Source organism: Mytilus trossulus, chromosome 11 (assembly GCF_036588685.1).
Source record: "Mytilus trossulus isolate FHL-02 chromosome 11, PNRI_Mtr1.1.1.hap1, whole genome shotgun sequence".
In the NCBI taxonomy this organism is placed as follows: Eukaryota; Metazoa; Mollusca; class Bivalvia; order Mytilida; family Mytilidae; genus Mytilus; species Mytilus trossulus.
Window position 1 is genome coordinate 35,197,340 of NC_086383.1, and position 288,358 is coordinate 35,485,697.

Sequence of the window (288,358 nt, forward strand, 5' to 3'; positions counted from 1 at the left end):
TCCGGACTAGATAGAAAAATCGAATCCATTTTTTAATCAAAATCGACTTAGCAAGATTTAGCTTGTAACAGATGTACAGGTCAACAATGCTTTATATCAATTCTGAATCTAGGTTAGATATATTTATATATCGCATATACTGAATATATGTTAAGACGCAAAGGAAACTGATGCATGATCTAGCAACAACAAGGCCAGTTTAATTTTGACCGCCTGACAACTTTACGGAAATATCAAAGTGATTATAAACAAGGACTCTGTGACGGGCAACGTATAATCTCCGTGTTTTAAAGATTTTAATGATATCAAGCCCGTCCAGTTCAAACTATTATCACGTGGTACAATTCTCATTGACATATAATGAATATTAATTAAAAAAGCACTACTAATTTCTGGCTATGGAAAACCATTCAACCTGTTCCCGTGATGATTCATTTGCAGGGTACAATAAAAGAAAAAGTGTACTTGTTGATATTTCTTACCAGTTTCCGATGCAAAGTTTCCGAAAGAGAGGGTAGGCTGAGGTATGAGGGTCCTATCAAAAAACTTTTCTAAAACTCTATGTACTCTAAAAAGAAGATTTGGTATGATTGCCAATGGTTACCAATGAGACAACTTTCCATAAGAGACCATATGGCACAGACATCAAAGCTATAGGTCACCGTATGGCCTTCAACTATGAGCAAAGCATATGCCGCATAGTCATGTATGAAAGGCCACGAAATCACTAATGTGCATGTTTGTGTGAGGGGTTACAACAATTGAAAATAATTGTTATCTTTAAGAACACAAATTTTAGGCTAAAAGAAGGGGTCATTTCCAAAATAACTGCACAAAAACAGACAGAAATTTAACCGCTGGTGGATAAGAATAATTTTATATTGGTGCATTATCATCGGAAAGTGAACTTACAAAGATATATAAAGTCGGACTTTGGTATGTATGGTCAGTATAAGCCTAACACCCAGGCGGAAATAATTGAATTAAAATTGGGGGTAAAAAGTTTACAAGAATAACATTGCTAGTAAAAAGATATTTGTTAAATATAAATACAAGTAGATTGATGTTTAAAAAACGTATTACGTAAATGAGACTAGCCACAGTCGAAAATAGATGAAAAGGATTGAATGACATGTAAAAAAACGCAACAACATCATTTTAATTTAACCAAAGGATACGTTTTTTTTTTATCTAGACGCTCGATCATAACCTTTAAAATGGTCCACAGATCAAAATCAAATTTAACAGTTTGACCACCAACTGGACCACAACAAATGAAACATTTTAAAAAAATAAAATTATTTGCCAAAAGGTATTTTCTTCAGATGTGCTATGAATTTAAATCAATACATGACGCAAATGTCCTACAAAATATGCACTTAAAAGTCAAATTTACAAATAAGGACAAAAGTCATGTGGTTTGATTATGGTATTAAAAGAACCAATTGATCAAATACGCCGATCGACAGTCACAAACATATATATATATATATTTATTTAATAACATATATTTGTTAACTTGTTCTCTATCTGATCATGCGTGAAATATTTGCCACTGGACCATCAACAAAAATCAGTCTGTCACAAATCATGATAATACTAAAACGTTTATAAACTAATTTTTTTACAAATTTCTCTCTGGCACTTTTCTGTTTGAATTGATTTAATATATCGAATGATTAATCCACTTATATCAGATAAGTCATTTGAAAGGCTTTGAAAAGGAATTATTTACGACCACAAAGTATCAATGAAAATCATGTGAGAAAGTGGGACGTAATTTTCAGTCGCTCATGACTTTAACTAAATCAGGAGATTTGTATATCTACAATATGGTCTACGAAAAAGTAGCCAATGAAAAAGAAAAATTCTAGTTTTTTTTTTTTTGCATATTTCAACATCCAAAGGGAGATAATAAAGACTCGGACATGGATGTATGAGTATGTCATGATACTGTAAAGTTTTAAAGATCATACTACGATTGCACATTTGGGATATAAATATTTTAAAATAACGTATCCATTTATGAGAATGAGTAGTTATATTTATGCTATGTCGTTGACGGATATCATAAATAACCTTTGGTCTCATATGTTTTACTAGTTCTAAAATACAAAGTTATTGGAAGACTTTAAAATCACACAACTTTCAATGTACTTTATGCAAGCTGGAACGTCCGAACTGTTGTATAAAATGAATTCCATTCTATCAATTCACGAAACGAATACTGTTTATAATACAAATAACTGTGTATGAACCTTATCCACTGTAACAGAAGAGAAAAAAATTCCTTGACACATGCACAACACGCTTATGAATAAGCAATAACACATTCCCGCATTTATGTACTACCACGAAATGTCTGTAATGTTTATGTTGAAACACATAATGTAAGACACCAAAGGAAATGTACGACTTTTAAAATCCCATGCACGCTACGAAGAACTAACGGAATCATAGTTTAACGTCCTAAATTGTTGGTCCGTCAGTCTGTCAGCAATCGTTTCTGGTCAAATACTTAATAATAGCTTTGTGTCTGTAATGATTATATATGAAAACATAATGTATGATACCAAAGAAAACGATTGACTTTTTCATATCCTAATTACACGCTACGAGGAAGACCCGGTATAATGGTTTTCAGTCCTAAAACTTTTGGTCCGTCAGTCTGTTAGCCATCTTGGTTTCTGGTCAAATACTTAGTTTTGTATCGGATTGCAATATTCCTCGGATGTCACTCATAGCGGCATGACTTTTAGATAAGTATATTCTATTTAAGAATCATTTTTTTTAAACTAGAAATACCAACGCATAGCAAACGTTAGAAAACACCTAGGACGTTTTACATGTTTAAAAGTTCAAGTATACCTAAACACATGAATAAGAAGTTGTGTTATGATTGCCAATTAGACAACTGTCCGCCAGAACCAACACGACGTAGAAGTTAGCAACTATATTTAACTACAGTAGACGCTTCATCTAATTAGATTAAACGGATAACAGTCCTTTACATTGCCAAAGTAGCTTTAATTCGTGTCATAATTTATTAGCATCAGGCGCAGATACATAGAACACGATTTACACATTCAATTTTTGCAGATGTTACCGTGATTCTAAAAATGCATAAAAACAGATAAGACTGGTTCTCTGTCCTTATCTGTTTGGCTGTGATACCTGTATGTTGCAAGGAAGAAGACCAGCCCAAACAACAGATACAGTATCTCACAAAGGCGATAGACGTTCGTGTCATCTCTTTTTCTGCCATACGACGGTGACGGATGCTAAAAGATCAATGCTTCATCAGCATTTATTTATTGTGAGTGCATTTAATTGCACTGCTATGTTTTTTAATTGTCTGTTCTTATATATAACCCTGATGTTGGTCCGTTCACCTGTAAAGTTGCATTTGTCTCGTTTATGCAAAGAAATCATTATGTCCTATTGTTCGTAATGTTTTACATCCCCTTTAAACATACTTGGGGAATGGTATTTTCATCCTGTTATTGATTATTCCAAGTTTGTAAAATCAGTTCGCCCTTTTTTGTTGTTGAATCAAGAGAAGGGATTGGCGTTGTTTGATTGAAAATGTTTCCCTTTAATTTCATTATAAAAAAACGCACAAAAGAAACGATATGTAAATGCATCTCCCTTCTCCCATATGGAATAGACAAGATGTGCAAACAGAAATTCAAAATGATTAGGAAAAGGATTTCTTTAATAGCTGGCTGTGCGGCTAAGGTTTTGATCATTGTTGAAGGCCTTTCGATGACATTTATTAGTTTATATTTATTTATTTCTACGTAATTTGCAGTCTAGTGAATTTACACGAATGTCTCATTGCATGGCAATTTTTACCACACCTCCTTAATTTTGATGACTCTTTAATGTGATAACGGCAAAATATACCGTCTTACATTATACTATCAGCTACTCTTCTTTATAGTACATTTGAGAGAATCCTTAAAAGGAAGACTTTAAATCACAAAGGTACTTTCCCGTATGCATCATTTCAATGTTTTTGTAAATTTATTTGCTTTACATATAGATCATTTGTATTGTAATCAGGTTACACACTGTAAACACTCATATACATTATTTGTACAGACGTGATAAGTAATTTACTGTATGTTGTACGCAATTACTGATTATTAGACGTGTATCTCTCTATCAGTACAGTATACGACAATATGTAAATAAAAAGATAAATCATCGGGAAAACCAAAACTGTATTCGTTCCTTCGTCATCATTTCGTTTTGTAAATTTTAAACCGAATTTCAAAGTTTATACTAATTAATAAAAAAAGAATTATATGAGTACAATAATGATATAATTTTACATAAATGCATTGGCAAATTATCAGTCTGAAAATTCATGAAATATTTGCAGCTGGACACAACACTGTCATCAACGAATTTATCAATGGTGTACAACAATACTCTACAGACTGGTATTCTTTGAGGAACTTGTCATTTTACGTTAAGGATGGTTAGGAATTGTTTTTGAACCATTCAGTACATGTGTACTTGAAGTTCGTTTGTTTTGGAATGCCATAGTTGTTTGTCATTTACCTGTATCATTTACCGGTAAAAAATAGCAACTGAATATTTTGTTTGTGAAATTTAAGACTTTTAATTTGTTTTTTTGTCCAAGGTTCTCATTTCCCAAAACCTGATTCTGTGATGACTGTCGTAATCTCGTGTAGCTTTGTCAACTGTAAGAAAAAAGCTTCTGCTTTCTAAATCTCGTACATTCAGTTCATGTTATTTTTTTGACAATGTTCATAGTTGTCTTTATCTCAATTTTCGATTGATACTTTCACGTCTTACTTTCAATTTCCTATCTAACAATTTTTCATTTTTCTACAAATTTTTTTCAGCAAGTATGGTTAAATGGCGGATCGCGACGAGGGCACCCGGTATATTGAACTGTCACGTGTATGCATATCTACTATTATCGTTTGCTCAAAAAAGGAACAGATAAAATGATATTTCATTTGAGGTTCTATACTCAATATACTGAAAAATATCATTCAGATTATCAAAAATATTTTGTTATTTTGTTTTCGTTTTTCCGCGTTTGTAAGTTAAAGAATCGTGTCTTAAAACTCCAAGGGCAGATACATAAGGTAATATGCAAACAGTATATCATGCAGCATTATTTTATACTTTTGAAATATTTGCCCCACATTTCGGACAAATCCTCAACGTTTAAACTGTAATGGACAACAATGTGCAAACAAATTTTGAACATTATATAATACATAAGTAGGAAGTAAGGCGTTGATAATCCAAGGTTATACAAATCAAATTTTAAGAGACATTCTCTGTAAGCATCAAAGGATAAGGAATATTGATGGCCACTAATATTTTCAGATTTAAGTAATTTTTGTTTTATATGTTGGTCTTAACCTAAATATAAAAAATATAAATTAAATTTGAACAAATTCTATGTGGTTGCCATGGTTACGCATGGTCATAAATTTTGCCTTTTTAACTTGCTTAGAAATGGTAAAAAAAGTGAAAAACTGGTATTTTTGTGATGAAATTATCATATTTTATTGATCTGAAATATTAATATACTGTTTGCACATGAAAAGAATATGATAAGGTCTACCCTTACATGCAAAAACAACAAGAAATATGGAAAGCTAAACATGGGAAATTATTCAGTGAAGTTTGCATATTTTCCAATAGTATAAAGAACCTCCAAATTCCAAAAATAACACATTTTCAAATTCAAAAAAAAACATTTTCGCGATTTTTCCAGCCAAATTGTTAATAACCCAGTAAAAATTAAGATATTCAACAATTATATGTTAAAAATTTAGAATGAGTAAATTTACTGATTTTTTTTTACAAAAATTTGAAAAAAATGAATTTTTCATGAAATGTGAGAAAATTCAGTCAATTTAATCACTCATACCCCATATATTGTCTTTATTTACTGTAAGCATCGACATGCATACTATTATAACTTGTGAAACATATGCAGTGTAAAACATTATGCAATTAGAATGAATGAAAGCAATTTATAAAAAACAATATTTCAAGGTCATTGTCTTTAATTCAAGGTCATTTAGTATAAAACTTCATGCATTGATTTTTTTTTATATTGTAGGATATAAAAGTCATAAGCTAAAATGTGTCTTATTTTTGTGAAAATATGTAATATTTAATTAGCATTATTTGAAAAATAACAGTAATACATAGAAAAACAAGACAAACATACATGTATATCTGCTTTTCTGAGGAGAACTAGTTTAACCAACAACGGACGCAATACAAACTTTTGTGTATGCTTTACCTCAAAAACCACGATTTTTTTAAGAAAAAAACCAATCTTGGATCTAAATAATCATTAAATGAATAACTTTTTCTTTCTATTAACATTTGCTTGTTTATTCCATTGCCTTAATTAGTATTTGATAACTAAAATTTCCCCCTCTTTATTGCAAATACTTAATGGAACAATCAAAACGTATGGTTTTAAATGAAATGTTGTCAAATTTAAGTTTATACAGATAGAAGGGATATTTAAGTGCAATTAAGATTAGCAAAATATACTGACAAAGTGAGGATATCTCTTTTCATGTTTCAATAATATTCAATACATTAAAAAGAAATCAATTGAAATAAACCAGAACAAATCAATAGCCACCCCCAACCCCTTTTCCAGAAAAAATAAATTGTAAAAAAAAAAAATTGATGTAGCCTTGTGGATTTCATTCTGTGTACATAAAGGTTTCATAAAAAGATATCAAAATGTCAAACGGCAAGCAGACACATGACAGATGAAATTCATGTCAAATGACAACATAGGAGACAATAAATGGTTTCAGATGTATATATATACAAATTTACATATAATTTGGGAAACAATAATTTGCTCATATATTTGCACCTAATGTAAATGATGTATGGGCAAATAATACAGCAGCAAGAGTAATTATTACACATTGCAAAGTACAAAAAAAAATTTATAACTAAAGGGTATCTTTTAACTTTGAAATTTTCTTTAAATAATACTCAACTCTTTATGTACCAAATACTGAATGAACTTTTTTCTTTTCTTTGAATTATTTGATTTTGTTTTTCATCAAAGATTTGAAGTATGATTTTCTTTACCTTTTAACCTCACACATTCAAAATCAAATGGTAATATCTTAAGAAAGTTAGTCATGAAGGTATTCTTTCATACGCATATTTAGATTTCAAATCTTAAAGAAAAGTTGTGTCAAAATTATAAAGAACTAAATCTACAAAATTTGTATCTGTATTATATGCCCTTAATTGGTTGCAGACAGCTTAGACAAGACTGATGTATTTAAATTTGTAAGATTTTGTTCAAACTGAGCTGCTGCTTGTTGATCCTGATCTGAACTGCTTTTTAAGTTCCTGAATGTCCTAGAAAAGTAGCTATTTATTTGTTGAGAAGAAAGGAATTCACTAATTTCAAACATTCTGTCTCCATTTGATAGTTTTTTATGTCTCATTTCATTAGCGACTTCAGTAGGATCAGCTTTGTTTCCTGTTATGGTTCCCTGTTTAAACTTCTCATCAAGAAATTTCTTTTGCGTATTGTTGAAGCGAGTGGTTTTACGTTGTTTCCGCAAAGCCCATCCTTCATCTAAGTCTGTTTCACCAGAGCTCTGAACTGTGTCAGAAAATTTAACAACAGGTCGGGTCTCACTGGTTTTTAATTTTTCAACATAGAGTGTTTTGGTTAAATCTATCCTGCATTGTTTTTCTGGAACCAAAGTGCAGTTATTCACGTGAAGATGCAATTCCAGATCTTTGTATCTTGAAAAACTTTTCATACATCCATCTGTAGGACATGTGAATAAACTCTCCTCATTGTTTTCCTCATTTTTTATTTTTTTTACACATCCAAAGGATAATAAATCTTCAATGCGACTTTCCTCCTCAATCAACAATGGACATAGAGCATACTGGCTGGTCTTTACTATTGTAGTCCACGGAATAAGCAGACCTGAAATCATATGGTTTAAATTTTTATTAAAACATATCACAATCACATATTTTTTTGCATAATAGTTTAAAAATACATGTATTCTACCTGTAATTGCAAATTTACTAGTTATTCCTTTTTTGAGTCTTCTGTTTTGGTCTTGAAAACTAGTTATGCATAGTATAAATGATGTGCTACAGTTACTTGATTCAGTCATCAGGGAAGTAAAGTTCAAATGGAAACGGCTGTATCAAAAATATACTAGTGGTGCTCCCATACAAAATAATACACTTTCTGTCATTAGATCTATAGTAAATTAAGAAAAACAAAATTCTGATAAAAGCTTGAAACAGCAAAAGGTTAAGACAGACAAAATATGTGCACCGCCAACTAACATGCCAAATAATTTTACAACATGTCATTAGGCATTTGTAGTACATATAGTAACACCCCTTCTCAATATAAAATTGTAGTACATGTAGTAACACCCCTTCTCAATATAAAATTGTAGTACATGTAGTAACACCCCTTCTCAATGTAAAAAGTCAATCTTAAAATTGGTTTGTTGAGTGGAATAAAGAAAGAAAAAAATGCCTTCGCCTTTGTGGTATGGACATTTGTGGTATAATTTCAAAGAGATACATAAACCATTCCATGAGTTATTGTCTGTAAACTAGAAGAATGCTTATTTGTGCCTTTTTTACCCCCAATTCCTAAACTGTTTGGACCATAACCCACAATATTAATCCCAACATTTTTTTGTGTCATAAATCCTGTGTTTAAATTTCATAGATTTCTATTTACGTATACTAAAGTTATTGTGCTAAAACCAACAAATACAGCATCTACGTGGTACCAATATACAACAGCATTTTTTTTTGCAGTCATATAAAAAGGACAGACATAGGTAGAAAAAAAAACAATTATATTTTAATTAACTTTTCTCATAATCTGCATACCTGGCCCTATACCATATGCTTTCCAAACTCTAAGTCCTCCATTTTCAAACACAAAGTTGTTGTATGATGTTATGCCAGGTATAGAAGCTTGGTTCTTCGTAGCAGTGTCTCTGGTTTGGATCTTCACAACTTTAATAAGACATTTAACATTTTTCTTAGTTCTTTCAATGGCCTGAAATAAACAAGACAAATTATCTTACATTTGTATTTATCAATAATAAAAATCTGTTTCAATCAATAGAAAAGTCAGTGCTTTCTACAAGGGCAACCATCTTTCTAATGATATGGTTTGGCGAATGTAAATAAGATATCAAACAGGAAAGCTATGATAGACTTTTTACTTAAGTGTCAGACTAAAATTCTTTCTTTTGTCTAGAGTGATGTCTCAGATTAAATTATCTATTGTATTACTGATAAATCATTAAGTATTGGTTTCTATAACCATAAATTACATGAACTTTAACACCACTCTTTCATAGATACAAATATCAGATTTGAAGTATGACTGGACTTATAATGTTGTAAAATGGGATACAAAGCCTTTACATAAATTAAGAGCTATTTGTAAAGTTATTATTATATAATAAGGTATCATCTGTTATATTAAACATCAATGTTTTTATAAAGTCAGTACATTTAAAAAGATCTCTGGTCGATATTTGTATCATATGCAATCATACAACATATTCCAATTTCATCACAAAAAAATAAATTCTGCCATCTGCCATGTACGGTTTAAAAATTGTAGAAATTACAACATCATATTCTAGAAATTAAACAAAATTCATTCCTGAATACTTACTGTTTTTATCTGCTTAGCATTCACAACATCATTCCCTTGGTTAACATATCTCTTAATTCCACTCTTGAATGTAGCAGCTGCTCTATCACAGGCCCCTTTCCCATCTTGGGCTTCACAGAAGTTATATGATACAATATGTCCCTTTGAAGGCTGGTTGTTGTTGATGTTGATTATAGTATCAGCACATTTATAACACGCAGCGTTATCTGACCATAGGTGTACAGATTTGACCTCTGGATTGTTTTTTAAAACATTGTTAAGAACATCACAAATTGTTGCTGATGTTGTTTTTGAGTCCTGTGAAATCTGTGAATCGAATATGTGAACAAAGGTCAAAGATTGTAACTCTTCTGCATTTCTTCGGAAGCAAACAGATATATGCCATGATATACCTCGTTTTCCAAACCAATCAAGTTGATCTTCTCTGTATTTGCGAGGTAGATACTTCATGGCCCAATCAAATACAACAAAAACTTCATCTTCTTTCATTGAATTGAAAAGAAATGATTTTGCAGCTTCTTGGTTTCTTGCTCTTAAGATATGACTCTTCCAAAGGAAAATGCTCTCTACTGCTTGCTGAGCTCTATATACAATATCATCTTTTGTCTGTTGATCTGTAAAATTAGCTATTTCTACCTCTTTCAAAATTCCATGTAATAATTCCTTCAGCTGCTCACAAGATTCACAAACCTTATTGTGATCATGGTTGCATTTATCCTTGAAGTGTTCCTCTTTTGTACTTGATAAAGCAAATTTTCTACAATGGTCAGCTACCTCATTCTCCTCTGACACATGAACCTATAAAGAAAACGCAAATTGAACTTAAAAGTAAGGTGTTGTAAGATTAGTAATATTAGAAGAATTCTTTTGCAGCACCAAGATATAGTTCTCATTTCACAAAAATGTGATGGTAATCAACTGCTCACATATAAATCAGGAGTTTTTATTGCCATTTTTATTATGTCTATAAAAAAGAAGATGTGGTATGATTGCCAATGAGACAACTATCCACAAAAGACCAAAATGACACAGACATTGACAACTATAGGTCACCGTATGGCCTTCAACAATGAGCAAAGCCCACACCACATAGTCAGCTATAAAAGGCCCTGATAAGACAATGTAAAAAAATTCAAACGAGAAAACTAACGGCCTTATTTAAGTAAAAAAATGAACAAAAAACAAATATGTAACACATAAACAAACAACAACCACTGAATTACAGGCTCCTGACTTGGGACAGGCACATACATTAATAATGTGGCGGGGATAAACATGTTAGCGTGATCCCAACCCTCCCCCTAACCTGGGACAGTGGTTATAACAGTCAAACATAAGAAGGAACTATAATAATCAGTTGAACGAGGCTTAACTCATCAGATAGACAAAAAATAAAAGTTGATGTGGTCTGTTTAAAAAAAGATAGTCAACAATATCTAGTATAAGGAATGATTGTTAGGCGTAAATGTCTGCCTGGCAGGCATAATTTAACCTTGACCTCATTTTCTTTTTTAAATGGTAAGTTTTTGTGTTTGGTCTGTTTTCAATTACCATAATCAAAATGTCAACTATATTGGTGTATGTAATAATTGTAAGGGGTAAATCTCTGTTTGACATGATTTATCTGACCTTGACCTCATTGTCATGAATCTTTGAAAAATGTTAAGTTTATGTGATATTTTAGTAAAATCTTTATCTTTAAGACTTTTAACATAAAATGTCAATGGCCATGCAGTAAAGCAAGAGAGACATTCAAATATTAACATTCTTTTTTATATTACTCCTACATTTAATATTTTGGTGGACAATATAATTATTGCAACTGCACACCTCAAAAAGGATTTTTGACCATAATTTTGGTCCAATTTATGAGATATCTTGTGTTATTACATAATTGAATAATGTACCTTGTAATCTGTTTTCATATATCGTTTTGCTTCTAACAACAGTCTGTTCAATTCAGTCCCATTTGATGTTTCTGGGTATCCTTCTGACACAACAATATCTTGAAGATCCTGAATGTAGAAGTAAAAAAAAAATCAATGAGTTTTTTTTTCAATATATATGTTAATATATACACATATTTACATAAATAAGCACACCGTGAAAGAACAAATCAAATAGTAGGACACTTAAACTCATATGTTCTACATACCAAGGTTTCTAAATTTTAAAATGTTAGTTCTAGTGACCTAATTTTCCAGTTATTTCAACCTTATGGCAAAATTTATTTAAATTATCACTGATGTTTTCAAATTAGAGTGTTTCCCATTGATAATCTGCTAATTGCTATTTTGGCTATGACCTTGTTGATGTTTACATTGACAACACATGTATTCTTGGTTTATCAGGATAATATGTTAAAACTTGTACATATGTATAGACAGTCAGGGGACTTACTTAAACAAGTGATTTTCTAAATCACTGATTCAAGTAACACTATTTCCATAAAGGTTGGAAGTTAGAGTTGTCTTTCTTTAATAATCACCTATTTAAGTAGTACAAATTAATCACTAGAAGAAGTGATCAAATTTTATTTTATCTTTAAATATAGAATACTAATGATCCAGGGACTAATTGTGTTTCTAAACTTATCAGAACCAACATCTGTGTTGTCTATGATGACCAGGTCATTTCAGGTGATGACCTTGTATTGAATCTAGGATAATGACATAAAAATCACTTGTTTAAGTATCAGACCTCAATTTCCTTCCCAAAAATCACTTCTTTAAGTATCATTCTTTTAATAACCCCCACTAATTTCAACATCCCAGAACAGTGGAATTTTTATCGCGAACAGTAGAATTTTATTACAAAAGCTCAAATTTGCTACTTAAATAAGTGATTTAAAAATCACTTATTTCAGTAAGTCCCCTGACTGATAGACAAGTTTGATACAGTGAACCAAAATAATATTATAAAATACCTGAAATCCCCTGCTTCCTTCAGCAACAAAGTAGTCTAGTCCCTCCAGTGACTTTCTGACAGTAGCTGAACATTCTGAAAGTATCCTAAACATTGTGCTGCTACCTGAAACATTAAAAAAAAAGTCATTTATCAAAGTACATTGATGAAATTTTTCACAATTTTTTTTAAAGCTAGAAATTAGAGCTCTGTAAAATCTCGTTATATAATTTAATGAGTTTTCACATCCACCCATCTTCAAATAGCTCTTTACTAAAAAAGTTCATTTAAAGCTTCAAGTATGATAGCTGCTTATTGTTGAAAGGTGTAAGTTCAACTGTAATATATTTCTTCATTTCCTTTGGTCTTAATGGCATTTAACACCACATCTTCCTTCGTTTATTTAATTAATTTTATATGATGATTACAGTACAATTTTCTAAGTATTAATTATCTTCAAGTAATATTTAAATAAAAAGCAGTTTTTCAATTAGGAAAACTTTAGCTTTAAATATGAACTACTAACTTGATAAGGTTAAATAATTACCTAGTAAACCGATCTCATTCTCCTCACAATATGCCTGGTACTGTTGAATAATGGCTGCAGGTCCCATGCATCTTATTATATTAGGTGCATCCATAACTTCCCCTGATGATAACTTCAGATGTCTTTCTCCAAATGGCAGATCCTTGATGATGTGACTTGAAGTAATAAAATCCAAGAAATTGGAAAGCTTTTCCTGATCCATTTTATTTCTAGTTTTACATGTTTCACTTGGTGGTATTGCACAACCGTATAATATGCTATGTTTCTGTGCAACATAGTATCTATATTCAGTCAATCCTGGTAAGTAATTGATAAGCTGTCTAAAGCTGAGTTTTATTGCCAGAACAGATAAAACTTGTCTCCTTACTTGCCAGGCAGAAGAATTTTCATAGGATTCAACAAGAGCGGTTATCAATTTACTATTACCATTATCATCCTCATCCTGGTGTTCATCATCTTCACATATATTGTTAAATATATCATCATATTCCCCTGGGAAAAATGTGTCAATTATGGTGTAGAAGCATTCCTTAAACAAACCCTGATATCTTCTCTTTGTCCTCTTACTGCTGTCCTTCCATCTCTGAATTGGCAAACTAATTGCTGATACCTTTCTGGAGTTCAAATAATTATTCAAAAGATCGACATAGTGTTCTCTATTATAGTCTTCTATTGTACTTGCTGTGTTCTGACTTGAGGAAATTGTATTCTGACTTGAGAAAATTGAACTCTGGCTTGATTGGTCAGTTACCATATATGAACTTTGAAAATTATCCTGAATAACAAAATAAATCCTGCATTGTAAGAATGAATGGAGAAGAGTGAATCTAAATGTCAATTAATTGTGTTTTTTTGTTTGTTTTATTTATGGAATACTGTTAAATTAACATATTCTTGAATTTCATCTTTAATCATACTGAATTGTCTTGTCCTGAAATTGCTTGAAAATTTGCCTCTAATGTACAATGCATGCTTATATGAGCGTGCATACCATTTGTTCATTGCAAGTATATAACTTATTCTATGATTGTTGCTATTAAGTTACACATATTATTCTTGTAATTTATGTGTATATAAAAAATACAAATACAAATACAATTTAAGTACAGTGAAGGAAAAGATAAAAATTAAATAACGAGTTGAAAAATGTTGTAAAGCAAGACTCATCTACCTTTTCTCCTATTTCATAGCACAATTTTTTTTTAAATATTTTCCTACCTTTATTTTTATTTTTAGTACCTTAACCTACAATGGTTTTCTTTTATATAATTGTGACTTGGATGGAGAGTTGTCTCATTGGCACTCATACCACATCTTCTTATATCTATATATACATGTAGTATAGCTTTAAACGCAACAAAGGCAGGATACTAGAGAATCTGACCAATGTAGATGCATATATGAAACATCACAAAATTACAAAATTATTGTGATGTCCTATAATAGACAATAGTTCCCTAAATTATGAATATGTATATGTCCAAAATTTACCAATATTATACAACTTACTAAATCGTATGAAGTTTCTCTTAGGTCATATGGTTTGTCTTGGTTACTGGTATTCTTTTCAAAATCATCCTGAAATTTAAATTATATAAAAGGATGTAATATTTAACAAGGTTAATATATCTTGCAGTTACATAGATACATGTATATACACCATATACATTTATATTGATATATACAAATTTCATTTATATAAACACATAATAGATACCTTTACAGCTCTAAAATTGTTGACAATGTTTTTTCAAGGGGTACCAATTTGCTCTATCACCCTCTCAGCTATGTGTTATTTAATTTATCATACTGAAGGTCCTAACATTTTTGTCTTCTTCAGATTAATTTTATTTCAAAAGGATTTTCTATGACGTCACGTACATAACAACGTTACGAGTGTTAGAAATAAACAACAATACAGTTTTTTTTTTTATTTTGACAGTTAAATAATAAAATTTGATCCAAAACGTAAAACTTAAGCATTGTATTCAACTACTTGATGTAAATTCAATCCGTTGTCCTTTAAATTGTCGATTTTTGATTGGTTTAGACGAGAGGGTAACATTCAAAAAAATTGTCACCCTCTCAGCTATGTGATAGAGTAAAATGACACCCTCATATTAGCCAATCAAAATATGGCATTTTAACGTGAAGTATAATAAAATAAAATGTATCCTTTATGTATTTAATTATAGTTGGCTAATATTAAAAAAAAATTGTGCAACTGCAAAAAAAAGGGAAAAAGTAACTTCAAATGATTTTTGTAGTGCAATTTAACTTTACCATACATTCAGATTGTTCTTCAACTGTTCTTTTTGTTTCATGGTATAAAATCAATGAGGACCTCTAAATAGACTTTGATTTAAAAATATAAAATAGGTGTAAAATGTACTTTTAATTCTATGTTACAGCTAATTTCCTAATGCATGTAAAGCAAACTTTTTTTGGCTTGCTTGCTTTGTTTGTATAATTGTTTATACAAGATTTGTTAATAAGATTGACATCTTCAAACAACATTTTAAGTCATAATATTTGTGTTGTCCCAATTTGAAGACAGAAAAAAACATATTAAGCCTAGTTAATAAAAGGAATCGATTCGAAAATCGATCAGAAACTAAAGTGAGAAAAGTTTTAGATAGAGATAAAAAAAAAAAAGAAGATAATAAATAAAATCGATGATCTCAATCCAGGAATGTTAAATTGCTGCTTTCTTTTCATTTGTCCAATCATTTGTATGATGAATGAGGTGGTTTTGTTTTACTAGTACAATAAATGTACTTGAAATTATCTTTTTGTAACTTATAAAATTGAGAATGGAAATTGGGAATGTCAAAAAGACAACAACACGACCAAAGAGCATAAAACGGCCGAAGGCCACCAATACATGTAGGTCTTCAACGCAGCGAGAAAATCCCGCACCCGGAGGTGGGCTTCAGCTGACCCCTAAACAAAATGTATACTAGTTTAAAATAGTGATTTAATCGCGGACCGCTAGTGAAATGTCACGTGAATGCAGCTCTACTATTATCGTTAAATTTGTTAAACACAGGAAAAAATAACAGGATATTTTATTTGAATACTAAACATATAAAGCAAGTTATGTACTATATGAATTTTTGTCGCTTCACCTTACCAAATAATTAATGTCTGGTATATATATATATATCTGTGGCATCATATTTGGAACACATGATTTTCAGAAGGACTTGTAAATTCGTTAGCTTAATTTTTATCATCGATTGAAGCCTCAACTTCAGATGGCATGCAGTCTAACGTAAAATTGAAATATGGATAAGCTATGTACAATGTGTCTATCTCTAAAAAGTACAAAATCGGGAGCAATCCATATTGAATTTTATACATATTATCAAAACAATTTTTGTTTATTTTTATTTATTTAGTTTTCCGCGTTTGTAAGTCAAAAAATTACGTATTAAATTTAAGAGTTAAAACTGCAAGGTTATATCCATGTGATAGGTAAACAGTATCATACATTTTATTTTTTTTTGAAATATTTGTCCCTACTTTTGGACAACTCTTTAGAACGGACGTCAATGTGCAAATAAGTTCTGAACATTGAATGATACTTAAGTACATGTAGGAAGTCCAAGGCTTCGATAATCCAAGGTCATACAAATCAAATTTTAATGAATCGTTAGTTTTTGGGTTGTCCCAATTTTAAGATAGCAATATTAGTTTAATCAAACGCAAGGTTAAGTAAAAGGTATCAATAAAATTCGAAAATTGATAAAAACTAATTTAAAAGTGTGCACGGTTTTATGTATAGAGATAAGAAATGTATTAAATTAACATTATATGGTGATATCAAAACAGTTACATGTATATGTTCCGGACCATATGAGTATTTGGACCATACGCGTATGGTCACGTAATAAACACTCTGTTACAGTTTACTTTAATAACCAAACGTTTATTTTACTAATATGGTCCGATCATGCGCGTATGGTCTAAATAATCATATGGTCCGGAACATATATACAGTATCTACTGTTTCTCGGCAGACTTTCATTGCCTCTTATTTCCCCCCCCCCCCCCCAAACTTATAGGATCTTGTTATAATAGTTCAAGTACACATCTTTATTGTATTTGGTATTTCGAAAATTATTGCAATTTTATAAATCGATTGAGAAAAACACAAATCCGGTGTTTCCCTCACTTTTAGTACTCTCAGGTCTGTTCATTGTGTCTTTTTGTGTCGGGATGTATAAGTACCCGGCCACGTCCACTTTTATTTTTGTCTACCTGATGAGTTAAGCCTTTTTCAACTGATTCTTATAGTTCGTTTCTTATGTTGTACTGTTATACCACTGTCCCAGGTAAGGGGGAGGGTTGGGATCCCGCTAACATGTTTTACCCCACCACATTATTGATGTATGTGCCTGTCCCAAGTCAGGAGCCTGTAATTCAGTGGTTGTCGTTTGTTTATGTGTTACATATTTGTTTTTCGTTCATTTTTTTACATAAATAAGGCCGTCAGTTTTCTCGTTTGAATTGTTTTACATTGTCTTATCGGGACCTTTTATAGCTGACTATGCGGTATGGGCTTTGCTCATTGTTGAGGGCCGTACGGTGACCTATATTGTTAATGTTTGTGTCATTTTGGTCTTTTGTGGATAGTTGTCTCATTGGCAATCATACCCGCACATCTTCTTTTTTATATACCGGTATATTTTAGTTGTTTTAATATTATTTATTTTATAAGTCGGACTTTGGCATGAGGTACTATTCAAGTACCAACATATTTATTTCAAAAACAAAGTTCTTCTTTTTTCGACTTTGAACACTTTTTCTCCGTCTGAACAAGTTGCTACACAAAAATATGTCCCAGCCTGTCTGTCACTGTTTTCCACAAAGACTAGCGTTAGCACTGTTTCATATTCATTGTAGGTAGGAATTACATTCTTAGTAACTTCTTCTCTTTCGTCAGACTTTGTTGTTTGTAGGAATAATTTAACTTTGGCATTTCTAAAACCAAATACTCTGCAAATTAATGTAGTCTTTTCTGCATTACCACTTTCCTCAAAATTTGTTATGATTAATCCAGTGAGAGGAATGAAAGGCTCTTTGAGGCTTATACCATTGTAAAGATAGCTTGTTAGTTCAAAAACATACTTGATATCTACTTTAAACCGGTTAGTTGTAGAAACTGTTACTTTGAACAAACCATGAAACTCTTTCTTGGTGTCCTCCACTAAATCAATATTGACAACCTTTAGCTTGTTGGACAATGGCGGAACTGAGATCTCTGAAAAGCTTAGAAGTGTTGTATTGCCATCCTGTTTGGCTATATTATACACATACCTGGGTGGTTTTGTTTTGATTCCAAATCCTTCAAACGACGTCGTGATTTCATTAACAGAACTGTCAGAGTCGTGGGCGAAACCAAACATGCCTCTGTATTTCCGTGTACTCGATTGCTTAGCTAGGAAAAACTCAAAGTTCTCAAGGTTATATGTTTGTGAAGAGGTAGCATCAGTGAAACCCAAGTCAGAACCTTTGAATGTAATTTCAAAGTTCTGATAGCTGTAGAAATTTCTTGTTTCCTTTTTCTTTTTTAAGTATAAAAATTCATCATGCTTGTATCTGACAATAATTTTAAATGTTTTGTTTGCAATATCAGCTGGAGTCAAAGAAGTTGATAGATCGAATGAAATCAAACGGCCATCATCAACATATTTCACTGAATTCCCAGTGGACATGAAATCCTTGTTCTTAATGTAAACTACAATAGAAAAGATTACTCTTGAATATTTATATGAAAACAAATATGATGGTGTTAATATATAGATATAGGAAACAAACATATTTAACTCTTTATTAAAACACACATTGCTGATATTATGATATTTATTTTTTAGTCGTGAAATTACGTACTACTAGAACACACCCGTGATATCGCGGGTCCGTGACTAAATTAAAGTATATAACTATGCGCAAGCCTTATTTTAGTATTAGTATTGCCATTTGATAAAGTCATGGCGATTATAAGATACACAGTTTTCTCTGCTTTCAAATCTTTCAGTTTGAACCCGTCGAACTGGAACTTATCAATTATTGGAAATATTAATTATTTGGAAAACAAAAGGTCCTGGAATGGATTTTTTTTTAAATCAACAGCATTGTCCTATATTAGTTATAAATAAAGTTGAATTCTTTGATTCGCTGTTTTACGTCATGTCTGTTAACAAATTGAAAACTGTACTTATACGTCTTATTTTTAGTCCAGATTTTTAGTATTCGTATTGTTATCTTAGAAAGTCTTACTGATTAAAATACTACAATAGGTAACAATTTGACAATTAAGTAGTTTCAACCCTGTGATTATGACCCGTGTAATACCATATAGCATATTAATCCTGAATACACCGTTTGGTGGTGCGCCTGTCAGATGCTGAACGTACAGATAAGGTAATCGGTAACAGGTGAATATACTATTGGTATCGATATCGGACTCGACCCGGAACTTCTTAATTATTGGCAATATTAATTACGTGGAAAACGAAAGGGCCTGGAGTGGTGTAATTTTCAATCTACACCTTTGTACTATATTAGTTATATATAAAGTTGAATTCTTTGATTCGTCGTTTTCACGTGGTGACGGCTGACAAATTGGACCTCGTAATTTTAGTATTATAGATATAAGCAGATATTGTGGTATTTTCATAAGGCCGGTTGAAATATTCTTTTTTAAAACTTTTCATTTTTAATTTGACATGTCTTATTTCCAAGTATATTAAGTTTACATGTATGTACAACGTATGATCAGAAAAGTTCAGGAAAAAATACCAACATAATCGATTGATATGCAGCAACGAGGAACCCTTTTGAAATTAAGCAATGCAAATTCGGTTGTCTTCGCCGTTACCACAGTCTCATCTCTATGTCATAGTATTATTTTACTATGGCTACACGACGGGTTTGCGAGGGCTTCACGTAGTCATGTTGCCTTCCGAAGACAATCGGGCAGCTTCTTTTTTTCCATCGTTGTTTTGTAATGACTAGTTTCGATGTTTTGTAATAACTTGTTTCGGGGTTTTGTAGTAACTTGTTTTGGTATTTTGTAATAACTTGTTTCGGTGTTTTGTAATAACTTGTTTTGATGTTATGTAAAAGTAATAAATTGTGTTTTGTTAAAACTTATCTAAGATTCGAACGCATTTAAAATAAACAATAACCACTCAATATATATGTTGATTACTTTGAGTTGTTTAAGATGTCATAAAGATGTCATTAGGGTGCTTTAATCCTTGAACGGTCGGGAAAACGTTTTAAGGTTTAATTTGATGACTCATAACACCAATGCAAGCCTGTCACACGTTCATTTTAATATATTCTAAGCCTGGAATCTTGTTTGTTGGTGACGATTCTATTTCATTATTTTTTTAATTATTTTGTAGTGTGAGAATTTGTTTGACGTCAGATATTTGATGGACTCTAAAAAGAATTTATTACACAATTTTACTAGACTTTTACCAATTTAGAGTTTGACAAACCGTGGATGTAGTTTTTCAATGTGGCCTCTTGTTGTCTATTCTCGTGTATGTGGCTGACGGGATAATACATTTTGTCTTTATTACAACTACTTACAAGATTGGACAGGAATGTTATCTACAAACCACGTAGAACGATAGTCGAAATATTGCTTTTTGTTCATTTTAGCGTTAGCTTTAATATAAGTTCTATGTCGCCCTTTATTTACTGTGATGGTCTCAAACTTCAGGTGAGGGAGCTCACTAATGGCCGAGTCAAAGGCAACTGGTGGCAATCTCTGTAAATAATAATACAGCAATCAATGGTTTGGAAAATCAAATCAAACGAAGAAGTCTTTTATAACTACCTCTAAAATTTCATGTATATCCTTTATGCTTAATATATTCATACATTGTTATAATTTTATAAATCATTGATATATATATGTAATTAGATATAAGAATATGTGGTATGAGTGCCAATGAGACAAGTCACAATTTGTAAATGTAAACCATTATAGGTCACAGTACGGTCTTCAACACGGAGACTTGACTCACACATACAAACATGATCCATCACTGGCACACTCCAACACGAAAGTGTGCATTTAATGAAACGGAAATTTTAGGATATGTTTCTTAACCGCAAAAGCCTCCAAGGGACGTTGCTGCATGGCAAGGTGAGAAATAGGCGCACATGGTAAACATGCACAACACTGGCGTGTCATCCTCGTTCCAGATGCAGATGGGGTTGATAAAAAGGGACCCGACTACAGGAGGCACCGTCCACTTCGCGGCTTTTTAATTTCGCGATTATCTGATTTACTAGATGAAGTTTATAAAGGAATATCAAAGATTGACATATTCGCGACGATTTATATTCGCGCTATTTTTCTACTCGCGACAGTCGCGAAAATAAATGGCTTGCGAAAATAAGTTGGTTTACAGTATTATTAGTTGCATTCTTGTAGATTATGTTATAAAATATTGTTTACCTTGTTATATTCAAGCGATGTGGAAATGCTTCCAAATAATGAAAACGACAAAACAATATAAACATGATAAATAATACCCATCTTTGTTACTGGATATCTCTAGTTTACAATGAAGCAAACGTTATTGAAAAAGAGGTTATTTATAGTTATTTGTTCGCCTACTTTCTGGCTAATTATTTTTTCATTACAATTTATGTCAAAAATTAACTCCATATACTTAAAAAATAACCAATTACAGGAAAATTGACATTTGTAAAAACGAATCATAATTACAAACATTATATTTGTAACCAATTTTATACCATTTAAGGGTGGTTTATGGGTAATTTTACGAATCATTTGTCTTCCAGCTACACTTATTACGAAATCATTAATGCAAATTTTCATTTTAGCATAATTACTGTGAACTTCATCTGATATATAATATTTTTCGTTTCTTCAGTTGTTTTTACAAATGTCAATTTTCCGGTAATTGGTTATTTTTGAAAGAGATATTCTGGAAATTAACCTGGTCTTCATCTAAATATAGAGTTTCAAATGCACATGGAATTTTGGGTCATTAAAGGTCTTTCACCTCAAGGATTTCGGGATGATTGACATGAATAAATGTTAGCTTACATATAATTTAGGCATGGTTTATTCGTAATAGTTATCCCATGAGGACGCGCTCAACATGACCTAGTGGAAAATCAAGTACTTCTAAACATAAAATTGAGAATGGATACAGACTACCAAATTTATTCAATAGATATACATAAGTTTATGATTATACAAATATTTTTTGTTCCTTGGGAATCATTTATAAATTTTGACCGATCCCTGCCTAAAAAGTTTATTAGCATTCATGAGAAGCAAACTTCAAAGGCAGTCAGTTCGAAGGAAACCAAGCCTGGTTCCGAGGGAGCACAGCATGGGCCCTACTGCTTTAGAAATTGACTTGTAAGCATATTGCGTGTTGCATGTTGCATGTTGCGTGTTGCATGATCTTCAATTATTTCTTTTACAATTTTTGTAAAATTGGACGAAATTTTTAATTTTGATATACATATATACGTATGTAAAATTTCTTATCAGTCGTCGTATTTTCACCTTATGTCTTTGACATACAGCATGGAGTATGGAAGTATCTAAGCCCTGGTAAAAATTAACAATAAAGTTAACAATGGTTAAGATAAGATTCAAATGTGTGATTCGAAAAAGTCAGAACAAACTGAACACGTTAACCGCATCAAACAATTTGTTGATCCTGATGATAGGCCCATTATAGATGAAGGAGATGTCGGTCCGAACATTGATACGATTAATACGATATTCCCGTGCTTGCATTGCCTATCATGAATTTCTTGATAGAGGTTTGCTGCTCACAAGGAAGCTATTAAACCAAGAGTTCCAATTGGTGAAGTTGAAATCATCCCTTCGTAAATTTTACGGACGCCATCACGAGTTGGTTGACCGTTATGGAATAACCGTTTCATAAATGATATCGGATAATTATGTTCCTTACGTCGTAACTACAATCCCCTTCCCTTTCATGAATGGGACCTACCGAATTAGACTATTTACCGGATTTGTAACCACATAAGCAACACGACGGGTGTCACATGTGGAGCAGGATCTGCTTACCCTTCTGGAGGACATGAGATCACCCTAGTTTTTGGTTGGGTTCGTGTTGTTTATTCTTTAGTTTCTATGTTGTGTCATGTGTACTAGTGTTTTTCTGTTTGTCATTTTCATTTTTAGCCATGGCATTGTCAGTTTGTTTTAGATTTATGAGTGTTTTACTGTCCCTTTGGTATCTTTCGTCCCTTTTTGATTTAATTGAAAATATTGACAATGCAATGGGGAAAATTTTAGATACAATGCGATCACGAAATAAGTCTCAGAGATTAGAAAAACATTATTTTGTACAATATGAATATTGTGAGACCCAGAGGGCAAAAGAGGATGATATTAAAGATTATGCCATTATAAATGATTTTCATATTTCGACTTTGAATTTGTTTAAATGTGTTAGGGGGTTCATGCCAAAACAAAAAATATTGTGTATGTATGTATATACCATGTATGAGTAAGAGTGTGTTTGTGTGTCGGGACGCCACAGTTAATTGGGGAGGTATGTCATAGGGTTAAACTTTGCACATTTATATCTTATCTCAGATCGTTATTTAATTGCCCACATTAATTTACCATGGTCAAGTGTGTTAAGTATTTGTAGATTTAATGTTTTCATGAACTTAAGCAGACTGACTGATTGACCGTTAAATTTAATGTATGATGCAGCTGTGTTTTAACTGTAAGGCAGCAACCATTTGATTTTCGGGGGGGGGGGGGGGGGGGGGGCTATGTTTTTTTTTCTGGACAAACTTTTTTTTTCGCATGCGGCGAAAAACAATCTAATTTTTTCGCGACAAGTCGAAAACTATTTCTTTTCTTTCAATTTTAGCATTACATATATAGTTGCAGCTGAGGGTGAAGCAAACAATTTTTTTTTCTCAGAATCAAAAACAAATTATTTTTTCTCCAAAAACTGGAAACAAACTTTTTTTTCCAAAAAAAAATGCAGTTACGATCATCACGTTGACACCAGTGGACATACACAGAAAAACAGCAACTACGATCATACAATCATTGTTCATGGTTGCATGTTTTAATTCTTACTGGTTTAATCCACTTTAATCACAATTTATATCAGTATTATGAAATTAATCTGTGGTTATTAATACAGATTATAAATTTTAAAGAAGGATTCTTGTCTCCAAAAAGAGAAAATGTCGAGTGAGAAATTAGATTGATATTTGAGCAACCATCAACAAGATATTATAGGCAGCTAATTAAACCATGTGTTATAATAAAACAAAGCCAGACATTTTAAAACACAACATACAGAGTGCCTTCATTTAGGTGATTAAATAGATTCTAACCTATAATGTGGTCTGAAGATCATCCTGATATTTGGTTGGGATTCGACTCGTGTTGCCTATAGACTTTTGTTTTTGTCTTTTAGTTGTCTCTCACTTTCTCCTCTGGTATAGGTAAAACGGTAATATTACATTTTCCCAGTATTAGGTTGGCCTTTTTGTGTACCCAAGGCAGGTGAAGGAAGTCAAATTAGTAGCGCTGTGATTGGATGTAAGGGTACAATAATTTTTTTTTATCTATGAATAGTTGCAGTTTGTATTCTTACAATTATATAAATTTTACAATTTATTAAAATATTCTCTAGAGAATTATTCGAAGAGACTTGCAAAATTTCATAAATTTGTGTGCAAAATGACGGTTGGCATGAAAAACACAAACTAGCTCCGTTGGAAGTTGGTCATGATACTTTTTGGCTTTAATTTTTAAAACAGAATGATAAAGTACTAACACCCTATCCAAGCTTTTATAAAAAAAAAAGCAGTAAATTCAGAAAATGTTAATACTGTCGCCTTTGGCAGAATGAATAGTATCGTTTTCCCTATATGTTGTCTCTTCTCCATCTGCTCCGGGATCCATATCAATGTAATTTGAAGCTCTAAAGTTTACGCCTTAAATGCACTTCAACAGTCTTTACGTAGCTTGAGTGTCATATTTCGTTATTTTCCGTAAAATTACAAAACGCAAACATTATCAAATTGTCATATACATGTACATGTATATGTGTGATAAATCGTAATTTCAAATATATTTTTACTTTATATTTGTAATGGATTACATGTATGTTTATAAATGATGGAATATACAACCAGTAAATATTTACCACTGGAATTTAAAAATGTGATTGAAGATTGCAGAGTATGAAACATAACCGCAAAGAATTTTCCGCTTACACCATAAATCAAACAAAAACGAACAGATACTAATACATGTAACTACGTATACATGGTCATAATTTAAAAAAAAACCCAACTACCGACAAAATGTCAAAAATAAACACTACAAAGAGAATCGAAGACTGAGTAATAAATGTTATAGGCGTAGCAGTTCATAGCCATTTATATGCCGGACACAATATGTGAATGTCCTGTCGAACTTTGTGAATTATTAATTGTTTTACAAGACAATAGGTACATGGGTAGGTTAGATAGTTATTCATCAACAGAAAACAATAACATTGAGAAAGGAAATTGGGAATGTATCAAAGCGACAACAACCCGACCAAAGAGCAGACACCTTGTTTTGATGAAAATGGACATCAGTGACTCAGAGTTTTTAAGTAGTCGAACTACTGTATCTCTAGCCTTTAAGCAGCGAGGTTGTGAGTTAAAATCCCGCACGAGTGGGGGTGACTCCAATCTTCATCGACTATGACTATTAGTTTTCCTTCCGATGATCGGTGGTTCACTCTAGATCCCCTGGTTTTGATTTCTCTATCAATTAAATCTGACCGCCAAGAAATAGCACGATAACGTTGAAAGTGGCGTTAAACACCAATTAATCAATCTTTTGATTGAAGAGATATAATATGTACTTGCTACTTATGCGTATGCATTTACTGCTATGTCATTGCAAATATTCTTAAACTCTTGATTATGATTGAACAATTTGCGACTATACATTAAGAAAACAACAACCAATCAGTGCATACGTTGCTGACTTTTAATTCATATTTAAATATCAAACTGAAGCTTTTCAAAGGGAAATACGGCGAAAAAGCTACTATAATATTTTGTCTTAAAAAGAGAGAAAAAAAGGGGGTGTACAAAATAAAAGTTCCATAATTACTTGTTTTCTAGATTTAATTTGAATGAAAGTCAGGCGATATCTAAAATAGTGAAGATAATGCATATAATTTATATTTTACAATTTAAAAATATATAAAACAAGAATGATTCCATAGTACACGGATGCCCCATACGCACTATCATTTTATATGTTAAGTGGACCGTGAAAATGGGATAGAACTCTAATTTTGCATTAAAATTTCAAAGATCATATTATAAGGAACTTCAACTTCATAAAAAATGACCTCGATCAAAAACCTTTAACATGAAACCGGACAGACGGACGGACGACGACGGACGAACAAACGAAAGGGACAGACGAACGGACACACAGACGAACGGACACACAGACCAGAAAACACAAGGCCCATAAATGGAGCATAAACATAAATCAGATAAACGAAACATATTTACTTTGATAAGTTCTTTGACGCTTTTCATGGAGATACATGTATTTGCAGAATGTTATTTTGCATAGAACTGACGATTTGTTATTTTGTTAATTTCGGTTTTTTATTGTCTTTAAATTTCAAAAGCTCAATTTCAATCTAACACCAATTTAATTATACCCCATAATGTTTGTTTTTGTGATATTTTAATACAGATTAAAAAGAGCATACTAGACGAAGATTATGACGTAGGTAGTCTAACCAGAATAACCAGATTAACAGTTCTATTTTGGATTTTGCACCATGCCACTTAAACAATAATCGTTAAAGTCAATTATAATCTAAAAACAACAATGTCCAAAGCTTTAATTCAAAGGTTAAAAAGTAGATATACAAAGCATTCATTTTGTTATGTTATTCGTAGTTGTGGCAGCAAAAAGAGAGGCAAAAGATACCATAGAGACATTGAATCTCACCTGTCGAAAACATCGAAAAAGACAAAGACAAACAATAGTACATAAAACTCAAAATAGAAAACTTAAGACTAAGCAAAACGATATCCATTAAAAACTGGGAATGATCCAAGGTGCTCCGGCAGGGTAAGCTGATTCTGCTCCACATGTGGCACCTGTTGTGTTGCTTATTTTATTACAAACCCGGGGAAACGTCTGATTCGTAGGTCACGCTCGGGAAAAGGCTACGAGATTGTAGTTCAATATAAGGAACATATGTGATATCAAGTGTGCTAAAAATTCGAACATCGAACTGGTGCTAGGAACCGTCATAATTGTCAGTGAGATGAGAATGTTTGTTCCTTTTGGAAAAGTAATAAAAGCGCTACCCCTTACTTTTGTTTGCGCATACACTTATTTGTACCATGGTTAGATACCCCGTTTTCTTTCTATTCTATTCATGTTTATACTTAAGTAAATCACTACTACAATGGGAAATTTCTACAGTTCTTTTAACATTACAGAACCCAAGCCATTAACACATTTATATGTGTACTTTACTCTTTTTTTTCCTCAGTTAACTGGAAAAAAAGTATCCGTTTTCGTATCGGAATTGCTATATCGGCCGTTTAATGAATGCTGGTACAGTCAATTAACGTCCAGTGGCAAATATTTTAATATGATAAATTAATGATTCTTTGAGTTACACAGAAATGCTGCTTTACTTTATCACGATGATGAAAGTCGTTTTGAAATGCTATATTTTCCTATCGATATTTAATTAATTGCAGCACTACTTTTTTTTACGATATATTGCAATTAGTCTGCTATAACTTGTACACTTTGTCATAAATTTTTAAATTTTGAATTTTTGCGTTTTTTAAATTTTCACATCCTAGTTAAAACCCAAGGTGTTAAAGTCAAAAATATTAAAACATAAGAACAGATTAATCACTAACAATACAACAAAACTATTACATGCAGATACGTTTATCCTGCATCCAGTACAAATACATGTAACAGGAATATAAATATGTTTTTAGTATCCGAGTATCCAGTCTCTATTTTGACTGAACGGATGATAAACAAAGTATTTAAATCAAAGTTCATTTAGGTACATCATTTTCAGCCAAAAATTTAGCGTTTCATTTTCATCTTAAAATTGGAGACCATGATCTAGGAGTTAAAGGAAAAAAAACGACCTTTTATATATACCCCCCCCCCCCCCAAAAAAAAAACAAACTCGATTCATACAATAGGTTTGTTATGGAGTTCTTTCACTAAACAATTCAAAATTTGGTGACTATGTGGATCGCATCTATCCCATCGAATTGGAGATAAAGGATACTACAGATACAGTTATGTCGGCTTCATACCTTGACTTACATCTAGAAATTGACATTCTAATGCAATTAGTTTGTAACGATAATTTTCATTGGACGTTGAGAAATATTTTGAGGGGTTAGATTCCACGTTCTACCAGTCCGTAACTAAGAAAGCCACCATTTTGAATTCTGGGATATGTAATTTCTCAAAAAATAAACAAGATATTCACATTTTGAGCCTCAAAATCTTCTTTTAGTCTATATTGAAACCATTTTGAAGCGTAGGAAAAGTAAAAATATGTTTAGTATTCATGTTTGACATCCAGAGTAAACACATGACGTCACATTGTTTAGATGCTAAAGACAATGCAACAGTTTCGCGGACTTTTTCATCTATGCCATTTTTAAGCCAAAATATTTATTAAATGACATTTATTTTAATATGTGGCATTAGAATGGAGATAACTGTATTGTATTTTAATCTTGGCGTTCTTAAAACTTGATTTTACTGTCGCAAATATCCGTTTACCTATCTCCGCTCCGCGTCGCTAGGTAAACTCAATTTGCGACAGTAAAATCTACGTTTTACGAAGGCCAAGCTTAAAATACAATACAGTTATCTCCTAAATGAGGGTCGGTTGAAGACAAAACTTTACGACAAAAGAGATGATTTCAGCTTTCCAATTGTAAACTTTCCATTTCTAAGTAGCAACATTCCAGCAGCACCTGCATACGGGGTATATATCTCCCAATTGATACGATATTCCCGTGCTTGCATTTCCTATCATGATTTTCTTGATAGAGGGTTACTGCTCACAAGGAAGCTATTAAACCAAGAGTTTCAAATGGTGAAGTTGAAATCATCCCTTCGTAAATTTTACGGACGCCATCACGAGTTGGTTGACCGTAATAGAATAACCGTTTCAAAAATGATATCGGATATGTTCCCTACGTCGTAACTACAATCCCCTTCCCTTTCATGAATTTGACCTACCGAATTATACTTTTTACCGGATTTGTAATCACATAAGCAACACGACGGGTGCCGCATGTGGAGCAGGATCTGCTTACCCTTCCGGAGCACCTGAGATCACCCCTAGTTTTTGGTGGGGTTCGTGTTGTTTATTCTTTTGTTTTCTATGTTGTGTCATGTGTACTATTGTTTTTCTGTTTGTCTTTTTCATTTTTAGCCATGGCGTTGTCAGTTTGTTTTAGATTTACGAGTTTGACTGTCCCTTTGGTATCTTTCGTCCCTCTTTGTGCAATATGACATTTTTGTGTAAAGTATTGAGCTTTAACGGTATTGTACAAGTATCTCCCCCTCCTTTGGCAAAATACTTTGTTGGTGAAGAACGAAAATTATGACGTTTGCATTATTTTAATTTAAATTCTTAGTTCCACGTAGAAAGCTGTTCGTTTTTCTGTCCAGGAATACACAGCGTTGTACACAGAACTTAATGTACAACATGAATTGGAACTTTAATCCGATGTTCCTTGATATAGGGGTAGTGCGCTCTATACACGTCAACACATCCTCCATGCTTGCAACTATAATCTTGAAAAATCAACATGTTACATATCTTAAATGTAGAACGTTCTATACATTCCTCAGAGCTCTAAATCAAATTTGAAGTTGTTCGATTAAATTCTATGTGTCCGGCATTGTCTTCATAAATATGACAGGTTTAATACTTAGCTTTCAAAATGTCCATAACAATCAACAATCAATATATAAACAGATGGAGAAATTGAATACCGTAAATGGCGGTATATAGCCACGAAAAAATCTTGATAGCTTCATAAAAGCTGTAATTAAAAAAAAATAGAGATATACAAACAAAATACATACAAATTGGCCAAAGTCCTATAACTCTTGCAATTTATGTTAACTATATATGGTGACCAACGATCTCACAAAATGTGTAAATATTCAGAGATTTGATCTTGTAGATGTATGTCAATAGGTGTACCATAAGGTGTAAACTGATCAGTCCTATGAATCCCACAAAAAATGTGACATTTGTTTTGTTAATTGTACAATACCGTGCGAAAAGAATTATTATTATCATTAGTTAAAACGAGCTTAAAGATGAAAAAAAATGAAATCTACTTACATTTTCGTAAACAACCTTTCATGAGATATTGAAGTGTTATATGAAAAGAAAACATGTGTGTTATGGGGTAAAATATGTTACCCTGTATCATAGGAATTTAATGCACGCGTTATTCCATATCATGGGACCCTGTCTCAATGCTTAACAGCGTAAAGGGGATTTGGACAGAAGCCAGATTCCTTATCATTAACAGTATATTTTAACATTACTTCCGCTATATAGATGATGTTCTCTAACTGAAAACTCAAAATTGGTGACTATGTTCCAGCCGATTCCATTGAGTTTGCAGGCAAAGGTAATATCTTCAGTTATAGCTCACTTTGTAGCTGAACCATGAAGTCATAATTTGGTCACGTAAACTACAAAAATGTACCTTCCTTTAAAAGTAGACTTGTCCGACAGATACCCTGACTAGGACTAGGTTACTTCGAAAGGAGGGTAGTTCTCCTTACCTAATAATGACGTCACAGTTCAGCTATCCAGGAAGCTAACCAAAGTTATTAACTTTGACTACATACTCAATGAAATCGGCTGTTAACGCATCTATCTTAATGAAAATCTTCCTCGTGACTTGACTTACAACTATGAATTGACAATTAGGGTCGGTTGAAAACAAACCTTTACTACAAAAGAGATAATTTCTGCTTCCCAATTGTGAAGTTATATAACTACATGTATGTGGCAACATTTCCTTACTTCCGTAGTGGAGGGTTTCTGCTCATATAGAATTTATTAAACCAATAGTTTTAAGCTGGGAAGTTGAAATAATTCTTTTATGGTAAGAATTAACAGGATAAAATGAAAAGGTGTCCAATAATTAAAAAAATCTTTAAATGGCAATTTGTACGTGCTGAACGAAACGCAGTATGTCGGCTTATGAAATAAACTTATTATAAGAACATATCTCAATAAAATATAAAACAAAGAAGTCATAACTCACATAAACTTTGGTCATCTTTTTAAAATTTTTCTTTCAATTGGTTTTTTATATAGTTCATGTAGCTGCTACGATATTGAACTCATCCCAGATATCATACAATTAATGTTTTTTGTATGAGCTAGGTGAATATGTAGTTTTATTTACTTTTGAAAAAAATGATATCAGGTTTTTTTCAAAAGTCAGTTTAACCACATGTTTACCAAAACAAAAGTCATTATTTTTTTATACTCCGAGAGAAATGTATGTTATGGCAATTATTTACCAAAACGAATTGTACATCAAACGTTTTTACTAAAATTATTGACTTAAAAAGCACGCGACGTTTTACGCGGTCAATATACTTTTTCCGCAGGTGGATATGCTGCTTTATTCAAAATCCCATTTATATAGAAAAACCTACTAAAATGTAATCAATATGTAATAAAGCAAGATATTCAGATATTATGTAATGATACGGGAACCAGTGATTTAATTGTTGTGTCGTTTTGGTTTCGGGTAATGAACTGTGGGCTTCTGCGAAGGAAATTAGAATTTATTTGAAAAAAATTCTTAGAAAATCGTTTTAGAATATGGTTCATACTAAATAACTCATATGGCCCGGCCGGTAAATAACAAAACGAGATAAATAATAATATGGTCCAACCATAGATGTATTTTATATTCAATAAAAGTAAACAAAGATTTAGTCAACAATCTACTGCAATGATATCATTGTGTTCATGTTTTTATAATAAAATTGAGAATGGAAATGGGGTATGTGTCAAAGAGACAACAACCCAACCATAGAGCAGACATCAGCAGAAGGCCAACAACAGGTCTTCAATGCAGCCAGAAATTCCCACAACCCGAGGCGTCCTTCAACTGGCCCATAAACAAATATATTTACTCTAGTTCAGTAATAATGAACGCCTTACTAAACTCCAAATTGTACACAAGAAACAAAAATTAAAAATAATACAAGACTAACAAGGGCTAGAGGCTCCTGACTTGGGACAGGCGCAAAATTGCGGCGGAGTTAAATATGCTTATGAGATCCCCCCCTCCCCCATACCTCTAGATAATGTAGAAAAGTAAAAGTATAAGACCATATATATGGTCTGGAACATATCCATGCATACTTATATAAACATAACCACAATGATATCAGTGTAGTTAATTTTGAACTTCTATGTGTTACAGTAACAGGACACCATGCGGTCTTAAAATCAACGATACCATCAACGTAAAAAAATGGTAAACACTACAATAAATTAAAAAAAACTAACGGACGGATTACACCGACATATTTTTCTTTTTTATATAACAAATGCTTGCTTCTTTTACGCAGATGCTTCTATTTATTTTGTTTATCTCCCTTATACACTTTATATCAGAAACATTTGAAATATACCAAAAATCTGGATATCATCATGACCATGAAGTGATTAACTTGAAGCAGTAGTGCTTACTTGCAAAAGAAAACAGAACTAAAATTAAAATACCGACAAAGCAACAAGTTCACACAAGCAAAATGAAAAAATAAAAACAATTAAGGAATTAAGGGGCCTGTGTATCATAAGGTGAACTTATTGAGGTAGATAGATATGAAGCTTATTGAATCTGATGTGTTACTTAATTTGTTCTTACTATGCATTATGAATAACATGACAAGGAATTGGATTACTCACGTGATACAACTCATTCCATTGTAAGTATAATCATAACAATGTTTGTATAAATATACAACATGTAAATCAGGGACAGACAGTATACCCGGATTTAGCTTTGATATCAAACCTGAATCATTTTTCTCCAAATAAAAACAAACTAATTGTAAACACCACAATACATATAAGGTGTAGCTCATCTTAACGGAGACATGCATAAATGAGTAACAATCTATGGTGTATATAGCTTGATATCTAATGACCGCCGCTAAAGTCCACTGCAGGTCCAATGCAGACACGTGTTAGGGGTGCCCAAGTTGGGAGGGGAGCTCCTGACAGCAATCAATTTAAGCAGTTCAAGATTGAAAACTATATACACACATATATATATGTCATGCTTGTCTGCTATACGACTCTCTGTGGAGCACACATTCCTGAATGTAGATGAATTAAAATGTCATTCTGAAGAACGTTTGTGTAGTACTTTCAGCTTACCACCAACACATTGTTGGTTGCTTTGTCGGATTACGCAAACGCAAAACGCTTTGACAGTTCTTGAGGTTCATTTCGGTTTTACATGGCTGCGTATGCATGACGTCTATACGCTAAATCCATTTGATGTGTATAAAATGTTGTGCTTGTCTTGGAAACTTGGTGTTTTTTAAGTTGAATTTTTCAGTCATCTTGATTTTAGTAATTATTGCTAGAACTCACAGATCGCAACTTGTGTCTTATGCGTGTATTCTCTTTGTTATTTGTGTTTTTTGCGTCCTATAAACTAAATTTAACTTTTGTTCCTATGTTGTGGTGCAACGCCATTCGATTGTTATCGTTAATTGCTGCCTGTCCAAAAAAGATCTTTTCATTTGATGATTATTGTTTGTTGCTGTTTGTCATTTATATTTTTCTCATGTCGGGGCATGTTATAGCGTTATTGGTTATGCTCATTGATGGACGTACAGTCATATATAGTTGTTGAGGTACATGAATAATAGTCATACTTTACTTGGTTCTATTTTGATAGTTGTCTCATTTACAATCTTTTACAATCATTCCTATTTTAACATAGTGTAAGCTTTACCTATAGCATAACATTTATTTATTTTGTAATGCATTTGTTATACTGTATACCATATAATTAATAAACTTCCCATACACAATTAAGCCTCAACTCACTGCATAACTTCAATAACTTAACCTACATGTATGAGTACTGCTTTGGTCAAACATACAGACTGTACCTGATAGCTGATATAGCATTATCTATTTCAAATTATAATGATAATTTATGTTCATGTTAAATCTCATGTTGTGATCCATATACTAAAAGTTTATGTCAAAGGTAACAACAAATTTGATTTCCTTGCTTTTGCTAAAAGACAAACAGATCTTCATCTTCTTGAGCCTCATCGTAACACTCATGGGCATTGGTAACATCTCCTGATATCTCATAACATACTCCAAGTATTGTTTTTGAAATAGATATTTCATCTGATGAAATCAAATATTTATCTTTAACTGTTAAAAGTAAATCATATAATGCCTGTTGTCTATTTAATATATCACCAAGATGATGATGACATAAAAATCTCAGACAGAACGTCAGAACAACTGGTGGTATAGTAATTCCTCTTTTTATCACTCCAAGCCGAAGCTCTTCTGGTATTAAAGATGAATGCCAAAAGTAATGAAAACTTTTTACCGTTGCTAATTTGATTCTATCATTAAGTGATATTTTGGAATGTACATGTCGTTTATAAATATTCATGTCTTCTTCGTTATAGGTATCTCTGCCTACATACGTCATATATGTACCAGGTTTGCATCTTGACAAAACATATCCGGCCAATTCGAGTGTTACATTGTACTGTCCAGTAACATAATAATAGGACGCATACAACAACCAACCCGACACAGCATCTGTCCTAAGACTGTCTCGTAAATGTCTATGATAACGTTTGTGTAAGTTGTTCGGTTTACTTTTTGCAGAAGGTGGTTGTACTAATTGTGCAGTGTATTGACTGATTACTCCATAAATATATTTACATGAATCAATGAGAAATTTAGACGATTCACACATTTGTAAGGATTCGACAAATTGCAGTAACTGATAACAACTAGAAATGTCTAGAGCAGCGGTATGTTCTGCAAATGTTTTGTACAAAAATAGGTCTAACACAATGCTTGAAGTTTCTCTCTTTGACCTGAATATTTGACCATGTCCTCTCTGAGTCAGAAATAAATTATTTATCAATCCATCAATTCCAGCACATTTTATACTATCCAGTACAATCATAAGTTTTTGATTATTAATGTGGTCAACTGTTCCTAGAAACATGTTATGTGTAGGTATAAAATAGTTCGGACAGTAACAGTTCTTTATCCATAATATCAATTTATCAAGACAGAGAGAAAAGCAATAAAACAATTTATCTAATTGAAATATTTCAATATCAACTTCCTCAGACACCCAAAATAAAGCTGTTTTCAGAAAATAGGAACATAATAAATCTTTGACATCAGCATTTGTGTAAATGATACGCCGCAAAGTTAATTTTAGAAGACCGTAACATAAAAGTTGAGTGAAATTAAATGAATGTACAAGATGTTTTTCTGCCATAGAGAAAGACAATCTCCATAATAAGCCACTTTCCAACATATTCTTTGGTCCTATAGGTACTAAAAGACATCCGTAATTTTGAATTTTGTCAATTACAAAATTAGGAGGCCATTTGTGTCGATGACGCCTTACCCACGGTATAACAATATAAGGTAAGATTTTAATTCGTACGCAGAATGCAATATCAACATTCTGATCTGTATCTGATAAGCATGGACCGTGTGAAGATAGCTGAAAACCTGAAAAACGTCGGGTTATGTTATGAAGAAATCCGTCCACGGATACATATTCACCGTTTGTAGTACTTTCACAGCATCCAGATAGTATGATATTATTATCTTCCTCACTTTCTGCTATCAATCTAAGTCTTGCAAATCCTGGATAATCCTTATCTGGCTCCATAACCAGTGTAGTATGTTGTATTGTGTGGTTGATATTCCTTACATTTTGAATTACGTCTACGGTTTTAAATACGAACATTATATCTATGTCACTACCAGGTAAATCTAATCCTTCTGCCAAACTTCCGCTAGATATTCGAGGCATATAAGTTTGCAATAAATTTTGTATCATATCTTCTATGATAAATAGACGTTGTCTATTACGAATATGCATTTCAGATCCAATTGTATAAACAAGATGTTGGTATAAGTATTTGTCCTTCAGACCATTTCCTGGCCAAGGCAATATATCTGTAAAATGTGAAATTATTCATTTAACTTAACATTTTAATAAGAACTGTAAAATCGATGTTTTGGTAAATTATGTGCATTCCACTGTAAATTGTGCATAGTTTTGCAATTAAATTGGTGCATGTTTGTCGAATATTTCGAACTGCCTATTTTTGTATCGAGTATTAATGATGGTAAATAGTTTCTTGAGAAGTGATCAGTTGCTAAAATACACAAAATGATAGATTATATATTATTCTTAATAAACAAATAATGAAAAAGTGATTGATGTGAATGAATTCTTTTTTAAACATTATAAGGTACAGATGTATAAACTAGTTGCAATTAGTTAGATACTAAATACTAGTTCTCACAGGTCTTATATACGACTTTCTTCTTTTATTGCAACCCTTTTATATATGTTGCTCATTGCATATTACGTTTTCACACTATATTGAATTATGGCACCTGGTAAAGTCTTATATCAACTATGTTTTGTTCAGAAAGCATCTTTAAGTATTGGTGTATTGGTGATGTTTATAAAATTCTGAACAGTTTACTCTATGGAATATTGAACTCAACGTATATTATGTACAAACTTTAACTCGCATGAGATTAAGTGATATAGATACAATAGATAAGCGTTAATTCTTAAAAAAAGAGACCACGAGGGCAAATGGTTTGTTTTTTCATGAATCAACACCTATCCATTGTATCTATAACTGTTGCGTTTATGTCTTTTGAAAATTAAAGCCTATTCTTATTAAGAAGGTATTGTAAGTGAGTTTAAATAACCATGTCATCATGACAAACTATGCATTACAATAAATTACATATCACAATTACATGGCTAAAACAATAATACACCACGTCTGCCCGTAATCATTTATCAGGCATCTGAATATCATTTGTTTAAAAAAAAAGGAAACAAACTCGATCTTATTTCTAATAAAGTAGAGAAGGAATATGGAGAATGTGTCAAAACCGGGTATAGCTAGTTGACAAAGAACATATATATAGTATATATATAAAGCATGTGTCCGAAATTTCTAACAAGAAGCCTTATTCTAGGCACATCACGATTTTCTAGCATAAGAATTTGCGAATAAACAAATGAAATCAAAGTATATTAAATTATAATACTAAAATGGACACCTGAATGTAAACATTTTCGTTTCAAACATGTGGAAAGGCCAACAATGATCCGATAATAAACGATTAAACTCACTTTTATTAATTAAAAATAAAATTTCCACAATAAGTTACAAACCAAGAAAAAACCCCAGGAAAGTTAAAGAATAGGGACAACAGAAAGAATACAAGGATTCGAACCTAAACCGACAAATTCTAACTCATTGAACTTAACCATGAAAAGTGAAATCACAAAAAAACTGAACACAGGGGAAAATTCAAAAAGGAAAGTCCCCATTCAAATGTCAAAAAAAAATTTCAAACACATCAAACGAATGGATAACAACTGTCAACATCGCGGCTACTTACATTTGTACTCATACTTTTCGATTGCCAATTATTGTCTATATAAAGGTACCATCCCGGTGTGTCCGTTGTACCGATGTATATCATAAATTCATTTATATATATAATTATGACAATTAAATCGTAACCTATTGGTATCCGAGACGTTTTGTTGATATATGGATGTTGGTAACACGTAACAGAATTCATGGACCGGTTTGATTCCCTGCGGAGGCATATAGAAATAACAAAATTAATGGTAAGTTTTTAAAATAATTCCATTAGTGAACAGAAATCAGTAAATTGGCCAATTCAAACTTAATGAAATTAGACACACAAAAAAGTCAATTGAATATAATTTGGTGATTCCATTTCAGGGACAGATTTAGTAAACGTTGATTCTAGAAAAAGAATGCACGGTAAATGAATAGGCTTACGTCACCACAATGGTTTGTGAAAAAATAATATGCAAATGTGTAAATCTCGTGAATCTATTCGAAAGGTGCAAATCATGTTTAGAAACAAGAGCAGATACTCGCAGGAATAAAGCATGAAATAGGATGCCATGTTGTTTATATGTTACACTCCAATGCAAAATCTATTATAATAAAGTATAATCTCAATCATTGATTTGTCAATTTTAGTGTTAACGCAGATTTAATGTTCACCTTAAAACTTAAACCTTATTGAACTTTTCGTAATTCTTGTGTCTTGGCTGAGATATATTTGTCCAATCAACAATTTTTTTTTTCAATTGAAATGTATGTTTATTTATGTTTTATACTTATCGATTCAGAACATCCTGAGCGCTGTTCCTCATTTCTTATAAGCGAAGAAAACCGTTTGTGCAAAACGAACTTTAGCATAGCAGAAACTTTTGTCATTACTGTAAAATTCTGTTGCCAGTATTTTGAGTATTTTGTCATTCGTCGTTTGCTGAGATGTATTTTGTGCTTTTTATTCATGAGGTTGTCTGTTATTCTTTAAGTTATAATGTTTAATTTCAATCTAAATATCTTTTATTTAGACTTTCTTATAAAAAGAAGATATGGTATGATTGCCAATGATACAACTATCCACACAAGACCAAAAATGACACAAACATTAACAACTATAGGTCACCGTAGTTTGCTTCTTTAAAAGCACCATATTTACCTTGATTGAAGTATACACAATCCTGTAAGTATTCCAGGTATTCATTAGAAGACTTGTCAGGATATCTAAGGTTTAGTATCCACTGTTCATGAATCTTTCGTCTTTCTAAGCAAACTTTATAGATTCGTTCAAACTGCCTTATTGTCAGTCCGAAAACGTCATTTGATATAACAATCCCTCCGTCTAGAGACTGGGAAATCGACGGTGTGTATCTACGCCTTCCTCGGTAAGGGAAACTTTTAACACCGTATTTTTGAAGATTGATAATTTTTCTCATTCCATACATAGTTTTTTCCTCGTCATTTTCTTGGTGTGTTGGATTTTTGTTCATGATGAGTCTAAATATAGAAATTATTGGTAAAAGCACATTAAAATATGATCTACTTACATGTATAGATAAAATTGTTTATGAAATGTAACATCACTGTAAGATAAATAATGATGTTACCTGATATAGATTGACTAGCTTGAAAACAAATATTTAAAAAGGGGTTGAATAGAAAATTAAAGCTCTTAGAATTTAATCAATATATGAATTCACACTTTAGCAAAACCAGCACCAGGAAACTCAAGTCCAAATCAGTAATTAGATCCTACCAAGAAACTTGGTAATATTGTAAAACACATATTGGTATTGTTCTTGCAAATATATCCGCTTACAGCGGTGCTTGCGACCATCATAAATTTGCAGTGAGATGAGAGGGGTTTTTGTTTGCTTGTGCCAAAAGTGAAAATAGTTTCAAGTTGGCCGCCACATACAGTTGTCAAATATCTGTCACAGTTCAACCTTTGCAATAATAATTTAATAAAATTATCTGAACTCACCTAATACTTTGTGATGTTTTCATATGCCCTTATCACTAGCCTCAAACGTCTTGGAATTGAATTATAAAGTTTTCTAATAAATTCTAAGGCTATATATGTCCATATGTCCCTAATTGCTGTCTACATTTGAGCCTTTGAAGTGATATCGATGTTATGTGCCTGTTTTTGCAGTTCAACTCTAATTTTACGCCACATATTTTCAATAATATTAAGGTCTGGACTTTTTGCTGGCCATTCCATACCATGAAGTTGATTTTGTTCCATGTAATCCTTCACAATGTTGGCCCTATGACCCGGGGCATTGTCATCTTGGTATACGTAATTGTCAGTGGGGAAATGATGAGCAATAACAGGCCAAACAAAATTGTCAACAATCTCAATATAATTTAAAGCGTTTTTATTACCAGTTACAACAGTTATAATACCAACACCTTCATAAGTAATGCAGACCCATATCATTAAACTCAGTCATGAACCACGGTCAGGATTTAAGCGTGGAGGAGTCCACTACTCACCAGGCCGTCTCCAGACTAAAACACGATTATCCATTCCAATTTCCACCTTACATTCATCACTATAAATGACCCTTCTCCAATAATCTTCCACAGTTTTGTGCCTGACCAATTTACACCATGCCAGCCTTTTTTTGACATTTGCAGCACGAATTCTGATTGTTTTTTTTACAACACGTATTTTGAACCCTTCTTCATACAATGTTCTCCTGAACAGTACGCTTAGATACTGGTTCGTCCCTAGATTCATTAAAAACAGCAGTTAACCCTTGCAGTGGACGTTTTCTGTGCGACTTGACAGTGGTGCAAATTTTGCGAGTATCCCGCGGTGTAAGCAGATTTGGCCTTCCCGTTCTCTCCTTGTTTTCCAAACTCCCTGACCTTTAAAACGGTTAAAAACCCCATAAATTATTGGAAGTGGATGTCTTGTTTGTCGTGCAATGTCAGGTCTTTTCACACCAGCCTTATGTAATGCTGCAATGGCATTTTTCTCCGACGTTGACAGTTCCTTTCGTTTTGGAGCCATTTTAAAAACTATACGAAATGTAAACAAAGTAGACGATTCCAAACTTCCGGTGACGTATCTGGTCCATGACCTTCCTCAGAACTTTCATATTGTGCAAAAAAAGAGACAACTCCAACTTATTTACAGAGAAAACGGCTTTAGAAGTTGTCACTTCCAAGCCGCATTCGACATGACGTCGTTAAATTATCTTCAGTTTTGGCACGGTACTTGTTGAGGTCTTCTTTCAATTGAAGAACAACGATACAAGCGATTTTCCTTCGCTTCTTGTATGTTTGTTCTTGTTGTGCATTTACTGATTGTGTTTCAATTTATTTAACATTTGATAAGTTTCAAATGAAATTTACCCTATCAAATGTATAACCGTATTTTTAAAACATACATGTAATGACATGTTTGAACACACAAAAAGCTCTGGAAACACTGAAAAACTCTTGTCCAACTATCACTTATGAACAAAATACTTACATCTGCTTTATTTCTATTCGATTGAGATAATAATATCATAATTTCATCATGTTGTACTAAAAAAAAGCTTAATGTGATTGTTTTTTTTACTTTTTTTGTTATGGCGTATATAAAGTAACATTGGCAATATATGTAGTGTATGAGTCACTCATATGGCAGTTGTTTTTTCATTTGTTTGCTGTGTATAATGGCGTTTGCGTGTTTGAATTTGCTTATCATAAATGGACTTTCCGATATCAATTTTTTTTAACTATCCGTAGTTTTAATACTCTATTTTACTTTTCACTTGTTTGGAATATCTAATTCAAATGTAAAGAATAACAAAAAATCAGTGCCTTATACCTTTTTGCCATAAAGGTTTTTGGTTGTTAAGAAAACATTAAATTTTAAGCAATTTTGTTATTTAAGGAATGACTGTAATATTTTTTCTATCTATGAAGAAATAACATAAACAATTTGATGCACACTGAATAACGCGCGTAGCGGGTTATTTAACAGTGTGCACCACATTTTTTATGTTATTTCGAATAGACAGAAAAAATATAACAGTCATTTCTTATAATTTAATTATAAATTCCATTTGAAACCGTAGAAAACCATGCTAAAACGTTGATGACTTCACGGTCACATGACTTAATTATGTCTATGGGCTCATAACAAAAAAAGTCAGCCAATCAGAATACGCGTTACATCCAAAATTAAATCATTAAGGTATAACAATTTTTAGAGATCACACTCTGAATTGTCTTCTATGCATTTGAAATACAGATTAAGTTATGCACAGATAATATCAAAAAGGAACGCAGGTTAATTAGTTACAAATGGTAATGGATCCTAGGTGATTTTCATAATCTTTCAATCAGGTCTAGAGCTTGCATTTTAGTAACTGCTGGCATAGATCTTTGTTCATTTAAGCATGATTGTCATTTCACTTAGTTTCTTTTGTTATTCTGGCATAGAAAAATTCGAACATTTTTAAAATGAGTTCTAATGTGCGTATTGTTATGTTTTTTATATTCTACATTTGGTAGAGGTATATGTGGAGAGTGGAGGTCTCACTAAATATAAAACCTGTCGCGTTGTCGAGCCTTTCCTAATTCAAGAGCCTCTGGCCTTTGTTACTTTCGCATGATTTATCAGCTCATTGTATATGTTTTAGAGTTTATTTTGACGTCCATTACCACTGAACTAGTACTCACTTATTTTTGGGGCTAGCTGAGGATCACCTTTGGGTACTGTATTTTCTCGCTGCGTCGAAGACTAGTTGGTGGCACTCGGCTGCTCTTTGATCGGGTTGTTGTCTCTTTGCCAAATTCCCAATTTCCTTTCTCCAATAAAGACTTTTAAATTATCAAATAATTAAACAAGTTTTAAATAATTCTGTTTGTGTTTTTATATTTTCTTTCCATATATATAGTCAGATCAAAAAGCTAATATTTGGGTTTGGTATATTTTGGGAGTATTTGAAATAACTAAAACTTGCATAGCTGATTAATAGTGAAATATAGACAAAGTAAACTATTGGTATTCGTCCATCGAATATTCGCATATATGTTTTAAACCAGCAATGATAACTAGTGATCTTGAACCAGGAATTATTACAATAGGGAGTTTGTACCTGGAATGATTATACCAGTTACTTGGAACCGGGAGTTATTACAATAGTATTTAAGAATCATTCGATGATGAAGTATTTTACTTTTTTATATCTTTTCTAATCAAATCGTATACTTTTAAAAGTCCCTTATTGTTATATTCATATGTACTGGATTGCCGAAGTTTTTCTGTTCATTTGCGTTTTGGTACTCTTAAATCTTCTATGTCAGTATTTATCAATCTAACTGGTTCCTTGAAAACTATTCTTCTTTTAACCCTTTATTTATGTAAACAATAAACTGGTCTAATATAAACAAAACAATGTTATTTCTATCAAGGCTTTCACACTATTAACAACCAATATAATCTAGTGAAAACAGTTACCCGGAATGAAATTACACTTATATTTGTAACACTTGCACTATTGTTCGCAAGCTTGACAAATGCATATACATGTACATATCAACTATGGATCATACAAAGAAACTATCAAAATTGACAGACGGGTATCGATGCAAGCCTTGCTTTACGTACTTCTGTTTGAAACAGACAAACACAAAATGTCGTAGTTTAAACATATTTATGAACGCGCAATCATCCACAAAACTGTGACAAAACTGAAACAACACAAAAAAGAAAAGGAAATTAAAAGTTGAAAATGGATGTTTTCATCAAAAAAAAAAAAGTCACAAAATTATAATTAAAAAAAAAATATCGCTGGACGGGTAATGTAAGCTGCTTTAGATTAGATTTAAAAAAAATGGTAATCATGCTACCTGGTTGTACTTTCAATCAATGCACATCAAATTTATTTTTCATATACATGTACAAGTCCTGATAGATAAAAATAAAAAACAAGACTGGTAACACTAAAAAATCTAGCCTGTTGTGTGTGGTCGTGTTGCTAAGATTCTGGTTTTCTATGTTTCATTTCGTAGACTTTCATTGTCTTTTGGTGGTTTTTAACCCATCTATACATATTCCTATAATCAAAAACCCACAATGATCTTAAGAGATATAGGAAGATGTGCTATGAATGGTAATGAGAAAACTCTCTCTCCAAATATCAATTTATAAAAGTGAACCATTATAGGTCAACACGGAGCCTTATCTCACACCGAAAAACAAGGTATCAAGGGCCCCAAATTAATAGTGTCAAACCATTCAATCGCTCAAATCTATAAATGAAAAACAAGAAACGAGAAACAAGTATAAATTACATAAACTACAACTACTGTAGATCAGATTAAGACAGTTATGATAATTTACTGTCTAATCCTCAATTTAGAGCACAACCCTCCGAAAGGCTATCTGTCATTATCCCAAACGGAAGATTCAGCGCAAATAGTGTTGTGAAAATCCACAAATTATGCATGTACCAAAGTGAAGTTTTCTTGAAATTAAAATGGCAAAACTACCATGTACAGTGTATCGTTAAGAAGAAGCCTGTTTTATGTGAGGTTACATCTTTAGCCAGGATTTTATGCTTAGAGCGCAAAATAATAAAAAGGACCAGCATCATTCATATTTGAGAGGTACTATCAAGATAATGAATCATTTTGAGACATTCGAAATTTACATTACTATAATAATTGTTGCGCCACACTAGTACTGACATGAATATTTACACACGTTTCCTCAATTTTCCGTCGATTAACTGCACAGGAACTTAAAATTAAATGTTTTTAAATACCTCAGAAAAAATTTGCCTTTAGACTGATTAGGCTGATTTGTTTACACATATTTAACAGACTCCTTTTATTTAAGTTTCTCAGGAAATAGTTGTACATTTGTATAAACTACATTGTTATTTTAACACTTATGATGAAAAAGTGCATCTAAAAGTGACATTCCTAATTGCATAATGCAGGTTCGATACCATGATAATAGCTGCAGTCCCTGCGGTAGTTTTTTAAGTACTGACATGTACAATCGGTAATCCTTATGTACTGATATGACCTTTTAACGTACATGTAATTTTATGCTCCGCCGATAAATGTCATGGGATTTGGAATGAATTATGAAGAAGTAATTCATAGTCGAAAAAAGATTGCTGAGTATTAAATCAATGAATGGGATAACGAAACACATATTGGTGAAATGAGTTTAGCAGGAAATAATGTTTGTTATAAGGAAGGAAATATGGTATTTTAATATTAATAATTATATTATAATTGCCAATGACATAAGTATTTACACGAGGTCAAATGAAGAAGAAGTTAAAAACTATAGGTCACGAATATGTTTCAAAACATGTTACCATAGCACATGTAATTGATTATATATAATTTTATAATATATGACTTACCTATTTTTTTTTATAATCCACTCAATTAATACAAGCGTTGATATCATTTGTTCAATCACGAGTTAAGATTGCATTCCGGAAGTCCTAAGTGCTATCACAACTAAATGTGTCATATTGAAGATAAAACCGATACACACAATTAATATAGGTGTACTGTAAAATAATCGAATATCTTATATACATTATATATATAACAACTTGTCTAAACATCAACCCAACAATCTTAAAACTGTAAATTTGCTTTCGCATATTTTTTTGTTCTTCCCTCGTCGGGATTCGAACCCATGCTACTGATATATCGTGACACCTAATGGCCTGCACTGCAGCCGTCCCGCTAGACCACACGACCACCGGGGCTTCACAATAATAAAGCTTTCGGTGGCCGTGTGTTACCTTTCCTCGTCGGTTTTAATCTAGCGTTGTACTGCAGTACATGATATATAAGGCATGGAGATTTTATTGTAACAGATCAGCTCAATTATCTATAGTAAAGGATCCTACAAATTACTGTAAGATACAGTCACAGCAAATAATTATATATATATGAATGTTGATATAAAAATCTTTTCTGTTACACTTTTTAAAATTTACCTCTCATATAATGCTTGATAGAGTTCTTCTTGTCCACCATTTTTAGATGCTCCAGTATTATTACCATTATAAAAAATCAAATATTTAACAGTCTACAGTTGCCAATCTTCACTTAAGCTGAAATGTTGTTTTCAAATGTACATTTTGTTTGTAACTATTCATCTGTTCTTCCATATAGATAAAAAAAATCTATTTGTACCATATAATGTGTGAATCTCGAAAGAACATAATCTGTAATTCTCAGTGTTACATTGCACTGTCCTGTAACATAATGAAACGACGCCTTTGATAACTAACCCGACACAGCATACGTCCTTATATTGTCTTGCAAATGTCTATAATAACTTATATGCTAGTTACAATGTGTACCTGTTGTAGTTGATGATGGTAGCAATGGTACTTTATATTGACTGTACATGCTATGATAATAGTTAAAGAGATCAATTATGAATTCAGATGATCCAAACATTTGTACCGATTTAGCAAATTGCAGTAACTTATAACTATTACAAACGTGTATTGTGGGTTTTAACAATACGCACATTTAGTAAAAGGAGACATATAACATACAGATTGAAGTTTCACTCTTCATTCTCAGCCGAAATACATCATTCATCATATAAGAGGGACGAAAGATACCAAAGGGACAGTCAAACTCATAAATCTAAAACAAACTGACGACGCCATGGCTAAAAATGAAAAAGACAAACAGAAAACAATAGTACACATGACACAACATAGAAAACTAAAGAATAAACAACACGAACCCCACCAAAAACTAGGGATGATCCCAGGTGCTCCGGAAGGGTAAGCAGATCCTGCTCCACATGTGGCACCCGTCCTGTTACTTATGTGATTACAAATCCGGTAAATAGTCTGATTCGTTAGGTTACATTTATGAGAGGGAAGGGGATTGTAGTTACGACGTAAGGAACATATCCGATATCATTTGTGAAACGGTTATTTCATAACGGTCAACCAACTCGTGATGGCGTCCGTAAAATTTACGAAGGGATGATTTCAACTTCACCATTTGGAACTCTTGGTTTAATAGCTTCCTTTTGAGCACACATTGCCCTACACCTTATACTACCTAGCTCACTTTGATTTTTACATTGCACATGTTATGTTCAGGAATAAAATCAAGCGAACAAGACCGTAACATAAGAGTTGAGTGTAATTAAATGAATGTACAAGTGGTTTTTCTGCCATTGAAAAAGACAATCGCCATAATCTTTTATCATTTGAGATATTACTAGGTCCCAGAGATACTAAATTGTGACTTGTCTTTTGATCTGGTGAATTATAAAATTAGGCTATTAATGTCGATTACGTCTTGCTCACGGAATTGCACTAAAAGGTACTTTTGTTTACTTTGTTGGCACATTGTTAAATCCACATCCTGATCTCTATCTGCTAAACAGGAACCGTGAGAATATAGCTGCAAATACGTTCATGCTGATTTATTTTACCAAGCATGATCTTCACTGATAAACATTAACCATTTGTAATAGTTTCATAGCATTGAAATATGACCATGTCAGATTCTTTTTTCTTTATTTGCTATCAATTAAAGTCTAGTAAATCCTGGATGATCATTATCGGACTCCATAACCAGTACGGTATGTGTCATAGGATGATTAATATTCCTCAAATTATGAATTACGACTAAGGGATTGAGGAGGAATATAATTACATTAACAGTCATTTTGCTAAACTTCTGTTTGATATTTGTATTACATTAGACACCATCAAAGTAACTTTCATATTTCGAATGATACATACACGTTGTCTATTGCATATGATATCAACTGCATACACTAGGTGCTCGTAAAGTATTTTACTTTACAATCATATCTAGCCATGCTAGATATATTTTTGTCATATATGTTTATCAAATCAGAAATGACAACTGCCAAATCAAAATGTTTTCCTAAAAGTTTTATTCTCTCATATGTTGTGCATCTTTTTGCATTTTACAGGGTTCATTTTCATTAAAGGTGTCGTTCTGTCTTTTCATTTGTGTTTCGAGAATAATTGACAAATGACAAATTATAGTATCTAATCGGTTGTTCATGAATACTATAGGCCCCGCCGTATGCTCATCGAATTTTGATTTCTATTCATTAGATTATGCTATTAGAAACACATATATTGGACAATTGTTATCAGTAGATTACAGTGCACACCGGTATTATATACATTTTTCTTCTTTGGTGAAAACCATTTGATTTGCTTATTGTTGATAAATGTACCCTTAATCTAATTTTTGACACCTGTTTAGTATTCATAAAACACCAATTCAGACATATTACGTTAACATTCTTTTATTTGAATCAAATGTTCAAATCTCGTAAATCAATTTTAAAAGTACAAATGAAGATGAACAAATAGGCTTAAAGGTGAAATACCACTATTGATGTTCCACTTGTAGTCATTGTTAAGTTTGCACTTTTAAAAAAAATTAGCAGAATTTAACTTTGATTCAAATACAGAAATACTTCGCATGAGTAAAGTGTTATCCTGTCTAGAACTATAGACAAAATTTCACATAACATTTCATTGCATATAAAAAATAATCACACCTGGAAATTAACCAATCAAGCGTTGTTTTTTTTATCTGGGTACACGCTTTAGTAACCATGTAAAATCTGGTTTCTTAAATATTCTATAGAAACTACATATAAGAAAGAAAGGTGCCTTGAAATACCTAAAATATATGTTGATGAACGAGATATTTTGTACTGCAATCAATTGTAGGATTTATCACCCACTATTTCAAATTCAAGGGGAAAATATTCTTGAACCTTTTTGGTATGCAAACGGATGTGATGTATTATGATTTGGCGGTGTTTCACCTATAGATTTACTTGCTTGAACACCGAACCTAGCGAGACTGGTTAAACCATTAGAATAAGCCTGTACTATTGTATGTGCAATACCCCAAATACGAATCCTCATTCAGAAATGATGTCACAATAGAACAAATGAATTCTCCCTGAATTGCAAATCAGATAACTTGTATTGTATCTAAAAATCTACGCATTCTGTCTGTTTGTGAAAGGCAGTACAATATGTGTTAATTTTAGTCATTTCCATCATAGAACTCATTCAACGAGATAATAATATATACATGAGACATAGTCTATATCAAAATACTACATGTTACCTTTCAATAATTTATTCATGTGTGTTGTTTTGTTACTGTTTCATTTGCGTATTCCAAAAGTCATTTTCATTTTACATCAGTTCATGCAGTTCTGAGTACCATTTTATTGTGGTGTTAATAACTGGGTTTTAAGGTTATTCTTTAGTCATTACGTTTTGCAAAAAAACAATTTCATTTAAAGTTGTCTGCGCTGTTAGATGATATTCTTGATGATCTATTGATTTATATATTAGAACTTTTATGTACAGTAGGCCCGAGACCACAATTATTTCGGAGTTCATCTCTTTATCAACATATTAAATAAAAATTAAAAAAATCCCACCTGCACTTTTTCAATGAAATTTTTACAGTATGGTGTGCTACCGTTGAGACAAATTAAATCAAAATTATAGAATACTTCATCGGTGCTAAATCAAAATATGGACAATTTTATGTCTAGGGTGTCTTGAAATCTTTTGACAGCTTCCAAAGTGTTAATTTTTAACCTTCTTTTTACAGCTGGACCAAATCACTAATTTCCTTTAGAATTCTGAATCCAGTGTTATTTTAACACTCCCCAGTCTTGCAATTTTAGGCATTCAACATGGAGAAATAAATTTGGAAGGGGTATAAACAATATTGTCAACACTAGGGACTATATTAACGAAAATCAAGGGACGATAATTGTGGTCTCGGACAAGTACTTTTATTTTCTAAAAGATGAACTAGTAATATTATTAAAGAATAAGGAACATTTAAATTTGTGGAATCGAAATGATAAAACCAAGATAGTATAAATGCTGTACCTTTTTATCTAAAAAAAAGTCTTCCGTTTGGACTAAGTGTCTTTTTGTGAATACATTTTCCCTTCATTTATATTCCAGTATGTCTGTTAGATAAGTTTACCATACACTGTTCATTGTAGAGCAACCAACCACCCTTGAGGACAACTTCATAGAAACAGACATGTCCATACAGTTCAGGGGGTCATAACTTTTCTGATTATCACTTCATAACATCCAGGTTGCTGGTCTTCAAAAGTCCGCATTTAAAGTTGGTAGTGCAAGGTAAAACATGTTTTGATTTTTAACCATTATCTCTTGTTACTCAAGTTTTTTTTTTTTATGGTTTTAAACCTTCATCGCGTACAACATTTGAAGTTTGAACGCCACAAATGCTACAGGTATTTTCTTAATTTATGCTTTTTGTAAAAATGTTGAATGTTAAATAAAGGCAACAGTAGTATACCGCTGTTCAAAACTCATAAATCCATGGACAAAAAACAAAATCGGGGTAACAAACCAAAACCGAGCGAAACGCATTAAATATAAGAGGAGAACAACGACACAACACCGAAACGCAACACACACAGAAACAGACCAATCATCAGACAAAAAACCACGAGAATAACAAATGTTACATGAAAACCAAATACATGAATTTGGGATAGACAAGTACCGTGCCACGTCTTATCTCAATATCTCAAAAATAAGAGAAAACACAAACGACTCAACGTTAAAATGCAACACAAAGAGAAACGAACAGTATTATAACAATGACCATCTTCCTGACTTGGCACAGGACACTTTTAAAGGGGAATAAAAGTGGTGGGTTGAACCTGGTTTTAAGGCATGCCAAACCTCGCATTTTAATGGCAAAGTTAAATATAACACTGAAATGACAACATAATATTACAGGACTACAATACAAATAAATAGGAGAACATATTAGACACAGAAAAACATGATTAATAGATAACAAAAAGCATCAGGTTTAAAATTCAATACGCCAAAAACGCGCCTTGCCCACACAAGACTCACCAGTGACGCCCAGATATAAAAGATCGAAAGTGAAAAAAGTACAAAGTTGTACAGCACTGAAGATCAAAAGTTGAAAAGGTTTCGCAAAATACGGCATTGTTTTTATGCCCGGGATAAGAACATTCCTATTATATAGAACAATTCATGCTATTGCAAACAGTAAATTTTATCAAATGAATATGAAAGAGATATACACAAAGAAACTAAAGTATTAACTAATTACAGAAAACTAAACCTGAATACATAACGCCTAGATATAAAAGATCGAACGTGAAAAAGGTACAAAGTTGTACAGCACTGAAGATCAAAAGTTGGAAAGGGTTTGACAAATACGGCATTGTTTTTATGCACGGGATAAGAACATTAAGATAATTCATAAAACGCCTCCTAACCTTGTTTCTCATATTGAAATGTTAAATCAAAATTCAGCAAAGATTGTTTAGTTTCATATTATTTAAAAAAAAAACACAATAGTAATCACTAAGATGCGTTAGACCAAAATAAATCATCATGCATCAACCTTAAAATGATTGAAATTTGAGGATCAATCGAAAAGAAACAGAGGGAATATGGCTCGTCTATTTCAATGTCTGCAAAGATAAAGTCAAACACATCAATTTTTATAACATCCGCTACCACATCTTGAGCAGAACTGCTTACCCTTCCGGAGCACCTGAGATTACCCACAGTTTTTAGTTGGGTTCCTTTTGCCAAGTCTTACGCTACTTATGATGTGTCTTCTGTACTAGTATTTGTCTGTTTTTTCTTTTAATTTTAGTCATGGCGTTGTCAGTTTGTTTACGATCTATGAGTTTGACTCTGAATAATCGATAAAAGTTTCGGAAATATTTTTGGACTTTATATATAAATCAGTGTACAAAATTTAACTTGTTACGACAATACCATTATCCGAAATTAAAGACCTGAAAAAAAGAAATTTAACTATGTAACATGTGTAAGGTAAGATTACTCTTGCTACATCATTTATTCACCGACTAACACTTATTTGACTGTGCCTTTGGTATCTTTCGTCCTTCTTTTAAGTTGCATCAGTAATTGAAATTGATAAAGAATACCTAACAGACTTAATAAGAAATGATAAATAGTTTTATTATGGAACAATACATCAGAAACATTAAAATAAATATATAAAGGTTGATGTACCAATATTTCATTGTATTTGTTATTATTTTGCTAAAATTTATAACACAATGACGTAAAAAATTAGAGCTATAGAAAAATGAAATAAAATAGACACAGTACATAAATACAAAACTAAACATGAAACATCTGTTCACCGTCACGCAAATATGTAATTAATGATACTATAAAAAATAAGTAAAGGTATGGGAGGTAGAGATATAAAGAAAATACTGCTTCAAAATGGTTTCAAATTTATTCTTGTGTTGTTTCTTATTGTTGGCGTGGGTCAGTACATACAGATGCAGTGCTGAATGCAAAGGTAGGTTCCGTTGATTTGTTTTCAGTTTAATTTTCTTAACGATTATCACAAGAACACAATTTATTAGAATAAGTAGATGCAATATATATAAGTATATGCAGTATTGAACAAGACATACATTATTGGGCATTAGTAAACCTGTATTTGCCTGCATTATTTATGTCAGATAAAGCAAATCAGCGAAATTGAATTTATTCTATATGTGACAGTGATCCAAGTTGAATACACTGGATTTTGACATGTTTTATCTGTTTTTATCTTTTAGAAAAAGTCAAACCTGCCTTTTTTGTTGACCTTAAAGGATTATCAGAATCTATATATCAACACCGTTGTAAAGTTCACAGGTGTGAAAACCAACATTGGATACGGATACCGTTCAAGAACTTGGATTTTTGTGACACCAATGGCAGGAAAATATGAAATCAATGCAAGCTTTATTACTAATAGTGGCAATTCGCTTGAATTGAATTTGTATAAAAATGACGAATTTATCGCAAGAGGACATGCTCCTAATACCTTTACTTCTACAGGCACTTTAAATGTTATACTGAGGCTACAAAAGGGTGACAAAGTGTATCTGAAACATTTACGTAGGTACGGATCAATATATGGAGGTGACTTCTCCATGTTTTCAGGACATATGTTATAGATATATATTATATGTTATAATCATAATAAATCATAGAAATTGACTCGTGTATCGTTAACGTGATTGGTCGCTTAAAACTATGATAAAATGAGTTGGAACTCGCACTAAATTCTTGAGGTAAGAGCAGATTCTCGTAAAACATTTGAATGTGATTTTTTTTGTAACTCATTTATTTTCTTTCACTTCTTACTAATTCTCAACCGAACATGATTATCAACCTGAGAAAAAAAATGATTGCATTTGAACAACAGATTTAAGGAGGGTTTTACGTCAGTACTAAAACTTTACTGTAGGAGACGGCAATGAAAAGTTTTGAACTTAATTTTGTCTTTGTTTTGGATTTTTTACACGGTGTTGTCTGTCTTGGCGTTATTTTTGTTTGGTCAGTTAAATCGCAGTTTTATAGAAAAGAAACATAGGAAGAGGTTTTTAATTGGAGTGTTCTACTTGACCATCGTTGCAGTCATATACCCTTCAAAGACTTGTCTTATAGAACATTTGCGTTTTTTTTATCTTATGTTGCTGTTTCGTTTAATGAATGGCAACATCAACAATTCCTTTCATTGTTTGTTATTTAAAAAAAAAAAGGTAAGGAATTTTGGATGAAATGTGTTCTCAATTTATCTACGGCCGTGTTCACACCAAACGCCGTGTAGAGAAACCATGTTTACAATTAGTTTAGTGTAGTGTACACTGGTTTCACATTACATTTGTTCACATCTATACACCTTGTTTAGCTACCTGTACATAAGATTTGTTCCCACTTGTAAAATATATGTCATTTAAATGTTCATTACGTAGAACTGAATTCAAAATTTTTGGAAAATGTTTCTAGCGGTAAGGGAACAACCATTTGACTTCAAAAGGGGGATGGGGGATGGTAATGGAAATATTCCGATTCCCAATTTGATATAAAAAAAAATATGGTCATACAGATGATAGACAAAAATATTCTGAATCAAGAGTTTCCCCATACATTATAGTGTTAAATATTGAAAAAAAGTATTTGATTACCAGCATCGAAAAAAAGGAATAAAAACGTACGCGCGAAAAGAAATCTGACTCAGAAAAAAAAAATAACCCTCCCTCTTTTTTAAGTTAAGTGGTTGCAACTTTATGAAAGCTATTTTTAAAATTTGCAGTAGTTTGAATATACTAGAGATGTCTCGATATCATAACGCATTAGAAAACTTTAGCTACAACAGCGTGCTTACAGCCGAAAAAAAGGATTGAGATATTAGGGATCACTACATTTTTATCTTTTCTGTTCGTTTCAAATAGTATTTATTCTCCAAGGAGTATTTGGTAAAGGAATAGGGTAACGTTTTTTTTATTTATTTTACGTGTTATTTAACGGATCTGAGATACTAGACAAACATATCATTTACCTCACACTTTTTTTAGTCATGCATTTATGCGTGAATCGTTTTTTGAGTAAAGACCAGTGGCGAATGTTTCTGTGTACGTCAATTCGATTCGAAAAGACCTTTTCAAATGAATTAGGCAGCAACTATTTACTTCATTTTTTGTGGAGGGGGAGGGGGGCGTGAGCTATTGATTTTTTTCAGGACAAATTTTGGTGACAAGTCGAAATCAATTTTAGCATTATATATAGTGGCAGCTGAGGGTAAAACAAACAATGTTTTTTTCAGGGCCAAAAACTAGAAGCATTTTTAACTATAATAGCCCCCCCCCCTCCGAAAATAAATTGGTTGCTGCCTTGTGGGTTCGGCAATGATGCTGCATTGAGTCTTGGTTAGGGGTTAATAAAGTACGTTATTTTTTTTTAACAAAAAAAAAAATCTGTAAAATTTAGACAACTAATAATTATCAAAAATATCAATTTTACTCAAAAATAGTTTCCTCCTTAAATATATACACGATAAAACTAATGTCCTAATTGCCTAGTTTTGTGTACACTTAACCTACACAAGGCCTACATCGACTATCGACTGTGTGAAGGTAAAACATGATTTAAACTACATGTACACATTGAGTTTTATCAATGGGAACGCAATTGTGTTTAGTTTACGTGTGAGTTACACTAACACAACGCCGAATTTAGGTCAATGTGAACACGGCCTACGTATGTTTATCACGAATGTAGGTAAATTAAGAAATCGGGTGAAGTTATTACAAATTCGAAATGATCTTCAGCGTCGTCTAGCAATGGTGTTTTGATTATATAGTATCAAGGTGATATGGTATATTTCCAATCAGACAACTATCTGTTAGAGACAACAAAACCATGTTTGTCAGAATATGTAAATCACCACACTGCTTTCCACAATCAGAAAAACCTCAAACGAATGTAATGGGGTTGAATATTATCGCAATTGGTAAGAATCCCTCTTCCTTTTCTTTAAAATAAGGCTAAAAAGATCTCCTTAAAGAAAATCAAACCTGACAAACCTGACAATTTATATTTTGTAATAGTTTTATAACGACACAACGATAGAACGTTTGATGGGAAAAAAAGTGTAATAAACGGACTAACCTTATCATACCGAAAAGAAGCACTAACAAACCAAACTTAAAAATCATATGTCACGAACAACAGTTCCTAGAAACTTATGCAGTATCAACATTTATATTTAACTATTAATACCAATTATTCACGCGGTATGATTTTGAATTAAGGGTTACGTGTTTATTATTGGACAACCTATAATGAAATTTAAACATAAGATGTCGTGGTTTAGCCCTAAAAAGTAATACATTTTTGTAACGTTATGAAATCCGGATGAAAGTCATATTCATACGAGACTATTTAATATTTGCATCAAAAGCAAATGAAACATCGAGATTAAGAATGTTTAAAAACAGTAGCGAGATAATTGGTTTCAATAGCAATGCCTTTGTGTGCACTATGTATTGACAATTGGCAAGTTGTGATGAAAGAAGTTATATGGTCATAATATATGATGTAACAATTCACATAGTCACATTTTAATGAACGTGAATACATTACTTGCGGACATGTATATTCTAGTTAGATAAACAAAATGAAACTATCGTTGTCGGCCTTGACATTCTGTCGTTGCTATCGCATAACGAAATCCTGCTTCACTCTCTTTTAAACATTAATGGTTGTAAACATATTTTATCGACGTCGGATTGCACATATGAACATGTCACTGTGCTAACTTTCATATCAACACCAAACAACTGAAAAGCAGAACAAGAAACAAAAAAACAAAAAAACAAAACAAAAAACAACAGAATACATATAGATATAAAAAGACAAAAAAACTATCTCAAGTCAACTTTGCCCAAGGTAGCCAGGACTTGAAACACTGGGGCGGATAATTTCACCGTAAACTGCCTACTAGCAACACTACCTGACCAGCTTTATAAATACACTCTTTTTTTTTTTTTTTTATCGATAACAACTTTTAGAGATCATTTTTCGCATTGTTGAAAGTGAGATATGATCGGCAATCCAAACATATGTGGAGGAGGAACTACCTACCCTTCCGCAGCAATTGCGATCACCCCCATTTTTTGATGGAGTTCCTGTTCCTTAGTCATTTTTTTTTCTATAATGTGTTTTGAGTTCTATTGTTTGTCTGTTTTTCGTTTTTCATTTTTCGACATGGCGTTGTTAGTTTATTTTTTTATCTATAAGTTTTAATATCACTCTGTTATCTTTCGCCCTATTGTATGGAATATCTTGTTCACAGATTATGACGAAACTGTTATAGCTGTCGTAAGTACAATCATGTCCTCCTCGCCGGGATTGTGACCTAATAAATTAGAATTATTAACGGGGTCTTTATGCTTGAGCTATATGACAGAAGTCACACGTGAAACATGCAGGATTTGTTTACCATCCCCCTGTTTTCTGTAAAGTTTGGGTTGCCCAGTATTCAGCTATGTTTTATACTTACGTTGATGTGAGTTTCGATTCTTATTGCAAGATGTTACCCTGAATTTACATATGTGTTATAATGGCGAACCACATATACATATATATTGTTAGCTATTTTTTTCGGCTAGCAATGATGCTAATAGATACAGACAAGCAAACCTTAATTTTTCTTAGACATTTTAGAGAGTTTATTGCTTATGAAATATACATTTTCAAATCGATTCTTCACATTTATAATCCATGTCTACACATTTTAATTCGAAAAGGGACAGTAATTTTTTGTATTTAATCTTTTCTAAAGTAAGATCTTTAGTGCAGTAAATAATCGAAAGTCGCTTTTAAAGTATTATGCATATTTTAATGTAGGTTATGTGTTATGTACATGAATATAAGCAGAATAACTGATTAAATTGAAACCACTTCAGTTTTTTCGTCAACATCACGAATTGTGGTTGACCAAAAATACGCATGTGTCTACACAGTTAGCCTCAAGGTTTACTCAATTGCATCATGTGTTTCCAATATAAGTTCTCTAAACAATAGAAACCACGTCTCCAAATTGTGGTTTTGAGTCCAATGGTTCAAGTCTGAGAATTGAGCGTCAAATGTTATACCATGCAAGTTCGAAACTTAAGGTAATTTGAATAAAAATAGACAGAACTTCAGTCAAAATTAATACAAAGCCTACATTTTCTTTCTAATATATAAAAAAAGGAAATTTTGTATGATTACCAATGACAAATCATTCACCCGAGTACAAAGCACGAAGTTGTTAGCAACTATATGAAACTGTATGACGTACAACAATTGAAAAAAAAAGTTCTGTATTGTCACCTATAAAAGACTCAGACAGGGAAAAGTGTAAACGATTGAGACGATGAATTAGAAAAAAAGTTAAATACCGAACTCCAATGATCTTATTTTTCCAATACAATATATGAATATAAGTGAATCTACAGTATATCAAATATAACAGACGACACGAACAATCGAAAACAATCCATCATTTTCTACATTTGAAATTGCCTGTACCAAGTCAGGAATATGACAGTTCTTGTCCTTTCGTTTTTGATGGTTTTATTATTTTATTTGGCAATGTGATTATGGACTTTCCGAATTGAGTTCCCCCTGAGTTTAGTATTTTTGTGATTTTACTTTTTACAGGCTCTTAATTTGTTACGGGCACATACTACATGTTGTAAAGTTTTTTTAATGGGTCGACTTTCTGATTATATCTGCCAGCGGTGTTTGAACACACCAAAAGAATAAAATGGAAAAAAAGAGCTGCCCTAACATGAATTAACTCAATACATCAGTTTTGAAACACAAAACATTACCGACTTAAAGACTAAGCTTATATACGCACAACATTGCTTGCTTATTATGTAAATCAGTAAATCGGTAAGGCTGTTTTATACTGATTATATCAATTGAAAAAAAACCATGAAATTTGATCATTTGTCACACAAAATTTATTACTGAGAATACAAATATGATTATATACAGTTTGTCCTTGCTGAATATAAAATCATCCTGTACTCTCCCCTCGGAATCTTGTCAGTGCTTGCAAGATGCTGTCATTTCTATTTTTGTTTTGTTCATCATATTCATATGGGGATATAGTGTTAATTTCAGAACTTCAGGAGAGTTTTAAACTCTGGGTGGTAAACAATCGCCTGTAATAATTCAGGAATATGGCAATTGTTGTCCATTCGTTTGGTGTGTTTTATCACTTGTTTTTTTTCCATTTGGATATGGACTTTTTGTTTTCCTCAGAGTTCAGTTTTTTTTGGTTTTTTAACTTTTTCTTTCAAAATACAGGGTTTGCCAGGCAACCATTTCAATATGTTAAATAAGCAACAATTAAAGGTACAAAACATCCTAAATAGCATATCCGATGCAGGAAATAAAACAGAGATACATGGCAATGCACGAGGTCAATGCAACTATTTCGACCAACCATATCGATTCAAGTGTTTTGATTATCATCGCAAATTTTTATGAGATCTTTATTATTTCAAGGCAAAATATGCACTAACTTATCCTGCAACAGCTTAGTTTTCATAATACGTTTAAAAGTGTTTATACTTGTACAGTGTATTTGTAACCATTTATATAACAACACCCGCAAACAAAGTAAAGTATACATAATTATCCAAATGTCTGCATTTCTGTCAATGACAGGGACCTCGGTGTCTATTATTATTTCCGTTAATTTACACAATGTTTAAAATGTTTTACAGTTAATTTACTCACTATTTGGGATATCAACATCACAACACGATTAAAGTGTGCATGTTATTTCACTAAACAATTCAAAATTTGGTGACTATGTGGAACGCATATATCCCATCGAATTGGAGATAAAGGATACTACAGATACAGTTAAGTCAGCTTCATATCTTGACTTATAATCTAGAAATTGACAATGAGGGTCGGTTGAAGACAAAACTTTACGACAAAAGAGATGATTTCAGCTTTCCAATTGTGAACTTTCCATTTCTAAGTAGCAACATTCCAGCATCACCTGCATACGGGGTATATCTCTCTCAATTGATACGATATTCCCGTGCTTGCATTTCCTATCATGATTTTCTTGATAGAGGGTTACTGCTCACAAGGAAGCTATTAAATCAAGAGTTCCAAATGGTGAAGTTGAAATCATCCCTTCGTAAATTTTACGGACGCCATCACGAGTTGGTTGACCGTTATGGAATAACCATTTCACAAATGATATCGGATATGTTCCTCACGTCGTAACTACAATCCCCTTCTCTTTCATGAATTTGACCTACCGAATTAGACTATTTACCGGATTTGTAATCACATAAGCAACACGACGGGTGCCGCATGTGGAGCAGAATCTGCTTACCCTTCCGGAGCACCTGAGATCACCCCTAGTTTTTGGTGGGGTTCGTGTTGTTTATTCTTTAGTTTTCTATGTTGTGTCATGTGTACTATTGTTTTTCTGGTTGTCTTTTTCATTTTTAGCCATGGCGTTGTCAGTTTGTTTTAGATTTATGAGTTTGACTGTCCCTTTGGTAACTTTCGTCCCTCTTTTATTAATTCTTCCTGCTTATCAAATTTTTATCAACTATTAATAGTATATTGCACACATATTAAAAATGACAAAACAAACTTTAAAAGAAAAAAAATATTAAGTTCAACGTTTACATGGTTTAATAGTCCGGAAACATTGCACCATTTGAAATATGTTAGTATAATAAAAGCGGACAATTCAAAACAAATTATTAACAACAATTTTTTCATTTTAAATTTTTAAATATAATTATTACCGATTTCCTCACAATGCACAAATATAATTAAGTATGAATATATGACATATATTCCGAACAATGGGATATTTTTTAGCAAGAACAGAAATAAATACTACATACATGTAGTATTGCATAGATAATTTAATCTAAGAGACCTGCTATAGTGACATATATAAGCTGTCGTAATGTCCTTGATTTCAAATTTATTGAACGTTTATGTAAAAGCTAACAACAATTTCGATTTCCTTACTTTTGCTGAAAGACATACAAATTCATTATCTTCAAGAGCCTCATCATAACATTGTAATGCACTGGTTATATCTCCTGATATCTCAAAACACACTCCGAGAATTGTTTTTGAATAAGATACTTGATTTCTGAAAACAAAATACTCACCTTCCACTGCTAAAAGTAATTCATCTAATGCCTGTTGTCTGTTGATAATATCAGAAAGATGATGATGACATAAAAATCTAAGACAGTACGATAGAAAAACTGGTGTTAAATCAATTCCATCGTCTTCCACGTCAAACTGCATTTCTTCTGGTATCAACGATGAATGCCTCATATATTTAACAGTGTCAACAGTTGCTAATTTTATTCTTTCATCAAATGTTAATTTGGAATGTACTTTTTGTCTGTAACTATTAATTTTTTCTTCCGAGTAGATATCAGTGCCTAAATACACCATATCATGTTTACATCTTGACAGAACATAATCGGTCAGTCTGAGTGTTACATTGTACTGTCCTGTCACATAATATTAGGAGGCATATAACAACCAACCCGACACAGCATCTGTTCTAATACCGTTCTGCAAATGTCTATGATAAAGTTTTTGGATGTTGTTAGTTTTACTAATCGTACATGTAGTAAGCGGTGGAAGCGATTGTATTACATATTGACTGAGTTTGCCATACTGATAATTACATGACTCAATGATAAATTTAGATGATTCAGAGTTTTGTAAAGATTTTACAAATTGCAGTAATTTAAAACAACCAGCAAAGCTTAGTTTGTGGTATGTAGATGAACAAACCCTGAAAAAAAATAGATCTAACACAATGAACGAAGTATTAATTTGTGTCCGTACTAAACAATACTTTCCACTCTCAACTGGAAACAAATTATTCATCAATCGATCAATTCCACCATACTTTATACTGTCCAGTATTCCCAGAAGTATTTCATTGTTACTTTTGTCAACTTTTCCTAGAAACATGTTATGATTAGGAACAAAATAGTTCGGACAGTAACAGTTGTTTATCCATATTTCTAATGTGTCAAGGCAGAGAAAAAAACAGTGAAACAATTTAAGTAATTTAAATATTTCAATATCAACTTCTTCAGAGACCCAGAACAAAGCCGTTTTCAGAAAGTAAGAACACAATAGATCTTTGACACCATCATGTGTGTTAATGATACGTTTTAATGTTAATTTGAGAAGACAATAACACAATAATTGAGTATAATTAAACGAATGTACAAGTTGTTTTTCTGCAAGAGAGAAAGATAATCTCCATAAAAAGTTATTATCTGAAATAGTTATTGGTCCTATAGGTACTAAAAGACATCCATATTTTACTACTTTGTCAATTACTACATTGGAGGGCCATTGATGCCGATGACGGCTTACCCACGGTATCGCATTGTGAGGTAAACCTTTACTTCGAAGGCAAATTGCCAAATCAACATTATGATCTGGATCTGATGAACAGGGCCCATGAAAAGAGAGCTTACAATCTTTTGAATATAATCTTTGCTTTATGTTATGAAGAAATCCCTTCAGAGATACATATTCGCCATTTGTAGTACTTTCACAGCATGCAGATATATTGAAATCAGTTTCCGTTTCATTATCTTTTAGCAATCTAAGTCTAGCAAACCCTGGATGATCTTTTTCTGGATTCATGACTAGAGTAGTATGTTGTATTGGGTGTTTGATACCTAATTCATTTTGAATTACGTCTACGGTATTGAAACAGTACATTGTATCTATATCACTACCAGGTAAATCCAATCCTTCTGCCAAACTTCCGCTTGATATTTGGATCATTCCAGAATCACAAAAATTATCTATTTTATCTTGAACGATTAATAGACGTTGTCTATTGCGAATATGCATTTCAGGTCCAATTGTATAAACCAGATGTTCGTAAAAGTATTTCTCCTTCAGAGCATTTCCTGGCCAATGTAGTATATCTTTAAAAATGGAATTATTCATTTTATTGAACATTGAAATAATGTTTGTAAAATCGGTTTTGTTGCAAGTAACGTGCATTCGGTTGTAAATCCTTCTTTGCAATTGTATTGGCTCGTTTCTGTCGAAAACTGCCCATTTTTGTCTTTAGTATATGTATATTAAAGATAGAAGATAGATTCTTGAAAAGCGATCAGTTGCTCAGATATACGAAATAATACCTTATATATTATTCTTAAGCGGATTAAACAGTAATATGTGTAAATTAAATTATGTTATTAGGCACACATAATTATCATTGGTATTTTTCATTGATCACAACTAGTTTATGTTAATCCCTGCATACGTACTCACACTATATTACTTATATTAACATTTTATTGGTTTCGATGAAAATATGTTCACAACTTTTTTCTCGGATGACATTTAGAAACAGTAGTGTGTCACTGTTTGAATCTCATGAATCTATTTAAAAACTGCAAAATTAAGTTTTTAAAAAAGAGCAGGTACTCTCAAAAACTAAGCATGACGTTTCGTTTTTGCTCCCCTTCTAGGCAAAACCCAATAGAACACAGTATAATCGCACTTATTGGTTTATATATAACATATTTTTTTTTCTGTTGTATTTAATTATTCAGGTCTGCATTGTATTTATATACGAGAGGAAGAAATAACTTTTTGGTCGCTCGATTCGTGATAAAACTTTAAGATATATAGTTTTTAAATTGCAGTAACCCGGCTCATAGCAATTATCAAATTAGAGGTCTGCGCATGTTTATAATGTATATACTGTATACTTAGGAAGACCGCATTTCACCCTTGAAGGTTGTTTTTTTTAAGTGTCGTTCATTTGCTGTGTAAAGTCTTGAATGATGTCATAATGTTTTTGACAGCTGCTTATTAGATTACCAATCAGTTCAGTTATGCAATTATATATCAAAAACACGAATTACGCGCTTGAACAATCTTGATCATCAATTAATATGAAATACAGTTTTAGATTAAACAGTGTAGTTACTACAATTGTACTAAACACGTTATCGTAGATACACATTTAACATAAAACAACTATGGCAAGCCACAACAGCTAAACCCACCATTTTTTTCTTAAAATGTCATGTAGCAAATCAGAACATTTGCCTAATCTTATAGTTCGTTTCTGTGTGTGTTACATATAAGTGTTGTGTTTTTAGTTGTGTCGTAGTTCCCTCTTTTATTTGATGTGTTTCCCTCAGTTTTAGTGTGTAACCCGGATTTTTTTGTTCTCAATTGATTTCAGAATTACGATCAGCGATATACTGCTGTTGCTTTTATTTAAGGTATACAATTTTATGCTTATTACTTGATCAGATTTAACTTTAACCCTAAGACTCAAATCATATTGAATCTTTTGTAGTTTATGTGCCTTGACTAATATATATTTGTCCAATCAACAAGTCGTATTTTTTTTCAATTGAACGGATAATGCATTGTCTTATTCAAATGTATTATTATCGACTAAGAACGTCCCAAACGCTGATTTTTGTGTGTTAATAACTAGGAACTTTAATTTAGCAGAAACTGTATCTACTTTTTTAAACACCAACTTACCTTCACTGTAGTATACACAATCCTGTAAGTATTCCAGATATGCATTTGAAGATTTGTCAGGATATCTAAGGTTTAGTATCGACTGCTCATGAGTCTTTCGTCTTTCTAAGCAAATTTTATAGATTCGTTCAAACTGTCTGATTGTCAGCCCGAAAACGTCATTTGATATAACAATCCCTCCGTCTAAAGACTGGGAAATTGACGGAGTGTATCTACGCCTTCCTCGGTAAGGGAAACTTTTAACACCATATTTTTGCAGGTACATAATTTGTTTCATTTCATACATATTCTTATCTCTGTCATATTCTTGTTTTTTTGGATTTTGGTCCATGGTTAATCTAAAGAAATAAATCATGGAATACATTTATACTTTAATCATGTCCAAAATTATTTTACGCAAGTTTAATATCATAGTTTGTGTTTAATTTCACAAATGCCAATGTTTAAAACAAAAAAAAACCATGACAAACTTGTTAATAACAGATAAGCATATTTGACAATGTTCCTCTTTTACAGGTAACTTTTTAAACCTTGTGTTATATACAACTATCAAACTACTTAAGTGTTGAAGATCTTACCCAACTTATAAAAATGCGTATGAAAAAATGTGTCATAACGATTTTAATAAGATTGTGAGATCTGTTGATACACATAAAGTTATTTGATTATTTCATTTCCAGTGTCAGGCTGTTCATAAATCCAATGTTTTCTAATTTTGGATTCGCACATCGAGTGATGCATTTCTATAACATTTTTTTTTTAGTTTTGTGTCGTCAAAGGCAGCCTCTGATGTGAGTGAAAGTTCTTTAGTTTATTTTTTAAGTGTTTTCATTATAATCTTCGATTTACGGCATTTAACGAATATCTTCGTATAGCTTATGCCTCCAACCTAAACATAACAGGCACCTTATATAGAAAAAACAACAACCTTTCTAGAACTATCCCTAACAATTGCGTATGCCTTATGAAACAGATTGAAATGCACTTTCGATTAACAGATTAAAAGTAAAATGAAAAAAAATACCGAACTCCCAGATTTATTACAAAAGGAAAGTGTTTATATTCAAATAGCAAATTAAAATCTAAAACTCAAACATACCAATCGAATGGATGACTTGTTGATTGTTTTTTTTTCTAATGAAGAAAATAGTTGATTTAACCTATTTCTATAGTCAGCAAAACCTCCCACTCGCATTACAGTCGCATACAATTCCACCATATTGTCACCAATGTTTGAACGAAACAATTGAACATAATTAGTCATGTCGTAAGTTAACGTGTCAGATGCAGTCAGCATTGTGTTAAAATTCTTATCACTATAAACAAAAACTATTATGTCAACAGAGAAAAACATAAATGCATAATGACAAAGCACATATTTAGCAAAATCGAAATACAAGAGTATGGAATTTCCTATAGAACGATAATGCAACAACGTGATCAGTGGTGATGTTTAAGTACCGAGTCTCGTCAAATGGATATTACCAATAATAGACCAAACAGTAATAGTAATAATTTATAATTGCAAGCTATTAAGATTATAAAAAACATATGACGTTGAGTTCATTAAATATGTGCTTTCAAACCATTCTGTATTACTTTTAAAGTTGACCAACAGAGTCTTGATATCATCCGATGATTTTTTTTACTAAACTCTAGATCGTCAACTTTTCACTATCATGAACAGTTTTATAGAATTGTAAAACTTGTTCACGTTTTTTATTCTTTAGAAAAAAATATAGTTTGAGGTAAGGATACTTCTTTGTCTTAAAACCTTCACTTTCACAAAAAAAAAGGAAGTCATAGAGCGATGACGTCATGAAACAAATACCGTTTTTTTTGCGTTTTATAAGTAAAATCAAACAAACACTTGCATTTTGACATTCATCGTGTGATTGGATCCAGGAAAAAACGATGTTAGAGGTAGATAAGCAAATCTATGTAAAGAAAAAATGGCAGTATACCGTATTTACATTATGTACAAATGTCACATCTCCTTCCGACCAATCATAAATACATTAGTTGAAAACATGCTTTAATAAGGGAAGTCTTTCATTTGCCCTTAGTACATACTATTTCGTAGACTATCAAAATAGAAAGAAATTATCTTGATTCCACTATGTTTTTTTCATCAAAAAACTGTAACGTTGCTATATGTAAGATGTAAGATGTCACATGTAATTAGTTTAATTTAAATTTAACAGTAAAGACAATACTGATAGCACATTCGGTATAAAACATGTAAATCACCATTTCAGCTTTGTGTTATTTATATATTTTCAAGTTGACTTCTTTTCTGGTGGTTACTTGTTTTATGCTTGTTTAGACAGGGTTTTCGAGTTATATTTAACTTATATGTTTCCTTTTCCCATATTCGTTCATGATATGCTATAGATTTGTCATTGATGCGATTCCCAGTTTGATATCTTTGATCCATTTTGACAGTTGACATTACAAACTCCATGAAACGGATTTGGTTTGTGATTTATTTCGAACTAATGCTTCAAAAATACAAGAAACAAGAATTTAACTGGTTTCAACCATAAATTGGGGTCTGACTATATGTCTATTTTTAACGCATCTTTGAAAATTCAATTCTGTTTGCTATTAAGTTTACACCATGTGTTAATCTACACGTATCTATTTACAAAGTTAAAAAGGATTTATATAATAGGATTTTAATATTGTTTAAACATAACCTCGTCAATCACTGGAAACATATTTGAGTACTAATGTGAATTTACAAAAGATCACCACACAAGTTCACATAAGGTAACACAGAATAGAATATAATCCCGATCATACCAAATACAAAATATTTCAATAATATTGTGAATTAACACAAGGTCACATAAATTCACATAAGGTCAAACGGAAGAGAATATAATTCCGATCATACCAAATTATACATATTTTTATAAAATTGTGAATTAACACAAGGTCACATAAGGTCAAACAGAATAGAATATAATCCCGATCTTACCAATTTCACCGATACCTGTATCTAAATAAACATCGACTGTTAAGTGTGAAAACAATAACATGAAGGGTTAACCCTGCAGTCATAATTATTTTTACCCGGTTTTAATCAATTGTCAAAATACAGCCATTGTTAGTCGGTCTTGAAAGAACTACCTGGGGTAAACAAATATTAAAACATTAAGAATTATTGTCCTACTCTAAACAAATCATTTGTGTTGAATACAACTCACCACTGTTATGAACGGCTAATTAGCGCAATCCTTTCAAAACTGTACACTTGAATATACTTCTTTAGGAATTTCCACTTTCGATATTAAACTGTGTTCTGTACACCTACGGCGCATTTATAAGGTCGTTTAAATTTAAATTACTAGATCGATATCCTTTTAATATAGTATGAATCTAAATATAGTAACCTATAAATTGTACCAAATAATACAACTCAATTAACTGAAACACAAGTGTTAACAAGTTATTGATTTATGAATGCGAATATTTGTGTGAATGTGTGAGTGTGTTCATATTTGTATGTGCTGTACATTTTCCTACATCTCTGCATAAGTGACTTATTGTGTAAAATTCGATACACACATATTGGCTATTATGTTTGGCTGATTGAATATATGAATTGTAAGCTTACAAAATAAATCTTTCAGCACAGTTTTTAAATAGTGCAAACTAAATTCAATCATATAATTATTTCCTTTTAAGTTCTAATCAGCAGAACAAAGTAGATTAACAAAATAAAAATAATCAGCTAAATTGAAAACAAGGTAAAGAACAGTTAACATTGAACAATCTAAAGACTGTAGCTTTCTATTCTAACTTGATGTAATCATGTAATGGCCCTAATTGTATTGCTCCTTTTTGTAGTTGAAATGTGTAGCTTATTCATTTTAAAATTTTAAAATATCGAACATGTATAGTTGTATCAAATGACTTTTTTGAAAGGTGGTAAAAGACATTTTGACAACTCTTAAAATTATACTTTAAACATTTGTAAAAGATAAACTCCTATTGATGTATTTGTGAAAGAAAGAACTGTTCAACATAGTTCTACCATATGTGCAATATCGCTCCGATTATATATAGTATAACGATAAACTTTTATTGGCAATTGACGAAGACGAATACTAATATAGGCAAACATGGTATTTAAGTTTAATCGCGTGCCTACTGCTAATCTGTATCTGAAGAGAAGGATACGATAAGCTTTTGTGTTTTCGGTAAAACTATTTACAACTGTTTGATAATTAAACATTTTTTTTAATTTCTCTCTCTAATTTATTTTCTCTTTTTTATCTTGAAGACCGTTTGATGGTCCCTCTAGATGTGCAAGGTTTCATTGATGTTTTAAATACATCTCCATCTTCCATCCCCCTTTATTTTAATTTTTGATGTCTCCTCCCATAGAATAAACTGGCAAAACAAAAACCAAGCATTGTTTTACAGTATACATCGTCATATAAACAGTAGTCATACGCAAGTCATACAGACACAGGGAAAAAAAGAAACATCAAATATGGTTTTCTCAAGTCATAACAATGACGCGACGACTTACAGATTTAAAGATTCGATCGATTCACACGAGATGTTACCGTTTTCCCGTGAGTATCGGGCTTGGCGACACAATACATCTATCTGAACATTATATTGCAACACTATTAACTGTTCCGCTATCAAAATTTGCGATCAACGCAAATTTTTCAATATAAAGATTCGTGCAAAGAGAGTTTATTTAGAACGATTGAAAATTTATTAAATTAAAGGTTCTCTTTATAAAAAAAAATCGGAACGATATTGCACCTATTGTAGAACTATGTGTAGCTCCTTCACTATGACGAAACCTGCTTTGTAATTAATGTACAACATAGATGGATAGTATCAACTTCTGAAATTGTGTACTACATGCATAAGCGTATATAATAACGGTTGAATTTAACTTTGCTTTTTTAGTATATTCATGTGAATTAATGAATTGAAGCAATTCTCTATCTTGTGTATTCATATTTCAAACAGTATAATGAAGTAAAAGGGTTGTGTTAATTACCATTATAAACATTTACCATTTACCTCACTACTATTTTTGGTTTCGGTATCTATTTCGGTATCGGTTTCGATTTCGGTATCTGTTTTGGTATCGGTTTCGGTTTCGGTATCAGCTCATGGTGAACATGTATAATACTACACACAAGAATGTGCATAACTAAGAAGATTCAAATTTAGTGAACCAGTACATACACTGTGTATGATTTGATCTTGTCCCTAAATGTACCTTTATGTTAAATTCGTAGAGAAAAAATGATAAAACAAAATTTGATTTTGCCATGTGTTTTGTTCCTGTAAAGTTTGATTAATACAGTTATATTACTAACTGTATTAGTTGTTTTATACATATTTTTTTTATCACTGTGCACACTTGTCATGTATGAGTCATATCGATCCTTAAACAATCGATCTGATATTATTATGAACTAGTATCTATTTAAAAATCAACACATGTAAAAACAAAATTTAAGACACGTGCATATCAGTTTACATGCTCTTCGTACAAACTTTTTCTCTTTTTAACTCTTTTCATCTTAGCGTCACTGATGATACTTTTGAAGACGAAACGCATGTCTGGCATATCAAATTACAAGCCTGGTACCTTTTATAACTATTCACATGACATACTGCTATATTTTATCATTATTCTTACAATATTCCTTAGGTATATGTACACCTAGGATATCAACATCGGTTACATAACTACATGAATTACATGTCCTGAAGTAGTACAAGGTTAGTAGTTTAGTTTATTTAACATTTTCAAGTTCAGGCCAAAATGGTGTTTCTTTTCTCTGTTTCGCGTTCAATCACAGCTAATATAGGTTTATAAAGTTAAAAGGTAAATGAACAAGTTCGGATTAGAAATGTGTGAGTAAATTATTTGAAGATATGAATTTGAATGGAGATAGAAAGCTGCTTCATATATATTGAAGCGCACATAATGATTTGCTACAAATTAAAATTGTGCATATGAGCCGTTTGTAAGATTGAATTCATGCACACAAGCAACACAAATTGAAATTAAAATGAACGAGTGTTTAATTAATTATGGTTTATTCATAATTTGTGTTTGTTGTCACTTTAACGACCAGAGGATTTTTTAATGGCGAAAAACGTACAAACCCCACAAAAACCACTAAAAATACAAACATAAATGATGATAAAACACACAAAACAAACATGCATGGCCTATTCGAATGTTTGATTTCAGTATGAAACCGAAAACGGACACAGTTTTGACAATCTCCAAGTCAGAAAAGGAAAGTTAGCCAGGAATTCGTTAACAACATAAAACATATGTTGCTTCTCGTTCTTCTGAATGTTGTTTTAATAGTTTTGGTGAATGGAAGGGGAATGGATAGTGTCAGACACAGAGGTTTGGACGGATATCCGGTGCGTTATACTCGTATATATTATCCGTATCCCGTCCTGATCAGACCAATAGCTAGCGATATAGGACCGCTCCAGCAAGAAAATCTACATGACAAATTCGTCAATTTTGTAGCCATATTGACAATAATGTGTAAGTAATTTTGGTTTACATTTTAATTGACGTTAAATTCGTGTATGATGTAAACAGTAGGTACTGCAAAATGAAAAGTATTTGAACATTAGTGTAACGCTGTAGCCTGTAGATTGTTTGTTCACATTTTGTATCTGGGAGATGAAAGGCTTACCATATCATAGATGAACACTGTAACTTTGAAAGACGGTTTGTTGCCGTCGTCGTTTGGTTGTTGTTTTATTGATGTGTGTCCTTTCAGATAGATTCAGGAACTTGTACAATGTAGCAAAGTGCTACTAGCTCTCTCTCTCACTCAAAGCTTTTTCATTTTACTTTAAAGTAAAATATTTCTAAAATAACTTTCAAAGTTTCATTGTTATGGAAATTCTGATATTTTTACATATGAATAAGATAAACCAAAAAAAAACCAGTATGCCAATCCTCACTAAGACGTAATGGTTGGTTTTTTTTATCCTTAAAGCCATTTTGGATTTCACGGCATGTTCAATAATCAAGTTTTTTTTTCTTTTTATTTAAAGTTGTCTTATTCCAGTATTCTGCCGGTGAGTGTTTACAAATATAAAGTCTTAGAGCTTCACAATTTAATACGTCACTTTTCTAGAGTGAAATTACAGTACTTTAAACTACAACTACAATTCAACATCTTGTGACAAAAATCTCGACGGCCTTTGTTCATATCAAATTACATTTCAGTAGTAGAACAAAGTAGTATTAAAGATAACTGTGTGCTGAATTCGTGAGAGAGCCATGTGTTATATGTTTTCATCTTTAATTCAAATAATATCAAATTGTATACTCGAAAACCGATACATTCCTATAATTGTGGCTTTCAGAAAAGTGTTATTTATAATTTCAAAAGTTTATTATACTTGTGTGCTCACAGTTAATAATTGCTCTCAATATCGGGTGTATCCACTAACTGATGCTTTCAGGGAGGTATAATTGTTAAAAGCGTATTTCAGGCTTACCTGCGGGTTAGAACAAAATGTTGGCCAACTGATACAATTATATCTGTTTGTTTCCCTTGTGTACAAAGCTAAAAAGGATGTTCGGTTTGTAACAATTATAAAAACATCTCCATCCCTTCAGAGGAGTATGCTTACAGGATCAAAGACACTTGAATAAATACTCGAATTATATGTAAAAGGAGATGGCCTTTTGATTTTATTTTCATTGAGTGTTATTGGTTAGTCTTGTTGTAGATGAAACTTGCGTCTAGCATACAAACGTTAAAGCCTGGTATCTGTGTTGAGTTTATTCCTGTTAAAACGAAGAAATATTTTTATAAATCAAATACGATCAATTGAGGCATCAGTAGTTTATCGATGTACCGCAATATCACTGTTGACAAGCTGGTGATGGTAACTGAAGTCACCACGATCCAAATATGGCGGAGGGGAATCCCTTAAAGTATTCCCATCTTAATTTCTTTGTTTTTACATAAATGCGGCCATATTTCTTTTAGTTCTCATCATTCGCTTGTCAACAGTGAATAGAAAATTTAATTTACTAAGATATGTATATTAAGTTTTGATATCTGATCTCATTTCAACCATTTCAACCATTATACATTTTTTCTTCAGTATATAAAATAAATGCTCCATTTGTAGTTTCGTCATTTTTTCAGCGGTCTTAAATCAGTCCGGTGGAGTTGAAGGTGGAGGTGGAGGTAGATATAGAAAAAAAAAACAATAATTAGAAGAGATGTTGTATTATTGATAGTGAGACACCTATCTTCAAGCAACTAAAGGATGAGAAATGTAGTCAAAGATGACAAAGAGTATATCCTCTTAATAATTGACAAAAAACTTTTGTATTCTAAATAGTCAATTTTAAAATTTCTGATAGTTTATTGAAGGATCTATTTGGTAAAACAAATCATTAAATATGTTAAAGCAAACCCGTTTTGATTTTTTTTTTACATTAAACATGTTAGATAGATATAGGAAAATTAGGTATGAGTGCCAATGAGACAACTCTCCGTCCAAGTAACAATTTATAAAAGTAAACTATAATAGGTCAAGGTAAAGTGTTAACACGGAGACTTGGCTCACACCGAACAGCAATCTATAAAGGACCCCCAAATATTACCAGTGTTAACCATTTAAACGGGAAAAAAAAACGGTCTAATCAATATACAAAAAATTGAAAACAAGAAACAATTTTGAACCACTCCAACATACGACAAAAAATGAACATTGGATTCATGAATTAGAACACGTGCAAGTCTAAGGCATATTTGTAATCTGAAACATGTATCTTTTCAGCAGCAACAACAACTGCAACATCAACAACAACTACAGCTACAACAACTACAGCTACAACAACTACAGCTACAACAACTACAGCTACAACAACTACAGCTACAACAACTACAGCTACAACATCAACAGCTACAACAACTACAGCTACAGCATCAATGACAACTACAACAGAACCTTGTATTGATGACCCACGTATCAATTGCGATATTGAAGCGTGCGGTACAGAATTAGCTATGTTTTGTCAGGCTACTTGTAATTTGTGTCCATAATGTAGTTAGTGTCCTGCAAATAAAGGTTAACGTTTAGTTTGAACTTTTATGAGGAAATCCAGCTCAAAGTGTTACCATTACTGTATAATTCAATTAACATTTAGAATAAAAGAACATTTCATCCCCTGTGTTGTCTATAATTTTTTGCTTATTGATGTTTAATACGGGTTTTGTTTTGTTTTCCACTTTGTATATTGTCGATAAATATTTGTCGCTTTTTGACACATTGTTCATGTTTGTTATCTTCTCCCACTTCTTAGAAGCAAAAGCAGTATTTGTCACTGATAAGAAACTGCACTTGTTAGTTTGGTTTTCTTTAGCCTTGAAATAGTGTTTTTACATCATGTGTTTCCTGGGTTGTTCTCTTTTTCCTCCCTAAATGGAGTATACCAATTCAACAGTATTAGTTCTAAACCGTTTTTGTTTTTTGTTTATCATTATCACCTAGTCATTGTTATTCCAGAATGACGCATTGTTGTTGATCACACTTTGATAAATAAAGGCAACAGTAGTATACCGCTGTTCAAAAGTCATAAATTGATTGAGGGACAAAAATCCATGTTACAAACTAAAACCGATAGAAAAGCATTAACTATAAAAGAAAACAACAGAAACACTGAAGTATAACACAACCAACGCTAACATACATAAAAACGGATTATTTGATAACAATTCCATATTCCTGACTTGGTACAGGACATTGTTAGATAAAATGATGGATGAAACCTGGTTTATGGCTAGCCAAACTTCCCGCTTATATGGCAATGCTAAAAGAATATAACTGAAATAGCAACACTACCATGACTACGCAACAGGAATACAATACACACAAACGCATGAACACTCAGCTCATTTGTAAATAACAGGTTGAACTAAAAAGGTATTCCCGAAAAAAACAATAAAACGCTTTACTTCCGCCAGAGGTTTTGTTTTAGTTAAATAGTTTAGTTCTCCAAAAGGAGTTGATAATGTTTCAAAATCGGAGTGGTCAACTATCCGTATGCTTTCTTATAAGCAGGGGGGGCAATATCTTTTTTTGTTAACCTGTTATTGCCTTTTCAAGGTGTTGTTAACTGTTTTCTGAAATCAATTTAAGTTGTTAACTGTTTTCAACCCACTTTGTTAACTGTTATCAGTATTTTTGCATTTTTGTTCCAAAATCGAGGTGTTGCTAACATGTTAACAGACCCATTATTGCCCCCTTATTTTAAGATGTAACACATGTAAATGTATTCTGGGTAAGACAAAATACAAAATACACGCACACATTGTTTACCAAAATTACATTCTTAATGTATTCGCATTTAAAATTTTATTTAACGGCGTGGCTATTTGTCCGCCTAGCTGGACGAATGGTATTAGGACTATGTGTCCGGCAATTGGAATCCGCATGTCATTCAAATGCAGGCGGAAGAAATTGAACTATCACATTCAGCAGCACCAGGGGGTCGCATGTAATCCGATAACTGATGTTGAGACCATAACTGACAACTGCGATATCAATATTTAGTTAAATTTGCAAGCTTTCAGAATTTTGGACATAAATACATGAATTATCTAAGAAAGATCTGATTCATCAAAGAGACTCAAAAATAGTTAAAATCATAAAAAGGGAAATTTAAAGGTAATTGAGCGGAGAAATATAATTTTACCAAGTGCTACTAGCTCTAGGCCTTTACAAAAGCGTAATAAATTTACTAATATTCCAAAAATTAATCTTTGGAAATGGCCGGATAAAGTGGTAACCAAAATATGGAATATAGCATGTTGTTTGTAAAAATTGAGTATGCGTAATAAAGGGGACAGCAAAGGTGTGAATTTGGGAGGACAAAATAGGCAAATTAAATAGAATTCATTCCGGCTTTCATACTAATATTTTTAAAGTGTTGTTTAATTGTTTGGGGACAAATAATTTTAAAAATCTATCACCTCTCACTAAAAATATTTGGAAAATTATGTTAAGGAGGTATATAGTTGTGTTTGACAGCTTCAGACATAGCATGTTGTATGTTTTAAAATAGAAAAAATACTATCTTAAAATTCATGAGTCAATCATGACTTAAATTTGTTTAACAATTAATGTCTTCCCCTTCTTACCATTTGAAGCCTCAGATACATTTAGAATTTAAATGATAAAACAATGCAAATCATACATTGGAGACAAAAATCGAAGGATGATAACAGTAACCTCGGAACTAATAGAATAGATAATTTGATCGATTTCAATAAAATGTGGCATTCTTTAAAATTCTAAAGAACTTCTAGACAATTTTAAATCTCGGTCTTTTTCTGAGATTAGTTCTATCAAATCTTTTAATCTTTCAACGCTGTATACCACCATTCCCCATGTGAAATTGAAAAATAGCGTGAAAGAAAATATCCACAATACCTTTCAACATAAAAATGGAAGCATACGCTACAAATTTTTTTTTTTGGATATCATAAGGGATATTCTGTCAATAGTGACAAACAAAAAGGTAAAATATGCTACACAGAAGAACAAGTGATCCGTAGGCTGAAATAACTTAAAGGCAACATATTTGTTGAGATTGGAGGTAGACTTTTCCAACAAATTTTCGTCATTCCTATGGGAACAAACTGTTCGCCTCGACTTGCCGACCTCTTCTTATTTTCATATGAATCGGAGTTCCTCCAGATGCTTGTCAAAAACAAGAGGATAAAAGCAGCCAGATTATTAGATTTCACTTTCAGATATATTGATGATGTTCTTTCCATAAACAATCCGAACTTTTCTGATGGGTTCCATTTATATATCCCCCAGAACTAGAAATTAAAGAAACAACAGACACGGCTTCCTCCGCCTCATTTTTAGACTTATGTCTCGATTTTGACTTACACAGTCATCTCAGTACCAGAATCTATGACAAACGATACGATTTTAGTTTTGAAATTATAAATCCCCCCCACCTTAGTAGCAAAATACCAACTTCATCTGCATATGAGATACATATTTCCCAACTTATTCGATATTCAAGAGTTTGCAGCTCCTACTTAGACTTTGTGAAACGTCACCAGTGTCTGACCATAAAGCTAATGAACCAAGAGTATGTCAAAGAACGTGTCGTCCTTTTCCAAAAAAATTCATCGGAAGGTACCAAGACCTTTTTAATAAATATTCTGTATCAACTTCATACAAAAAACATGATGGTATTGATGTATAGATTCTGCGTACTGATGTTGTTTATCCTCTTAACAACGAGTTATAAAATTGAGAATGGAAATGGGGAATGTGTCAAAGAGACAACAACCCGACCATAGAAAAAACAACAGCAGAAGGTCACCAACAGGTCTTCAATGTAGCGAGAAATTCCCGCACCCGGAGACGTCCTTCAGCTGGCCCCTTAACAAATATATACTAGTTCAGTGATAATGAACGCCATACTAATTTCCAAATTGTACACAAGAAACTTAAATTAAAATAATACAAGACTAACAAAGGTCAGAGGCTCGATCCTGACTTGGGACAGGCGCAAAAATGCGGCGGGGTTAAATATTATTCTTTCATTTGTCTTTGTTCTATTAATTGCAATACTCATAGAAGAAGACCCTATATCAATACTGAACTAAAAACAATGAGATGAAGAACAACGATCAAGATCTGTTGTCGTATTTTTAAACTATGTTGAAGTCCTTCCATAAATCACAAAATGATTAAAATTAAACTAGAGTTGTCTCTCTTTATCTGTTGTTTTACAGTAATTCACAAATACCAAAATTAACATGATACAGACTTTCTGTATACTATACGCATTTGTGAAGAGGTTCCATCTTTTTCATTTATAACTTTTACAACTATTACAAAAACAATCCATTGAATTAAACATACATTTTATTACACCAACTTGTATTTACATTTTCATGACTATAATATACATTTTTTACTTTGTGGCATTACTTTGGCTACAGAGTATTCTATAATATTTTGTTGAGGCGCCAGGGTGACTACCGATTACCTTACACAATGGCTATCAGCTGACCTATGTTGACATAGTGTCATAAAACCCCTGGTAGTTAAACACGGTTACACCACCATCTACCATGGGGAGTGACCGGGGAAAAACACTCGTATTACCAATGCTCCAGTTATAAGTGCCCCACCTGTTGGCAGGTGTAGGCCTCCCCTCTATAAGATGAGGTGGAGGAGGTCCCAGCGTTACCCATCTGTAGACCCCACCGTTACCACTAACCACATTTTCCAAACCTGCAAATTGTAGAACTTGTCAGGCCTAGAGCAAGGGCCGAGTGAAATAATCCCCCAATCACTACCAGTCTCCCTGGACCTCCCCCCATTCCAAATTGACTCTGCGCCTAAGGATAGTAGAAGAAAATTAATTTCTTTAAAATGTCTTGTTTTCTTTCTAATTGTTAATTACTTAAAACTAGAATTAGTTCTGGATGCTTAAATCACAATAGTCCATATGTTAATAACGTGCTTAATGACGGAAATGTCCAAATGATAGCAACGCAAGTTTATTTCTAATAATCCTGTCTAGGTCCAATGCTATGAAGGTCCGGCTTGAATACTGGTAACCATAATAATGCGATCAAATACAGCAAACCAGTGCCTGAAAATATAAAACAAAAACAGCAGCAACTATTCTCATAGGGAGGGTGGGCGGGTTTTGGAGATTTTAACTAATTTTCGTAACACCTGCTTTCGTCGACAGCAAATAAACAAGTGCCCGATACGGGATTTCCAAAATTCTATTCAAGCTGATCCGGGAATTCCAAAATTCTGATTCATGCTGCGAGCGCCGCAGTGGCCAAGCCAAATATGGCATTGAGCTACAGGCTGCAACACCCACGCACTCTCACAAATATTTGATTGAATTAAACCAGATTATTGAAAATATAAAATTTTTATAATCTCAATTAATTGCAATACTCATAGAAGAAGACCCTATATCAATACTGAACTAAAAACAATGAGATGAAGAACAACGATCAAGAGTTGTTGTCGTATTTTTAAACTATGTTGCAGTCCTTCCATTAATCACAAAATGATTAAAATTAAACTAGAGTTGTCTCTCTTTATCTGTTGTTTTACAGTAATTCACAAATACCAAAATTAACATGATACAGACTTTCTGTATACTATACGCATTTGTGAAGAGGTTCCATCCTCTGTTTTTCATTTATAACTTTTACAACTATTACAAAAACAATCCATTGAATTAAACATACATTTTATTACACCAACTTGTATTTACATTTTCATGACTAGAATATACATTTTTTACTTTGTGGCATTACTTTGGCTACAGAGTATTCTATAATATTTTGTTGAGGCGCCAGGGTGACTACCGATTACCTAACACAATGGCTATCAGCTGACCTATGTTGACATAGTGTCATAAAACCCCTGGTAGTTAAACACGGTTACACCACCATCTACCATGGGGAGTGACCGGGGAAAAACACTCGTATTACCAATGCTCCAGTTATAAGTGCCCCACCTGTTGGCAGGTGTAGGCCTCCCCTCTATAAGATGAGGTGGAGGAGGTCCCAGCGTTACCCATCTGTAGACCCCACCGTTACCACTAACCACATTTTCCAAACCTGCAAATTGTAGAACTTGTCAGGCCCAGAGCAAGGGCAGAGTGAAATAATCCCCCAATCACTACCAGTCTCCCTGGACCGCCACACGAGAGCCCCAGTCAGCTACCAAATCTGACTGGGGTTCTCACCTCCACAACATTTTCATTATTGATTTATTGGAAAAGTTGAATTTGTTGTGCGTAGGAAAGACTCAACACCCCCTTGTATATTATTTAAGAAAACCTGATTTCCAGTTTGTGACAAATGAGTTCCATCTGTTCTGTATAAAGACACTTCACTTGCCCTAATGTTCTCATGTAATAAAGCTTTCCCCCCCCCCCCCCGTTTTCTATTACAAAATTTTGACCACTGAATTCACTCTTTTTCTCTTCTGTTCGATTATTGCCCCCGCATTCAAGGGAGCAAAATGCCAGTATCTGCGCTGTAGCATTGAAGACCATATTATAATAACTTTTTTAAATAAAGCCTTGTAACGTAGGATAGAACATTTCACATTTTCCATTAAACCCTTCCCTGTCAATTCTAAGTCTGTCAAATCATTAGCTCCACAGTGAATAATAATAAAATGAGGAGAAGGTAAACAATTTCTTTTTGCGTCCAGTAGGGAGTCCAAATCTTTAAACTGTAAACCAGGTTGCCCAATCCAGTATGTTGTTACACCTTTTGACCCCAGTCCCAGGTTGTTTCTACCATATTTCTTCGCCTCTACGTTGGCCCAATGAACAAGGGAACTTCCAACAATCCATAAAATCTTGGGACCTGTGAAAACCTGTAGCTTGTTAGCCTTTTGAAACTAGAAAAATTGTAACCTTATATATCGAGAATAAGCATGCGATTTCCATCTACCTAATCTCATAATTACCTCCTCTGAGACCCCCTGCCTGGCTAGTTCTAAAACTATGTGACCTAAAATGACCTTTACTAATATGAAGAAAATGTAAAGCTTTTTCCAGTATACTACTAAATTGGTATCTAGTTAAAGGCATACCAGTATAATGGATAAACAAATCTGAATTGTTACAGGTAGGTCGTACCTTTAAATATTTGGTAATGAGTCGTATCGGACAGTAGTTTTTTCCGTTCTCAGGTATCAACAAAGTAACAGACTTTCCCTTTTGGTCAGTTTTTGACCACCTTACTCTTAGCTCCAGGACTTTTCTCCTAACTAAAATATCTGAAATTGTTAAGTTGGAGCCATTTATAACAGACTTGGATTTTGAAGTAGTGATTTCCCCTACTCTTAGCAAACCAAAGAAGGCAACAGAAAAAACTGCTGAAAATAAAGCAGCTTCATATTTATTCTTACATACTTTATCTAAACAACTTATCATATCTGATAACAATTGCACTGTAATTGGTGCTCTAATGTCATTACGTTTTCCCCATTGAATTCTTTTTATTCCTTCTAATGCCTTTTCAATTATAAAGAATTTTGTGGTATCCTGTATCCCTTGAATTTTATGATGGTATGAAACTCCTGATATATAAGATGATATGGTTCCCCCCGAAAGACCCTGTACTGACAAAAAAGCTATAAAATTTAACAAATCATTGACTGGCACCGGCCAATCTTGTTTCAATTTATAAGATGATCTAAAGGTACAAAGTTTTGACAGAGCCAAATTGTATGATTTTTGTGTATTTTTGGACACACCTTGATTGACAATATAGTCAGCCACCTGACTTAAATGTTCCAGATCTGTGTTGGAATTTCGGTTGGCCACTGGTCTGCTTCTGGAGCTAGGCTTCTGAACTTCCCCCACTGAGAACGAGAAAGACAATCAGTAATTTGGTTTTGTTTTGAAGGGATATAAATTGCCTTAACTAATGTATTATTTTTTAAATTCATTAAAACCATCTGTCTTACTAAAGTCATAACTCTACTTGATTTGCTAGTTTTCATATTAATGATTTGAACAACAGCCTGATTATCAACATGCAATATAACTTTTTTGTTAACAAAATGGGATTCCCAGGACATAAGAGCAGCTACAACTGGAAACAACTCTAACAATGTCATATCTCTGGTGATTCCAGCCTCAACCCAATGTTTTGGCCACATGCCTTGGGCCCACTGACCTGCAAAATAGATCCCGTACCCGCCTTTGGACCCCCCTGCACTATCAGTGAACAACTCTTATTTTTCATTTGAAACCCATACATTGTCTGTTATTATAGTGACACCTTAGTATTTTTTTTAAAAGTCTAACCAAACTTCTAAATCTGCTTTCATCTGCTTGTTTACTCGAATTTTGTAATACGATTTTCTAACCCCGATTGTTGAATTTATGAGTCTGCGACAGAAGGTGCGGCCTGGAGCAACTACCTTACAAGCAAAATTCAGAAGCCCAAGAAGGGATTGCATATCTTTAAGAGTTATTTTTGAACTGTTCAAGGTATTTCTGATTTTTTGGGAGAGTTTGACAAGTTTTTCATTTGGAAGTCGCATTATTAAATTCTGTGTATCAAATTCTATACCCAAAAACATAAGTAATGTAGTCGGCAAAGTGGTCTTGTCACTGGCAAGAGGAAAACCTATTTTGTTGCATACCTCTTGGAATAACTTTAAAGTATTGCCAACTTTTGATGTTTGGCTCGACTCGACAAAAAGAAAATCATCTAAATAATGGAGGATATCATCATTTCCGCTTTTAAGCTGTATTATCCAATGCAAAGCTCTTGCAAATTTCTCCCACAGGGCACAACTTATTGAGGCCCCCAAAGGGAGCATTTTATTAAGATAATATTCACCCTGAAATTTTATCCCCAACAAGTCAAAATCGTGCGGGGCAATTGGCAACAAACGAAAAGCCGCTTTTACGTCGCACTGACTTAATCGGGCAAATGTTTTGTGTCTATTAATCAAACATGCTGCTTCGTCCACTGAACTGTACTGCACTGAACAATGATCTTTATCAATAAAATCGTTTATTGAATTATTCTCAGGATAGGATAAATGTTGAATAAGTCTGAAATCCCCATCCTTTTTTGGCACTAGCCCCATTGGTGATACCTGAAGTGTGGGAAAAGGTGGGTATCTGAAAGGACCATCAATGCGACCAAATTTTACTTCCTTCATTAATTTTTCTATAAAAATTTTGGGTAGCTGTGATGCACTTTTTAAATTGGAACTCTCCCTTGGTTCCCTAGAGCCAAAATATTTTAATGAAAAACCGTATTTGAAACCAGATATAATTTCATGTGCTACATTGTGAAGTGGGTAGAATTCTAAATAATTTTCCAAGACTGATACTTTTATAGGAGTACTTCCTAACGAATAAAAATTTATACTTTTTGTTACTTCTTCCTTGGGCCCGGTTATTACATTGGGCCTTTCTGTGTTTGCCACTGCATATTTCACATATGTTTTTAAACCTACAACGAGGGAAGTAGGGAGAGTCAGTACCATTATTATAGTATTTACATGACATATTTACACTTCCGCTAGTTACCTGTGATTGTTGATGTGTTCTACTGCTTGAAAGCGTAGCTTCATTTGAGTTATAATTACCACGATTTTGTGTATTTTTTCTATAACCCTGTGATTGCCCTGACACATTGTTATGTACTAGGGGAGATGTGATGTGTAATAGCCAATATTAGCCGTGTATATTTCCCCAAGATAAATTTGGATTCTTTTCTATTTTTAGCCTAAATTGCTCGTCATAGGTGGCCCAGTTTTCTGACCTTGTTGCCGCTAATCTTATATCGCGCATATATTTTAACAATTCCTGTGCCCGTGTGCTGTATTTCTCAATGTAAACACTCATAAAAATCATGAATGCTGAAGTCCATTCATTTATTGACAAATAAACCCCCGACGACCTTTTTTCAATGCAAATTTTCCCCCTTTTTAATCTCAAATCGCCCTCGTCAACCTCTTCCATTTCTTTTTGCGTTCTCAAAAGAGAATGGAGCTCTATAAACTTTCCCTCCCAAATCTTTTCTTTAATTCTAAAAGACACGTGTTCCCCCACTGTGTCATGAACGCTAGATTCTTGTGGCGGAGTAAAATCTATGGAATTATGTGCAATTTCGTGCCTTAAAGAGGGAAATGCCCGTGCATCTTCCTCCGACTCATTACCTGATGAGATATCAATAGTTTCCTCAGGTTCCTCAGGTACTTCTGCCACCACACGTCCGACCTCTTTTGTTTTCTTGGCAGGTCTTCTCCGGCCAGCTCCGTCTTTCTTTTGGGCAATTTCTTCACTCTGCACTTTCTTTCCTCCTGTCCTGCTGCTCGTTCTTCTTTTCTTCCCCATGGCCCTTGATGGCGATCCTACGGCATTTCTCTTGTTAGGCATCTTCTTTTTGGATTTTTAGAGATTTTAACTAATTTTCGTAACACCTGCTTTCGTCGACAGCAAATAAACAAGTGCCCGATACGGGATTTCCAAAATTATATTCAAGCTGATCCGGGAATTCCAAAATTCTGATTCATGCTGCGAGCGCCGCAGTGGCCAAGCCAAATATGGCATTGAGCTACAGGCTGCAACACCCACGCACCCTCACAAATATTTGATTGAATTAAACCAGATTATTGAAAATATAAATTTTTTATAATCTCAATTATCAATATTACTTTTACTGGATTGTTTTATGTGATATCCATTTAACGTGGCTCGGAACTTAAACATCCCGCCAATTTTTTTGTATTATTTTTCACTTTTTGCTGGTGTGTTTTGTATATGCAACTTTTTTGTGTTTCATTGGTTCTTATAACGTGACTCTGTACTTTAAAAGATCCCGTAAGTATGTTATTGTTCTATAATATGTCATAATGATATATTTATATTATGAATAAGAAAATACGTTGAACCATAAACGTCAAAATAATTCAATCGCGTAGTGGAATTAACTATTTGTGGATTCTTATAAATTCTATAGAACTGTTTTTAACCCTGTATGCTAACATTGCCCATATGAAATTTTAAAATTGTTTGTAAAAACATTGAACGACCAAAATATGTGACATATAAAATTTTCTGACGTCAGACACGCGAATCAATGAATGTGTTTGTAGATAAATGTTTTTGTGTTCTGTTAAATTGTTCCTTTTAAAATTGTTACACGATGATGACTGCTGTACCCATATTTTTACTTTTTATTTATTATGTCTGTTTAGTTCACGCATCATTGTAAATATAACGAAATTTGATGAGAGTGTCAACAAAGTGAGAGGTTTAGCGCTATGAAACCAGGTTTAATTTACCTTTTTCTACATTTGAAAATGCCTGTACCAAGTCAGGAATATGACAGTTCTTGTCCATTCGTTACCGATGTGTTTTGTCATTGTGATTTTGCCATCTGATTATGGACTTTCCGATTTAGGTTTTGCTCTGAGTTCATTATTTTTGTGATTTGACTTTTTATGACACAAGACTTATGAATTTCAAAGCAGTTGACCAAGCGTCATAAATAGACTTTGGGTGATTATTTCACTGTTTAAATGGCACATTTTCAACCAGAAAGATTTGGACCCAAACAATTCAATACCCAAAATAAACCTTCAAACATTGAATATATAATGTAGCATGTGTTAAAGCAACTGAACACTCATTTTAAATATAAGATTTGTACAATTATTAGAAAGTCAAATTTATATGTGCCTGTGTCCAAATTAATCTAACAATTTCAACTAGCAGTAATAAGATTAGGGTCTCACAGTTTAATATGGTCACACAATTTAATAGGGCCACACAATTTAACTATTAAAAAAAAGCATTTTGAATCTATACTCATGTATAATGTGTTCCCCTCTGGCTCAAGACATGCTAGATCTGGTGCTGATGAAGAAAGTATTACACGCCCAAATACACCTAAAGGGACATGTGCATTGTATCGGCCGGACAAATAGTCCTGATAAATATACACTAATTTTATTTGCCTTCAGTGACGTAAAGAAATATTTTCCTTAAAGGGGAAGGTGCACTGAATGCTTAAGAGGGGGTCGTTCCAGTCATGCTCCAGTGTTTCCAAAATAATCAACCAAATTTTCTCCACATGAAAGGAAGGCCGAACCTCCCCTTTAATTAATATGTCTCTGTCATACTGGAATGTAGAAGACCTATAGAATTAATGTTCAGCTTTTGAGCAAGGATATAATTGTAGATATGTTTTCCTATGTAACAAATACAATGAAATACGTGTCATATTATAAACAGACAGATGTTACACCTCACGAAATGGTATCATTATATTACCATGCAATGAAGCAAATGACCTTGTAGGAAATATAGTTAAACTTATCGCTAAATAACGATAATCTAAATAAATAATATATATTTCTGGTTATTTCCACAAAATAGTACATAATCATTTTCAAATAAATAATTAAATGAAATATTTTATCGTTACATTTGATTTAAAATGATGTCACTCGTAATTTCATGGTTGTATATAATTTTCAGACTTTAAATGCTTTTTGTATTTATAATTTTATAGATTTGCCAAATAATTGATCGTGCGAATATGTCTTTAGTTTATTTCAATATTTTTAGTTCATTGTTTAATGCAGACAAAACAATCAACTGTCTGTAGGATAATTAGCTGTAATTTTTAATATAAAATATAATGTACATATATAATACGAAAAGTAACATAATAGTCACTCGTTTCCTTTTCTCGATAAGATACTATTGAACCAAACATTCGACTTTTAAACTGAAAGCACAACATATCGGGTTTCAATTCATTATCATTTCGGGTATAAATACTTATTTGACGATATATAACACTACTATTTACAATCTGTTCCCTTATACTAATGAGGCTTGTAGGGCGTTATGGCATATCCGTTTCACAGACGAGAGTGGGGGTGTTCCAAATGTTTAACTACCATTCAATTCTAACTTTTTGTTTACTTATGAGTTTGAAAGCCCACTGGTATCTTTCGCCAATCTATTAAGACACATTTCAAGGATGTCGTATGTTAAAAGCCATGAACAGCCAAATAAAAACATGATTTCTGGAATGACAAAACAAATTTACCGACAGCCAGTAGCATAATAAGAAGTTCGACACTTATAAATCGATAATATGCAACTGGTACCCAAGAAGTCGTCTTTGGTGGTAAATTTGTGGCTAAGAACTTAATTTTATTCGTTTTATACGATTTTGTCTTTGTTGTTTGATAATTCTCCATTCTCTATAACACATACTCATGACGGTATAGTACTGTTGTTGTGAACGATACTTTCTCCATTGAATTAACCGTCGCCTAATTAATTACTGTCCTTGCAAGATAGTGGCGGTGTAAGACGGTACATCTTATGTAATGTATCTCCCAAACAGGGAGATAGAGGAACAATTGTAATCCGTACACAGACATCTGGACTCTATTTACACAAAAATAAACCTAGCGAGATGAATTATGATTGTCAATGCATGTGATTGTAATCAAATATAGACAATCGTACGAGCATACAATAACGAGAAACCCCATACCATACAGTTGGCTATAAAATGCCCAACATGAAAAAAAATAATGCACTTAAATTCAGAAAACAATCGGCATAATTTATAACATAACAATAAACGATAAACAAATATGAACAAACGAAAACAATTTAACTACTACAATCTGACTTTAGACAGGCACATACATAATTCAGGGGTAATATATGTTTCTGAGCGCACAACACTCCCCTAATCTGGAACGGTGGTGCAAAACAATTCAACATAAGAACAAACTATAAAAATCCGCTAAATATTGCTTAAATTATCAGATCAATACACAGCATTTTGATTGACAATCAAAACAGCATACGACTTGTATTCAGTGGTTTCCTGGGCAAACAAATTGATGCACAACTATTCAACACAATGCCAGAAATACATGTAGGACAATGACTACAACTTGATTTCATCGAAATTTTTTGTATAAGCGGATGCAATATACGCTAATTGCCATCCAAAAGTTACGAGTTATTGTCAAATATGATGTTAAATTGAATTAAATGGTAATCAAACATGACACATACATAGTATTTATCCGAACCTACCAAAAACTAAACTCAGCATTCTCTAACTTTTCAGATACAACAACAATATAATAGACAAACGCCTAACAAACCAGCAGATTATAGAGCAATATTAATTCATTATTCTGTTTAATAAAACCACTTTAATATCAAATTGATCCAAGTTATATCCTTTTAAACACGCTGGTGTTCAAAGGGAAGAGCAGATACGAAATTGTTGACATCTTTTCATTGCAAGCCCATATAATTGTATTGTTATCATCTCCTTTTCTCAGAAAGAGTTTTACTGTGCGTGTGTTGTGCGTTTGTTTTTTCTACATCGGCTAGAGGTAAAGGGGGAGGGTTGACATCTTAAAAAAACATATTTAACCCCGCCGCATTTTTCGCCTGTCCCAAGTCAGGAGCCTCTGGCCTTTGTCAGTCTTGTATGATTTTTAATTTTAGTTTCTTGTGTATAATTTGGAGTTTAGTATGAAGAGCCATTGGTGGACTTCGGCTGTTTTTTTTCTCAATGGTCGGGTTGTTGTCTCTTTGACACATTCCCCATTTCCATTCTCAATTTTATTCAGTATGCCAAAACAAATTACCTGACGGAGTTAAAAAAAACCTATACCAATCTAAAAGGTTAAGCCTTTTTTAACTGATTATATAAAAAAAGTAGATGTGGTATGATTGCCAATGAGACAACTGTCGACAAGAGACCAACATGACACAAACATTAGTCACCGTACGGCCTGCAACAATGTGCAAAGCCCATACCGCATAGTCAGCTATAAAAGGCCTCGATAAGTCAATGTAACACAATTCAAACGAGAAAACTAACGGCCTTATTTATATAAAAAAATGAAAGAAAATGTGTTTGTTATCGTATTAGTTTGTTCTGACTTATGTTTTACAGATTCACTGTTTATCCGCGATACATTCTATATGTCTGTTTTATTTAAAACGGTGGTACAAATGTAGTTTAAAGGTTTTTATGTGTTGCTGTATATCATATTTGTTGTTTCTTTTGATGTTGTTTACATTAACCTCGCCAATCTATTTTAGTATGAACTGTTTTGCATTTTGACAATTTGTTGCATTGGGGTTGTGGTATGAGTGAAGGTTATTGTTGAACGTCGTACGATAACCTATAGTTGCTTAACTCTACTCCATTGATCATTTTGTGGATATACCCCAATATTGCCACTCAGTTCTGTTTTACACACATTTGATGTGTAAAACCTCCTGTTGTAATTTAAAAAAATGGCATTTTAACTTCTAAATATATAGAGAATAGGAGATGTGGTACAGTGTTATTACCATTTTCATCAAGACGGACATTGTCATCAGTCCGGTCAACCCCAGGAAGGCATGCCATCGCCAATATTATCTTCAGCCAACCAACGACAGAGGCAAGCGATGCCGGATCGACTACGACGAGGGATTTGACCCAGATGATCCCGAGTTGATCTGGACACAACCACACACATCGCCACTAGTGATGCCTTCTCCAGAGGTAGTAACAACAGCATTTTTGATCTTGGAACTGCCAAATACACCTTCTACACTCCTCGAAACAAAGTTAAAGCTAAACGGTCAACTGAAGCAGAACCACACAATAGGTAGAAGTTAGTCCGCAATATCCAGACAAGATAGCCGGACTGAAAAAAAATCCACATATCATCAAGGCACTATAATGTTTTTATCCAAAATTGGAACATCTGAAAGGTCATCATCACAACGGTTCCTTAGTGACTTAATCAAAAGCTATACAGAATATATATATATATATATTTACTAATGAATGTCTGATGCTAAGAGCGGGACAATAATGACGTACATCAGTCAATAATACATTTTTAAAACAAAATTACAATTAACACTTCAATGCTTAAATGTAATATTAAAAGTGTTTTTATAAATTATTACATACACCATCAAATAAATTTTAAAGCAAATTACATAATCCTTCATGTATGCCGAACATATCCGGTTGGGTTTTTCAATATATAGGATATGTTGTAAAAAAAAAAAAAAAATGCCACATACACACAAACACAAAATATGAAATCTAAAAGTTTTACCTAAAACATGTTATTAACGGGGGAAAATATTAAGACAAAAACGGTGCATCCAAATGGATTACTCAAAATATTAAGAAACAATAAACATATAATGAATGTATATGCTGCATCATGAATGTTTTACAATTCAGCCTACCTGCAATAAAAAAACATCAAGACAGGGATAACCCGTAATATATGTGTAACATGATATAACTATTAACTATAGTATATTATAAGCCGAGAATGACACAGTATATACCCTGTCTGAAACCTGATTAACATATAATATATATATATAGAATAATACATGGCAAAATCCGTATCGCATGCTATATATCTTCTGCTAAAGTATATGATAAAAAGATAATTACATGGCATTTTCATATCAGACCCTTTATCGGCCCTTGTTCTTGATGTCAGCCCTCGAGCCTGCGGCTCTTGGTCTGATATCACAACCTTGGGCCGATAAAGGGTCTGATATGAAAAATGCCATGTAATAATCTATACATACAAAATTGCTGTATTTCGTAGCAAGTATATGATAAATATGTTTAATGAACAGTATATAAGATCGCATAGAGACTATCATGTTACGCATGGTACGTCTATCCTAACTTGTAATTAGTTTATACTTAGAGGAGATGATTACACAGTTGTTCATTTTTTTTCATACACTTTGTTTGTATCACCAATGTTTCAGTGTTCATCATCAATAAAATAAAATGAGCGATGTTCTAATAAGTTAGCTGGTAATCAATTAACAAAAGGTTCAAAATGTTTTGCCAAATATATGAAAAAGGGAGAAGGTTTGGTACCATTGAAACGTTGTCGTTTGTTTATGTAATTTATACGTGTTTCTCTATTCCCGTTTTTTTCTATAGATTAGACCGTTGGTTTTCCCGTTTGAATGGGTTAACACTAGTAATTTTGGGGCCCTTTATAGCTTGTTGTTCGGTGTGAGCCAAGGCTCCGTGTTGAAGGCCGTACATTGACCTATAATGGTTTACTTTTTTAAATTGTTATTTGGATGGAGAGTTGTCTCATTGGCACTCACACCCCATCTTCCTATATCTATATATTAAGTATATGTTTCTTTTCGTGTTGATCTATTATAATGATTGATTACTTCTAGTTTCCAATATTGTCATACAATCAAAATCGATTTCCAATTTGTTTGTAGAGTACCTTCAGTACAGCATTGCTTCCTGTTTTGGTTGTATTATGACAATGTTTCAACTCAATCAATATAATATAAAAAAAATAGAGAATTCCTGAAATCATATGTAGTCTTATTTTTATTTTTAAAGTAAATTAAAGCAAATACAGAACTCAAAGGAAAATTCGAAACGTAAATTTCTTTATAAAATATAAAAATTAAAAGCTCAAACATATTTAACGAATGGGAAACAACTGTCATTTCCTGACTTGGTATAAGTATGTCCTTGTGGTTCTTCTCACATATGTAGTGAGTGATATTGTGCAGCACTAAGTTTTGTAGTAGCATTAATCATGTGTAAATGGATGAATCATAGTTTCATAATAACCTAAATCTCCAACTGATATAACAGCTGTTTATTGTTCGTTTATATTAACCAGATTGAATGAGCAACACTTACAAACATATACTATGTATTAGATTAACGTTATGACAATTGAGATACAAAACATAGACTGCATAACCGTTTATTTTCCTTGTATGCCGATGTCATCAAAATATATCAGTAAACAAATATATATAGTGTTTGTAGTGTTGTCACGATCAATATCAAACACAACTAAATATTAGGTCGACTTTAGTACGCATTTTTTTTAATTATGTGTCTTTAAAGCATGCAAAGAACAATAAGCAAAATAGTGAGGAAAAGATTTGAAAAAAAAGATATAACAGCTTCACGTTGTTACTCTCCTCTGTTCTCCAATTGTGCACCTACAATGAGAAGATAATCTGTAACCATTAAATAAATAACTTCCTTAAACACTTTTGTTAGTAATTTTCAAAGATCTTTAAAATGTATATGTTGCCTACAGTTTACAAATATCACGATAACAATGCAAATTAGCTAATGTTTCTAATTATTTTCAAAGGAATTTGAGAAAATCCTAATGTGTATCTCAAATCAAAATTACCTGATTCAAAAAGTTATTTTGTTGACAACTTCATATTGTATTTGACACAAATCGCTAGATCAGGAAATCTATGGTAGTGGCATATGCCCAGGTTTGTCGATAGCTACTTACCAATATGTATTGCCATCATTGGATCATCTGACCTACTCCTGATATGGAAATGTGCGCGTCCTGCATTATTGACAATAACTTTTGTACCAGTGCAAGTTTCACCATCTTTCTCTCCGGATATAACATCACAGTAAGTCCCTTCTGGAAGTCCAGTTGGCAACTCCAAATTTAAGTCCGGAACATCCGCATTTATCACAATGAATCCTTTATCTCCGCGGGAAAATGCTATTTGATAATTACCATTACTCCACCAATTATGTATATTAGTTCCATGGACAACATTCCGAAAGTCCACCATACCATAGATTTGTCGCCATCTATGTTCACATATCTACAAATTATGCAAACAAAAATCATATATGACAGATAAAATATATCTGATCTAAATTGTATTCGACAATTGTAACAGTATGGCTATTTTTGTTAAACCTTTTAAATACTTGTTAGTGTTGAGATTGTTTTGTATATAATGTAAACAGTTCATCGAGTGACTAAGTAAAACTTTGTAAGATAAAACGAAACTAATGTAGTTGTTTAAGTTGAAATTCCACACAAACAATTATATTAAACACGACTTTGTAGATCTAAAAACACTCACACCACATCTTCCTATATCTATGTGACATAAATCACTATATCATAAACAGTTTGAATGAAATGTAAAACCCTACTACCGGTACTGACTTCAACTTATGTAGATGTTCAGAAAATGAAAACTAAATATAAAAAATAAAAGCAAAACATCTTTAGCTAATGCATTGTAGCCTCCGGAATAGTACACAATATAATCGAAACGTTGCTGATTCAAATTTTTTTCTAGTTCTGGATTTGTCTACAATGAACCTATGACAAACGTTCAAGAGGTGAATAATTACGCGTCTTCTTAACATGTTGAATTATTGAACAGAATGTCGAAACTCGAAATAAATATAAAATAGGTAAATTGTTAATTGACATAATTGATATCTATGATAAAAATAAAACAGATTTAATTATATTTAAGATATTTTGACTGACTGAATTTGCAAGGCGGGTGTCAAATGAATATCAGGAGACGTTTGTCTTTGTACCTTGTCGATGCGTTCAGTATTGCTCCATTCGGCTGAGTTTTTGCAATTCCGTCAGTTTTATTATATGAGATTTTAACATTGGTGATCTAATGTTGTCTCAATTAAAAATTCTACTATTTTCACCTTGACATAACATTCAGCAAGCACTATAGTTTTTTTTTAATATAAATCACATACCCAACCACTACCACAGCTGAAGTCATTGCCCCATTGTACATCCTTTATAGACATATCGGGATTATGAGGAGGTCCTTGGTCAGAGCTATATAAAACAGTAATATATGTTTAACAAAATGCCGATCAAATATACATAAGAAGATGTGGTATGAGTATCAATGAGACAACTATCCATACAAGTCACAATGTATCAACAGTTGACAAGTCTAGGTCTAAATTCGGTCGTCAACGCGGAGTCTATGTTCAAACCGAACATCAAGCTACACATGTATATAAAGGGTTTCAAAATGACTAATATAAAACAATGCGAACAGGAAAACTAGCGGTGTAATCTATATAATAACGAGAATCGAGCACCATCCATGAAATAAACCAACAGCTTTCCTAACAAATATGTAATTCAAGGAACATGACCGTCAGGTATCAAAAAAGAAGACAAAACTTCAAGGGATCAGTACACTACAAACCAGTAAAAGTCTGAAATGGCCTATAGCTGTACTCGACTGTACTGATTTTTACTCGACCAGTCTGAATTGGTCTGAAATTTACTAGATAATACTCGACTGTAGTCTGAACCATACTTAACAGTCTGAACTTGTACTGGACCAGTACTTAACCATTTTATACGAGTCTGAACCATGCTCGATCTAGTCTGACAAATGTCTGAACCGTACTCGACCTAGTCTGAACCATACTCTACCAAGTCTTAACCAACCCAGACATATTCTTTGTATCTATCAACTAAACTTCATCAATTTAGGATGTTTTAAAAAAACAAATTGAACAACAACTTGAAATTAAAAATGTATTCAATATAGTATTGAAATTAAAATTTCACAATACTCAATCATAATATTACTTTAACACAATATTTATCAACACTTACATAATTATATATACATAAATTTATGAAATATAAATAAAACAAGCAGATAGAATTATCTGAAAAATGAATTGTGACTAATATTTTCAATGCTATTCAATTTTTTTTTAATATTTCAGAAGTATTTTATAGTGACTGGACTATTTTCACCATTTACTTAAGCCTAGTATAGATTTATGGTGTCAGTTGAGTTTAGTTAATAATGCAGTGAATTTTCTTTTTATTAATATATACATAAAATATAAAGCAACTTAATAAATTTAAAAAAAAGAGACTTTTGGTTTGTTTTGTTAAACCAAAAATTTAATCAATCATGATAATAGAATTTCCATAGCAACCTTTGATAACCTTTTAAAAAAAGGAAATGAGTTCCAAATTACCAGTAATTTGTTTTTATTAGATTTAAATTAAAGACATGGCATACAGAACTCACTTTAATATGGTTTAATAACCCAAATACATGCATGTTTTACAGGTAAAAAAGAAAGCCCAATTTTCTTAAACTCGTGTATTACTTATCTACACTACCAATAATTTACCTATACTTTTTTGGTACATTTCTACCCTCGTGCATATCAGTACTGTTAGGAAAGACTGAAAACTTATAATGTTATACTTTCAATGAAATCAGTACTGATTTTGTCAGTACTGTTTCAGTACTGATTTTGACAGTACTGTTTTAGTACTGATTTTGACAGTACTGTTTCAGTACTGATTTTGACAGTACTGTTTTAGTACTGATTTTGACAGTACTGTTTCAGTACTGATTTTATCAGTACTGTTTCAGTACTGATTTTGACAGTACTGTTTCAGTACTGATTTTATCAGTACTGTTTCAGTACTGATTTTGACAGTACTGTTTCAGTACTGATTTTTTCAGTACTGTTTCAGTACTGATTTGACAGTACTATTTCGGTATTGTTATTTTTAGTACTGTTTCAGTAGATTTGGTGTTGTTAATCTTTTTAACTTGAATGTGTATTGTTTCAAAAAATATTTGGAACTGAAAACTTTTAAACTCGGTAAGTATAGTATGCTATATAATAATTTGTGGCATATTTTGTATCTTTTGTAGATATCTCTGATTAAGTGTTTATTATTAGAGAAGTTTTTACAATGTGCATCTCAGTACAATTGGTATCCAAATATAGGTTTGATAATTCTGTGACAATATTATTATCCTTTTTTAGCTGGTTACGTTTTTCTCTTAGACTATATCACCATGCTGCGCAGATTTTTTTTGGCGACGTGAACATGACCAAGGAAAATTATCAAGCTTACTCTCGTCTATCGAAATACTATTGAAGCGAAGGAGAAAACAACAGAATTGAAGCAATATAAGCAGTTTATCGGATTTTACCCATTAGGAGCACCTGAATTCACTCCCGGTTTTTAATGGAGTTCGTGTTGTCTTTTATGTATTTTTCAAAGTGTTGTTGTAAATGCCCTTTTGTTTTGTGATTCTTTGCTTACCTCTTGATTTTGGTTGTGACTGTCTTTCAGTGTTTATAAAAATAATACGCATTAGGAGCATCTGAATTCACTCCCGGTTTTTAATGGAGTTCGTGTTGTTTTTATATATGTAATTTTCAATGTGTTGTTTTAAATGCCCTTTCGTTTTGTGATTCTTTGCTTACTTCTTGATTTTGATTGTGACTGTCTTTCAGTGTTTATAAAAAAAAATACGCACTCGACATCAGGAAGATTCACACTGTGGTTCGAGGCTGATATTTTACAGTATCAATTGTATAATAGCGCATAATTTATAAATATATCAAACAAGATTATAATCTTCAATACTGCCAGTTCATTTTTTGGTATTTTGCTATTGCTTAAAATATGTTGTAATTAATGCAGTTATACGTTACTATGTTAGGCAATGCATTATAATCAACACAAAACAATCTCTCGATTACCTTATTTTTAATCATAACTGGAATTTCTTTTATTTATCATAACCATTTTTTAATATATAATAAAACATGCAATGTCATACCAACATGTGAAGTTTGTGGCAAAAATCTCTGTCAATTTTACGCCCCTTGGTTATTTTATGAAAGCTTATAAATAAAACAATCAAAGAAACAATTAATTTTGCATGTATCATGTTTCATTGCTCTCCCCCTATGCCATCTTTTCTTTGGAATGCTTTGTTGAATGTCAGTTTCCTGGCTCTTTTCCTCAATTCAGTCCCGGATATGATGTGTCTTTTTACATGTACAGTGGTAATTCAAGAGGACACTTTAGTTCTAATATGAGCTCATTATAAGCATCCACCTTTAATGTTTTGATACTTGTACGAAACTCAGGATTCAATGGTTCATGATCAAATGTTGGGTATTTTTTTTTTATGAGTGCCATATTGTCTAGATACATCATTTTGATTATAGGTCTTCAATTTTCACATCGAACATTCCCATGTCTGCTCCTGTCTCCATTGCTGTTAATCATTCTGAGGAAAGAAAATGTAATGAATTTATAAATAATAAAATTGAGAATGGATATGGGGAATGTGTCAAAGAGACAACAACCCGACCAAATAAAAAAAAAACAGCAGAAGGTCACCAACAGGTCTAGGCTACAATAAATTATCTTATGTTAAAACTTTCCTCATTTCTGTGTTATGTAAAAATAAAAAGAATGCACAATTAAAAACCAATTGTTCAAAGAACAATTGAAGGTCTTTCCACAAGTAAAGATCTATTTTATTATCAAAATATTAAAAATCAATCTAAAATGTCAGTTCCTATGACTTTATAATGTAAAAATATATTTAAAGCAAAGGTCAAAATCTAGAACGTCCCATTAACCTTTGACCTTGACCTTAATTTCAAGGTCACCAACCAAGGACCTCAAACAAAAAGACCCTAGGTCTGTTATATGTATGGTTAATGAGTTATATCACTATAGGCATGATTTTAAATATAAGATGGGCGAAAACTCTCATTTATTGTTTACGCACCCTTCCAACCAAAATTTACAAGTTACAACATGTCGCAACTCACAATTTAGTAAAAAGAATTTGTCAATATCTTTCACGGTTGTTGAAAATAAGAGAAAATAAGCCAAAATCAAAATTTAGAATATGACCTTGACCTTTGACCTTGACCTTATTTTCATTTTTTTGGACCAAGGACCTCAAATCTAAAGACCCTAGGCCTATATCACTGATGGTTTACCAGTAAGAAACGCATATCACTTATATCAAATGCATAAGGGGAAATAACTCTCATATGGAGTCTCCGGATAGCTTCGGTCCGAATAAATATTCTAATCCTGAAGACGTAACGAGCAATTTGGTAAAATAAATTTGTCGTAATCTTTTATGGTTGCGAAAGAGTAGTGGCCACAAGAATAACAGTGTTTGGGGAGATAACTCTTACAACGTAAAGTATTTTGTTACGCAGTTGTAAATATTTAAAGCGTATAAACTATACGACATCATATTCCAAATATCTAAGCGACATCTTTTGAAACATCAATACTACGCAAGAAAAAAATTTAGGCGGAAGAAAAAAAAAAAAAAAAATAATAATAATCAGAACAAATTCAATAGGTCTTTCCACGGAAAAGTGGAAAGACCTAATTATGGATGGGAATGGTATGACATCAAAATTTACTTATTGCTTTATATACTGCCATAAGTCCAGTAATCACTAATGGACTGGACTTCTGATACTACATGTATATATAATATTATAATCAATCAAAGTTGAAATTTGTTTCTAAATAAAAAAAAAAGAGGGAAATATGATAATTTAATTCATCATCATCAAAGTATTGGTGTTTGCCAGTGGCAAGTATTTCATACACGTGTAGCTTTGGTCTATTTATGTGCTCTTTATAATAAGATCCGTGAAACAACGACGAAAGACATTAAAATATATACTAACTACTTTATACAAAAGTACATTAATGTTTAATAGATTGAAGTGGAAATTTAATTTGATTGAAAATTTATCGTACATAGTCATATATGTAGTACCTTGCCAGAGATGTTATACATTTATCTATGGTAGCACACAGAAACGTGTCCGGTTCCTCAAAAACGCGTCAATGATTTGATAAACATGTCAAATTGCACTGGCGAAACCACTTCTGCGGGACGCCGGTCGAGCAGTACCCTCATAGACATACATTTTGTAAAAAGACATTTATAGGCATCACCGGATAATATTAAAACAATAGAATTTACTTACTATTTATAAACGATGATTTAAACTTTACAAAACTTATTAAATGCAATGTAAATGGGTTTTTTTTTTCTAAATACGCATGACATATTTGCCACTGGACATTAAGTAATCAATAGTAAATTATGTGTTGTAAACTTAGCCTGCAGTTATGCTTGTTATGAATTACCTTTGCTGAACAAACTAATGTTTATCAATGACATACAGTAAACGTGGTCAATCACCGGGAATGAAATACAATATAAATGTACATGATGTATTAGTTTTCTAAATTGTGAAGTACCTCTGTCTGAACTTTATAATAATAATAATCATATTGATAAAGAAAATCATAAATTAAAGCGCATCAAATAAAAATAACTTTTTATTCTGCAATTTTTTTTTTAACCAGACCTATAGTCTGTGTCTGCAAGCAGAAGAAAGCGTGCACAGTGTAGCATACCTTGGACGTTTGTCTGTACGGATTACTAAACCTTTCCTCCAGATTTTTTTTGGGCACCTGCTTCGACTTTTTTTCTAATCATTTACAATCCAACCGAACAATACGGGTTCTATCGTATCCCACACCATTAATATTGAATTGCGTTTTTACTTTACATCATTGGGGGTATATGAGTTTTGAAATATTCTGGCGTTTTTAACCGGACACATTCTAAATTATCGGACACGTTTTTGAGATTGTAACAATACAAAAGAGGTTATTGTCTTAAGTCAGGAGTTTGATATTCTGTAGTTGGTTTTCAAGTTTGAATGGTTTTACACTAGTCACTTTTGGGGCCCTTTACACCTTGCTGTTCGGTGAGACCTCATGCCGGCACGATGTTGAAGACCGTACTCTGACCTATAATGGTTTACTTCTACAAATTACGACTTATATGAACAGGAGACTTTTCTCATTGGCAGTTATACCACATCTTCTTATATATTAATACAACACTGAGCCACCCAACCCATCCACCCCAATTACTCGTTTGTGAGGGCTGCCTAGAGTCAGAGGTGGATTTAGGGGGGCTGGAGACCCGCCCCCCCTTTTTGGAAAAAAATTGGTTGCTTATATAGGGGAATCATTGAAGCGTGACTGGAGCCGGCCCCCTCTTAGGTCAGTCACTGGCCCCCCACTTATGTAAATTTCTGGATCCGCCACTGAGAGTGGTTACACCGGGCCAAAAATGCATCGGACTGAAACAACATACTGGTTGTGTGTACACTGACAATCAAATTAAAATTAAAATAAAAAAAAAAAATGTATAAAATATTGTAAAAAATAATTTTTCATTTGAGTGCATTTACGTAACAATAACACAATGTAACCGTAGACATAAATATCATTGTTACACTCGTAAGTATTCTATGTAGTTCCTTAGTCAACCCTAGGTCTGCATTCCGGCGATATAGCCTAAACTTCATTGTAACAATAACTTTTTTACGACTGTTACATTTCAATGTAACCATAGCCAGTACCAAAATAAAATAGAAATTCAAATATTTCACAGACATCTTTATTTACAATATAAAAATAGGAAGACTGTTGAATGATTTTCAGTGGCGGATTCAGAGGGGGGCATTTTTTTGTAAAATGATTAATCAGACTAGACTTCGTAAACTTTGCCATTTCCCGAGTATTTAATTTTTATACGACAATTCTTTACTTATAAAGACATTTTTCGCTGGCCGGTATTTACTGATTGTCAAAGTCATGTGATTTGCTATGGTGGAGTTGACCAGTGCGTTGAAAAAACGGCACTCGGTCATTTTGAAATTCAAATTACAGTAATACACATTGCTTAGGCTGAGGTTGTCATGAAAATCAGGAAACCTTCAAAGCGACACAGGATTGAACAAGAACGTATTGACTTCTATTTCATTATTCCACTAAACAGAAAGTAATGGTAAATACTCTATAGACTATTACACTCTCATGAAAAAAAAGTTCCACAATATTATTTACCTACGAAAACATGTTTAACAAAATGAATAATGATCCCCAGTCAGTATAAGCTCTAGAAAGATTTCAAGTCTCAGGTACGAACCATTTGATTTGAGGAGGCAGTCTGAGATATTTGAGAGAAAAAAAAATGACTCTGATTCTTAAACAAAAATTTTGGCCGTATCTAGATTGAAAACAATAGTCTTGTCCACTTTTTTGCTATTAAAAGCTAAAATTTCCAACAAAAATATTTAGCATGAAATGAACATGATGAATAAAAACGGGCGTATTTTTTTGTGGCCGGGGTTTGCATGTCTGACTGGAATGTCTGTTTTGCCGGACTTATATATATTGAATACTTTTTTCAAGACCAGACTGCATGCAACCTGCCTACTAGGTGTGACTTTTATGTCTCCATTTGTTGACCGTCATTCATAACTTCGTTGTCATTTCAGACACGTTCGTAGTCTTTGTTGGATTTGGAACTCCTCACTTCGGTTCCCTAAGTTATGTTGGGTGAAACATATCAATCAAACATTTTGATAAAAACTGCTTGTTTGTCTTTTTTAACTCGTGTCGGTTGTATTGTAAATTTCATCTAATTTCCATGTCTATTTTTTACTGACAAGTCCTACATCAAATATATATAAAAATATACATATATGCAGCAACAACTGAACAGCAAAAAACACAGCAGTCAATGTGGCGAGATGAAATAATTTTGTAGGCACCTAGGACTTATATATTAAAATGTTTCCCAAATTAAATGAAGCATTGGGCCCTATAAAAAAAAATCCTGTCAAAATAGGAAACACATTTTTAAAAGGGGGTTCCAAATCTGGAGATAGGGTTTCCAAATAGATTTCCCTTTTCAAATTTATGCATTTATCGTTAAAAAGGGGTCCAACCTTCGAACCCCTCCCCCTTCGTACGCCGAGGGGTGTACCGCACCTCCCTTTATACAATCATATGTTTAGAAAGTCAGGCTGATCATTTCACAAATATCAATTTGACAAATATTAATACTATAATAATTTATTTAATAAGGTTTGGCAAAGAAGTAATAATATGTATATCCAAAACAACCCGCGATTTTATACCTATTTTGACATTTACAGAAAGTTCTGTAACCAGAGGCGGATCCACCCATTGTTTTAAAAGAGGGTTCCAAACACAGGCACTTGTTTCTATCCATACGAAGGTCGACATATGACTTCGCATTCTTATTAAATTTTTAACGTTTTTATACTGATATTTCCATTTTTTTTTTGGGCACATTGATAGTAAAAAAGAAAATATCAGAACAGCAAATAGAAATAGTAAATAATGCCCCCGAGGTCATATGTAATAGGACTAGGATAGAAACAAGTGTCTGTGGTTCCAAACACTCTGGATAAAAGGAAAAAGGGGGGTTCCAACTCAGTCCCCTAAAGATTTCATAATTATAGCGAAAAAATGGGGGAAATAAAATATTTTAAGTAGTATTATATAGCCTATAATGCATTGAACGTCCAAAATAATATGGTGTTCCCACCCCCGGAACCCCAGGGGTCCGCCACTGTGTAACGCGTATTCTGCTTTTTTAACTAACGTAATATGTTTTGAATTAGCTATATGCTACACTTTTCTCAGTTTTAAAAGATTCAATGTACTACTATACCTTAATCTACCTTCAATCCCATTGTGGTATTCAATCCAGAAGAAGTTTGAACTGTTGAACTGTTGAAATGTCAGTGCGAGTGCAAAAATAACGTTTGTAAACAATGAATGACGTCATGTGTAAATCCAATCACATAAACGTTTTACAATAGGCAATTGTATGTTCCATATTGACGCGCTTTTGTGATGACGATAATAACATCAACGGCAAAATTTGAGACAACAGTAGATCAGCCTGGAAGGATAGGATACAGAAATACAGTAGAGAAAATATCGGTTTACCAGCCACTTGCAGAAATTCTTAAAGTTACAGAAAGAGACGATTGTTACGACAAGTCAGAGATGGCGGATCCTTTTCGAATCATCTACGGATTGCTATTGTTCATGTATGTTTTACAAGTCAAATGTAGGCTATGTGTCAGCAGATCAGATGACCAGAAATTAACAAATATAGGTCACCATACGGCCATCAATAATGAGCAAAGCCATATCGCATAGTCAGCTAAAAAAAGGCAACAAAATGACAAATGTCAACGAATTCAAACAAGAAAACTAACGTTCTTATTCATGTACAAAAATGAACGAACAATGGATATGTAACACACCAACAAACAACAACCACTGAATTACAGGCTCCTCACTTCGGACAGGAACATATATACAGAATGTGGTGAGGTTAAACATGCTAGGGTCTTCCCCCTAAACCTGGAACAGAGTTGTAACAGTACTACATAACAACAAACTATAAAATTCAGTTGAAAAAGGCTTATTTAACTTTAAATAACAGATGAATGCAAATAGAAATACATCTCAGTAACAAAAACATAATGGACGTTACAGTTACTCAACAAAAAAGGTCACTAAATACAGATCTGAGAGTACTTGCAGTTACTGACAGCTAGTTCAAAGCTGAGACTACTATTACTGTTATAGTAGTCTCAGTTCAAAGCCACTAACAACTAATAACAAAAATCATGCATCTAACTTCAAAGACTTAGTTCATAGTTTTTTTTTTTACTTCAGTTGATTATATTTAATCTTAGTTTTTTTCTTCTGTTAAAAAGAGATTAAATAACGGACGCAATGTTCAACAAATTTGTTTAAAGATGGCAAATTTGTGTTACATTCGTTAAATTTATAATAATACACACAAACTAAAGAGACAGAAAGACAAAGTTTGTCTCCAACGACAAGCAAGAATAAACCAAGAAACAGAAAACAGACAATTTTTCAATGTCCTATTTGGCTGGCTTTCATATTATTCCCATTGTTGTTATAAAGTAGACAGAAGCAATGAAGAATCGATAATAGTGTGGTGCTTGCATATGAAGAAAAGAGAATAACAGGCAAAATTAATAATAAAAAGTGAAAAAGGATATAGAATATTACAGAATACAGAAATGAAGAAACCACTTCCAGACCTGACCCTTTTATAAGTTGCACATTTTTTTTATTTTATTTTTTTGCCTTTTAAATCTTTCTGTTCGGACACCATATTGGTCCGACACCCCAATAGCCTGACGCCCTATTAGTCCGACGACCCATTGGACCGACACACGAATACTAGTAATCCGACACATAATTATTGAGCAATATTTTGTATGAATAATATTTATATTTTAAGAGGATAATCCCCATAGTTTAAAATGATCCCACTGAGATTCCTCAAAATAATAACATATTAGAGTACATGTATTAAAAATTTGCTTAATGTCCAGTGGCAAATATTACATGCATGTTCAAAAAAATTGTTAAATAAGTTCAATAGGTAAGTCCTGTAAAAGATGTCATCTTGGGTGAAAGAAGGTCAACGAAACTTGGACTGCCACTGGACAACGAAAGCATATTGAAGGTGGACAGGAATTTGCCCTGCTGCATATTCAGACAAAAGGCCACCGACGGCCTCTCAAAGAGTTGTTGCAATAGTTATTAACCTGTAGAGATCATGGCACTCTCTTTCTATACATGCTATATGAGGCATCCGATTACAGGTGACCAATCTTACATTTGTTTAAAATTAAACATCCCGCACAATTTTACTACCAATGGTTTTACTGTTTTTACTGTATCACATAAACATTATCCGTTGTGATGACTGACTTGCACTTCTGGTGACATTTTCTTAGTGAGAATGTGTTCACATATGGGACATATCTTGTCCTTATGTTCCACGTAAGTGTCATCAATAACTCCTGAACCACTTTACAGAATTTTGTAAATCATCGATACAAACTTTATCTCATGATGTATTTTTTCAATGGACAATTTACAAAGTGTTACGTCCATAATTAATACCATAACATGCATGTTGGGAAAAACAACTTTTTTATAAATGCATGCAAAGTATTTGATGCAGTATGATCTATTGTTATAGGTATCTAAAAATGGATCCCACCAGAACACAAAGACTAAGTCTATGAGGAAAATAAAGTTTTAGATCAACGACTAAAAAATGTCCTGAACAGATAAAACATGAGATAGAGATAGAACTGGTATGAAAGGTGACAGTAGAACATTGAAATAATTTGAAAGGTAGGTATATATATATAGTTTTACACTCAATTATGATTTTTTTTAAAGTAAGTATTTGCAGTTATTCCTTTAATTTTGTGTGTTCATCTGACAACAAACCAACAGCGAGCAAGTTCAAAAAAATAAAGAGTAGAAATACAATTCTTCAACAATTGAAATATATCATTAAAGTTAACAAAGAAGTCTACGGGAACTACATAATCCGTACACACAACTTCTTATATAACTGTTTCACAGATTGCATTGATATTGTGCTCGAAAAATCAGATTATATTAATACATATGTGTTTTGTTGCCGATCCAAAGATGTCAGAGTATTACAGCAGGACATAGTTGAACTAAAGGAAATATAAACAAAGATCTCCTTCTCTGTAACCGAATAACAGATTTAAAAGATAGTAATTTATTATAATGAGAATTTCCACTGGTACTTATAATGAAAAAAATCACAAAAAGAAGACTTTTATTTAATTTTTAAACTATTGCATATGTATAAAATGATAAAAAGTTGTAGGATTGTCACTAAGACAACTATCCACCAAATTTGAGACGATGTGAATGTGAACAATAATAAACAACTGTGCAGACTTCAACAATGAGAAAACCCATACCGTATTGTCGGCTACAAAAGACCATGACATAAACAATATATGAAACAATTTAATTCAGAAAAATTAACGACCTAATTTATAACAAAACAAATTAAAAATGTTAAAAGTGCAGCCCGTATTGAAAACATGGATATTTGCCATGAACCCAGACTTGGGACGCTAAAATTCTTCTCCAAATCGTATAAGATCAGGTCCTAAAGTCATACAAAATTTTCTCAGTGCCCGGAGAAAAAAAATCGTGGTCGAAAATTGAAATCCAGCATTTTGATTGGTTGATTTGTTGATTTTGGAGTTTGCATAAATAACTGACTCGAAAGTTTAATGACTTCAAGGCCAGTTTTCAAGTAGGTAAATCAAACATTGTTCCATTTTTTTTCTTTCATTTTTCTCCCTGTATAATATAAACCTTGTATAATTAACGTTATACCACCTTTAGCAATGCATGTACACTGATTCACATTATGTCATGGTTGACCTATGTTTAATCTTATTATTGGACTTTAACAAAATGATAAATGTTATAATCCACTTTTTCCTTTCCAGAAACAAGTTGGCAAAGATATATATCACATGCATAGGAAGAGCAATGGAAAATAACATTGAAGCAGAATTATGAAACAGTTATTAAAAAAAAACATTAAATTGAGAGAGAGAAAAACACATTTTTTTACTTTTTAATGCTGTTCATTCTTAAGATTACTGTTTATTGTATTTCGATGGAAGTTATTGCAGTTGATAAGAAGATAGAACAAACATTTGAGTTCTTCAGCTTGTTTTATTCAGTCAATAAAAATTAATTTTGAAAAGCAAACCATATATGTTCAAAAATCCAAAAGGTTAATTATGTACCAAATGACCTCCGTCAGACATTAATCAGTCTGTTGGAAATCTTTCTTTAAATTTTTATGCTTATTTTACAAAATGTACCTTTGTTTGTATGTCTGTAAGATTCAAATCAATCAGAGATTTCTGAGAAACTACAAACCAAGAGTTTCTGAAAGTCATCAGTCCTCATGTGAACATGCTATACTGAGTAATGTAGTTCTTACCCTTTCAACTCCCCGTTAACGGGATGCCTAAATATTGTAGCTCTAAATTTCATATATTCTTTTCGTAAAATACGCTCTGCAGTTTTATAGGAAAGAGAACAAGAGTTATGCATACATGTATTTAAGTTACTATTCACAATACACTCATTACAAGTGAATGAAATTGCAGCATGATTAATGTATACAAAAAAAAAGAAATCTGTCAATAAATGTATTTAACCATTAAAAATCTTACATTGAGCATATGATTGGAAATTTATTTATGAGAAGTTAGACTTAAAAAAGTGGTCGCATTCTGAATATTCGCTCAGCTCACAGTAAAAGGAGAAAAACATACACTGTTCAGTCTGAAGGTACCTGTTCATGTAGGGGGACATGTCTTATAGCAGATTCTCTCCGTGTATTGAACTAGCATGTTAAAAAGGAGCTCAGTGCATTATTGGTCTAGTTCTGTACAAAATATGTTATTTACATTGTATTTATAACTGAGTATCATGTCCTCTTCCTGCACTTAACTTGCCACTGGATCACATAACATCAATCCATCCACCCATCTTCTCAAAAGTAATATATCGAGTTCCAATGTTCAATATGTTCTGATTTGACTCAAGCAAGATATAAATACATGTAATATGTTATTGTCAAATAGAAGTATTAATAAGTATTAAAAACATAAACCTTGTAGACCACACAAGATGCAATTCTGACAATAAATATGACATAAAGCCAGAATATTTAAAAAAAAAAAAAAAAAGCTAAAGTAACTGTCGAAGAGCTGGATCTAAAGCTGAACCACTTCAGGACAACAAAAATCAGAGAAATAAAAAAAAACATAACGAAAACATTAACATGTCACGATAAAGAAAATGAATGGAAATGGGGTAAGTGTCAAAGAGAACAATTAACCCACCCCAAATATACAAAACAACTAGGCATCACTATACAGATACAGTCTGATTTAAAAAGTGTTATAATGAAACAGTACTGACGAAATTAGTAACGAAACACTACTTACGAAATCAGTACTGAATCATTACTGACGAAATCAGTACTATCAAAATCAGTACTGAAACAGTACTGACAAAATCAGTACTGAAACAGTACTGTCAAAATCAGTACTAAAACAGTACTGTCAAAATCAGTACTAAAACAGTACTGTCAAAATCAGTACTGAAACAGTACTGACAAAATCAGTACTGAAACAGTACTGTCAAAATCAGTACTGAAACAGTACTGACAAAATCAGTACTGAAACAGTACTGTCAAAATCAGTACTAAAACAGTACTGTCAAAATCAGTACTGAAACAGTACTGACAAAATCAGTACTGATTTCATTGAAAGTATAACATTATAAGTTTTCAGTCTTTCCTAACAGTACTGATATGCACGAGGGTAGAAATGTACCAAAAAAGTATAGATAAATTATTGGTAGTGTAGTATATTCTTAAGGCCTTGTTATTTAAGTTAACAGGATGTTGCAATTTTGAATTAATGTTATTTAGAATCTAATACCTCTGACCAGGTGTGATCTTATTAACGAGTATGCCACAAACAGAGGTAATATTTTATACTTTACCGCTATAAATCAGAAGAACAATTTTATTAATTTCTTTTATTTTATCCCTTTTTGATATTAATCATATATAATATATATATTTTTTAATCCCAAATTATAATAGATCTATTTCTAATATAAGGTAAGACAATTCATTGATTGTGTTTGCTGTTGTTATTTATTCCAGTTAAAAGGAAATTCATTTCAACAGTTAAAAAAGTAGAAGTTATTTGGTCCAGTATGGTTCAGACTGGTCGAGTTTGTTCAGACCTTTGGTTAAGTATTGTTTAGACTGGAACAATAGGTCGAGTACAGATCGAGAATGGGTTAAGACTGTTTCAGACTGGTCGTGTAATAGTTCAGACTATTTTCAATGACAATGGTCAAGTACAATTCAGTACAGTCGAGTATGGTTCAGACTGGGGTCGAGTTATATCAAGTACAAGTCGGACCAATTCAGACTGTTCGAGTAAAATCAGTACAGTCGAGTACAGATATAGGCCATTTCAGACTTTTACTGGTTTGTAGTGGTAACAAATTATAAGTCGACGAAAACCTACACGATAGCCAAAAAAAAAGAAAAAATATTTAACACCCCGCAAAAAAAAACACCTGTTTATAAAAATAGAACTATCATCAGTTTCAGTATATTATCTGATTTAATCAATCGAGATAGTTATGTAATCTATTTTTTTTTTTTTTTTTAAGTCTGAACCTCAGCGAGGACTTAAAATTCGACAACTAAATTATGAAGATTTTATAAATCCGTTCATCAACGAGTAATTTTGTTAAAATCTGTTTTTCTAATGATTTTCAAGTAAATGCTCATTTTGGACAATCAAATATCACTTCCAGGTGTCTTGATTTTAACGTCATACACGTATTATCAACTTAACACATGGTTTAGCACATTCGGCTTCATTCAGAGAGGTGATTTCGATTTCGACCTTTACACTTAGCCATTTATCTACTGATGTCATCAGGAATTGTATGTTTATTAAATGTTTTAAACAAATTGTATATAAAGAGTTAAATTGTCAGAGAATAAAAGAAAACAAAATAAATAAAACCAATTATTGAGAATCCCACAGAAACAGTTAACAAAAAAGATCGTATGAATAAGAACAATAGTTATCAAAGGTACCAGGATTATTACAGATACACTTAATTAAAAATAACTAAAAGTTAAACGAAATTGTGTGTACAATGTATAATCATGATTATAAACCTTTTAACACGGGAAATAAGACAAAAAAGGTCATTGCATCGAACGTCTATGGTTTCAATTACGGACGAACAATCTTATAATATAAATGCGATATAAATGACTCTATCGAATGCAAGATAGCAGGTACACCAAGATTCGGACAATATGTCCACTATAATTGAATTCAGTTAGAAACGTGTGCCCTATGGGTTTGGAGAGTGTGCTGTGTGTTTCTCCGTAAGGTTAGTATTTTTATTCGAAAAATACCTACATTGTAAAAAAAAATCATATGATCCGGCCCGTTTTTAAGCAAACATGTATATACTCATCTGGTCCAAATATTAGCGTACTCCGAGTCCGATGTACACCGGCATTGTCATTTTGAAAAAGGAGTCACCATTTAAAGGCATGTTACACACCGGGAAAATATTGTTTGTCATTTCCCGGTCATGAAAGGATTGTTGTCTTCTGATCTCAATTCTTTTCAATATTCCCCCGATGTGCCTCTTCAAAACCCAGTACTCTTATCGATGCCTGTCAAATTGAAATATCATTTTTGCATGTAAGTTTATCATTTGACATGTTTAATGCATCTATACGACATTTCTGATCGATAACATGTCAGTTCTGTTCCTTTGCGACTCATTTATTGACGTTAGCTACAACGTAAATGCAGACGACTATATAATGGCATCACGCACGTGTCACATGACATGCTCATATTTGTCTACAGAACTACCAGTATATAGATTCTTTGTCATCCCGATTGTGCCATGGAAACGACAGTAAAAACGTGTTTACCCGTCCGTGAGTTGAGGTCATGGTTATTTTTACGAATATGTACTGTTACAAATAGACCTTTTTTTCATTTGTAATATTTGTTCTGTCTATGAAGAAATAACATTAAAAAAATGGGGTAGACACTCAATAACCTGCGTAGCGCGTTATTTTAAAGTGTGTAGAACATTTTTTATGTTATTTTGAATGAAACAAAAAAAATCATTCATTCTTTATAATCTAATTCTAAATTCCATTTTAAACTGGAGTAAATCATGAAAAAAACGTTGATAAAGTCACGTTCATACGACAAAATTACGTGTATGAGCTGATAGACAAAACACTGTCAGCAAATCAGAAGACGTGGTCCATTCAAAATTAAGTTATTTTAAAATACGAGTAGATAAGGAATATGCAAGTAGTTCAAGTTTGTTAGTTTCATTCATTAGCGTATCTCGTATCTCGTTTTATATATAGATTATACCATTGGTTTTATGGTCTGAATTGTTTACACTAGTCACTTAAGGGCCTTTTATAGCTTGCTGTTTGGTATGAGGCTCCGTAAAGAAGGCCGTTAATTGTTTAATGTTTACACATTTTGACTTTGATGGATAGTTGTCTCATCAGCACGCATACCACATCTTCTTATTTAAAGTAACTATAACGCTGCATTTTCCTTTATAACTCCTGTCATCCTGAACTGTTATAGAAACTATTACATCTCACAATCGGAAATAGTTATATGTGTATCTATATTGAACAATTTCATACAAATAACAATGAACATACATCCTACCTTTTATCTGTCAGTAGGTAGTCCGTCACTGTACCGGATAGAATTTACTATTGAACACAAACAATATTTTGTCGGGGTACTTTTGTACATAGAGTATTAATATACAAATATCTTTAAAAAGCGTTGTCTTTAGAGCGCGACATAAGCATGCACCCCCTGGCAATTATCAAAGTGTATGGATATGAATGTGTCTTAATTTACTTATCTATAAAAGGTAATGAATGAGGCAACAATACGATTAGTTACTGTATATAATGTTTCCAATATGTGGGATTTGTTGGGGGGGGGGGGGGGGTCTGTCGGTGTTTGTCATTGTATAAAAAGTAATTAAAACGTATCCGAATAAAATTCAAAACAATGGCAAATAATAATTACCTGTAAAAATTGAAACTGCTCATCACTCTTGTAAAACCATAAGGATGTGCTAACATGAAGGCAGTTGCCATTTTATACCTTTTAGGATCTCTATGTGACAAGACACCTCCTGAATAAAATGTGTTTGTTTAAAACGTAATTGATCTGTATTATTTCAGTAATTTAAAGGTTTATATTGTTTCATTTATTCAGCAGAAAGACATAAAGACACTTGCTTTATTTATCATACATTGTTTAATAGTTAATGTTAATTATTAATCATTTTTAATGAAATGTTAATAAACGATTTTTTTATTAATTTTATTTATGTTTTTGCAATTTCATTTCTTTTTTATTAAAAAAAAACCCAACAAGAATTACAAAAGTGCACAATACATGTCAGTGTCTAATCAAATTATATGTATTGCATCTCAATGATGTGGATAATCCATTAAAGTCACACGACTCAGTAATCTAACTTTGGTGCCTGTTTTTATTTCTAAATTGATACAAGCTTTAGTACGCAATTCATCAGTTAGTTGTGTAACATTCTTGTTCAATGAATATGCAATGAATATATAGATTTAAAGTGTATTTGTCGTTTTTTTGGTTTTGATTTTATTTCGGTTTATTTCGGTTTATTAGAGTGATTAATTATATATTGATATATTTCATCCGTTAACTTAGATTATGTTTTTTTTCAGTTTATTGCTAGATTTTCAAGTAACTTCAATGCATCCCAAAATTCATACTTTTTACATTAGCAGTACACAACAGAGGTTATATCGCAGTAAGTATATTTGTTATAGATGATAATCGAATCGATGAATAATACTCACCTAAATGTATTCAATTGTTCAATTGTTATGTGTTCTTATTTAAGTATGAATACGTCAAATTATTGATTGATTGGTATTTAAGATAAAAATGTTGTTTATATATATAAATGAACACATTGATAAAAAAGCATACTAAATGACAGAACTGTAATTAGGAAGAGACGTCTCAACAATAATCTAAATAAAGAACATATGGATACACGTGGTATCTTATTAACGAACCAACGCTTGTTTATCCTTCAATGTATCTACATTATATAATGGTCTCTCAGATGTAAAGTCATCTGTATATTATATAAACACACGAATCTAGTTAACTGAACGTTAATTGTTCGTCTTTTCGTCGTTTGGCGTTTGAAATTGGCCATAGTTTTGTCGGTGTCAATTCGACTGGAATTGTATTTTCACCTTCCTTTTAGTATAAAATTAAGAAATTAGAAATGACACAACACTTCACTGGACACCAAATGATTTAACAAGTATATGTCACCGTACGGCCTTTACAATGAACAAAACTAATACCGCATGTTACAAACGGTAAACGTCAACGTTCCACGATTCTGAAACTGTTTAAATTGTTTCTAATAGAAAGTACCTTACTTATGATTCGAACAAAAAAATCTCACTCAGTCTTAAAGACAGAAGATGGTAGTTCCGATCAAGGAGTACTCACAGTGACTGACAGAAAATTCCAACTAGTGCATACAATATGCTTTTCAAAATTATATATATGTCAGAAGCCATCAATACACGTAGAGTTAAAATGTCATCAACAGTCCGAGCAAAGCAGGACAAGTGCTATTGCAGAATATAAATATGACAGGATATCGACTGTGCTTGTTAATAGCTATATAGCCGTTAGCAATATATCCTTATTTATGTTTAAATGTATTGACATTAATCAAAGATTGTACATTTTGAATTAGCTGTCAATTCTAGTAGATTTTAATTTCAGTGAAATTGTTGTATTAGTACTTCTATTACGCCTTCTGTTATCAGATTATACATTTTATTAACAATATCTTTCTGGAGTACAGCTACCTTTTGTTTACAAAATATCCAAAGGTTATAAGGTAATTGAGTAATTTACATTTTAAAATCATTTTTATCATGCGTGTGTAGATGGGAAAGGTGCGAAGGGAGTGAAATAATACGACCGTGACAAAAACAAAGAAAACCTGCAACTACAACCCTTACATCATCTAGATTTACCTCATATGAAGTATGTGAAGTGTTTCAAAGAAAAGTATTAATTTTAGGGTTAACCAACCTCCTCCACCATGACCTCTTTGGTTGTCATGGTTATCGATAAATACTACAACATCGTCGGAATTTGGCATATTCCATTCAGTTCCCCAGTTCTCCAACCATTTCGCCTGATTTTTTCTTAGGAATACTTCAGCCAGTTTAGTTCCAAAGATGAAGTTTGTTACACGAGCAAAGCCTGTATATTCGAATGCGCTGATAGCTTCCTCTTTTTTGCCATTATCAATTACCTCTTGGAAAATGAATGGTCTTCTTGGTGATCCAGGGAAATAATCTTGGTTCAAATCTTCAAGATTTTCATAAATAGCATGAAGATGATCAGGCCACATATGTTTAGCAGCGTCGATCCTGAAACCAGCGACTCCTTTTGATATGAGACGATTCATATATTTTGTTATGTTGTTCCTTACATTGTCACGTCCTTGATTCAAGTCTGCAAGTCCCTCTAGACGACAGTTCCTAACTTCGTGTTTGTTTCCATAGTCTTCGATGTTTAAATGTTTTGTTTTACATTCGCCTCTTCCGTTGAAATCACTAGATGAATACAATCCTGGATAACTAATGACTCCGTCCCATTTGAAAGTGCCTGTTCCTGTTTCCTCTGCATATGCTGTAGACATGTGGTTTATTACAGCGTCGACGTAAATTCTGTAGAAATTAAATTATTTATCTGAATTCGTACATATTGCTAAATAATAACCTAGACATACTGTTTTGTAGTTGATATATAACAGATGTATCTAAAAGTAGTAAAAGATCAATAAAATATAAGAGTAATGGTATGATCATACTGTACTCATGCAGATAACTTTTTTAATTCAATATAACAGTGAGTAGCTTTTGAATTGTATTAGGTAAAAGGGAACAGCCTAACATGACCTCGTAATTTTACTTATTATGAAATAAAATTGTAAGTGCACAAGTATGATTTCACCCTGTACATATCAAATGTTTTACACCACGAAGACCTACTACAGAAGAGCAAATTCAGAAAACATAATGGAAAAAATCTAAAGCATGAATAAGAACAATCGAAAAGGTTAAATTCATACTTTGCGTAAATGTCAACGACATAGTCCAAATCAATAATTGGACGTATGATCACGGCAATACCTCGTGGCTTTACTTATAGCAATGAAACCTCTTATTCAGAACGACTATACAACAGAACGACTATACGACATGCAAAATGTAGTAAGATCAGCAGTTAATACGCAATAATCAGTGTTTTGTCTCAATTCATCATTGACTTAGCGTACCTTTGCAAAACGTGGTTCATTACAGAGTATACGACAATTTCAAGTTTATCACAACCTCATAGTTATAAAACAAAGTACTAGTATGCCAATGTGTACGATATGAATGATGTTTAAATATCGTGTACACGTTTACCTGAGATACAAATCACATTTAAACCCATATAGAGATTTTCAATACCTTTTTAAAAAATACCTGGACGTGAAATATACAGAATAATTAGACCTGCATAGTAACTTACTGTCCTTACAGGTATTATAAGCACTGTAGTAAGAACTACTGTACTGATAGGATTTATATCATACCTTTCTGAAATTGTTCGTTTATAAATTTTGAAAGTATATAAAATCTAAGGTTTAAACTCCATCAGGCAAATTTGACGTAAGATTAATTTTGCTTATCTTTAGGTACTTTTAGGTCATATATATAGCTCTTCAACTGTTTTGTTTCCTAGATATCTTTGGTTTTCAAATATTTAGCTTTGAGTGTTTCTGAAGGAAATCAAGAAAAGCAGCGAATGCATTAAACTGATAACATGTTGTTTTCAATTTTAGAGGCCAGCTATGGAGTATTTTACAACTGTTAACAAATAATATACAACTAACATCGATTTCCAAAACGAACAGTTATTATAATCCGTATTACTTGTCAATTCACCAAGCCAACAACATCAACAATGGTTGGTGATCGTGATGATTACAAAAACTTAAGGCCGTTTATGTTAAATTATTTTAGACAGATCGTTGATAATCTATTCGATATTTGTTCAATAATTTTAGGTTTATTATATTCAATTTTGAATAGGCAGATGAATAGTGTAGAAAATCAAACGTGTTTTAATGGATTTACATCACCAGTCCTTATTTCATTATTAAAAAGAAACCTTAACACGTATATGCACACTCATAATTGGTGTACATTAACCACCACAGCCAATAAATTGTTACAATAGCAACAAAATGATCCATGCCAAAGGAATCGAATGAAAGAAAAATAGTATGCACTGTAATAGAAGTGGGGCATTTAAAGACGTATTGCATAGATATCCGATACGTTGACGTATCTGAACGTATCTATGGGTTATTGCTTTAAAATCGATTATTTACGTGTCTAAATAGTACATATTTATATAGTGTGTTTTTTTATGTTAGATGCCTTCCGGTCATTAAGGTTCATGTGGACCCTTTGGCTAAAATGCCTGCATTTTCATCTCAAAATTTACTCTGAGTAAAGATAAACCTGTGCATCTGGAAAAGTTTAAATACATAGCATGTTCTGGATAAATAAATTTCAAATATGTTTCATGATTTAGAAGAAAAAAAAACTTAATAGGATTTTGCAGTGCACTTTTTTTCGTTCCTTCAGAAAGTTCCAAAATAAACTAAGTTGGGAAAGAGGTTTGAGAACTTCCCCACATGTTATAATCGAAGTGAGCTGTATTAATTGACATTGGCAAAAGATGGACAATAGATACTGATCAATAATTGGTGATTTAAACTGTGTACCTGAGTGGACCATATCAAGCGAAACTCATCTGTTTGTTATTTTATCATCTTCTTCAAGAACGAAAAAAAGTATACTGCTAAATCCAGTTAAGTTTTAATTTCACGCTTTCGAGTGACCTTACAAAATTACCCTTTCCCATTGTAACATCAAACCTAACTAAAAGTTCACTTTTTATAATGAATTAAATGTAAAACTTTATAATGAATTAAATGTAAAACTTTATAATGAATTAAATGTAAAACTTTATAATGAATTAAATGTAAAACTTTATAATGAATTAAATGTAAAACTTTATAATGAATTAAATGTAAAACTTTATAATGAATTAAATGTAAAACTTTATAATGAATTAAATGTAAAACATAGGTAATGACCAATTCAATGGATGAAATGAAATAACACTGACATAGTTTGTGAGGACCAAAAGGATAACTTGTTTTTCTTCTTCTTCAGGTAAAATTTAATAGTTATACAAATAACAATAATATAATAATTTAGTTTATTAAAGTGTTACATATTTTTATACAGATTATATATTATGCATTGCACTATAGTAAAATAAGACAAATATCCAGCCTAGATAGGCTAATGAGACCCTATTTAAAGTCATATGAAACCTCAAATTAAAACAAAAATTATGCATATGTTGTTTATAACAAAATAAGTAGTTTTCATTATTAAACTTATGTACACATACTTTTTTCTGAAGACATTTTTTTAATTTTTCCACATTTAGCAGAACATTACTTTTTTTTAATTGCTTGCTTTAATGAAGCAATTCGTCGACATATTTTCCGTATACAAAGTGACATTCGCATGACCCTTCTCTTAAACATCCGATGATCGCAATACGCATGGATATGTCATTAAAATAAACTATAAACTGATTGTACATGTTGAACACGTGCTCAATATCCATGCTTCTTTGTTGATTGTTTACTATAACATGTATAAGGTGACAATCGGCAAACTAGGGCTTCAAAATACGACAATTAATGAGCTGCCATACTTTTATAAAAAAATACATATAACAGACAGAGAGAAAAAAAATGACGATTATAAGATATGTTTGCGTAAAAATTGATAAAATCGTGAACAGAAGACTAAGTTTATGATATATACATGCATTGGTTCAAGAATTGGATAAACATTATTTTTCACCAGTCACTCGTTTCATATGACTTTAACAAATACAAAAAAAATATAACATTCAACATTAAATGCTTACTTTTTATTGATAAATTAACATGTATTGTGTTTTTCCGAGAGAAAAAAACTTTGCATTATTTTCTTGAAAGAAAAAAAGTTTAATTAACTCAAATGTCAGGTATATAAATTAAATAAGTATTATTTTACCTACATCCTTGCCCCCATTTTTTTGTTTATTCTGTATATGTACTCGCGGATTAGTTATACATGAATAACTTTTCATTGTAGGTTAATTAAAAAAAGTGATCTCTTAATAACTGCACTAAGGAAGTGTACAATCGCCTGAGGGATTTTCCTTTGGAAAAAATCCTACTGATTAAAGATGAAAGGGAAAAAATTTTAAAAACAAAAACATTTTAAATTTTGCAAATTTTCATACATTTAAACAGATAAGTCCACAAATATAGATCGCTGTATTCCCAGGAAAATCGAGAAAAAAAAATGTCCATAATAAGCGAAGCAATTTTAATATTTTGCAGTGCATATAACAGTTATAAGTACAGTAATGCAGATAAAATAGGTAATGTGTAAGCATGCTTCAAAATATTAAACAAAACTTAAAGTGTATTAAATAACAAACAAAACAAAAAAACATTCATACAGAAATGTATGTGTACCGTTGCAATACAAAGTAAACTACCTGACATTAACGTCATTACATCTTTGTACCATATCAGTGAACTGAACCTCGTTACCACTCCTGGTGACTAATTTGTAACTGACAGGTTGATATCTTTCCCACCATGGTCGATTTTGTAATGTCACAACACGATTTTCATTTGGCGGCGAAATCTTCACAAAATAAACCAAACATTAAAAACAAATGAAACTGCGAGCTACTGCTCACTGATGATACCCGCGCACGCTCAGGAAGTTGTTTAGTGATTCTAACTCATATAAACACTCCAACCAAATTTCAGAAATCTTTGCACTACACTTCCTGAGAAAACTATGTCGAAAATTTTCAATTTGACTATCATGTGTAAAATGATATAAGCGTTTGATAAACATGAAGTTGTTGAGTGATGAATCTGAAACGCGTCAAACGATATAACTGACTTATATAAACCCTCACTAGTAGCACGATTTCAGTCTGAAACGGTCATTTTGGTCTGATCACATCTTGATTGACTGAATTTACCGCTAGAGAAAATCGTCAAGATAGTTAAGATCGTTAAGTCGCCGTTCAGATCGATAGCCTCATCAGGTAAATCAGTTCGTTAAGGCATGTCAAGACGGAAAAGACTGAATCGTCTAGTGGGTTGTTTAGACCCGTTAAGACCGTGTCAGACCAAAACAGACCATGGATACAAAATTACGTTCAAAATTTTCAGACCCTGTTTAGATCCGTTCAGTATACTGGTTTGATACCACGAGTTGCGTCCCTTCTACTCGATAATGCATTTTAGATTAATATGTATATATGTATTTCAATATTAGAATTTGAAGTATATTTTGATTAATTAAAAAAAAAAGATTAAATCTTCTGTTGATTCTTTATTTCTTTTCTTGTTTTGTTGAGGAACTAATAAATTATTCGTCTATATATGTTGTTTGTTTTTTAATAAATGTTAGTTTATATAAATATATATTGATAAGTAAATGCAAGGACGTATGTTAATTGTATACACACCAGAATGTATGCCATAAATTTAGTCTTAAAATGTTGTGAACACCGGTGAAAATGTTTTTCGTATTTGAAAATTAGTAACGGAAAATCCTAAACGTCACCTTAAAAAGTTAAGGAAATGTGGTATGATTGCCAAGGAGACAATCCACAGAAATGCAGCGGAGGCAAATAAACACAGGCATATTTTTGTTTTATGTATGACAGCTGCTTTAATTCGTTTTCTGTTGATATATGTCCTAGTTTACCGTTGAAGCTGTTGTTTTTTTGTATGTTTATTTTTTTTCGTGCGAGTTACTCTATCAAAGTTGGAAAAAAATATTCCCGACATCCGGAAATTCGAAAAAAGACTTCCCGGATCCCGAAACCTGATCATGATACTGCATTCAGTCTTTGTCGGGACGGTGTTAACGTATCGCCGTATAACATTTTTCATTCAAACAATGTATCCTTATAATATTTATTTTCTAATCCATATAATATGTATATAGTACTTAGTACTTAGTATATACAACTCGTATAAACATCAACCCAACAATGTTAGATCTGTAAATTTGCTTTCGCAAATTTTTGGTTCTTCCCTCGCCGGGATTCGAACCCATGCTACTGTGATATCGTGACACCAAATCGCCTGCACTGCAGCCGTCCCGCTAGACCACACGACCACCTGGGCTCTCAAAAAAAGAGCTTTCGGTGGCCATATGTTACCTTTCCACGTCAGTTTTAATCTAGCGGCGTACTACAGTACATGATATATAAGGCATGAAGATGTTATTGTTACAGATCAGCTAAATTATCTATAGTAAAGGATCCTACAAATAGTACTTAGTATATATATATATGACGTTAATTTAAAAAAAAATCTGTTTTAGTTAAAATGGTCGAGTTCAATGGCACGTGCTAGTAATCAACTGGGTCAACAGGTAACAAAATCAATGATCCATAACGTAAGAAAATACATGCCTAATATATTTTACAATTACTCTCATCATCATTCTTAATATACAGGTGCCGTAGGGCTTTACACGTTAATAAAGAATTAATGAATTTGTGTATACACGTATTAGTGATGTCTGACCGTCAGTTTTTAATATACATGCTTATGTTTTTTTTTTTATTGAGCAAAATAACGAATTTGAATCTATCAGGGCCGTAACTACGTCGAGGTAAATGAGGCAAATGCCTCATGTTAGAAATTAAAAAAAAAAAGAAAAAATGAAACAAAAGATTGTCTTAAAATATCATATATTGTTTTCACGGAAGTGTCTAGCAAGAAGCAAGTTCTCTTCACTCTCTGGTGTCGCCCCTGCATGTTTTCGTGATCCATGTTTCTATTTTACTTTTGGTTTTCAGCTTTAATGGTCTATTGTGTGTACTTCTGTGTCCCGGGTTTGTCTTTTATTCGTTTATTGTCCTACTTTGTGACTATAGTCTGAGCGTTGATTTTCATTTGTAAACGTGTGGTTTTGCAATTTTGCATGCCCACCTATGTCAAGATAGTGTGCGAGAAAACATCATAAGAATATACGATGCTACAAGACACAGAAAAAAAACTTGAAATGTCGTTTCTGCATCGATAATTGAACTTAATATCAAAGAATACAAAACTGGCTTTTTTGTAGATAAAACTAGATATCTAACATGGATTAAATCAAAGTAAGGTTACCAATTTCCCGGTATAAAATATTTTGAAGAAAAAAAACAATAATGTTTTGCCATATGACCTTTTCCATTGAAGGACCAAACTTGCATTAAGTCATGCAAACACCCTTTAATAGAAAATAAAGTAATATGGAGTAAATGTGCATGAAACCTAATCGCACACAAATTCAATGCATAGAACAAAATATACTGAACAACTTTAGAAACGCAACACTCATTTTGTTGTAATTTTTTTTAACTAAATCTTGTTTGATTTTCTTACAACTACTTTGCATGCTTATCATACTTCTTTTTCCGTACAAAAAAATCAAAATCTGACTAACCTGTGGTTATTGAACATACCGAATTTTTGAAGTCGCACGAATTTCCTAAAGCTAAATTTTGGACCCATGAAAGATTGGTTCGGTTGTTTTGCTTTGTGAAACGGTTCTTTCAATCCTATTCCTCACTTAAACCAGTTTAAAAATGTTGCATCTCCATTTGACCAAGACTGAGAAACAAAAAACTGAATTACCCCTTAAGAATACTGCAAACATTAAAAAATAAACGTGCTGCAACCATACTGTATGACTTCAGAAACTCGTCCTACTGTCCTTCCGACAACGATACAAGTAGACAAGATGTGTTGCCGGCCATTAATGAACAGATAAACGTTTAGAGACAATGAAACGTCAACAGAATTTGATTACGCAACGTCATTTGTCAGACAGGTTGTGCCATTGAGTACAGATTCATGCCATACATGTTTCCCATCAACTGAATTGCCAAAAAATCGACTGAAGGAAAACCTTAAAAGCCCTCAAGTTCCAACCGCATAATTGCCAAAACCAATTAATGGGTTGAACAAATGCAAAACCAGAAGGTGCAAAAAAGAACCCAAAACATATCAGACAGAATTTGTTGACCTTTCTGACAATTATTTTGGCGTTTGTAACATGCAGTCATCGCTTTTGACGGGGACACATTCATTCAAAAATAACACAAAAATAATCTAGTGTTGCGTTTCTAAAGCCGGTCAGTATACTTATGATCAATGGTCAAAGTTGCTGGAGGGTCTTCAACAATAAAAGAATAATCAATACCGTAAAACAGGGTCAAGATGGTCCCTAGTGTCGACTTTAGCAGTACTAAAGTACTTAAAGTATGATACTGCACTGTCACTATATTTAAATCTAGTCATAAACAAATCAAAAACAAGTCTAAGCACAACACAAGACAAGAACAGGCAGACAGATCCGGTATTAATGATTATGAGAATAACGATTTTTGCTTTATCCTACATGTCGGTCTTTTAATGTTTGTCCATAAAACCTAAAAGTTTTAAATTACAATGAGACTATGATTTTGCTTTGAGACCAGAATATTGTCGAAAAAATAGTTAAAAAAGTAATTGCGTTTCAATGTAAGAAAGAATCCGATAAACGCTCAGAATGCACGATTTTGCGTTATTTTTCTCAGAGCATCTGGGGTCTTTGAGCGGCCCCCAGACCCCTCACAAAGTTTTATTCGCCTCGCTCCGCCCGGCGAATATAATTTTGCCTCACTATTACAAGAGGCTAGTAACGGCACTGTCTATTATACGTTAAAGGTTCTTACAATATCATATATGTATAAAAACTATACCAAAAGACCATGCAAAATATTTGAGCGCCGCATGGAAAACCATTAAAAAAACATGCACTAATCGGAAGTTTGTTTAGTATTCATAAGAAACTTTTCGCTTCTCTACTTATATAGTTTAGAGAGAATTCCTTTAAATTGTGTCAGTTATATAAAGTAGTGTGTATTTGTATTCTATTTATTTGCCATGGCTAATTGTATCATTATAATATACATTTTGTATTTCACAACTATATATACTATAAGTCGTAGTGTGATTGATTGTTGGTTGTTTAAAGTCCAGTGGCAAATACTTCATGCATGTTCAGGACCAGCTGTAAGTTTATGACATATATGGATCTCACCGGTGTAGTTTTCACTATCATACAGTTTTTATAAGCATGGCCCGTGTTATTACTTATAATGTCATACAGTCAGTTTTGTATTATCTACAATTATGTATCATGTATTCGTTATTTTTTTTTTTTATCTTTTTAGTTATTCAAATAAATCAGCCTCAAAACACACGTGTCAATAAATATAAAAGGTAAATCTTGTGACAGTAAATCCAACTATTTATATACATTGTTTTGTATATGTTCCTGCATGAGTAATTTATACAGTTATATATATGTTCCAGAACGTATGAGTATTTGGACCGTACCCATACGGTCTTGACCGTATGCGTACTTATTCAAAATACTCATACGATCGGACCGTACGCGTATTAACAAAGATGGTCAGGTTTATTAGATACAAATGCATATAGCAGATCAACATAACTTAACTATCAAATTAATATAAAAAAGTTCAATTGTAATTAAAACAAAAACTTTATATTTTAACTTTTTTTAAATTCACGCTAATTAAATCTGTTTATCTCTTGTATCTAGCATGTCGATCAGTAATACATTAATTGAATTATGATCACTGAAATTGAAGATATCGGAAGTAAATAGTATGTGGGAGGTCAATTGTTTTGGAATATTTAGCAACTTTACCACAAAATGCAAATGCAGAGGAACATGCATGAACTGCATACATGAAAATGTAAAAAATATAACGTTACTTAAATTGTGTCACCTTGGGTGATAGTACCAAAATAGGATTCAGATTTACATTAAACAAATACTTAATTTCAATTGTTCGTTTGTTCATTTTATCTAATTGTAATAAATTATCAATAGCAATTTGTAAAACTATTTGTAAAAATTACTAGTAAAATAAAGATTGTGATAAATGCTTGTTTCAATTTAATTAATTACCCATATGCTAAAATAACACGTATGGTCAGCTCGTACCGGACCATACGCGTATACTCATACGGTCTGACCGTACGCGTATGGTCGGACCGTACAAGTATACGTATACGGTCCAAATACTCATATGGTCTGGAACATATATACAGATTTAAAGGTTATTCAAAATGCATTTATGTACACGTAATAAACGAATTTGGTAATTGTCATTGTTTGTTGGGAATACACGTACTTGTCATAATTATCCCTACATTTGACTGTTTTCCCCCGAGGGCTAATCGGGAATAGCAAGACAGTTTACCGAAAAAGTAGTGGAAACTTTACTGAATTTTTTCTATCATATGTATTTGGGCGTATGACATTTGCGCTGATTTTGAAATTTTTCATTCTTTCATTTGCGCCGATTTCATTTTTTCATTTGCGCCGATTTTATATATTTTCCTAATTGGATTACAGGTAAGTTACAGTTAAGTTCACACTATTACATTGGCTGAGCAAAGAGTATAAAGACAAATCAAGTAACATTGCAATTGGTAAATGGCTATCCCAATGTTTCGGGTTACCATTCCTTTCCCTAAATGAAATCGATGACTGCTTCACGTTTGACATTGCCTGACACCGCTCCTTCTGATGACAAATGTCATACATTCTTAGACAACGTACAAGTACACATTCGGCATAACGGTCAACCAATTCGTGATGGCGTCCATAAAATTGACGAAGGGATGAATTCAACTTCACCATTTAGAACTCTTGGTTTAATAGCTTCCTTGTGAGAATATTCGATCTCTAGAATGCCCCCACCAGTACGTATGCCAAAAAAAGAAAAGGTGGCCTTCGTTATCGACAATTACGCCAAATATTAGTAGAGACGAAATCATAAGAAAGGAATATATTAGATGTGTTGCCTATACATACTCGGAAAGAAGAGATTTATGATTTGAATGTATTCCGTTTTTATGGATTTGAATGCTGTACATATTTTTTTAATTCGTCAATTTAGTATAAACAAAGTGCTTTTATCTTAGGTTTTTACTTCTTGATTTAAAGCAGGAGACAACAGTTATAGACATGTTATGATTGTTATGATGTAAGTGTATCATAACATATGTACAACTGGCTAACGGAATAGGTCTTTAATAATAAACGAAAATAACATTACTTGGATGGAGAGTTGTCTCATTGGCACTCATACCACATCTTCTTATATCATTTCACCTGTAATTTACCTGTAAAAAAATCGGCGCAAATGAAGAAAAAATCGGCGCAAATGACAAAAAAAATTTGGCGCAAATGAAATGCAGATCGGCGCAAATACAAAACGCCGATGTATTTCTGATAGTTTTCCCGACCTATTCACAAATTTTCAAGCTTGAAAGGAGACCTCTTTCAGAGGCTCGAGCCTTGAACATGTATACGAAGATAGTTGATATACGTATTCAACATTTTAAAGAACATTTTAATATTAACAATAACCACAATAAACCTATTTCTCGTATCAAACATAAACTAAAAGAACTAGCCAAGGAATTTGTTTTTGTCCCGGCCGATAAAGCTGCTAATAATATTATTATTGTTTGACGTAAATTTCACATTGAGGTTCTGAAAAAGGAAATCACCAATTCACCAACATTCCAACTGACTCCTTTTTCAGAAAACGAAATCTGTAACAAACATTAACTTTTAGCCACCGCTTTACAAGCAGAGCCAAATACAATGAAAGTCCCAACTTTGTATTGGCTTCCGAAGCTACACTAAACCCCTTACAAATATATATTTATTTCGTCTTCAAGCAATTGTTCAACTACTAAATTGTCTATTCTTCTTACCAGCACACTTGGTACAATTAAAAACCTGATAATAAATTGTTCAAATAAGGCCTTCGAAAATAGTGGAATAAATTACTTTTGGAGTGTCAAGAACTCGATGGAAGTACTTGATAAATTGCATGCTTATATTGGATATTTTGAATCTGTTCAAAGTTTTGATTTTTCTACCCTGTATACCACATTGCCTCACATTCTCATTAAGAAAAAATTCACACACCTAATTAAATGGGCATTCAAAAAATCAGAATGTGAATATATATGTTCAAACTTTTTTAGGTCATTTTTTAGTAGCAATAAACAAAAAAACTATGTTAATTGGACATGCTTTGATACTATATATGCCCTTGAATTGTTACTAGATAACATTTTTGTTCGCTTTTGGGATTCCGTATATCGTGAGATTATCGGAATTCCAATGGGGACTAACTGTGCACCACTTATTGCGGACCTGTTTTTGTATTGTTATGAGTTACAATTTATGACAAAAATAAGCAAAGACCCATCGAAACAACATCTGATAAACAAATTTAATAATACTTTTAGATATTTGGATGATATTTTGGCTCTCAATAATGACGACTTCAGTATGTATATTAATGAAATTTATCCTGTTGAACTTACTTTAAATAAAGCTAATACTAACAATGACTACTGCCCTTTTCTCGATCTTGATATCTATATCACTAACGGAAAGCTGAATACTAAAATTTATGATAAAAGGGATGATTTTTCATTTCCTATCGTTAATTATCTGTTTTTAGATGGTGACGTTCCCTTGTCACCATCTTACGGTGTTTATATATCTCAACTTGTACGATTCGCTCGTGTATGTAAAAAGTAAAATCACAAAAATACTGAACTCAGAGGAAAATCAATTCGGAAAGTCCATAATCACATGGCAAAATAAAAAAACAAAACGCATCAAAAACGAATGGACAAAAACTGTCATATTCCTGACTTGGTACAGGCATTTTCAAATGTAGAAAATGGTGGATTACAATGTTTTAGATTTTAACGAGAGAAATTTATGTATTACTGAAAAATTATTACACCAGGGTTTTCGATATCACAAACAAGTCAAAACATTTACTAAATTTTATCATCGGTATAAAGACATCATTCGTAAATATAGCTCAACATGCAGACTTCTAATACGTTCAGGTATTTCACATCCAATTTTTTATGGAAATATTCTTTATATAGCACAAAGGTGTCAGTATTCACCTCAGAAACTTAAAAAACCTTTGAATAGACTTATTAAGAAGCGATATAATTACGATACTGTTGTCAAGTCATTAAAGATTGCATATTTTGGCGTTAATATTGAGTCACTGATAAGGTCTTTGCATCGGAACTAAACACATTTATTCTAAAAACAGTTGTTGGCATGACACGGGTTATGTTCTTCTCATATATGTTATGATGGTATGATACTAAACCCCTAACGGGAAGAATTGTGCCTGATGTTCATATGATGAAATCATAATCTTTCAGTCAGTTTAATTGAAGTCTGGAGCTGGCATGTCGGTTAACTGCTAGAAGTCTGTTGTTAATTATGTATTATTGTCATTTTGTTTATTTTCTTTGGTTACATCTTCTGACATCAGACTCGGACTTCTCTTGAACTGAATTTTAATGTTCGTATTGTTTTGCGTTTACTTTTCTACATTGGTTAGATGTATAGGGGGAGGGTTGAGATATCACAAACATGTTTAACCCCGCCGCATTTTTGCGCCTGTCCCAAGTCAGGAGCCTCTGGCCTTTGTTAGTCTTGTATTATTTTAATTTTAGTTTCTTGTGTACAACGGAAATTTCTCGCTACATTGAAGACCTGTTGGTGATCTTCTGCTGTAGTTTTTTATTTGGTCGGGTTGTTGTCTCTTTGACACATTAAATATGTCATCTTGTTGAATGTTATTTCACAAATATATTATTTTCAAATTCGCAGTCCAAGTCAACGTAAAATCGGTTACACACATTTTTCATACTATAAATCCATTCCAACAATATCATTTAAAACACACACTAGCTTTCCTTTTCATTAATTTGAATAATACAAATTCAGCTAAAAAAAATTTATACCCACCAACAGAGAAATCTCACACTTATCCCAGACGTTAATAATACTCATGCACTTCAATTTTGATATACAATTTATTGATACGGATGACATCGCTTTAAAAATACGGTTACATCAGGGTGTTAAAAATGTGAATTAGTTTTTAATTGAATTCAAAGATAGATTAAACGGTAGCTGAAATAGTGAAAAAAATCTATATATTATCATTGAAAATATAGGACCAGTTCATAATTTTAATAAATTTGTTATTTATATCAATCCTGTGATAATCTTGAATAAATATTTTTTTGTGAACGTTTCGAGTTACAGGACTTTGTAACTAAAACAGGGTAATGTTTTTTTTTTTAGTTCGCACTGTATCTAAAAAACGATTTATGATTATTGCTTAAAACTTTACACACTTTTTAGTTATACATGTTGAAGCTTTTATTATATTTTCTTTTACATCCATTTGTAACAATTTTAAGGATTTAGTCAATTAAAACAAATCACTTTCAAACTTTATGAGTTACCATATACATGTAATTAATGCATTCAATAAACTGATGTAAATATTTTCACTGTAAATTCTTGAGCACCAATCTTACTTATTTTAATTTTTTTATCCGCGCAACATCCTTTTAAAACTTTTTTAACATAGGTAATGGTTTTTTGGTATTTTTAAAGTTTACTAAAAAGATTAATAATGGCCTGTAAATATATCCCTTCACCACCTTTTCTTTTATATTAATATCTAATATAAATATAAGGTCTATATTTCACTACCGTGTGACACGGGTGCTCCGTTGCAGAGGAATTTAAGAAGAAAAGAAAGAAAGATAGGTTAGAGATTTATTTGTGTATTCGATATTTGAAAATAAGTTAGATAGTCACTATTCGTTTTTTCTTTTTTTCAGGCGGATTTTAATAACTGTTTATACACTTTTTTTATTTAACAGAAAGGTATTTAAATAAGAGCGCACCACATGTAACGGAGATTTACAAGCATTTAATACAGCGACTTGTGTTTTCCGGAACGTCCTATTTTCAATATTTCATAGACTTTTGCAATAATATTAAACCTTTATTTTTTAACGAATGCTTCTCAATCTGGTATGTAAGGAAGTAGTAAAGGGCTAGGGATGATATACATATTAAAAAAAATTAGGGAAAATCAGACGCACAAGCCTGGCAAAAATGAACGGACAATGTTATGACAAGAAACGGAAAACGACAATAGACATTCAAAGTTAAAGTTTTTCCCTGTCTCAAGTTTACAACAACTCAAATGAAATTTATATAGAGAGCATGAACAGTTAAATGATAATGCCTATTCATTTACAATATTAAAAAAAGTAACATCAACAATTTAATAAAATATATTTAGAGTTCATCCCGACATCCGTAATGTTTAAGAGCATACAAATTATCTGTAATGTCAAGTTTAAAAATTTTCACCACGGCACCAGTCTGTAATTGCATAATTTTTTGTTTACAATCACTTGTAAACCATTAAATATAAAGTTTTTGATGCTTAATTTATATTCAATGAATAAATATTATTTCGGCTATCTGTTGATTTTTAAACCAATTCGCCGCGTTTTTTTTAATATAAAAATTGTTAAATAATTAAATAGGAAGAAGTATGAATTCGAATTGATTATTTTCTTTATTTAGTTAAGTAGACATGGTAGAATTTCAGTTAACATAAACCGTTTTCTTTTTTCTTTTTATTTTACTCTTAAAAGGGGAGTAACCCTTGATAAACACTGGGAAAGTTTTACCCGTTTTGTGTCCAAATTATTAAAATCGGAACACGACTGAACACGGTCTGACAACATCTTAACGTAATTTTGTATCCATGGTATGTATTGGTCTGACACCGTCGTAACGGATCTTAACAGCTCGCTAGGAGATTTAGTCTTGTAACTCTTGACATGCCTTAACGGACTGATTTACCTGATGAGACTATCGATCATAACGGAGTCTTAACGGTCTTAAAAGTCTCGACGTTTTACTCTAGCAGTAAATCCAGTCAATTAAGATGATCAGACTAAAATGACCGTTTCAGACTGAAATCGTGCTACTAGTGCCTAAATCGAAATTAAAAAAAAACTTGTATCCACGATGGGTGCTGTCTGTGGATCAGGATCTGCTTAGCTTTCCGAAGCACCTGATATCACCCCCAGTTTTTGGTGGGGTTCGTGTTGATCAGTCTTTTTTCGATACTCAATACTACCCTTCCAAATTGTTTTATTGAACAGAAGTGTTTTAGTCAATTAATTAAACCATTGAAAAATTGCATCGATAAGATATTTGCTGCAAGTAAAATAATGCTTTGTTCTGAAATAGAAACATATAATTATATCAACGGGTAATGGGCTCCTTTTTTATCTTTTTGATTTAAAAAAATGGCAGAAAAAGACTGACTCAGACTTTTACAATATATTTGCAAAGGTCTTATGTTGGTTTCAAATCGAAAGGAAAGAAATCTAGAATCTGCTTAATTTATTGAAAATTACCTCTAAAGAGCTATCGAAGTCTCAAATAAAAAGAAATTGAGTGTTAAGGACCAAATATTTCACCATGTGTTATATATAATGTGCATGTCACAGGAAAAAAACACAAAGAGTATGAACATATGACAACACCTCACCTAAGTTAATCCTTAACGACATAGTAGGTTTATTCACGAACGTCAGCGTTGCCTCTGTTAAAGCAATCATACATGTATGCTGTAGTCGTCAATATCATGCAAGATTTTAATTCAGTTAAGATCAGTCCTAATGGTACCTTAATTTTATCAAAGGATAATTTAAGTGAAACAAACAGATCGTAAAGATATTTAATTTCACTTTTAGATATATTACAATTGGTGATGTTCTCTTACACACTAACACCCATCTCAATGAGTGTCTACATCATATATATCTTATCAATTTGAGAATAAGGTTGTAAGCATTGTCACTTGGCTTTTATGCAAAGTTCCCTCATTTGCAAACAAACCACACACCGTATATACTCAAATACTAATTGTAAGCTAGGTGTGTTACTGATTGAAATTGTGTCTTTTATTCTATTAACACTTTAGATTTTACCTGAACTCCACAATACCCGTACGGTCCCAAAAAGTTCTCACATTCTGCTGCAATATCCGACCATTTCCATTCAAACAGATGTACAATTGTGTGCCTCCCATCAGCACAGTTCGGATGCTTCCAGTCTGGTTAAGATACATAAAAATAATATTCAATGTTTTTTTTATACATATGGAAGATGTCCTATTTCCAGTCAGGTGTTAACTCAGAAAGAGAATCAAATATGTTCGCTATATTCTTATAGAAGTATTACTTACATGTATAATAACAATTAAGTTAATGAACTTATTTGGATTATCATTTTATTTGAACAAATCATTGTTTTATTTTATTTTGTCCACTAACATATAACACATCATATAAAATAATATATATAACAGAAATACAATCTCTGTCTACATGATAAATACATTACCGATACAATAACCTAGTTAACTCAATTCCTTGCAATATTTTTGTTAAAACATAAGATGAAATGCATACTAGTAATCGACCGCTGCTAAAGTTAATCGTGTTTTTAGATCTAGACATTGTATTACGTACATTTGTAATTATCTGCATAAACAAAGATACATGATCTTCGTTGTTATTATCAGATAACTTTTGCTCACAAGGAAGCTATTAAACCAAGACTTCCAAATGGTGAAGTTGAAATCATCCCTTCGTCATTTTTTGGGACGCCATCACGAGTTGGTTGACCATTATGGAATAACAGTTTCACAAATGATATCGGATATGTTCCTCACGTCGTAACTACAATCCCCTTCCCTTTCATAAATGTGACCTACCGAATTATACTATTTACCGGATTTTTTATAACATGAGCAACACGACGGATGCCACATGTGAAGCAGGGTCTGCTTACCCTTCCGGAGCACCTGAAATCACCCCTTGATTTTGGTGGGGTTCGTGTTGCTTATTCTTTAGTTTTCTATGTTGTGTCATGTGTACTATTGTTTGTCTGTATGTCTTTTTCATCTTAAGCCATGACGTTGTCAGTTTGTTTTCGATTTATGAGTTTGACTGTCCCTCTAGTATCGTTCGTCCCTCTTTTGTATCTAATCAAAGTTTTTTGTTTAGGGGCCAATTGAAGTACGCCTTCGGGTGCGTAATTTCCCGATGTATTGAATACTCATTGGTAGCCTACAGCTGATGTTTTATCTATGGTTTGGTTGTTGTCTCTTTGACACATTCCTTATTTCAATTCTTATTTGTATTGAAGATAAACGAGTTGGCGTTCTAAATCGTGTTGTCTCGTGAATTTATGAACAATACATTTAACAAAATGACTTATGATGTAATTGTAGGAGAAGATAGCCGCACATACAAGAGTCAAACAAGTCCAACTTCCTGTCACTTTCAGAATATTCGGACAAAATCTGAATCCTCGGACCATGCACACCTTTATTATGAGTTTCAATATCCTACATAAAATAAAAGTTGTACCTACCAAAACTTGAGAGGTGATAAACGTACAAACAATGTATTCTTTTCCGGACGGACATGGGAAATTATTGATTGATGGATTTTTGGCGTTTTAACGCCACTTTTAAGCTCAACTTTTGGGATTTTTTGTGTTCGCCAGGTTTTAGTGGTGGCGGAAGCCGGATTGCCCAGAGAAAAAAATGAACTTCGAAAGGGAAACTGACAACCTTAGTAAATTAAGAATTGAGTTGAGTGCACCCACAGGAGTAGGGGAAATTAATAGACCCCTACGTTTTGAAGCTGGGACGTAGACAATAACATAGATTGGACCACTTTTTCTACTCAACCAAGCCCTATTCAAAGTGTAATGAACAAAGTAATACAATTGTTTCAGCATTTTTCAAGGAAAATTTTGTTTTTATATCACCTCAAATGCTCCCGTAGATGTCATAGTCAAATCAAACTGATCTACAAATACACTTCAATTATAAAATAATATCCTGCAAGAAAAGCTAAGATAAATTGTGATGTTGACGGTTGATTTAAAAAATAAACAAGATTAATTATTACTAGTATGCAAAATCATTTAGATTTCAACGAGCATGCCATCATGTTTGTTTTCTAATATAATTGTCTTGATATATTTATAAATAAATGAAAAGATTGCATATTGATTAAAACGTAGAATTATTTTTGCATTAAAAAAATGGCGGCAGGAGTAGGCGGTGTTATAACAGCTCTCACAATTTTTACCATCTTCAACCGTCTACTGGCATCACCAACTGAGCCAGTAAACACCAACATTGAATATAATACAGAAGATCTGGGTTTTTGTGCAGCAAGGTCGATTCAAACATACCTTCATAGAGAAATTTTAATAGATCTACTGCACCCTAGAGTACAAATCAAACAGGCCCGCCATACGTGTTACAAAAATAAAGAACTGACTACGAACTTTAAATATACAACGTCTATTTGTATAAGATTACTCTTACTATCAGGAGATGTGTCTATAAATCTTGGGCCAGTAAAATTTCCATGTGGGACTTGCGAGAAGGGAGTCAGAAAGAACCAACGGGCAATCCAGTGCGCAATTGTAACGTGTGGTTCCACCTAAAATGCATAGACCTACCCCTAAACGAATATGAACTACTTGGAAGTACAACTGACAGCTGGTTTTGTAAAATATGTTATCTATCAGATTTTAGCGATTCTTTTTTTATTGATTTTAACGAGGAATCAAACGCACCACAGTCTATCGTCCAACTCTACTTACGGTGTAAACAAACTTTTATTGCAAGACTTGAGAGAGACCAGACGTCTGCATCCAAAGAACTTTATTGCGGCATATGTTAACATTAACAGTCTTAGATACACATTTGATGAGGTAAAAGAGCTACTCACAGATAACATAGTTTACTTACTGATGAATGCCGAATAAAAATTGGACAGTACCTTTCAAGACAACTTATTTCAAGTTGAAGGTTATAGATTACAAAGGCGGGACAGAAATCAGTACGGCGGTGGCTTACTTATCCTGATTAAATCAAACTTTCCATCCGGTAGAAAACAATGTTTTGAATCTGATATACTTGAAAATGTTTGCTATGAAATTTATATAAATGATGCCAAGTGGCTTATTATGGGAGCCTCCATTCATGAAAAATGATGACTTTATTAAAAATTTTACAAAATCACTAAATAAATGTTTTGTGTCATATGACAATATTATTATTTTTGGTGACCTAAATTTTGATATGTTTTCTGCTGAAAAAGCTCAGACTCTACATGATTTATGTGATATTTTCAACTTGTCCCACCTGGTGAAAGGTCCAACATGTTTTAAAAAGGGTTGTTACCCATCCCTTGTAGATGTTATTATTACAAATAAAAGAATTTGTGTTTTAAAACAACAAATAGTCCAAATGGTGTTAGTGACTGTCACAATATTATTTCAACAGTTGTGAAAGGGAATTTACCTGCACAAAACGCAGGGATGTAACATATAGAAGTTACAAAACTTTTGATATCGAAGAATTTACAAATAATTTACAGAAAATAAAGATTTCAGAAAACTGTACTGAGAAAGCACATTTTGAATATAAATATATAAAAAAAATGAAACAATTGTCAGAGGGATAAACCCTAATTGTACCAGACATATGTTGAAGAAAAATAACTTGAAAAGAAAAGTCATAGGGTAATTTTTGTTAATATATTCAATAAAAATTATTCAGCGAAGAAAATATTAGCCGGTATATTGTGGCAACATTTGATAAATTCTTCTATTAGTTGATTAAAATCGAAAGATGTTGATTGTTGATATTACGGTATCAAAGATTAACTTTCAATCATTATGTTTGCCACATTGAACGTTAGTGTTTGATCCGTGATCAAAGTCTCGCTGTGAAGTTGATATGAAATCGTTTATTTTTTAGCATTTAGAAAAGGTATGGATAGCATACTGTTCCGTGAAATAAAGAATCATTCATTCTATTTCAATTCAGTCACATAGTCTTTTTTGATGTAGCAATGTTTCGGTTAACATTTTAATCCTATATGTTTGTAACAATTGTTAAAATTATCAATTATATTATAATCTTGATTTTAAATTGATAAAAACAACTAGGCACATTGTGTTTACAGCTCCAAAATACTGAATGCCGCTTTGATACTTTTCTTAAGCAATGCCATTCATCTTTATAAATGATTTTTTTTTTAATAAAATGTATTAAGCCCGTTCCCCATAGTTACATGTCTTACTCAAATAATGGTTATTCAAAAAGTATCTTTGATAAAAACTACATGTAGCTTAATTACCTGTTTGAGGCTTAGGACAATGGTCGCCGTCTGCATTGATGTTCTTGAGAATTATCTGTAAAATATGCATATCTAACATTATTTTCCGTTATCGGTAAAAAAAAAAAAAGTGAACAGTAATTTACAAAAAGTAGTATGTTATATTTCATCTGTTTGGATTAGTGACATTGCCATTTTTCTGTATGGGATTGTTCTTTTACTTCCTACAGAACGCTCTGTAAATTTGATTGATCGATGTTTATAATGTTTACATATAATAAATTATCTGATTTGATCGTGTCTTTGATGAGTTTTGGATTCCGATTAACGTAATATATGTATTATTAGTAAATTAATAAATTATTTAATAAAAGATTTCGTTACCACAAAATACTTTAAACTTTTACTTTATTCTTGCATAGACATGATGGATGCAAAAATTCGGTTTACTCGTTTGCTTGTATAACTATGAAAGACTTAAAACAAACCAAATAGCACATGCTTATTTTACCGATGTTATTGCTAACCTAGTTCTCATTTCTAAAAACGACCCAGAGAAACGGATTGACCATTTTAATCAGTTGATGCAAACATATATATCTCCTATGCAACAATGTAAATACATATATTATTTACATCAGCTTAAATCCTGATGTTGCTGTCAGTGAATTCAAACTAAACTAAATGGTATTGGTATGCACATTCGTGTTAATACATATAGCTAGCGTTAAACATGTTTCCCTGACTTTTAATGGCGTTTAACACCTACTCCATTGGATGTATGATAGTTTGATCTTATACTCATCATTTTTTATTAATTGTTATCAATTTGATTTACAAAAAAATAGCCTCCATAAAAGCCAGAGCTTTCTCCAAAAGCGACAGGAGTAAATCCTTTGAGTCACCTTTGCGACATTTTTGCTGATCAGATCATCAAGATCGTTTTCTCAGTCAAAGACGACAAGTGATACATATAACCAAATGAACAGATTGTCAATTAATAAGTGGTTCGGATAGAGGTATATGATACAATTTGTTCGACGGCGTTTAATGACAGTATACTCGCGAATCGCTATACCAATCACATCATGTTGCATTGCCTATGGCATGTCAAATCATAGCGATATGACTTGGTTTCGACTGCATATGACCTTTCGGTTAAATTACAAAACGACAAATTTATATTTCGACGTCAATAGAATTTGTGGACTGAATATTAAAATAAATCAACAATTCAACCAGAAATCAAATACAACTAAAACCCCTAGAAACCCAATTTTGATCTGAAAAGCTCTTTAAAGAATTTGAAGGGACAATACATTTTTGGTCGGGCAGTCAACTTTCAGGCTTTTCCATATATTTAAATATAAGAAGATGTGGTATGAGTGCAAATGAGACAATACTCCATTCAAGTCACAATTTATAAAAGTAAACCATTATAGATCAAGGTACGGTCTTCATCATGGCGCATTGGCTCACACCGAACAGAAAGCTATTAAGGGCCCAAAAAAAATACTAGTGTAACATCAATCAAACGGAAAAACCAACAAGAAAACGAGAAAACGAGAAAACTTGAAAAACTTTTGAATCACATCAACAAACGAAAGCTACTGAACATCAGATTCCTGACTTATGACAGCTGCACTCATTTTTATTGCGAATAATTCAATACTGTTCAGACAATTCGTTTATTGGCAATTAAGATCTGTTCAGTCTGTATTCAAACTGTTCAGTAATTGCCATTTACTTCCACACATAAAGATGACACTAAAGTTTTTAAATGTAAGGTAAAAAAAATAACAATAAAAAAAACTGATGAACACTTGCTGTCAAACTAGACACATCTATTTACTTCGTCATATTTAAGACATGTAAAGCCAAAAACATATCATATAATATCATCATATTCATAGCTGTAGTTTTGTCATGATTGTCCTAAAACTATTATTGGAAGCACGTCATATCATACCTTGACCATTTCATACCTCTGCCATTTCATACCCAAAATTTGCCATTGCATACCCAACATTTACCATTATGTACCCACAATAATATCCATTTCGTACCCTATGGACCAAATGCATCTACCATTTCGTACCTCATGGACTTAATAGATATAGGAAGATGTGGTGTGAGTGCCAATGAGACAACTCTCCATCCAAATAACAATTTAAAAATTAAACCATTATAGGTTAAAGTACGGCCTTCAACACGGAGCCTTGGCTCACACCGAACAACAAGCTATAAAGGGCCCCAAAATTACTAGTGTAAAACCATTCAAACGGGAAAACCAACGGTCTAATCTATATAAATACATGTTATACATGTTAACTATTTCGTATCATATTTTTGTTTTTCATGTGTATGATGTTTTTTAAAATATAACATAAATAAAAATTATGCATCTGGACGTACAAATTTTATAAAGTTCCATGATAGATTTGATTAAGCAGCAATTGAAAACTTTAATAGTTATAATTACACTTTATTTGTTAACAGGATTTGTCCCTAATTGATAGTTAAAATCTAGATATATGATGTTAATTAACCAACTACAAACCTTACATGATAATATTTAACCCCCCCCCCCCCCCCCGCCCACCCTACCTTAAAAAAATGATAAATTAATTTTAACAAGAAAGCTTTGTTACTTACTGCAACTAGTACTGATCCAAATAAACTCATCATATTGCGTGTTCATTAAAATTGCCTCGTTTAAATGGACACCAGCTGGAATACTATAAATGGAAAAAGAATTTTACTGTAAAAGTTGATGATGATACGATAAAGAAGTTATACAATAAATATCATAGAGATGAAATCCGCAATAACAATAGAAAAAGAATTAATACAAAAAACATATATACTAATGAACTCGAAATCGTAAATTTTCAAAGCTAATGTTTTCATTTTGAACATGCAAATTGCGCTGTTCCTGTTCTGTTTACAGCCACTACCATGTCATATGTCATACGCTTTCCCGCACATTTGTATAAATGATTATCAAAAGGAAGGACGAACATTTTTAAATTATACTATTTGTATACGTAATAAAATGAGCTTATTCAACATTTTACTTTATGGCCAAAAACAAATAGTCAACAGCGGAAACGTACATAAGATCAATCAGGCAGATCTGTATCTTTTTTATGTAGGGAATGATTTATATTAAACATGAATTATCCAATTTCCAAGTTGGATTTTAGGGATATACACAGTAAGCTTTATTTAATAATCATTTTTCTTTTCGTTTTATACGATTTTTGTTGTAATATTCCAGTCTAAAACCTGTTGTAGATATATAAACGAAACCTCCGTTTTTGATGTATTATAGTTAAATTTTCAGTGTTAAGGTTGAATCCTTACAAGTTGTAACACCTTAAAGATCAGCATTGTAAATGAAACGAATATTATATACATGAATCATGTTAGTCATATTCAAATTAATACGTTAATACGTTTTATTTCTAATGAATTTTGGATTATAGTTTTATTTCTAAACGTTATAGTGAACGTCGAAACCGTTCAATTAGCGTTGCTGTGACATTCAAGTGGAACACAATGTAACTGCCTCATTTTAGTGATACGTCAAAATCTACCTTATCAATACTAAAATGTGTATTGTGTAAATGAATTTTGGATTATAGTTTTATTTCTAAAATCTGACGTAGTGTTACAAATGTGTTAGCTCTAGATCTTTTTCGATATTTATAACAACTTCTGCTTAATAATTCAAAGAAAGATGAAGACGTTGACATTGTGACATTTTGTTCGACAACTTTTTTAACGCATCTATATTCGATACACATTGATGGAAATATAATTGGATGCAAAGATTTTGTTTATTATTTTGCATTTATGATGCTGTGATCATTTCTCTTTTGTGAAATGCAGAACATATTATTTTAAATTGTGTTCTATAATTGATACCCGAATTACTAACATGAAACCTAAGGTCCATGATTTGTAATCTTTTGAGGTATTATATAATTGATATTTTTATTCGTTTAACATGTACAATGATTACATACCATTGAAATGTTAGATTATGATGAATGTACGTTGTTATGATTAAATGAGATATAATGCAAAGTTTTACTCAAAATACATAATTTCATATGGAATGGAATTTATCTAAGCGTTGGTGTGAACATATACTTTAGTCTGGGTTCATGTTATTGATGTCAGGCTTTCTGTGGCATTCGTTTGTTTTTAACATCTCTTTTTATTTTCAACGCATTTTTCAAAATGATTTTTTACATAAGGATATGCGCTATCCACAATTTGATAACATATAATCTCGAAATAGATGCATTCTCAACTGATGTACCGTAATCATATAATGGATGGATATTTTCGCATTGTGTCTCCGAGTATGGCTTCTTTCAAAGTCTAATCGATCCGAAAATCCCGTTATTTTCGTCATACCCATATGCCGTCATTATGTCCCAACAAGCTTCTTCTAAATATTATAGCATATAAATAAAAAAGATGTGGTATGATAGCCATTGAGACAACTCACAACAACAGACCACCTTACACAAAAATTACGACTATGTGTCATTGTATGGCCTCCAAAAATGAACAAAGCCCATATCACTTAGTCAGCTATAAAAAATCTCGAAATGACAAATGTGAAACAATTCAAACAGGAAACTAATGGCCTAATGTATGTACAAAATAATAAACGAAAGATGAGTATGTTACTTAGAAACAAACGAAAACCACTAATTTGCATGCTCCTGAATTTGGACAGACACATAGATAATGTGGCGTACTTAACCTAGTTTGTTGGCACTAAACCCGCCAATCTCTCTTCAGGTTGTATTCAACATAATTGTGAGTATTAGAAAATAGAAGGAATCCTCGAAAAATATTTTTTTTTTTAAAGTACAAAAAAATATACATTCTACTTGTCTGCACATATAGCCTATGATTTTTCTCGTTTGAATTTGGACTTGATAAACAAAAGCTAATAAAAACGGATTAGCCTTCTTTATCTTAATTTAGTAAGTGCTTTCACATATTTGTACACAAAGTGACAAATTCCCTTTACGTATTTTTTTCATATTTAAGCTAATTTTCTGGGCACATGTACCTTGTGCATATAATCAAAGCATCATACTATTTGGTGAGTGATAATTTAGAAGTAATTTATTACTAGCGTAGGATTAGTTCCTATATATTCATAGAACGAACATGGTAGTATTCATCCTTTATAAAACAGACTGCTCGACAATTTATATTAAAACTACGATATTTATAGATAAATAATCAAGATTTGAAACACTTGTTATAAATGTAGAATATCATTTGTATTCAACTGTTTTACAATTTAAGCTAACAATCTTGCGCCCATATGTGTGTAGACATACTGATTAGCGTCTATAAAATGTGATCTGATTAGCTATACTTGCTAATTCATCGAATATTTTAACATCACATAAAAAGATCGTATCGGTTTGATAGTAATTGCATTATATTAAGAACAGATTATTTATAAAAAAAATGGAATAGTTATTTAGCAAATATATCAAATATTTGTTTTATATGTACTAGTCACACAGCTACGCCTAGTGATTAAAACATATTTAAAATCCTTCATGTAGCCTACACTTTTATCATGTCGAGCGTAAAGTAATGTTTAGAATATCAATCAAAGGGAAACAAACAAATTTCAGATACACATCATTTGAATAGTATACGAACTGTAAACGAACACTGTCAAACACGAATCAAGGAAATATTTTATAAAGTTACATTCATTGTATAGCCAAAAATTATCAAAGAAATATCTGTATTGAGATATACATTTGTCAACTATGAAATGATATCTGAACGCTAGTTTAAATTATAGATCGTGCCGAGTCTATTAAAATTGAAGATAACCTGAACGGAACAATTCTCTAAATAACCATGAACAGTCATATAAAACTTTACAAAACTTGTACTTTTTCATGTATGTTAATTCGATGGTTGAATGTGGTACTTAGGCATGTTCGCGGTTGGGTTATACTGTACTCCATGTACTTTACATCTTAAAAAAAAACTACATATGTTAACAACATCTTATAGTTTTATGACAAACAGAAAAATGATGTGGAGCCATTTATATCTAGTATAATGAATGAGATCGATAATCTTAGGTATGGTATCTACAAAGAGTATTTATTTTAAAAAAAAGTATAATAGCATGACAAGAATTACTGGTATTAATATCATAAGTATATAGTTCGCAATTTCTTGACATATAGAAACTGTTTTATTCTACTTATTCATTCCTTTCAGGAAATTTACAGTGTCCAGAGGTTCACCACTTGTTGTGCAGTAATAAGCTTGTTTTTCATTAAAGCAGATAAACCTCGAATAAAAGTGTTTGATACAAATTGCTACAAATTCTAAAACATAGTTATGATATACTTACCTTATTTGATCAATTTTTTCAACGCTAATTAGAAGTCATAAAAAGAAGTAGATGCATTTTTTTCCTTTTTTTTTTTGTCATATGTCAGTAATATATATCACAGCTTGAATTGATACATTCCAAGATCTGCTTACCATAATTCCTATTACGAAACTTGCTTTCTGTCATTATGATTTTCAAACTGCGGTTGATTAAAGTTTAAGTTACGTGACTTTTTTTATAATAATTGTTTATCACAAAAGTGTGATAAGAACAAGGAGAACCCTTTGAGAACAAAAAAAGATGAATATTCAAATAACGAGTATGTGTGTTAAAAATTCAACAGTTTGTCTTTAATAACCTTGAAAGAGAAAATGATACCAACAACTATGTTATCAAAATTATATATCAATCTGAATCTCTTCAAAACAGCTAGATTTCAAACTATTCCAAAAATTTATAGTACATGTACTTACATGTAGTTTGGGATGGTGTCAAATCGTTTTTTTTTGTTTTTTTTTTTTGTTTTTTTTTTCGTTTTTTTTTAAATATACAGCAGTTTGTCTTATCTTATAGTATGACATAAACACTTAGAAGTATTTCAAAATATGGGTGACCTTGTTATGTCAGAAATAAACCCATTCCTTTATATTTATGTAATGTTTAGAGGTAAAATCTGAAACAAGAACAACTAGTTCGTGGAAAAACGTTTTGTCTAAAGTCGGTTAAATGATGCATCATTTTTTGAGATTATTGTCAAAACAAAAGGATATTAGAGTGGGATTACAAAAAAAAGATTAAAAACTCAAACCTGATATTGTATTTGTATTTTTGTGTTTATTCGAACAAATAACTCTCTTAAAATAAATTATAAATCATGTTCTCCATCAAAAACAAAAATGCTGAACTTGCTTTGAAAATATTTAATACATCATTTTCTACATAAGAAAATGCCATAACCATGTCAGGAATATGACAGTTGTTATCCATTCGTTTGATGTGTTTGAGCTTTTAATTTTGACACTTGACTCGGAAAATTCCGTTTTTGAATTTTCCTCGGAGTTCAGTATTTTTGTGATTTTATTTCCTTTTTTTTATTATTATAATACATTAGTTTTATACATTATAGTAAAGTTATTTTCGACAAAAGAGTTTATAATACTCGTCTGTGTCTTCTGTATCTCTTTGATGTTTTAATTAAATCCGCCTTTTAAAGTAATATCCAATTAATATGGCAAAATAATGAGACACTCCTGAAACATTAGATATGTCTTCAATCGCATTTTTAAGATCCCTGGACAGGCAAAAGGCCCGATTGAAGCCTATATTAGGATAGGCTGTTTAAGCTTTAGAGAGGGACAATGAAAATGTATGCTTTATAACTATTTTGATATGAGCGTCACTGATGAGTCTTATGTAGACGAAACGCGCTTCTGGCGTAATAAATTATAATCCTGGTAACTTTGATAACTATTTACACCACCGGGTCGATGCCTATGCTGGTGGACGTTTCGTCCCCGAGGGTATCACCTGCCCAGTAGTCAGCACTTCGGTGTTGACATGAACATCAATTATGTGGTCATTTTTATAAATTTCCTGTTTACAAAACTTTGAATTTTTTGATAAACTAAGGATTTTCTTATCCCAGGCATAAATAACCGTAGCTGTATTTGGCACAACTTTTTGGAATTTTGGATCCTCAATGCTCTTCAACTTTGTATTTTTTTGGGCTTTATAACTTTTTTTATATGAGCGTCACTGATGAGTCTTATGTAGACGAAACGCGCGTCTGGCGTAATAAATTATATTCCTGGTAACTTTGATAACTATGCCCAATTATAAAGACAAATTAACAGTAAAAATACCAAAACAACAAATATATCAATGTTAATTGATTCAGACAAAAAAAGTACATCTAACGAGTAAGAGGCAGAAATATCCCATTATAGTGTGGCAACGAATTTAAAAAAAAACATCATGAAATATGACTTTGTTTTGTTATATTCTAGTCTGTAACTTGTTGTAGATATGAAGAATAATATTCTCCGTATTTGATGTTTCAAAATTTTAGCGTCTGTGTTTTTTAAAAGTCTGTGATCTTTTAAAAGTTCGTAGACAAAATCGATCAGCATTATAAATTAAACAAATACTTAATGTGTATGTTAATCATATACAAATTACTAAATTAAATTTGATCTTCGGAATATCTGAATCAAAATGTATTATAGTTATTGTTCAAGTGCTCTCTCAATTTTGTTGAAAAAAAAACATGTGCTGCCGGAAAGGAGAAAACAGATTTCATATAGTATATATATATTCTTAAAACAAACAAAATTACGTTACAAAAAAAAGTAGACGCATGTTACGTGTGAATTAGACGTCAAAAACGTCAAAAAAAAATATAAGCGATGCTGTGATATTGTGTTGGTAAACCATGAGACTGATTTTTGTTGATTAATAGGTTGATATATATCTAATCAATACTAAACTATTCATTGTGTTAATCATTTTGAAATTATATTTATATTTCAAGCAAATGATGTAGTTTAAAAATATATGTTACAGTATTTGCTTGATAATTCAAGAAAAACAAAGAAACTAATATTCTGCCATTGTGTTAGGTACCCTTTAAACGCTTCGATATTTGACATCCTTAGATGAAAGTTTAATTGAATGCATATGATTTGTTTTTATCTGAATTTTTTTTTTCAGACTTCATTTTTCTATTTCAAAATACACATGATAGAACACATTATTTTTTCATTGTTGCCAATATCGAACACTGCACTACCCACGTTAAAATGTTTATGAACGGAGCCTTTTCCGAGATTCGTATACTTGATATTTTTATTTTGTTCGACGCAAGTCTGTAATTACCGTTGGAATAAATGTATACATGCTATTTGAATTGCTATATTTTATCATTCAAAGAATCTGTGAACATCAATTATATTTATTCAATTATATACGAACGGAAAACAAACGCCAACAAACACAAATCACGGAAATATGTCATGAAGTTACATATATTGTATGCTTATTTCTTATGAATAAGTCTGGTTCGTCCCGAGTAATAAAAAAAAAATTAGAGAAATTATAAATAAAATGAATAGTACAAAAGCTGTCGTAAAACACAATTAACCAAATAGGAAACAAAAAGATCAGATATAACTTGACACCACTTTACTTTTTTTTCATTTATGTTAATTAAGTGGTGTATTGTAGTACTCAGAGCTTAGAGTATTATGTGCTTTACGTATTCTAAACAGGAAAAAACTAAACAATATATCATTGTATTGTGACAAACAGATAAATAATGTGAATCCATTCAAATCTAGCATAATGAAATTATCCATGATCTTAGGTATAATATCAAATATATGTATTTTGTTTTAATAAACTCATTATAACATTGTAAGAGTAACTTATGTTATAACGAGTGTACATGTATGTGTAAATCATTCAAAAGCGAGACATATCAAATACTATGCAGAATACGACACAAACAGTACTGTTGTCCAACAGACTGATTAATATAAAAACATTGGATCACATTTCTTTTCTCATTTCAAAATAGAAAAAAATATGTTTAGTTTTCAGATTGTTTTTCAAAAATAAAAAGCAGCTTGTCTTACCTTATTGTATGATATGAATACTAAGAATTGTTTAACAATGCACGTATGACATAACTATCCCAATTCCTTTGTATTTGTGCTATTTTTAAAAATTAAATCTATAAAAAGAATATCGATTTCGTGGAAAGACATGATGACTAAAATTGATATAATGATATATCAGTTTTAAAGATTATAATTCAATTGAAACAATATTTAGGTGGAATAACAACAAAAGAATTAAAAATCTTGAATCTAATTTTGTGTTAGACTTTTGTATTACAGATTTACAGTTAATAAATATTTTCTAAACTAATTTATTTTCTTTCAATTACAATATAATAGATAATAGATTTTTTTTAACAAAGACTCTTAACGGTTTTATGGCGAAATAAACTTAATCCTTCTGTATCCTCTCAAGTTTTTCTATCTGTTAAGTTACATCATCGTGTGTTTGTAATGAACCAAATTACGAAACATGTATAAAATCAATCGATGCTGTTGAATAAACGTAAAGCTGCGGTCACACCTTAACGGACGCCGAAAGGATGAAAAAAAAGTTTTCCGTTGACATGATTTGTATCCGTTGGGAGTACGTTGGTGTACTGACCATACAAAACGCACTCGTAACAAATGGCTAATGGAGACACATGATATATAACGTACGAGAAATGGAAACGTACCGGACAACACGGATGTCAAACGTACATCCAACGGACAAGACCGCATAAAACAGACACCTAACGGAAGTGTAACTCGTGAGAAAGAAAAGCAGAAAATTAATGGCAGCAATATTATTACATTTAAGTCACAATAAAGGGGCATTAGCTGTCAAATTCGTGTTCACCGATTTAAATCAAATTCTCATGTTTGATTTATAACAATGTAATATATGTATCCAAACTATAAAAAGTCTTAAATAAACAATTAGCAGGGCACGGGCATAAAAATGCGTAGCTTCGTTTATTGCGTATTTCAATCTAGACGCCATCTAGCTATCGAGTTGATCTCTAAAGTCATCCTATGACCATATACATGTAAGTGATGTAAACATACATATAGATTTAAAGAGATTAAGAAAACTCGTGCTGTTGGATTTTTCTAGGTCTATTTAATTGCATATGATAGGTGAAAAAACAATTGTTTATCATCGTTTTTACCTGTATAAGAATGATGTTTTGTGGATGAAACCAGTCAATCAAATGAATTATATTTGTTTCACTTTCAATGTTCACATTCTTTTCTTTTAAATAACTTTGCATATACAATTCACGTTTTATCCATCTCAAGCTAGGTGGTTAATTTGAAGTTCACATGAATACGTATTCAATGAGGTCGAATTATTCAATGTTTTTTCAGCTTATTTTGGCAGCATTGAACCATCCTGGCTGTTAAAAATGAATTAAAATTTCACTATTTGCCTTTCATTATTGATTGAGCCAAAAATACAATACATTATACTTTTTATATATATATCATAACTAGTGCCCTTTAACGTGACCTTAAAATAATTAAAAAGTTTCCGTGTAACTGGTTTTAGTTTATAGTCTATAAGGTTTATATTTGCAACATTTAAATTCCATCTGGCCTAAATAAGAGCTGCTTGATAGTGAAGACGTGTTCTTGATCCACAATCCATTATGAATAATAAGCATTCATGACATTCATTAATTCTGACATACCAATACTTGGCATTTCTAACGCAAAATGTTCAATTGGCATTTATTCGTTTTACATTCGGTACTTATCCTATTTATATGTTTCCCTTCCCATCATGTCTGTTTCACATCCGTTCATCATCCGTTTTATTCGTTACACGTCCGTTATACGTCCGGTAGAAGTCCGTGGGTTTTAAAACCAGACAAGTTTGGGATAATATGGCTTTTACTGGAATACTGTTTTGTTTTGGGTTTTTTCTATCAGATTCAGATTACTCAGGGACATATTAATGTTTTTTAGTATAAAAGTACCAGGTTTCTTAATTTTGAAAAAAATATCAGGTAGTTCAGAGCAGATACCCTTGCCTTCTTTAAAGACAAACGGAGATGACAAACATTGGCCACAATTAAAGGAAATATCCTGTAAAAATGCAGGTAGGTGATGAAAATATTTGCATAGATTTAAATAGAAGACCAAATATTATGTTAACAAACTCGCTGTTTGGTAGTTCAAAAGAATCAATTTAACATGTTTGAGAAAGAAATATCTGTAACAACATTTACTAAATTTATTATCAGTATAAGGACACCATTCGTTAATGAAAATCAACATGCAGACATCTTATACGTTCAGGTATTTCACATCTAATCTTTTATCATGTTAATTATCTTTACAAAGTACAAAAAAATTGGCATTTATATTTATAGCTAATCAAATATTTGGAGAGTTGTCTCATTGGCACTCATACCACATTTTCCTATACCTATTTAAACAAGATTCATTCAGAAAGAATGTAGGTGTAACACCACTAATTCAGGCCCGGCCAGAAAGCACATACCAGAAAGTAGTACATATTTAACACAAAATAGTTCCTACGCACGAGTGTAACTTTTAAAATATGTAGAATATTTAGGTATTTTTGGTATCAAATGAAAGCTGAAGGACTGGTGATCATTGTAGAACACTTTTGGACTTTTAGTTTTGAATATTAAAAGAACTGCACCAAATTTTAAAAAGAGGGTACATTTTGTCTGTTTGTCAGATCTGAAGTACCTGTTTTGGTACATCTGAACTTCCGGGAACCAGTTCTTTCTTATATGCCATGAAAGGTATGTTGATTTTTTCAGTACAAGACACGATAAAGTGTTGCTTTGAAATGCAATGATTGCCACTTTATTTGAACTTAAAATAAAAGAGGTGTGCCTTTTTGAAACGGAGGAATTTAACATAGAAAGCAATGGGACCATGAATTAGTGGTGTACTTCCTATTACAGAGAATCACCAGAAATCCAATTTTTAGAAGTTGTACCTATTCCAATGAAAATAAGTCAAATATGATGTTAGTTATCATGTTTAATCATCTTTTTTTGGTCAACCAACCTGATTATGGGAAATTTAAGCTCTTAAATTGGCATACTTAAGTATGTTAGCCTTTTATGGTCATACAACATGCATGCAGTCAGGAATTGACTCCAAGTTCTTATTTTTGCATTTTTTCTGATTGAAATCCATAAAACATGTATTTTATGACTTGTATAAGGAACAGAAAAGCTCTTGGTCAAAATAATTTTCTGATTTTCAAGATTATTTTTTTCTTATGGTAGCCTTTTACAATCTAGGCAAATGATATATACTCATATAAGAATTCTAAAATCTCACTGTGCATGCAATTTTGAACCAGTTTAGCAAGTTATATAGCTGAGGGATATATGAATTGCTCTTATGTATCTATGTTTTCCCACAGAATTTATGGTTCATACAAAAAAAAAGCCTTTTTTGAATTTCAAGAAAAAAGGGGGGATAATTTCTCATCTATGTCCTAAGTTTGGACTAATATATTTTTATTTAATGAAGAACTTCTGATAAAAATATGACTATTAGTAAGCGCATAGCTTTCCTAATAGAAATTAATAAATAAAACAATGATATTGAGAATAAAAAAAAGTATATTGGTCACTGGTAATATACATATGCAGTTTTCTTTGAATAACCCATACGTTACTACCAGTCCAATTTGAGCTTTGAAGTAATAAAATAGTCTTTGGACTAAAGCTTTATATGTTTTTTATTGCTTGAAATAGATCATAGAATGAAAAAAAGTAATGCTCAAGTCAATATAGCAACTTTGGTTCTGTTATAGGTGTAACACCACTAATTCAGGCCCGGCCAGAAAGCACATACCAGGAAGTAGTACATATTTAACACAAAATAGTTCCTACGCACGAGTGTAACTTTTAAAATATGTAGTATATTTAGGTATTTTTGGTATCAAATGAAAGGACTGGTGATCATTGTAGAACACTTTTGGACTTTTAGTTTTGAATATTAAAAGAACTGCACCAAATTTTAAAAAGAGGGTACATTTTGTCTGTTTGTCAGATCTGAAGTACCTGTTTTGGTACATCTGAACTTCCGGGAACCAGTTCTTTCTTATATGCCATGCAAGGTATGTTGATTTTTTCAGTACAAGACACGATAAAGTGTTGCTTTGAAATGCAATGATTGCCACTTTATTTGAACTTAAAATAAAAGAGGTGTGCCTTTTTGAAACGGAGGAATTTAACATAGAAAGCAATGGGACCATGAATTAGTGGTGTACTTCCTGTAGTTATGATATTGTTGTTATGTCAGATGGCATATTGTGGTATAATTTTGATTCACGGATTTGCCTCGGAAATACACACATTTATTCTAGAACCAGCGGTTGGCATGATAAGGGATATTTTCTTCTCATCTATGTTATGATGTTATGATACTAAACACCTTACAAGAGAGATTGTGCTTGCTTTTCATAAATATATACATAATATTTCAATCAGTTTAACTGAGGTCTAGATCTGGCCTATCAGTTACTGCTCGTAGTCCTTTGTTAATTAATGAATCTTTGTCATTTTGTTTAGTTTCCTTTGTTTAGAAATAAGACTCGGTCTTTTTTAACTATGTTTAACTGTGTATTTTGCTGTATGTTCTTTATTCTACATTTGCTAGATGTATAGGGAAGGGGACAGATCTCACAAAAAAGTATATACATGTCTCTGATGCATATTTATAAAAAACGAAGATGTGGAATGATTGCCAATGTGACAACTCTCCATAAGAGACCAAATGAAACAGAAATTAACAGCTATAAATCACCGTACGGCTTTAAAAATTAGCAAAGCCCATACCGCATAGTCCGCTATAACAGGCTCCGAAATGACAAATTAATGTAAAACAATTCAAACAAGAAAACTAACGGCCTTCTACTTACGTACAAAAAAAGGAGCGACTAACAAATATATATCACACCAACAAGCGACAATCACTGTATTACAGGCTCCTGACTTGGACAGGGCACATACATACAGAATATGACGAGTTAAACATGTTAGCGGGATCCCAACCCTCCTCTTACCTGGTAAAGTGGTGTAACAGTACAACATAAGAACGAACGATATAAATAAGTTGAAAAGGTTATACTCAGCAGATGGATACAAATAAAAATACATCTAACAAAAGCATAGAGTGGACGTGGCCTGGTAATTGCATTGTATATCCAAAAAAGTTAATTTAACAAAATTACTGAACTCCGAGGAAAAGTCAAAGCGGAAAGTCCCTAAGCAAATAGCAAATCTAATGTTTAAACACATCAAACGAATGGACAACAACTGTCATATTCCTCAGTACTAATCTGAGAGTACTCGCAGTTACTGACCGTTTGTTCAAAGCTATTACAACTAATAATAAAAACTATGCATCTAAGAATTGATTATCATTTGTGTATTATCAATTCTTTTTAGCTTTCAACTGGCTTTCAGTAACTAGTTGTACTCTCAAATCGTACTTTCGTATTAATTTGACCTGTTGGTGCAATTTATAATGTTGTTTATTTTATTTAATGCTTTCTCGTCTCTTTTTATTATTAATATATACCTGCTTTGATAACAAAGGCAACAGTAATTTACTGCTGTCAAAAAGTCAAAAACCGATTGCGAAAAAAAAAATCCAGACTACAAACTAAAACCAATGAAACACATCAACTATAAGATGAAAACAACGGAATAACAGAGAACTGAAGTGCAACAAAGAAAAAACGACAATGCAACACAAATAGAAATGACCTATCAGATACTAACTACCATATTCTTGACTTGGTACATGACAATTTGTTTTTAATTTGGAAGGTAGAACCTGGTTTTTGGCTAGCCAAATATCGCGCTTTATTGCCATGTTGAATATACCGATAAAATGACACCATTACATGACAGGAATACAGTACTCAAGACAGCGAGATACATAAACAAATAATATAATACTAATACATTGTAATAGTACATTTCGACATATTAACCACAGAATAACAACGATTAAATCAATTAAATCTAGGGCAGTCCACAAAAATCGCATTATATAAAATTGCAAAATGTGTGTCTGTCACACGAAAGTATCAACACCACAACAAGAACATGTAACGGCACTTGCGAAAATTTCAGAAAATTGGATACACATCAATGTCTTTTTTTTCATATTATTGGATGCATTTTTCATAACAATTACAAGTTTTGTTATTATATAGTCAACAAAAAGAAACGATACACGACTTTGAAATAAAATTTATCAAAACGTATTAAATATAAAACAAAATAAGATACACTATTTTAAAAAGCTTTCATTTGCAATGATTGCACATGTAATAATGAAAATCAAAACTTGTCGGAAAGTATCTAAATTCCGTGTAAACGATCATAGGGTGCAAATTAGATTTCAGGAAAGTTGAATGAAAAATCGACACATGATTTTCTAAGTGCTGAAAAAAAATCAATTTGTTAAAAAATCTTCAATATGCTAATCAAGTTATGTTCATGTTGTAACTAATGGGCTAAAAGATTGTTTTTCAATTTTTTGGGAAAAAAAGTTTTGTTTTTAAATCTCAAAAAATGCAAAAAAAATTTTTTTTTTTTATAATCGTCTCAAATCAATGCTTCAGATATCAAAACAACACACAGTAAATTTGGAACCTTTCGGATTAGTTTTAAGATTTTAAGATTGTTGCCGCTTTTTGAATATCACTTTACACATACTGTCTATGGTAAATCACTTGATAAATGTATACATTTTAACGATTTCTCGTGTGGCCGAATTTGCTTATAAAAAGAAACTGTATGATTTTAAAAAACAAGTTGATGGCAAACACTGTCTTTACCTTCAAATGAGAGGTTGGCATCTTTAGTTGGAACTTCTGTTTTTTTAAATTGTCGTTTTATGTAAATTGTGTATAAAAAAAAAGTCGCGAAAAAACGTCACGAAAGCAAAACAAAATGGTTTTTTTAACGGATTTATGATTCCATAATGATTAAGTATTACTATCTTCAATATTGGTCCAATGAACGGAAAACTTAATCTTTAATTTGAAAAAAAGTCTTGTATCGTTTCTTTTGTTGAATAGCATAGAACATGTTAGTAATTGTGCATGTTGTGCAATTAACAGCACTACCTAACCATGTCGGTCATTTTTTTCAAATCAAACTGTGTTTAACGAAAAGACGCAGAACAATATCAGATCAGAATTACAAATAAGACTTGGTAACTAAATACATGAACACTGGATACAAAAAATATACCGCGACACGTCTTATAGCAACGCAGATTCACACCGAACAATTAAAATAGTGATAGTCGGGAAGAGGTAATGTTTGCTACTTAAATATCACACTATAAGACATGGGAAACATGTCCTTAGTTAGTTTAGACACATACATATCGTGTGGATCAACCCGGCAATTTGTGATATTGTCCATATGATAATATGTACGGAGTTTAAAAAGACATTAATTTAAGAAATACAAGTTTCAAGCAATTGTGAACAATCGGTATTTTATTATTGGCTACTTTTTATTCGAGGGACTCTTACTATGTAATGAGTGGTAGAGATGAGCCGTTGGAATAGGTCACTATTTTGTGCTCCAGGATTTATGAAAAGGCTGAGAAATTCAGACAGTTTGATCAGTATTATTACTTGCTTGATTACTAGTATATCATAAGTATCTAAAACTAAACAGATGCCAGTATTTATGTTTGATATGGTTCACCTACATAGGCGGATCCAGGGGGTGGATGGGGTTGGGATTGGTCCCCCTTATCGGGGGAAAATTCCGTTGGTTATATAGGGAAGCCTGACTGGACAATTCATCCGTCTGCAACCAAATTGAATGCATTTTTCAGAAAAAAGAAATTTAAATTAAATGATATTGAAGCAAAAACAAGAACAGTTACACTGTGTCCCAACCTAGACGTACCATTCAAAATTAGACTGAGGCTAAAATGAACTATAACATAAGGTCAGATCATAATAAGGCAACGACATTTTGGCCGACACCAATTTGCTTATTCAAATATCCTGATTTAAACCGGCAAAATTGCATACATAAATAATTACGGCCGTTAGAATTCTCCGTTTGGATTGTTTTACATTGTCATTTCGGGACCTTTTATAGCTGACTATGCGGTAGGGGCTTTGTTCACTGTTGAAAACCGAACGGTGACCTATAGTTGTTAATGTCTGTGTCATTTTTCTCATTGACAATCATACCATACTTCTTTTTTTTTATTTCTGTAGAAATTACTTTTTATGCCGGCACCAGCAATATAGTGAATTTGTTAATTTGTAAGTTCGTTGCGAAGAGTGACATTTGATAAAGTTCTATGAAAATGTGCACTGTCGACATAAAAGTATCAAATAATTACTGATGTACTAGTAGTTTAACAAGTAAACAGCTGAAGTTACGTCATTTGAGACACATATGATCGTTTAAATAACTTTTAAGAATGAAGAGCAAGAGAAATGCCTAATGCCAGCAAAATAAAATATTTTTTATTTTTTCTGCACCAGCAAAGATTTCACTATATTGCTGGTGATATCAAATAAACATTTCTACCGAAATAGGCTTTTTTGCCGTATTGAAATAGATAATTTTATCAGAGCCAGTTAAAAAGACTCTCTTATAATAAATATCAAAGTGACAATTTTAAGTAACATACATTTGTGGAAGACAATTTTAATACAAATTTATAATTGTTCAATTATATTGTTATTGGTGTTTTTGATTTTCTTTTCTTTTGAAGTAGACAGAGCTGGATTAATACTATTACTTTGTACATGTGTGTCTTTGACTAAAGCAGACAAATTCGTAACATCAGAGGATCTGACGTGTTTTGTGTGTGAGTCAACTAGAGAATTGGAATGTTCATTAATGGACTTTGTTTGAATCGGCTCTGTGAACTGAATCAAATCGGATTCGATCACATTGTAATTATCAAATGATTCAGCTGATTCGTAGCAAATGCCGACAATTTCACACTGTGTGTTTTTGGAATTTATCAATTAAATTAGACACGCAAATGTCTTTAGGTAAGGATAAAAGTTATTATTGGATAAATTTTGTTATCGATTTGTTATGCTTGTATCGTTGCTTATGTTGCTTGTTTTGGAAGGAACATCCATTATATGTTAGTTTGTCTTTGTGACGAAATAAGATCACCAAAAGGATCAAATTGGCTATCTATAAAACCCAAGTGAAAAAGTAAGTCGCTGGGCCTAAGTCTCTTTAAATTAATCATGATATATATAATACGTAGTGAATCGCTGAAAACAGTTCACAGTGATCTGATTTTAAAAATCAAAACATGTTTATGAAGTAATATCGGTACAGGTATTTAATTTTGTTTTATCAATATGGTGTTGCTGAATGTATGGAATGATCTCACCAAATTTCTGATCTTTGAAGAATAATAACCAGAGCACATTAACAACACGTCCATCACTGAAAGGAGGTAATCAAATTGTAAAGACCCATGTATGGCCTTTGGTTAATTTTTGCTCTTTGGTCGGATTGTTGTCTCTTTGACACATTCCGAATTTTCATTGTCAATTTCATATCCTATTTGATCAAATATGCTAAAAGAATGAGACAGAATTAATGAGACGTTTTACATCTCCTCAACAAATTAAAAAAAACATATACATTTTGTATCGCATATATATTTTCTGTCTCCTTTAAGCATACTTACTAAATTTTGAATATTGAAAAAAATCAAATGTACGTCAAGCAAAATTCTTTTGTATCCATGAAAATGAAAAGGTTCCCCTTATTATGATGTTATTGCACTTGCGAGCTCTACATCTGTAACTAGCTATATGCAGCTTATTTAGAAGAGCTTAAATGCAAATTATAATTAACTCAAAACCAATTAGTGCAAGGATAAAACTTTTTATTTACTATATAAGCTTTATACAATACAATTAAATTCAGCTCCATGTTCATTGATGTTATACAATATAACAGAAAAATTAAACAATTTATGTTTATAAACGTTGTTTGATGGTTTGATGACAAATTCATTATAAAGTTGAAGGAATAAATGCACATTTTCAATAATTGTAACAGCATACAAGACGTGTAGTTCGAACAAAAAAAAATGTGTTTCCTCATAACTATAAAAGTTCGAGTTTTAAACGTTATCGAACAATTAACAATCACAGATCGAAATAAAAAGGGATAATACTTACAAGTTACAACCACAGTTTCTACATAAATAAAAAGAACCACTTAGTACTAAAATCAATCTAGTTTATGCCTTTCTAAAATTCTTACATTATACAATTATATCCCTGGCATACAGAGAATATGGAAAATGTATAGGTTTAGTCAAAACCTACATGATTATAAGGACCATTTTACTTTCCTTAATTTTGTGTTTTTTCAATCACATATTCTGATTTTGCGTCATAAATGGATAAAAAGGAAAATATAGTTTTAAATAAATTTGGTAATATTAGCACAAACCCTTAAAAAATTAGATGTACAGCTGTCTGTTGTAAAACAAATATAAAGTTTAACATGATAAACATATAAATCTGAAAGACTGTTGTTAAAGAAGACACTTAGTATAAACCTGTCACCATATATAAAGTATAACATATTTTGAATCTAAAAATGATCAATAATTAAAAAAAAATAATTAATTAACAAATAAACAAATAGAGGAAAAAAATTAAATTAAGGGAATTATAAATTAATTTTTAATTCTTAAATATTAAAAAGTAAAACAAAATTGTGTTGAAAAAGACAAATTTCCCTTTAATTACACATCATTAAACATGGATTTAAAAAAACAACATTATCTACAAAGTATGTTTCCTCAAAAATTGAAAATTCATTTAGATAATGACACAAATATAAGTTGCATTGTATATTATTCAACAACAGCAATGCAGATATCTAATAACTTGTAATACATGCTGACTAATGTTACATAATGTAGAGGTAAAGTCTGTCGGTTCTGGTCGAAGAATTTGTTCTAATTTATCAATGGAGAATTTAAAAAACAAGTATGTTTTTATCATGTAAGAACAGAAGCCCTGTCGGTTGAGCTGATGATAATGACATACATCTTCTAACGCTGCAAACGAAAATACAGACAAATTGAAGAAAAAGAGAGACCAGACTTGAGAACTGATATATTGCGTGAATCGGTGGATCAATGAGAAAAGTTTTCTACCGACCTATATATTTATTACTCTGAATGTATACTGAATGATAAGTGATTGATTGATTTATTGATTGATTGACTGATTGATTGATTCCCTTTATTTCCTATATGATACTGAAGATGTACATTTTATAACACATATATACTAATTACAAGAAATGAACAACATATAATTACGAACTACAACTAAAACACACACAAACAAACAAACATACACATTTTACTTTTATATATGTATATTTATATGTTACATTTGTTTGATTCAGAAATTTTAGTGACCAAAATTAAACCTATGCTCAGATAATTGGACTTTTAATTTTCCGTACAGATGAACGATATGGTCTGCCAAGCAACATATTATGTTTCTCCAGTTGTCAGTGTTCACAGATTGCATAACATCTGTAATACCCCCCAAGGCTACGATTATATCGCTATCATTTTGCTGAAAAAGCGTACGGATTCCTGAACTAGTAAAATATCAACTATTCCGTAGAACATGTTATTTCTTGCTTCCAAAAGTTTCACAGTATAAGTGTTGAATGACATCTGTGGAATAACAACCGCTTAAAGAGCACTGACCATCCTTTATTACTACTGAGCAAAGTTTTACCATGACTAACAGTTTATAATTCAAATGAGAATAGACAACGGCAAGACGTAAATGTCTGTGGAATTTCGTAGTAACGAAAAGTTCTGGTCGACACTGTATAGATGATTTCCAAATATTTTCATTTCGGATTTCAATTGATTGATTAACAATTTTGGACCACAGTTTTGTTTATCCGGGATATACAAGTCATCCATGTAACTATCAAGAAAGGAATGCATGTCATATTTAATCAGAGTTTTTTTTAATAAGTCGTATGATATTAAACGTTTATCGGATTCGCCAAGTAAAAACTGACAGAGATGTAGAATATATAATTGTTTATGAGTTGTATTGGATTTCGTTCTGAGCAACCGTCAGAGGAACAATAATTTACATTTATCGATAAATCCTTGTATAGACCATAGTCCTACAGTACTTGTACAAGAATCAGTTGGCGATCGTTTATCTAGACCCAATACAAATCGTACAGATTATCATGGTGTTTGCTCTAACATTTATTTTACTTTCAGTAAATGTTAACGTTCCCAAAAGATCACAGGAGTTAAGTGCAGCTGGTAGCTAAATACGTTTCAATATAATAGTATTTGTAATTCGAGTCCGTACCACTCCTTTTAAGTCCTATTATGTATAGAGAATTAAGATTCATTTTCATCGTTTTGCTTGCATTATAAGTACGATCGTATGATTTTAAATAACTATCACAGAGACCGTTGTTTAACCCAGACAAACCTCATACTTGTACTCATTTTGTTTTAATAGTAGTTTTTGCTGGTTTAAAAGGAAGGTGAGTACTCTTAGTTGCGTTGTATTGCAACCGCCATGTATATGCATAATCATTAACAACAGTCAACATTTGTTGTAAATTAAATTTTGTGCAACTTAGTAAAGTGGTGTCATCCGCTATTACAATTGTAGGTATATATGTATAACAGTTATGTCCACTATACAATATCTGTTATCTAACTAATTTTTGAATACTTCAGATATTTTAGTTTGCGTTTAAAACTTTCTTGCCAACAGCGCAGCAATTCATCACACCTTTATCACATGTTTTGGTTTATTAACGTAGGTAAAAATCCAAGATTTACATAAATGCGACGATTTATATCCAAGTTATTTTTCTATGAAAATTAGTTATCACTTTGTCTTTGTAGAAAAATGAAAAGTAAGAAAACCACAGGCATCTTAGCAAATGTACATATTATGATGAAATCCTGTCGATATACGTTACCGTGTTCCTTTCATATTGATAAAAAAAATAATGACATGCGAAAATACAAAGACGTATAGAGGGCAATACACGCCCTCAATCAAAAGACAGAATGAAAAAGTACAGTCAATTGTTGAAAAGTATTATTTGGTTCAAGATTTTCATTTTTTTTAGATTTAGGCTAAACTAAGAGTCGATATGAAAGGCCAAAACTTGGACGTCGATCTGAGAACCAAAAATAAGAAAAAGAAAAAAAAAGTCGTCGATTAATTGGTCGATCACATTCTTATTAGTACATATATATAATGAATGTGGATGTTAGTGTAAAAGATTGACCACTACAGAACAAAATTTAAGCCTTGCATGTGGTACGAACAGTGTTATTTTGTAGCTGATTGTGACTCATGTTTGATATAGTAAATTATTAAAAATTTCAGCATGTCCTTTTGTAATTTCTAACGTTTCTCACATATGAAAATGCAATTGGCAACACTCTGCTTCTTGACTGTAAACCAGGTGGCTTCCTTATCAACATTCATACCAAGATAGCCTCGCCCACTTGTCGGTTCATTTCTGTATTCATTCCAGTTGAAATACGACATAAGCGTCCCATCACTAAAAGTCCAATTACCAGCCACATCTTTAGTGTCCGTACCTTGAAGGCAAACGTTGCCTGTAGATAGGTGAGCTATACAAAGAAAGAAGTGATATCAAAGAATTGTTGTACTGCAATACAATTGCACTTCTTTAAACCTCTCGACAAATAAAAAAAAAGAAGGTATGGTATGATTGCCAATAACACAACTCTCCGCAAGAGACCAAAACGACAGAAATTAACAACTATATGTCACCGTATGGCCTTCATCAACAAAACCCATACCGCATAGTCAGCTATATGATAACATAGTTCTAACGTTATTTCACTTAATTCCGTCGTATACAGAAAAACCTGACCAAAACCAAGTGATATCAGGTGATACGAAAGAAAAGAAAAGAATTCACATGTTGCACAAAGAAAAGAGTTTCTAAGTTTGATTTTTTTGGGGTTTCATACCTTTCCCATATATAAGCATATAAATGTTACAATCAAAGAAAAAGGACGGAATAGTGATTGCAAACATATGGAACAAACCTTTCGTCATCTGTGAAGCATATAATCGATGGCAGTCAAGCAATCAGTTGCGACAGTAAAAAGTAAAATCACAAAAATACTGAACTTCAGGAAAATCAAATCGAAAAGTCTATAAATGACTTAACCCATCAAAAACGAATGGATAATAACTGTCATATTCCTGACTTGGTACAGGCATTTTCAAATGTAAAAAAATGGTGGATTAAACCTCGTTTTATAGCGCTAAACCTCCCACTTGGATGACAGTCTTATTAAATTCCGTTATATTTACAATAATGCGTGGAATTAACAGACATGATCAATAAAATAGTCAAAATATGGGTACAGCTGTCATCATTGTGTAACAATTTTAACAGGGACAATTTAACTGAACACAAAAACATAAAATCATCTATCTAAAATATTATAAGGGATGACGTCAACTTTACCACTTGGAACCTTTGGTTTTAATGCTGCCGTGAAAACCACTACCCTCTACGAATGAATACCTTCCCGAAAAGAAAGCCCAGAAATATCGTATCAACTGGAGGATATATTCTTCATATTACGAAACTGCTTTTTAATTAAATGCCAGTCTTTTTAAAAATCAGACAATTAAGGTAAAAATTAAAACATGATTAGAAAGAACCCACCGAGCTAATCATGTTATTCAATACTAACCATCATTCTGAATTAAAAAGTATTAGTTTCTAACAACCGTTTCTATCAATGGTTTAACATTGTTACATTGATAAAATAAATGCTCAAGAGTTTCAATATTATTAATTTCATCACATAAGTGACATTTGCCATTTGACATGCGATTAGAAATTTACAACTTTGTAACTTTATAAACGACGAGGTTCTCGTTGAAAAAGATATTTTATTAGGAATTTATACAGAGAATTCGAGTAATTTCATTGTTGATGTAATAATACTTTATTTAAAATGGGCTATTTGGAAAATACGTAATAAATGCAAATTCGATAAAATTAAACTGAATGTGCAGTCTATACAGGTTATGCTAAAAATGCACATGAAAAACGAAATTTCTTCTGCTACGCTCGGATATAAAGTATATATGCAAAACGAAAATTAAACTCTCTATCGAAAAAAATTAGGAAGATGTACGTAGTTCTACTGCTCCAAACGAAAGGTGTGTTCGATTCCATATATACTTATCTTATTGTATATTGTGTATAAAGTTGTGAACACAATGTTATTATAACAGAAAGGAAACACAATATCTTTTATTGTAATTATTAATTGAATCTATGTCTGTGCATATTAGTTTAATAAGTAAATTACCACATATATTATCCTTCGTAATACATTTGTACTCACCACATGTGCTTTATCTTTTTTTATAATCCATATATATATCTTAAAGAATACTTTCAAATTCCGTTCAATCACATCAAAATTCTTCAAGTCAAACAATAACTTATTTTCGCAATCAAATTTTAAAGTATTTCCAGTTTAAATCAACACATGTTTTGTTCAGTGAACCGGATATACGATAGTGATGATATACAGTGATCCTATCAGGTGGGAAAATCAATTGTAATGGTTATTTAAATACAATTATGTATGTAAAACTATTGTATAAACTCATTTGATGGAAATGAATGTTGTGTTTATGCATAACTACATATTATGAACAGAAATTAATGTCAAATTGGGTTGTTTTTTTTTTGTCATGTTTTCACCACTGCCTGATTCTTAGGCAGACTGGCACTTTTAAACTCTCAAATTAAATGAAGCTTTCTATATTACCATTTTTTGATTGAACAGGCTCTAGATCGCCCAACATGTATATCATAAATATATAACTCGTCTAAACATTAACCCAACAATGTTAGATCTGTAAATTTGCTTTTGCAAATGTTTTGTTCTTCATGCTACCGATAAATCGAGACACCAAATCGCCTGCACTGTAACCGGCGCGCTAGGCCACATGCCCACCTGGGCTTCAAAACAAATGAGGCTTTTGGTGGCCGGTTGTTACCTTACAAAGTCAGTTTTATTCTAGAGTTGTACTACAGTAAATGATATCTAAGACAAGAGGATGTTATTTTACAGGTCAGCTAAATTATCTATAGTAAATGATCCTACAAATTTATATAAGAAACAGTCACAGAAATAATTACATTTATAAGAACGACTGAACCAGTGACAACTCTTCAATAGATTTATCTATCGGATATACAGCAGTGATGGTGATACATGGCTGTGAACGTTCTGTATATACAACTCGTCTAAACATCAACCCAACAATGTTAGATCTGTAATTTGCTTTCGCAAATATTTAGTTCTTCCCTCTTCGGGATTCGAAGCTATGCTACTGAGATATCATGACACCAAATCGCCTGCACTGCAGCCGTACTGCTAGACCTCACAACAAATGGGCTACACAAAAATAAAGCTTTCAATGGCCGTGTGTTACTTTTCCTCGTCAATTTCAATCTAGCGGGGTACTACAGTACATGATATATAAGTCATGGAGATGTTATTATTACAGATCAGCTCAATTATCTATAGTAAAGGATCCTACAATTTAATGCAAGATACAGTCACAGAAAATTTTCAAATCAAACATTGTTGGATTCATGTTTAGACGATTTATATATATATATATATATGTTAGAATCCCGGCGAGGGAAGAACCAAAAATTTGCGAAAGCAAATTTACAGATCTAACATTGTTGGGTTGATGTTTAGACGAGTTGTATATACATTATGTACACAGCCATGTATAACCATCATTGATGGCGATCCGATGGATACATCTGTTGTAGGGTTGTCACTGACTCAGACGTACTTATGAGTATAATTATTTTCTTCGACTGTATCTTACATTAATTTGTAGGATCCTTTACTATAGATAATTTAGCTGATCTGTAACAATAACATCTTCATGCCTTATATATCATGTACTGTAGTACGCCGCTAGATTAAAACTGACGAGGAAATGTAACACATGCCCACCGAAAGCTCTTTTTTTAGAGCCCAGGTAGTCGTGTGGTCTAGCGGGACGGCTGCAGTGCAGGCGATTTGGTGTCACGATATCACAGTAGCATGGGTTCGAATCCCGGCGAGGGAAGAACCAAAAATTTGCGAAAGCAAATTTACAGATCTAACATTGTTGGGTTGATGTTTAGACGAGTTGTATATATATATATATATATACATAAGTACGTCATAGTCGGTGACAACCCTACAACAGATGTATCCATCAGATCGCCATCAATGATGGTGATACATGACTGTGTACATAATGTATATACAACTCGTTTAATTATCAACCCAACAAAGTTAGATCTGTAAATTGGTTCTTCCCTCGCCGGCATTCGAACCCATGCTACTGTGATATCGTGACACCAAATCGCCTGCACTGCAGCCGTCCCACTAGACCACACGACCACCTGGGCTCTCTGATAATTTAGCTGATCTGTTACAATAACATCTGCATGTCTTATATATCATGTACTGTAGTACGCCACTAGATTAAAACTGACGAGGAAAGGTAACACATGGCCAGCGTGGCCGTGCGGTCCAGCGGGACGGCTGCAGTGCAGGCGATTTGGTGTCACGATATCACAGTAGCATGGGTTCGAATCCCGGCGAGGGAAGAACCAATTTACAGATCTAACATTGTTGGGTTGATGTTTAGACGATTTGTATATACATATATATATATATATTCCGCTAGATTAAAACTGACAAGGAAAGGTAACACATGGCCAGCGAAAGCTCCATTATTGTAGAGCCGAGGTGGTCGTGTGGTCTAGCGGGACGGCTGCAGTGCAGGCGATTTGATGTCACGATATCACAGTAGCATACACTAGTAACCCGAATTTAACTTGATCGGACAAAAACGCATTAACGCTGTTTAAATGAAATTAATCGTCATTTGATAAAGATTGACAAAAATTAAAAATCATTTTTAATTTATTTCAATGTATATCAAATCATTTTAATGCCAGTCAAATAGCTTCGCTTGCAGTCGTTCAATGTAATTCAAGTTGGCGGTAAGTTACGTCAAACAAATAGGCCACGCCCCCGTTAAACTATTTCAAACTGGTATCAATTCGTTTTAAACCGTGTTGCGACCCGAGCTTTTAACAGGTAAATCACTCAAGCAAAACAACGTCGATGTATCTTTCGTTTATTTGTTTCAAATTTTATCGACTTAAAATTATATGTATAAATGCGTGTATTCTTATTAAAGTAATATACTTCACAATTTAAACAAATGAATGATCAATACACGTAACATATAAGGAATTTAAATAAAAATAATAAAATATTGATGCACGGTTTAAAAAAATCAAAACTTATGAATCTGTTAAAAATAAAATAGTTAGATGTTTAACATATTTTTGATTTGCCCAAATGCAGTAGATCTTTATCTCACATATTCGTTTCAAAACTCGCTGAGTGCTATGAAAACTGGTGACATGTAAGTAACGTATGGTCCTTTGCAATGTCTTACGAAACTTTAGGTATTCCTGTATATTTCCGTTTCTCATTTTCTGTCATACTATAGTGTACTCGTTAATTAAATATAGACACGGAAATTAAAGTACATGTAACTTACAAAAATTATTTATTTTTCACATAGTTTAAATCGATGTATCTTATAGTTTCGGTCAACAACAAATATTCCCTAGCTGCATATTGATATATGAAATAGCTTGTAATAAAAACAATGATGTGTTAAATAATAAAATTAATGAAGATAATGTTGACATTTGTCGAGTCTTGCACACAACATTGTAAATGAAGGAACAGCTCAATAAACTTTTAAAACTGTGTCAAATTGTAATATCGGTCACTGACGCGAAACGGGTGTTAATTGTGGAAAAGTACACACTACGAAAATTGTGAATTGTGGTTCCGATCTGTAAAGGGATTATTGTGCTGTCATGCACCGTGACTTACAACAAGTCTTGCTATAAATGAACATATATTCTGTTTATTTGAGATCAATTTTAGTCTGCGATAACGATGGGTTGGTTGATTTAAGTTTTACGACCTTGACTTGCTCTAAGTCGACATTCTCTTACGTCTAATGCATTTAAAAAAAACGTATATTTACGTTCAGGGCATATAATATAAGTTTACCTACAAAATTAAAATCAACATCAACATTATTAAAATAAACAAGAATGGAAAAGAAACAATTATGCACTGTTGCTCTGATATAATTTTTATTAACTATATTTTAGCGGTAATTAATGTCCATATTAAAAACTAATTGTTGTACAAATAAAATAATTTATCGAGGTGCTTTCGTTGAAGTTCGCGTTACATATCAAAATGAATGTCATTGGTCGGAACGTTTGCAAACTTTCAATCCAGGTGTTCTCATCGAGGTCCGCGTTCATTTTTCAATTCAATACACAATATTTCATCTAGGTGCTTTCGTTGAGGTTCGCGTTACATAGTAAAATGAATTTCATTGGTCGGAACATTTGCAAACTTTCAATCCAGGTGTTTTCATCGAGGTCCGCGTTCGTGTTTCAATTCAATACACAATAAGTTCAATATGGTAAAAAAGGATTTTAAACTGAAATTGAACAAAAAAGAAATAATAAAAAATAGTCTATAATATGTAAATATGTATTTAAGAAAGCTAACAATAAGATGAAAGAAAAATATGTGATGCTTAAAGGGAAACTTCGCCAAAAAATCAAAAATTGATATTATGTCAATTCTGTATAAAAATGTTCAAATTTATAAATATTAAAGTTTTATTCCGCTAGATAAGAGATCACCATCGATTTTAAATTTTGAGTATCAGTTCTCTGCCATCCGCCATTTTGTTATCTTGTCCAAATAAAAATCACGATACGTCTATAAACCACAAAGAAACAAAACTACAGTAACCGATGTAGTCTTAATTACGTGTCGATATCTTGTCAATCGTACGGTTGTTTTATCTGACTAACTAACTTGATTCGGAAAATGTTCTTATTTTTTTAATAACCATATAGTCTGTTATTTTTAAACTGTTAATATTGGAATTAGTTAAAAAGTTAAAGTTCAAATCATAAATAAGTGTTCCGTGAAAATTGTTTTCGAAAATCTAATTCGTTCATAATTCTTTAAAGTAATATACTTTATTCAAATAAATTAGGATCTTCGCTCCACTGATCACCCGCATGGCTTAAGGTATTACTCCCAAAGGTATTGTGAGGGGTGTAAGGTGACACGTCCAGGTATTCGAGCGATTTCCTGTCGGGCTTGCAAGTTCATGCATCGTTTCACTTCTGTAGGTATTGATCAGTGTACACGGCCGATAACTTATAACTTTCCATTTTGAACTATCAGGTGCATGTATAATATCTGAGACTACTAAGTTATAGTAGTCTCAGATAATATACATCTCTGTCTTGCGTGTCCGAAAGTGATATAATATACTAGTCATTACTTAACTCATACGCTTGTTTATAAATAAAATTTCTGGTGGAAAGAATATTATTTAAAAAAAAAAATGATACAAAAATATTGAAGATATACAAATATACGTATTTTTTCCAAGGGTTAATTTGGGAAAATCAGAGACATATAATTGTATTATAAGTCTCTGGGAAAATGTAATATTTACTCGTTGTCAATAGTAAAGGACATAGTTTGATCATTCCAGAAATGTTGATTAAAAAAATGTGCGCACTTGTCGACGATTCGTTTATACGCCCGGATAGAAAGTTACATGTATACATTGAACATAAGAAAGAAACATACATTTTGTGCAAATTGGGGTAAAAGTTTTGTAAATAGACTAGTCCACGTATACCAACAGTATGTAATCATCCAATTCGATAGACTATTGTATACCAAAAGAAGAAGAAGAAGAGGACCAATTTGATTTAAATACAGGTCGATCTATAACTTGCTTTGGTTCATCGAAGTTATGAACATAGTAAAATCACAGATTTATATATCAATTAGATTGTCCTCGAATAAAGAAAGAAATTCGTCATCACCACAATTGTTCTGACATATGCAACTGGACGTACACTTATAATCCCCGAGGGATGTGAATATTTTCTAGGAAAGCTATTGAGTATTAAAGTTTCAAATCATTTTCGGGATTTATTTTCTTTCTTGATATTCAATGACAGCAAATTTAAAGAATAAACTGCTTGTCAGATATTTGTCCGCTTTAGGGGTATTCTTGCCAGTTGAACAGACTTATAATTACATTCAAAAATAGGGAAAGATGACATTAAATTCGTTGTCTTTTGTTTTTAAACATCTTTGGTCAAATAGTTATTAAGTATTATACGTTGTGAGACGAAGACTATTTTAATAAGGACGTCCCCGATTATGATTAAATTTGGTTGACGTTTTTCACACTTGATAAAGAATATCTATTCGTAATTTTTCGATTCCATTCCAAGAAGACCTTAAATTTGCTGTCAATTTTTTAAAACTTCTCAAGTAGAAAAAGATTTTTTCTTTATTCGTTCATATTATATTCCGCTTCGGTAGAGTTATCTTCAGTGAGTTCCAGTTATTAATTTATACGTGGCTTATAAAAAGTCCAGATCTAAGTGTTCTCATTCATTTATTTGCCTAATAAAGACAAATAAAAATACTTTGGTAAAGCTATTTATAATTTCTAAGTTTTCCTTTTTATTAGACATCAACCAAGGACAAAAGGTGTAAATCATTTCAATCGGACATATGATTTAAGTTTCCCGTCTTTAACCGAAAATTGTGTATTTCTTAGTAAATTAACTTATTTGAATTCAAATAAATAATAGCACCCACCAACTTGAATATATATTTTAAATATGTGTATTGAATGCTCCCATGTCTTATAAATCACTGATCCGAATAGACAGTCACACCTGGCAAGGTGTGCCCGAGAGGCGTGGTTAAATACCGAAGTGCAAATAACAATTTACCTTTCAACAAGCCATCTACGAGTATTGCCACAGATTCGTGAATACACACATCGTATCAACCAAGTCATAGCAGAGATAGTAAAAGGTCAATAAGAGTACACCGACATATTGTCTTTGCAGATTATTGTACTTTACTTTGTTCACCTTATCAGTCCGAAAATATATTAATTAAAAATAAATTTATAACTTTTTGTGTTGTCTACAAAAATAATTCGAATATATACGTTTAACATAGAAAATGTATCTCATGAATATGTACAATTGAACGCCTGTGCGTTTTATCTTCTTATTATCGGATGGTTATTTAGATAAAGCATAAGTCATCGGCGCGCTTACGATTACGTTAAAATATGATTAAAAACCAAGACTTTTAATGATTGTATTTTTAATCCCGGCATGCAAAAACCAGGAGAAAACGTCACGACCTACAGGAAGTAGTTAATATTTTTTCATTAAATATTGAATTTCTCCTTTATTACTGCACATATAGCGAAAAAACTTTGTGAATATATATATTATGTCATAATGAACATATTTAAACCATAAGTAAAAAATCGTGAATTTTCCCTTTAAGAACATTGACCTGGGCCGTAACAGCCTTATGTTGGAAATTTTAAAACAAAGTTGAAACAAAGGCTTGTCTTCATATCACATTATTTTCACGGCGAATTTCTTGCAAGAAGCAAACTTCCATTACTTCAGTGTCGCCCCTGCATGTTTTTGCGTGATCCATGCATGTTTCTGATTTACTTGTCTTTTGTTCAATTACTGTCCTACTATATGGCTATAGTCTAAGTGTTAATTGTCATTTGAAATACTTTAAACTTGCTTATACTGATTGGTTCCACGTGAATCTTATGATAATAGTTCATGCATAAATCACCGGAATTTGGTACACGTAAAATGCACGTAAATTTTAAAAATTACATTATTAAAATAATATCTTTTTTCTAAAATTTAATTGAAATCATTAAAAATACCATCATATTTTTGCAAAGTTCACGTGAAAAGAACATGAAAAATTTCACGTGTGATTCATTTGAATTACTGAGTTTTTTTTACTCCATCATTTAAGACAATGGTGGTGTCGTTGCTTCATCCATGCAGAAATAGAGTACTTTAAAAATATGATTCAGTAAAAAGTTTTATGATTGCTCGGTTTTTGATGGTTGTTTTACGGTCAGTGGCAAATAGTGCATGCATGTTCGGGACGATACAATACAAGCTCAGCAAGTCGGACAAACATTGCAAATTGTATGCAAAATTTCACAAAGTTCAACCGTGTCATTTGTGGAAAATTATTTACGAAACAAATCATGAGATCATACACATAGAGATTATAGACGATAAAAAGAAAAAAAAACTCGTCCTAAACAATGAAAACTTACACATTGGACATGAAATATTTAGTCGATGAAGAAAATTGAATTATGTCACTTCTGAAATAAGTTTGCCGATGACGTAACTTATTCTGACGGTAAAGAAACGCGAATTCGATCACTTCTCTGTTACGGGCTGTACATGCATTCTTTAAGTAAACCAAACTGCAAATGCGAAATGTAAAAGGTCCAGTTTGAAATTCCACATGTAGGAGTCTGCGTGCCTTTTATATTTTATCAAAACGTCTAATCCAGCAACCTGTCATGAACAAAAAATAAAGGAAACCAAGACGATATGCGCACCTTTAATATGAGTACACTTTAGTAACACCAGGTACATAATTTAAACCTGAAGCAAAAAGACACTCACTTATTCCTTAATAATAAGCCGTATAAACCCTATATGTATACACCAAGTGCGCGATTGACGTTAGAATGGACACGGGTGAAACAGTATGAAGATGCGTGCTCTTTTAGGATATTGGTGACAAAACATATTTTTGAATATGCAGTTCATATAATGGAATGGTAATTTTGAGATATAAAATGAAGTAGCAATGTAAGCAAGCTAACATTTCTGTCATTTTGTATTTGGTAGAAAGTTGATTAATTGGCAATTTTACCGCACCTCCTTATTTCATTATGGTTGGAATTTTCTCCAGAAGAACAAAAGTATTAGGACTTAAACAAATTTGTACTAGGAGACTGAAATGTTACTGTGATAATTATACTTTCCTTTTTAGGGAACCGTCGTTTAGTAAACTGACTACATGCAAATTAGAATTAAAAAGCTACTCGTCCAATTAGCATTAGTCACAATTTGCTTGGTGTATTTGGTTTTGATGTATTTAAATGTCCAACAGTAGCTATCTTATAAATTGCATATCCCATATCTCTATTCATCGATATCATTCTAACAACAGACTGGTGTACAAATAACATGTTACATATATATATATATTTTATTGTATTAGTACTTGTACTTTTTATAAATAAAGTCTCATGTAACCCCATTTCCATAATTAGCAAGCGGTAACGTATATATATTTCTTTTTGTCTAAACGTTCGTAAAATTTGTCGATTTCTTTGAAAAAATTAGAGGCAATGATTTAAATTATAACAACTAAAGTTTCAAGTGACGGGTGTAAATTGTAGGATTGATTGTTGGTTGCTTAACGTCCAGTGGCAAATATTTCATGCATGTTCAGGACGAGAACAAGTTAACACTAACTTGAATACAATACTAGGTAGGTTTTGCAAAAGAGCCGATCCGGGAAGATGTTTGAGAAAAATTTGGACTGACACTGGACAATGAGGGTATATTATGAGCAATATGCCCCTCATGGCCTAAAAAGGCAACTATGTTAATGCTCTCTCAGTCGTTTTGTCTCCGAACTTGTACATGTTCATCATTTCCAACTCAAATCGCACACAAAAAAACTACACTACCAGCGAGTTCCCATGCAAGCGGAAATTAACACGAATAGAAAATCTAAATGATTTCAAGATCTAGCTATTTCAGTCTCTTTCTGCTATTTGAATACTAATACGTCAGTCGTTTGCTTGTAAATTTTTTTTTGTAACGGAACCAGTCTTACTTAGTGACTAAAGCCAGTCCCAACTATTAGCTTGCGTTTATAGACGCAAGTGGATACTTGGGACTGGCTTTAATCAGACTCTAACGGGACCTGATTTTTTTATTATTTTTTTTCCGAATAAAGTTGCTTTGTATTTTCAGCCTACGGTAACCTTCTCAGGCCTGATTCCGATGTAACTGTATGTCCTGTGTATAGACTTGGTCTAGCTAGCACTTTATTTTTAAAATGTTTCCGAAACTATAACGGATTTATGAGACTGTTTACATTTGGAACACATAGAATGTTATTCAGCAAAATAACCAAGTTAAACCACTTTTTTTACATTGAATTTCGATACTAACAAACTATTTTCTGTTTGAGTTTCAAAGTCTGCTTGTATTGTACTTTTTCGCCTTATTCTATCCGTATTCTCATCCAAATAAATTTCCTTTTTCCATTTTGCCCGAGCGGTGATTTTGACGACCATTTTAACACGAATTAATATAGTTGTACGGATTCCCGTTTTTTTACACATCCTCCTAAGTTTCGATAGATACATATAAGATTTCTATTTTCAAAAAAAATAATTCATTGGAATACGGCATCAATCATGAAAAGTATTTATTGCAAAATAAACTAAGAATGAAATAAAGTGATAAAACTCAGTCTGTTTTGCATAAGAACATATAGATAAATCGTGCAGATGCTTAAATATTAAAAAAAGCAGAATATAAATTAAAAGTATATAGTAATTAATTTTTAAAGGTTAAAAATGAGCAGAAGAATTGCTGGAACACGATAAAGCAACCTATGTCAAAAATTTTACCGTTGCGTATTGCATAAAAACTTTCGACACTCTGCATCTAGAAAAAGTTACCATAAACTTGTCAATTCTAATATGACGTCCTTATTACGCTTTGTTAACAAAGCCGTGTTCTAATGAGCACAAACAATATGTTTGACACATGCGCACGTACTTTTTTTATTAACATTATTTCCATCGATATCCTTTAAAATATTTACATTTAAGCAGCTAACATAAACATTTATTATATATTTTTATCAAACAACATATATTTACATTGCTCGTAGTTTTTAAACTTTTCAAATATGAATTGCAATAAACAGATTTCTCTCGGCGGAAACGGGAACAGCAAAACAGTCTTACGGTATTTTCGTACGCTTTGACCTATAAATATATTGCATTTGTCATGTTAGAATCGAAATAATTCCTTCATGTCATGCTCTATGCTCATTTTAACATGGGTAGGCATTATATTTGACCACATTTTACACCTCGCTTACGCTCAGTGTAAAATATAGACAAATATAATGCCTACCCATGTTAAAATGAGCATAGAGCATGACATGAAGGAATTATTTCTTAAATAGTTTCAAAAATATTTTTGTTTATTATTTAATTACTTTGTGATTGCAGAACCTGCTGCATTGGCTTGTATGTGTGAACGTTATTAGATAACGTCAGGAACGATAACTCGTGGCGTAATGTCATAAGTCGTGTCAACTTACTGTCAAGACAGACGCTTTTATAGAAAATAAAGGAATATGGAGTAAACGTACACGGGACCAGTAATCGCACACAAAGTCAATGTTTAACAAAAATACAAATAATCAATGGTCAGCGTTTTTATTCCTGTTCATCTTTAAATTCCCTAAAGGGTCTTCAACAATGAAAGATTCACTTGTTTAGGGATGACATCAAAATATCGATGTAGGATAAAAAAAAAACTTAAATCAAATAGTTTTGGGGGGGGGGATCAACTTTGCTGCAAGTAACTTAGTTTTGTTAATCTAAAATCGATTTTACATATATCCCTATTGGTCAATCAATTTTTACCAAATTGAGTTAAGAGGGGGGGGGGGTGTGGAGGTCAGTAAAAAACCTGTGTGAATTCAGTTTTGTATCCTTCATTGAACTTTTGATGTCGTCCCTTACCAGAACAACAAAAAGACACTAGCTAAGAGTACTTAAGTTACTGACAGCTATAGTTCACATTCTTACGTTTGAAGTCTTCCTGTCATCATCCCGCAATCGTTATTTTTGAAGTTCATATAAGTGAATGAATAATTTGATTTTCTGCCTCAGGACCTGCGCATATATGAAATACTTAACACTGAACATTGAACCTGGTTGTAATTTGCAATTTTAATTTTTAATTTTTCCTCACTAGGTAGGTGAAATTATGTGTAACATTAAATGTATTGTAATTTGCGAAAATGCATTACGAGCATATTCTATAATTTTAAGTTTGAATTATAAAGAGTTTATTTTTTTTCAAATATTGAATACGCAACAAAATCTCTGTAATTTTACCCATGTATTATTTATGTTTATGTTAAAGGCGTTTGATTGGATATTAGTTAAAGGTAGGCGTGGTTTTCGGTAACTTTCCTCCAATCAACTGGCCTATTCGACAAACATGTGTGCGCTGATGCGTGCAAACTGGCTATTGTAACGACACATGTCTTACATCAGAATCTATCGTGCGTGACCAATGTTTATTGTAAAATTTCCCCGAAAAAATTTCTTGTCATGTGAGCAAATTATCAGACATACAAGTTCTAAAGGTTACAAATTGAATTTCCTTTTTGAAAGATTATTTTCGGCATTGCCCCTGATATACGATGTAAAGTGTTTAAGAAAAACAAGACTTTAAATGAAGGATGCATATTACCAGAGAATATAATCTGGGACTATGCCAGATATAATACATGTATTTTATGGCTCGGATATTAACAATAAAATGTTCTGAAAAAAATTAAGTGTCCGATAATTTGAATTATCTGATAAAGTTATCTCGATCACTGTCGACAAAATATTATTGCATGGATGGTAAACTGCTGATTTTTATTTCTAGACATGGTTTGTGACTGTTATAAGTATAGACAACTATATGCATTCTGGTTTACGTTTACAAAGAACACACTATACATTTTTCTGAAATATCAATCCTTTTTGGACAGACTTGCTTTTTCCTTGTATTTGTAAAAAATACAAGACGTTTCATTTTATTTGAATACTTCAAAAAAAGCTTCAAAATACAATAGGCCTGTATTGTTGTTATTTTTTTAGGGTCAATGACCCCCCCCCCCCCCCCCAAAAAAAAAAGTAGTAAAATAATTGTATATTTAATTTGAATAATTGTTTTAAAACGTAATAGAAATAAAGGTCAGCCAAACCCAAATTCAGCAATAAGGAGTGACGTTACGCACAGTCTTGGTGCCACTTAGCGTTACACGACGTTCCTAATAAAACGACGATTTTCACGTTGTTCCACGGAAAGTTTCAAATGTTGACCTCATATTCTACTCATGTGAAATGCCGCTTAAAGTACAGAGATTTTCGAAGTTGCTTCTGTATATGGTTTTATTTTTTCAAGCCGGTGCAAATACAAAATGTCATTGAATTTGAACAAAATTTTAATTACATGTCATTGAACAATTTTTGATTTTTGCGAAGAATTATATATGCAACAATTACACAAAATAACAATTTGATGTCTTGTTAAATAATTGAAATATATATATAAAAAAAGATGTGGTACGATTGACACTGAGACAACTCTCTACAAGAGACCAAAATGACACAGAAATTAACAACTATATAGGTCACTGTACGGTCTTCAAAAGCAAAGCCCATACCGCATAGTCTGCTATAAAAGGCCCCGAAATGACAACGTAAAACAATTAAGACGAGAAAACTAACTGCCTATTTTTTTTGGCTGAGGAGGATAATAAAGAAGATCTCACTTTTGTTTGCATTTCCTTTTTCAATGTATCTTGCTTTTATAAAGTGGGGGTGCGGTCAATAGTAAGTTTTCTCTTTGTTATAGCTCCGGAGCATTGTCTTTTTGGAGTATCCAAGTTAAATATTTCGACATCTTATATCCTTGAAACATTGCAGATCTACATTTTAAGGCATATTAAACGAGAACTTTATTTTATAAACCATTTCATGAAATTATGTTATGCCAAATATGCAAGAAAAAGTCGTATACAGTTTAACGTTATTATAACGCGAACGTCAAATTACGGTTACGGGGACATTTCATTGGACATCTTAGATCGGTTCGGATTTTCCACCTGCAACTCAAACTAAAGTACATATCATATCATTTTAAAGGAAATTAAATGTATTTTCCATTCATATCAGTTACCAGGTGATAAAAATTTGAGATATAGTAGAATTTCGTTTGATAAAAAGCCTCTGAATTATTTTTTGTGTTATTTTGTCCATCGGGACATTTTATTGGACACGGGAAAAATTCCGATGTTTTTAAAATAAGACCGCTGTTACATAATGATGTCTTCAGATAGTTTCTTCAGAACATGTATAATTTTTCTGATATTATTGAAATCCATTTTCGTATGTTATATATTATGAAATTGAAGACAGAAAGTTTTTTTACGGGTTGAGCAGCAAATTGGGACATTTTTTCTCTTTTTTATTAAACTTTTCTGACGATCTTCCTACTCTTGAAGTGAAAAACGTCTATTACTTCATTTAGCGTCAAATGTATACAATGTAGTTGTAAAATTTTAAACCATTCTACTTACTAATGAGACCGCACTGGGATTTCAAGGACGCACATAAAACAAAATTGTAACAGCGGGACACCCTTAAAATGACGTTATAGACATCGAAATGAGCAATTTGTTTCATCAAAAAATAGACAAAACACAAATTCATCTATGTTATTGATTTCTACGGGTTATTTCCTATCGAATGATATGCATAACATGGCTATTTATTGTATAGGATAAGAGCTTGAATTTGAATAACCCGCCATCTAACCCATATTTTCAAAGTAACACCAATATCGTGCGCAACGTCAGTGTCATTCACCGGGTTTAATTTCTTTTACCGGTTTTGAACTTCTTGTCAGTTTGTTCAATAAATAATAGTAATCTTCTTATCTTGTTCAATAAAATAGTAAAATTTACTTTCCATATACATGTTTGACTTCCTAAATAACACTAGGAAACAAAATTTGTCACAATTTCGCTTTTGTCGTCTGCTCAAGTTAGTTTAATTTGGTATTGTAATATGCACATGAGATACTTGTCACTGAACGTTGAACAAACAGTAGCTATCCACCAATCCATCAGTGATTGCGATACTTCTGTTACATACCCGTCATTTTGTCACATGTTTGGTACTATTATTTGAACAAAGTTCGTGTTGTAAGCCGAATTTGTCCTACATTTTAATTGTTCTTGTCAAGTAATACATTCCTTGAACTGGTTTAAATGTTAAACTAAATCCTATGAAATCAATTTGGTGCATTGGTTTTTTGAAACACAATTTTGTTAATTTGAGCGTGTCAACACCTAGTCTAGTAGTGTATGATACTTTGATTTCAAATGGACTACAGTTAAAAAGTTACATTTACTACCAATCCATGCACAATAGTAAGATGTATGTTCCTGAGCGTATTATGGATAAAGAAAAGGGTTGTGGTGTACTTTTGAACTAAGTATGGTAGAATGGTTGCCATACGCCTTCGTATTACAGAAACCACCAGCGTACACTACAGCAAAATTACGATTTCAGTTGTTATAGTTCACACACAAATTAATTGGGCTAGTTTAATCTCCTGCATGGTTTATTCCATTGGCAATCATATTCAAGAAAATTAATATTCTGTATGAAGCTTGATTGAGACGTAGATTCACACAGATACCGATCGTAGTTATCTTTTCTTCATTTACATAAATGAATGTCGGGGATTCGGAATATGACAGTTATACATGTATCCTCAGTTTATATTTATTTTGCAGCATTATCGAACTAATACGACTTTCTCTTTAAAATTTACTTTGCACTAAATATCTAGTAAATGACTTTACATAGGAATAACTTGGGGTGTATTCATGTATACTAGTATATATGTAATAATAATAAAAAGAAACCAACAGCACTATTTGACGAAGACGAAATTAAGGATTGAATTTTAACGTCCAGTGACATATATTACAATGATGTCGAAACAGAACTTGAAATTGACAATAGGTATTCCGTCGCTTTTCCAAAGAATTCACGCTTAGTTGCGATTTCACGTGCTATTTTACAACTTCGGGTTCGCATTATAGTTATATTTGTACAAAATAACTAACAATACAAAAATTGTGATAATTTCTTTAACTGTTCTTGAACGTTCTAGTTTTAATATAAATCTGTGATTTTTCTATATTCGTACTTTCGACGAAGCAAAGCAAGTTCGATCTAGACCTGGACAATTTGATACATTTAGCAATATTCAATCGTTGTACAAATTTATTGTAGAACATGTAGAAAATCCGTCGTTTTCGGATAAAAAAAATCTACTTTGTTAACTCGGATCGAAAACTTACAATATAGTTTATCCTATTGAAACATGAACGCGGAGAACACCTTGGATTGAAAGATTGCAAATCTACTGACCAATGAAATGCTTTAGATTTAGAACGCAGACCTCAACGAGAACACCTAGATCGATAACACACTGTAATCTTTAGACCGTCGAACAGATAGCGATAATTCCAGACTTCTTCTTCTTCTTTTTCTTTTAGTTCAAATAAGGTCACAATATAGAAGAATACAAAGTCAAACTGCCAAGGAATTGTATATTAGGAATTGTATATTTACAATCCCTTGATGCTGCTGTACATGCCTGATGACAAAGATTTAATAAAATTGAATTATTCCGTAAAAATGTGTATTACAATTTAAGTGTTTCTATATTAAGATTGTGATTAAAAATATGCATTTTATGTACTTGTTTTGGTTTGGATTTGTTTATTCAAAGCTCGCGAGAACAGCTGATCTCTTAAGGCCGTAACAGTGGTGGTAGATATTCACAGATTTTTTTTAACATAAAAACACACTATTACATATACATGTGACAATAATAATGTGTCTGTTTTTTAAACCAATTTAGACTTGGTGTGTATATGTCTCCGCTGATAATAATTCTATGTTAGATAAACATAATTATTTGGAATTAAAAGTTGTATAGTTACAATAAGTACATTTTCAAAATCATTTATCTATTTAGGCTTGATGAAGATCTACATAATTTAACGAATAAATGTAAGAAGATGTGGTGTACTTGCCAATGAATTAGATCACCGTACAGCCTTCAACAACGAGCAAAAACCTAACCGCATAAACGTTTATATCATTTCCCAAAATTACAAATATGAATTCAAACAATTCAAACAAGAAAACTATCGGCCTGATTGATGTAAAATGTATACAAAACGACCACCACTCAGGGGCGGATGCAGGAATTTTCGAAAGGGGGGTGCTAACCCAGGGCAAAGGGGGGTGCAAAATATATGTCCCGATACAAATGCATTGATCGGCAAAAATAAAGGGGGGGTGCGCACCCCCGGAACCCCCCCTCTGGATCCGCCACTGCCACTGGTCACAGAAAAGAGGGGATTCAAGCCATATGTCCCAATCGAAAAATAATTTCTTCAAACAAACGGGAGTTCTTATCTACAGAACAAAACCTGGATCCGCCATTGTACAGTCTCCTGGCTAGTATGCCTGTAGGATAGTTAAAGATAATGGCGTTACACAAATATTTTCTTTATTTATGTTTTTATTCCATTCAGATCTTCAATTTATCGATTGATTAATAAAAAACCGAAGCAATTATTTTAGTTTATCTACCAGTAATTAAATGTCAGTACGATCTTTCTGATATACTGTAAGGCCTATATATTGCTATTTGGCTGTGAAATTTGGAGATTTAGTTTTATTGATGCATTAGAAAGTTAAACTTGAAAAAAATCAACCCTAGCTTTATGGTTTATGGAGAGCTAGCCGCTTATCCTATGTCAGTATATGTGGAACACCGTATGGTATATTTTTTGGTCTAACATTGTAAACAGTTCTGATAGTAAACTATATAGTCTGATCACCAATCGCTCATTCTTGTTGCTCGTTTCAAGTTGTGCAAATTTTCATACGCAAAATCTGTATGTTAATATTATATGTAAAAATATCTTTCTTTTTACCGTTAACTTGTTTTTATAAGAAATAAAGAATCTAAATTAAATAATACAATTAATTTTATTTAGTTTTTTGGATTAAATTACCTTAAATTAAAGGATGTGAAAAGGTATATAATTGTAACTTTTTCACAGTTCAAGTTGATCAATTATTGATTTAAGTGAATAAATCAAATTTATTTTCTCGAGGAATAAATCAAATCAGGAACATATATATTGTAAGGTATACTGTTCCCAAATTGAATAGTAAACACATCATAGTAATAATTATTCATCAGCGAAAAGGATAGTATTTGTATTCTGTTTGAAGAATCGTAAAAGTGTTTTATTTTCTAAATTCTATTTTTTTACTCGGACATCGTCGAGTTTAAAATTCTTTTTTTTTTACCATATTGGACTTCATATTGTGTATTGAATTGAAACACGAACGCGGACCTCGATGAGAACACCTGGATTGAAAGGTTCAAATGTTCCGACCAATGAAATTCATTTTACTATGTAACGCGAACCTCAACGAAAGCACCTAGATGAAATATTGTGTATTGAATTGAAAAATGAACGCGGACCTCGATGAGAACACCTGAATTGAAAGTTTGCAAAAGTTCCGACCAATGACATTCATTTTGATATGTAACGCGAACTTCAACGAAAGCACCTAGATGAAATATTTTATTTGTACGACAATTAGTTTTATTTAGACATTACCCCTTAAATATAGTTAATAAAAAATATATCAAAGCAACAGTGCATGATTGTTTCTTTTCCATTCTTGTTTATTTTAATAATGTTGATGTTGATTTTAATTTTGTAGGTAGACTTATATTATAGAGCAAGTCAAGGTCGTAAAACTTATATCAACCAACCCATCGTTATCGCAGACTAAAATTGATCTCAAATAAGCAGAATATATGTTCATTTATAGCAAGACTTGTTGTAAGTCACGGTGCATGACAGCACAATAATCCCTTTACAGATCGGATTCACAATTTTCGTAGTGTGTACTTTTCCACAATTAACGCCCGTTTCGCGTCAGTGACCGATATTACAATTTGACACAGTTTTAAAAGTTTATTGAGCTGTTCCTTCATTTACAATGTTGTGTGCAAGACTCAACAAATGTCAACATTATCTTCATTAATTTTATTATTTAACACATCATTGTTTTTATTAGAAGCTATTTCATATATCAATATGCAGCTAGGGAATATTTGTTGTTGACCGAAACTATAAGATACATCGATTTTAACTATGTATAAAATAAATAATTTTTGTAAGTTACATGTACTTTAATTTCCGTGTCTATATTTAATTAACGAGTACACTATAGTAAGACAGAAAATGAGAAACGGAAATATACAGGAATACCTAAAGTTTCGTAAGACATTGCAATGGACCATACGTTACTTACATGTCACAAGTTTTCATAGCACTCAGCGAGTTTTGAAACGAATATGTGAGATAAAGATCTACTGCATTTGGGCAAATCAAAAATATGTTAAACATCTAACTATTTTATTTTTAACAGATTCATAAGTTTTGATTTTTTTAAACCGTGCATCAATATTTTATTATTTTTATTTAAATTCCTTATATGTTACGTGTATTGATCATTCATTTGTTTAAATTGTGAAGTATATTACTTTAATAAGAATACACTCATTCATATATATAATTTTAAGTCGATAAAGTTTGAAACAAATAAACGAAAGATACATCGACGTTGTTTTGCTTGAGTGATTTACCTGTTAAAAGCTCGGGTCGCAACACGGTTTAAAACGAATTGATACCAGTTTGAAATAGTTTAACGGGGGCGTGGCCTATTTGTTTGACGTAACTTACCGACAACTTGAATTACATTGAACGACTGCAAGCGAAGCTATTTGACTGGCATTAACATGATTTGATATACATTGAAATAAATTAAAAATTATTTTTAATTTTTGTCAATCTTTATCAAATGACGATTAATTTCATTTAAACAGCGTTAATGCGTTTTTGTCCGATCAAGTTAAATTCGGGTTACTAGTGATAGGTTCGAATCCGACGATGGAAGAAGCAAAAATTTACGAAAGCAAATTTACAGATCTAACATTGGTGGGTTGATGTTTAGACGAGTTGAATAAACATTATGTACACAGCCATGTATCACCATCATTGATGGCGATCCGATTGATACATCTGTTGTCGAGTTGTCACTGACTCAGACGTACTTAGAAATAAAATTATTTTCTGTGACTGTATCTTACATTAATTTGTAGGATCCTTTACTATAGATAATTTAGCTGATCTGTAACAATATATAACATCTGAATGCCTTATAGAGCATGTACTGTAGTACGCCGCTAGATTAAAACTGACGAGGAAAGGCAACACATGGCCAGCGAAAGCTCTATTATTGTAGAGTCCAGGTGGTGGTGTGGTCTAGCGAGACGGCTGCAGTGCAGGCGATTTGGTGTCACGATATCACAGTAGCATGGGTTCGAATCCTGGCGAGGGAAGAACCAAAAATTTGCGCAAGCAAATTTACAGATCTAACATTGTTGGGTTGATGTTTAGAAGAGTTGTATATATATATATATAGAGCCCAGGTGGTCGTGTGGTCTAGCGGGACGGCTGCAGTGCAGGCGATTTGGTGTCACGATATCACAGTAGCATGGGTTCGAATCCCGGCGAGGGAAGAACCAAAAATTTGCGAAAGCAAATTTACAGATCTAACATTGTTGGGTTGATGTTTAGACGAGTTGTATATACATTATGTACACAGCCATGTATCACCATCATTGATGGCGATCCGATGGATACATCTGTTGTAGGGTTGTCACTGACTCAGACGTACTTATGTATATATATATATATATATATATATATAGACTTATTAATTAAATCAGGGTTTTTTAATTTATAAACGAGGCCGCACCTTAGTTTACTGTAATGGCATAGTCAGTTCGTTTTCGACAAATGAGTTTGAATTTCCCTTTGATATCTTTCGCCTCTCATTTACCTACCTTTATGAATTTAGAGACGAATAATAGCAATAGAAATATTTACTACTATGCATAAATAACCCACCATGCGAAATCGAATGCAGTCGGAATGCCACAGTTGGTTAAAGAATAGGACAAACACAGAAGTTATACAACCTTGAAAACGGAGACAACAAAAACGAAGGCACAACAACCATAACATTCTTTTTGTATGCATCGTATCTAAATGCTCAAATTTGCTTACAAGTAACTTGAACTATGTATTGTTGTTTTTCCTCTGAGTCTATTCTGACAAGTTCCGCTCCAAATGATTGACAGGTGGAATTGATTACATCAAAGTCTGCTCTAATTGGACCATTAATATTGTAACATAGATTTAGACGTCTATAATAAACAAACTTATCTATCAGTGGCCATCTGCTTCTACCTGAAAAAAAAGACAGAGTAAAATTTTAATTTCTGTGTCATAAAATAATAATGGTCAGATGAATATATCCATCTTCAATATCTAAGGGTTACGATCCACTCCCGTTTATTCAACCTTGGCGGATTTCAGATTAATTTTCGGAGACACAAGATATAAGGATGTGTATTGGTTGCGGCAGAAACTCGCTGCATCCAATCAAAAACCGCCTATAACATGATCACGTGGAAATGTTGAAAGTGTTTGTTTGTAAACAATTGGCACGTGATAATGTTGTGCAACAAGTCTTTACATCACTAAACATACGACTTTATTTAAGGTTTCTAATCAACTAATAGAAGTTCCCGTGTATGTTTAATGCACAAATGCATGAATGTTGACGTATATTTACGTTTCCAGCTGCACCAAGTGTGTAAAATTTAGACGCTTCCGTGTTTTATCTCCAAAGAGAGGAGTTCAAGTGCTATCATTGGTCAAAATTAATGTATTCGGAATAGGCGTGACTTTGATCTTCCGATAGTTGGCGCAACATTGATAGCACACATGTTAGCTCTAACCGCCAAGGATGAAGAGAACGGGAGTGGATCGTAACCCTTGGCAAGCGAGATGAATATATCCCATTTTCCAATTAAATGCAATGGGTATTGATTGACCTATTTAGTTTCTTCATTCTAATTTGTATCAACAACCACACAGCCTTAATCCATGTGAAATAGAAATCATGGTACAATGTGTCCTTGCAAGCAGCTCTATTAGGGTGATCCTGATTAGAATTAAAAAGTTTGCAATGTCGAAATAGGAGATATTGTTCTATTTGAATATTGTTTCATAGAAATTTAAAGTTTTCACAATTTGAAAGCTGATATCAAAACTTTTGTCATAACTTTTTTTCCAACCGACACTCCTTCTCACTTTTAGACGTAAGTCAATATAGGTGGCAGATTTAACTAAATATTTTGTATTCTTTATCTCAAATTCAAATTCCTTTAAATCTTTTTTTATCTGAACTGCTAAAAAACATCAGCTATATATATATATAGGTCTTACAGATATTTAGTATGAATTATGCAGGTGTGAAACAATGTATACACCTTTTAGTATCTATATATCTAAGGTTAGTCATGGATCTGAATTTAGACGTTTTAGTGCATTATTTAAAAGGGGTGTTTCGACTAAGAATAGGATATAATTTCTGTACGTCAACTTATATCTTATTTACTTTATTGACATTGAAGACAATAATTACGATTCAGATTTGTGCAGGCAGGTTAATGCAGTTAAAAAAAGTAGCTATGATTTTCGGTGTTTGCATCGCAATATAAATCTGATTTATTGATTGTGACTGTTTATTTAACGCATCATGTAAATGTAACGGAATTTGATGAGACTGTGATTAAAGTGAGAGGTTTAGCGCTATAGAACCAGGTTTAATCCACCATTTTCTACATTTGAAAATGCCTGTACCAAGTCAGGAATATGACAGTTCTTGTCCATTCGTTTTTGATGCGTTTTGTTTTTGTTTTTTTGATTTTGCCATGTGATTATGGACTTTCCAAATTGATTTTCCTCTGAGTTCAGTATTTTTGTGATTTTACTTTTTTCTTAACTATTCGACACGTGATTGGCTAGAACGTTTCGTCGACATCAATTTTGAGCTGGTCAAGAACAGTTAATCGGGCACCTTGTTATGATAGAAGTCAGTGTCATCAGTTCGACAGAAACATGTTAATATAGAAGTGTGTTGCCTATATTTGAGGTACGTTAGTTTTAAATTAGTTTAGCCTTCTGCACGGAATCGTGGATATTTATTTCAATCACGTTTATAAATGTAGTCGGAATAGAAAGCTGCATGTTTACTAAAAAAATGGTGTTATTTACACGTACGTTTTTATGGTGTGGGCAGTCTGTAGAAACTTTCTAATTAAGTTTGCACGTTAATAAAATTGAGAATGGAAATGGGGAATGTGTCAAAGAGACAAATACCCGACCAAATAAAAAAACAGCAGCAGAAGGTCACCAACAGGTCTTCAATGTATCGAGAAATTCCCGCACCCGGAGGCGTCCTTCAGCTGGCCCCTAAACAAATATATACCAGTTCAGTGATAATGAACGTCATACTAATTTCTAAATTGTACACAAGAAACTAAAATTAAAATAATACAAGACTAACAAAGGCCAGAGGCTCCTGACTTGGACAGGCGCAGAAATGCGGCGGGGTTAAACATGTTTGTGAGATCTCAACCCTCCCCCTATACCTCTAACCAATGTAGAAAAGTAAACGTATAACAATACGCACATTGAAATTCAGTTCAAGAGAAGTCGGAGTCTGATGTCAGAAGATATAACCAAAGGAAAGAAACAAAATGACCATTATACATAAATAACAACAGACTACTAGCAGTTAACTGACATATCAGCTCGAGACTTCAATTAAACTGACTGAAAGATTATGATTTCATCATATGAACATCAGGCACAATCCTTCCCGTTAGGGATTTAGTATCATACCATCATAACATATATGAGAAGAACATAACCCGTGTCATGCCAACAACTGTTTTTAGAATAAATGTGTTTAGTTCACACGCAAAGACCTTATCAGTGACTCAATATTAACGCCAAAACATGCAATCTTTAATGACTTGACAACAGTATCGTAATTATATCCCTTCTTAATAAGTTTATTCAAAGGTTTTGTAAGTTTCTGAGGTGAATACTGACACCTTTGTGCTTTATAAAGAATATTTCCATAAAAAATTGGATGTGAAATACCTGAACGTATAAGAAGTCTGCATGTTGAGCTATATTTACGAATGATGTCTTTATAACGATAATAAAATTTAGTAAATGTTTTAACTAGTTTGTAATATCGAAAACCCTGGTGTAATAATTTTTCAGTAATACACACATTTCTCTCGTTAAAATCTAAAACATTGTTACATACACGAGCGAATCGTACAAGTGCTTTACTTTCTTATAAACAATCCGATCTTCATTTTCTATTGACTAAATTACTTGTTGACATTTTGCAGACTGACCAGGGATGAACACAAGCGGCTCAAATATTCTTAAATTGGGATTTTAATGGTCAGCCACCATGCAACGTAAGGAATATAATTTGTCAAAATGTCCGACCACCATGCGCGCCTGAGGCCCACTAACTTTCTTCTAGGCCTGAATCCCCTCAATGTGTCTCGTATGCTTGTCATTTGATTGTTATTTATGTTTGAGGCAAACACCTTAACATTTTTTTTTAAATCTATCAGGTATATTTGAACAATTTTCTTTAGATCGATCTGATTTCAGGTGCTTAATCATTTTCTCAAATAGAACAAATAATTTTCCAAAAAATATTGATGCATGACTCTGTGCATCATACTAATGGCTATGGCTTGCTTGTTTTTAATTGTGTAAGCAGGCACATAAGATGTTATGACATGTGAGAAATATTAATTTGATATGTGAGAAATATTAGTTATTATCATGGCCATAATTTATAAACAACTTTTCATTCATAGTTTAAAATCTGAAAGCCATTTTATTATCATTTAAAATCAACCCTTTTAGTGTACATTTAATTTTTTAGTTTTTATTAATTTGTTCATTATTCTTATCTTTAGCTTATAGGCATTAGATTATATGAAATATTTATTTGTACTACTGATTCACTATAATAATGTGTATCTGAGGTATATGTTTCTGGTTGGAGATCTTTTCAAATTTTTCAAACTTGTTTTAAAACAATTTGAATATACATCAACATATCAATCTTAATTGTGTTAATTTACAATCTGGTGTGCATACAATTGAGTTGATTGAAGCCTTTTAGTAATTATTGTCACTTCTTTTGCAGATTGATTTACACCTGGCACATATAAGTTGACAGTAATTGCTTAAAAAAGGTAATTTCTATAATATCAAATATGAGGTCTACACAATCAAATGTAATATTAATTATATTATAATGAATGATTCCTGCTAGGCTCCTTCAGTTCATATTTTTAATACCTTTTTTATAATCTTTATATATTTTGCTCGTTATTTTCTATTCTCTGTATTTAAACACACCATCTTTCTCTTTACTTGTCAGTCTTTTCTTATTCTTTAGTGTTGCACTTTTAGCCCGTAAGTGTATATATATAATATATATATAAGTGTTGTATTTAATCACACCCACCCAAAATTGATTAAGTCATATTGATTGTTAACAAATTGGAAAAGCAATTTTATGGGTAAATATCAGTTAAAATATGTTGTACTTACAAACTTTATTGTACTTTTACAAACAACTCATCAATTGAAAGTTCTTTTTAAATCAATGTAGAACTTTGTGTCAAGTTTACTTTTAATTTAATAATAATTAAAGAATACACAAATGTGACAATTCAGACTGAAGTTTTTCTATTTGTATCATGACATGAATACAAATAATTTTTAAATGCCACAAATTGTTTACAATTTTTTTTCAGTTCATGTATGAAGATGAGTCAATGTGTTATACAAGATTTAACTAGCCTAACTGAATTTGAAAAAAGTAATCGTTTCTTTTGGAGATCAACACATACAAGGAAATTGTCAGACAATTCGTAACCATATATGGGGATAGTTTTAGATCTATGCATGAACAGAAAGTAAAAACAATGTTTTAAAGATAAGAGCTTGGGGACAAATAACAAAACTTCAACGGTGCTGAATATGGAAAAACCCATGCCATGTCATATGTTACTTTTAAAATGTAGCAATTTTCATTATGGCAACAAAATTAAGGGTTACATTAGTGTTAAATTGACTCGGGAATATTGAAGACAAAGAAATACAAGTATTACATCAGAGGAAATGACTGTGCACTTCTTTCTTGAAGGATCAACACACAAAAATAAATGTTCATAGCATTATGCATCATATGCAATAGTTAAGATTGTTTTAGATATACATAAAACTGTGAACTGAGTGAGAATTATAATCCAAACATCACATGTGGTACCTGCATGAACTTACTGGTATATATAATTCACAACGTTTTACATGAATGTAAGAATATCCTTTGCAAGTTATTTTACATGTGAAATAAAAAAAGACAAGTATAGGAATAAAAAATAATCGAGTACAGCATTATCATATGAAAACCAGCAGGATGATATATGTCTACATTTATTATGGATTATGGAAACCTACAAGAAAGTATTGTTTGCATAGTAATAAAGAGTATTTGATATCAGTTTAATGAGACATATGCAATGCATTTTGTTTTAATTTTGAGAAAACTATTTGGAATGAATGAAAAATTATCAAAGTTTCATTAAAACTTGTGAAATAGACATGCATTCAACTTTATTGAATAAACAAATAGTTTTATCTCAAAGAAATTTCGTTCTTTTAATCTTTTTTTTTCATTAACTCTTTTATATACTGAAAGACTGCAACGAATGAATGATGCATGTTCAACAAATGAACATAGCTTTAAAAATTCTTGCTTACAGCTGATATAGGTTTAAATAAGACCCATTTTCACACATGTTATCTGAAAGGGTTTTTTTTTTGGGGGGGGGGGGTGGGGGGGTGGGGGAGGGGGCACAGTTACTGATCCTATTAAATAAATCAGTGAATTAATTAAAATGTTAACATTGAAAAAAAACTTTAACAGGCCTGACTTGTGATCAGATTATTATTTCTCATGAGACATGAGTTTTACAGAAGACCAATTGATAATCAAATTTAAGAAATTAGCAAGATACTTTTAATTGTAATCAGATATAAATGAACATCGATCGGGTAACGAACGCTCTTACAAAATGTACAGAAAGTATTACAATAGAGTATCCCCCCTTTTTCGTATGCAGGCGATTCTTTAAAGATTCATGAACACCTCAAGTATAAACATGAAAAAATAACACTATTTTCAATCTGTAATTTGTCTATTTATAGTCAAAAACTACAATAATGTCAATTATTTTTTCCCTGCATTTTTACGCCGAAAAGGGGAATAATTGATAGGAATCAATTCAGTGTTTAAATGTCGCCGCGTAAGGACTTGAATAGTATTCATCTAAAAATCAATCAGTTTCTACTGTTATATTTATGAACAACAGACACACTTTTCGTCTTCAAAATCTCATTGATTTAGAGCTCGGTGAATGTGATGGATATTTGCATATCTAGTACTCAATGCAGACGCAGTTAATTTTATCGTCATTTTACATCACCTTTTATCTATAATGTCTCTATCAATGACCTTCGACCATTATTTATACAAAATCCGTTAGATACTCATCACATTCACCTGAAGCTTTACGAATAACTTCATTGAGAAAATAATTCTATGGATAAGAATAAAGTATTTACAACTGTCAAATTCAAGGGAATATTTTTTGCGACCTATATTCATATGCAACCGGATGTGACGGACTTTGATTTGGGGATATTACACCTCTGTAGATATTTGAACCGATAGAGAAGAAAAGAGTTGTATGTTCTTTATGACTCGTTGAACCTCACTTTGGCCTCCAAGATGGAGATGAAAAAGATCAAACAACATTGCAATTGCAAGATGATACATGTGTCTGTGACGTGATACCTAACACTGGAATATACAATAGAATATACAATATAATTTAATTAAAATTACTACTCACGATAATCTGCCAAAAAGTACTTCCATCCTGTGTCTGAATAAGACGATAAGGCACTTCTGAACGATATCGCGTGTAAAATACATTCGTTTGATCGCGAATTATGAAAATATGATAAACAACGCGTAGAATTCAGACACAATATTGCACAATCCAAAAGGGATATATCTAATGTTTGTTTAACTGCATTTACAATATAATGTTGGCCATTGTAGTTCGGGTTATTTACAGCATGCAACTGTAAAATTTCCTTAGAAAAACGTATGGCAAAACAACAGAGGATGATTATTTGTAGATTCCACATTTCACGTGAAACACTAAAATAGTTTTATAGAAACTGCATCGTTGACATCAAGAGTTACTGGTTTTAAAGTATCATAACCATTGATTTAGACAGTTTGAAAATGATTGTAATTCTGTATTCCTATTGGATATCTTTAAAAATTGTTATACATTTAATGACTGCTTCTGTACTATTATTATTGAATATCTTTGAAAATATTATAATGACTGCTTCTGTTTTCTTATTTGAATATCCTTTTAGAAACTTGTTTGACTAAGAAACAATATCTCTGTCGATCAAAGCAGTAAGCTAACATCACTTCAAATCTTTACGAACGAACAAAATTGCATAAGGAAAGCGTAATTTCAATATTATTCAGTCTTTATAAAAATGAAAAATGAAAAAATATCGCACTCCTTTTATTGGCGAGCTATAGAAAGGTAGAACTCTGTTGATTGTCTCGTTTCTGTTAAAAATCTAAATGTGTTGCGTATTGTTTGATAAAAAGTAAATCACGAGGAAATGTAATATATAGAAAATACATCAGTACAAAAACAACAGACAGTGCAGTTTAAAAAAAAATATGAAGAACATTTGACTACTATCTGCAATAAAGAAAAAAATATGTTTAAACAAAATAATTGATGACGAATGATTAAATTTTAACTTACATCTTTAATGAGAAAAAAAAACCAGACCAAACAAGAAACTTATTTTTCGATGAAATTATATATATACGCATTCTATCGAGTCATTTTACAAAAAAAATAATATAATAAGAAGAATCTGAATATATTCAATTTGTGATCAGTGAGAAATTTAGAAATAACTACAATTTTGGGCTTTATACCTAACTAAACCTCCGACTTGTATGACAATCGCATAACATCTAATTATATTTACAACAACTTTCGAACAAAACAAAAAGACACACTAGAGGTAAAAATGCGAAAAAAAGGTACAGCAGTCAACATTATGTTATTATCTTAATCACTATAACAACAAACACCCAAGCCATGATTGACTTTTTGCAATAACGCCGTGAAATTTGATACGTTCACTTCCAACATTCAATGGATTTAGTGTAAAGACGGCATAAACCGCCAGAGAAAGACATGACATTGTACAATGCCAAGTTACAGGTATCGACAGATTATAGATCCATGACTATGTTTATGTATATAACATACTAGTAATATTTAGTTAGCTTTTAATTTACTGATATCAAAATCAATATTTATACCAATAAAACAATATTCAACGATCTTATTACAGTGTTGAATAGGTTACCTTTTAGAATAAGTTTATTTATAGGAGCGACAATCTTACATCCTGGTACCTTTGATAACTTTTACATATATTATTTCTAAATTTCCGGGCACGGTTAACAACATTTCCGTAAAATTGAGGATGTGCTATCCCGTTTGAAATAAGTTTCATGGAGTTCTGTAAAATAACCATATTATCGGACCTAAAAACATTTTATAGATTGATTTTTCCCTATATTCTGACAAATAGTGTATTGTGTGTAAAGTGAACACAATTACTGTAAGTAAAAAGTTTATTTCTTAATAATGTTCATCATAAAATCTATATCCCAAGATTGATTTCAATGAAAATGTGTCTATCAATCTTAGCTCTTTCAAATATTTTATATATTCCCCCCCTACCCCCCCTCACCCCCCCCCCCCCCCCGAAAAAAAAATTATCTTCAAAGTTGCACATTACAAAAAGGTGTTCATAGTCTTCTGTAACATTTCAAAAATTAGAAGTAGAGTCCTATTTTTTCATTTATAATGTTTGTGTGTCCTTAGCCAAACATCCTCTGTTTAAGATCTGTTAAGTTTTAATCCTGAGAGTGAACTAATATTTCAATTATGTTAAGAGCTTTTGAAATATCTTGTTTTGATTTGAGAAAAAGAGTGGTGTCATCTGCTTGCTGACTTATTTTTAAAGGTTTTTTTTCCATCTATCTTGATTTCAAATCCGTTAAGGTTATGGTTTGACTAATTTTACAAGCAAGAATCTCCACAGCAATAACCAACTTTACTGCACTGCATGGGCAGTCTTGACGTATTCCACGATATATACTCATGGGTTTCGAAATCCAACCATTGTTTAAAACTGATTTTTTTATGGCAGTATATACAAGTTTTATCTTTCGCATCTTTGAATTTTTAAATCCAATGTTACATTTTTGTAAATCAAAGAACATAAAATCCCATTCAAATGAATCGAAGGCTTTTGAAAAATCTAAAAAACAATAAAGCATCCTCTATATTGCATTTGTCTGTACAATCTATGACATCTTGAACTTATATAATACTATATCCTATATATCTGCTTTTAACATATAAAAAAGAAGATGTGGTATGATTGGCAATGAGACAACTATCCACAAAAGACCAAAATGACACGAACATTAATAATTATAGGTCACCGTACGGCCTTCAACAATGAGTAAAGTCCATACCGCACATAGTTAGGTATAAAAAGCCCCGATAAGACAATGTAAAACTATTCAAACGAGACAACTAACGGCCTTATTTATGAAAAAAATGAACGAAAAACAAATATGTAACACATGAACAAACGACACCCATTGAGTTACAGGATCCTGACCTGGAACAGGCATATACATACATAATGTGGCGGGGTTAAACATGTTAGCGGGATCCCAACCCTCCCCCTAACCTGGGACAGTGTTTAAACAGTACAACATAAGAACGAACTATAAAAATCAGTTGAATAAGGCCTAACTCATCAGATGGACAAAAAAAAAGTGGACGTGGCCGGGTACTTATACATCCCGACACAAAAAGACTCAATGAACAGATCTGAGAGTACTCGCAGTTATCTGATAGCTAGTTCAAAGCCATTAACAACTATTTAAAAAAATTGCCTCCAAGACTTAGCAATCAATCCGTACACATCCAACATACAATGGATTTAGTGTTTAGATGTCATAAACAGCCAGAGAAAAACATGACCTTGTGCAATGCCACGTTACAGGTATCGACAGATTGTAGATCCATGAAAATGTATATGTATATAACATACTAGTGATATTTAGTTTACCCATTTTGATCTCCATGAATAATTTGTGGTAACATTTTGATGATCCTTTGAGCAAGTGATTAAGCAACTAATTTGGTGTCAACATTCAATATTGGTATTGGTCTATATAATTGTCTAAACTGAGAGGATCATTTTTATTTTATGTAAAAGGGAAATATCTCTTCATGTGGGTTTGTGTATTCCCCTTTATCAAAAAAGAAATTTGAAATTCTGATTGCAAACTCTTTAAGATGTTTCCAAAAAGTTCTATAAAATTCTACACTTAACCCATCAATTCCTGGGGCTTTTATAAGTTTCATTTTAAATAATGAATCTGTGCATTCTTGAGTGTTTAATTAACCTTCCATACTATCGACTTCTTTATTTGTTAGGACACGATGACATTCTGTATTCATAACATAATCTTCTATAATTTTTTTATTGGGATTTGAACTTTCATAAATTTCATTAATTTCTTCATAAAATTTTCAAGATTAAGTATTTCTGTAGCATGTGTGTTTATCATCCTTTTTTTGTCTGTTGTGCTTTTTTTGTTTTTTTTGCCTAGCTTTTTCTAGCCCAAATATAATGTGTTTTTTTCTTATTCTTTTACCAAATTAATTCTCGATCTTATTTGTGCTCCTTTTGTTTTTGAATTATAGAGTTTACCAAGTTTTTCTTTTATAATAATGTTTGGGACATCTAATAAATTTTTAGTTTTGCTTACAAGTAGCTCGAACAATATATTGTTTGTTTTTTTTCCTCGGAGTCTACTCCAAATGATTGACATTTCAATTTCAGTTCATCGAAGTCGGTTTGAATTGGACCATTGAATATATTATTTTATAACAAAGATATAAGGGTTCGTAATATACAAAATTAAGAAACAATATATTCTTTTACCTGAAAGAGACATAACATAAACTGTTGTGTTTTAAACAAAATAATCATAGAAAAAACATCTCACATCTAAATACCATTTTAACCTCTCAATTCCCCCCCCCCCCAAACGGAGAAATAACACTTTTCAGTCACAAATCAAAATTTCGATTTCTTTGGAAAATAATTATACATTGCACTACAAATTTAAATTAAATATGTAACTTTGATCTCATATAACGTCAACTATTATTGTGAAAAGAGTATTACAAGATCCGGCTCCTTGGAAAGATCATATGCTCGTTCATACAAGATCAAACAAAGCACGAATAATAACATTGGTTCAAAGATAGTGGAAAAGAAAACAGGGCATAATGCTTAATCCCTAAATATCAACAATATTACGATGAGGAATTTTTAACTTTTCAGACATGTGAATTTGTGTGCAATGACATAGAGTTCTGGTCAAATGTGGGTGTACAACAAGTAATGTGTTTTTTCTAACATTATAAGGATATAAAACTATTGAAACATCGGAGTAACTCTAGAACAAATTACAAATAAAGCCTGTCTAAAAAGGAATATTTTGTTCAGTTGCTTGTTACTCCATTATATACCTAAACAAAAGAAATTAAACCACAGGTATGATTAACAATATACGCTTCCCATGATCACATGATTTAGTTTCCAATTGCTGCAATCGTGATTGTTCTGCTTTACAGTCTGGTCTGTATAAACTGATGTGATGACTAACCTGGTCTTGATATACATTAGCTATTTTAGATCACACTGCTTATGGTTAAATATCTTTCTATTAATTTGTCTTGGTATTTGTCTTGAATCCGGTAATGGTTAACAGTGGTGGTGAGGCACATTTACATGATTATTTTAAGTAAATGATCCCGTGTCTTGTGTACTACTACATTTATTTTTGCAGGGTGTAAATTTTCGCTTATTTTCCCGCATAGAACAAAATCGTCAAATGCATTGCGCCAACTTAAAATATCACATGCAAAGGTATTGCTATATGACGCGTTCATTCTAGTCATTCCAGTCATTGATAGTATCTTTTACCACAAGCTCGCTTGGGTATGTGGAATGTAAGCATCGACTGAAATGTTGATTTTACTTTATCCTAGGCATAGATTACCTGATAAGTCTTATTTAGACGAAACGAGCGACTGCCGTAACAAATTATCAGCCTGGTATCTTTAATAACTATTTGCACCAGTGGGTCTATGCCTCTGCTGGTAGACGTGTCATCCCCGATGACAAATGGATAATATAACCGGCAATTGGGTATTGACATAAATATCAATTATATGGGCATTTTTATTATTTACTGTTTGTAAAAGTGTAAATTATTAGAAATATTAAGGCATAGATAACCGTAGCTGTATTTGGCACACTTTTATGGAATTTGAGGTCATGAATGAATTCAACTTTGCATTTGTTTGACTTTGAAACTTATTGTATCTGAGCGTCAGATTCATTAACGTTTATCTAAAAATTCATTTAAGTATATCTCAGGATAAAAGTTTTTTTATTAAAGCAAAATATAAGAAACAAGGAGGACCAGTCAGAAAAAGCTCCATCAAACACTAAGTATGCCTTGCTGTCTCTACTAAAATTCACAGTAGAGTCGTTTTGCAAGACAGTTATCTATCAAAACGTGTTTTTGAGACCCAACCAACTTACATGGCATGAAATTTTCACAAATAAGAGTACACACAAGGTCAAAGGTGCATATGCAGATCTCCATAAAAAGTGTAATACCACCATTGATTTACTCTATTAGTCATTGTTAAATTTGCACCTTTGATTAAACAAATAAATGTGCAGAATTTATTCTGTTTGAAATAAAGATTTGTTTTGCATGATTAAAGTTTAATTTTTTGTTGTGCTAAAAACAAAATTCCTCATATTATTTCATAATATTTATAAAAAAGAATAAACCATTATTAAAAGATAAAACACTTGACAGAACGCTTTCTGATACCAAATTGATTATATCGTATTCATGAGAATCAAACACATTTTGCATAAAAAGAATAGTCAGTAATGAGATTTTCAAGTGATGCATGTTTATGTTCGAGCATTTCTAATGTAGGAAATTGAGACAGGCCATGTCAAAAAGACGCGTAAAACGGTAACAAGACAAACAACGGTATGAATAAAGTAGTATACCGTTCGAAGTCCTAATTCAATTGAGAGAAAACAAATCCTGGTAAAAACCTAAGCAACACGAACAAAAACCAGAGGTGATTTCAGATACATAGAGACAGGTTAGGATGTCGAAAGAGGGACAAAAGATACCAAAGGGACAGTCAAACTCGTAAATCTAAAACAAACTGACAACGCCATGGCTAAAAATGAAAAAGACAAACAGAAAAACAATGGTACACATGACACAACATAGAAAACTAAAGAATAAACAGCACGAAACCCACCAAAAACTAGGGGTGATCTCAGGTGCTCCGGAAGGGTAAGCAGATCCTGCTCCACATGCAGCACCCGTGGTGTTGCTTATGTGATTACAAATCTTGTAAATAGTCTAATTCGGTAGGTCAAATTCATGAAAGGGAATGGGATTGTAGTTACGACGTGAGGAACATTTCTGATATCATTTGTGAAACGGTTATTCCAAAACGGTCAACCAACTCGTGATGGCGTCCATAAAATTTACGAAGGGATGATTTCAACTTCACCATTTGGAACTCTTGGTTTAGTAGCTTCCTTGTGAGCAGTAACCCTCTAACAAGAAAATCATGATAGGAAACGCAAGCACGGGAATATCGTATCAATGGGGAGATATATACCCCGTATGCAGGTGCTGCTGGAATGTTGCTACTTAGAAATGGAAAGTTCACAATTGTAAAGCTGAAATCATCTCTTTTATCGTAAAGTTTTGTCTTCAGCCGACCCTCATTGTCAATTTCTAGATGTAAGTCAAGATATGAAGAAGTATGTCTTGTATGTCATGCAGACATGACTGCCAGTTTATAAATCCGATTGTTTAGTTAAAACATATTTTCGTGGAGATGAAAAAAATAATCAATAGGTCTCACTGATGAACTTTGCAACACTAATCTATTCTTGGCAAATAAAAATACACCTCACTGAGTTTGTTTTGTGTGTCAACATCAACATGATCAAACCAAATAAAGTTAAACGCAATTGAAATCAAAGGTTGCCTTGTCCATTTGTTGGCTGTTCACTGTCATCTGTTTTGTTCCAATTACAATACGTCATCAATGAACCATCGTCAAAGGTCCATTCATTGTAATGATTATTTTCATCCGTTCCTTGAACACAAAGTTGTTGAAAAGACTAGTCAGCTGAAATATACGATTATACAATATTTCAAAAATAAGTTTTAATTAAAAACACTTGTATTCTAGAAAGACAGATATGAAGAATGTATACCAAAATTAGATTTCGTCTTATGAGATTGAAACTAAGGATTAATTTCTTCGACCACAATATCTATCTGCAAGAACCATGTCGGGATTGATCGTCATATTTTTTTTCTTTCTCGTAAAGGCGTTGTTTAAATAGGGCCGTTGTGTTTCTGGTTCTGCATGTTTCACATTTTCATGTCGAAGCATTTTAGCTGGCTATACGATTTGTTTGTCTCTCTCATCATGTAAGGCCTATAACTGTTTTTATCTTGCTCATTTGAACTTTCTTATTTTCTTATTTGTGAAACAGCACTCTACTTATCATTACATCGTTTGGGTAGAGAATAATTATAAAAAATCAAAGAGCTTTTAAGAAGCAAATGTTTTACAATAATAGAAATGTTTTGAACATCAAACAAGTAAATGTTGATTTTAGAAATCATGTGTGGGCTTTTTTTTGTTTACAATAGTTATGCCTGTTGGTATTATTTTTCATGTAGCTTTTTCAATCACACTTCGTTAAAATTATCAATTATCGCTACCATCAAAGGCTGCATTAAATGTACTAGGGTGCTCTTCAGAATAAATGTTGTTTTACGTTGGCGTGTATTAACTTTACAGGTAATATAGCTAGGTAAACAATTAAGATAGTTCGTATTAATTTTTGGGTCGTTTTCCAATAAAAAAAATCATGTAATTATTACTGTGAACGATATATTGTTGATATTGAATTTCAATTCCGGAACATGTAAATATTTGGACCAAACGCGTATAGTTATAACCATACGCGTATATACTCGGGTCTTCTGGTCGGACTGTACGCGTAGGGTCCGAGTAATTAGTACGGGTAGATGCATTGGCAAGACCTTTCAAAAATACTTAAATTAAGAGCACTTTTTTTTCAAGATTTAACAAAATGATATGAATTGTATTCACTAGTCAAAATTATAGCAAAATCACTGTTCCATTGAACCTATCCATTTGTCCTACACGGTAATCTTCTGAAGCGTTTGCCTTGGGTCCGAATTAAAATGAAAGCAACATTTGCATCACATTTTAAATCATGTTTGTGAAGATTTTACAAGTATTTGTAATGCAAATATCAGTTTTGTTAATTAGGACCGTACGATGACCTGTAACTGTAGGCCGTTGATCTTTGGTTGATATTTTTTATGTCAATGGCATACATACCCTATGTTCTTATCCTTTTTTAAATTTAAAACATACCTGATATTTACTTAACATATCTTTGCCTTTCCTCAGTATCCACTTTCATTTATTCAGCATTGGCGCTAGCACCCACGGATTTAAAAAGTTAAAATATGTGACATGATGGTCGTGTATTTTGTAACATAATCCAAACCGCTGTAGAACAGACACCCTTCCTTAGAAGAACAGCGACCACTTCTTGAAAAAGACAATACAGGTATAACATTCCTAGAGGTAATGTCCTGATAAACTAATTAAAACTGTATTAAATGCATTCAAAAATATGTACATGTTACTTATCTTAATTATCTTCATGCTTTAATTTAAAGGAATATATATGATTGGGCAAATCGTTTCTATCCTACGAAGAGTTATATGTATTTGTATTTGATATAATAGTTTTACTTAATGACAGAAAAATGAATACTTTGTGAAAATATCATTTAGATTGAAATTAAGATTGTTCCTACATAAACATCTTTTAGAAATGGCAAGTGAGACATGTTTACATTTATATATGCCGTATTAGTATTATAAAATACCACCTAAGAAAAAGTTTCGATTTTCTGCTCGATAAAACTTCCATTCTTCTCCTAATTGAGACGGTACCGTATTTTTGAACAATATTGCATACAAAATACATTGTTTAGCATATTAATCTATTGCAATAAAAAATCATGATAACTAATAAAATTATGTTTAATCATTTTAAACGTTTCAAATTTATGAAATTATATTCGTACATCAAATGTTTTTGAGACACCAATCACAAAAACTGAAATATATTGAATTGATATTGTAATTATTCAAAATTATATCTGAAACATAGACTAAATTATAAAATAATGAACCTGTTAAGGGGAGAGAATACTCGCATAACTTTTTCGAATTGGCACATAATACAACGGAATGTCACTCTTGCATTCAAATGGCATATCAATATAATAATTAACTGTGCAATCGTCCGCCGCCTTCAATGGTAATTCTAAATTATAAATATAACCAAAAGTTGTTAATCTATAGATAGTGAAGACTAATAAAAGCTAACCCACTGTAAACATATTTCTTTGCAATTTCTTTGGAATTTACCATCATACAATTTGTCATACACAGCATAGTGTTGAAACATGGTCACAGAGATGCAAAGCGTGCAACAGCAAAGTATGTATCCTCTTAGGAGGTCCATTTTGAATTGCCTGATATATTTAATGAAACTAACAGAAAAAGCACAACGTTCGTATGTATAAGGTGATGGAAAATAAATTAGTCATAGATATGGTAAAGCCATACTACATTTAAATAACTTTTAAAACTGTATTTACTTTATCTATGGTCTTACATTGGACTACATAGACATGCAAGACACAATACGTCTTGCAATTTTAAAATAGTCTTTATTCGGCAAAACTGTTATTATAACGAAAAGCTTACTGATTTTCTGGCAATTTTCCAATAGTGACAAAAATAAATCAATCTTGTTTTTTACCGTCTGCATGTACCGTTGGTGCAAGGTTAGATAAGGTTCTGACCTGAAATGTTCTTGCAACAGCGCGTTCATGTATGCTTACCTACAATATTCGTATAACGTTATTCAAATTTTCATTGTTCAGTCTCGGCAATATTAAAACGGAACAATTGATTATAAGTTTGAAGTATTTAGTATGTACTGAAAAAGGTAAAATGACTAAAAAGAAAGAGAAAATTGTTCACAAAGAAAACATAAATAGAAATAATTTCAAAACTCTTGCGCCTTCATTAATAAGGTATGTTAAATAAGCTTAGGCATCTCTGTTATAAGTCGTTTTGAATTTTTCGCGTAGTTAAGTATTTTTGTTCTTTCATTTTTTACGGATATATTCTAAACAATATCGCAAGCAATACATAAACTATTATAAATTATTATAAAAAGAACAGCCACCAGCAGATTAAAAATCATTAGACATTATTATCATATAAGAAAAATTAATACCATACCATATAGATGATAATTGTGTTTTTTTTCAATTTATCAAACTGTTAAAGTGAAATCTACATTGTTCTATTTGAATTTCTTTAATAAAGTGCAGTGATTGAATATGTTGAAACAGCACATACATACATCTATTGCGGGTTATTTTCGCTGGTGTAAAATTTCGCGATTTTCATTGAATAAGGTATACGAAATATTTTGTCGTTTATTATTTTCACGGCGAAAATAAGCGAAAATTTACACCCCACTAAAATAACCCGCTTTACGTTATAGACTGGTTGGATTGTATTATTATATCTGACAATGAGTTTATGTATCTTTAAAAAAATAATATCAATGTTGTTAAATTGTTGGTTTTACTGTTTTTTGTTACGACTTCTTCAAAGAAATTTAACAGATGGCAATATTTTTCAATATTTCCGGCAACGCTAGAGGGGCGTCTCTTTTTGCCAAGAATCAAACAACAACGCACGTTTTGTCGATGTAATACAATTAGATAATTCAAAACAAAGGAAACAAAACTGTAAAAAATGCACATCGAACATGTTGTTGAAACATGATCATTGTTTAAAAATATTTAATTTCATTACTACGTTAATTGGCGTACATTAAACTGAACAAAAATTTCGATAAACATGTTATCATGTATGACAACATACAATTAGAAAAGTTAAATGCTTCTTCGAATTCCTGTTTGCTTTTTTAAGATGATTGTATTATGTTGGTATATGTCAACAAACAGTCTATTCTTCTATTTGAAAATAAATACATATATACATGTATAATTAAATATAGAAATAGCTAGTGTCATATTTATAATTGGCTTAAAGTATACGGTAGTGGCCCCTGAAAATGATTCAGGCGTATTTTTTCTGTGAAGTACCGAATAACTTTCCAAAATCTATATGTTTAATTGCATATTAGAATATATAATTACGACTAGAAACAAACGTGTCAATCCATCTATAATTGATGTTCTAGGTTCTTCTCTCTTTTCTTTGTATAAACTTCCTATTGCAAGAAACACCCCTTAGCGGGTAAAATTAAAATATTCAATAGGGAGGGGACAGGGATACAAGATATTACATCAAGGTAAAATCCAATGGTGATGCGCTATACATTGTCATTGACAGTGAAACGTAAACAATCACAGAAGATAAATATACAATGATATACATAAAAAAGATAAAGCTAGTCTACACAAGGTCATACAACCCCAAAAAATAGTGATTTATTTTACCACCAAATAGCTTTCTTAAAATTATATAAAACTACTATAAGCCGGAACGATATATATAGTAACATTCATTATAGTTCAGAAAATTATCTATTATTTCACATTTCCATTGCTTATGTTTCACCATCCAATTCTTATGGCAATTTTTAGCCGTCTAGCTTTATTAGAAGAGATAATCTATGGTAATGTAGCTTGAAACTGAAGTGTCTTGTAAGCGTTTCCAGTTTTCTATTTTAACTATTCTTTGAATGCAAGTTGTTTGCTGAGATCATTATCCGCAATAGACAACGTATAGTTATCATACAAAATGCAAAATATGATGGATACCTTGAAGGTGTTTTATGTAGTATTAAACTATGTGTTCGCAGAGAGTTTTTTAAAAAAAAATATATTTTCGAATATATCGTGCATCTTTTTTGCATTTTATTGGAATCATTTTTCTTGAAGGTTTCGTACTGTCCATTGTTGTTTCAGTTTGTGAAGATGAACAAAAAGGCTTAGTCATTGTTAATTTTGCAGTTTAAAAAAAAATTAGCAGAATTGATCTTTGATTTAAATACCGAAAAAAATAGAAATGTGTAAAATTTTATTCTGTCTAAAACTATAACAAAATTTCACATAAAATTTCATTGCATATATAAAAAAAATCAATACTTATAGATTATCGTTGCTTATCTCAACGAGAATGATTTTCTCGCTTGAGCTGGAACAGCGAAAGTGAGAAAAGCAATCGAGTTGAGATGACCAATGATAATCTGTTTATCGCTATTTTGCCTATGACGACGTTGTCAATTTCAATGTCAATTTCGTTAACAACGCACGTGGCGTCCTTAGTTTCTAGCGATAATTTTTCCATCTCAAGCGAGTAGCATGATATGAAAATTATCACAAAAAAAGATCAAAGGAAAAATGCACAAAATAGCGATAATGGAAGTTAACCAATCAAATGTTCAACTCTTTTTTTTTTATCCTCGTACAAGTTTTAGTAACTATGTAACCTTAAGGATGTACATCTCTGAGGAGCTAAATATTTCTAGAATTACACTTTTTTTCTTAACCTGATTTTGGGGTTTATAAGACTGTAAAAAAATAATTGGTGAAGAAAAAATCATATGGTGGTGCACTTCTTTTTTTGCTACGGCCCTTTGGAAATGTACAATTTTGATGATTCTCCCATTTTTAATCGATTTTACCTATTTTTGGGCTATTATCATGAAAAGAATCAGTTCCACAATTAAACTTTTTCTCATACTTTCTATAAAGATGAAACGGACCAATCTGAATAAATTTTATTAAACAAAACTATAGGTAGGTGTTAGTATAAGAAAGTTTTATCATATTTTGACATTTTTTTGTGTAAAATTCACCATCCTGTAAATTTTGTATTTTTGTGATTTTTATCAGTTTTAAGAACAAAATGTATATTATTTCAACTTTTTTGTTATAAATGATTGAAAAAAAACATATCTAAGAAATTTGAAAAGACCAAAATGATATGGGATGTCCATGATTCTTGTAAAATCATTTTTTGTATCCCTCACCCATTTTCTCAAAATTTTGGGTAAAAATACTGACTTGAATGGTCTTAAAATTTGAAAACTGGATTACTCTGAAACCTTTCATGGTAAACACACAATTTTAACACTTTTCCCGCTTGTGTCACATATTTTGGAAATAATTGAAGAACGAGATGTCAACGAGACTTAAATGTCAGAAGAATACATCATTAAGTTTCAAAATTTTCTATAAAAACCTCAAATCAAAAATAATGTTGCCTTGAACATGTTGAAATACCTAAAACATATGTTCATGACCGAGACATTTTGTACTGCAATAAATTGTCGGATTTATTATATACAAATGCCAAATTAAAGGGAATCATTTGATTTCTACCCTTTGTGTTATGCAAACGGATGTGACGTACAATGGTTTTGCAGATGTTCACCAATATATTGACTTTCCTGAACACTGGATCTAGCGAGAGTGGTTACGGCATTTGAATAAGCCTATACTATTGCATGTGCAATACCCTAAATACAAATCCTCATTCAGAATGATGTCACAATAAAACAAATGAATTCTCACTGAATTGCAATTTGGATAACTTGTATTGTATCCAAAAATCGACCCCTTCTGTCTGGTTGTAAAAGGCAGTACAATTTTGTGTTAATTTAATCATTTCCATCAAAGAATTCATTCAACGAGATATTAATTTATACATGAGACATAGTCTATATCAAAATACTACATGTTACCTTTCAATAATTTATTCATGTGTGTTGGTTGGTTGCTGTTTCATTTGCGTATTCCAAAAGTCATTTTCATTTTATATCAGTTCATGCAGTTCTGAGTACCATTTTATTGTGGTGTTAATAACTGGGTTTTATGTTTATTCTTTAATTATTACGTTTCGCAAAAACCTAATTTCATTTAAAGTTGTCTGCGCTGTTAGATGATATTCTTGATGATCTATTGATTTATATATTATAACTTTTATGTACAGTAGGCCCGAGACCACAATTATTTCGGAGTTCATCTCTTTATCAACATAAATAAAAATAAAAAAAATCCCACCTGCACTTTCTCAATGAAATTTTTACAGTGTGGTATGCTACTGTTGAGACAAATTAAATCAAAATTATAAAATACTTCATCGGCGCTAAATCAAAATATGGACAATTTTATGTCTAGGGTGTCTTGAAATCTTTTGACAGCTTCCAAAGTGTTAATTTTTAACCTTCTTTTTACAGCTGGACCAAATCACTAATTTCCTTTAGAATTCTGAATCCAGTGTTATTTCAACACCCCCCAGTCTTGCAATTTTAGGCATTAAACATGGAGAAATAAATTTGGAAGGGGTATAAACAATATTGTCAACACTAGGGACTATATGTGTGGACAACGAAAATCAAGGGACGATAATTGTGGTCTCGGACCAGTACTTTTATTTTCTAAAAGATGAAAAAGTAATATTATTAAAGAATAAGAAACATTTAAATTTGTTGAATCGAACTGATAAAACCAAGGATATATAAATGCTGTACCTTTTTATCTAAAAAAAGTCTTCCGTTTGGACTAGATGTCTTTTCGAGACTCCTCTTTGTGAATACATTTTTCCCTTCATTTATATTCCATTATGTCTGTTAGATAAGTTTACCATACACTGTTCATTGTAGAGCAACCAACCACCCTTGAGGACAACTTCATAGAAATAGACATGTCCATACAGTCCAGGGGGTCATAACTTTTCTGATTATCACTTCATAACATCCAGGTTCCTGGTCTTCAAAAGTCCGCATTTAAAGTTGGTAGTGCAAGGTAAAACATGTCTTGTTACTCAAGTTAATGTTTTCGATGGTTTTAAACCTTTATCGCTTACACCATTAGAAGTTTGAACGCCACAAATGCTACAGGTATTTTCTTAATTTATGCTTTTTGTAAAAAATGCTGAATGTTAAGATAATTCATAAAATGCCTCCTAACCTTGTTTCTCATATTGAAATGTTTAAATCAAAATTCAGCAAAGATTGTTTAGTTTCATATTATTTAAAAAAAAAAAAATAGTGTTCACTAAGATGCGTTAGACCAAAAATAAATCATCATGCATCAACCTTAAAATGATTGAAATTTGAGGAAAAATCGAAAAGAAACAGAGGGAATATGGCTCGTCTATTTCAATGTCTGAAAGATAAAGTCAAACACATCAATTTTTATAACATACGCTGACACATCTTGAGCAGAACTGCTTACCCTTCCGGAGCACCTGAGATTACCCACAGTTTTAAGTTGGATTCCTTTTGCTATTTCAATGTCTGCAAAGATAAAGTCAAACACATCAATTTTTATAACATACGCTGCCACATCTTGAGCAGAACTGCTTACCCGTCCGGAGCACCTGAGATTACCCACAGTTTTTAGTTGGGTTCCTTTTGCTACTTATGATGTGTCTTCTGTACTAGTATTTGTCTGTTTTTTCTTTTAATTTTAGTCATGGCGTTGTCAGTTTGTTTTCGATCTATGAGTTTGACTATGAATAATCGATAAAAGTTTCGGAAATATTTTTGGACTTCGTATGTAAATCAGTGTAAAAAATTTAACTTGTTTCGACAATACTATTATCCGAAATTAAAGACCTGAAAAAATGAAATTTAACTATGTTAGGTAAGATTACTCTTGCTACATCATTTATTCACCGACTAACACTTATTTGACTGTGCCTTTGGTACCTTTCTTTTAAGTTGCATCAGTAATTGAAATTGATAAAGAATACCTAACAGACTTTATAAGAAATGATAAATAGTTTTATTATGGAACAATACATCAGAAACATTAAAATAAATATATAAAGGATGATGTACACATTATTTCATTGTATTTGTTGTTATATTGCTAAGAATTATAACACAATGACGTAAAAAATTCGAGCTATAGAAAAGTGAAATAAAATAAACACAGTACATAAATACAAAACTAAACATGAAACGTCTGTTCACCGTCACGAAATATGTAATTAATGATACTATAAAAAGAAGTAAAGGTATGGGAGGTAGTGATTGGAAAGAAAATACTGCTTCAAAATGGTTTCAAATTTATTCTTGTGTTGTTTCTTATTGTTGGCGTGGGTCAGTGCGTACAGATGTAGTGCTGAATGCAAATGTAGGTTCCATGGATTTGTTTTCAGTTTAATTTCTAAAAGATTATCACAAGAATACTATTCATGAGATTAAATAGATGCAATATCTATTAGTATATGCAGTATTGAATAAGACATATACTAGTGGGCATTAGTAAACCTGTATTTGCCTGCATTATTCATGTCAGATAAAAAAAAAATCAGCGAAATAGAATTAACTCAATATGTGACAGTGATCCGAGTTGAATACAATTGATTTTGACATGTTTTCATCTTTCATAAAAAGTCAAACCTGCCTTTTGTGTACCCTTAAAGGATTATCAGAATGTTTATACAAACACCGTTGTAAAGTTCACAAATGTGAAAACCTACACTGGATACGGATTCCGTTCAAGAATTGAGATTTTCGTGGCACCAATGGCAGGACTATGTGAATCCAATACAAGCTTTATTACTAATAGTGACAAGTTCATTTGAATTAAATTTGATTAAAAATGACGAATTAATCTTAAGAGGACATGCTCCTTGTACCTTTGCATATACAGGCACTATCAAGTGTATGCTGATGACACAAAAGGTTGACGAGTGTATCAGTTACCTCCACGTAGGTCCGGATTAATATATGGAAATGACTACTGAATAATTGTTTGCTTACCAATTAAAGATCAATTGTATTTTTCCGTTTTAATAGACCTATCTTTCCTTTTTATGGGTCTATCATTTTTATGATAAAGTCAGAAACATTATATGTTATTCAGGTTTCAGACATTGCATATTATTTCACATTCATATAATAAACCCTATCTGACACCTGTATTATGATTATAGTACGTATAACACCTGCCTTAGGTTAAACTGATGTCATACTAAAATTAAAAATTAAATGTTTCAACAGTCTTTTGAAGTTGATGAAAATGTCTAAATTCTTTAATTTAATTATTTTAAATCTTACTTTGACATTACATCACACATAGATATAGTCAAGCGTTTGGATATATATGGTCTGCACCGAGATTTTGCTAGATGTAATACAGCATGTACACAGAAGAGAATATTGTGCAAAATATGAAGAATGTCAAAAACGGACAAACAGAAAAAATTAAAATAATTGTGTGCGAAAATATGTAGAATAGAAAATAATTAAAAAACCCACTTCATTTCTTAAATTATGTCTTTCACCGGAAAAGTAAATTTCGCACCCCTGAGTGACGTCATTTACCTAATAGAAGCCGCGCCTGTATCCCTGCTCTATACAAATTTCCAGCATTTTCAAAAACGTCATTTATAAGAGGAGTATAGAAGTAATTTATGTTCCGTAAGTACTAATCTTGAATCTCATACGACTGAGGGAGGGTGAACATCATATTAGATTTAAGTTGTTTTAACTGGTTCAACCCATCATTAAGAATTTATTTTCTATACAAGGCTCAATGACACAAAAAAACAATGTTCTATGGAATATTGGATTGCAGCATCTAGCATGTCTAGTCGAGACAAAAGGCGAAATATTGCATATCAGGTGCAAACGGAAAGTATTATTTTTCAATACTGTCATTCACATATCTGTCTTTGGAATTTTCGGATCTACAAAGACCATGAACTTTGGCTCCGATAAACTAATCGTAAGTATTGTAATGTAACAATAATGTTCAAAACAAATTTATGGGACAAGTCGGCATATTCGTATTTGCTATCATAACAATACTAAAGTGTCTGTAAATATCGGCCTTGATGTTATGAATTGTCATTTCAACGTGTGTATCATGAAAACTGACATCACTCATTCTTTATGTGAAAGTTATTTGTTTTGAAAAAAAAAGCATAAGACATAATTACATAAATGTAATCTACAGTTGGACATGTAAGATTTATCATTATACAGTTTAAATACAGTTTAAATAGTTCAACAATATTGGTTCTTTCTTTTGTACAGGTTTCGCCCTCCTAAGACAATGTTTGGCAGTGAATTACAACAAGGGTTTAAATATAAAAACAATTCTTGATACCAACTTATTGCTTAAAAATCAAATTAAGTAAGGACACTAAAAAAGCTGGTTGTATAACACATGTGAGATACAAAAATTTGTTTGTGTATCCATATATATAAACTAGGTATGCACAATAGTTTTAGATATCGTTCCATTCCTTACTCAAAGGGATCTGCAAAAGAAAAGGAAAGATATGCATATCCTTTCAAGGACATAAAATCACGACAAGATTTGAAGCACAAGCGGTTCTTGTCCACGTATAAAGCACATGTACGCTGTAAAATATACGGTCGCGACGAAAAAACAAAGTGCAGCAAGATCTACATTATGACATGTTCACTTAAAATTCATTCATAAATATTTTGCATCAAGTTTCAGTACACACACATTTAAAATGAACCTGCTTTCATGGCAACCTCTCAGTGGAAAAAAAATGGGTTTCACACCCAACAAAATTTAAAAGTAAACTAACAAACAGACACAAGCATCGGCCAAAAATATGCCGAATTCCACTGTGGGAAATCAATTCCCCTTTGGCTTTACATGGCTGAATATGATTTATGATGATGAGAAATGTATTGTCGAAATGCGCATCTGGTGCAGAAAAATTGGTACCGTTACTGTTATTACTACCACTGGGTCGTTGCCTCTGCTGATGGACTGTTAGTCCCCAAGGGTATCACCAGCCCAGAAGCCAGTACTCCGGTACTGGCATGAAAATACGGATGTTTGTGTTATAAAATTTGCTGTCACAAAATGATAAAAATTATTATAAAGTAAGGAATGTATCTCCCCCTTGCAAAGCTCTGATTCCTTTCGCGGATTTGGCTAAACTTTGTGATTATAGCTCTTCATCTTTTATATAAGCTTTGGATTGTACATATCTTGACTACGAGCATCACTGAAGAGACATGTATTGTCGAAATGCGTATCTGGTGCAGAAAAATTGGCACCGTTGATGTTATAACAGTGTCAGCTATTACAAATACAGATGGCACGAGCCAATCACTATCGATTGACCAATCAAACATGAAAGCACCTATACATTTGGTAAAAGAATCAAAGAACTTTGAATTCTACATTGGAAGTTCAGTTACTTTAAAAAAATCTGTTGTGCTAAATGTCCTCTATTTCATATTAAAGTAATGGCAAATTCGATCCAACACCGACCAATCATCAAAATGAAATATTTAACTATACTGATATACGGTAGTATTTAAAGTTCTTTGTATCAGTTCAGTTTTCAAACACACCGAGTTTTCCATACACAAAAATTCTCAATAGCTAGAATGTGCAAATTCTGCTTCAGATTTGTTAGCTACGTTTTTGTTATTAGTGGATAGTTAAACAATCATTTTTTTTAAATGATCCGAAAAGCCTTCTTAAGTCAAAATCACTGCTTTATGTTCCTGCCAAGTGGAACTTTTGAGTTTTTCTTCATTTTTCCAATTCTGATTAGCAGTTGATTAGAAAGATATACAAGGTAATCAGAACTCGCATAGACACTTGCATCAGTATAGGCTAACATCTCATTTAGTCTCTGTATTGGTGCTAACATGTAATTAGGTAAAGTTTTGAGAAAAAATGCAAACATTCAGTTCTTTAATAGAAAAACGATGTAACTTAATTTTAGCTAGAGACCAAGAGGATCACTCGTTTACTAAGAGGTGTTATTGTCTATTCATTATGTTACATTCCAAACACTTTTCATATTTGGCAAAACAACAACAGACAATAATCTTACAATACTTATGTTGACACTTTTAAACATAACTTTTCAGTATCTTCAAAACCGAGTTTATAATCTTGATACACAATTATTATAATCCTTTACTACGCCAATATTTTACTTAAGTGCGAACCATTTTAGTGAAAATGTAACAAGCTGAGCTCAAAGGGTAAAGCTGTAAACGCGTTATATTTAACTTTGGTGTCACTGTTCCTTAATATCCTAAGAAACTATTGTGATTGAAAACGCATATCTATATGAAGGTACATGTGTCTAAAATAACCTTAATGCAAAACTGGTATTTGCTGCATACGTTTTGGACAAGGGCAAGCATTAGTCTTTACTAGCCAGTCGAGTTCACCGACCCACATAAAGGGTTAACAACAAAAGGGGTAGTGCCAGCTTCGTGGTGCGCTTCTGTACATACCAAATCTACAATTGCACGTTTAACAAAATATTTGTGCTGAAAGTTATTAAAGAAGAACAGAAGTAGGTATTTTTTTAATTAAGAAATAGAACAACAGATACAGGTAAAGGTAACAAAAATATTTAAACTATCAACCAAGAAACGTTTTTCTAATTATATTTTGAGCTTTTATATAATTGACCTTTTACATTATAAAATTGTACTGAACCCTTCACATACTCGTAGGTGTCGAAACATGAATTAAAGTCAATATTATATAATAACTCATTTTGAACAGTAAGTGCTGTAAGGGTTATATGTTTGTGATGGTTGTGCACTATTTGTGTATATGCATGTTTCATGAGGTTCGCTAAAACCATGAAAAAGATTGTCAGCTGAGAATGTCTTTGCTGTATCTTTGGGTGCGATTGTCTTTCTTTAAGAATAAACCTGGTTGTAGACGCCGTTTATAATATCATCAAAATTATCAGATATATGTTACCTTCATATTATTATGAGACTGAATTCATACAGGAATTTCTTAGGTAGAAAGATACGAAGTAAGCAATATCATTTAACTCGATTTATGAGTTTGACCGTCCCCGGTAACTTTTATCCCTCTTTCATACTCGCTGACGGTGTCAGCAATCTTGGCAGTTTAATTGTGAGCAGAAATTTCTTGTCTGACTTTTCTACAGATTTAATGGCAAAGTCATGATTATCTGACGAAATGGTTGCTTTCAAAATATCAATGTCCTTGGAAACTTGGTTCTTAAAATAACACAGCTTTGCATTACTTCGAAATTTCAATTTATACACATGCTGATTAAGCTGGGATGTTTACTTCAAATCTGAAAAAAAATCCTGTTTTTGTGTTTTGCTGAGGAGTTGTCTAAATGCTTTAAAAACACTAAGAAAGCATCAGCTACAGTGTAGTATGTAGGACTATCAATTTCGCTCTGATGATAAATTATTATTGGCGATATTATATTCCACCATTATAACTATACTATGTATTGCATTTTTAATTGCATTGAACTTTCCTAGTACGACAAATGGCTGACCCGTGTTAAGAGAGAGGGCCATATCTCTTGCACATTAAAGACACCCTTGTAGATTTCGCAGCACTCGCACCCGCAAAGTAGAAAGGAATTAATATTAGTTAGTGGTCTCCCAATCCACTATAAATACCTATGTATAAACTATTAAATTTTCCTCGGAGTTCAGTGTTTTTGTGATTTTACTTTTTGCTACATGAAGGAAAAAAAAGTCAAACAGAAATTAACAACAACTATATTATACGCGTCTAGGCCGGTTGAATTCAAAGCATCGATTGATTTAAATTTCCTTTTATTATGCACGGGTGAATCCACTCGATTTGCCTATTAAAGAAAAGAAATGAATTTAATTTCCCAAATAATTTATAAAGTATAAAATCAAAGTTTTTCATCTGTTGCTCAACATGTGTTGGAATTGACGAAACCTACATTTTGGTCACGTGGTGATGAACGTCAATTGACTGATTTGACTACAACACGTATCCCAGACGTGCTATATTGTGATGTAATATTACATTATATCCGTTCATTAAGTAACAGAAAGAAGAATAAAACAGAAATGAACCGACATGTTTCTTTTTATAAGATACACGATTAATAGAATTCGAACCACTATTGGTCTGTGCGATTATCCCAAAAATATACACATAATTAAAGAATGTTCCTAAATAAACATAATATTCATTTATAATATTAAAAGGTGTATACTTTTATACTATAAATATCTAATATTATGCTACAAATTTGCAACTATATCCATTCCTATATATATGTATAATGAACCTGAAAAACAGTATGGCAAAAATCTCTTACTACGTACAGATTAGTTTTCTGGACTACGAATCTGAAAATTCCTATCCAGGAAAAAAATGTGTGAAACTAATAGGAATTCTGCATCATTTTAATACAGTCCATATTTACACCTGGATATTACTACACTTTGAAGTCTGTCTGCATAACTTTTGGCTTTAATACATTTTATTATTATACAAATGCATGTACATTGATAGATACTGGGAACATATGTTTAGTCGAAATCTAATAATATGATTCCTCGCACATACATCAGAAGATCAGTATTAAGAAATTAAAAACACTTTAGTCTTTATAAGTAAAATGTATTAACAAATGTTGTCGATCGTTATTAAGACAGAAATGTACATGTATACCGACGTATATTGATTTGTGTTGAGCTGACGTTGTGTAAGGGGTTGATTTTTCATTTACCTGCAAAAAGACTCAACCTTGTTACTATCGAGTACAACTAAAACAAAAAAAATAATAGTACAAGTGCATCATAAAAATCAGTAGATATTAACGGAATAAAATCAATAATTAGATATTACCGGACCACATGACTGCTATAAATATATGCGGGAACATCCCTTCATAGAGTAGGGAACTACAATATGAAACAATGGAGATAGGGCGGGATTAGGGTGAATAAATTGTCCTGCATTTTTTTCAAATTGAGTTCCCCTGTTAAAATATAAATAACTCTCCCGAACCGGTGTACATTTTTACGGGTAGATAACATATGCCCAATAGAGAATATATGTATTATATATGTTATAGATAATGCATATTTTAAGGTATTTCTTGTCGTAGAACACACCGAGGGGTGTCATGATTGATCAAATGAAAGACCGACCGGAGGGAGGTCTTTCTTTGAACAATCCTGACACCCTGAGGTGTGTTCTACGACAAGAAAAACCTTAAAATATGCATTATCTGACTTATATACCGTCAAAAAAATATTAATTTTATAAAGATTTGTAAAATTTAGTATCCTATTTTACCGACACCACTAAAGTGGGATATTCCTTTCTAATGCGTGCAGGTTTAAATACGCCCCGCGGCTCATTTATAATGTGAAATAAAACTCACAAAATAAATTTAGATATAAACTTTTTAAAAATAATTATCCATACACTATAAACAATATTACTTTAACTGCATGAAGTAAGACACAAATGTATTGTTACTTTCCGCTAACGGTGTATGACAAATACAAGACACATTGTAAGTACTTTATTGTACCACTTAGCTTATGGAAAAGGGGGAGGGGGTATGTTTTTTTTCCTTCTATTTGTTATGTTATTTCTATCGCGGAAAAGTGGTTATTTTTTAACAATTTTACTTGAATCGAATGAAAAATTAAGAAATATTGTCTTTTGAATAGCAATACATTTTATTAAAAGATAATCAGGATATAAATATATACCCCCGGCACCCGACCCTTTCGTTAGTTACGTTAATGTTATTCAATAGAATATACGATTATCTTATTGATAGAGTAAAAGGTATACATAAATTTTAAAAAGTTAAGAACTGACACGAAGACGAATATAAATACATGTAGGTCACAGTATGATTTCCTATTCAGGGTGTATCATCGTTCTGAACATGCATGAAATATTTGCCACTGGACGTTTAGCAAGCAACCAAAAATCAATCAACCTATTCAGTTTGACTCAATAAGATTTTCAAAATCTTACACACGAATATGTTTAATCTTGATTTATTTTATGAAAGTCTACATTAAAATTCATCTGACATATATGATAATGTTTCTTTATTGTAGCGATAAATTAAGAAAACCTCACGTTATTTGTCTCTAAAATTAAAATACGGGACTACAATGACGGTTTCTTTTACACCTATAATTATAGATCATCGATTGAATAAAATAAATTTCCAAATCGGCAACAAAAATCTATTAGACGAATAAAGTTTTGAAGTAAATCATAGTAAATTATAGATTGCATGTTTATCAAGGAAAATAATGACCTCAAACAGGTCATTATTTTATGCCTTGGAGCATATATCATTGAACCATGGTATCGTCCGGGTTGATTCTGAAAAAGAATGACCTGTCGTTCTGAAAGAAAATAACTCCATATAGGTATATAACTATAGTTGATTTACTCATGTTTAATACAATGTTGTTTTAAATGTCCATATTTATTATGATTATGTTTAAACTATGCATGCTATTGTTTTTGTATATGATATATAAGTTGGCAATAAATTTAGTATTTTACAACAGTCTAAAGAATTACATCCTCACTATTAAATAATGTGTCTTGTGAACTACTCATATTTATGATGGTTGGCTAATCAGTTAATAATGATTGGAACAGTTGCAGTTGTATAATCTCTGGTTATTCCCAATATAACATAGTAAGCTACAGTTATATCATTATATAAAATTGATTAACGACTTCATTTGCCATCATAAAGAAAACATATACAAGAAATGTAACTTTTATGAAAAAAAGTGAAGGAGGTCTTGGAATGATAAACAGAGAAAGTTAAGTGATTTTTTTTATGGGTGAAAAGATAAATGGTAGGTGAAGTCCAAATGGATTTTTTTTTTTTAATTAAACTTTTTCAATAAATCATTATGAATTAAATGTCTTATAATCCTGATACCTTTGATAACTATTAAATGTAAATATAACGGCATTTGATGAGACTGTCATCAAAGTGAGAGGCTTAGCGCTATAAAACCAGGTTTGATCCACTATTTTCTACATTTCAAAATGCCTGTACCAAGTCAGGAATATGACAGTTCTTGTTCATTCGTTTTTGATACGTTTTGTTATATGATTTTGCCATGTGATAATGGACTTTCCGAATTGATTTTCCTCTAAGTTCAGTATTTTTGTGATTTTACTTTTTTCTTATCTTCTACATGAATCTGGATACTTAAAATCCATTGCTTAACAAAAAAGCAAAATCTCTTATTTATACTTAGAAATACCTAAAACATAGGTCAGAAATTGCACCGGTCAAACTGACAAACCAAAAAAACGTTAGAACCATTATACAACAAATAATATGAGGTAATACATATAGATAAACATGATAAATGGGCACTTCTTAATATTTAATCATTGGATAAAAGACAATATAATATATGTAAAAGGCTTATTGATGATAAATATAGAGTATCGAAAGACAATAACAATAAAATCCAAGGAGTAAAGTAAATAAGGGAAACAGTAGTATACCGCTGTTCTAAACTCATAAATCCATGGACAAAAACAAAATCGGTGTAACAAACTAAAACCGAGGGAAATGCATTAAATACAAGAGGAGAACAACGACACAACACTTAAATGTCACACACAGAAACGGACCAAGCATCAGACAAAATCCCACGAAAAGAACAAATATAACATCAAAACCAAATACATGAATTTGGGATAGACAAGTACCGTGACACGTAAACAAAGACTCATAAAACCAAAGGACATTTAATCAACAGCATGAACAATTTTAAATAATTAATAAGAAACAACACGAACTCCACTAAAAACCGGGAGTGAAATCAGGTAAGTCATCAATAAGTTAAAATGTTACAGTAATTGAATTGCTTAAATAATCCATAAAAGAAATATATACCAAATCATTGGAAATATACATATTAAAAACAGAAGATTCATCAAACACTATTGCTAAGTGTAAAAACTCTCGTGTAGAAAGGGACAATAGGATAATATTCACAAAATCATTTTTTTCTAATGCATTTAATGCTACAGATATTTTTTTATAATTCTATCAAAACATAGCAAAGATAATTCTTTTGAGTTTACAAGGTGACGAAAAGAACTAAATATAGATATAAAACAAACCAAATATTAAATAAACATTTAATTCTATTTTCAATTACATAGAAAACAATAACTGAAAATGTATCTATGGAAATTATTAAATTATATATCATATGTAGGTACACATCTTTTTACATGGAAAATTAAGAACATCAATTTGGTTTCAGTGTGAGGGGTACGAGATACTTATCAACAAAATGTTAACGAATATACTTATTTAAAGTTTTAAGGAAGATAAATATTCTATATAAAACAAAATTCATAGTGAAAAGCATATAATAACTTTTTGCACTACTTTTCGGACAATGAATACATACACAGGTTAACTAGTTAAGCATTAAAAGGTCAAGAACAATATCACTGTCAATGATTATGAGTGCAAATTCGAAAAGGAAATTGTTCCTTAAACCCGTGATATGTCTTTTAGTTCTATTCTTATATGTAAACACTATATTTAAAAGAATATGTGAATACGTTAATAACTGACTACTTTTTTACTGGGCTTTTCCCTGGAGATTCAATCATTAATAACAGGGATACTCAGGCTAACGCTGTATGAGTGAATTGGTATAACAACACATATGAAATAAGCGATATTTACTTTGAAAATAAGAAGTTTGGTATGACGGCCAATGAGAGAAATGTACGAATCACTTTTCTGTACAAACACACACACACATACACACAAACACACGAATTCATTACTTCTCATACCCATTTACAACGACAATGAGTGTTACAGAATTTCTTACTTACATAACTAGGATTGAGTTTCGATTGTACATACATTTAAACAAGTGTGTTTCACTTTGAATGGATAAAGTTTGATCATATCATTCAAGTACCAACAAAATTATATATTTTTAGATAAGGAAGTTTGTCTGTCTTTTCTAAAGATCCCTTGAATTCTAATTTTATGATTTATTGGAACGTGTTGGGAATCTATGGTCAATCAACTGTAAATGAATTATTTATTTGTAGAAAACCAAACAAAATTTTAACAGATGCAACTTCACGATGTATGAATGCAACTGTCCCTGACTTCCTATATACTTGTAAATGAGGCCAACATTTTTGTCATAGTAAATGTTTCAGATGTTATGAAAATTCACCAGCATGATTGTTTTTATAAAATAAATATATTGTAAAATGTATCATTTTCAAAAAACATGCGGAACTGTAATTGTCAAATTGTCAACCAAGTGTCAATATATGTCCAATGAACCAGATAAAATAGCAAATACGTCAATTTATAAAAGTAAACCATTATAGGTTATACGCCATTATATGTATTCTCGATTCGTTTCGTGACCTTCACCATCTTACTTTAGCATTTTTAAAGGACAGTTACCACATTGAACGTTATCCAAAACATCTTATCTTTTCATATGTCGATGTTTGATTGATTAGTTTACTTTTGACGTGAAAAAACTACAGTACAGAACATGTCTGTCATAAAACATTGCATTGTGCAAATAACTTATCTCGTTCTTAACTTAAATGCATTGAACATGTTATCATATGACCATTTATAAACGGATGTAATGAAAACAAAATACTATTTTAAGGCTTCAAACAATGATTAAACAAATTGTGTTTCTATTTCCTTGTTATGATATTTTACAAGTGTATACTAATTTTGCTAAGTGACCGCCTATATTGCTTGAATACGAGTAAAACAAGATACCATCAGTAACATTTTTACAACGATTTCATGCGGAAGTTTTCTTTTCCAGTTTCATCTTCCCTTTAATTCTACTTTCAATCAGTCGTGCAATTCGTATACCGTGAAGCAACACGTATATATCCAGCGCCTAAATGGAAAAGGTAAGATTCATGTATTCGATTAAGTATGCAGAGTAGGAATCGCTGAATCTTTCGACTGATCCGGTTTCGGTACTTTTGAAGTTCAATTTTTGAATGTTACATTGATTTGATTCTCTTACTATTCAAGAGGATTTGCGACATTTGAACCACAATACATTGCGATTTATTAGACAAGAAATATGCATTTATGTTATCCTCAAATACTTTTATTTCATATCATATCAAATTACTTCTACGTTATTAAGAATACAAGTATTAATACTTTGATCAATGTTAACTTATCCGTGTTATCAATCGCATATATCTTTCTATCATAAACAGGATATTTGAAGACATCAATATTTGTTAGTAGCTTCTCTGTCTTTTCATCCTTGGATTTAGTGTTGACAGTGGTACACATTTAAGATTTCTTGTTATTCATATTTTAAGTTCCTTCAGTTTAATAGTTTATCAAACATTTTACTATTTTAGAAATAACAACTTCATCTTTCAAACAAATAATGAAATACTCTGCAGTTTTTTTTACTAATGGTTCGAATTCAATAAGCGTATTTTTTAGTAGTTTAATTTAATTCAACTAATATTTTTTTTGGGGGGAGTAGTAATTTAAACCCAATCTTTAGTGATACAGTATAATTTTTACATGACATTTAGCTTCGTTTCTTCACCAATAACATTTTTTTATGATAAAGTAAAAAGAACATGTAGCAGGCTATGAAATTTAATGTTAATGTAGTAGACTCTTGAACGTGTCAAGATTTTCTGCATTGGTCACCTCGGCAGGTAATGTGTTCAAATCTCTTATTGTAAGTGGATAGAAAAAAATCTTTCCAGATGTTAGTCTTGCATGATGGTATTTAGAAAGAGTAAGCATGCATGTCTTGGTTACCTGTCTGGTGGAATTAGTGTGTCGTCAGAAATAGCCTTTATTTCCTCTTTTGAAATCTTATATACTAGGTTTAGTCTAGCATTCTTTCTTCTCTCCTCTAGGGTTGGACATTTTAGTTTGAGTAGCATGGATTTAACTGATAATGTGTTGTGGCACCTGTTTGTTACATACCATGCTAATCTTCGCTGTACACACATTAAATTCATAACTGAATACACGTAATTGTATCTTTCTTACAGATTTCATGAACGGAAACTCCAGAAACCAAAGAAAATTCATATGATTCAAATCTATTTGGCATCAAGACAACTACGTACTGGGTAATGGACGGTGATCAACGGTTTCCTTACCGTGGAAAGCCTACGATTACACCATTACTTTACCCATCTTTAGATGGAGGAGTGGTGATCTCAAATGACTTTTTTGGACTTACAATCAGTCAATTTGAACGGATTTTTAACGCTTGTTTGGAAAGAAGGAAGTTAAAAGAACAGTGGATACTGAACCTTAGATATCCTGACAAATCTTCAAAAGAATATCTTGAATACTTACAGAACTGTACTGACTGTAGTAAAGGTAAGCAATGTGTAATAAGATTTCCTTTAACTCTAGAAAATGTAAGCTGAAACAAGGTGTGGATGTAATGCAAATAAGGAAACCGTCTTAAAAGAGGAAAATATACCATGAGTTAAATCAAAATATATAATCAAATAACAGACGGTCAACACCATGATTTAAAAAGACAACAAACAGTAGTCTGCATAAAGACCAAGAAAAGGAATTGCAAACAGATAACACCAAAATGAAAATAACAAAAGACAGAGATAAGAACAAAACTCATTGATATTGACCAAAATTGGTAATGAGTCATTATTGATTATTTTATTCAAAGACCAGTGAATAGAAATAACAAAATGAATATAAAGCGTATTTTTGAAGTGAAATCAATATTACGCATTGAAATGTCTTCCTTGAAAGAGACAGACTAAATAATATTAGTTATCTTGGTGTAATCAGGGTGTACAGAATTTTACACCCCTGATTACACCAAGATAACGAATTTATTTCTTATGAACAATTTCTTGACTCATTTTGAAACCAGGATGTAAAATTGTAAAAATGGCAATAAAAATTTCCAGCGTTATATTTTTCAATGTCCATGCTGCTGCACATTGTCAAATACTTTTTTACTTTACTTTTGGAAAAATTCAGAAATTTTTTGTGTTCATTTCAGTTTCCAAAAAATATTAAAAAATTAAAAGCATTTTTTAATTTTCATTTATTTTCTTAATATCATTTTTTTTTTCTTTATTTTGGCAAAATTTTATATTCTAAATTTTTTTTGGCCAAATTTTATTTATCCCCGGGTGAACCAGGGTGGGGTGTTATTTACACCGGGGTTGTCAACCAATCAGATTGCAGTATTTTTGCTGCATAAGAAATAAGAATTTAGATAGAACTAGCTAAAGACAAAGCGACATTCCATTGACAAGTATACAATTCATTAAAAATACAATACTTAATTCTGATCAAGATATTAGTATATAGATTAAAAAATGTATGGGTCGATTTATGATAATTACGGTTAATGCAATTTTTTATTTAGTGAATCCGCCACATCTTTAGATTATATCTCGACTTTGACATACACGGTCATATCAGCACAAAAATCTATAACAAACATTACGATTATTATTTTGAAATAATAAATTTCCCCACCTTAATAGAAATACAAACATCAACTGCATATTGAATATATATTTTCCAACTTTTGCGGTAATAAAAAAGCTTGCACCTAATACTCATACTTTATTAAACGTTACCAGTGTTTGAGCAAAAAGTTGTGGAACCAAGTGTATGTCAAAGAATGTCTCGTCCTTTTTTCTGCAACCAGGTAATAGGACGATACCAAGAACTAGTTGATAAGTATTCACTATCGACTTTACAAATAATACACGATTATCTTGAAATATAGATTCTGGGAACTGAAGTTGTTTATCATCTAGGTAATATTTCATTTGTCTGTTTAAATATCACTTATACTGTTAAGTGTATTGTTTGTAATATCCATTTTGCGTGGCCCGGTACTTTTTCATCCCGTTATTGCTTTATTGTGTTATGGAAAATTTAAGTATTCGTTTCTTTAATTATCATTGATTATTGAATGTGTGCTAGTCTAAATGCTGTTTCTTTGTAACATACATGTGTGTTTTATCATGTTTATAGTGATTAAGATTATAACACTATGTGACTGTTGTATCCCTTTTGTGTGTGTACCTATTATGTCTTTTTGTTTTTTCAACACATCGTTGTCATTATAATGCGACGTTCATACGCTAGCTTAAAATAAAGGTTAATTCCCAGATTTTCTACATAAGAACATCCATGTACCAAGTCAAAAGTATGATAGTTCTTATCCATTATTTTGATGTATTTAAGATTTTGACTTTGTAATTTGTTAAGGGACTCTTCGTTTTGAATGTTCCTCTGACGAAACTCTTGATAACATATTTGCATTCAAACTGCTTTTTTACTTTCACCTTAATCAAAAGCGTTAAAACCCAAAAATAGCTACTGCCTTGGACATGTTGAAAACCATTGTGTTTTTTCGGTTGATATAAAAGTAATTTACTAAATGGAAACGAATTAATGAAATTCCGTATGAACATTTATATTCAATGATAAAACATTTTATATGATAATTTATATTCAATGACAATACATCTAATAGTTTTGAATAGTTGGCCGATGACATCCCGATCGCTAGGACTAAGTAGCCAACATTATTGTATTATTCCATTGTTTGTCACTTGTCCTACTTGGGTAAACATATACAACTCTAAAATGTCACTGCGTTTACATTTCACTGATTTGTTACGCTATGGTCAAACCGTTTGCTTGGAATAATACGAGGGGAAATAATATTATGTACGATCGTTATTCAGAAGTTTAATGATAAATCAGTAAATACTTATATTTATTATAGATCACATGCTTTGGAATGACAATGACCCGAGGAAAAAACACTTATACGAACACCTAGTACAAATAGTTGGAACTGAATTAGATATACGAAAGAGACAACGACTATTCATTATACGAGACTTGATATTCAGAGCATCAGGTATATGTACACAAATATCAAGTGGGAGTTTGGCAGAAGGAATAGACTTACCAGGCAGTGACCTGGATGTTATGTACCTAATTAATGACACAGACGTAATAAGGAATATAAAAAACACCAAAAACAAAATACATTATGCGAACTTATATGTTATGGAGACAGATATTAATTATCCTGGATTCACAAAACTCCGGTTTTTATTAAAAAATAATGGATAATACGTAATTGACACATGTGTCAATTGTCCACCAGGTTCATGTTTTTATGGTTATCAATCAACAAAAGACTTCCTTGATAATTTTATGCAAAAATGTCCTTTTGAACATAGATTTGTACATGGTCCATGTATATCAACCGAAGACAAGACATTGGATTTGGCATTTTGCTTACGAAGTAAGTATCTACCTTACATCGCTTTTCAATTGGCATCCCGTCATCGACGACAATGGCCACCTTATTTCGTAACGGAAAGGATTATGGATTATGGGAGCCTGTTAGTACCGATAGGACCTAATAATGTATCCGAAAATAACTAATTATGGAGATTGTCTTTCTCAATGGCAGACAAAATACTTGTACATTTGTTTAATTTTACTCAACTTTTATGTTACAGTCTGCTCAAATTGACCTTAAAGTGTATTATTAATACACACAATGATGTCAAAGATTTATTGTGTTCTTACTTTCTGAAGACGACATTATTCTGGGTCTCAGAAGAGTTAGATATGAACGTATTTCAATTATCTAAATTGTACTGTTGTTTTTCTCTTTGTCTTGATAAATTAATATCATGGGTAAACATCTGCTACTGTCCAAACTATTTTATACCTCAACACAATATGTTCCTTGGAAAGATCAATAAGAGTAACAATAAGATACTTATAGGTGTTCTTGAAAGTATAAAATTTGAAGGGATTGATAATTTGATAAGTAATGTATTTCTGCCTGACAATGAAAATTCCAGTTTAGCTAGTATACAGAGTGAATCTCCATCCTTTATGTTAGACTTCCTTATTTACAAAATGAATTCATTGTAATTGAGGTGTTCATTTGACCTTTCAAGTTGGTATACCGTACTTGAATTAACTAAATATCTAATGAAGTCAGAATCGTCTACATTTATTATTAGTGTATGTGCACACTATAACGCCGAAACAAGTAAATCCATAGCACAAAGATTACCATCGCCTAACACAAAACGTTATACGTGCAATTTACGCAAATCTTATCATAGACTTTTTCAAAATGGCACTAAAACAGATGCTGTATCAGGTTGGTTGTTATACGCGTCATTTTATTATGTAACGGGAGAGTTTAATGCTACACTAAGACTTGCGGAATTTGTTCTGTCAAGATGTACACCCGATATGATATTTAGCTGCTTTGAACCCAACAGCTTCTGTGGACATAGCACCATGTACAAACAAAATGTACTGCCGTCAATACCATTAAATGAGAGGATGCAAATGGTTTTAATAAGTAGTGTCAGTTACTGTGCGTACTTTTATACCATAAGAACTTAAATTGGAAGTTGACACATCTGAACGACTCATAGCGCCTGTTGTAATATCTCACTGTCTTCGATTTCTTTGCTATCATCATCTTGGTGATATTGTCAACAGACAACAGGCTTTACGCGATTTATACTTAACAGTGAAACATGAATATTTAATTACATTGGGTGAATTATCTGATTCAATAACAATACTACGGATATGCCATGAGAAGTCTGGTGCTACAGACATAGCCGTTCAGTGCTATGAGAAAGCTTTGCAAATGGATAGTAATAAATCTAGAACGGCAGGAAAAAGAAAATCAAAGTTGAATTTTAGTTAACGGTATTGTTGAAAATGTTAGTTCTAGTTTCATGCACTATTTTTTATAATAAGAACACTCATATCTTCATGATAGCGCCAGCAAGCAGAAGCCATAAAGTTATGTATGTCTTATATAGAATTAAAATTACTGTTCGGTAGTGAATGTATTCTTGTTTACATTGACATACTTGAGTGGATAAGGAGTCATGTTATTAGTGTCACGAGAGGCTTCACAAGATATTTCGTTCATATTGTCCAACAACAACAGTAAGGAATCAAAAACGTTATGATATCTCATATACACTTTATCATTAGAGCTTTGAATGTTAATCGAATTTAAATTAAACCCTATAAAGAGATACCGCATTATGTCTGTACGTGAGTTATCAAATCATGAACTTTAATTATAATATGTTCGGAAAGGCACGGTTTTTAATATTTTCGGAAAGGCACGGTTGATTTTTTTATATAATAAAGCTTACCTTGTCTTCATATGAAATAAGTGAGTCTTTCTTATACACAGTACATAGTGTTATTCTTCATGTTATTACCATGTTAATACAACCCTACTATGGAACACCACAGCTGTCTTATGTGTAACTCTGATATTACTTTATATTGTTTTGTCTTTATTTAATATGGTTTTGACATTACGTAATGATGTTTAATATAACTCAATACGGAATTGTCATTACTCTATGTGGTTTCAAAATTATTTAATATGTTTGTGTCATTTGTCAATGTGGTTTGAACATAACGTGATGTGTATGTGACTTAACGTAATGTAGTTGTTTCTTTACATGATGTGGTTTTGTTCTTTCGAAATGATGATTTGTCTATTCTTTATATGATTTTAACATTACATAATGATGTTTCAAAATTTGACGATTTTACACTACTTGATGTGTTTGTTTCATTATTTGATGTGGTCTTGTCATTCTTTGATGTGGTCCTGTCAATCGTGGATCTGGTTATCCCATTATTTGATGAGGTAAAACCACGTGACCAATTCGGAAAAACATGTTCTATTTTCAGATAGATTCCTGTTTTAAATGTGCCTTGAATGCGAGCCCTTGAATGCGTGTGGCCATCCATCTAATTAGTGTTCAAATTAAAGATCGGGTTACTGTTTGAGTTAAACTTTGACAGATTTCAATATGTCGTTTGTTTAATGTGCTTTGGATGGTAATCATCAAAGTTAAAGTTCAAAGTAAAATTCGAGTGGTTGTTTATAGTTATATGGTCTGAAAATGAGGAACGGCAGACAATAATAAAAAAAAACAAAATCCTTCAATTTTTACAGTATTTCGGACACAATTGGGAACTCGGGATATCTCAAACCACTTGGTCCTGTGATTTGATCTGAAGTTGGGGTTCGGACTAAGCGACAAATCATCAATTCTATAAAATAAGAATTCTCCGGGTTTTTTTTCAGCGTTAATTAGCATTTGAACATATATACAAATATCAATCTTTTACTTTTAAACAATTGAATTATCTGATCTACCTCGCACTAATTATAAACTTTTTGTGGTATCTGTTTCACATGTGACAACGAACATGTTTCAGTTGTCGTAACCATAATACCTTCAACTTTTACTCGAATTTGAACTTCAAAATAAAACCAAATCACTCGGAATTATAACGCGACGGGTGCCACACGGTGAGCAGATATCACCCCGGTGGATTTGAATTACCCAGTCATACCGATCTAGTGAGTCAGCCAATTGAAACTGTTACCGCAACTTTACCGCCACTGAAATTTGCGGGCATAGTGTTAAACCTTTGTCCGTCCGTCCGTCTTTCTGTCCCATTATGGGTATATAGTTATTCCGCATAACTTCCTCCAACAGTTTGAATCATAGGAAGTTTTCTCTTTACTCTCTGTTTGTACATATATTGAATGTGTGCTGCATGGTCAGGGTTTAATTTTTATTAATATGTGATCTTTTCTGAGAAAGTTAAACTTTGTCATTTTTGGTAAATTTACTTGCATAAGTAGGGCGTTTCCAGATGATAACTCCTTCTACAGTTTGAATGCTAAGTTTGAATGCTAGGAATTTATCACTCTGCTAGCTGTTGTTCATGTATTGAAGGTGTCAGGGATTTTTCTTTTTATTATTTTTCCTCTTTCGGGAGAAAAATTTAACTCTGTCCCTTTTGGGGTATAAGCGGTTTAATGAGTGGAGTGCCGGGCATCACTTTGTCCAGTTAACATATTTTCTCGTGTGTGTTGTTACACTACTGTTAAAGTCCGATGTTCGCTCACATACATGTTAACCTCCGCCACATGCACTTTCTTTATGTACCTGCCCCAAGTAAGGAGCATGAAGTTCAGTTGTTGTCGTTGTATACATATGTGTCATATATGTTTTTGTTTTTTTTACAATAGACCGTTAGTTTTTTTCACATAGTGTATGGTGGCATTTGTAGCTGACTTTACGGAGTGTTGAAGGCTGTGCGGTTTATATGATTTCTTACACCCACTGCATTTAAACCCACCACATATAACTTTATTTCAACTCCTATGTTGCGTTTTGTATACTGCAAAAGAGGGACGAAAGATACCAAAGGGACAGTCAAACTCAAAAATCTTAAACAAACCGACAACGCCATGGCTAAAATGAAAAAGACAAAAAGATAAACAATAGTACAAATGACACAACATAGAAAACTAAAGAATAAACAACACAAACCCCACCAAAAGCATGGGGTGATGCAACATTGTTTATTTAATTTTGTTTATTTTATTAATCGGATTCAGTCTAGTTCCTGATCCTTCGTTTAAAAGACCTATATTTTTATCTTGAATAAACTTAAAAAGTTCTCTACCTTTAGTATCGATTCTGTTTCCCCATAATGTATGGTGAACATTAAAGTCACCACACAATATGTATTCTGTTGTAATTTGACTAAGAAGAGTATCATAGTCTTCATATTTAGTGTCTAATTTAGTGTCATATAAATTAAGTATCAGTAATTTCTTACTGTTATGTATAATATAAATTGCAGAAGTTTCAAATGTACTCTGAAAATCAATGGAATTTGATGCGACTATCATACAAGTGAGAGGTTTAGCTAGCTATAAAACCAGGTTCGATCCACCATATTCTACATTAGAAAATGCCTGTACCAAGGCAAGAATATGACAGTTGTTATCCATTCGTTTGATGTGTTTGGACTTTTGATTTTGTCTTTTGATTTTTGATTTTCCTTTTTGAATTTTCCTCGGAGTTCAGTATTTTTGTGTTTTTACTTTTTTGTACTATAGTTAATATATTGTTTAACATAAATGGCTGTTCCACCTCTGTTAACACCTCGACTTGTTAAGAGAATGTTGCGAGTGTGTAACCTGGTATTTCAAAGTAATCTTTTTCGAGAATACAAAAAGTTTCTTGAAAACATAAAATATTTGGCGTATCTTTCAAATTGTTTAAGTGCCATATAAATTCCGGTATGTTTGACAGAATTCCCTGACAGTTCCAATGTGCCAAACTAAGTTGTAAAGCCATGAATATGATTAAAGTATGCATTATAATTGACATAAATCTAAACAGTATATACATGTATTTCATTATCAAATACAAGTACATGTATAAACAAAAACCTGCCTGTACCAAGTCAGGAATATGACAGTTCTTGTCCATTCGTTTTCGATGCGTTTTGTTATTTGATTTTGCCATGTGATAACGGACTTTCCGAATTGATTTTCCTCTAAGTTCAGTATTTTTGTGATTTTACTTTTTAGTTTATTAATGTAAGCTTATCAAGTATATTTTTGGTTTACGTGTACACCAAGCAATTATTATACCATATTAGCTACAACACTGACTTTTTGTACATTATCAGGTAATGTTGGAACCTGTATTGCTGTCATAATTATTAAAAGAATAAAATTGTCAAACTCTGTGAGCTGTTCAAACAAGCCCTTTGTTAGTGAAATCTGTTCATGCTCCTTAGGATTTTTTTCCTTTTTACCCTGTAATGGATTTTGTTTTGATTCTTTAAGAACATGTGTTCTTGCTTCTTTGACTGAGCATTTTTCCTTACACACCCGTTTTATTATTTTTTCATTTTGTATTTTCTTTACTCGTAGCTGGGTTGTCACCGTTGCAATTTGCACATTTTGCCTTAATTTTACACTCCCTTATCTTGATGGTCTTTCCCACATCTCACACATTTTACACTATTTCTACATTCTCTTTGCATATGTCAAAAACCCTGACATTTAAAACACTGAGTTGGTTTTGGAACAAAGACTTCAGTTTTGTGGCTTTTAAAACCTATCAACACTATGGGTGGTAACTCTGTTGTGTTAAAAAATAGTTTCAGAGGTTTTGATGGAACCCTAGTTTTAGTATTTATGTCATAATAAGTTAGTCTCTGAAATTGACTGACCTGTTGTTTCTCTAAAATGTCCTGTAAATCTGTTTCTTGAAACATTGTAAATACAACCAATAGTACTGTTCAGCGATTTAGGCTGAAATACATTTACTGACCATTGTCCTAATTGTTTAAGTTTGGGTAATTGATTGAACTGATGTTTATCAAAACAATCAACCATTAAATGACCTGTTCGCGTTGCCACAAGCTCTTTTACAATACCTACAGAAGAACTCATTAGCGTTTGTATTTGAATTGGATTTTTCAATCCAAGTTTTTCGTCTCTATTCTGAACATGTATCAATATTAATTAAATTTTGGGACATATTAGTTCTGTCCATAATTTTGTCACGGAGACCATCAATAATTTTTTCTATCACAGTAATGTCTTCAGAATCAGAAATAATTAGATTAACAAACTACAACTCCTTATTTTAGAAAAAGTGAGACTAAATATATAAAAAAAAAAAATAGTAAAAAATTTAATATTCTAAACATTTAAGTTTACACAACCTGTATATAAATATTTAAATGAAATATCTAAATAAAATAGCTGAAATATCAATGCCTGTACATAAAGTAAGAAACTAAGTTTACAAATAATAACGATCAGTGCTCAATAACTAAATGCATATGTGTGACACCATTGGACTCACTACCAATGATCAAGAAACATAACAATTACACGGCTAATATATAATTGGCAGCAGTCCTTTTGCGCCAATTAATGTTGTTCAGGGGTATCATTTGCGCCAAATTTTATTTTCCAAATGTATCATTTTCGCCAATAATCGGAACTGATTTGCGCCAATTTACCTGTCTATCATAAATAATAATGATTAATATTTATTCTTATAATATGTTTGGCTTAAAAAGTATCTGATCGGAGATATTTCACCATGATGATGAGCATCTGAAGAGATATGACGTGAAAGGCAGAAGACAGTCCATGTACAGAGACAGAAGAAAAGTTATTGCTGTGCTGAATATTTAATACACGATATGCCAAAAGAGAAGAAAATATATGCTTTTGCTGATAATGTTTTAAACACATACGTTGATCATGACACAGTGCTTTGCTCCCACCATCCGTATAGGCCGAAACTCTATCTTTACCGCAAGATGTACTAGTAATGGAACAGAAGCATTCCACGGGGGATTATTGAGAACTGTTTTATGCATTTCATCCTTCGATGATTGTCTTTTTGGACAATAAAGTGAAGTTACAAGCTTCTACATACATTAAGTTAGGAAGTACCCATGCAGCAGCAGTAAGAAGAAAGTATGTTTCAGAAAAGGAGACATTTGCCGTGTAAACTGCCGGTTCCAAGTCAGAATAAAGGTGGAGGGAAGTCATATTTCTTCTCATTGGCGCAATCGTATGTTTTATTTCTGGCGCAAATGATACCATGTAATTTTAAAACAGATGACGCAAACGCAGCATTGGAGAAAAAAGTTGTGGCGCAAAAGGACGCACTTTTGGCGCAAACGGATCTCTCCCATATAATTACACCTTTTTGTTTGTCGTGTTATTGCGTGTATTTAGTTTTTGTAGGATTTGAAACAAAACTGTGTATCTCTTTCTTTTTTTGTGTGTATTTTTTAATGTGATATTTTGACTTTATGATACTTTTATTTGTTTTTAATCAATACCTCTTTGTAATTCAAAAGTGCACAATAAACAACTATATCATAAATTCATTAATAAATATTTCATTTTGATAACTATCAACAGATATGAAACATATAGTTTATAAAACATTTCGGTTCTGTAAAACCATATAACAACATTACCTTAATTATTTCATTTCTGTAAAAACATAACTTTTAATCCAGCATGTAAAAAAAATCTTCTACAGTAACTATTTAATTCTGATTTAAACTTTTTGGCTAAATCTGAAAAATAAAGCTGACTAAACGGTATGCGTTTTCTCGTCGTTTAAGGTTGTATTGCGCGACCTTTATTTGCTTTTATCTTCGCCGTTCCACTATGATCTCTGGACAGTGATGGATATTTGTCTCATTGGCAATCATGATCTCTGGACAGTGGGGGATATTTGTCTCATTGGCAATCATGATCTCTGGACAGTGGTGGATATTTGTCTCATTGGAAATCATGATATCTGTACAGTGGTGGATATTTGTCTCATTGGCAATGATGATCTCTGGACAGTGGTGGATATTTGTCTCATTGACAATCATGATCTCTGTACAGTGGTGGATATTTGTCTCATTGGCAATCATGATCTCTGGACAGTGGGGGATATTTGTCTCATTGGCAATCATACTCTTACTATTTATTTATATGAAATATAAATTTGATAACAATTACCTCTTGCAGAATTTCAAGCGGACTGTCATGCTGGTTGAAAATGGGTTGAGTTGAACCCCAAGGACGCCACATTTCAACTCTTATATTTGAAATAAGTCTGTATTATAATTTGTGTCTATTCGTGCAAATATTGAAACAGTAAATTGGGAAGAATAAAAAGAAAGAAATAGACAACAATATACTCCGCTTTGAGTAAAACCCGATTTCTTTTGGTTTTACTATTATTTCCGCAAATCTTTTATTTCCAAAAGCGCAAACAAACACTTTTTCCAAATATTTTATTCAAACAAAGCATCAAAGAAAAGATCAACAGCCCTTTTATCGGAGCTAATTAACAGGAAAGAAAATAATTTACTAGTTAAAAGATAATCAATCAGAATTGATTAGATCAATTAACAAGGTGATCAGGCATTACACAAGATTCAAGATTCAAGATTCAAAGTTTTATTATCCTCAGACACAACAGTGTACACGAGGTCAATATACATTCATACATAAATAGACGAAATATCTATACAGTAATTACAATACAATTATGATAATCATGTATATATATATATACATGATTATCATAATTGTATTGTAATTACTAATTGTAATGAAATCGATAGAATGGAACTGTTAACTTTTTACTTATTTTATTATTTTATTTAATGAATATATATATATAAGGTTTGAACGTAGTTTTCAATTTAGACTCGTATATATATATATATATATATAGTGTCTAAAAATAGCAACAATCAACATTCAATCTATCTAGGTGTGGATCAGTTTGTAAATAAACTGATGCAGTTACTAAATTAAATTATATAAGTGTCTAAGAATGTAACTTTAACACACAAATGAGTGTTATAAAATTAGGTGTTATATTTTATATATTATTCACGCAATATTTCGCTAAACAAATTAGCTTCATCGGGCGTGTGCATCTATCTATCACCTCATTTGTGTGTTAAAGTTACATTCTTAGACACTTATATATATATATATATATACAACTCGTCTAAACATCAACCCAACAATGTTAGATCTGTAAATGTGCTTTCGCAAATTTTTGGTTCTTCCCTCGCCGGGATTCGAACCCATGCTTCTGTGATATCGTGACACCAAATCGCCTGCACTGCAGCCGTCCCGCTAGACCACACGACCACCTGAGCTCTCAAAAAAAGAGCTTTCGGTGGCCATATGTTACCTTTCCACGTCAGTTTTAATCTAGCGGCGTACTACAGTACATGATATATAAGGCATGAAGATGTTATTGTTACAGATCAGCTAAATTATCTATAGTAAAGGATCCTACAAATTAATGTAAGATACAGTCACAGAAAATAATTATATTCATAAGTACGTCTGAGTCAGTGACAACCCTACAACAGATGTATCCATCGGATCGCCATCAATGATGGTGATACATGGCTGTGTACATAATGTATATACAACTCGTCTAAACATCAACCCAACAATGTTAGATCTGTAAATTTGCTTTCGCAAATATACTAACTAATTGCTACCAAAGTCCCGATGCGTTAAAACAGCTACTAAAGTAAGCATGATTCAGCATTTTCAAAGAATTTAAAAAATCGGTTATTATCGAAAATCTTGATGTTATATTGATATTGTTTGGACGTACAATATGTTTTTTATAACAATTTAAGATAAATATGTTACTTTAAACTCAATAAAAAATCGGGAAATGTGTAAACTCGGCCTCCAAAATGTATACGTGCCTACTTTAAATTTTGTGCCTTCTTATACAATTTTTAAAAAAAAATATTGTTAAATTACTACTTAAGTCGCAATCACCGGAACATCTCTTGATTTTGTATTTAAACAAGTATAAGGTCGTTAAAGTCAGCGTATATATTAAGGATAAGAATAACATTTCTTTTCGGAAGTCTTTGTTAATAAACAAACAAAACGGCTGTTCTGTTGGCAAGGAAGTTATATTTGTAGAAAAAAATGAAATGTAATCAAAAACTTTCAAGAAATTACGAGTAGTTTGTCTGAAATTAAAAATACATAAGGAATATCAAAATTATATGTTAAATTGGAGTTGACACGTGCTGCAAAAAAAAGTGCACTGGTATATAAAAGAAAAACTTGATCAAACTTTTTGTGTTGTTTTATTAGCATAGAAATATAATTATAAGAAATGAATGCCTCTTTTTGTATTTTTTTTTTTTTTGGCGGTAAAAGGGAAGGGGGATTTTATATTGTTGATCGTGTGCATACTTTGCGAACAAACCGCTTCGTACAAGTTAATTGTGCTTCAGTCAACACTTTTACAACTCAATTAAATTATTAAAAGAAGCATAATTTCTTAATTGAACAATATGATTCTAAACATGTGATACGCGTTTTAAAACCCTAGACGGCTATATTATAATAATATTTGCATGTACATTTATATTTTATAACTGACTAAGCGGTATGGGCTTTGCTCATTGTTAAAGGCTTACGGGGTGACCTATAGTTATTATTTCTGGGTCATCTGGTCTCCTGTATAGAATTGTCTCATTTCTACATAATGTACATGTCATTTAAACCCGTCCCCTTACATCTATAGTCTTCTTTTTTCTAAAGCCTGCATACATATTCTGGGTTTCTTTTTTACGATTGAATGTTGTTAATTGACAGGTAGTTTTAAAGAGTTTTAAATATTCTTCCCCACATATGATCAGATCAATGTTTTCGTACTTTATAAATTCATGAATATGTACTATGCTTGCTTTCTCAATTAAAATTGTGATGTCATAAAAAAATAATAGCACGAAAAGCCCATGAGATGAGGATATTCTTCAGTTTTAGTAAAATTTATTAACTAGTAAATTTAAAATGTTCACTACTGTGTAGATATTTATAAAACTTCGAAGAAGTGATCAATTTCTTCACTAATTGCTTCTTTCCCGATCCAATTTCCTATTATTTAGATACCAACTTCAAGAAACAACATTTATAAATAGTGCATTTCTGTGTATTGGTTTTTCTAAAAATAGAATAATCCAAAAATACGCAATTCTACTTTCTATTGATTTACCTTCTTTTCTTCGTATGAGCTTCCTCTGTTAGGAACACCCCTCTTTTGAGGGTAATATGGATAAAAGTCTTTAAGTATGTACACACTCCGTGAATATATATACACTTGCTAAAATCTAAAATAAACTTTAAATAAGTGAGTGATAATTGTCAACAGCCATTGTTGTTGTTGTTATTGTGCTGGTAAATTCCTCCGTTGACTTCGGAGCACCCTGTCGTAAACAGGTATAAGGTTACCAAATGAAAAGATTGGTGGTGGTGTTCGGAAAAAAGAATCAAATATATCACTAAAAGTTCCTTTGTCTAAACTATTGTCTCACACGATATAAAGTTCACAGATTGTTATTATAAGTCTATTCGGCCCACGTCGATCCGGCCCCAAGTCGATGCGGCCCCATAATAAAATATGAATAAACTATATTCACTATATGGAGGAATTTGTGACAAAGAACAAATGCACTATATTACCGCAAGGCCGTAGCTACCCTTGAGGCAAGTGAGGCAATTAAGTGAGGCAATTGCCTCACTAAAATTTCGACACTGATTATTTTTTTTGTATTCATATATATAAATATAATGGTCATTTTTGTTGTTCTGTCTCAACCTTAATTTCTATAACTTGTCATCCTTCGTTTTAAACTATTCTTCCTGGATATAACATTTCGTTTCTTTATATTCGGGTTTTCGAAATCGGACACAAATTATTCAATTTATTTCATCTCAGTGTGTCTTTTTAAAATCTCAGTGTGTAATTTTGAATTCTCAGTGTGTTTTTTATTTTTTTAAATCTCAGTGTGTAATTTCGATTTCTCAGTGTGTTATTTTAGGTTTTTAAATCCCAGTGTGTATTTTTTTTTTTGAAAAAAGGGTTTAAACATAGTTTTGACGAGAACGGCTTGCCATGGTAATATAGTGCATTTGTTCGGAGAAGGATTCCATTAACATATACCCATTACAGAAGTGAGGTCCAGGACAATTCCAGTATATCTTATAATTATCCTTTGTAATAAATTCCATTTTTTTGGAACATGTATTTAGAATTATCTGATTTTTTTGTATGAGGATAATGTTCCTTGTTTCCCGTACCAACATATTAAATCAGAACAATTATTAATATGACAAAAAGGAAAACATATGGCCAGGAATATCTGACAAGAATCTCAATTAAGGACTAGGTCCTTACAACCAGTTAGCCTTTTATATAATATGCATGGCACATTGACTAAGCTCTGTGATTCTTTTCAAAGAAGAACCAGACACATTGTACAATGAAAGTTCCAACCATATACTGGGTCCCGAACTCGGGCGGCAGCACATAGCTTATTACAAACAAAGATTTATTTCGTCTTTAAGCCATTACTCCCCTACTTAAATATGTATTCTACTTACTAGTACACTTGGTCCAATCAATAGCCTGATAAAAAATTGTTCAAACTGAGCCTTTGAAAATAATGGAATAAATTACTTTTGGAGTGTCAAAATTGGTTCGAGGTATACTTGATAAATTGCATGCTTATAATGTATAATTGGTGCTTTTGATTTTTCTACCCTATCTACTGACCACTTTGCCTCATAGTCTTATTAAGAAAAATTCACACACCTCATTAAATGGGCATTTAGGAATGCGAATATATATATTCAAACTCTTTTAGGTCATTTTTTAGTAGCAACAAACACAAGAACTATGTGAATTGAATACCATAATGTTCAGCCCTTGCATTTTTACTAGATATCATTTTTGTCTCTTTGACATATTCCTCATTTCCATACTCAATTTTATTACACACTATTTAAATTACAATGTTAACAATTCACCAAAATTCCTTGCAAATTTGTGAAAGGATTTTTGAGATACTAAGTTATCAAAAAAACAAAAAAAAAAACCATTTTTATTGAATAAACTGACCCCATTACTCAGAATCTTAAAATCAGAAATTTATGAAACACGTCAATAGATATAAACAATTTCCAAAAGTTTTATGCAAATTGGTTAAAGAGTGTTGGAGATAAAATTCGACATATTGACGACAGACGGACAACAGTATTCCATAATACGTCCTGTAAACGAGTGAAAAAAAGATATTGAGTAGTAAACACATTCTAGATACATAATTTTAAAAACATGTTCATAGAAAATGGAATTCATTACAAAGGATTATACCCGTAATAAGAAATACTGGATTTGTCAAGGTCCCGACTTATTTTGATATTTCATTTACTGTTATCTGTTTTTGATTTCATTTACTGTTATCTGTTTTTGTCCATTTTAATTCCTTGTTATCTGTTATTAGCCAAATCAATTTGCTGTTTTGCTGTTATTGGGAGCCCCCTTGTCCCCCTCTATTTTGTGTTACACATAAAATAATTTATATATGAAATCGAAAGCACAAACACATTTAATTCAGTAAATTATTGCGAGTTCCTGTCATGTGCCCCAAATATCCTGACATATCCTATCATATATTTTTTTCACTATGTCTGACGGTATTTTGTACAGAAGATTCTCCAATCAGACAATACTATATAAAACATAATTAAAAAATTTAAGATGTGCAAATCACAATGACATTGGTGTCCTGTATACTGACAGTGTAGTATATTCTTCAGGATGACAGTGTTCAAGGATTTAATTGTTTGCATCTTTTTGTTGACGGTTAATACCATAGCGGTTGTTCAGGTGCAAGAATGGTCGTTCATTTAGATTAGTTGCCCTTGGAAAAACGCGTACACAATATTTTCCCAAAAGGTGTAAAGCAATTTTTAAAAACATTTTTTAATGTGTGGCAACATGTCAACATGTCATATTTGCTGTATTTGAAGATGTATAATCAAATTTTAAATGTGTATTTATTTGCCCTTGTGAAAAAATAAATTTAACAATATCTGTCTAATAGACCACAATAAATAAAAATATAGCTTGACCATACATTAGATAGGTCTGTGCCGATGATTTGCCATTAATTCTGTATATAGTGTACGGAAGTCATCGGGGTCGTTTGACCTCCAAAAAATAACAAACACAAAATTAATATGCTACTATGTTACACAAATCCATGAGTGTAAATCTGATGTCAGTTTAGATTTCCTAATAGATGTTCATGTATATATATACATGTATTAAACGAGTACCAAGGTCCTAGCTGTAATATATACCATCTAAGATAAAGTTCGAGGCAATTTAAATTTGAACTGCAAATGGAACTCTCTACACGAGGCATCGATTAACAGTATGTATGAAAATTTAATTGGTCTATACTTTAGGTTCAAATAATATGAACCTCATGTAGACCAAGCCTTCCAAACAATTATGACAATACATTAACATTTATCATATCTGGGTGTATGTAGGTAGAATAGTTTTGCACTTCCAGTCTTGAAGTAGTGTTGATGTGTATCTCAAGAAAACAAAGGCTGTCCAAAGTTGTGATGATAATACTCATCAATATTCATCAGAGTATGATATAGGTAGATAAAATTTCTCTGCACTTGACGCTAAGTAGACAAATCCGTACGCAAGTGTGATCGTCCTGAACATGTAATAATAAATAGTGACCTGAGGTAACCAAAGTCAATATATGATGACCAGTAGTAACCAAAGTGAATGATTGTGTTATTTGTGCATTCTTGTAAGGTGACCAGAGGTCAACAAAGTGAATCAATGTACAGGGTGACCTGAGGTTACCAAATAAAACGACTGAAAGTGCAATGTGACCAGAGCATCATTGTAACTGGCCTTACAGAATTTCTAAAAATAAACACATATAATAATTAGTACACATCAATTTGGTCTCTGAATTACATAACAAATCTACACTACTGTAAATAAGTGTACACTGTAGCAATCAACGTGGTTACCGCCTAATCTCGATAACTGAAAAATCGAGACCCTTTTCTTATATACTACCCGCGAAATTTATACCGGTTCTCACAATAGGTACTACGCGACTAAAAATTACTACGAGGAGCGCATAAATATATAAGGTGACCAGCGGTTACCAAATTAAATGAGAGTGTAATTTGACCAGAGCATCATTGTGACTGGACTAGAGGTAAAACTAGACAAAATATGTCCAAGGTGACCAGAGGTAACCAAATTCAATATATGTGTTTGGTGACCAGTAGCAACCAAAGTAAATGATTGTGGTATGTGTGCATTCTTGTAAGGTGACCAGAGGTCAACAAAGTGAATATATTATGTACAAGGTGACCAGATGTTACCAAATAAAATGAGTGTGAAATGTGACCAGAGCGTCATTGTAACTGAACCAGAATTAAGCATAGTCAAAATGTGTTCAAGGTCACCAGAGGTAACCTAGGTCAACATATGAACAGCGGTGTAAGGTAACCAGATGTAACCATAGTTGATATTGGTCCGGGAACATACTTTCAAATATAGTCCCTAGTGTTGACAGTGTGTAACTTGCTATTTTTTATACCTTTTTCAAGTTTATTTCTTCATGTTTTTATGCCTCAAATGGCAAGAAGGGGGATGAAACTACACTGAAACAAGAATGTGTCCATATAGTACACGGATGCCCCACTCGCACAATCATTTTATATGTTCAGTGGACCGTGAAATTGGGGTCAAAACTTTAATTTGGAATTAAAATTAGAAAGATCATATCATAGGGAACATGTGTACTAAGTTTCAAGTTGATGCAACTTTAACTTCATCAAAAACTACCTTGACCAAAAACTTTAACCTGAACTTCGCACTATCATTTTCTATGTTCAGTGGACCATGAAATTGGGGTCAAAATTATATTTTGGCATTAAAATTAGAAAGATCATATCATGGGGAACATGTGTACTAAGTTTCAAGTTGATTGAACTTCAACTTCTTCAAAAACTGCCTTGACCAAAAACTTTAACCTGAAGCGAACGGACGCACAGACGGACGAACAGACGGACGGACGGAGACACAGACCAGAAAACATAATGCCCCTCTACTATCGTAGGTGGGGCATAAAAAATGGGTCATCAATTTAAAAGTAAAGTAGTGATTTGGTTCATCTAAAAAAAGGTTAAAAATTAGTATCTCGGAAGCTTCCAAAAGAATTCAAGACCCCTTCAAAATAAAAATGTCAATATTTTGAGTTTTCTATGATTTGTCCCAAAAGTATTACACCACTCTGTAAAAAATATTTTTAAGAAAGCGCAGGTGGGATTTTTTCAATTTCCAATTATTGTACCTCAAGTACTGACCAATATAATGTAAAAACAGCTAACCGTTGTGAATACTAATATGTGTAACCATCTAAACTTTCAAAATGTTTCGTCTTCTCGATGTACAGATCAATTGTACCTCAAATACTGACCGATATAATCTACAAACATCCAACCACCGTGGACACTAATGTGTGCAACCATTAAAACTTTTAAAATGCTTTGTCTACTCGACGAAATATCAACTGTACCTCAAGTAACACTGTTTTTCTTGTTATCAGATCTCCTCCACAACTGTAAAAGAAAGCGACAAATTTATTTTTCAAAATTGCTCGTTATATCCTCAGGATGTTACGTTTTATTTGACCGAAGCTTTACAAAGACCCCATATGAGAGTAATTTCCCCTTTTGTATTGAAATACGTGAAATAAATTTGTAACTGGAAAACTATAAGTGATAGAGGCTTAGGGTCTTTTTGATTTGAGGCCCTTGGTCAAAAAGTATGAAAATGAGGTCAAGGTCAAAGGTCAATGTCATGATCAAATTTTTGATTTTGGCTTGTTATCTCTTATTTCAGAAATCATACAAGATATCTACAAAATATTTTCAGACAATTGTTAGTTGCGACATGTCGTAACATGTAAATTTTACTTAAAAGGGTACGTAACATTTAATGCGAGTTTTGCCCCCTTTTATTTCTAATATTAGTTGTATGGTAATATAACTCATTAACAATATAAAGTAGAGGCCTAGAGTCTTTTGATTTGAGGTCCTTGGTTGATTACCTTGAAATTGAGCTCAAGGTCATAGGTAAATTTAACGGTCTAGATTTTGACCTTTGCTTTTTTCTCTTATATACATGTATACATATAAAGCCATGGGACTTTTGGCAAAAGTTTGCAAGCAATGTGACCTTGAAAAATCCAACCGGAAGTGACCTTTTGTAAACCGGAAGTAGCCGGTTTTTTTGTACTAATTTAATGTAAAAGTATATAGAACCATCTATTTTTGGAATCAGTGTCAAGTAAACTATCAAAACATACCGAAAGTAACATCTTTTATACCGGATGTAAAAAATGATCTCCTTATTTATATCTTTTTGTATAGAAACCATACATTTTTGGAATCAGTGTTCAATAAGATCAGTGGTCAATAAGCTGTCATTTGACGCTAAAATTGACATTTAAAACCGAATTTTAATATTTTCTTATAAAAAAGATCCTTACTAGTGGAAAGACCATCAATGGTTCTCTGAACAATTGGTTTTTAATATTGTTCTTACATCTCTTCTGAAAAAAAAATCCACATGTTTGTTATCAGTTATACTCTGAAACTACAAGTCCAATCGACCCCAAAATTTGTATTCAGCAGGGCATACATGTACTAAAAGTTTATACAACAACGTGGTGCAGATATCTCTCAAGACTTTTCCAAGAGAAAAGAAATTGCAACGCCGTAAAAATCGCTTTCTAGGTCCGTAAATCTCAGTGAAACCCTACAATAAAATGTCCGCTCCTAGATTGAAATACTAATCTGTGTTACAAACAGGTGCTGAAAAATGTACATTATCAGAAAATAATCCTTAAATGTGTATTAAAGTTACACCGGATCAATTAAATCCAAAACATGCACTGCTGGTGAACTGTGATCAAAATGTCAATTTCCTACAATGACAAAAGAAATTACATTGTGTACATTCCGTCTTTATACATGTGTCTGTTCAACGTCCCCACCTAAAAAGGAATAAATATACTAAAAGTTTTCGTTATAATAAACCCGTGTCACGTGATGTCTCCTCAATCTGGCGCGAGAAGTCGCGCGCTGGACCTGAAATAAAATAAAAACTTTCCGAACTAAACATGAAACTTCCCCGGAATAATATAGACCCCTTACAGAAACAAACAAACAAACAAACAAACAAACACACATACACATAACAAACAATCATGTTTCAAAGGGGGGAAATACCGCTTACATTACAATTGCTTTTTAGAAGCAATTGATTTATATTTAATGTTTAATTTTGTCCTTTCGTTTAAATTTACAATAAAAACTGAACGCAATAATTTTTTGATCTTACAGTTATCATGAAAATAACATCAACAGTATTAAAAATAATTAACATTTAATAAAAATGGAAGAAAACAACATTATCAGTTGAAAAAGCATAATAATATATATAGGTAATGGTAAATTCAAAAACAAAAAAAGCACAAAAGGGTCTGTGCATCTCATTTACTTGTTAAAAACAGAAATGATGAAAAACACCAATAATAGTTTCAGCAATATTTTGAAATTTTCTAGTAAATCTTGAGATTGTGTTCTTATTCTCATTTCTTTTCAGACTTAAAACAGTTCACTGTCATCTGTATCCCTACCTTTCTCAGTGTGTACACATGCCAAGATGGTGACCAGTATTATATAGTGTTCACCTATAGGCCTACCTACTTGCTTCAGATATAACTATAGTGCTGTTGCTGAAATGCTGCTGCAAGACTTTATATTTATACTATAGATTCAAGTCTTTTTGTAAATGTATCATGCACAAGCAGAACAATTTCAACGAGATCAACAAAAGATGAAAACTTTTTGATACATTTGTAAATGATAAATTTTATAATCTGTGATATTGGCATGAAATGGTTGTAGTAGATTATATTTTAATAACTTGAATTAATGAAAATTATTGATTTTGTAACTATGTTTCAAAAGTGTTGCAAGTATCTTTTTTTGTTATGTTATTTGTTTTGGAAAAAAAGTCCCACTGAATTTATGTTTTTTTTTTAAATTAAAAAGATATTTCACCCATTTTAAACCTAATATTAAAACACTTTTACATCTTTTTGACCACATGCTGAAGCCGATTTTGTTATATGGCTCAGAAATTTGGGGTCAATTCTCTCCAAATAAGTTACAATCAAAAGGAGACAACTATTTTTTCCAAATGTGCAAAGATCTAATTATTGAAAAATTACATATTAAATTTTGTAAATATTCTCTACAGGTACCTAGAAGATCAACAAACCTAGCAGTGATGGGAGAGTTGGGGCGCTACCCCCTATCTTTTGAGGTTATTCTTAATATGGCTAAATTTTGGCTCAGACTCACAGAACAAAATAACTCTCTCATTAAAGAAGCATTTGAAGAGTCTAAATTTTTATCTAAAACATATAAAGACAATTGGTTGGAAAGCATTTATTCATTATTTAAATATCTTAATTTAACCCCAGAATATTTGTTAAATCACAAATCTCATATAAAGTCAATTATCATTAAAAAAAACTCCGAATTAAATATGATGAAATTTGGCTTAACCAATTAAATAATGACAAACCTGGCATGGTGCAAGGAAATAAATTAAGGACCTACAGACTATTTAAAAATAATATAGGCCTTGAAAAATATTTATTGTTCAATAATTGTAAAACATTAAATGAGTTAACCAAATTTAGAATTAGTGCCCATGAACTTGAAATAGAAAAGGGAAGACATAAGGGAATACCCCCAGATAAAAGATTTTGTAAATTATGTAATAATGACATTGTTGAGGATGAAATTCATTTCTTCTTCAATGTCCATCACTTAAAACTGAAAGGTCCAGTTTTATTTCAGATTTATCCTCTACTAATTTTAAAACTTTAAATGACCAATCTAAATTTGTATGGTTGATGTCAAATGAAGATCCATTTGTTAATAACATAATGATTAAATTAATAGATAGTTTAATAAAATCTAGAAGAGTTAAATTAAGCATAAACACATGAGTAGTCCAGCTCTTCTTCTAATTATAAAACGGTACTGATTGTGTTCACTCACTCATTATCTTTGAGAATATATACTGTATTTGTTGTCTCCCTTCTCTTATATAATATTGTTTTAATTTTATTGTCATGTATTGTAATTTCAATGAAAAAAATCAACACAATTATTTGTACACTTTAATTTAAACTGTAATTGTACTGCTCCTCGGGGCGTCTTGATTGACAAATAAAAATTGTTGTTGTTGTTGTTGTTGTTGTTATTCAAGGAAGATAATTATGTAAATCCAAATTAAATTAAACCCAAATAATTTTTTAGACAACTGTATTTTATAGTTGTAAAACTGAGCTCTTAAGGTTTTATGTTTTGCAAAATTGCTGATACAACAAATGATAAAAAAAGAATTTCAGAATAGATGTTTGGTGCTTACATGTGAAGTGCAATTGATTGATAAGTTGGTTGTGTTCTGATCTCATTTAAATTTTTAAATTTTATGTAAAATTTCATATCACATTCATCAAAATAAAGTTGTGACTAAAGTTTTATAATGAGAAAATACAATATTTTTATTGTGAATTTGTCCTTTATTTTATTTTTCATTATAATTTCCATGACAGTTAACACTGTATTAACTAATAGCTGATTTATGATTTCCTCTACCAGTTGATAATTTTTTTTGTAATCAGCACATGGTTTGTTTTATTTCAGTCCTCCATTGATCAAAATTAAATTTTAAAGTAAAATTTTCTTGCTTTCTCCTGATTTTGCTATTGGAATATCATGAAAAAAGGATGACCTGTCTGAAATAACTCTTTATGCAGATTATTGAAAGCAAGATAAAGTTTGTCTAAAAGTTAATCTAGAAGTTCAAATGCAATTGTGAAGAAATTTAATCAATTAATTATTATTTGTATTTCAGAAATGCAATACGTGAACCTTATTTGTTTTTTCCTGTTTAAATTGTTTTATAACAGTGTTTTGGGTCTAAATAGAGCCCTTAGTAGGATGCTGTCCAATGTGAGCCAGGCCTTTGTGTTGAAGGCTGTATTATAACCTATTATTGCTTACTTTACCTACACTGTGTCTTGATGGAGAGTTGTCTCGTTGGTACTCCTACCACATTAAAAAAGATATTCCCTCTGACATTTGAAATTGAACTGAAGTTGCCTTGTTACTAAGGTTTCTTATATTGACATATCCCTTTCTCTCTTGCTGGATAGTTTAATACTGGTCATTTGGGGGCACTATGTAGCATACTGATCAGTGAGATGGCTAAAACTGAAAATTCATCATCTGATGGCTTATTCTCATTTTGCCTTAGCTGTCAAAATAATTATATAAAATTAATCCCAGTTTGCCTTAGTACAAAAATTCAGGTACACAGAAATAACTAAGGCGATATGGGAGCTTCTGTAAACAATGTAATTAAGTTATGTTTTGTTTGTATAATGTAGACGAAAGAATGTGTTTTATGTGTAATGATAACATAGAAGACGAAAAACATGTAATATTTTCTTGAATATTTGATATATCTTAATTATAATAAAAGAAATACTGTTTGTTTTTTATCTTTATTTAAGTTAAAATACAGAAAAAAGTATAAATACATGTGCTTCCCTTAATTTTGCCTCAAACTTTGTGTACATTTAATAATAATACTTCCTGTCCATTTGTACTAAAGACAGATAAAACAGATGGCACATAACATTCATATCACCAGGTCATATTTCTAATTGCTCAACTTTTGCTCAACTATAAAAAAAAATCTAGGTCTGAATGCTCAACTTTTCCTCAACTACAAAAATTTCAAAGTCTGAATGCTCAACTTTTCCTCAACTACAAAAATTTCAAAGTCTGAATGCTCAACTTTTGCTTAACTATATGAAAACAAAAGATCAATTGCTTAACTTATTCCTCAACTTAATGACAAGCTTCAGTTGAGGGCCAGTTGACCGACATCTATCAAACATACAGTGCTTGGCCAGGTTTGAGTTGAGCTAAGATGCTGACAACACCTAGCCCTCAACTATTTTGCTTAAAACAGCTAGCCCTTAACTGTCCGCCACATGGCCATCAACTGGCCCTCAACTTTTTTTTACTGTAGGGGTACTTCATGTATCAGACTTATGAAAAATGGCCAGAAGTTCATTTTATATGAGCCTGTGCCAAAAAATAGAGGTTTTCAAATAAAGTGAGGTCTTATATCAAATGTAATATTTTTCATTAACCACAATTTTCTGAAGTTGTTAAGTTTTCAAAAAAACTTTAACATATTATAAATGTACTTTTAATGGAAATATAAGTTTCAAATAGCATAACACATGTGGATAAAATAGTCTTTAGCAATGTTAAGCTTAAAAAAAAAACAGGTTGTCAATTTAGGCCGTTCCCCGCATTTGCATATTAAAAAGCATATAAATGATATGGGAGATGGAGATATGCTTCTTTTTGCTTAAATCTGTGCTTAGATATGACAAAACATGGAGCCTGGATGTAACGAGACTGTCACTTTCAACTATATATGTAGACAGTATGGTCTGATGCAAAGTTTATTAACTTTACTGTTTAAAACCTGAATGAAATTTCAGCCTCAAAAGGCCAATATTTTAACCACTAGCTATCCAACAGAAGAAAATAAAGGTAGTCTGTTAAACAGAAATGGTTAAACAACCAGTAATAAGTGTTTTTTTATATAGATTCAATTCAATCTATTTAGGAATACAACTTTTAAGTGCATAGAACTTCACATTTCACCTGCTGTGTATACTGACCGTTAGACTTAGACTATTAAAACAGCACATTTTGCACTCTTTTATGTTTTTATCTACTTTTTTTTGTGTTCAGAGTTCACAAATGAGTAAAACAACTGAAATAAATACCACAAACACAAATAGATATCAGAAAAAACCTGTCAGAGAGAAATTAAGCCTGCTGTTTTTGCAAAAATATTGAAAAAAGTGAAAAAGCTACATTTTGGTCATTTAACCTGGAAAGTGACTTTTTCACAAATTTCTATCAAATGAAAGTGAAAATCATTTCTTCTCATGTAGTTTGACAAATTAATACCAATAGATCATTCAGAGAAGCTGTTAAAGTAAAAATTCAAAATGTATGCACCTCTTAGGGGCCTAAAACTTGACCAATTCTGATAAAACGTGGCATGATTTAAGCTTAGTATATTATAAAACAGTTTACAAAGTTTCATAGCCATATGATACCAAATAAAAAAAATGTGGCATTTAAACACCTGAGTCTAAAGGTCAGGCAACCTTATGGTAATGCCTATCATTTGTACCTAGTGTGGACAAAAGCTTAGCCGTAGAAAATATTGAATGAACTCAAGAACGGAGGTGGTAGTGTCTCCTTACCCTAACTATAGACATCAATTAAAAACGTTCCATAATTTAACAACCTGGGTCTTTGGGTCCAGGCAACCTTGGGCAGTTACCTATCATTTGTACCTAGTATGGACAAAAGGTTAACGGTTGGATTTTTTTTATGAATTAAAGAAGGGGGATTGGAAAGTAAGTCTACCCCATTTTTGGAAGTCAATTTATAAAGTTTCATAAATTAAACCACCTGAGTCTTAAGTCAATGCAATGGTTGATGTAACACAGAAGGATGTTATACACCTTGTATACCATATGTACTTTAGTTGATGTAACACAGGAGGATTTTATACACCTTGTATACCACATGTATCCTGGTTGATGTACCATAGGAGGATGTTACACACCTTATAAACCAGATGTACCTGGGTTGATGTAACACAGGAGGATGTTATATACCTTATAAACCACATGTACTCTGGTTGATGTAACACAGGAGGCTGTTATACACCTTATATACCTTAGATACGTAAAACGAAAGAGGAACGAAGGTAAGGACTGTGCAGTTGCAAGTAGCATGTGTATAATGTTCTGATTACTGGTAGAGTACATCTATGGGAATGACAAGTGCCATGTATAATGTTCTGATTACTGGTAAAGTACATCTATGGGAATGACAAGTGCCATGTATAATGTTCTGATTACTGGTAAAGTACATCTATGGGAATGACAAGTGCCATGTATAATGTTCTGATTACTGGTAAAGTACATCTATGGGAATGACAAGTGCCATGTATAATGTTCTGATTACTGGTAGAGTACATCTATGGGAATGACAAGTGCCATGTATAATGTTCTGATTACTGGTAAAGTACATCTATGGGAATGACAAGTGTCATGTATAATGTTCTGATTACTGGTAAAGTACATCTATGGGAATGACAAGTGCCATGTATAATGTTCTGATTACTGGTAAAGTACATCTATGGGAATGACAAGTGCCATGTATAATGTTCTGATTACTGGTAGAGTACATCTATGGGAATGACAAGTGCCATGTATAATGTTCTGATTACTGGTAAAGTACATCTATGGGAATGACAAGTGCCATGTATAATGTTCTGATTACTGGTAAAGTACATCTATGGGAATGACAAGTGCCATGTATAATGTTCTGATTACTGGTAGAGAACATCTATGGGAATGACAAGTGCCATGTATAATGTTCTGATTACTGGTAGAGAACATCTATGGGAATGACAAGTGCCATGTATAATGTTCTGATTACTGGTAGAGTACATCTATGGGAATGACAAGTGCCATGTATAATGTTCTGATTACTGGTAAAGTACATCTATGGGAATGACAAGTGCCATGTATAATGTTCTGATTACTGGTAAAGTACATCTATGGGAATGACAAGTGCCATGTATAATGTTCTGATTACTGGTAAAGTACATCTATGGGAATGACAAGTGCCATGTATAATGTTCTGATTACTGGTAGAGTACATCTATGGGAATGACAAGTGCCATGTATAATGTTCTGATTACTGGTAAAGTACATCTATGGGAATGACAAGTGCCATGTATAATGTTCTGATTACTGGTAATGTACAACTATGGGAATGACAAGTGCCATGTATAATGTTCTGATTACTGGTAAAGTACATCTATGGGAATGACAAGTGCCATGTATAATGTTCTGATAGCTGGTAAAGTACATCTATGGGAATGACAAGTGCCATGTATAATGTTCTGATTACTGGTAATGTACATCTATGGGAATGACAAGTGCCATGTATAATGTTCTGATTACTGGTAAAGTACATCTATGGGAATGACAAGTGCCATGTATAATGTTCTAATAGCTGGTAAAGAACATCTATGGGAATGACAAGTGCCATGTATTATGTTCTGAATACTGGTAAAGAACATCTATGGGAATGCCAAGTGCCATGTATAATGTTCTGATTACTGGTAAAGTACATCTATGGGAATGACAAGTGCCATGTATAATGTTCTGATTACTGGTAAAGAACATCTATGGGAATGACAAGTGCCATGAATAATGTTCTGATTACTGGTAGAGTACATCTATGGGAATGACAAGTGCCATGTATAATGTTCTGATTACTGGTAAAGTACATCTATGGGAATGACAAGTGCCATGTATAATGTTCTGATTACTGGTAAAGTACATCTATGGGAATGACAAGTGCCATGTATAATGTTCTGATTACTGGTAAAGAACATCTATGGGAATGACAAGTGCCATGTATAATGTTCTGATTACTGGTAATGTACATCTATGGGAATGACAAGTGCCATGAATAATGTTCTGATTACTGGTAAAGTACATCTATGGGAATGACAAGTGCCATGTATAATGTTCCGATTACTGGTAAAGTACATCTATGGGAATGACAAGTGTCATGTATAATGTTCTGATTACTGGTAAAGAACATCTATGGGAATGACAAGTGCCATGTATAATGTTCTGATTACTGGTAAAGTACATCTATGGGAATGACAAGTGCCATGTATAATGTTCTAATTACTGGTAAAGTACATCTATGGGAATGACAAGTGCCATGTATAATGTTCTGATTACTGGTAAAGTACATCTATGGGAATGACAAGTGCCATGTATAATGTTCTGATAGCTGGTAAAGTACATCTATGGGAATGACAAGTGCCATGTATAATGTTCTGATTACTGGTAATGTACATCTATGGGAATGACAAGTGCCATGTTTAATGTTCTGATTACTGGTAAAGTACATCTATGGGAATGACAAGTGCCATGTATAATGTTCTGATTACTGGTAAAGTACATCTATGGGAATGACAAGTGCCATGTATAATGTTCTGATAGCTGGTAAAGTACATCTATGGGAATGACAAGTGCCATGTATAATGTTCTGATTACTGGTAATGTACATCTATGGGAATGACAAGTGCCATGTATAATGTTCTGATTACTGGTAAAGTACATCTATGGGAATGACAAGTGCCATGTATAATGTTCTGATAGCTGGTAAAGTACATATATGAGTATGACAGTGTGCTGTTTAATGTCATGTTTTAACTGTAATAACTGGGGCCTTAACGCACTGTGGTACCCTATTACTATATTTGATACCATGGTGCTATCTTGGCTGATTTTATGATGAAATGTAGAGGCCACGGTGCTATAACTTTTGGCAGACCAGTGCTATGTTAATTTCCATTGTGCTATTTGAAATTCTAGGGAATACTCTGAGTAATACACATTTATAAGAATTACAGTGCTATGTATAATATTCTGATTACCGGTATAGTACATGTACAAGTAAGGCTGTGCTTTGTATAATATTTTGAATATTTGTATTGTAGATATACAAGTTTGGCTATACAATTTAGATTTACAAACTAGCAATTTCGCAAATCAGTTTACAATTTGTAAGCACATTCATTTCTAGTGTGTTATACAGAGAAATACAAGAGAAATAAAGAGACCTCAATATTCCACACAATTTTAATAATAATGATAAACAAAAAATCATACACATACATTTACATAATCTAATAAAGTGATTGAATAGTCAATAACAAATGATTAAAATAGAATAGAAATATTGTTAGGGGATGAGATGTACATACATGTAAATAAATAAACATTTAAAGAAGTAACCTTTGAAAATTCATAATTTATAATTAAATTTAATAAAATTTAAATATAAATTCATTAAGATTCATTAGTAAAATGAGGAAGTAGAAACATGTATAAATGTAACAACAGTTGACAAACTATAATGTCTGCATTACTGGTCATGATGAGGATGAACACAAATACCTCCACTTTCATTTTTGACAAAAAAAACATCTGAAAAGTGACATTTTTTTGGCATATTTGATAGATTTTATATTTTTATGCTTGAATCGGAGCGTTTTTAATGACTAAAAAAATTCTCTCCCCCTAAACAAATTGAGAAAATATCCACCTCCCTAATTGTTTAGAACGCATCCCCCCCTCCCATAAACTTTTAAAAAAGTCATAAGAAACCTCAAATTAAAAAAAAATATGTATATGTTTATTATAACTAAATGGATAGTTTTCATTATATAACTTATGTACATGTTCCAGACCATATGAGTATTTGGACCGTACGCGTACGGTCCGGACCGTATGCGTATACTCGTACGGTCCGACCAGACGCGTACGGTCCAGCTGACCAGACATGTTTTGAGATCATATGGGTTAAACTTTAAACAAACATTTATCAAAATCTTTATTTTTAGTTATAAAAATTGTTATTATTACAAATAGATGGATGAAGTGAATAAGCGAACAATTGACATTAAATATGTGTTTAAAAAAAAAATCAACGGTACCAATTTTGTTGCACCAGATGCGCATTTCGACAAAATATGTCTCTTCAGTGATGCTCGTGGCCAAAATATTTGAAATCCAAAGCTTATATAAAAGATGAAGAGCTATAATCCAAAAGGTCCAAAACGTATAGTCAAATTCGTGAAAGGAATCAGAGCTTTGCATGAGGGAGATACATTCCTTAATTTATAATAATTTCTAATATTTTGTAACAGCAAATTTAAATAACACAAAAAAAATCCGTATTTTCATGCCAGTACCGAAGTACTGGCTACTGGGCTGGTGATACCCTCGGGGACTAATAGTCCACCAGCAGAGGCATCGACCCAGTGGTAGTAAAAAAATCAACGGTACCAATTTTGTTGCACCAGATGCGCATTTCGACAAAATATGTCTCTTCAGTGATGCTCGTGGCCAAAATATTTGAAATCCAAAGCTTATATAAAAGATGAATTGTATATCTGAATCCTATTGTGTTACTCTGGCCCAAGGTGACACTAGTTAGTCTTGCTACCACAAGGAACGTCATATTTTTTTTTTTACATTTAATAACATGTTTTGTTCATGCATGTTCCTTTGCATATGCATTTTTTTTGTAAAGTTCTTAAATATTCTATAACAATTGTGCTCCTACATTATGTTTACTTCCGATAACTTCAATTTCAATGAGCATACTGGGCTGCAATTAATGAATTACTGACATGCTAAATAAAGGAGATTAACAGATTTGAATAAGCGTGATTTTTCAGTTAAATAGTTAAAATATTAAGTTTTCATTTCAATTACTATTGAACTTTTTATATTAATTTTAGATATAAGTTATGTTGATCTGTTATATACATTTGTATCTAATAAACTTGACCAACTTCTTAATATTAGTCAGACCGTACACGTACGGTCCGACCATATATGTATTTTGAAAAAGTACGCATACGGTTTAGACCGTACGCGTACGGTCCAAATACTCATACGGTCTGGAGATCTGTATTACATAAGGTGTACTACACCATTATATGTAACAGCAACCAGAGACCTGTATTACATAAGGTGTATTACACCCTCATATGTTACATCAACCAGAGACCTGTATTACATAAGGTGCACTACACCCTCATATGTAACATCAACCAAAGACCTGTATTACATAAGGTGTACTAGACCCTCATATGTAACATCAACCAGAGACCTGTATTACATAAGGTGGATTACACCCTCACATGTCACATCGACAAGAGACCTGTATTACATAAGGTGTACTGCACCCTCATATGTAACATCAACCAGAGACCTATATTACATAAGGTGTACTACAACCAACATTTACCAGAGACCTGTATTACATAAGGTGTACTACACCCACACTACACCCGTATATGTAACATCAACCAGACACCCGTATTATATAAGGTGTACTTCACCGTCATATTTTACGATAAACCGACCGTGCGAGGACTGTATAGCCAGTCAAGGTCGTTAAACACTTCCATATATATATTTTACGTCTAGCAGAGACCAGTATCATATATGGTGTACTACATCCTCATATATGTTACATCCACAGGAAATCTGTATAACATAAGGTGTATTACACCTTCATATGTTACATTCACCAGAGATTTGTATTATATAAGGTGTACTACACCCTCATAGGTAACATTTACCAGAGATCTGTATTACATAAGGTGGACTACACCATCATATGTAACATCCACCAGAGACTTGTATTACATAAGGTGTATTACACCCTCATATGTTACATCAACCAGAGACCCGTTATCATATAAGGTGGACTACACCCTCATATTTAACATCAACCAAAGACCTGTATTACATAAGGTGTACTACACCCTCATATGTAACATCAACCAGAGACCTGTTTTATATAAAGGTGGATTACACCCTCATATGTTACATCGATCAGAGACCTGTATTACATAAGGTGTACTACATCCTCATATGTAACATCAACCAGAGACCTGTATTACATAAGGTGTACTACACCCAACATCAACCAGAGACCTGTATTACATAAGGTGTACTACACCCTCATATCTAACATCAACCAGAGACCCGTTATCATATAAGGTGTACTACATCCTCATATGTTACATCCATCAGAAATTTGTATAAAATAAGGTGTATTACACCTTCATATGTTACATCCACCAGAGATCTGTATTTTATAAGGTGTACTACACCCTCATATGCTACATCCACCAGAGATCTGTATTACATATGGTGTACTACATCCTCATATGTTACATCCACAGGAAATCTGTATAACATAAGGTGTATTACACCTTCATATGTTACATCCACCAGAGATCTGTATTTTATAAGGTGTACTACACCCTCATAGGTAACATCTACCAGAGATCTGTATTACATATGGTGTACTACATCCTCATATGTTACATCAACCAGAGACCTGTATTACATAAGGTGGACTACATACCTCATATGTTACATCAACCAGAGACCTGTATTACATAAGGTGGACTACACCCTCATAGGTAACATCAATCAGAGACTTGTATTACATAAGGTGCATTACACCCTCATATGTTACATCGAAAAGAGACCTGTATTACATAAGGTTAACTACACCCTCATATGTTAAATCTACCAGAGACCAGTATTACATAAGGTGTATTACACCCTCATATATAACATCGACAAGAAACCTGTTTTACATAATGTGGACTACACCCTCATATGTAACATCAACCAGAGACCTGTATTACATAAGGTGTTCTACTCCCTCATATGTAACATCAACCAGAAACCTGTATTACATAAGGTGGACTACACCCTCATATGTAACATCAACCAGAAACCTGTATTACATAAGGTGTACTACACCCTCATATTTAACATCAACCAGAGACCTGTATTACATAAGGTGTACTACTCCCTCATATGTAACATCAACCAGAGACCTGTATTACATAAGGTGTATTACACCCTCATATGTTACATCCACCAGAGATCTGTATTACATATGGTGTACTACATCCTCATATGTTACATCCACAGGAAATCTGTATAACATAAGGTGTATTACACCTTCATATGTTACACCCACCAGAGATTTGTATTATATAAGGTGTACTACACCCTCATAGGTAACATCTACCAGAGACCTGTATTACATAAGGTGTACTACACCCTCATATGTAACACCAACCAGAGACCCGTTATCATATAAGGTGTACTACACCCTCATATGTAACATCAACCAGAGACCTGTATTACATAAGGTGTTCTACTCCCTCATATGTAACATCAACCAGAAACCTGTATTACATAAGGTAGACTACACCCTCATATTTAACATCAACCAGAGACCTGTATTACATAAGGTGTACTACTCCCACATATGTAACATCAACCAGAGACCTCTATTACATAAGGTGTATTACATCCTCATATGTTACATCCACCAGAGATCTGTATTACATATGGTGTACTACATCCTCATATATGTTACATCCACAGGAAATCTGTATAACATAAGGTGTATTACACCTTCACATGTTACATCCACCAGAGATTTGTATTATATAAGGTGTACTACACCCTCATAGGTAACATTTACCAGAGATCTGCATTACATAAGGTGGACTACACCTTCATATGTAACATCAACCAGAAATCTGTATAACATAAGGTGCATTACACCTTCATATGTTACATCCACACATATTTTTAGATATTGGAAAGTTATTAGAATTTCTTTGTGAACAGTGATACTTAGATGTTAACAGAAATACTTTGTGGTGAAGGAAATATACACATATTTTGTAATCAACTGGGATTCTAAGTATTATCATCACAACTTTGGACAGCCTTTGTTTTCTTGAGATACACATCAACACTACTTCAAGACTGGAAGTGCAAAACTATTCTACCTACATACAGTCACCCAGATATGATAAATGTTAATGTATTGCCATAAATAGTTTGGAAGGCTTTGTCTACATGAGGTTCATATTATTTGAACCTAAAGTCCAAATTGTCTCGAACTTTATCTTAGATGGTATATATTACAGCTAGGACCTTGGTACTCGTTTAATACATATACATGTACATCTATTGGGAAATCTAAATTGACATCCGATTTACACTTATGGATTTGTGTAACGTAGTAGCATATTAATTTTGTGTTTCTTATTTTTTTGGAGGCCAAACGACCCCGATGACTTCCGTACACTATATACAGAATTAATGGCAAATCATCGGCACAGACATATCTAATGTATGGTCAAGCTATATTTTTATTTATTGTGGTCTACTAGTATTAGACAGATATTAGTAAATTTATTTTTTCACAAGGGCAAATAAATACACATTTAATATTTGATTATCAAAAACATCTTCAAATACAGCAAATATGACATGTTGACATGTTGCCACACATTAAAAAATGTTTTTAAAAATTGTTTTACACCTTTTGGGAAAATATTGTGTACGCGTTTTTCCAAGGGCAACTAATCTAAATGAACGACTATTCTTGCACCTGAACAACCGCTATGGTAAACCGTCAACAAAAAGATGCAAACAACTAAATCATTGAACACTGTCATCCTGAAGAATATATTTTGTACAGAAGATTCTCCAATCAGACAATACTATATATTGAGACTATATAAAACATAATTAAAAATTTTAAGATGTGCAAATCACAAATCAGATTCACATTTTGAGATCAAATACAGAAACTTCAAAACATTTAATGATGAAATGTTTTTACAAGATTTGTCAAATCAACCATTCGATATAATACAGGAAATCAATGATCCAAACGAAGCAATGGACATGTGGTATTACTTACTTGTCAATGTATTAGATAAACATGCACCTGTTGTTACTAGACGTGTAAAAAATAAAATATCAACTTGAATGGTATACTAATGAAATTGGTAAATCAAAATTCCAAAGAGATTATTTTCACAAAAAGAAAGACACTGAAAATTATAAAAAAATATAGGAACAAAACTAGTGAATTAATCCGTTCTGCTAAAGCAAAATATTTTATGGATGCAATAGATAACGATAAAAACTGTAACATTCTTTGGAGGCATTTGAAGGATATGAATTCAACAACAACAGGGCCGTAACTACATTGTGGCAAATGAGGCAAATGCCTCATGTTTGAAATTTAAAAAAAAACCAAACAAAACAAAACAAAACTGAAACAAAAGATTGTCTTCATATCAAATTGTTTTCACGGAAAGTGTCTTGCAAGACGCAAGTTCTCTTTACTCTCAGATGTCGCCCTTGCATGTTTATCGTGGTCCATGTTTCTACTTTATTTTTAGTTTTCAGAGTTGATGGTCTATTGTTTGTACTTTTGTGTCCCGGGTTTATCTTTTGTTCATTTATTGTCCTACTTTATGACTATATAGATATAGGAAGATGTGGTGTGAGTGCCAACGAGACAACTCTCCATCCAAATAGTCTGAATGTTGATTTTCATTTGTAAACGTGTGATTTTGCAATGTTGCATGTCCACCAATGTCCAGGCATTGTACGAGAATTTTTTTTAAGAATATTTACGATGCTACTGGACAAAGAAAAATATGATCGTTTCTGGATGGAATTGAACTTGATACCAAAGAAAACAAAACTGGCTCTTTTTGTTGTACATAAAACTAGATAGCTGACATGGTTTAAATTAAAGTAAGACCACCAATTTCCCGGTATCAAATTATCTATAAAAACATCAATGTATTGCCATATGATCTTTTACATTAAACACAAAACTAATGCATAGAAAAAATACAAATGATCAGTGGTCAAAGTTTTTATTCTTGTTCTTCATCTTGATAGTTTCTGGTGGGGTTTTCAACAATAAAAGAATCATTAATACCATAAAACAAGGTCAAGATTATCCTTAGTGTCGACTTAAGCAGTACTTAAAGTATACTACTGCACTGTCACTATATATAAATCTAGTCACAAAAAGATCACCAAAGTCTAAGAACAATACGAGACAAAGAACAGACAGACGGATTCGATTTTAATGATTGTAAGAATTACGATTATTGCTTTATCCTTCATATCGGTCTACTTTTAATGTTGTCCCCGTAAAACCCGTAAAAGTCTTAAATTACAATGAATCTATATTTTTGCTTTGAGACCAGAATATTGTCAAAAAAAGCGCTAAAAATAAATTGCGTTTTAATGTAAGAAAGAGTCCGGGAAACGCTCAGAATGCACGATTTTGCTTCAATTTTCTCAGAGCTTCCCCAGACCCTCGCCAATTTTTTTTCGCCCCTTACGCTCTGCGAATATGTTTTGCCTCACTATTAAAAGTGGCTAGTTACGGACTTGAACGAAACAGGAAATTGACATTTTAACACACGAAGGAAAAGTACTTATAAACAAAAATGATATTGCTAACTGCTTAAATGATCATTTTAGCACAGTAGGTGAGAAGCTTATATCAAATCCTCACAAAAGTTTTAAATCTGAGAAAATTAATAACTATGTTAATTCAAAAATAATTGATGATACTAAATTTTCATTATATACTGTCACAAATGACGAGGTTCTACAAGGTCTAAAAAATCTAGACATAACTAAATCAACTGGAACTGATGGAGTTGGACCAAGAATTTTAAAACTATCAAGGTCGATTGTAGCAAGCCCCCTTGCTCACATAATAAACCTTAGTTTAGGTACAGGAATATTTCCTAATATATTAAAATCTGCTAAAGTTGCTCCCATATTTAAAGGAGGGGATAAAACAGACCCAAACAATTATAGACCCATTTCAATTTTACCAACTGTGTCCAAGTTATTTGAAAAAACTGTCTTTAAACAACTATATTTATTCTTAACCACACACAAATTATTAATACAACAGCAGTCTGGATTTAGAGAAAAACATTCTTGTCATACAGCACTCATTAAAATAATTGATAAATGGTTAGAAAAATTTCTCTTTTTAGATTTTAAGAAGGCTTTTGATACGGTAAATCACAATATACTTTTATCAAAACTCAAATTATACAAATGCGATGACCACTCTGTAAAATGGTTTTCATCGTACCTCTCTCAGAGAATGCAAAAAGTTAAGTTAGGAACCACTGAATCAGAATATAAAACTGTAACCTAAATGACTTACCATTAACATTAAGTCATACAGAATATGATCTATATGCTGATGATACAACTTTACATTTATCATCTAAATCTATTGTAAATTTAAATATATGTTTGAATAAAGACTTAAACAATGTTATTAAATGGTGTAAAGAAAATGATATGAAGATAAATAGCAAGAAATCAAAATGTATGCTTGTTGGATCAGACAGAAAACTGGTAAACTGTAATGAATGTTTATGTGTTTTATCACAAGACAATATCGCTTTAGATAATGTTGAAGTTGAAAAACTTCTCGGAATTTACTGTACAACAGTAGTCAATAATGGGTAATATATAGCTATTGTAAAAAAGAATAAGACCCTTTAATGGTAAATAACGTTTCAACCTTTTTAACAAATATATTCTGGTTGAAATAGTTTCGCATATTTTATCAATTTAACATTCAATATTTAAGCTGCTATATTTTACTGTATTATGTTAGAAAGTAGATACAATGATAATATTGTCAGCTTTAATTTATAAAATCTTATGTTATGATTAGGTATTAAAATACAACCTTGTCTAGCTTTAACTAGTTCAGTAGTATTCCTATATAAAATAAGGATATGTGGTATCATTGATAATTAAACATCCATCCAACAGAGTCGAAGTGCTGTGAATTTAAGCAACAAGAGGTGTCTGTAAGGCCAATAAGCAAACCCAATATCATATAAAAGTCCAAGACATGACAATGTGAAACAATTTCAACGAAAAAGAAAGCCTTGTGTTTTATGAAAATCAATATAACAGATACATGTAGTAACAAACCACAACCACTAATTTACCACCAGTTTCACTTTGGACAGGCACATATAGAATGGTTGCAAATTGTTGCTTATATCACTGCATTTTCTTTTATAGTACACCTGGTCCTTTTAATGGAACATATTTTAAAAGTTGTACCTTTTAAGGTATTTGCTTTAACGGTCTAGGTTGATGTACAAAAAATGGTACAAATACAACATTTGGGACACATACAATACACTGTCATAAATTTATGTTTCTCCCATCTTCCGCATAATATAAGAGGATCTCTGTAAAACTTTCAGCATATACCTTCACTTCACTAATAGCTATATAGAATTAATTGTGTAAATTCCTTTTGAATGTGGCAAACTTAATTGCAGGATCAATGATAAAGTACAGAACTAACCATGAGAGTATAGTATAACACAGCCTCTTTCTTACTCAATCATTTATTTCTAAACATGCAGCTTTCTGACATTGCACATTTATTGTATATATCATATTGTATTATATTGAATTATTGAAATCTAGCAACTTGCATTATTTAACAAATATTTACTTGCACATGTTCTTAATGGTTAAATACCAATACACTTACTTGTGATGGTTGCAATAAAAGTTATTATAATTTTGATACCATATAATCAACTTTTCTTATGTACAATATTCTTCCTTCTAACTGGGCACATTTGCTTTATCAAGTCTTTAGTCACCAAATCCTATTTTTTAACACTTCATATATTTCAATTATTTTGCTTTTTCTTCCTTTTTGTTTCTGCATAATTCATGCAATGACAGCACCTTTCCAATTACTATTTATGTGTTGCGTCTTAATATCAAATGTAACACTTTAAAGTGACTGGAAAGGGTAAACAAATCATCAAACATGTAGAAGACATCTGGAAACAGCACCAGATCATTTGATATTGCAGCTTATAAAAGGGAACTCAGATTTGGATAGTTCCATTTTAAGGTAAAAAAATGTTAATCTCTTGTGAAATGAAATAAAAAAATATGTTATCATTGTAGTTAATTGATAAAGATATCATTATGCGAGTATTTCTGAATTGGCTTTGTTATTGGTCCTTGGTCAGCTGTATTGGCTTTGTCTTCTCCTAAGGCCAACACAGCAATCCTCAAACCAATAACAATACCAATACAAAAATACTGGCATCTTCAACAAATAAAAACAGCATGGTAAACAAAATTTGTTAAGCTGAATACTATAATTTCTTCTTTTCAGTACATATTTTAGATGGATTATAAGAGAATTGGTAATGGAGTCCTTGCATGGTTTTTTTCTTTAAGGTAACAGATTTAAGGTTACTTTAATATCAATGTAACACTTTAAATTGACTGGAAAGGGTAAAAAAATCATCAGAAATGTAGAAGACATCTGGAAACAGCACCAGATAATTTGATATTGCAGCTTATAAAAGGGAACTCAGAATTGGATAGTTCCACTTTAAGGTAAAAAAATTTAATCTCTTGTGAAATGAAATAAAAAATATGTTAACACTGTAGTTCATTAATAAAAATATCATTATGCGAGTATTTCTTAATTGGCTTTGTAATTGGTCCCTCGGCCAGCTGTATTGGCTTTGTCTTCGCCTAAGGCCAACACAGCAATCCTCAAACCAATTTCAATACCAATACAAAAATACTGGCGTCTTCAACAAACAAAAGCATGATAAACAAAATTTATTTAACTAAAAACTATAATTTCTTCTTTTCAGTACATATTTTAGATGGATTATAAGAGAATTGGTAATGGAGGCCTTGCATGGTTTTTTTCTTTGAGGTAACAGATTTCAAATATTATGTGTCATTCTTTTTGTATTATACATAAATGGCAAACACTTGTGCAACAAAATCATGAACATTTAGCACAATAAATGGAATTGTGTTGTATATATATGTGTGCCGAATTGTATAAATAAAATATGTACAATACATATTGTAGATTCTTTTGTGTATCTCTGTGACTTCCATAGAGAACAGGCATGGGAGAGGTGGGTTACTGCAATGCATAATGGAGTCTCTCAGTTTAAACCAGAACTACTCAAGATGTTCAGAGACATATTGCAGCATCAACAACAGAAGATGAATATGTTAGAGCAAAAGAGTTCCTACAGGTAAAACATTGCATACTTGTAGATAGTCAAATACATTACTATAGATATAAGAAGATGTGGTATGAGTGCCAATGAGACAACTTCCAATCAAGTCATAATAAGTAGAAGTAAACCATTATAGGTCAAAGTATAGTCTTCAACACAGAGCCTTGATGCAGACTGACCACAAGTTATAAAGGGCCTAAAAATGACTAGTGTTAACCCATTCAAACAGGAAAACTAACAGTCAAATGTATATATAAACAGAGAAATGAGAAACACATAGTACAAGAACAGGAGTGAAAATTTATAGTCATACTAAAGTTTAGTAATATTACAGCTAATTTCCTAAAGCATGAAGAGCAAGACTTTACTTAGCTTGCTTGCTTTGTTTTTATATTGTACAATCATTAGGATAACACCCAATTAAATTCAAATATTCTATATACAGGTTAAACTATGTCTATATATATATTGTTTAAAGATGTCAATCATATTTTCTAAGCTTATGTAAACAATTATACAAACAAAGCAAGCAAGCCAACCAAAGTTTTGCTTTACATGCATTAGGAAATTAGCTGTAAACTCAACAATAATCAAAGCTAGTATATATTAAAAATAGAGAGAAGAGATATAACTTTTAATAAGTTAACTTTAAATTTTAAACCAAAAAGCATTACAAATTGTATCAACAGGTCAAATTAACATAGAAGTATGATTTGAGAGTACTCTAGTTAAAACTATACCTGATTGTTTTTTTTAATAACCTAAAAATATTTTAATGTTTATACAGACTGTGACAAGAAAAGTGTTTGATTTCCTGATAATGATTCATTTTCCACACAACATGGGCAATTAAAATGTGGAAGAGTTCTAAATGTATAACTGCACCTAGTACAAAATGTTAAATGTCTGTGGGACACAGTAATAAATGTAATGTCACAATCACTGAACATATAAATGTAATGGTTATATGTTTTGGTTAATGGTATTTTGTATTCATATCAACTTGAACTTTATTCATTATTACATAAATTGATATATATATACGCCTACTAGGTTATTTTTTGCAAGATTTCGCTGATCCTTTAACAGGGTCCATTGTACTATTGACAAATATTATTATGACTTCTGTAAGCCACTGAAGATATTAATTTGGCATCTTTTTAGTAGATCTAGGTTATGTATGTTTCATTCTTTAATAGGCCAGTGTTATCTGGAAAGAGAATGACCGGTTAAGTAACTGGTTTGGGAGAACCTGGCTAAGCAAGTACAAGGTATTTAATTTCTAATTATTTCTTTTTCTTGTATGTTATCAACAACAATCAACTATACTATTGCACTGTGGTGAACATTATTCAGGCTCTAGCATACAGTTCTGGAAGTTATTAACATAGTTACTTGCATAAGAATGGTTTTGATGAAATAATCATAATGTCTAGAGTGCATGGTAGAATTGTAGTTGGTCATTTAATGACTAGTAGGTCAAAGTTACAAATTTAATTAAAAAGTAATCTAATTTCAGCGCTGGGTAAAAAGTTTTCGTGAAGGAATATTTAATATATTGGTAAACACAAACAATGGTGTGGAGCGTCAGAACAAAGCCTTGAAGTATGACTATTTAGATATGAAAAAGTCAAAGTCATTAAGCCAGCTGCTAGGAACACTTGTAAAGAAGTTCTTTCCAGATTCATACACCAGGTGAGTATTATGTAAAACATACACACATTGATTAGGAAGTGCAGGAAATAAATATACAAAAATGTTATTGTTCACTTTTTTATTTCGTGTTTACTTTACTCCTTGATATTTAAACCACAAGGCATCTAGAATATGTTTGATTTTCATTAGCCCAATTAACTATTTAATTACAAAATCTCATATAGTTCAAATGTATTTTTTACTGACAATCAAGATGATTCACTATTCCATATTTCAGATACATTTGTAACACTCAGAAACGTGTCCTTCCCCCCAAACGTGTTCGATACTCCCAAACGTGTCCACATCGACGTCTCTGAACTGCAAAACATGTCTAGTTGTAAAAAGGGCGTCAAAGCGTGTCATTTGTATTATTTAAACGCCTAAACGTGTCCATTTTTTTAATAAACACCCAAACGTGCCCAATCCGTCAAACGTGCCCAATCCCCCAAACTCAAGTTGTCCTATAGTATAAAGGGAACTAAAAGATTGTTACACTGATATTCCGTAACAATAAAACTGTCCTTTTCCGCTCCAAAAAAATATAATTTAATTCTGAGTTATGATTAGTGTTGATTCCTAAAAACCGTAAAGTGTAAATTCTTATAAATGTACACAATTCATTTAGGCCTATTCCCAAATTCCCGGTATGGTAATAAAACTTATGTATAGTATTTATTGTTAATATGATATCGTTCAAATAATGCATGAAATATTTGGCACCGGACTTATGACTCTTGTTTGTATGTCTTCACTTTAGTAGTGATGCTGGAAATCTAAAATTTATTAAAATACCTGATAACCAGTTTATGATTTGAATATCTTTTAAAATATCAAAACTGTTGAAAAAAAGGAAGTCAATTCTTTTAAAATCCTACCGTGCAGTATTCGCGGATTTTCTAATGCTTGCAAAGTAAAACTTTGTTTGGCTTGCTTGCTTTGTTTGTGTAATTGTTAATACAAGCTTTGTAAATAAGATTGACATCTTTAAACAATACAAGTGGATCAGGAACTGCTAACCATTCAGGGGCGGTTGAGTTCACTTCGGTTTTTATTGGGTTTGCATTGCTAAATCTTTAATATACTATTGGTATCGGTATCGGACTCGACCCGGAACTTCTTAATTATTGGCAATATTAATTACGTGGAAAACAAAAGGGCCTGGAGTGGTGTAATTTTTAATCTACGCCTTTGTACTATATTAGTTATATATAAAGTTGAATTCTTTGATTCGTCGTTTTTACGTGATGACGGCTGACAAATTGGACCTCGTAATTTTAGTATTATAGATGTATAGGCATAGTTAAATATTTGAATTTAATTTGGTGTTATCCGCTATGGTAAACGCTTAATCCAACTGAACTAGAATTGTTTGTACATGTTTGTGTGCTTTAAACGAGCATAATACTTGCAACTGGACTATAAGCAATTTCAGTCAAGAGTCGATTTATATGTTACAGATTAAATTTGCAATAACAACCGGCATTGAACCAACTAATACTAATAAATGATCACTTCATCAACTGTGTCCCCCATTATAGAATTGCCGTAAACGTTATTGATTTTTTTCATGTATTAGCGCTAAAAGACGTGAGACGTCCTGGCGTTACAGTGGACACGTTTTGGCGAATAACAATTATCGGACACGTTTGGGGGTTATAAAATCAGACACGTTTGGGGAATATTGGATATTACGGACACGTTTAGGGAGAATAGACACGTTTGGAGGAATCGGACAGACACGTTTGAGGGGATGGACACGTTTGGGAGTGTTACACATTTAATAGATAGTAAGTGACTTTTTTGGTAATCAATTAAAATATGGTGATGGACACATATAACTAATTTTATATATTACAATGTATAACTCAATATTAGTGTTGCAACATATTCACTTGTTTTTTCTCTCATCCTTTAATTTCGTGGTTCACCTTTACCCACAAAATCCACAAAATTTGGTAAATAACAAAATAATAATGAATAAACAGTATCTTAAAATGTTGGTAAGATCTTTGTTGACCTTCATTTTGTTGCATTGCTTTGATCTGTACAATATATAAACAGTTGTATATCATCATTTCATCATAACAGTCATCATATAATAGCCCTTCCATTACAGGACCTCAGCTCTTTTATATGCTTATTTATGCAATTTATTTTTTTACAACAGTATAGCTTTGTCAAATTTTGTGGTTATATATTTCCATTAACATATCACATTTGTCAGCATTTTTTGGGATATTTTTTCAAATGTCACCAAAATTTTAAACTTCAGTTTTGTTAAAGCAATAACTTCAGATTTATATTTCAGTAGTATATATATGTTATTAAATTATGATTTTTTTCTCTGGTACTAATAAGTAATATGATCAATACATTTCAAGGAAATTCAATGACAATTGAAGAGATGGATGTACAAAACTGTATGTATTATATAGTTGATTGTGTATGACTAGGATGTCACAAGGGCATGACTGGGGTGTTAGATGTAGACCTTATACATGTAGGTGTGATAGATACAATATAACAATTATTACAAAGATATGATGTCTGTATGTATTATATAGTTGATTGTGTATGACTGGGATGTCCCAAATGCCTGGTTAGGGTGCTATGAGGGCATGACTGTGGTGTTGGATGAAGACATTATAAATGAAGGTGTGATAGATACAATAGAACAATTATTACAAAGATATGATGTCTGTATGTATTGTATAGTTGATTGCGTATGACTAGGATGTCACAAATACCAGACTAGGGTGCTATGAGTGCATGACTGGGGTATTAGATGAAGACATTATAAATAAAGGTGTGATAGATACAATAGAACAATTATTACAAAGATATGAAGGTGTGATAGATACAATAGAACAATTATTACAAAGATATGATGTCTCTGTATGTATAATATAGTTGATGGTGTTTGATTAGAATATCACAAATGCCTGACTAGGGTGTTATGATGGCATGACTGGAGTGTTGGATGTAGACCTTATATATATAGGTGTGATAGATACAATAGAACAATTATTACAAAGATATGATGTCTGTATGTATTATAAAGTTGACTGTGTATGACTAGGATGTCACAAATGCCAGACTAGGATGTTACAAGGGCATGACTGGTGTGTTAGATGAAGACATTATAAATGAAGGTGTAATAAATACAATAGAACAATTATTACAAAGATATGATGTCTGTATGTATTGTATAGTTGATTGTGTATGACTAGGATGTCCCAAATGCCTGACTAGGGTGCTATGTGGGCATGACTGGGGTGTTAGATGTAGACCTTATACATGTAGGTGTAATAGATACAATAGAACAATTATAACAAAGATATGTTGTCTGTATGTATTATATAGTTGATTGTGTATGACTAGAATGTCATAAATGCCTGACTAGGGTGTTACAAGGGCATTACATGGGTGTTAGATAGGACATTATATATAAAGGTGTGATACATGGGTGTTAGATAGGACATTATATATAAAGGTGTGATAGATACAATAGAACAATTATTACAAAGATATGATGTCTGTATGTATTATATAGTTGATTGTGTATGACTAGGATGTCACAAATGCCAGACTATGGTGTTACAAGGGCATGACTGGGGTGTTAGATGTAGACCTTATACATGTAGGTGTGATAGATACAATAGAACAATTATTACATAGATATGATGTCTGTATGTATTATATAGTTGATTGTGTATGACTGGGATGTCCCAAATGCCTGATTAGGGTGCTATGAGGGCATGACTGTGGTGTTGGATCAAGACATTATAAATGAAGGTGTAATAGATACAATAGAACAATTATTACAAAGATATGATGTCTGTATGTATTGTGTAGTTGATTGCGTATGACTAGGATGTCCCAAATGCCTGATTAGGGTGCTATGAGGGCATGACTGGGGTGTTAGATGTAGTCATTATATATGTAGGAGTGATAGATACAATAGAACAATTATTACAAAGATATGATGTCTGTATGTGTTATATAGTTAATTGTGTATGAGTGGGATGTCCCAAATGCCTGACTAGGTTGTTACAAGGGCACGTAGTTGAGTGTGTACGACAAGGATGTCACAAATGCCTGACTAGGGTATTACAAGGGCATGACTGGGGTGTTAGATGAAGACATTATAAATTAAGGTGTGATAGATGCAATAGAACAATTATTACAAAGATGTGATGTCTGTATGTATTATTTAGTTGATTGTGTATGAGTAGGATGTCACAAATGCCAGACTAGGGTGTTTCAAGGGCATGACTGGGATGTAAGATGAAGACATTTTAAATGAAGGTGTGATAGATACAATAGAACAGTTATTACAAAGATTTGATGTATGTATGTACTGTATAGTTGATTGTGTATGACTAGGATGTCCCAAATGCCTGACTAGGGTGTTATGAGGGCTTGACTGGGGTGTAAGATGTAGACCTTATATATGTAGGTGTGGTAGATACAATAGAACAATTATTACAAAGATGTGATGTCTGTATGTATTAAATAGTTGATTGTGTATGACTGGGATGTCCCAAATGCCTGACTAGGTTGCTATGAGGGCATGACTGGGGTGTTAGATGAAGACATTATAAAAGAAGGTATGATAGATACAATAGAACAATTATTACAAAGATATGATGTCTGTATGTATTATATAGTTGATTGTGTATGACTGGGATGTCCCAAATGCCTGACTAGGGTGTTACAATGGCGATACTGGGTTGTTAGATGTAGACTTTATATATGTAGGTGTGATAGATACAATAGAACAATTATTACAAGATATGATGTCTGTGTGTTTTATATAGTTGAGTTTGTATGACTAGGATGTCACAAATGCCTGACTAGGGTGTTACCAAGGGCATGACGGGTGTTAGATGAATACATTATAAATGAAGGTGTGATAGATACAATAGAACAATTATTACAAAGATATGATGTCTTTATGTATTATAAAGTTGATTGTGTATGACTAGGATGTCACAAATGCCTGACTAGGGTGTTACAAGGTCATGACTGGGGTGTTGGATGAAGACATTATAAATGAAGGTGTGATAGACCCAATAGAACAATTATTTCAAAGATATGATGTCTGTATGTATTGTATAGTTGATTGCGTATGACTAGGATGTCCCAAATGCCTGACTAGGGTGCTATGTGGGCATGACTGGGGTGTTATATGTAGACCTTATATATGTAGGTGTGATAGATACAATAGAACAATTATTACAAGATATGATGTCTGTGTGTATTATATAGTTGAGTGTGTACGACTAGGATGTCACAAATGCCTGACTAGGGTGTTACAAGGGCATGACTGGGGTGTTAGATGAAGACATTATAATTAAAGGTGTGATAGATGAAGACATTATAAATAAAGCTGTGATAGATACAATAGAACAATTATTACAAAGATATGATGTCTGTATGTATTATAAAGTTGATTGTGTATGACTAGGATGTCACGAATGCCAGACTATGGTCTTAGAAGGGCATGACTGGGGTATTAGATGAAGACATTATAAATGAAGGTGTGATAGATACAATAGAATCATTATTACAAAGATATGATGTCTGTATGTATTATATAGTTGATTGTGTATGACTAGGATGTCACAAATGCCTGACTAGGGTGTTACAACGGCATGACTGGGATGTTAGATGAAGACATTACAAATGAAGGTGTGATAGATACAATAGAACAATTATTACAAAGATATGATGTCTGTATGTATTATATAGTTGATTGTGTATGACTGGGATGTCCAAAATGCCTGACTAGGGTGCTATGAGGGCATGACTTGGGTGTTAGATGAAGACAATATAAATTAAGGTGTGATAGATACAATAGAACAATTATTACAAAGATATGATGTCTGTAAGTATGATAAAGTTGATTGTGTATGACTAGGATGTCACAAATGCCAGACTAGGGTGTTTTAAGGGCATGACTGGGGTGTTAGATGAAGACATTATAAATGAAGGTGTGATAGATACAATAGAACAATTCTTACAAAGATTTGATGTTTGTATGTACTGTATAGTTGATTGTGTATGACTGGGATGTCCCAAATGCCTGACTAGGGTGTTATGAGGGCATGACTGGGGTGTTAGATGTAGACCTTATATATGTAGGTGTGATAGATACAATAGAACAATTATTACAAAGATGTGATGTCTGTATGTATTATATAGTTGATTGTGTATGACTGGGATGTCCCAAATGCCTGACTAGGGTACTATGAGGGCATGACTGGGGTGTTAGATGAAGACATTATAAATGAGGGTGTGATAGATACAATAGAATAATTATTACAAAGATATGATGTCTGTATGTATTATATAGTTGATTGTGTATGACTGGGATGTCAAAAATGCCTGACTAGGGTGCTATGAGGGCATGACTGGGGTGTTAGATGAAGAAAATATGAATGAAGGTGTGATAGATACAATATAATAATTATTACAAAGATTTGATGTCTGTATGTATTATATAGTTGATTGTGTATGATTAGGATGTCACAAATACCTGACTAGGGTGTTACAAGGGCATGACTGGGGTGTTAGATAGGACATTATAAATAAAGGTGTGATAGATACAATAGAACCATTATTACAAAAATATGATGTCTGTATGTATTATAAAATTGATTGTGTCTGACTAGGATGTCACAAATGCCTGACTAGGGTGTTACCAAGGGCATGACGGGTGTTAGATGAATACATTTTAAATGAAGGTGTGATAGATACAATAGAACAATTATTACAAAGATATGATGTCTTTATGTATTATAAAGTTGATTGTGTATGACTAGGATGTCACAAATGCCTGACTAGGGTGTTACAAGGTCATGACTGGGGTGTTGGATGAAGACATTATAAATGAAGGTGTGATAGACCAAATAGAACAATTATTACAAAGATATGATGTCTGTATGTATTGTATAGTTGATTGCGTATGACTAGGATGTCCCAAATGCCTGACTAGGGTGCTATGTGGGCATGACTGGGGTGTTATATGTAGACCTTATATATGTAGGTGTGATAGATACAATAGAACAATTATTACAAGATATGATGTCTGTGTGTATTATATAGTTGAGTGTGTACGACTAGGATGTCACAAATGCCTGACTAGGGTGTTACAAGGGCATGACTGGGGTGTTAGATGAAGACATTATAATTAAAGGTGTGATAGATGAAGACATTATAAATAAAGCTGTGATAGATACAAAAGAACAATTATTACAAAGATATGATGTCTGTATGTATTATAAAGTTGATTGTGTATGACTAGGATGTCACGAATGCCAGACTATGGTCTTAGAAGGGCATGACTGGGGTGTTAGATGAAGACATTATAAATGAAGGTGTGATAGATACAATAGAATCATTATTACAAAGATATGATATCTGTATGTATTATATAGTTGATTGTGTATGACTAGGATGTCACAAATGCCTGACCAGGGTGTTACAAGGGCATGACTGGGATGTTAGATGAAGACATTACAAATGAAGGTGTGATAGATACAATAGAACAATTATTACAAAGATATGATGTCTGTATGTATTATATAGTTGATTGTGTATGACTGGGATGTCCAAAATGCCTGACTAGGGTGCTATGAGGGCATGACTTGGGTGTTAGATGAAGACAATATAAATTAAGGTGTGATAGATACAATAGAACAATTATTACAAAGATATGATGTCTGTATGTATGATAAAGTTGATTGTGTATGACTAGGATGTCACAAATGCCAGACTAGGGTGTTTTAAGGGCATGACTGGGGTGTTAGATGAAGACATTATAAATGAAGGTGTGATAGATACAATAGAACAATTCTTACAAAGATTTGATGTCTGTGTGTACTGTATAGTTGATTGTGTATGACTGGGATGTCCCAAATGCCTGACTATGGTGTTATGAGGGCATGACTGGGGTGTTAGATGTAGACCTTATATATGTAGGTGTGATAGATACAATAGAACAATTATTACAAAGATGTGATGTCTGTATGTATTATATAGTTGATTGTGTATGACTGGGATGTCCCAAATGCCTGACTAGGGTACTATGAGGGCATGACTGGGGTGTTAGATGAAGACATTATAAATGAAGGTGTGATAGATACAATAGAATAATTATCACAAAGATATGATGTCTGTATGTATTATATAGTTGATTGTGTATGACTGGGATGTCCAAAATGCCTGACTAGGGTGCTATGAGGGCATGACTGGGGTGTTAGATGAAAACAATATGAATGAAGGTGTGATAGATACAATATAATAATTATTACAAAGATTTGATGTCTGTATGTATTATATAGTTGATTGTGTATGATTAGGATGTCACAAATGCCTGACTAGGGTGTTACAAGGGCATGACTGGGGTGTTAGATAAGACATTATAAATAAAGGTGTGATAGATACAATAGAACCATTATTACAAAGATATGATGTCTGTATGTATTATAAAATTGATTGTGTCTGACTAGGATGTCACAAATGCCAGACTAGGGTGTTTCAAGGGCATGACTGGGGTGTTAGATGAAGACATTATAAATGAAGGTGTGATAGATACAATAGAGCAATTATTACAAAGATATGATGTCTGTATGTATTGTGTAGTTGATTGCGTATGACTAGGATGTCCCAAATGCCTTATTAGGGTGCTATGAGGCCATGACTGGGGTGTTAGATGTAGACTTTATATATATGTAGGTGTGATCGATACAATAGAACAATTATTACCAAGATATGATGTCTGTATGTATTATATAGTTGATTGTGTATGACTGGGATGTCCCAAATGCCTGACAAGGGTGCTATGAGGGCATGACTGGGGTGTTAGATGTAGACTTTATATATGTAGGTGTGATAGATACAATAGAACAATTATTACAAGATATGATGTCTGTGTGTTTTATATAGTTGAGTTTGTATGACTAGGATGTCACAAATGCCTGACTAGGGTGTTGCCAAGGGCATGACGGGTGTTAGATGGATACATTATAAATGAAGGTGTGATAGATACAATAGAACAATTATTACAAAGATATGATGTCTTTATGTATTATAAAGTTGATTGTGTATGACTAGGATGTCACAAATGCCTGACTAGGGTGTTACAAGGTCATGACTGGGGTGTTGGATGAAGACATTGTAAATGAAGGTGTGATAGACCCAATAGAACAATTATTACAAAGATATGGTGTCTGTATGTATTGTATAGTTGATTGCGTATGACTAGGATGTCCCAAATGCCTGACTAGGGTGCTATGTGGGCATGACTGGGGTGTTATATGTACACCTTATATATGTAGGTGTGATAGATACAATAGAACAATTATTACAAGATATGATGTCTTGTGTATTATATAGTTGAGTGTGTACGACTAGGATGTCACAAATGCCTGACTAGGGTGTTACAAGGGCATGACTGGGGTGTTATATGAAGACATTATAAATGAAGGTGTGATAGATACAATAGAACAATTATTACAAAGATATGATGTCTGTATGTATTATAAAGTTGATTGTGTATGACTAGGATGTCACAAATGCCTGACTAGGGTGTTACCAAGGGCATGACGGGTGTTAGATGAATACATTATAAATGAAGGTGTGATAGATACAATAGAACAATTATTACAAAGATATGATGTCTGTATGTACTGTATAGTTGATTGTGTATGACTGGGATGTCCCAAATGCCTGACTAGGGTGTAATGAGGGCATGACTGGGGTGTTAGATGTAGACCTTATATATGTAGGTGTGATAGATACAATAGAACAATTATTACAAAAATTTGATGTCTGTATGTATTATATAGTTGATTGTGTATGATTATGATGTCACAAATGCCTGACTAGGGTGTTACAAGGGCATGACTGGGGTGTTAGATAGGACATTATAAATAAAGGTGTGCTAGATACAATAGAACCATTATTACAAAGATATGATGTCTATGTATGATAAAGTTGATTGTGTCTGACTAGGATGTCACAAATGCCAGACTAGGGTGTTTCAAGGGCATGACTGGGGTGTTAGATGAAGACATTATAAATGAAGGTGTGATAGATACAATAGAACAATTCTTACAAAGATTTGATGTCTGTATGTACTGTATAGTTGATTGTGTATGACTGGGATGTCCCAAATGCCTGACTAGGTTGTTATGAGGGCATGACTGGGGTGTTAGATGTAGACCTTATATATATAGGTGTGATAGATACAATAGAACAATTATTACAAAGATATGATGTCTGTATGTATTAAATAGTTGATTGTGTATGACTGGGATGTCAAAAATGCCTGACTAGGGTGCTATGAGGGCATGACTGGGGTGTTAGATGAAGACAATATGAATGAAGGTGTGATAGATACAATAGAATAATTATTGCAAAGATTTTATGTCTGTATGTATTATATAGTTGATTGTGTATGATTAGGATGTCCCAAATGCCTGACTAGGGTGTTACAAAGGGCATGACGGGTGTTAGATGAATACATTATAAATGAAGGTGTGATAGATACAATAGAATAATTATTACAAAGATATGATGTCTGTATGTATTATAAAGTTGATTGTGTATGACTAGGATGTCACAAATGCCTGACTAGGGTGTTACCAAGGGCATGACGGGTGTTAGATGAATACATTATAAATGAAGGTGTGATAGATACAATAGAACAATTATTACAAAGATATGATGTCTGTATGTACTGTATAGTTGATTGTGTATGACTGGGATGTCCCAAATGCCTGACTAGGGTGTAATGAGGGCATGACTGGGGTGTTAGATGTAGACCTTATATATGTAGGTGTGATAGATACAATAGAACAATTATTACAAAGATTTGATGTCTGTATGTATTATATAGTTGATTGTGTATGATTATGATGTCACAAATGCCTGACTAGGGTGTTACAAGGGCATGACTGGGGTGTTAGATAGGACATTATAAATAAAGGTGTGCTAGATACAATAGAACCATTATTACAAAGATATGATGTCTATGTATGATAAAGTTGATTGTGTCTGACTAGGATGTCACAAATGCCAGACTAGGGTGTTTCAAGGGCATGACTGGGGTGTTAGATGAAGACATTATAAATGAAGGTGTGATAGATACAATAGAACAATTCTTACAAAGATTTGATGTCTGTATGTACTGTATAGTTGATTGTGTATGACTGGGATGTCCCAAATGCCTGACTAGGTTGTTATGAGGGCATGACTGGGGTGTTAGATGTAGACCTTATATATATAGGTGTGATAGATACAATAGAACAATTATTACAAAGATATGATGTCTGTATGTATTAAATAGTTGATTGTGTATGACTGGGATGTCAAAAATGCCTGACTAGGGTGCTATGAGGGCATGACTGGGGTGTTAGATGAAGACAATATGAATGAAGGTGTGATAGATACAATAGAATAATTATTGCAAAGATTTTATGTCTGTATGTATTATATAGTTGATTGTGTATGATTAGGATGTCCCAAATGCCTGACTAGGGTGCTATGTGGGCATGACTAGGGTGTTAGATGTAGACTTTATATATGTAGTAGTGATAGATACAATAGAACAATTATTACAAGATATGATGTCTGTGTGTTTTATATAGTTGAGTGTGTATGACTAGGATGTCACAAATGCCTGACTAGGGTGTTACAAGGGCATGACTGGGGTGTTATATGAAGACATTATAAATGAAGGTGTGATAGATACAATAGAACAATTATTACAAAGATATGATGTCTGTATGTATTATAAAGTTGATTGTGTATGACTAGGATGTCACAAATGCCTGACTAGGGTGTTACCAAGGACATGACGGGTGTTAGATGAATACAATATAAATGAAGGTGTGATAGATACAATAGAACAATTATTACAAAGATATGATGTCTTTATGTATTATAAAGTTGATTGTGTATGACTAGGATGTCACAAATGCCTGACTAGGGTGTTACAAGGTCATGACTGGGGTGTTGGATGAAGACATTGTAAATGAAGGTGTGATAGACCCAATAGAACAATTATTACAAAGATATGATGTCTGTATGTATTGTATAGTTGATTGCGTATGACTAGGATGTCCCAAATGCCTGACTAGGGTGCTATGTGGGCATGACTGGGGTGTTATATGTAGACCTTATATATGTAGGTGTGATAGATACAATAGAACATTTATTACAAGATATGATGTCTGTGTGTATTATATAGTTGAGTGTAAAATTGAGAATGGAAATGGGGAATGTGTCAAAGAGACAACAACCCGACCAAATAAAAAACAACAACAGCAGAGGGTCACCAACAGGTCTTCAATGTAGCGAGAAATTCCCGCACCCGGAGGCGTCCTTCAGCTGGCCCCTAAACAAATATATACTAGTCCAGTGATAATGAACGCCATACTAATTTCCAAATTGTACACAAGAAACTAAAATTAAAATAATACAAGACTAACAAAGGCCAGAGGCTCCTGACTTGGGACAGGCGCAAAAATGCGGCGGGGTTAAACATGTTTGTGAGATCTCAACCCTCCCCCTATACCTCTAACCAATGTAGTAAAGTAAACGCATAACAATACGCACATTAAAATTCAGTTCAAGAGAAATCCGAGTCTGATGTCAGAAGATGTAACCAAAGAAAATAAACAAAATGACAATAATACATAAATAACAACAGACTACTAGCAGTTAACTGACATGCCAGCTCCAGACTTCAATTAAACTGACTGAAAGATTATGATTTCATCATATGAACGACTAGGATGTCACAAATGCCTGACTAGGGTGTTACAAGGGCATGACTGGGGTGTTATATGAAGACATTATAAATGAAGGTGTGATAGATACAATAGAACAATTATTACAAAGATATGATGTCTGTATGTATTGTATAGTTGATTGCGTATGACTAGGATGTCCCAAATGCCTGACTAGGGTGCTATGTGGGCATGACTGGGGTGTTATATGTAGACCTTATATATGTAGGTGTGATAGATACAATAGAACAATTATTACAAGATAGGATGTCTGTGTGTATTATATAGTTGAGTGTAAAATTGAGAATGGAAATGGGGAATGTGTCAAAGAGACAACAACCCGACCAAATAAAAAACAACAACAGCAGAGGGTCACCAACAGGTCTTCAATGTAGCGAGAAATTCCCGCACCCGGAGGCGTCCTTCAGCTGGCCCCTAAACAAATATATACTAGTCCAGTGATAATGAACGCCATACTAATTTCCAAATTGTACACAAGAAACTAAAATTAAAATAATAGAAGACTAACAAAGGCCAGAGGCTCCTGACTTGGGACAGGCGCAAAAATGCGGCGGGGTTAAACATGTTTGTGAGATCTCAACCCTCCCCCTATACCTCTAACCAATGTAGTAAAGTAAACGCATAACAATACGCACATTAAAATTCAGTTCAAGAGAAATCCGAGTCTGATGTCAGAAGATGTAACCAAAGAAAATAAACAAAATGACAATAATACATCAATAACAACAGACTACTAGCAGTTAACTGACATACCAGCTCCAGACTTCAATTAAACTGACTGAAAGATTATGATTTCATCATATGAACGACTAGGATGTCATACATGCCTGACTAGGGTGTTACAAGGGCATGACTGGGGTGTTATATGAAGACATTATAAATGAAGGTGTGATAGATACAATAGAACAATTATTACAAAGATATGATGTCTGTATGTATTGTATAGTTGATTGCGTATGACTAGGATGTCCCAAATGTCTGACTAGGGTGCTATGTGGGCATGACTGGGGTGTTATATGTAGACCTTATATATGTAGGTGTGATAGATACAATAGAACAATTATTACAAGATATGATGTCTGTGTGTATTATATAGTTGAGTGTAAAATTGAGAATGGAAATGGGGAATGTGTCAAAGAGACAACAACCCGACCAAATAAAAAACAACAACAGCAGAGGGTCACTAACAGGTCTTCAATGTAGCGAGAAATTCCCGCACCCGGAGGCGTCCTTCAGCTGGCCCCTAAACAAATATATACTAGTCCAGTGATAATGAACGCCATACTAATTTCCAAATTGTACACAAGAAACTAAAATTAAAATAATACAAGACTAACAAAGGCCAGAGGCTCCTGACTTGGGACAGGCGCAAAAATGCGGCGGGGTTAAACATGTTTGTGAGATCTCAACACTCCCCCTATACCTCTAACCAATGTAGTAAAGTAAACGCATAACAATGCGCACATTAAAATTCAGTGCCTGACTAGGGTGTTACAAGGGCATGACTTGGGTGTTAGATAGGACATTATAAATAAAGGTGTGATAGATACAATAGAACAATTATTACAAAGATATGATGTCTGTATGTATTATAAAGTTGATTGTGTATGACTAGGAGGTCACAAATGCCAGACTATTGTCTTTCAAGGGCATGGCTGGGGTGTTAGATGAAGACATTGTAAATGAAGGTGTGATAGATACAATAGAATAATTATTACAAAGATATGATGTCTGTATGTATTATATAGTTGATTGTGTATGACTAGGATGTCACAAATGCCTGACTAGGGTGTTACAAGGTCATGACTGGGGTGTTGGATGAAGACATTGTAAATGAAGGTGTGATAGACCCAATAGAACAATTATTACAAAGATATGATGTCTGTATGTATTGTATAGTTGATTGCGTATGACTAGGATGTCCCAAATGCCTGACTAGGGTGCTATGTGGGCATGACTGGGGTGTTATATGTAGACCTTATATATGTAGGTGTGATAGATACAATAGAACATTTATTACAAGATATGATGTCTGTGTGTATTATATAGTTGAGTGTAAAATTGAGAATGGAAATGGGGAATGTGTCAAAGAGACAACAACCCGACCAAATAAAAAACAACAACAGCAGAGGGTCACCAACAGGTCTTCAATGTAGCGAGAAATTCCCGCACCCGGAGGCGTCCTTCAGCTGGCCCCTAAACAAATATATACTAGTCCAGTGATAATGAACGCCATACTAATTTCCAAATTGTACACAAGAAACTAAAATTAAAATAATACAAGACTAACAAAGGCCAGAGGCTCCTGACTTGGGACAGGCGCAAAAATGCGGCGGGGTTAAACATGTTTGTGAGATCTCAACCCTCCCCCTATACCTCTAACCAATGTAGTAAAGTAAACGCATAACAATACGCACATTAAAATTCAGTTCAAGAGAAATCCGAGTCTGATGTCAGAAGATGTAACCAAAGAAAATAAACAAAATGACAATAATACATAAATAACAACAGACTACTAGCAGTTAACTGACATGCCAGCTCCAGACTTCAATTAAACTGACTGAAAGATTATGATTTCATCATATGAACGACTAGGATGTCACAAATGCCTGACTAGGGTGTTACAAGGGCATGACTGGGGTGTTATATGAAGACATTATAAATGAAGGTGTGATAGATACAATAGAACAATTATTACAAAGATATGATGTCTGTATGTATTGTATAGTTGATTGCGTATGACTAGGATGTCCCAAATGCCTGACTAGGGTGCTATGTGGGCATGACTGGGGTGTTATATGTAGACCTTATATATGTAGGTGTGATAGATACAATAGAACAATTATTACAAGATATGATGTCTGTGTGTATTATATAGTTGAGTGTAAAATTGAGAATGGAAATGGGGAATGTGTCAAAGAGACAACAACCCGACCAAATAAAAAACAACAACAGCAGAGGGTCACCAACAGGTCTTCAATGTAGCGAGAAATTCCCGCACCCGGAGGCGTCCTTCAGCTGGCCCCTAAACAAATATATACTAGTCCAGTGATAATGAACGCCATACTAATTTCCAAATTGTACACAAGAAACTAAAATTAAAATAATACAAGACTAACAAAGGCCAGAGGCTCCTGACTTGGGACAGGCGCAAAAATGCGGCGGGGTTAAACATGTTTGTGAGATCTCAACCCCCCCCCCCCCCTATACCTCTAACCAATGTAGTAAAGTAAACGCATAACAATACGCACATTAAAATTCAGTGCCTGACTAGGGTGTTACAAGGGCATGACTTGGGTGTTAGATAGGACATTATAAATAAAGGTGTGATAGATACAATAGAAAAATTATTACAAAGATATGATGTCTGTATGTATTATAAAGTTGATTGTGTATGACTAGGAGGTCACAAATGCCAGACTATTGTCTTTCAAGGGCATGACTGGGGTGTTAGATGAAGACATTGTAAATGAAGGTGTGATAGATACAATAGAATAATTATTACAAAGATATGATGTCTGTATGTATTATATAGTTGATTGTGTATGACTAGGATGTCACAAATGCCTGACTAGGGTGTTACAAGGGCATGACTGGGGTGTTAGATGAAGACATTATAAATGAAGGTGTGATAGATACAATAGAACAATTATTACCAAGATATGAATGTCTGTATGTATTATGTAGTTGATTGTGTATGACTAGGATGTCACAAATGCCTGACTAGAGTGCTATGTGGGCATGACTGGGGTGTTAGATGAAGACAATATGAATGAAGGTGTGATAGATACATTAGAATAATTATTACAAAGATTTGATGTCTGTATGTATTATATAGTTGATTGTGTATGATTAGGATGTCACAAATGCCTGACTAGGGTGTTACAAGGGCATGACTGGGGTGTTAGATAGGACATTATAAATAAAGGTGTGCTAGATACAATATAACCATTATTACAAAGATATGATGTCTGTATGTATTATAAAGTTGATTGTGTCTGACTAGGATGTCACAAATGCCAGACATGGGTGTTTCAAGGGCATGACTGGGGTGTTAGATGAAGACATTATAAATGAAGGTGTGATAGATACAATAGAACAATTCTTACAAAGATTTGATGTCTGTATGTACTGTATAGTTGATTGTGTATGACTGGGATGTCCCAAATGCCTGACTAGCGTGTTATGAGGGCATGACTGGGGTGTTAGATGTAGACCTTATATATATAGGTGTGATAGATACAATAGAACAATTATTACAAAGATATGATGTCTGTATGTATTAAATAGTTGATTGTGTATGACTGGGATGTCCAAAATGCCTGACTAGGGTGCTATGAGGGCATGACTGGGGTGTTAGATGAAGACAATATGAATGAAGGTGTGATAGATACAATAGAATAATTATTGCAAAGATTTTATGTCTGTATGTATTATATAGTTGATTGTGTATGATTAGGATGTCCCAAATGCCTGACTAGGGTGCTATGTGGGCATGACTGGGGTGTTAGATGTAGACTTTATATGTGTAGGTGTGATAGATACAATAGAACAATTATTACAAGATATGATGTCTGTGTGTTTTATATAGTTGAGTGTGTACGACTAGGATGTCACAAATGCCTGACTAGGGTGTTACAAGGGCATGACTGGGGTGTTATATGAAGACATTATAAATGAAGGTGTGATAGATACAATAGAACAATTATTACAAAGATATGATGTCTGTATGTATTATAAAGTTGATTGTGTATGACTAGGATGTCACAAATGCCTGACTAGGGTGTTACCAAGGGCATGACGGGTGTTAGATGAATACATTATAAATGAAGGTGTGATAGATACAATAGAACAATTATTACAAAGATATGATGTCTTTATGTATTATAAAGTTGATTGTGTATGACTAGGATGTCACAAATGCCTGACTAGCGTGTTACAAGGTCATGACTGGGGTGTTGGATGAAGACATTATAAATGAAGGTGTGATAGACCCAATAGAACAATTATTACAAAGATATGATGTCTGTATGCATTGTATAGTTGATTTCGTATGACTAGGATGTCCCAAATGCCTGACTAGGGTGCTATGTGGGCATGACTGGGGTGTTAGATGAAGACAATATGAATGAAGGTTTGATAGATACAATAGAATAATTATTACAAAGATTTGATGTCTGTATGTATTATATAGTTGATTGTGTATGATTAGGATGTCACAAATGCCTGACTAGGGTGTTACAAGGGCATGACTGGGGTGTTAGATAGGACATTATAAATAAAGGTGTGCTAGAAACAATAACACCATTATTACAAAGATATGATGTCTGTATGTATTATAAAGTTGATTGTGTCTGACTAGGATGTCACAAATGCCAGACTATGGTGTTTCAAGGGCATGACTGGGGTGTTAGATGAAGACATTATAAATGAAGGTGTGATATATACAATAGAACAATTCTTACAAAGATTTGATGTCTGTATGTACTGTATAGTTGATTGTGTATGACTGGGATGTCCCAAATGCCTGACTAGGGTGTTATGAGGGCATGACTGGGGTGTTAGATGTAGACCTTATATATATAGGTGTGATAGATACAATAGAACAATTATTACAAAGATATGATGTCTGTATGTATTAAATAGTTGATTGTGTATGACTGGGATGTCCAAAATGCCTGACTAGGGTGCTATGAGGGCATGACTGGGGTGTTAGATGAAGACAATATGAATGAAGGTGTGATAGATACAATAGAATAATTATTGCAAAGATTTTACGTTTGTATGTATTATATAGTTGATTGTGTATGATTAGGATGTCCCAAATGCCTGACTAGGGTGCTATGTGGGCATGACTGGGGTGTTAGATGTAGACTTTATATATGTAGGTGTGATAGATACAATAGAACAATTATTACAAGATATGATGTCTGTGTGTTGTATATAGTTGAGTGTGTACGACTAGGATGTCACAAATGCCTGACTAGGGTGTTACAAGGGCATGACTGGGGTGTTATATGAAGACATTATAAATGAAGGTGTGATAGATACAATAGAACAATTATAACAAAGATATGATGTCTGTATGTATTATAAAGTTGATTGTGTATGACTAGGATGTCACAAATGCCTGACTAGGGTGTTACCAAGGGCATGACGGGTGTTAGATGAATACATTATAAATGAAGGTGTGATAGATACAATAGAACAATTATTACAAAGATATGATGTCTTTATGTATTATAAAGTTGATTGTGTATGACTAGGATGTCACAAATGCCTGACTAGGGTGTTACAAGGTCATGACTGGGGTGTTGGATGAAGACATTATAAATGAAGGTGTGATAGACCCAATAGAACAATTATTACAAAGATATGATATCTGTGTGTATTGTTTAGTTGATTTCGTATGACTAGGATGTCCCAAATGCCTGACTAGGGTGCTATGTGGGTAGGACTGGGGTGTTAGATGAAGACAATATGAATGAAGGTGTGATAGATACAATAGAATAATTATTACACAGATTTGATGTCTGTATGTATTATATAGTTGATTGTGTCTGACTAGGATGTCACAAATGCCAGAGTAGGGTGTTTCAAGGGCATGACTGGGGTGTTAGATGAATACATTATAAATGAAGGTGTGATAGATACAATAGAACAATTCTTACAAAGATTTGATGTCTGTATGTACTGTATAGTTGATTGTGTATAACTGGGATGTCCCAAATGCCTGACTAGGGTGCTATGTGGGCATGACTGGGGTGTTAGATGTAGACTTTATATATGTAGGTGTGATAGATACAATAGAACAATTATTACAAGATATGATGTCTGTGTGCTTTATATAGTTGAGTGTGTACGACTAGGATGTCACAAATGCCTGACTAGGGTGTTACAAGGGCATGACTGGGGTGTTAGATGAAGACAATATGAATGAAGGTGTGATAGATACAATAGAATAATTATTACAAAGATTTGATGTCTGTATGTATTATATAGTTGATTGTGTCTGACTAGGATGTCACAAATGCCAGACTAGGGTGTTTCAAGGGCATGACTGGGGTGTTAGATGAAGACAATATGAATGAAGGTGTGATAGATACAATAGAATAATTATTGCAAAGATTTTATGTCTGTATGTATTATATAGTTGATTGTGTATGATTAGGATGTCCCAAATGCCTGACTAGGGTGCTATGTGGGCATGACTGGGGTGTTAGATGTAGACTTTATATATGTAGGTGTGATAGATACAATAGAACAATTATTACAAGATATGATGTCTGTGTGCTTTATATAGTTGAGTGTGTACGACTAGGATGTCACAAATGCCTGACTAGGGTGTTACAAGGGCATGACTGGGGTGTTATATGAAGACATTATAAATGAAAGTGTGATAGATACAATAGAACAATTATTACAAAGATATGATGTCTGTATGTATTATAAAGTTGATTGTGTATGACTAGGATGTCACAAATGCCTGACTAGGGTGTTACCAAGGGCATGACGGGTGTTAGATGAATACATTATAAATGAAGGTGTGATAGATACAATAGAACAATTATTACAAAGATATGATGTCTTTATGTATTATAAAGTTGATTGTGTATGACTAGGATGTCACAAATGCCTGACTAGGGTGTTACAAGGTCATGACTGGGGTGTTGGATGAAGACATTATAAATGAAGGTGTGATAGACCCAATAGAACAATTATTACAAAGATATGATATCTGTGTGTATTGTTTAGTTGATTTCGTATGACTAGGATGTCCCAAATGCCTGACTAGGGTGCTATGTGGGTAGGACTGGGGTGTTAGATGAAGACAATATGAATGAAGGTGTGATAGATACAATAGAACAATTATTACAAGATATGATGTCTGTGTGCTTTATATAGTTGAGTGTGTACGACTAGGATGTCACAAATGCCTGACTAGGGTGTTACAAGGGCATGACTGGGGTGTTATATGAAGACATTATAAATGAAGGTGTGATAGATACAATAGAACAATTATTACAAAGATATGATGTCTGTATGTATTATAAAGTTGATTGTGTATGACTAGGATGTCACAAATGCCTGACTAGGGTGTTACCAAGGGCATGACGGGTGTTAGATGAATACATTATAAATGAAGGTGTGATAGATACAATAGAACAATTATTACAAAGATATGATGTCTTTATGTATTATAAAGTTGATTGTGTATGACTAGGATGTCACAAATGCCTGACTAGGGTGTTACAAGGTCATGACTGGGGTGTTGGATGAAGACATTATAAATGAAGGTGTGATAGACCCAATAGAACAATTATTACAAAGATATGATATCTGTGTGTATTGTTTAGTTGATTTCGTATGACTAGGATGTCCAAAATGCCTGACTAGGGTGCTATGTGGGTAGGACTGGGGTGTTAGATGAAGACAATATGAATGAAGGTGTGATAGATACAATAGAATAATTATTACAAAGATTTGATGTCTGTATGTATTATATAGTTGATTGTGTCTGACTAGGATGTCACAAATGCCAGACTAGGGTGTTTCAAGGGCATGACTGGGGTGTTAGATGAATACATTATAAATGAAGGTGTGATAGATACAATAGAACAATTCTTACAAAGATTTGATGTCTGTATGTACTGTATAGTTGATTGTGTATAACTGGGATGTCCCAAATGCCTGACTAGGGTGCTATGTGGGCATGACTGGGGTGTTAGATGTAGACTTTATATATGTAGGTGTGATAGATACAATAGAACAATTATTACAAGATATGATGTCTGTGTGCTTTATATAGTTGAGTGTGTACGACTAGGATGTCACAAATGCCTGACTAGGGTGTTACAAGGGCATGACTGGGGTGTTATATGAAGACATTATAAATGAAGGTGTGATAGATACAATAGAACAATTATTACAAAGATATGATGTCTGTATGTATTATAAAGTTGATTGTGTATGACTAGGATGTCACAAATGCCTGACTAGGGTGTTACCAAGGGCATGACGGGTGTTAGATGAATACATTATAAATGAAGGTGTAATAGATACAATAGAACAATTATTACAAAGATATGATGTCTGTATGTATTATAAAGTTGATTGTGTATGACTAGGATGTCACAAATGCCAGACTATGGTCTTTCAAGGGCATGACTGGGGTGTTAGATGAAGACATTGTAAATGAAGGTGTGATAGATATAATAGAATAATTATTACAAAGATATGATGTCTGTATGTATTATATAGTTGATTGTGTATGACTAGGATGTCACAAATGCCTGACTAGGGTGTTACAAGGGCATGACTGGGGTGTTAGATGAAGACATTATAAATGAAGGTGTGATAGATACAATAGAACAATTATTACCAAGATATGAATGTCTGTATGTATTATGTAGTTGATTGTGTATGACTAGGATGTCACAAATGCCTGACTAGGGTGTTACAAGGGCATGACTGGGGTGTTAGATGAAGACATTATAAATGAAGGTGTGATAGATACAATAGAATAATTATTACAAAGATTTGATGTCTGTATGTACTGTATAGTTGATTGTGTATGACTAGGATGTCACAAAAATGCCTGACTAGGGTGTTACAAGGGCATGACTGGGGTGTTAGATGAAGACATTATAAATGAAGGTGTGATAGATACAATAGAACAATTTTTACAAAGATATGATGTATGTATGTATTATAAAGTTGATTGTGTATGACTAGGATGTCACAAATGCCAGACTATGGTTTTTCAAGGGCATGACTTGGGTGTTAGATGAAGACATTATAAATGAAGGTGTGATAGATGCAATAGAATATAATGATAAAAGAGATGATTTTTCATTTCCTATCGTTAATTATCCATTTTTAGATGGTGACGTTCCCTTGTCACCATCTTACGGTGTTTATATATCTCAACTTGTACGATTCGCTCGTGTATGTAACAATGTTTTAGATTTTAACGACAGAAATTTATGTATTACTGAAAAATTATTACACCAGGGTTTTCGATATCACAAACTAGTCTAAACATTTACTAAATTTATCATCGGTATAAGGACATCATTCGTAAATATAGCTCAACATGCAGACTTCTTATATGTTCAGGTATTTCACATCCAATTTTTTATGGAAATATTCTTTATAAAGCACAAAGGTGTCAGTATTCACCTCAAAAACTAACAAAACCTTTGAATAGACTAATTAATCTTCTCATATATGTTAAGATGGTATGATACTAAACCCCTAACGGGAAGGATTGTGCCTGATGTTCATATGATGAAATCATAATCTTTCAGTCAGTTTAATTGAAGTCTGGAGCTGGCATGTCAGTTAACTGCTAGAAGTCTGTTGTTATTTATGTATTATTGTCATTTTGTTTATTTTCTTTGGTTACATATTCTGACATCAGACTCGGACTTCTCTTGAACTGAATTTTAATGTGCGTATTGTTATGCATTTACGTAACTTTTCTACATTGGCTAAAGGTATAGGGGGCAGGGGGGGGGAGATCTCACAAACATGTTTAACCCCACCACATTTTTGCGCCTGTCCCAAGTCAGGAGCCTCTGGCCTTTGTTAGTCTTGTATTATTTTAATTTTAGTTTCTTGTGTACAATTTGGAAATTAGTATGGCGTTCATTATCACTGAACTAGTATATATTTGTTTAGGGGCCAGTTGAAGGACGCCTCCGGGTGCGGGAATTTCTCGCTACATTGAAGACTTGTTGGTGACCTTCTGCTGTTGTTTTTTTCTATGGTCGGGTTGTTGTCTCTTTGGCACATTCTCCATTTCCATTTTCAATTTTATAGTTGATTGTGTACGACTAGGATGTCACTAATGCCTGAGTAGGGTGTTACAAGGGCATGACTGGGGTGTTAGATAGGACATTATAAATAAAGGTGTGATAGATACAATAGAACAATTATTACAAAGATGTGATGTCTGTATGTATTATAAAGTTGATTGTGTATGACTAGGATGTCACAAATGCCAGACTAGGATGTTTCAATGGCATGACTTGGGTGTTAGATGAAGACATTATAAATGAAGGTGGGATAGATACAATAGAACAATTATTACAAAGATTTGATGTCTGTATGTACTGTATAGTTGATTGTGTATGACTAGGATGTCCCAAATACCTGACTAGGGCTATGAGGGCATGACTGGGGTGTAAGATGTAGACCTTATATATGTAGGTGTGATAGATATAATAGAACAATTATTACAAAGATGTGATGTCTGTATGTATTCTGATATAGTTGAATGTGTATGACTGGGATGTCCCAAATGCCTGACTAGGGTGCTATGAGGGCATGAATGGGGTGTTAGATGAAGACATTATAAATTAAGGTGTGATAGATACAATAGAACAATTAGTACAAAGATATGATGTCTGTATGTATTATATAGTTGATTGTGTATGACTGTGATGTCACAAATGCCTGACTAGGGTGCTATGAGGGCATGACTGGGGTGTTAGATGAAGACATTATAAATTAAGGTGTGATAGATACAATAGAACAATTATTACAAAGATATGATGTCTGTATGTATTATATAGTTGATTGTGTATGACTGGGATGTCCCAAATGCCTGACTAGGTTGCTATGATGGCATGACTGGGGTGTTAGATGAAGACATTATAAATGAAGGTGTGATAGATACAATAGAACAATTATTACAAAGATATGAATGTCTAAAATTGAGAATGGAAATGGGGAATGTGTCAAAGAGACAACAACCCGACCAAATAAAAAACAACAGCAGAAGGTCACCAACAGGTCTTCAATGTAGCGAGAAATTCCCGCACCCGGAGGCGTCCTTCAGCTGGCCCCTAAACAAATATATACTAGTTCAGTGATAATGAACGCCATACTAATTTCCAAATTGTACACAAGAAACTAAAATTAAAATAATACAAGACTAACAAAGGTCAGAGGCTCCTGACTTGGGACAGGCGCAAAAATGCGGCGGGGTTAAACATGTTTGTGAGATCTCAACCCTCCCTCTATACCTCTAACCAATGTAGAAAAGTAAACGCATAACAATACGCACATTAAAATTCAGTTCAAGAGAAGTCCGAGTCTGATGTCAGAAGATGAAACCAAAGAAAATGTATGTATTATATAGTTGATTGCGTATGACTAGGATGTCACAAATGCCTGACTAGGGTGTTACAAGGGCATGACTGGGTGTTAGATGAAGACATTATAAATGTAGGTGTGATAGATACAATAGAACAATTATTACCAAGATATGATGTCTGTATGTATTATATAGTTGATTGTGTATGACTGGGATGTCCCAAATGCCTGACTAGGGTGCTATGAGGGCATGACTAGGGTGTTAGATGAAGACATTATAAATGAAGGTGTGATAGATACAATAGAATAATTATTACAAAGATTTGATGTCTGTATGTATTATATAGTTGATTGTGTACGACTAGGATGTCACAAATGCCTGAGTAGGATGTTACAAGGGCATGACTGGCGTGTTAGATAGGACATTATAAATGAAGGTGTGATAGATACAATAGAATAATTATTACTATAGAATAATAAATAAGATGTAAGATGGTCTATCTATTGAGTGTATATGTTGTGTACAAGTTTTCATTTTGTACAAATTATAATTTGTACAAAAATATTGTACAAATTACAATTTGTACAAAACGTGCCTGTACAAATTACAATTTGTACAAAATTTGACCAAAATTCACTGATAACTTGTACATGTTGTACAACAGTTTTTAATACGAATTTTGGTGAAAAATGCAATGATTCACATGGTAGAATTGTAATTAACTGACAACATACTAAACCTTATTAACATAACACACCGTTTTACACAACTACAAAAGGCAGGTTGATCTTTGATATATAGGATTTTTTTTCTTCAAATTTTTAATACATAAACGTCTTTTTCTTTAAAAAAAAATTATCATTCAATAGTACTGCTTGATTAGTTCTTATCGTTATTTTGAGGTATTTTTTTTTTTATTTAGAAACTTTGCAAACGATTATATTTGTAAAATTTCATATTTCATATTGTTGGAAAAAAAACATTGATAAAAAAAGGCAAAACAACAACTGACATATTCCTGACTTTAGCATAGTCATATTCCTAACCAAATGGGGTGTTTAATCTTCTGGGATATTTATTTTGTCTAAAAGTCTCACCGAAGCAGTTAAATACACATGTTTATTCACAGCAACAGTTCCTGAGCTTATAGGCTCGCTATATGAAACAGTTAAAATGCCTGTAAAACAGGTCGTTATCGATTTGAGAGTCAAAAGATGGTTTGCAATACCTGATTCCATAAATCACTATATCACCTGCTCTAACAATTGATAAAGAACTACTTTTGAATTATGTAACTTAGGTTTACTTTCTGGTCATTTAGTACGTAGCAATTCAATAATGTGTATCAATGCTTTTTTAGCCAAAATCCGTATAAAAAATTATTGTACAAGTTATAAGTGAATTTTTGTCCTATTTTGTATTTTGTACAAATTGTAATTTGTACAAGCACTTTTTGTACAAATTACAATTCGTACAAAGTCAAAATACAAATTATGATTTGTACAATATTTTTGTACTAATTATAATTTGTACAAAATGATAACTTGTACATAACATATATATATATGACCAGTATGTATTATTATGTTGATGCAGTATATTAACAATTAGTAAATTTTATGATTCTGAAGTACAGTGTTTATTTTTAGACTTGACAATCGAATGATGTAAATGTTTTCTATTTGTGTTCATTGTTAAATTTTGGCCAGGTGATGCCATCTGTAACTTACATTTTAATTCACTTGTTAAAACCTTATGTATCAATGTTGATCCTCTTTCATGGTTTTTGTATTTGTATTTATAAAAAATCGAAAGTTTGATTTTTTTGTTCAATCAATAATGAAAGTGAAATAACAATTCGCTTTTTGCAGCCAAAAAGGTTCAATTTTGTCAAATTGCGCTAAGAAACATTGATAATTAGTTATTCACTTGCAAGTGAATGAGTCGACCTCTTTAAATCTGTATTCATGTGAACTTCAATTTAACCCCTAGCTAGAGATTGACAACACATGCATTGTACGTGTACTCGTTAGTTAAAGAAAAAGAATTTCAACAATGTGAGTGAAACTACGGTAAATCGTTTGATTACTAATTCGATGCACATAAAATCATTCTTATACGGTTAAAAGCAATGAGAAACATCTATTTTTAGCTCACCTGGCCTAAAGGGCCAAGTGAGCTTTTCTCATCACTTGGTGTCCCTGGTCCGTCGTCTGTCGTCGTTAACTTTTACAAAAATCTTCTCCTCTGAAACTAATGGGCCAAATTTAACCAAACTTGACCACAATCATCATTGGGGTAACTAGTTTAAAAAATGTGTTCAGTGACCCGGTCAACAAACCAAGATGGCCTCTATGGCTAAAAATAGAACATAGGGGTTAAATGAAGATTTTGGCTTATAACTCTGAAACGAAAGCATTTAGAGCAAATCTGACATGGATTAATATTTTTTATCAAGTCAAGATTTATCTGAAAACAGCGATAATGTTCAGCAAAGTAAGATCTACAAATAAGTCAACATCACCAAAATTGTCAGTTGACCCCTTAAGGAGTAATTGCCCTTAATAGGCAATTTTTAACCATTTTTCTTAAATTTTTGTTATTGTTTCATGTGTTTATCCAGTCAAGATTTATCTACAAACAAATTAATCCAAACTTGGCCACAATCATCATTAGGGTATCTTGTTAAAAAAATGTGTGGCGTGATCCTGCCAACCAACCAAGATGGCTGCCATAGCTAAAATAGAACATAGGGGTAAAATGTAGATTTTGGCTTATAACTCTAAAACCAAAGCATTTAGAGCAAATCTGTCATAGGTAAAATTGTTTATCAGGTCAAGATCTATCTGCCCTGAAATTTTCAGGCAAATTGGACAACCTGTTGTTGGGTTGCTGCCCCCGAATTAGTAGTTTTAAGGAAATTTTGCAGATTTTGGTTATTATCTTGAATATTAATATAGATAGAGATAAACTGTAAACAGCAATAATGTTCAGCAAAGTAAGATCTACAAATAAATTAACATGACCAAAATTGTCAATTGACCCCTTAAGGAGTTATTGCCCTTTATAGTAAATTTTTAACAATTTTCATCCATTTTTGTAAATATTTAGAAAATGTTTTCCACTGCAATTACTGTGCCAAGTTCATTATAGATAGAGATAATTGTAGCAACAAGAATGTTCAGTAATGAAAGATCTACAAATACATCACTATCACCAAAACACAATTTTGTCATGAATTTATCTGTGTCCATTGTTTAATATGCACATAGACCAAGGTGAGCGACACAGGCTCTTGAGAGCCTCTAGTTAATAATACAGGTCCCTGGTAGATGTAACATATCAGAGTGTAGTACACCTTAAATCATACAGGTCTCTGGTAGATGTTACATATGATGGTGTAGTACACCTTACATAATACAGGTCTCTGGTGGATGTTACAAATGACAGTGTATAAAAAAGAAGATGTGGTATGATTGCGAATGAGACAACTATCCACAAACGACCAAAATGACACAGACATTAACAACTATAGGTCACCATACGGACTTCAACAATGAGCAAAGCCCATACCGCATAGTCAGCTATAATAGGCCCCGATAAGACACTGTAAAACAATTTAAACGAGAAAACTAACGGCCTTATTTATGTAAAAAAATGAACGAAAAACAAATATGTAACACATAAACAAACGACAACCACTGAATTACAGGCTCCTGACTTGGGACAGGCACATACATAAATAATGTGGCAGGGTTAAACATGTTAAAGGGATCCCAATCCTCTTCCTAACCTTGGACAGTGGTATAACAGTACAACATAAGAACGAACTATAAAAATCAGTTGAAAAAAGCTTAACTCATCAGATGGACAAAAATACAAGTAGACGTGGCCGAGAACTTATGCATCCCGACACAAAAAGACGCAATGAACAGATCTGAGAGTACTCGCAGTTATCTGACAGCTAGTTCAAAGCCACTAACAACTAATACAAAAATCATGCATCTAAGACTAAACTATCAATCCTTACACATCCAACATCCAATTGATTTAGTGTAAAGACGTCATAAACAGCCAGACAAAAACATGACCTTGTGCAATACCAAGTTACAGGTATCGACAGATTGTAGATCCATGAATATGTATATGTATATCACATACTAGTAATATTTAGTTAGCTTTTAATTTACTGATAACAAAATCAATATTTATACCAATAAAAACAATATTCAATGATCTTATTACAGTGTTGAATAGGTAATCTTTTAGAATAAGTTTATTTAAAGGAGGGACAAGTTTACATGGATCATTTCTAAATTTCCGGGCACGGTTAACAACATTTCCGTAAAAATGAGGATGTGCTATCCCGTTTGAAATAAGTTTTCTACAGGTACAACCAAACTTCAAAACCAAATGTTAGATGGTCTATCTAATGAAACATGCTTGGTATAATTGGTTTTTATGGTGTAGTAAGATAGTACTATGATGTCATATCTATTGAAACATGCTAGGTATAATTGGTTTTTTTTTTTTGGTGTAGTAAGATAGTACTATGTACATCAACCAGGATACATTTGGTATATAAGGTGTATCACATCCACCAGAGTATATGTGGTATATAAGGTGTATAACATCCTCCTGTGTTACATCAACCCGGGTACAGGATACATGTGGTATATAAGGTGTATAACATCCTTTTGTGTGACATCAACCAGGGTACATGTGGTATATAAGGTGTATAACATCCTCCTGCGTTACATCAACCCGGGTACATGTGGTTTATAAGGTGTATAACATCCTCCTGTGTTACATCCACCAGGATACATGTGGTATATAAGGTGTTTAACATCCTCCTGTGTTACATCGACCCGGGTTGGTGTATGTAAGGTGTATAACATCCTCCTGTGTTACATCAACCAGGGTACATGTGGTATATAAGGTGTATAACATCCTCCGGTGTTACATCAACCAGGGTACA

The 288,358-nt window shown here is 32.4% G+C and overlaps 4 protein-coding genes and 1 long non-coding RNA gene across 6 annotated transcripts; 1 reads left to right on the top strand and 4 right to left on the bottom strand.

Moving 5' to 3' along the window:
• Positions 1 to 5,490: 5,490 nt before the first annotated feature.
• On the bottom strand, positions 5,491 to 15,505 carry LOC134689996 (uncharacterized). Its single transcript, XM_063549967.1, has 8 exons — positions 15,470 to 15,505; positions 14,691 to 14,759; positions 13,182 to 13,956; positions 12,657 to 12,760; positions 11,638 to 11,745; positions 9,731 to 10,528; positions 8,929 to 9,100; positions 5,491 to 7,990 (listed from the first exon to the last, which is right to left on the bottom strand). Exons 1-8 carry the CDS (start codon positions 15,503 to 15,505, stop codon positions 7,287 to 7,289), a joined length of 2,766 nt encoding a protein of 921 aa, XP_063406037.1. The 3' UTR covers positions 5,491 to 7,286.
• Positions 15,506 to 17,881: 2,376 nt separating this feature from the next.
• LOC134690329 (uncharacterized) lies at positions 17,882 to 21,782 on the bottom strand. Its single transcript, XM_063550296.1, has 3 exons — positions 21,667 to 21,782; positions 20,790 to 20,970; positions 17,882 to 18,924 (listed from the first exon to the last, which is right to left on the bottom strand). Exons 1-3 carry the CDS (start codon positions 21,745 to 21,747, stop codon positions 17,945 to 17,947), a joined length of 1,242 nt encoding a protein of 413 aa, XP_063406366.1. The 5' UTR covers positions 21,748 to 21,782; the 3' UTR covers positions 17,882 to 17,944.
• Positions 21,783 to 34,232: 12,450 nt separating this feature from the next.
• Positions 34,233 to 42,941, bottom strand: LOC134691024 (uncharacterized). 2 transcript variants are annotated; one of them, XM_063551216.1, is made up of 3 exons: positions 42,685 to 42,941; positions 39,158 to 39,495; positions 34,233 to 36,547 (listed from the first exon to the last, which is right to left on the bottom strand). In XM_063551216.1, exons 2-3 carry the CDS (start codon positions 39,486 to 39,488, stop codon positions 34,608 to 34,610), a joined length of 2,271 nt encoding a protein of 756 aa, XP_063407286.1. In that variant the 5' UTR covers positions 39,489 to 39,495; positions 42,685 to 42,941; the 3' UTR covers positions 34,233 to 34,607. The 2 variants fall into 2 exon arrangements, with proteins under 2 accessions (XP_063407286.1, XP_063407285.1); XM_063551215.1 differs by lacking the exon at positions 42,685 to 42,941 and adding an exon at positions 39,983 to 40,106.
• Positions 42,942 to 90,598: 47,657 nt separating this feature from the next.
• LOC134689997 (alpha-amylase-like) lies at positions 90,599 to 215,544 on the bottom strand. The gene is made up of 10 exons (XM_063549968.1): positions 215,417 to 215,544; positions 131,466 to 131,536; positions 128,940 to 129,064; positions 116,447 to 116,598; positions 111,839 to 112,482; positions 109,751 to 109,859; positions 93,614 to 93,649; positions 92,186 to 92,270; positions 90,939 to 91,269; positions 90,599 to 90,627 (listed from the first exon to the last, which is right to left on the bottom strand). Exons 1-10 carry the CDS (start codon positions 215,542 to 215,544, stop codon positions 90,599 to 90,601), a joined length of 1,710 nt encoding a protein of 569 aa, XP_063406038.1.
• On the top strand, positions 101,080 to 105,244 carry LOC134691026 (uncharacterized). The gene is made up of 3 exons (XR_010102082.1): positions 101,080 to 101,233; positions 103,222 to 103,379; positions 104,534 to 105,244. It is a non-coding gene; the product is annotated as an uncharacterized LOC134691026 (long non-coding RNA).
• Positions 215,545 to 288,358: the final 72,814 nt, after the last annotated feature.

What these genes read in the sequence shown, in the direction of transcription:
- LOC134689997 (XM_063549968.1), bottom strand. Translation starts at nt 215,544, where the DNA reads ATGCTACTCAAACTAAAATGTCCAACCCTAGAGGAGAGAAGAAAGAAT. An exon ending in CATTTTAGGTGGAACCACAC is followed by an intron (nt 129,065 to 131,465) that starts GTTACAATTGCG and finishes TATCTTAACCAG; the next exon opens with ACTGGAAGCATCCGAACTGT. An exon ending in TCAGCTGTGGTAGTGGTTGG is followed by an intron (nt 91,270 to 92,185) that starts GTATGTGATTTA and finishes CATAATTTGTAG; the next exon opens with ATATGTGAACATAGATGGCG.
- LOC134689996 (XM_063549967.1), bottom strand. Translation starts at nt 15,505, where the DNA reads ATGAAACAAAAAGAACAGTTGAAGAACAATCTGAAT. An exon ending in ATATGAAAACAGATTACAAG is followed by an intron (nt 10,529 to 11,637) that starts GTACATTATTCA and finishes TTTTCTTTATAG; the next exon opens with GTTCATGTGTCAGAGGAGAA. An exon ending in ATGCTAAGCAGATAAAAACA is followed by an intron (nt 9,101 to 9,730) that starts GTAAGTATTCAG and finishes TGTTTATTTCAG; the next exon opens with GCCATTGAAAGAACTAAGAA.
- LOC134691024 (XM_063551215.1), bottom strand. Translation starts at nt 40,005, where the DNA reads ATGAAAACATCACAAAGTATTAG. An exon ending in AAAACATCACAAAGTATTAG is followed by an intron (nt 39,496 to 39,982) that starts GTGAGTTCAGAT and finishes TTCTATATTTAG; the next exon opens with ACTCATCATGAACAAAAATC. An exon ending in TTGTGTATACTTCAATCAAG is followed by an intron (nt 36,548 to 39,157) that starts GTAAATATGGTG and finishes CACATTTTACAG; the next exon opens with ATATATTGCCTTGGCCAGGA.
- LOC134690329 (XM_063550296.1), bottom strand. Translation starts at nt 21,747, where the DNA reads ATGGGTATTATTTATCATGTTTATATTGTTTTGTCGTTTTCATTATTT. An exon ending in CATCGCTTGAATATAACAAG is followed by an intron (nt 20,971 to 21,666) that starts GTAAACAATATT and finishes TATTATTTACAG; the next exon opens with AGATTGCCACCAGTTGCCTT. An exon ending in TAACATTCCTGTCCAATCTT is followed by an intron (nt 18,925 to 20,789) that starts GTAAGTAGTTGT and finishes TTTCTATTGTAG; the next exon opens with TTTACATTAAGAACAAGGAT.